This window comes from Bos taurus, chromosome 22 (genome assembly GCF_002263795.3).
Source record: "Bos taurus isolate L1 Dominette 01449 registration number 42190680 breed Hereford chromosome 22, ARS-UCD2.0, whole genome shotgun sequence".
NCBI classification, from domain to species: Eukaryota; Metazoa; Chordata; class Mammalia; order Artiodactyla; family Bovidae; genus Bos; species Bos taurus.
In genome coordinates, this window is record NC_037349.1 from 15,837,513 (window position 1) to 16,125,870 (window position 288,358).

The following is a 288,358-nucleotide window of genomic DNA, read 5'->3' on the forward strand; positions in this document are numbered from 1 at the left end:
TTGATTTTGATATTTTAATTATTCTAATCAATAACTAGACTATTTGACTCCATCGCGCTCTCCATGTTGAAATGTATGTTTCTCAGTCAGTGCTTCTGTGTGCCTGGGCCTTAAACTTAACCCATTGAGAACCAGACCCAGAAAAAAACACACACAAAAAAACACTACTTTTCTAAATCCAAATAGAATCAAATCCAAATCTTTGAACTGGAACATGAATCAGAAAGAGAAATCAGAAGCTATACTTTCTGAAATAACTGAAACAAAGAAAAGCCTGGATGTCAAAATTGCCTCAAAACTGAAAGTTATTTGTGGTGCAGTTGTATTGGGTCTGAGTCACTCGTGGACATTTGTTCCCCAAGTGAGCAGTTGGTCTGGTTCTGTCATGAGGGACCCACGTCAGTCCTATTCACTCACCATCTCCTCCTTTACCTTTCACAATGTTCCCCTTGGAGGTGGAGGAGGAAGGGCGGGGAGGGAGCTATTTTAGAATCTGCCGAAGGTGTAGACAGGAAGCGTCCCTGGGAAGAAGCGGCTGCAAACTGCAGCAAACTTTCCTACTTGTTTTCCCCACATATTAAGGAACAAAACTCACTCAGCTTCATGACCACCCTGCCTGCCTCTCTTCTCTTCATCCTTTGTTCCCATAAGTAAATCCTAATGAAGTCATGTGGGCATTGGCCGCGTGTTCAACTCTAGGCATCGTCCAGGAAGCTGCAGTGGAATGGAGCAGAGTCATCTTCTGTGACTTGGTTCCAAGTGCAGCTTCAGGGCCCGCTGATCATTTGCAGGCAGGCGGGAAGGCCACCTTGGCTTCATTTTCCCGAGGACTTCTGGGCTGCACTCAGCCTGCAACTGGCAATCATGAGCGCCTCCCCAGGGGGACAAAGGGACACGGGGCCTGCTGTTCATTTGGGGGTCTGGCAGGAGCCTGTCGATTCTTTTATGATGCTGTTTAAAAATGAGCTTCCCCCTCTTTTCTTTGAAATATTTGCTTACATACATTTTCTCACTTTTCTTTCCGTCTTCCCACCCTTCCCACATACACACACAGAAATAGCTTCACATCTCCAGAGTGGCAGGCTCCAAGCTCTCCGGGTGGGGCTGCGGAAGCCTGTGGTCTCTTCCTAGAGCTGGCAAACGGCCGAGGAGGCTGAGGGGGCTCTGGCCTCAAACCAAGGACGTAATTACCGACATGCTTAGCATCCATCCACTCTTCTCCTGCGAGGGCTCTGCTAATGAGGCAATCGGCTACACAAGTCTCGTGCAGTATTCATTTTGCAAGGGAGGGGTGCAGTGTGGAGAGAGACAGAGAGCGCCAGAGAGAGAGAATGGGACCCAAAGATTCAAAACTCCAGGAATGGGCTCAGAGAGCCCTTGGGAAGATTGGTGAAAAATGTGAGTGAAGTGTAAGCCTTCTGACACAGCAGGAAGCCAGACTGAACTTCCTACACTCCCAGCACACACTTGTGTCACCAAAATCTCTCCCAGGCCAAAAACAAAACAAAACAAAACAGATTAAATATTGGACTCTAAAATTAAACTCAGAGACTTCTAAGCCCTGGCCAGAGACTCATGCTCTGAGATGAGGCTTGTGCTAAATGACATCTGAGGCCCAGTAACTCCATGGGAGACATCTGGGGACTCCAGGTGTGTTCACAGCATGACACCAGCGCAAGTGCAAATATTCACAGGATCCAGGTACGTGATAAAGTGAGTGCCGTGGGCTGAGTGGGGACCGTGCTGAGTGAGGAACCTGGGCCAGTTAAGAAGGCACCTGCCGATTACCCCAGCTAAGTGTTCAGTTCATTTCAGTCACTCAGTCGTGTCGGACTCTTTGTGACCTCGTGGACTGCAGCATGCCAGGCTTCCCTGTCCATCACCAACTCCTGGAGCTTGCCATCAGGAAGCTTGCCACCAGAAGTCAGTGGTGCCATCCAACCATCTCATCTTCTGTCGTCCCCTTCTCCTCCTGCCTTCAAACTTTCCCAGCATCAGGGTCTTTTCCAATGAGTTGGCTCTTCACATCAGGTGGCCAAAGTATTGGAGTTTCAGCATCAGTCCTTCCAGTGAATATTCAGGACTGATTTCCTTTAGGATTCACTGGTTTGTGTAAGTGTAGCCGCATGTAGAATCATGACCAGAGCTGCCAAAAGGCACTTTTGTTCAAGAGGAGCCAGAAATTCAAAATTTTATATGAAATCACTGATTTTTAAATACTGTGTCTAAATTTTTTAAAAAACTGTTTAGGCCAAACTGTTTAGAGCACATCAGTTATGAGCTGGTTTGCCCAAAGCCCTTAAGACAATTCCCTTAAGTGAATTAAAAGCTTCACACAGGAAGTCCCGAGGTTCAGTGAACTTTGCAGACCTTGGAAGGAGAGGTCCACATCACTCCAGAGAGGGGTGGGGGCCCTTTTTGTTCTACCTGCCACTGGATAAAACTAAAGGAAGTGAGACTGGCCACAGAGGCTCTGTTTCTCCATGAGGCCAGGATGATTCGGGAAGCCAGCTTCAGCTGAGCCAGGACTCTGCCCACTCCCTCACCCAGGCAATTGCTTCATGCCTGTGGAGGGGGCGCAGGGGACAGTTCTCCACCCACAGCCACCCACTGCCTGGAGTTGGAGTGGCATGACCTGTAGCCTGTGAGTTCCAAGTGGAACCCCATATCAGAAAGCTGCTTGGGTTAAAGTAGGAGGAGAGGAGATGGACACCCCAGTGGCCCCACCCACTGCCACTCTGACAGGCACCCCAGAACCTCCACCTTCGTGCAAGAGAGCTGAGCACACGCTTCCCCCCCAGTCCCTTGGAAGGCCCAAGCCCTCCCCCGTGGTATTTGTATGGATGCCTGAGTCCCACTTCCTCCATGCCACTGGGTTTGCCTCCGAGTGGCTCCATCTCTGTCTGTTGCTGAGTGTTTTAATAGATCCTCCTCAAGATACAAGCATGGAGGCACCTTCCTCTGCCCACAGAGCAAAAGCAAATCCCTCCTTGTGTGATGAGCATGGCGACCTGGGGGTGCTCTGGTGCTTCTGTCTGCCCTGGAGGGCCTCACCTGCTCCCTGCAGCTACTTCTATAAGGATCGCACTCAGGACCCACCTCACAGGTGCCAGACCTCACGTGCAAAAGGGTCTCACACTTGATATAATACCCTGCTGCCACCATCTTGAAATTCTTCATAATTTTTGAATAAGAGACTCCATATTTTCTCTGCATCTTTCTCCCCTCCGTCCCTTTAAGGAGCCAGTCCTGATGCAAGGAGCATCTCATTGGAAAAGACCCTGATGCTGGGAAAGATTGATGGCAAAAGGAGAAGGGGATAACAGAGGAAGAGATGGTTGGATGGCATCACCAACTCAATGGACATGAGTTTGAGCAGACTCCGGGAGATGGTGGGAAACAGGGAATCCTGCTGTGCGACAGTCCATGGGGACACAAAGAGTCTGATATGACTTAGCGACTGAACAACAACAATAACCTGACCGTATATGCCTAAGCCCCATGGTGCCCTAAGAGGAACTTTAGTGGTAGCAGTGATCCGTGGCCTCAGCCTCTCCACCTATGAAATGGTCATATCCATCTCATGCAGGTGGCCCACTCCTTTTGTCCTTTGCAACTAAAAGCTTCTGGTTCCTTGAGGGGCTGGTGGTGGGTGGGGTACAGAGTCTCCCCAGTGTCTCCACTGCTAAGAGAACGAGATAAGAGACAGAAGAGAGTATATCCTGCCCTGCCCTCTGCAGCTTCTCCATTCTGAGCAGAGGAAAGGGAACCGCCCCACCCGCCAAGGCGCCCCCACTCCAGCTTCAGTGCTGCTTCTCTCCAAGTTCATTCTCACAGAATCACCCACGACTGCACCAGGATCCTGGCAACACCTGCAGCTTTTCCTATTTGCATGCAGCACCAGATGTCCCAGCAGAGTCCCTGACTGGCACCCACCGCTGTGGCAGGGCACTCACCCCACAGGCAAGTTGCTGGATAAACACAACTCTGCCCAGGTGTATTTTATGGTCATGAGAGTTTGCCGTGCACACACAGGAAAGGCTAGGAAGGAGAGCCCGTAGTACTGGAAGCAGTCCTGTGCTGAAGATAAGGGGAGTTGGTGGATAACTGTGCCCGCTTCCTTGTCGGCTACAGTGGGACAGCTGTGGGGTGAGTGCCAGACCCCAGCTGCCCGTGGTGGAGAGCTGCTCTAAAAACTGTCCTGCTTGGACCTCCCTCCCCTCCCCACTGCCCTCCAGGAGCTTCCTGAGCTTTTCTCCCAAATTAACCACTTGCATGTGAATTTTTGTCTCAAGGTCTGCCTCTGGGGGAATCCAATTCAGAATAATGCCAATGCATTTGCCATTTTTCTACCAAAGTGGATCATTGCACAAAGTGGATGTGCTTGCCAAAGTAGGCTAAGTAGAAGCAGATCACCCAGCTCTTAGACCATGTGCTCCTCGGCTCACCCAGGCCTCATCACTTCTGTGTAAGGTTTGAAAGGAGGCATTTACGTTTGTCAGTTTCACTCTATTACACCCTAGAGGTGCCAGGATGTTAACACCCCAGGAGTGACCCATCATCAGTGCAGGAGGGGAGTTGGTAGAACACAAATCAGAGTCTGATGGGCTAGTTATAGTGATCAATCCTGGGCTATGATCTTTTGTCCCCCACTCTTTTGTGAAAAGCCCAGTGAAATTTACTCCAGTTGTCCCCCAGGAACTGTTTTGTACTCTTTTCCTATTTCACTCATCCTGGTCCCTCTTCCTAGGATTACCTTGCAAACAGACTGCAGGCATGCATGCTAAGTTGCTTCAGTCGTGTCTGACTCTGCGACCCTATAGACTGTAGCCCACCACGCTCCCCCTGCCCATGGGATTTCCCAGGCAAAGATACTGGAGTGGGTTGCCATGCTCTCCTCCAAGGGATCTCGTCTATCCAGGGATCGAACCCCCATCTCTTATGTCTGCTGCATCGGCAGGCAGGTTCCTACCATTAGCGCCACCTGGGAAGCCTCGCAAACAGACTGCTTTCGTCCAAATAGTTGCCTGCAGGTCTGCTTTGGGAAAAACACAAACTAGCACTCCTCCATTTTCCAGATGAGGAAACTGAGGCACGGAGGCCTTGAAGGGTGTATTCGAGGTGAAACGGCTGTGATTGGAGCCCAGGCATTCTGGCTCAGAGCTTGAATCCTTTTTTATTTTAGTCTGTATTTATTCAGCCGGGTCAGGTCCGAGTTGAGCTCCCGCATCCCGGATCTTTCGCTGCGGCACGCAGGCTCGGTAGCTGCAGCTCAAGGGCCTAGTTGCCGGGAGGCGTGTGGATCTTAGTTCTCTGACCAGGGATTGATCCCACATCCCCTGCAGTCCAAGGTGGGTTCTTAACCACTGGACCACCAAGGAAGTCCCTCCAGAGCCTGAGTTCTTTATCTGAGTACAGCAATTCTCTATCTGAATCTTGCCTGGGAATCACCCAGAGGATGATTAAACCCACATCGCTGGGCTCCACCTCTCAGAGCTTCTAGGGTCTGGACGAGGCCCTGGAATTGACATCTCTAACCAGTATCCTGTAACACTGTGGTTGGTCCAAGCACCGCCTATGGGAACCACAACTGTAATGTTTTGTCAGTGCTCAGTAATCGGAGCCCCTGTCACGATCCTGTTGAAGATGTTTGTCGAATGGATCCATCTTATCAAGATGGTAGGGCCTGTCCCAGGGCAAGTTGCCTGCCCCAGGGAGCTGAGTCCCAGTGTGGCTGCTCTGCTCTGTAGTCTACTCACATATCTGCCTGCTATGGTGTGTAGTGGATGCACATATAGGGTCTATCCACTCCAGCCTTTTCTGAGTATCCATGTATCAGGTATTGTACAAGAGGCTGTAGGCATACGGAGACCTATAAGACCAAACATCTGCTTTTGGAAAATATGGGTCCAGCCTAGGGTAGAACATTTGAGACCAGCCCCAAACCATGATACCAGGCAGCTGATTTTAACCACAATAGAGGGACTTACCTGGCGGTCCAGTGCTTAAGACTGTTCTCCCAATGCAGGGGGTGCAGGTTCGATCCCTGGTTGGGGAACTAAAATCCCACTGGCTCTGCAGTGCAGCCAGAAAAAAAAAGAAAAAAAAAAAAAAAACTTGTTTTTAAATCAAAATAAAAACAGTAACAAGTTTGATGTCTGGGTTAGTATCTCAGAAAATCACCAGATCCGTCATCAGGGGAAGTAGAAGTCAAGCCTGGGCCTGGTGGCCCCAGGGCAGAGGTGACTGTGGACACTGCTCTTGCTTGTGTAACTCCTGTTTTATCTGAAGATAATGAACACAGCCCGTGGGAGCTGCCTGAGAAAGCGCGAGTCTACTGCAGTTTTGATTCCTGACATTGGAACTTGTTTCTTCACAGCCATTATTCTGCTGGCAGAAGGAGATTAATTCATGGGATGAAAGGAAACCATATTAATGGCAGAGATGATATAAATTTGTATTCAGTGAGGCAAATCAGCAGTGCTCTGCACCTACAGGAGCAGGAGGCAAAGAATGGCATGTTAAATTACTCCTGTCTTGGGCTGTCAATTTTAAACACCTTTTGTGCATTCTTTTCTTTGACCAAATATATGTGCATTTCAGGCGCAGTGTGAAGGCAATACCCGCTAACCTGCAGCGTTCGTCCCTCCCCCTCCCTTATAAAAGGGTTCAGTAGCAAAGGCTTGTAAGTTAAACTAGAGTTGCTTTGATTGGAAGTATTTTTCGTGTATAAATATAAGGTAGCTATTAATGTGTGTGTTGTATATGTGTGTATGTGTGCATGACTTAGTTGCAATTAAAAAAGAATAAAGACTGCAGTGGTTTGAATCATAATGATTTGCAACGAAAAATCCATTAGCCCTGTCTATGGATAATGCTAAATATACCAAATGTCAGGATGTGGTGGACGGGAAGGACAGCCTTAAAATAGTTCCTTTGAAAATAGCCCCTCCAGATGGCTTTTCTCCACAGATCTATCTCCTTGACATATATTCCTGGGGAAACAAAGCCGATGATCGGGTGCAGGGAAGATTGTACAGGGGGAGGAACAGATATGAGTGTTCCACTGTGTAAAACCCCAAGGATGCTGGGCCAGGGCCAGGGGTCCCTGCAACCCATTTGGGGTTGCTCTCCAGCCTCTGGTTGCTGGTCACCTGGATCACATCTGCCCTTGTCCTGGTGAGAGACAGCTGATCAACAATTAGGGGCAGACTTAAGAGAAGTCCAACCCTGGAGTTGTTACTATGCAGCATCTTCTGTGTAGATAGGGTCAAGGAGGAGTTGACAGGCTTCAGATGCTGGTCTGAGGGGGGTCCCCCACTCTGGAGGGAGCTGTTTGAAATGGTAGAAGGTTGTGGACAGATCCAGCTGCCTGCACCTATCCCACATGACTTTTCCTGGGAGTTCTCTCTCTACACAGCAGACCCTGAATGCCAGAGACTCCCCTACTCCCAGGAGCAAGGCTTACCCCGAGGGGTTGTTGCAGAAACACAGCTCCTTTGCCCTCAGGTGGGACAGATCCAAGGTGCACGTTTTACATTTATTTCTAGAGTTTCTCAAAGAGACTATGTTCCAGGTATCCATGGTGATAACCTGCTGATTCCACATCCTTTACTGACTGACTTCCCTTTCCTGTCTCCCTTCACCACTCCCTTCCTGGAGTTTCTTGGGACCAATTCTCAAATAGACTATCAGTACTTGAGTCCTTGGGCTTCCATGGTGGCTTAGATGGTAAAGAGGCTGCCTGCAATGCAGGAGACCAGGTTTCGATCAGGAAGGTCCCCTGGAGAAGGGGATGTCAAACCAGTCCAGTATTCTTGCCTAGAAAATCCCATGGATAGAGGAGGCTGGCGGGCTACAGTCCATGGGGTGGCAAAGAGTCTGACATGACTGAGCAACTGACACTGTCATTTCCATGTCACTTGAGTCCCTATCTTACAGTCTGTTTTTGGGGAAACTGAACTGAGACAAATGTATGACTTCTAGTATGGCCTGTTCAGGGCCTTATTTACTTACTTTTATGGAAGATGGCCATAAGGGAGAGTGCCAAGTATTTGAATTTTTGATATGCTACAATTATGTACCAACTAATGGTAGAAGCTGGGGATTAGATTAATGGAGAGGAAAGAGATTCCTGGTACAGTAGAAGAACTGCCCTCTAAATAGCATTTCTATGTTTTCCTTAGGTTGCAAGGGTTGCCTTGGAACTTACTCTCTACCTAGGAAATTCTAGTTGGTTAACCAGGCCACCAGGAAGGTATTTGTGTAATGATACAGGAGTTGAGTTAAATGAAGATTTTGGGACTGTTGGGCCAGATAAAGAGCCAGGCTTGGGTAGGACATAGGCTGCTCCACTGCTTCCCTGTTAGGCTGGCCGCCTCCCGAAGACAGGATGGGGGCCTCAAATTTCTCATCTGAAAACTCAGTCCCCAAAGGAATTAAAATTCTGCCTCAGAACCCAAGCACATATGACTAAGAGGATTCTTTGCCAGCATCTGCACATCCTTACTCCAAGTGCGGTCCATGGTCTAACAGCATCAGCATCACCTGTGAGTTTGTTAGAAATGCAGAGACTTGGTCCCACCTATAGACCTCCAATTCGGGTCTGCATTTCACTAGATCCCTAGGTTCTTTGTGTATACATTTGGCATTTAGAAGTGGCTGCCTCTTGGAGGAGTTAAGGTGGAGACTAGAAGGTGGGAAGGACTAGGATATTGCTTTTAACTAGGTGATCCTATTACTTTTATAAAAATGTAAAAGTCACTATGAATAAAGAAGCTAGATGTTTTAGCATATCATTTAAAGCTATAACACATATAAAAACAGAAGAACTAAAAATTTCAAGAAACACAATTTGTGTGAAGGCAGGGTGAGGGCAGAGAGGTAGAATACATCAGCTAAAAGCTGTATCTTTCATACAGAGAAACCAAAATATACATGTCAAAAAATAGAGGTATAAGCAGTACTTTTTTTTAAATGTGGATAACTACCAGGAAAAAAAGTAGAAGCAGTATCATTTGAAAACTGTTGGTCTCAAGGAGCAGTACTAGTGGAAAAGTGTTGGGCCGGAAAGAAGGCTTTTATTTTTATATTGGGTTTTCTGTACTGTCTGAATGTTATTTATAAAATTAAATTTGAAAAGGAAAGAAGAGAGCTAGATTAAAGTTAACCAAGGTTACAATGGCAGGAGAGGGCTTTTTAGCATAGAAAGCACTTGAACATATTTATAGGCAGAGGATGAACAAAAAAGATTTTAAAGATAGAAGAAAAGAAATGGCCAATAGACCTTGGTCCTTTACTTGTGTCTGTCCCTCTGCCTGACCTTCCAAAGAACTTTCACCAAAACTTAGATTTTCTAAATTCTGGAATATCACTACCCAATTTCTCTTTGTTTGTTTTTTTTTTTTTTTTTTTTTCAGTTGCAAAAGCCATCCCTATTCCTCTCCCTTTCTCATAGAGAATCAGTGTTATCAGTTGGGTGTGTTTTGTTTCTGTAGTAGTTAGATAGTTTTGTAACCACACACAACACATTGGGTGACACACAACAATAGGCTTTTTAAAAAAAATTTATTTTAGTTGGAGGCTAATTACTTTACAATAATAGGCATTTATTGATTGCGTGTCTGGTATGGTCTTTTCGGCAGCTCTGTTCATTTGGACTGGGTCTGCCCACAAGTCTGAGGGTCAACTATCAAGCAATCTAGGGTGGCCTCGGCTGAGACAACCATGGAGACTGGACTCTCCTCCATGTGTCTCTTGTCTTCTAGCAGGCCAGTGCAGGCATCTTCTCTAAGTGATGGAGAAGGCACAAGAGCAAGGTAGTCCCAGGTACCAGCGTCTCTCAAGCTTACATTTGTGTCCCACTTACAGCATCCCATTGATCCAAAGCAAATCACACGGCTGAGTTAAGAGTTGGGAGGAGAGGGTGAAACAAAGACAAAGAGCAACGGGTATAGATACAGGATGGGGTGAAGAAGCCGGAGCAACCTTGCAATCAGTCCCACTACTGGATGGCAAGCTATGGACCATAGGTTGAATCCAACCCACCTGATTTTGTAAATCAAGTTTTATTGGGACACAGCCAAGCTCGTTCCTTTATGTACTATCTATGGCTACCTTCACCCACAATGGCAGAGGTAAGTAGTTGCAATAGAAGTGGTAGTGCCTAAACTATTTATTCTCTGGTCCTTTACAGAAATATACCAGCTCTTGTTCTAGACCATTTTCTAATCATTTATATACATATATATTTACCAACATGACATGTTAACTGTTGATTTTTAAAATTTTACATAAAAGGGAACATATCATATATATTATTCAATAATTTATTTTTCTGCTTTAAAATATACCTTGGAGATCTTTCTATATCAGTACATATAGGTCTACCTCATTCTTTTTTTAAAAACTTTTGCAGTTTTCTATTTTATGGATTTACCATGCCCCACCACCCAACCCACCTTTTTTTTTTTTTTTCCCCTGCTGTTAATATAGCAATGACTACCCTCCTATATGCCTCTTGGTACATATCTGAAGTGTATTTCTCTAGGATAAGTACCTAGACATAAATGGATTGGGTCAAAGGGTATGCCTATTTTCCCCCACTTTATTATAAAACTTTCAAACAAACAGCAAAGATTAAATAAATTTAAGTGAACACCAGTGTGTCACTATCTACCATTTTACCATTAATATTTTTGTATACTTGTTTTATCATGTATCTATCAATTCTTCTATCCATCCATTAACCTATCTCATATTCTGAAGTCTTTACAAGTAAATACAGTACAGATCAGATCAGATCAGTTGCTCAGTTGTGTCCGACTCTTTGCAACCCCATGAATCACAGCACACCAGGCCTCCCTGTCCATCACCAACTCCCGGAGTTCACTCAGACTCACATCCATCGAGTCAGTGATGCCATCCAGCCATCTCATCCTCTGTCATCCCCTTCTCCTCCTGCCCCCAATCCCTCCCAGCATCAGAATCTTTTCCAGTGAGTCAACTCTTCACATGAGGTGGCCAAAGTACTGGAGTTTCAGCTTTAGTATCATTCCTTCCAAAGAAATCCCAGGGCTGATCTCCTTCAGAATGGACTGGTTGGATCTCCTTGCAGTCCAAGAGACCCTCAAGAGTCTTCTCCAGCACCACAGTTCAAAAGCATCAATTCTTCAGCACTCAGCCTTCTTCACAGTCCAACTCTCACATCCATACATGACCACAGGAAAAACCACAGCCTTGACTAGATGACCTTTGTTGGCAAAGTAATGTCTCTGCTTTTGAATATGCTATCTAGGTTGGTCATAACTTTCCTTCCAAGGAGTAAGCCTCTTTTAATTTCATGGCTGCAGTCACTATCTGTAGTGATTTTGGAGCCTAGAAAAATAAAGTCTGACACTGTTTCCACTGTTTCCCCATCTATTTCCCATGAAGTGGTGGGACTGGATGCCATGATCTTCGTTTTCTGAATGTTGAGCTTTAAGCCAACTTTTTCACTCTCCACTTTCACTTTCATCAAGAGGCTTTTGAGTTCCTCTTCACTTTCTGCCATAAGGGTGGTGTCATCTGCATATCTGAGGTTATTGATATTTCTCCCGGCAATCTTGATTCCAGCTTGTGTTTCTTCCAGTCCAGCGTTTCTCATGATGTACTCTGCGTAGAAGTTAAATAAACAGGGTGACAATATATAGCCTTGACGAACTCCTTTTCCTATTTGGAACCAGTCTGTTGTTCCATGTCCAGTTCTAACTGTTGCTTCCTGACCTGCATACAGATTTCTCAAGAGGCAGATCAGGTGGTCTGGTATTCCCATCTCTTGAAGAATTTTCCACAGTTTATTGTGATCCACACAGTCAAAGGCTTTGGCATAGTCAATAAAGCAGAAATAGATGTTTTTTTTCTGGAACTCTCTTGCTTTTTCCATGATCCAGCGGATGTTGGCAATTTGATCTCTGGTTCCTCTGCCTTTTCTAAAGCCAGCTTGAACATCAGGAAGTTCATGGTTCACATATTGCTGAAGCCTGGCTTGGAGAATTTTGAGCATTACTTTACTAGCGTGTGAGATGAGTGCAATTGTGCGGTAGTTTGAGCATTCTTTGGCATTGCCTTTCTTTGGGATTGGAATGAAAACTGACCTTTACACTTTCCCCTAAATATTTCAACTTGCATATAGTTGACTAGTGTTAAATTTTTTTAGAGTTTTTATTTCTTTTGATGTAGAATTTATGTGCAAGAAAGTGTTCAGACCTTACATGAACATTCATGGAGTTTTGACAGATAGTATGCACGCCCATGTCTCACTGGACTCCTTCAAAATTAGAACATAAACATCACCCAGGGAATTTTCCTCATGCCCTTTCTTACCTGTATACACACTGAATCAACTACTTTTCTGACATTTTTCCATCCTTTTGCCTGTTCTAGAACTTCAAATGAAATCATATTGTATATATTCTTTTTGTAAGGATTTTCATTGTTCCATAGCCTCACCAACATTTAGTATTGTTCCTTTCACATTTGAGCCCATTCCAGAGGTGTGTCAGTTCAGTTCAGTTCAGTCGCTCAGTCGTATCCAACTCTTTGTGACCCCATGGACTGCAGCATTCCAGGCCTCCCTGTCCATCACCAACTCCCGGAGGTTACTCAAACTCATGTCCATTGCGTTGGTGATGCCATCTAACTATCTCATCCTCTGTCATCCCCTTCTCCTCCTGCCTTCAATCTTTCTCAGCATCAGGGTCTTTTCCAATAAGTCAGTTCTTCACATCAAGTGGCCAAAGTATTGGAGTTTCAGCTTCAGCATCAGTCCTTCCAAAGAAACCCCAGGGCTGATCTCCTTCAGAATGGACTGGTTGGATCTCCTTGCCGTCCAAGGGACTCTCAAGAGTCTTCTCCAACACCACAGTTCAAAAGCATCAATTCTTCGGTGCTCAGCTTTCTTTATAGTCCAACTCTCATATCTATACGTGACTACTGGAAAAACCATAGCTTTGACTAGACGGACCTTTGTTGTCAAGGTATTGTCTCTGCTTTTTAATATGCTGTCTAGGTTGGTCATAGCTTTTCTTCCAAGAAGCAAGCGCCTTTTAATTTCAAGCCTGCAGTCACCATCTGCAATGATTTTGGAGCCCAAAAAGATAAAGTCTCTCACTGTTTCCATTGTTTGCCCATCTATTTGCCATGAAGTGATGGGACTAGATGCTATGATCTTAATTTTCTGAATGTTGAATTTTAAGCCAACTTTTTCACTCGGCTCATTCACTTTCATCAAGTGTATGTTTAGTCCTTCTTCACTTTCTGCCATAAGGGTGGTGTGATCTGCGTACCTGAGGTAACTGATATTTCTCCCAGAAATATCAGCTGGGATTCTAGCTTGTGCTTCATCCAGCCCAGCATTTCTCATGATGTACTCTGCATAGAAGTTAAATAAGCAGGGTGACAATATACAGCCTTGACATACTCCTTTTCCTATTTGGAACCAGTCTGTTGTTCCATGTCCAGTTCTAACTGTTGCTTCTTAACCTGCATACAGATTTCTCAGGAGGTAGGTCGGGTGGTCTGGTATTCCCATCTCTTTGAGAATTTTCCACAGTTTGTTGTGATCCACACAGTCAAAGGCTTTGGCGTACTCAATAAAGCAGATGTTTTTCTGGAACTCTCTTGCTTTTTCAGTGATCCAGCGGATGTTGGCAATTTGACCTCTGGCTCCTTTGCCTTTTCTAAATCCAGCTTGAACATCTGGAATTTCATGGTTCACGAACTGTGGTAGTATCTTATTGTGGTTTTAAATTGTAAGCCTCTGATAACTACTGTAATCAAGCATTTGCAAGTCCTTACTGGGGAACCATATAGTATTTTCTTTTGGAAGGTGTTTGTTCAAAACTTTCGCCAATTTTTCTCAAGTATTTATTTCTTAATTGTTGTCAAAATACTTTGTATGTGCTGAATACCAGGCTTTGGTCAGTTTTACGTTTTGTGAATATTTTCTCCATCTGTGGCTTGCCTATTTATTTCCTTGGTGATGCTTTTTGATGAACAGATGTTTTCAATTTTGATGAAATCTAATTTATCAATTTTAAAATAATTATTGCTTTCTGTGACCTTCCTAAGTAACTCTTTTTTTTACCCTGATTCACAAAGATATTCTTCCAAGTTTTCTTGTAAACAACTGATAGTTTTAGCTTTTATTTTTAGTTCTAAGAGCCATCTTAATTGGAACACAGAGTGAGGTGGGCTTCCCTGGTGGCTCAGACAGTAAAGAATCTGCTTGCAATGTGGGAGACCCAGATTCGATCCCTGGGTTGGGAAGATCCCCTGGAGAAGGGGATGGCAACCCATTCCAGTATTCTTGCCTGGAGAATTCCATGGACAAAGGAGCCTGGTAGGCTACAGTCCATGGGGTTGCAAAGAGTTCAACATGACTGAGCAACTAATACACAACACAACCCACAATAGGGTGAGGTAGAAATATTATTTAAATTCTCCAGATGAGTATTCATTTATTCCTGCTCCATTTGTTGAAAAACATTTCCTTTCTGTGTTGGATTATTTTATCACCTCTGTTAAAAGTTAAATGCTTGCATTAACTAGGATGTATTTCTGGGTTTACTCTTGTGTGCTTTTAATCTATTTGCTTATGTTTATCCCAGCACCATTCTGCAAGAAAGGAAGTCTTACAGTCAGATAGTCTAAATTGTCTGACTTTGTTGTTCCTTTTTAGGACTGCTTTGGATATTCAATATCATTTTATTACTACATAAATTTTAAAATCTACTTGTCAATTTCTTTTTTATAAAGTCTGCTAGGATTAAGATTGAGATGGACATAAATCTTTAGGTTAATTTAGAAATAGTTAATATTTTAAACCAGTGGATTTTCCAATTAATTAACATGATATATTTTTCCATTTATTTAGGTTTTCTTGAATTTAGCTCCAAATGTTTTACAGTTTTTAGTCTAAATTTCTTGTATAGCTCTTGCTACATTTTATCCTAAATATTTTATTATAACTTTTTTAAAACAATGGAATTAGTTTTTTATTTTCAATTGTTTGCTGTTGATACATAAAAATACAACTTACTTTAATATGTTAACCTTGTATCCTGTGACCTTACTAAATTAACTTCTGAGTTTGATCATTATTTTATGAAATTCATAGAATTATCTACCAAAAAATCATGTTATCTGAGAATATGGATAGTTTTATTTTTTTCTTTCCAATCTTTGTGTCTTCTATTTCTTTTTCTTTACTTATTGCAATGGCTAGCATCACCAGTACAATGTTGAATAGAGGTGGTGAAGGTAGGCATCCTTGTTTCAGTCTTAGTCTTGAAGAAAAATGTTCAAAATTTTACTATTAAACATGATGTTAGCTATATGTTTTCAATAGATTGATTTTATCAGGTCAAGGGATACCTTCCTATTCTAGTTTGCTGTGGGTTGTTATGTTTGCTGTAGTTATTATGGATGGATATTGACTATTGTAAAATGCTTTATCTTTATCTATTCAGATGATCATATGAGCTTTCTCCTTTATTAATGCCGTGAATTACATTGATTGATTTTCTTTAAACAAATCTTGGATTCCTTAAGCTTTATTTGATCATGTTATTCTTTTAATGTGACATTGGGTCTAATTTGCTTACATTTTTATTAAGAATATCTGTATCTATATTCATAAAGGATATTGGCCTGTAATTTTTTCAGTAATAACTATGTGAGATTTTGGTGTTAGGATTCTATTAGACTCATCAAGTCAATTGAAAAGAATTATCTCCTCTATTTTTTGAAAGAGTTTGTATAAAATGGTGTTATTTCTTGCATATTTGATATAACTCATCAATGAAACCATCTGGGCCCTAGTAAAACCATCAAGGCCTAGAATTTTGTGCGTTGGAAAGGTTTATTTTTAATGATTAATTCAATTTATTTTTAGTTATGTGACTATTCAGATATTTTCTATCACCTTGTCTCTGTTTTGGTAACTTGTATTTCTCAATGAATTTATTCATTTTATCTAATTTATTAACTATATTGGCATAAAGTTGTTTTTATTTGTAAATTATCCTTTTAATGCCTCTAGGTCTTATACCAATATCCTTTCTCTCACTCATGATACTGATAACTTGCATTTTTTTTTTTTTCTTGAACTGTCTAGCTGCAAATTTTTTTTTTTTTAATCTCTTAAGATAACCAACTTTTAGCTCTGTTGGAAGGTGGAAGTGAAGTTGCTCAGTCGTCCAACTCTTTGCGACCCCATGGACTGTAGCCCACCAGGCTCCTCCATCCATGGGGTTTTCCAGGCAAGAGGACTGGAGTAGGTTGCCATTTCCTTCTCCAGAGGATCTTTCCGACCCAGGGATAGAACCTGGGTCTCCTGCATTGTAGACAAATGCTTTACCATCTGATCCACCAGGGAAGTCATTAGCTATGTTAAGTTATTCTATTCTTTGCCAGTTTCTATTTCATTAATTTCTTCTCTTTTAAATTTTAAAACATAATACCTATGGACTTCCAAAAAGAAGAAAACTATCAATATTCACTCCCAACAGCAAGGTAGAGTTCAGTTCAGTTTAGTCACTCAGTTGTGTCCAACTCTTTGCGACCCCATGGACTGCAGCAAGCCAAGCCTCCCAGTCCATCACCAACTCCTGGAGTTTACCTAAACTCATGTCCATTGAGTCAGTGATGCCATCCAACCACCTTATCCTCTGTCGTCCCCTTCTCCTCCTGCCTTCAATCTTTCCCAGTATCAGGGTCTTTTCAAATGAGTCAGTTCTTTGCATCAAGTGGCCAAAGTATTGGAGTTTCAGCTTCAGCATCAGTCCTTCCAATGAATATTCAGGACTGATTTCCTTTAGGATGGACTGGTTGGATCTCCATGTAGTCCAAGGGACTCTCAAGAGTCTTCTCTAACACCACAGTTCAAAAGCATCAATTCTTCGGTGCTCAGCTTTCTTTATAGTCCAACTCTCATATCCGTACATGACTACTGGAAAAACCATAGCCTTGACTAGATGGACCTTTGTTCTCAAAGTAATGTCTCTGCTTTTTAATATGCTGTCTAGGTTGGTCATAACTTTCCTTCCAAGGAGTAAGCAATGTAAAGAGTATATGTTTCTCCCTTATCCTCTTCAAGTCAGGATATTTATTGACATATAAATAATTGGATGGGTTAGAACTGATAATTCATTGTTTTAATTTTTATTTTCCAAATTACTGTAATTCCAATATTACAATCAAATGAGATTGAGCATTGTCACATATTTACTGGCCACTTGTTTTTCCTTTTTCTGTGAATTGTTTATTCACATTTTTAATTGGACTGTGTTGACTTTCTTCTTTAATTCATAACTTTTATGTACTTAGACATCAATTCATTTATAAATATATATTGCAAATTTTTTTCAGGAAAATAGCATGCGATTTTTTAAAATACAGACAATTTTTCAGTATTTTATATTTTGTATCTTGTTTAATAGTGCTAACTTTATTCCCAAAGCTGTAAACTTTCTAATTCATGGCTCCATATTTACCTAAGAATTACTCTGTAATTTACCTGAAATATTTTCATTATGACAAGAGATAAAACCTAAGTTTATTTCTCTCCAAATGACTAGAAAATTTTCTTAACCATTAGTAATCCATACTTTCCTTGCTGAGTTAAACATCCTTGATTTCTTTTATATAAAATTATGTGTATGCATTTGTATCTGAATGCCTCTGTTTCATTAGTTAGTTTATTTCAAGGCCAGTGTCACAATTTTAGTTACTATAGCTTTACAGTATCTTTTGTATTTGGGATCCTTCATTATTTTTCTTTTTAAAAGATATGTCTGACTATTTTATTCATTTTCCATTCCAGATTAATTTTAGAATCAGCTTGTTAAATTTCAGGACAAATCCTGTTAGGCTTTTGTTTCAGCCTATATAAAACTTACAGACTAATTCATTGAAAGAAATATCTGCATTATACTAAGGTATCCTATTCAAGAACACAGTATATTTCTTCATTAATTCACATCCTTTAAATATATCAATGAAGTTTTATGATCATCTACATACTGATTTTATACAGCTCTTAGATTTATTTCAAAGCATTTTATTTATTTTTACATTTTAAACTTTTTATTTTATATTAGAGTATAGCCAATTAACAATGTTGTGATAGTTTCAGGTGTGCAGCAGAGTGACTCAGCCATACATATACATGTATCCATTCTTCCCCAACTCCTCTCCCATCCAGGCTGCCACATAGCATTGAGCAGAGTTCCTTGTGCTAAACAGTAAGTCCTTATTGGTTATCCATTTGAAATATAGCAGTGGGTACATGTGGATATCAAACTTCCTAACTATCCTTTCACCCCACCATTTCCCCTGGTAACAAGTTCATTCTCTAAGTCTGTGAGTTTGTTTCTGTTTTTTAAATAAGTTCATTTGTATCATTTCTTTTTTGTTCATTTGTATCTGCATATAGGCAATGTCATATGATACTTATCGTTATCTGTTTTACTTCATTCAGCTTAACAATCTCTAGGTTCATCCATATTGCTGCCAATGGCATTATTTCATTCTTTTTGTGACTGAGTAATATTCCATTGTATATACGTACCACATCTTTATCCACTCCTCTTTCGATGGACATTTTGGTTGCTTCCATGTCTTGGCTTTTGTAAACAGTGCTGCAATGAACATTGGGGTGAAAATATCCTTTTGGACCATGTTTTTCTCTTGATATCTGCCCAGGAGTAGAATTGCAGGGTCATATGGCAGCTCTTTCAAAAGCAGAGACATTGCTTTGCCAACTAAGGTCCGTCTAGTCAAGGCTATGGTTTTTCCAGTGGTCATGTATGGATGTGAGAGTTGGACTGTGAAGAAAGCTGAGCACCAAAGAATTGATGCTTTTGAACTGTGGTGTTGGAGAAGACTCTTGAGAGTCCTTTGGACTGCAAGGAGATCCAACCAGTCCATTCTGAAGGAGATCAGCCCTGGGATTTCTTTGGAAGGAATGATGCTAAAGCTGAAACTCCAGTACTTTGGCCACCTCATGTGAAGAGTTGACTCATTGGAAAAGACTCTGATGCTGGGAGTGATTGGGGGCAGGAGGAGAAGGGGACGACAGAGGATGAGATGGCTGCATGGCATCACTGACTCGATGGACGTGAGTCTGAGTGAACTCCGGGAGTTGGTGATGGACAGGGAGGCCTGGCGTGCTGCGATTCATGGGGTCACAAAGAGTTAGACACGACTGAGTAACTGAACTGAACTGAACTGAACTGAACTGATGGCAGCTCTTGTTTTAGTTTTTTAAGGAACCTCCATACTGTTCTCCATAGTGGTGTTACCAATTTACATTCCCACCAACAGTGTAGAAGGATTCTCTTCTCTCCACACACTCTCCAGCATTTATTGTTTGTGGATTTTTTGATGATGGTCATTTTCACTAGTGTAAGGTGAAACTGTCTCGTTGTAGTTTTGATTTGCATTTCTCTAATAATTAATGATATTGAACATCTTTTCATGTGCCTCTTAGCCCTATGTATGTCTTCTTCGGAAAAGTGTCTATTCAGGTCTTCTATTTTTGATTGGACTGTTTGTTTTGGTGATATTAAGTCTAATGAGCTGTTTGTAAAATTTGGAGACTAATCCCTTGTCAGTCATATCATTTGTGAATATTTTGTCCCAAACTAAAACATTTTATTTTTTATATTGCTATTGTAACTGGGGTTTTTTCCTGTTTCATTGTTTAATTTGTTATTGCTGGTTTGAAGGAAAGCTATTGATAATTTTTGCTCCTATTCTATCTAGGAAATTTGCTGTCACTTTTTAAGTCATGTGTGACTCTGGTTGTTCAGTTACTAAGTCATGTCCGACTCTGTGACCCCATGGACTGCAGCATGCCAGGCTTCCCTGTTCTCCACTATCTTCTGGAGTTTGCTCAAACTCACGTCCATTGAGTTGGTGATGCCATCCAATCATCTCATCCTCTGCCACCCTTTTCTCCTCTTGCCCTCCATCTTTCCCAGCATCAGGGTCTTTCCCCATAAGCTGGCTCTTCCCATCAGGTGGCCAAAGTATTGGAGCTTCAGCATCAGCCCTTCCAAAGAATATTCAGGGTTGATTTCCTTTAGAACTGACTGGTTTAATCTCCTTACAGTCCAAGGGACTCTCAAGAGTCTTCTCCAGTGCCACAATTAGTGAAAAAAACTGGAAAAAAATGCTGTACCCTCTTATTAAATTGAATAAATTTTGAAATAGACATTGTAAGTAAAATAAATGGAAAACTAACTTCTGATATTCATATATAATTTTAGTTGTTTGTGGCAAAAATAGAAAAATAATGAACAATTTTATTTCACTTCCTTGGAACTGACATCAGTATTCACTAGATTAGAGTAGAAAGATACGCACACTTATCCATATCTGTTAGGTTAATTTTTCCAGATCTCATTTTAAATTAAATTTAGGTTTAGAAAGCTTTAGTAATGTTTTGTAAGACCTCAGAGTTCAAATACTGCCTGACATCTCAGAGCTTCGGAGGGTTCTGTGAGTTCCCCTGTTCCCTCTGGATACGCACCCTCACCCAGCAGGAGAGGCTTCCCTCTGGGTTAGTTCCTCTATCAGCCAGACCAGCTGCACCCTGTGGAATCCTCAGTCTCATGGGGTTCACTTCCCTGTCAGTTTGTGGAATTATTCAAACAAACCAATCACATCCTTCAGCAAGAACCTGGCAGCACCCGCAACCTCCCGTGACTGCAAAGCCTGCCTCCCACCTCCACTGCTGGTTCACTTGCTCTCCTATGGTGCCTTCGTGTGGCCCTACATGGTGTGTATTGTCCTTCTCCCTGCGCTGAGTTTCCGTGACTAATAAACTGCTGCCAGTCTCATGTATCAGTGTTAGGCACTGCTGCTGCTGCTGCTGCTGGTAAGTCGCTTCAGTCGTGTCCGACTCTGTGTGACCCCATAGACGGCAGCCCACCAGGCTCCCCCGTCCCTGGGATTCTCCAGGCAAGAACACTGGAGTGAGTTGCCATTTCCTTCTCCAATGCATGAAAGTGAAAAGTGAAAGTGAAGTCAGTCAGTCGTGTCCGACTCAGCAACCCCATGGACTGAAGCCTACCAGACTCCTCCATCCATGGGATTTTCCAGGCAAGAGTATTGGAGTGGGGTACCATTGCCTTCTCTGGTGTTAGACACTAGCATTCAGTGGCCTTGTACTCCTTAGAGCAGGAAATCTCCTTCACCATCACGGTGAATAGAAGGTTATCAGAACAAGTAATCAAATCATTTTTTGTTCTAAGCATGCTTCTATGACTTAACTGAATAATGATGGTGAAATATATATAATTATTCCTGAAATTCCTGAAGATGGAGGAGCAGTGTTCTCTTTGGACGTCACTTGTCCTTAATTCTGACTCACCAGATTGTAGCACCCATGTGCTCTAAGGGAAGTAATTTGTTCCAGAGGCAGCCCCAGGCATGCCTTAATTCTCTTTTGAAAGAGGATATTGGTTGATGTGTTTTGGGTAGTAGACTAGCTAAACACCAGTGCTCACAAACACTGTCGGCCTCAGCAGATTCTGCTGTCTTGGTATATACTTGTATACACCCCATGGGAGGCATACACCCTGTATACCCCTCTTGTGTTCTAAAATTCCCTCATTCCAAACAGAAGTCTTAGTGTATTAGTTTTCCCCTGTTTAATGAATTACAACAAACTTGTGGCTTAAACAATATAAACTCAACATCTCCTATGGGTCAGGAGCCCAGATACCATTCTACTGAATCCTGTGTTCCAGGTGTGGAATCAAGGAGTTGGCCAGGCTTATAGTCCCATCTGGAGCTTGATGTCATTTTCCTGGCTCACTTAGCTTGTCGGTAGGATTCCATTTCATACAGTGATAGAATTCATGATGGTTTCCATATTCTTTGAGGCCAGCAGAAAGCCCAGTGCTAGTTAGCTTTAATCTTTCTGACTTCTCTCTCAGATTCTAGCCCTAGATTTAAAGGAGTTACATGACTAGATCAGTCTACCCAAGAGACTCTCCTTTTTGGATAACTCAAAATCAACTGCTTGGGGACCTAAATTACATCCTTGCTATATTGCAGAAGCTAATCATGGAACTGATATTCCATCATGTTCATAAATTGTGTTCACAGTCAAGAGGAGAGGGCTATATAGTGTGTGTACCCCCCAAGGGAGGGAAATCATATTTTCTTTGCCTACTCTCTCTCTTTATGCCTTCAACATGGTTTCTTTTCCTTCCAACCCTTCCAAAGCTTCTAGACCAAAGGCCACTTGGCTTTATTACCTCCAGTGAGCATCCCTTTGACCACAGAGAAATACGGCTTTAGTCCCTGTTCCTTCTGGAATGGGGTAGAATCTCAGAATCTGTGTATCTCTTGATAGCTACTTGGCTGCTCCAGTTTGAAAGCCAAGGGCCTGATGACCTGTGAACCCAAACACCCCACCACCTCACCCCAACTAACTAAAATTCTGGGTTTGATTGATGTTTGTTGCTATTCTTCACAGGGTATTTCTTGAAAAGTGTTCCCATTGTCACTTCACTGTTGATCTCGTTAAAGCCTCTGGGTCCTATTGTCTTCTGGAGCTTAGGAAAATGCTTTTCTCTCAGGTGGGAAATGGCTTATGAACATTGACAAAGTATGGTGACATCCTTCCACCCTTTCCTCCTCTTCCTTACACCTGCACATCCTTGGATGGAGCTGAAAAGGAAGACAGGGAACCATTGTGTAATCTAAATGGGCTCCTATTTCTACAGTCACAAAACTGTCTGTGCTTAAGCCTGAGTGTTCACATCAAGCAAATTAGGGGTAATTTTTTACTTTATAAAAATTATTCTTTGTTGTACAAAAGGATCCAATGCAGGTTTTCTTTTAATATCCAGTTCTCTAGTATATTTCAAATATAATTCAGTTTCTAACAATTCAGTTGACTCTTTTTTTTTTTTTTTTTTTTAAGGACTGCATCACTTGTGGAAAGCCAGGTATGTCAGAAAGTTCCTTGTTATTGGTTTTTGGGTCTTTGAAGTTCAAGGATGAAATTCTATAAATTCATAGAAGATATTAGAGGACCTGGGTATGGTTTCTGGGAATAGAATCTCCTACGGAGTTGTTCAGATGAAAGAAAGCTAAGAAAGAAAAATCATAGTCTACTCTGAGACCCTATAATCTAGCTTCATTCTGTATTTTTTTATAATGTCCCTTTTAACAAATATCATTATTAAAAATTTTCAAAACAGAACTATAACTGTTATTTCAACTTAAACCTCTGGAGTCATCTCACTTTCTGAAGATTCTTGGGTGAACAATACTTTTGTACCCATTGAACAACCCAGGGAACCAAGGTATCAAAGACGGACTGAAATGCCCAGGGTGACAGATCTATCTGCCCTTATAGAACACTTAGCTCAGGGCCAAGTTCATCAGTCGGTGCTTGATAAATATTTATTAAAATGAAGACCTTTTTTTCATATGGCCACTTTTATAGACTTTTCACTTTCTTGTGCTGCCTCTCAGCTCAGCAGGGACCACTCATTAGCACACTCTAATTTTGAGGACTAACAACATGGCCGATTGGAAGATTTGTGTCCTGTTTGTGTTATTTGTATATAAAAATGCAACCACACATGTGGTCTCAATGTGCTTAGGGTGCTACGTTGACTTAAACATTTTCCCAGGAGTCCAGTGGTGGTGGGTTGACTTTTGATGTATGGACAGACAGCCGCAAAAGGCTGCGCAAAAGGGCTCTGAACTTGGTTTAAGTAACTGGTTTCTCCTGATGGAGATTCTTACTTTTTGATCAAAGAGCCTGCATTTTCATTTTTCACTGGACCCTACAAATATATAGCAAATCCTAGTGGGCAAAGAACAATCCGTTTTTTTTTAAATCTCTAAAAATTAAGCCTTTTGATAGGAATGAGACAGGCATTTTATATTTGTGATGCTATACCCATAATAATAATGAAAGTTAAATAGACTCAGAAAGAAAAAAAAAAACAACAAAGGAAAATTAAGAGTTCAGGCAGGTTTCACTTAGTCCTCATATTTGTCTTTGAAGAGGCAAGTCGATGGGACTGGCAAGGTGACTGTTGGTCAAGGTCAGTGTTGTTTTCAGTGACCACATAAGTGGGGAGACAGAGGAGAAGATACTTCCTGAGCCAGCAGCATCGATATGTCTTGGCTATTTTCATTCCTGTCATTGTAGGATTGAAAAAAAAAGACTGATGCAGCAGGAAACCTGGGTGAAACAGATTCAGGTCTCTAAAGTAAACAATAACAAAACTAGGGGGTGGGGGGTAGGGACCTCTTGACAGTGAGCCTTTGCAAGTTGCATAGAAACACCTTTGTAGTGTAGGTAAATATTTCTGACAAATCAAACCATTAGCTTTTTGGGATCACTTATTTTGCAGTAAAATATACGCAATGTAAGTTTTGCCATTTTAGCTATTGTTAGGTGTCCCGTTGTCCCATTCAGGGGCGTTAGGTACATTCACAGTGTTGACGCATGTCACCACTATCCATCTCCAGAACATTTTCATCACCTCAAACAGAAACTCCTTACCTATGAAACAATAATTCCCTACACCCTTCTTGTCCCAGCCCATGATAATCTCTATTCTACTTTCTGTCGCCATAAATTTGCCTGTTCTCAGTATCTCATTTAAGTGGAATTACATAATACTTGTCTTTGTGTATCTGGCTTCTCTGACTTAGCATAATATTTTCAAAGTTCATGAATGTTGTAGCATGTGTCAGAATTGCGTTCCTTTTTAAGGCTGAATAATGTTCCACTTATGTATATATCACATTTTGTTTATCAATCTGTTGATAGACATTTGAGTTGTTTCCATATTTTTACTATTGTGAATAATACTTCTGTGCATACCGATGTGCAATATCTGTTTGAGCCCCTGCTTTCAATTCTTTTGGTTATGTACCTAGAAATAGAATTGCTACATCATATGGTAATTCTAAGTTTAACATTTTAGGAACCACCAAATTGTGTTCCATAGCAGCTGTACCATTTTGCATTCCCACCAGCAATGTACAGCGTCCAATTTCTTCATATCCTTAGAAACACTTATTATTTTCTGTTTTGTTTTGTTTTTTATAATCCCCATCTTAATGGGTATGAAATGATAGCCCATTATGATTTTGATTTGCATTTTCCTAATAACTAGGATCCCATCACTTCATGGGAAATAGATGGGGAAAAAGTGGAAACAGTGTCAGACTTTATCTTTTTGGGCTCCAAAATCACGCAGATGGTGATTGCAGCCATGAAATTAAAAGACGCTTACTCCTTGGAAGGAAAGTTATGACCAACCTAGATAGCATATTCAAAAGCAGAGACATTACTTTGCCAACAAAGGTCCGTCTAGACAAGGCTATGGTTTTTCCAGTGGTCGTGTATGGATGGGAGAGTTGGACTGTGAAGAAAGCTGAGTGCCGAAGAATTGATGCTTTTGAACTGTGGTGTTGGAGAAGACTCTTGAGAGTCCCTTGGACTGCAAGGAGATCCAACCAGTCCATTCTGAAGAAGATCAGCCCTGGGATTTCTTTGGAAGGAATGATGCTAAAGCTGAAACTCCAATACTTTGGCCACCTCATGCGAAGGGCTGACTCATTGGAAAAGACCCTGATGCTGGGAGGGATTGGGGGCAGAAGGAGAAGGGGACAACAGAGTATGAGATGGCTGGATGGCATCACTGACTCGATGGACATGAGTTTGAGTAAACGCCAGGAGCTGGTGATAGACAGGGAGGCCTGGCATGCTGTGATTCATGGGGTCGCGAAGAGTTGGACACGACTGAGAGACTGAACTGAACTGAACTGAATAACTAGGGATGTTGAGCGTCGTTTCATGTGCTTATTGGCATTTGTTTGTCTTCTTCAAAGAAATATCTAGTCAAATCCTTTGCAAATTTTTGAATTGGGTTATTTGTTTTCTTGTTGTTCAGTTGTAGGAGTTCTTTATATCATCCCTTATCACATATGTGATTTGTAAATATATTCTCCCATTCTGTGGGTTGTCTTTCCACCTTCTTGATAGTATCTCATGATGCATAAAAATTTAAATTTTGATAAATTGATCTATTTTCTCTTTTGTTCCAAATGCTTTTGGTATTATAACCAAAAAATCATTGCCAAATCCAATGTCATGAAACCATAAGCTTTTTATTGGACAAAATGACTTTTAGAATTTCACCAACTGCCATCCAAAAAAAGAATTTTGGAAAAGTGCATGAATGTTCAAATTATATGATAGAGGAAGGTTGAAATTTAAAAGAATGAAAAATATACATATCATTTAAATATTACTTTTTTTTAAAAAAAAAAGCAAGTGTGGCTTTTTTTAAAAGAAAATTATTAGAGACAAAGAAGAAAATTATGTAATGAAAAGGATCAATCTACCAGGAAGACATAACAATCTTAAATGTATATGCAGCAAACCATAGAGCCTCAAAATATATGAAGCAAAAAATGATAGAGTTTACAGGAGAAATAGACAAATCCACAGTTAAAGTTGGGGACTTTTAATATTGCGTTCTCAGCAAATGATAAAAGCTACTAGCCAGAGAATTATTAAGGACATAGAAGAACTCAACTGCATCTAATCAACAGTAAAGTGACATAGAATAGAATAGAATAGTAGAGAATCTAATTGACATTAATGAAAAACTCCAACAAACAACAGCAGAATACAAGTTTTTCAAGAAGAGCCCATGATACATAGGCCATATCTTTCCTCATAATACAAATCACAACAAACTTAAAAACACTGAAGCATATGAGTGTATTCTTTGACCATTAATCAAATCAAACCAGAAATGAATAACAGAAAGATAACAGAAAAAGCTTTATACACTTGGAAATTAAATAACACATTTCTAAAAAAAACCTCATGGATCAAAGAGGAATTTCCAAAATAAATTTTAAATATTTATTAAAAAACTGAGTAAAAATGAAAATATATGTCAAACTTTGTGAGACACAACTGAAGCAGTTCCAAGAGAGAAATTAATGGCACTAAATGCTTACACTAGAAAACAGGGAAGATCTCAAATGAGTAACATAACTTCCTGTCTCAAAAAGCTAGAAAAGGAAAGAAAAATAAACCCAAAGCAAGAACAAGGAAGGGGAAATAAAGAGAAGAACAAAAATAAATGAAATTGAAAATTAGTACACAATAGGGAATGATCAATGAAACAAAAAGCTGGTTCTTCAACAAAATCAATAAAATTGATAACACCCAGCAAGATTTACAAAAATAAAAAGAGAAAAGAAACAAATCACCTTTATCAGGAATGAGACTAAGGATATCACTATATTGTAATCATTAAAAGGAAAATAGGAAATACCATGAACAACTTCATGCTTAACTTATTAGAAGAAATGAATCAAATTCTTGAAAACCCTCAGTTCAGTTCAGTTCAGTTCAGTCGCTCAGTCGTGTCTGACTCTTCGCAACCCCATGAATCGCAGCACGCCAGGCCGCCCTGTCCATCACCAACTCCCGGAGTTCACCCAGACTCAAGTCCATCAAGTCAGTGATGCCATCCAGCCATCTCATCCTGTGGCATCCCCTTCTCTTCCTGCCCTCAATCCCTCCCAGCATCAGAGTCTTTTCCAGTGAGTCAGCTTTTCTCATGAGGTGGCCAAAGTACTGGAGTTTCAGCTTTAGCATCATTCCTTCCAAAGAAATCCCAGGGCTGATCTCCTTCAGAATGGACTGGTTGGATCTCCTTGCAGTCCAAAGAACTCGCAAGAGTCTTCTCCAACACCACAGTTCAAAAGCATCAATTCTTCAGCGCTCAGCTTTCTTCACAGTTCAACTCTCACATCCATACATGACCACTGGAAAAACCATAGCCTTGACTAGACAGACCTTTGTTGGCAAAGTAATGTCTCTGCTTTGAATATGCTATCTAGGTTGGTCATAACTTTCCTTCCAAGGAGTAAGCATCTTTTAATTTCATGCCTGCAGTCACCATCTGCAGTGATTTTGGAGCCCCAAAAAATAAAGTCTAACACTGTTTCCACTGTTTAAAACCCTAAACCACCAAAACTCAGCAAAGATGAGATGGATCATCTGAAATGTCCTAGAACCATTAAAGAAATTATTACTTGCATTTCTATATTAACAATGCTCATGTGAAAACCAAAATTAAAAGTACAATATCACTTACAATTGATCCAAAAACAATGAAACCTTTAGGTATAAATCTAATGTAACATGAACAGGATTTATATGCTGAAAATTGCAAAATGCTGATGAAAGAAATCAGTGAAGACCTAAATAAAGGAATAGATACACCATGTTCATGAATTAGAAGATTCAATATAGGAAAGATGTCAATATTCTCCCCAAAAGGATCTACAGACTTAAATAAATTACTATCAAAGTCACATCAAGGGTGTTTGTTTTTTTCTTTTTTGATAGATATAGAAAACCCATTCTTCCCCTGGTGGAGAAAGATTCCACATGCCTCGGGGCAACTAAGCCTGTCCACCACAACTACCGAGACCAGCGCGCACTAGAGCCTGCGCTCTGTAAAAGAGAAGCCACCACAAATGAGAAGTTCACACACCACAACAAAGAGTAGCCCCCACTTGCCACAACTAGAGAAAGCCCCCATGCAGCAATGAAGACCTAGCACAGCCAAAAATACATAAATAAGAATCATAAAGTAAAAGGAATCACTTTACTTGATATTAAAGCTTAATACATGGCTACACATATCAACAGGCTTCCCTGGTGGCTTAGTCGGTGAAGAATCTACCTGCAGTGAGAGAGACCTGGCTTTGATCTCTAGGTCAGGAAGATCCCCTGGAAGAGGGCAAGGGAACCCACTCCGGTATTCTTGCCTGGAGAATCCCCATGGACAGACGAGCCTGGTGGGGTATAGTCCATGGGGTCGCAAAGCAAAGGGTCGTACACAAGTGAGTGATTAAGCACAGCAGCACAGAAATCAGTATGGTGTGGTATTGCTCACGTGATAGCTACATAGATCAATCGAACTGAATAGAGAACACAAAAATAGACCCACACATATATGCCAACCAACCTTTCATAAATGTGCAAAAGTAATTCAATGAAGGAATGATAGCTTTTTCAACAAATGGTGCTAGAACAACTTGGGACCATAGACGAGAGACACCTCAACTGCAACTTCACACTTCATAGAAATGCTAACTCAAAATGAATCACAGAATTAAATTTTAAATGTAAAACTATAAAATTTATTTAAAAGTTGGAGGAAAAAACCTACCGAAAATTAGGGCCAGGCAAATGTTCTTAGACTTGATAACAAAGGCAAGATCCACAAAATGAAAGAATGATAAATTATATCTCTCAAAATGAGAAACTTTTGTTTGTAAGAGCTCATGTGAAGAGGATGAAAAACACCAATAAATTGGACAACCTAAAAGAAATGGATAAATTCCTAGAGACATACAACCTACTAAGCCTGAATCAAGAAGAAATAGAAAGCCTGACTAGATATATTAAAGAGATTGAATCAGTAATCAAAAACCTAACAAAGAATGCACGCATGCGTGTATGTGTGCATGCTCAGTTGCGTCTCACTCTTTGTGACCTCATGGACTGTAGGCCACCAGTCTCCTTATTCATGGGATTTTTCCAGGCAAGAATGCTTGAGTGGGTTGCCATTTCCTCCTGCAGGGGATCCTCCTGACCCAGGGATCAAACTCACGTCTTCTTCATCTCCTGAATTGGTAGGTGGATTCTTTACCACTGAGCCATCTGGGAAGCCCCCCAACAAAGAACAGTCCAGACCAGATTTCACAGGTCAATTCTACCAAACTTTTAAAGCAGAATTAAATACCAATCTTTTAAAAACTCTTCCCCAAAAATAGAAAAGGAGGGAAACTCACTTTATGAGGGCAGCATCACACTGATACCAAAGTAGTTTTGAGCAATTCAGAGGCATCATACTTCCTTATTTCAAAATACATTACAAAGCTACAGTAACAAAAAATAGTATTGGTACTTGTATTAAAGCAGATATATAGAGCAATGGAACAGATTAGAGAGACCAGAAATACGCACACACGTAAATGTTCACCTGATTTTTGACAAAGGGGGGAAGAATACACAATGGGGGAAGAATAGTCTCTTTAATAAATGGTGTAGGGAAAACCGGATATCCACACACAAAGAATGAAACTGGATCTGTACACCATAAATCAAAAAGTTAAACAGAAGACCTGAAGCCATAAAATTCCTAAAAGAAAATATAGGGGAAAAACTTCTTGACATTGATCTTGGCAATGACTTCTTGGATATAACACCAAAAGCCTAGGTAATAAAAGCAAAAAAAAAAACAAGTGGGAGGACATCAGACTAAAGGGCATCTGCACCATAAACAATCTACAAAATGAAAACCTACAGAATGGGAGAAAATCCTCACAAAACATGTATCTGATAAAGGGTTAGTATCTAAATCATATATGAAATTCCTATAACTCAATAGCAAAAAACAGAAACCCAAATAACCCCATTTTTAAAATGAGCAAAGGAAGTGAAAAGACATTCTGAAAATAAGGCATGAAAATAAGAAACAGATAAATGAAAAGATGCTCAATGTCATTAACCATCAGGAAAATGAAAATCAAAGCTACAATGAGCTATCACCTCACACTTTTAAGGATGGCTATTATAAAAAAAAAAAGATAAGTATTAACCAGGATATGGATAAAAGGGAAACATTGTACACTGTTGTTGGGAATGCAAATTGATACACCTACTTTTGAAAATAGCATGGTGGTTCCTACAAAAATAAAAAAAAAATAGTAGAACTACCTTCTAATTCATCAATCCCACTTGGGGTATATCTTTAGGAACTGAAATATTCTGCAATCTTATGTTCACGGCAGCATTTTTCACATAGCCAACACATGGAAACAAGCCAAGTGTTCATCAATGGATGAATGCATAAAAAAGATATGGTACATACTTATCATGGAATATTATTCAGCCTTAAAAAAGAAGGAACTCCTGGCACTTGTGACAACATGGATGAACCTAAAGGATATTATACTTAGTAAAAGCCAGACAGAAGGACAAGTGCTACATGACAACTCAACTTACATGCGGAATCTAAACTAGTCAAACTATCCTCAGAGAAGTAGAGGGTGTAATGGTGCTTACCAGGGCCTGGGAGGAAGGGAAATGAAGGGTTATTAGTCAATAGATATAAAGTTTTAGTTATGCAAGATGAATAAGCCCTAGAGCTCTACTGTATAGCATAGGGCTGATAGTTATTAGCATATGCCTGGGTTATATATTTAAAAATTTGCTAAGAGGGTAGATCTTATGTTGTGTTCTTACAACAAACTAATCATAATAAAGAAGGTGGGAAGAAACCTTTAGATGTGATGGATGTGTTTATGGCACAGATTGTGGTTTGAGAGTTTCACAGGTATATATTTATCTCCAAAGTCATCAACTTGTATACATTAAATATGTACAGTTTTTTTGTATGTCAATCATACCTCAATAACATGCTTTTAAAAAAGACTCTGAAATATTAACAGGAAAAAAAAAAAGAAAAAAAAACACCTCTAATTAGAAAATGGCTGGTCCCTGGTGGTCCAGTTAAGATTTTGCCTTCCAGTGCAGGGGGTGTGGGTTCAATCCCTGGTCAAGGAACTAAGATCCCACATGCCTCACAACTGAAAAACCAAAACATAAAACAGAAGTAATACTATAAGAAATTCAATAAAGACTTAAAAAAAAAAGAAAATGGGCAAAAAGTGTGAACAAACATCACCAAGAAAGGATATGGAGATAACAAATCAGCCTATGAAAAATAGTAAGTATCATTAGCCATCAAAGAAATGCAAGTTAAAACCACAGTGAAATATTACTACATTTATCAAAATCACCAAAGTAAAAAACAGTGACAACACCAAATGCTGTGAAAGATGAGGAGAAGCTGAATCGTTCATATACTGCTGTTGGCACAGGCATTCTGGAAAAGAGTATGGCAGTTTCTTACAAAACTAAAAATGTGCTGATCATATGACCCAGAAATTTGTCCTCTGGGGCATTTATCCCAGAGAAATGAAGCTACTGTCACACAAAATCCTAGACGCAAATGTTCACAGGAGTTTCATTTATAATAGTGCAAATCTGGAAACAACCCAGATGCCCTTCAATACATGAACGGTTAAACAAACTGTTTACCATTATGGTAGCTCCATGGCATGGATAAAAAGAACCCACAATAAAAAGAAGGACCTGAAATAAAAAGAAGGACCTATTGATACAATGACTTGAATGAATTTTAAGGGAATTATGCTGAGTGAATAAAACTGGCCCAAAAAGGTACTAGTATATAATACCATTATACATGACATTCCTGAAATGACAAAGCTAAAGAAAAATGATTAGTGGTGACCAGGCCGCCTCTCCCCCAGGTGTGACTTCAGAAAGGCAACAAGAGGGATCCTGTGTGTTGAAATAGTTCCCTACCTTGACTGTGGTGGTGGCTATGGACCCACACATATGTTAAAACTGAATAAAACTAAATACATACACAGACGAATACAAGTAAAACCAAAGAAATCTAAGTACCATCAGTGGATCTGCTCAATGCCAGTATCCTGGTTAGGACACTACCATAGTTCTGGGAATTGCTACCACTGTGGAAAACTGGGTAAAAGGTGCACAAGATGTCTTCTATATTGTTTCTGAAACTGCATATGAATCTACCATCAGCTCAAAATACTTTGATATTATTTTTAAAGTGCAAATGTTCCTGGGTTATTTTTTTTTTATTATAGTTGCCTTACACTGTTGTGCATTTTTGTTTTTTAATAAAGGACAATCCTCTTTAAAATGCCATGACTAGGGGCAGAAAGCTATTTCATAATTTTTAAGAAACCACCTAGCTCCTGAGTGCCACTCCTTCACCTTGCTGTCAGCGACGTGATGTGCGCTGCACAGTGCTGGAATTAGGAGTTGGAGAGCGATCCCGGCCTTGGCCTGCGGTGCTCAGGTGTGTGTGTGTGTCTATAGGTGGGCACTGGTGTGGTGGTGAAAAAGAGACAGCCAAGGGAGAGCTGCGCCTCCCATGTTGTCGGGGAGGGTGGCCAGCTGATGAAGGTGCTGTGCTGAAAGCCAGGGAAGGGTTTCTGAAAGGTGCTGGCGCCTCAGGAACGCCCTCCTGCTGCTCTCTCCAGGAGGCCGTGGGCGGTGGCTGAACAGCCAGGGTGCAATGACTGAATCCCACCCTCCACAGGAAAAGGTGAGTGCGGGACGCGCGCTGGAGGTGCGGCCTCTGGGCAGCGGCCCGCAGGCGTGCTCTGCAGCCCAGCTGGCAGACGCGGCGCCGGGTCTTGGATGCTGCAGCAAAGGCGCCAAGGAGACTCCGAACGCTGCGAGCGAAGCGTGGTGGCCCGGGAGGGTGGGGCCGCCCAGAAATCCTGGCGGCGCCAGCCGGGTAGCTTCTGCAGGCCCGGGGCGCGCACACGCGGGGCACGTGGGTGTGGGGGAACCGGCGCCGCTGGGCCTCCTTCCTGCAGCGCCACGGCGGCCGGGTGCCGGCGCTGGAGGAACCCAGGGTGGGTTACCCGCCCCGCGCAGGCGGCCCCCTCAGCCCCAGCCCAGCACCCAGCTGGCAGGCCAGGGGCGGGGACCGCACCAAGCCCAGCGCCTGGAGGCGCTCTCCGCGCGAGTCTCTTAGCCAGTGCGGGGACGAGGAGGGGGAGCCTCCTTCCCGCGCCGGTGCGGGAAGCCCGGCGGCTTTGTCCGGGGATGTCTGGGGGCGCGGAAGGGAGACGAAGGGACTTCCCTACCTGCCAGACCCTGGCATGGAGGAAAGACTGGGATGGACAGAGCCTGGTGGGAGCACCAAGGGGCTCCGAAAGCTGCACCCTCAGCCCAGTCCGGAGACCGGCGCGGGGGGACCAGCGAGGGCCGGTGGGCTCCACGTGGGTGGACCCCGAGCTGGGCGCAGTGGTGGGGTCGCGGGTCGCCGTCGCGTACGCTCCCCTACGCCAGCGCACGAACGCGGGCATATAGCCCCTGACTGCCACCCGCCAGTGGAGGGGCTGGCGCCGGGAGCGCGCGGGGAAGGGCAGGCGGCCGTGTTGGGTGGGTGGCGGTGGGGGGCGGAAAGAGGGGGGCGGTTCGCGACTGAGGTGTGGCCGCGGGGGAGGGGGCGGGAGGCTCCGCAAGGCTTTGGCCCTGCTGCCGCAGCAGCCCCGCAGTCCCCGCCCGGCTCTGAGGAGGCTGCGGCGCGCGGCGAGGTGCCTGCCGGCCGCACTGCGGTCCCAGTCGGCGTTAACCTGCCCTCGGATTAAAAGCAAAAGGCAAAAAGAGTCCATTAAAGGGGCGTGGGCGGGCAAAGACTTTTGCGGGTTCCAGCCGACGCTAAGAGGTTGGCCGTAGGGATGTGGGAGTTGCAAGGTACCGCCAGGTGTCATAATGCGGGGAGGTGCCTCCACCTGGGTTAAGCTTCCCAGTGCGCGACCTGAGACGGGGGAGATCTTGAAGTCGGGCATTACCCATCGTAGTCCTAAACCTAGCATTAACCCTTTCCCACCCCTACTCTACACACCTTCAAATTCTTATTACTCTTCTGAGAGCTCAGTATTACCAGCCTCATTTTATGTCAAAAACCAGGACAAATCCTTCCCTCTGTTAACCTCTCCGTGCCGAAGACCCCAGAGGCAGCTCTCCGTATCCCAAGACGTGGTCACTCCAAACCCACAGTGAGCGGCTCCTGTGCTCGGCTTTTGCTCCACAAACTCGCTAGAGTGCCACCGGAGGATGCTGAAGGCAGTGTCTCGGTGGCCGCCCGGCGCCGGTGAGACTACCGCGCGAGCTCAGTGTGGACGAGCCTCGCGTCCCCCTCCCCAAGCGAGTGAGTCGGCCCTGCACGGACCCTTGGTCACTCTCTCTCTCTTTCACTCCCTCTTGGGTATCGCGCATTTTCTCAACAGACCGTGACCTGGTAGACAATGAACTCGGATTCCCTGAGAACCCGCTCGCTCTTGTCCGGTTGGCCTCCCGAAATCTCTGCCCTTCACTGCGGCGGGCGCTGTGTGGGCACCTGGACCGCCCTGGTACTTCGGTTCCCAGCTCCCTCCTCCCCGAGCGGCGGGAGAAGGGCCTTTCCGAGTTACCTGACTCAGGTCAGCAGCCACGACGAGGCCGTCCCCCTCGCTCTGATTCCCAAGGGCAGAGCCCATGAAAGTCCGAAGCGTCTGTGGCACTCACCTCCGCCCAAGCGGGTCGATCCCCTGATGGTGTGTGTGTGTGTGTGTGTGTGTGTGTGTGTGTGTGTGTGTGTGTGTGTGTGTGTGTGTTGGTGTGCGCGCGGTACGCATGTAACCGCACAGAGTAAATTCCCAGACGTGCAAGACAAAGCATTTCACGCAAAGATGGCCCAGAGTTCTAGTAAAACAAACAAACAACAACAACAACCCCCCGGCCCCAACACCACGTCTCGAGGCACTGAGTCAGGGCTCGCCGCCTGCGGAGGCTTCTAGAACGTCTGCATCCGGGAGAAAGGATTTTAACTCTGCATCTCCGCCAGATCCGCTTGGAAATCACCTCCTCTGGCGATGCCGCAACAAGTGGCCCCGCTGCCTACCCAGAGTTACAGCCTCTCGGTCCCCCAAGCCCTTATGGAGTAGCTGACTGGGATCGGCAGATGGGGGTGAATGCAGGGAGGAAGACTTTATTTTCAATTGTGAAGATTCTGTCTGTCTGCGTCCTGTGGGCTGGGATTCTCCTGTCACCATCAACCTCCAACGTTAATGTAGTGGTATCATTAACACTTGGAAATGGAAAGCTTACCCATCTTCCTATTAAAAAGGTGTTGATTTTTAACCAAGCATTTTCCTCTCGACAGCCTTACACTTTACTGATGGGATTTCCCCCAACCTTTTGCGGTTTGGAGAAGCGGGGTGGTGGGGGAGGTAATGGTAGCAAGGCTTTTATTTTCAAAACAGATAGTTCTCTCCCCACCCAATTTACGAGTGAGTCGGCTTCCTCAAAGGCTCCCTCTCTAGATTTGTGCCAGAAGCTTTACGGGTAAAGCCCTTTGGGGGGTTGGTCAGTCTGCCCACCACTTTTTCCCTGCCCAGCGAAACCCAGGTACCAAGGGGTCAAGGTTCCACACTGTCACATTCCTGTTAGAAATTCCCTCGGGGGAGCAAGACGGATTGCCGGGCAGGTCGAAGTGGCGAACAGAGGCGACAGCGTCCAGGGACTAAGGGCCTCGGTCTTCTTCCCGGCGGTTTCCTGGACTCAACTGAGCGCCGCGGCGGCCTCGGCTAGAAACCACCTCGCCCTAACCGAGTACAAAACTCCTTTGGACTAAAGTTTGAGAGAATCCAGTGTAGAGACAGACCTCCTCCAATCTCGTTATAACAAATAATCTTATAAGTTTACCCACATAACCACGCAAGCGGGGAGCAGGCACCCAGATTCACCGCCCCCACGTGGTGCTGGAGTTGGCGCAGACGCGTCCGCGGTCACAGCGGGGAACGTGACACCGCATTTTCTCTGAATTCCTGCCTTCTAGGGTGGTGCGGCCGGGTGAGAGGGCCTCAGGGAGGTGGGAAAGAGGCTGCGGAATTCATTCGCTCTGCAGAAGCACTGGGGCTCTAGCACAGCGCGCAACTCCGGGGGCTTTCCCACGGCCCCATTCCCCCACTTGAGACAAGCAGTGGTGGTTATGAGTAATTAATAGCCGGGCTTCCCACGACCGTGCGGCGCGTCCTCGCCAGCACCACTAGCTTAGCAGTTTAATCTGACCTTTACTATGAGCCACGCGTTCCCACAGGCTGGAAACTGGATTCGCACCCCAAGACCGTCCTCTAAACCACCCTCCCCCCCTGCTTCCTGAAGAGGATCGGAGACTTGCAGCTCTCCGGTGGTGCCCCTTCTCCAGAGGAAGCAGGCCCCAGCTCCTCTGAGACTAACCCGGGAGCCATCAGACATCCCCGGGGGGTCTCCCGGGCCTCCGAGTTGGACGGTGTCTGCAATGCATCGTCTTGGGTTCTCTCTAGCACATTGTGCCGGTGTGCAGAGAGAAGGGGGAAAAAAAAAAGAACCACTTCTAAGTGCCACCGGCATCTACGGAGTGGCGATGGTCTATCCAGAGCGCCGGTGCCTGGAGTTGTGGGGGAGGGTACTGCGGCCAAGGGCAGGTTGGGAGGACCGTGAAGGCCGGCTGGCCGCAGGGGAACCTTTCCTCTCCGGGTTCAGGGTCCGGGAGCAAACCCCGAGCTGCGGCAAAAAGGGCTGGTAGGCTCTCCTGCACCCCCGCTTGCTCCCCCGCCTTCCCTGTGTCCCCCGGCTTTTCCAGGAGGAAGATGGGGTACCCAGCGGGGGTGGGGCGCGCCGGGCCGCGGAGCCGGGCTGTCACGTGCCCCCCTCTCCCCACACCCCCCGCCACTGCGGCGGGAGTTCCAATCAGAGCGCGCCAGGGGGCTCCTCCCGGGCAGGAACCACCCGGCTCGGCGGCGGAGGGTGGGCCGCCGTCACCTGACCGCCCGCCCCCGCCCCCCGCGAGTAAGGGGCGGTGGTAGCGTCTGCTCGGTTACAAATGGCCCCTCCCGCCCCGCTCGCCCGCTCGCTCGGGCTCGGCGCGGACCCGCCCGGGAGCGCTCCTCCCGCCGGCTGCCGGCGTCCCGCCGCCCTGCCCGGAGCCGGCCGGCGGTCCCCGCCAACCCCCGAGGGCGCTCCTGGCACCCAGCACGGAGGCTTGCCCGCGGAGGTCGCGCCGGGAGACTGGACCGCGGTGGCGCGCGGCTTGCCTTCCCGCAGGTGAGTGTGCCGTGTGGGCGTGGGATGCTGCGGAGAGAGTGCAGGGGCGACGTGCGAGTCCTCGGCTGTGGACGCGGGTCCGTGCAATGCGCAGGTTAAGTTTGCAGAGCGAGTCCGAGGTCTCTCTCCATCTCAACCTCCTCTTGCGGCTCCCGCGGGTTGGGGGCTCCAGCGAAAGCCTCGCTTTGGGGGCGGGGGGGAAGGGCTTCAGGAAACTGTTGCCTTGAGATACTTGACAAAGGTTGAAAAGACACATCAGGTGGAGCTAGTAGCTACAGCTGATGGGGGTTAGACAGGTGCATTCGAGTTTGCCTGCGTTTGGTGGCTCCCGGGCGAGTAGGGTGAGCCCGAGATGGGGTGAGCCTCTGCGGTGGGTCATTCCGTCCCCCAGAGCCACTTAGATGCCCAAGAGGAAAATTGCGCTGCTCTGAGGTGGTCACTGGATGTTAAAGCAGCAAACCGGTGACCCCCGTATTTCTGATATGCTCCTGTAGTAACAGAAGAGCAGGTGGCTTCAATAAAGAGTGTATGAAGCTTTAAGGCACCCAAAAGATATTCCATTTACCTTTTAACTTCTTGGCAGGATTTTGAATTAAAAGTGCTGAATCATGCAAAAAGACATGGAACGGGAAAATAATGAAATAATTGAATGAAAAATAATTTACTTCATTTTTTGGTAAAGTTTTTCAAAGCTAGTAGTCATTTTTTAAATAAATGCTATAAGTTTAGGGCGTAGGCACCAGGTATTTTAAAATCATGTTTTAAGACTGCCCTTGGCTTCCTGGCTGTCGGTTGCTTTTCTGTCTTTAGAATGAGTTGTATCTATTCCTTTATCTCATGCCACTCTACTGCCTCAAAAAAAAAAAAAAAAAACCAACCCAAGACATGGTTGTTTTTTTTTTTTTTTTTGGTGTGTCCATGATCGTAAAGGGAGTGGGCGAAACCAGTCCTTGGAAATAAAAAACTCCTTCGTTGATAAATGCGATGATGGACAATTTGATTTGTCATATGCCTCTGAAGGGAATGTCAAGCTGATAACATGCAGGCTGGAGAGAAACAGAAACAGGAGTTGCCCATCGAGGAAGAAATGAGCTCTAATCCAATTGTGTTCAGTAAAAGAGCTGAAGGGAAGTGATTCCACCTGGGAGCCTGAGTCCGCGATGGTGGAGATGGAAGGGTGCCGTTTTTGATGCAAGTTCTGCAGTCAGACACCAAGTAGCATAAAGATGATTAAAAAAAAAATCAGAGTGAGAATGAGCAAAATGGGTGTGTCCAAAGACAGCTCTTGCCCATTTACTCTGTCTGAACTGCTCATGGCCTGCTGACTCATAAGGAAGCCAGCATGCTTCAGGAGGGTTGGATTTGACTTCTAAATAACCATACCTGTTAAAAAAAAAAAATCTTTTTTAAGGAAAAGAAAATCTTTAACAGAGACATCCATAAACAGGAAAGCTTGTCTCCTCCTCACATCTCTTCTTGAGGGAGGTTTTCCCAATTCCTTGACTTGTCACCTTCATTCCAGTCCCTGTCATCCATACTTGTGCCCGGAACATTTGGGTTGACACCAGAGATTTTTGTCTAAATCTTGACATGAGAAATAGTGGCACTCCTACCAATAGGATTATTTTAAAGGTGTTTGTGAAGGATGCTGAAACCCTGGACTATGAACGATTAATTGAATTTTCTTTGCAGCACCGTCTCCCTTGACATGGCATGCAGGGGCAGGGAGCCCCACCCTGTTTCTGAGCATCTGCATGAAAGGCCAGGAAAGGAATTCAACAATTGCAGTGGTGCAGACATAGGCAGTTGCTAGACTTGGGTGTGAACGTTTATTTAAATAATCACTAAAAGGTTGGGGGCTAGGCTTCAGTTCATAGGTAGGTCTTGGAAAAGCACAGTATTAAGTCCGTGTCGCTTATCAGCGTGTGAAAATATCCATTTAACTTTGAGAGGTTGGTTTGGAAGAAAAGGAGTCTGAAGTGAATGCTGCTTCCCCATTTTAAGATCCTGGGGTTAGAAGACACTCTTGGAAGGACAAATATCAAAGCATCTGGTGAAGCCCCAAAGAGTTCTTTGTGCTCTGGTATTCTTAACAGAATTTCTTTATCAAAGTAAGTGTTTTAGAGAGGTTTCCTTTTCAGGCAATAAACCTGCTTGTGGAATAGACAAGCACCAGGCATCTCAGAACAGAGATGCACAGCAGAAGCAGGAAGCAGATGAATGAGTTTACCTTTTGCTGCTTGGTCCTTTCATCAGAAGCCAGTCATGTCACGTCAGGTGAGAGGAAAGCCATTCCTGCAACAGAACGAGGCGATTTCAAACCTTATTTCCAATCTATGGGAAAGAAAATATTTTGCGCTGCTCTGAAGAAAGAGGCATTCATTTATTTATTGTCATTTAATTCATTTATTGTCATAGCCCTGTTAACCCATGTCGTCTACTGCAGACAGCGGGTCTGACCATGAGGAAGAGAGATAGCAAGATGACCTCTTTCCTTTTCTTCAAAAAACAAGAACAAAATTTTTCAAAAGGATGCCCACTTGATGTTACCATTTATTAATGCAAATCACTTAAATAAGAAAAAATTCTACTTTTCCCCTGATGGCTGGAGTGAATGAATGCCTTTCTGAATCTGGATGTGGTGCCCATTTATGTAACAGGATAACTGTATCTCAGTAGTTATTCCAGTCTGAGGTGAGACTCCAGGTGAAAACTGCGTGTTCTGCTCAGATTGAATGTAAATTCAAAGCTGCTGGGACCACCTTCTGCTTTTTGCCTTCTTCCTCTAATACTGTCTTTCCCCTCTCTCAAATCCTACCTAATCCTAGCACCTAGAAGGCTTTGCGGTTTCACCAGGAACACACAATCAGGTAAATTGCCAGTGACAATGGATCATTCTAAAATCAAAATAGATTTCAGCTTCAGTCTAAACATTCCATTGGGAGGATGTCTCTGGCGCTTTGCTCAGACACCAGCGGCCCCAGTAGCCTGGTTTCAAAGAGGGACTTGTCCTAAGATTTGCAATGATTATTTTGTGGAAGTTAGCCCTGCCCACTTGCATCGTTAATGTCAGAGTAAGAAGGTTCCAGAACACTACCTCCTTGAGTTACAACAGTAATGTGTACACAGCATTGTATGAGGAGCATTCCAGAACTCCCACCTCCCGGTGAAGTGAATGTGCTGCCTGAATAAACACCTGGGCTGCCTTGGCCCGCCAGCAGATCTCATTTTATATCATAAGAGATGGTTTTAGTGTACACTGAGCTTTTTTAGGACACTAGAGAGCCTTGTAGGATGGAGAGAGCCATCTGATGTCTGACTTCTTTTAGAACTGGCCTCCAAGGATCTACCTTTTCCCTTCGAGAATGTCAGGTTATATGTGTTTTTCAAAGAAATCGAAGAAAAACACACTTTGCTAAGCCACTTACTATAGGGAGTTGGAAGGTTAGTCATATTAGTAATATCATTGGCTGTAAGCATGTAAAAATTAAAAATTCACAGATTTGTGGATATGTGAGTGTTAGTAGGGAGTTGCCTTTAAAAAACTGTTTGGAAATCGATGCTTTTAAAAAAATCATGTGACGTTAAGTACTTCCACATTCATCTCTGTAATATGAAAGAATACACTTCAGTACGCACAATTTGCCACAAATGCACACATCCTACACAAACTGGAACTGCCCTTTAGAATTACTCGGTTATTTATTTTGCAGCAACTTGGGGTAGTGGGGAGAGTTTTTCTTTTTTCCTGGTGGATGCCAGGCTCCGATTCTGCTGCTTAAGTATCTTAGTGCCTACGACCCTCAAGAAGGTGCAAGAGACATATACAGTTGTTCGTATCATGAGTAAAGGACATTTTTTTTTTTTTTTTTACAATATGTCTTCCTTTAGGTTGCCAGTTTAAAAGTAGTCATGCTCTAGGTTTTAGAACCAAAAGTATCACAAGAAACAGGTTTTGTCCAGATGTAGCTCGGATACATTTCCTTTGGTCACATTGCAGTAAATCATCTTTGCTTCTCGGGGCTTCCCAGGTGGCTCAGTGGGTAAAGAATCCACCTGCCAGTGCAGGAGACATAAGGAACATGGGTTTGATCCCTGGGTGGGGAAGATCCCCTGGAGGAGGGCATAGCAACCCACTCCAGTATTCTTGCCTGGTGCATGCATCTTTGTTACTCACGAAATTGGGAAGCTACCTGGACTGCTAATGACCTAAATACGTTCGTCTTACAGGTGAACTTTGATATGGTGGATGGTGACTCTTCTCCTGCATGCGAGTGGTGGTTCAAACCGTAAGTTCAGCAAACCAAATAATCAGATATCAGTAATTCTAGAGCTCTATGCAGAACCGTTCTTTCTATTTTCATTCCTTCTGCCCAGGACTCTAGCCTCATAAGTAAGAGTCAAGAAGGAAGTAACATCATCCCGTTGGGTAGGCAGAAGGATGTCCAACTTAGACCAAGTTACTTTGTTCACCGTAGAGCAGTGTGACTGCCATGACAGCTGCCCATTGGTGTTTTTCTCTCCCCGTCCCCATCGCATTCTCTTTCTGGTAACAGAATATGAACCTTTAGTGTCTGGGCAGTGCTGAATTGATAATTCTCCAGATGTCACGTCTTTCTGTGTGGCCCTGCCCCTTCTGATCTTCTCCTGGCTCAAGCAGACAGATCCTAATATGTAGACACACGTAGGAGCAGCATCAGAAAATGTCGGATGAAATCTTAAGTCCGCTGTCGAGCTGGCTGTCCTACCATATCCATTAAGCAAAATATTTCTTTAGCTCAGCTGACGAAGGTCACGCTCTCAGGACTGGTCCGCTTCAGTTATAAAATGGAAAGTATTACAGTACACAAGAGACCGTTGCTCTTTCATGCAAAGACATTGGATGGTGTGGGACTGCATAGATTTCCTGGGGATGGGTCCACCTTCTCCACTTCTGGGTATCAGGTACTTCTAAGTATGGCTCTTTACTGTCTGTCCTCAGAAAGAGACCCAGAGGAAGACCCTTCCCTGCTTCTTCAGAGACCTCAACATGTAATTTAAGATTTTTGGAAAATCCTTAGGCATTTCAGGCATTTATTTCCTGTATGTTTCATCAGTGGTCAGGTTCTAGAAAGCTGGTTGATTAGGAAAAAAATTTTCCCTGCCTTCTCTTCTCCTTGCTTTTCTGTCTCCCTGTCTCTGTTCCCTTTGCCCCAAATATGGCTTTCCGTGTAATTCAGTTTACTAAATATTTCTCCATTTTTGGTTTCACTGCAGAGTTTATTGCTAGAGCGGTAATAGACTTTCAACACAAATAGTATATTGATCACTTGAAATCTTGTTTGAGCTTGACTGAATATACATAATGGGGTGTCAATCGGGGAAAAAAATCTCATAATAAATGGCAGGCGACTTATATTCATGAGAAAAAAAAATGTCTCAGGCAGCACACAAAATATCATGTTTACTGTAGCATGACAGACTGATTCTGCCAGTCTCCTCATGTTCTTCGGGTGGCTATTTAATAGCAAAGGCAAGGTTAGAATACCAAGATTCTGGAACCATTCTTTCTTTGTTTATATGGGAAGGCATTTCTGCACACTCTATAGAGTATAAACATCTTCTCGAATCACAGCCAGCAAGAAAGATCTTTTCTACCTGAGGAATTCAGAAATTGCAAACAAATCTGTTGAAGTTGGTGTATATTTAAAATCAGATACTGATTTATGCAGTCCATATTTTTTAACTTTTTACCATGTGTGTATCAGTGCATACACTCGCTGTATGCAAATATCATTTTCAATGTGTACATGGGAGAGCATGGTATATTTAGAGAAAATCCTGCTTTACATAAATTATTTTTAAGAACAACTGAGCAGAGGAGTAGCCATGCTTTAGGAAAGCGAAATCTTTTTTTTTTTTTTTAATTTCCTATCGAATACTAAGTAAAGGAATCTCAGCTTTAAAGTATTAAATGTAATTCTTCAAAATCGATTTTCTTGATAGAGCAGTGATTATGATGGCAAGTATTTCTGGGAAAGTAGTATTTTTGATTACCTTCTGATGCTGACTTTTCTCTGACTCCATTGCTGCTGGTTGTCTGTGTGGAATCTGGCCCCAGAGGGAACGTGGGGTATTGTAGGAGCTGTCATCCGGCTTCCCCTCAAAACTCTGTGGGGTATATTACACTGTCCCAGTCCACGGGGTGGGGTCAGCCTAGCTTCTGTAAGGAATTCTTAGTCTCTTGTAAGTGAATGGAGCCAACATGCTCTTTGCTTATCAGGTTTTAATTTGCTTTTTTTAACGGCAAAAATCAAATAATACTCTTGACAATCAGACAATCATCTCTTCCAGTTCCTTTATTCTATTCAAGATTTTTAAAAGCGGATTATGGCAGAATTTTCACTTCTTAAATCTCAGGTCATGTCCCAACAACCAGAAGAACCTACTTATCCCAGAGTGTGTATAAAGGACCGATGAGGCTATGAGGGTATAAAAGACGTGACATCAGGCTCTGATCATATCTGCTGTTTTTCTGTAGGGCTTTGAGCACTTTTGCCTGTTTTCATCTACTTCATTAAAATGCTTCTGATTTGTTGTTTTTTGGGTTTTTTTGGTAAGGTTTCTGATTAGCAGTAAAAGAGAAATGCAAAGGTTGCTGAGAAAATGGGATTATTTGAGAACTAGCCAGTTGCAGCGACTCAACAGTATATGATTATAGGGGAGCTATGGATTTTAATAATACCTTTCGTAAGTAAAACATTGCCTCTATATCGTCCCTTACGTATGCATACTGTTTTGTGACAAGTTAGAAACAATTTATAATGTGTGCTTTTTTTGCACAAAGAAAGGCAATCACATTCAGTAGTTGAAGCTTGGGGAAGTACGCTGGTGAGATTTTAGCAGAAACTACCTTATATGAGATTTTAAACTTGGGATTTAGATATTTGAAATGCGTTCTTAACTTTTAACCTGCAGAGAAACAAATGTCTGCAAATGTTAAAACTTGACCTTACTGGGTGTCACTAGTAAAAGGGAAAAATAAAATTGCAGGGCAGAGAGAATGGGAAGGAAGAAATTTCTCAGAGAAATTTGAGTCTAAAACCTGCATTTGCGGTCCTTGCTGTTCTCTTAAATTTTGGATCATTTTACCAATTTATTATAATCAAGTGAAGGGAGAAAAAGAATAGGAACGAAATAGAAGCTTTGTGAGCTATTTTCTGATTAAAAGATATCCAAGATTACATGTTGGTAATATAAATACCTACTTTTAATAGATAGCTTTCTTACCAGTTTGTACCATCTTACAGTGAGGATATTTAAAGACAAGTTGAAGCACATACCTTTTCTAGACCTTGTCAGTAGAACTGAAAACACCATATACTCACCAGGTGCTTGCTAAGCTTTTATGTTGTTGTTGTTCCTGTTGTTTAACACCTTTATTTACCACAAATTTTTAATATCTAGTTGAATTGGCAGCCATTTCGGAGAAATGGACGTTACAATTTCTGAGGTTTGATTTCTACATATGCTTAGTGAACATCAGGGAGTAACTAAAACTCCTGGATTTTTGCTTGCTTGCAAATACAGCATTTTCAGAAGCAAGAATCAGAGCTCTCTTCTGTTAGAAGCTGCTCATTTAAAGTGATCCTCATTTAATAGAAGAATTGCAGTGGGACAACTTTTCCTTCCAACAATGATTTAAATAATAACTAGGCTGATGCGATGGATTAGGGTAATACTACTTTTTAAAAAATTGGTTTTTTCACTTTAATAAAGAACACACGGAGGCAAAATAAAGATAAATTACAGTGTATGAATTCAGTTATCAGTGAAGTAGTAGTTTGTATATTACTGCTAATAAATCTCACTTTACAATTAATAAAAAGTTTATTTTCAGGTTTAATTGCTCATGTTAAGAGAGAATCAACAGATAAAACTTGCTTAGGGCATAGAACTGCTGCTGAGCTTTGTGTGAATTCAGTTTATTAAACCCCAGAGCCTCTTAAGAATGAAATTTTGCTATTTGCAGCAACACAGACGGACTTGCAGAGTATTATGCTCAGTGAGATAAGTCAGACAGAGAAAGACAAGTACTGTGTGCTCTCATGCATACGTGGAATCTAAAAAATACAGCCAACTAGTGACTATAACAGAAAAGAAGCAGACTCACAGATACAGAGAGCAAACCAGTGGTTACCAGTGGGGAGAGGGGAGGGAGCGGGGCAGGATAGAGTTAGGGGACTAAGAGGTACAAACTGTTAAGTATAAAATAAGCTGCAAGGGTATACTGTAAAACACAGGGAGTGGAGCCAGTATTTTATAGTAACTGTCAATGGGATAAAACCTTTAAAAATTACGAATCGCTATATTGTACACCAAAAAAATCCCTATCTGCCATATAAAAGGGGATAACTTGGGGTCGCAGTCAGCTGATGACTTACTATATTAATATGTTAATGATATGTTAATATATTTTCTATATCATGTAAATATATACTTATTACAAATATAGTGTTATACTATAATTATTAACAAGCCTGAACCATTTCAGTTTCATTGGAAACCTAATCCTGAGAAATGGACATAGCCAAATGTCCTATAATATGAAAGAATATAGGCTCAACTGTTTGCCCAGCTTAGTGTTAGCTTGAGGTACACGCTATTGAAAAAATCGTTTTCTTAGTGACAGGCTGATCCACCATGGTTACGGAAGAATTTGGTGAAAGGTACTTCGTGATGGTTTTTCTGGGATCATTTTGATTTTCGTATGTATATTTGGGGCGAGGGGGCGTGGCTTTCAGGAATGATAGTCTCATTTTTAAAAATAAAAAAAGTGAAACCAGTTAATCCCATTTTCAGGTGAAACTTCTTCATCTTGCTGTGGTCTTTCCTCCCTTAAGACCTTGCTTTGGTCGTACTGACAGGCGTGGACCTGCAAACCCATTGTCTGATGGGCTTGATTTTGTCTCAGCCAAACAGAGGGAGTGGTCAGCCTATGAATTCTGTCCCCACGCCAAGCATTTGAAATTGATGTTATTCTCCAGCAAGTGGCCACACCCTCTTCAGAGTCATTGTTTCATCCCCGGGCCGCTTGTATGCTCCTACAAACACACCTATGCCTCTCCGAAAGTTCTTCAAAATCATTTTTCTCTCATATTGTTAAAAAGATAAGCATTCAAGATAAGACTTAAAAATATGAAACCTCCTGTAGACCCACAATGTCAGGCTCGTCCACTCTCATACAGGCTCTGGAAATAACCTGGAGAGCTTGAATTTTCAGCCTGGGCAGAGCTCTGACTCAGGACTTTATATGAATGCTCCTTAGGAGACAGAGTTTAGCCAAGATTTGCAGAGTTGAGATGCTGGATTAAAGCAGACAGACAGACAATCTCTCAGGCAAGGATTTAACTGGATTGTTAAAAAAAAAAACAAACAAAACAAAACCAGCACGAAGGTGAACATGTATAGAGATAGATGTTCATTCTTCAGAGATGTCAATGAATGCAGGAGAATCAGCCAAAATTCCAGAGTTTTCTTTTTCCTCTTTTGTAACAGTCCAGGGACATCATTGCCAGTGACCACGATGACTAATCATTCTTAATTTTTCTAGCTCTAAACGCAAGGCTGACTGATCCCTTCAAGAGCGGCCTTCTTGAGCAGCATTGTTCAATGGAACTTTCTGCAATGACAGGAATGTTTGCTTTCCGCACCATCGGGTACAGAGCCACACGCCATGTGGAGCTACTGAGCGCTTGAAGGTGGCTAGTGTGACTCAGAAACTGACCTTCAAAACCTTATTTGATTTTAATTAAAATGTAAATTAAAAAAGCCACATGTAGCTGGGGGCTGCATGTATTGGACAGTGTTACCACAGACAGTCAGAAAAGTGAGTCAGCTTCGCATAGAGTCCTCTTTATGGGCGATATGAGCAAAAGGCCCTGCACATTCCAGAAACTGGGGACCACCCCAGTGCTGACCACCGTGTGCACGCTCTCCGTGTGGTGGCCTCCGCAGGGCTGCCGGGCACATCATGGCTGTGCCGTTGCTGTTGTGCTTCCACATTTTAATTTATTTATTTGTTTAAAAATTTCGTTGGAGTATAGTTGATTTACAACGTTGTTAGCTTCAGGGGTACACCGAAGCAAATCAGTTAGACATATAGCTATATCTACTCTTATTTTTAGATTCTTTTTCTCATATTTTAAAATAGAACTGCATCCTCCCAGATCAGACCCAGTGCACGATACTGTTTGTTGTCGTTGCTCAGTCGTGTCTGACTCTTTGCGACCCTGTGAACTGTAGCCCACCAGGCTTCTCTGTCCATGGGATTCTCCAGGCAAGAATACTGGAGTGGGTTGCCATGCCCTCCTCCAGGGGATCTGCCCGACCCACGGATTGAACCCACATCTCCTGGTTGGCAGGCAGATTCTTTACCACTGAGCCATCAGGGAAGACCCCCTCGCCAAAAAAAAAAAAAAAAGATGATACTGTTATTCCTCTTTTTTTTCTTTTTGAATTATGGGAAGAACGCTTAAAATGAGATCTAGCCCCTTCACAGATTTTTTTTTCCCCCACGTACAGTGTAGTATTGTTATCCATAGGCGCCGTGCTGTACAGCACATCTCTAGAATGTATTCCTGTGGCATAACTGAAATTTCATACCCGTTGGTTAGTAACTTCCCATTGCCCCCTACCCCCAGCCCCTGGCAACCACCACTCCATTCTTTGCTCTCCTGAGTAGGACTATTGTTGCTCAGAGACCCCGTCCCCAACGGGGTAGTCTCTTCCTTGTCCCAGAACCTCTCTGGGTCCTGGCTAGCTTGTTTGGTTATGACTGTATGTCTGAGGTACTCTTAGAATTCTGGCTTTAGGATACGAGGTTTAGGGGCACACGTCTTGATTTGCCCTTCTAGAAGGTTCTTCCACTACTTCGTCCTTCTTTTTGTCTCTGCACCCTGTTGCCCACGACTAAAGCTTCACCATCTATTTATCAACACATGTATTTATCTCTGTGTCTAAAAGGGTTTTACGTCCAGTGTTCTTCAGTACGGACCCCCTCAGACAAGACTGATTAATAAGTTACAGCAACTCGCTTATTCTGCAGACACAGGCCTCTTCCTCAAGGCAGTGAAAGCTTCCTCTATAAATGGAAATGGGTCTTCTAACTGAATTGCCGGTGACGTTTTCAGAGCCTGTCCTTGAGTAAGTGGACTTCTCCTAGTGGAGCTCAGCTTTCTTTGGCTCCCATCACTCTGAGGTCTTCACAGACGAGGCAAGTGGGAGAGAAAGCGGATGGATGGTACCTGGCAGGTGTGACCGTCTTGTATCGCCAGGGAGACCCCATGCGTCCCGGCACACAGAGGAGGCTTCCGTCTGTGCCGTCTGTGCCGGGAAGAGAGCCTGACTGAGGTGCGCATGTGTGGGTGGAGCTGCTCTGTCCTTAGGCAGCCCCCAGCACACACTCCACTGTCTCCCCCAGACCCGAGGTCCTCTTGTCAGGTCCTGCCGCAGGATCACCCAAGTTTCTTTAGGAAAAACATATTCCTAAGCAGATTCTGGGCCACACTCCTCGTTTGTGGAATTAGACCATTTCTCTCAGTACTCTCAGCCCTGTCTTCACAGTTAGGGGGTTTCTAAGACATGCTGCTGCCAGGGTTGCACCCACGACTGAGAATCTCTGGGGTGGGGTCTGGACATTGATGAATTTCAAGCCGTCCCCCTCCCCACCCCAGCACGGCTGATGCAGCCTGCATCTGGCTCCATCCCGGAGGGGCTCAGGGTGCGCAGTAGGGGTCTTGGCTAGGATGACTCCCCTAGCTTACATGTGCGTGCTCAGTCGCTCAGTTGTGTCCGACTCTTTGTGACCACAGGACTGTAGCCTGCCAGGCTCCTCTATCCATGGGATTTTCTAGGCAAGGATACCGGAGCAGGTTGACATGTTGAGTACCTGCTATGCATCCAGCCCCCCGCTCTATGATGCTGGGTTTCAACATCTTTGCTTCATCTGCTTTTCAGTCTCATCTCTTTGGCTCTGCCCACTAAGCATATGACCTCTGGGCCTGTGTCTCTGCGGTGACCTTTCCAGATCCCATTTTCCAGCTCCTGCCAGCTGTGTCCTTCAGTGACACTGGGCCAAGTCCCCTCCCCCATGCCTGGCAGTCGGGGTGCCAACCTTGGTTGCTCCTCCTCCCCCAGTGTGGTCCCCGAGTCCCGCAGCTGTGGTCCCCTAGCAACATCCTGTTCTCTAGTCACTCTGATGCTGACCTAGTTCCAGCCTGTGCTGTCTCATGCCCCGGTTGATTAGCAAGGCCCCGAGTCGGTCTCTACCTCCTTAGCTGGTTCTTCTCTCTGGTCGTCTTTCCTGTGAGGAACCATAGGCCAGTTCACAGAACTCACGTCAAAGCTCCTTAGGACTTCTTGATGAGCAAGGGCCATCCACACCTCCCTCAGCCACCCCGCCCTGCCTTCACAACCCCTGACCCCCAGGGCTGCTCCCCCAGGCCTTCGTGTGTGGTCCTCCTGTTCTTCTGCATCCCCATCTGTGTTTGCTGATCTATATCTCCCTCACGGACTGGTTCACAGGTCAACTGCAAGCTTCCTTCCATGCCTTTGGCCAGACCCCTCATTCCCAAGGCCCCACACCTTCACCTGCACTTCTAGTTATGGGCTCACTTTTCTCATCTTCCGGGGCTCCTATGTAGCTACTCACAGGGCCCCCACTCCCACACCCGCCCCAAGTCCATCCTGCAGGCAGGAGCCCCAGTCAGTGTCTGTATCCGAAGGACAGGGGTCCTGCAAAACCCCTGTCACCATCACACACTCCCACCCAGGTGCCTGTGGCATGGGTTCTTTAAAATATATATTTTAATGTATCTGGCTGCACCAGTTCTTAGTTGCGGCATGCAAGCTCTTAGTTGTGGCATGTGGGATGTAGTTCCCTGACCAAGGATCGAACTGGGGCCCCCCTGTAATGCCACAGGGAAGTCCCTATGGCATGGTTTTTAAGTGCCCCAACTGGATGCTGTCAGCAGTGACCAGGCTTCTGGTTTTCCCCTGAGTGTGGAGGTGCTGGACCCCAAGCCCGCTGACCAGACACGTACACACAGCGTCGTCCTCCCACGAGTGATCTCTGTTCCTCTCCCAGCAGAGGCTCACCCCTCCCTGTGTTCTCAGAGCGGCCTCCTCGCACCTTGGTGGTACCTCTGGAAAACACTTCTCCACCAGCCTTCTGTGAAGGAGTGAGAATTTTGAGACGCGGTTGGCAAGTCTTGGTAGTAGAAGGAGAAGGATGCCAGGACCCCTGCCACTCTTGTCGCCTCCCTGTGTCGTCTGTCCCTGCTCCACTCCTGGCTCAGACTTAGCCAACCTGGCTGGACCCTGCGCCCCCTTTTTGAGCAGCTGCTTTGAAGGTAACCTTAGATGACTGAGCCAGACCCTTGATGGCATCTCCCATCTCCCGAGGAGAGCCCATAGGGTCCCTGGGGACAGCCAGGCCCCCCTACTCTGGACAAATGCATAGAAATGAAGGGTGTTTTTCCATGTCTCATTCCCCTGGGGAGAAAGACCGGCAGCCCATCAGGAGAGGGGGAGAAACACTGGCAGGGGTTGAGCCAAGGCTCTGAGGGCTTCATCCAACTAGGCCGAACTGAAGAAGCTTCCAGAGCTCAATGCTGGTGAAGGAGGAGGAGACAGAAGGCATCCTGAGATGCCTGCAGAGGCCTGAGGGAGGGTGCGAAGGCCGGGCTTATTTGAGGAACTACAAACATGTCAAGTATTTCAGTGTGGGGTGGACTTAGGGGTAGGACAGGCAGAGACAAGAGCTCCGGGTCTTAGAGCCCATCCTCAGGGGAGAGGGAGTGGCTGCCCAGCGGGCCCTGCGGAGCCCCTGGAGACCCGCACTGGGGACTTTCCCCTCCCGGCACCACCACACTGGCCGGGCCTGGGCGTGGCCCCCCTGCGCCCTGCTCTCGTCCCACCCCCGAGCCTTGCCAGGTGGCGAGCTTTTGCTGCAGTGGCTGCCCCCGTGGTCAGGCCAGGGGATCCCCAGGCTTACCCCCAGAGGGGAAATGACAGTCAAGCCCCAGGGCACCGTGGCCTAAGGATGAACCACCACGCATTCCAGACTTAACCCTCAGCCCAGAGTCCCTTTGGCATCTTTTATGGGGAAGAGCACCGGCCATTTCCTCTTCCCCACTTAGGTTTCCTCTGCTGTGGCCCCGCAGGGCCAGGAGCACATGGGCAACCCACCTTCCCAGGCCCCTCCAGGACCACAGCCTGAAAGGATGTGGGTGACTCTGCACGGCCCCCTGGAGCACCTCCCTGCGAACACAGCCAGTGCCTTCTCGGCTCTGCTGTCAGTCACTGGCTTGACAATCAAGGCACTGAAAAAGGACAATTCACAACAAGCCTACACAGAGAAGCCCTTTTATGTGCAAGAATGGCCCCGTCGTTCACTTCAGCACCATTTGTATCTTTCTTGATAGGAGTTACTGTACTTGAGAATGGTCGAGCAGCGTGGCTTTAAGCAGGGTGTTGGGTCATTCGATGTAAAGGACACTGAGAGGGTTCATTGTCCCCGGGCAGCGCAATCGCCTGAGCCAGCATCCCTGGGTTGGATCCGAGTTGGCTGGGTGTGTGGGCAGTGCCAGCACAGCCTCTGTCATGGGGTTTGTAGGCTTTGGGGGTGGTGGGGGGCTGCCTTGTGGACACAGGCCTGGGACAGGCCCTGCCAGCTCAGGGTCCCTCTGCAGAATGACACAGGGGCCTATGTGGGCAGTGGGGAGTCGTTCTCACCTACTCAAACAAGCCAGAGAGGAAGCAGGCTGGTGTACAATGAAAGGTCCCTGCTAGAGCTCCACCCGAGAAGGACAGCGGTTACTTATAACTCTGGTTGTTGGCGTGAATGCTCCGTCAGCTGGTAAGGGAGACCCACACACGCCCTCTGAACTTGCCCCTGACAGGTGGGCCGTAGGAGGGGTCTGGACCGAGACCCAGTGCAGTTTTGGAAATAGTCCAACATGCAGGAGGATCCAAAGACCCTGGAACCCTTCTTTACCTGGACGCATCTACCCCTCCACTCTGCCCCCACCATCACGGTGGGACCCCTTCTTCCTAGCTCCCAGGCCTGCCATTCCTGTTCTGCCCAGCATCCAGGGCTCCCGTTCAGGTCAGGACCACAGCCCACAGTTGGCTCGAGCTTCAGGGCCATCATTTGAATTGGGAATGCCCAAGGTGTGTGCTCTCCATCTCGGGGCTGGACCTGAACTGGCCACCTGGTCCCTGGGTACTGTGATCCAGGACATAAAAGGATCTGCCAGCCTTACTATGATTACCGTCATTAGCTATTACTTGGTAGTGTTTCCTTGGCCCTTGGTGTGGGGAGTTTCTTTTTATTTTACATCTTGATAACCATCCATGTAATAGGTACTGCTCTCACCACTCTTTCCAACAAAGAAGTTGGCTCGGAGAGGGCAGGCCAGTGGCTGGAGGCCACATGGCTAGGAAGAGGTGGACCAAGTTGCTGTCCCGCCTCTCCAGGGCCTGGACTCTGAGCAGTCTGAGCCTAGGCTCCTAAGCCCAGCTCACCCCCATCTCCAGGTGCTTCTGAGTCATGGACTGTGGAAGAAGCAAAAGAAAGAACAAGTCAGAAGCTCAGATGGGTGCTCCAGGGGCCTCACTTGCCTGCCTCCTCCTCCCAGCTGGGCCTCGAGGCTTCTGTAAACCACCCATGTGGCTCCTCGGGGCCCACTTTCTCTCGCCTCCGTACACATCAGTGAGTCATTTCCTCAACTTTTTTTTTTTCCTTAGTTTTTTTTTTTTTTCCTATTAGGAGGAAAAGTTTCCTTCACAATGATGATTTATGTCTGCCTCTGCAGATCAGTTTTTTGAAGTGTTTCAAAGACTTGCAGAATTACTTTCTGTTGGAATATTAGATTTCTATCTCTGTAAAATTTAGAACCATATGCTCTCAACCCTGGATATTGGCTTCTGTGCGGTATCCATCCTCAATTTTTTTTTTTTTAATCCCAGATAATGATCCCACATCTGTCTCAGGGCAATTTATACCTTAGCTGGAGAAGACTGAAAGAATGGGAAATGGGTTCCTGAGCTGCTGCTGCTCCTGCTGCTAAGTCACTTCAGTCGTGTCCGGCTCTGTGCGACCCCATAGACGGCAGCCCACCAGGCTCCCCCGTCCCTGGGATTCTCCAGGCAAGAACACTGGAGTGGGTTGCCATTTCCTGAGCAGGGACACATAAGGAAGACGGGAAACCCGAGTAGGCGGGCACAGGCTTCAGGGCTGGAGGAGCAGAAAGGCAGGGTAAGCGGCTGTAGCCTTCAGCACAGCGCTGAGCTCCTGAGCCTGTTGGTGAGAGCCCTGGAGTACAGGGTTGAATTCAGATCCTGGGTTCAAATCCTGGCTGTGTCGTGGGTCAGTGCTGCGTGCCCTTGAGCAAGTTGCTTAAACTCTCTGTGCATCAGTTTCCAAATCTATACGATAGTGGTACTCCCTCCCAGGGTGGATACAAGGATGGAATGAGTGCGTCCATGTAGCTCCCTGAGAACTGTGCCCAGCACATATTAGGAGCTCAGCCTTGTTGCAGTGAGAACAGACTGGCTTCTGGAAAGGGCTTTTCAGAACAGTTGGGATGTTTCCATCCAATGAAAAGCAGGAGTAATTCCTGTTTTTATATAGGCAGAGACGGTTGACAGCTTTAGCAAAGTGCCCACCCAAAATCAGAAGATTCATATCACAGCCGTCCGGGAGCTGATGTGATCTGTTGTTTATTTAACATGTCTCTGCCACACCGAGCTCCATGCGGGATCTGGGCTGTCTTCCTCTCTCTGGGTGTGCTGTTGCTTCTTGGTGAATGAGATCAGGTCTGGGATTGGCCCTGGTTCTGGAAGCTGGACTGGTCCTATGAGTGCCCTCATTCTTTGTGTATTTGCACTTGATTCATTGCTTTTGCTTGTGACTCCCTGGGCCACCGGTCAGGGGAGAGGGGAGTGTCTCAGTGTCACCTGCCGTTATGTATTTTGCTCTGTCTTTGAAAGACGCCTGTTTACCTGACTCCCATCCAATTGGAGAAAGCTCTTGCGATCCCAGCCAGGATGGGTTTCATCCAGCGGCGTGGTCTTCTCTAGGCCAGCTGGGGATCTGCAGGCCAATTCAGGTTTCTTATGGGTGCTTGAGTCCCACAGGTGAAGCAGACATCCGATGATGGCTTGAGGGCTTCAGGCCATTATGTACAATAAGAGGTGTGGTTCAGGGACCCACCCAACCCTCCCTGCCTCAGATGTTCCCTCTGGGATATCCTTGCCTCGTGGCCAAGAGGTGGGCACCTGTTGATGGACCACAGATCTCTCCTGTAGTTTCCAGGGACCCCAGCGAGCCGACTGCATGCCCCAAGCCTGCTGTCATCTCTGGCACCTTCGTCTCCCTGAGGCCTGTACCCACCCCATCTCCAGAATTGCTACTGGAGCAGAGGCCAACACCTCCCTTCTTGGGCCCCCACCCTGGCCTCAAGGTCTGCCTGTCTCCAGCCTCTGTTCCATCCCCATTCATACAGCATCCAGGGTGGGCCTGAGAAACACAAATCTGATCACATCATGTCTCCCGTTTCCATCTTGGCGGCCTCGAGCTCCAGCTTCCTGTATTCATAACACACTGCAGTTTCAGCAGTCTGCTTTGTTCTTCTTGCCCCCACTGGCTGGTAAGGGCCCTGAGGCAGGGCCCTGTGTTACTTATCTCTAGAGTGGGCTTACAACCATGGCTTGGGGTAGACAGAGAGGGAAGCCCTAGAGAGTCAAAAGACGGGAATGTCTGGGAACCCATCTGCTAAGAAGCCAGGAGGACCTAGTGGAGGTAACAGGGCTGGTGCAGGCAGGTGGAGAAGTAAGCACCCCCGCCCCCCTCCAGCCTACCACCCATCTGCCATTTCTCCTGACAGCCAGCCAGGGGCTCCCCAAGGCAGCTGGTGCACATGCTTCTGGGGAGCTTGGAGGACGGGTCTCTTCTCACCAGGAAAAAGATGGTGATGCTGGACTAGCTCCTGGTGGCTGAAATCCTGGCTGAGTTAGAGAGGATGAACAGAGATTTGCCTTTGGTGCCAGATTTCTCACACGTTATCTCAGTTCCTGCTTGCTCAGTCACTCGGTCATGTCCGACTCTTTGCAGCCCCGTGGACTGTAGCCTGCCAGGGCTCTTCTGTCCATGGGGTTCTCTAGGCAAGAATACTGGAGTGGGTAGCCATTTTCTCCTCCATATCTCAATTCATTTCTACTCAGACTTTGTGAGGTGGGTTGTACATTTCCCATGTGACTGATAAGGAAATTGAGACTCAGAGAAGCTGATGCGGCCCCACCCCAACCCCGACCTGGTCTATCAGCCAAGCCTAAGAGGAACTAACCTGCTAGAAACAAGTAAGCAAATCTTCTCTGCCATAATGGGATCAAACCACTTTTTCTCCAGGTCACGGCCAAGACGAGGTCCCTCAGTGAGGACAGCTCAGATATGGTGATGGTCTGTGAAGGCAGGTGGACAGTTTTCCCCGCAAAGAATCTAGGAACTGTCTGAGTCTGTCTAGGAGAAGAGTTGTTCAGTCTCATCAGGATGTCAGTGGGATGGCCCCTTACCTCATCTGGAGCTCTTGAGGTCTGACAACAGGTCAGGTGTGGTCAGTCTCCAGGCAGAGCACTGACAGCAGCAGGAAGACAAAGAGCAGGGGAAAGAACAGCAGGAAAAGAAACCTCCCCCTGCAGGGCCTGGCCCTGCCCACGTCCATATCAGCAGTGAGGGTTTTGAGTTGAGATTGTCACCGAGTCCAAGCTTATACTGCTTGCCACACGACAGATTGAGAGATGAGTTGTTGGGGCAAGGAATAGCAACTTTATTCAGAAAGCCAGCAGACCGAGAAGATGGTGGACTAATGTCCCAAAGAACCATCTTGCCTGGGTCTGGGTGCTAGTCTCTGTTGTAGAGCAAAGAGAGGGAGAGGAGGTGAAATAACAAAGGGGATAAACTGTGGCACGTATTTCCTGGTTTTGACCAGAGTCCAGGGAGGATATATAAATTTCTTCTTTCCTGCAGCCATTCACAGGTAGGCCTGGTCATGATGTTTCCTCTGACCTTAGACAAAGGTATTGTAGCCGAACACTCAGGCAGCAGGGGCAGGGTTCCTGGAGATGGGCCATTACATATGCCTTAAGCTATAGGCAGCATCCCTTTAGATTAACTTGTAGCAAAAAAATCACTTCTTAGCCTTTTGGCTGAGATCAAGCATAGTAAATTGTAGCAAAAGAAATAAAGGGTAAAGTAAAAGAAACAGATTTGATATGGAGTCAGATTTGTTCTTCTGTGTTACAAGAGCTTCACAGATGATGACAATGGGGTACAATGGAGTTTCAGTCACAGCAGCTGTAATAGTCGGGCCGTGATAGAAAGATTTTAAGGTGGTAGTCAAAGGGGAAAAGACCGAAGAACTCAAAACAAGAAATGGAGGTGCTTCTTGACCTTGTCCTTGAGGGAGACCCTCGTGTCTCATTTTGCACTCGTGATCAGGCCGCAGTTTTAGATGCTGGTATTGGTCACACAGACTCAAGCTCCATGCTGCACACAGATGGAATCCCAGGCAGATGGTGGCATCACACAGGGGTTACCTTTACCTGTTTGTTGTTATTTAGTCACTCAGTCGTGTCTGACTCTTTTGTAACCCCTGGACTGTAGCCCACCAGGCTCCTCTGTCCATGGAATTTCCTGGGCAAAAATACTGCAGTGGGTTGCCATTTCCTTCTGCAGGGGCTCTTCCTGACCCAGGGATCGAATCTGAGTCTACCTGCATTGCACGTGGGTTCTTTACCGCTGAGCCACCTGGGAATGCCTGCGCTCATGTAAATAAAGGAGCTTCCGGTCCAGGCTCCAGCTGCAGCCCTCCTGATGCTGACAGTGTGGGCCCAGCAGGGGATGAGAGTGGCCTTGAGAGTGAAGGTGAAGGGGGATTAAGGTTGAAAGATGGTGAAGAGTAACACGAGGCCCTTGCTTCCAAGAGGAACCACAAGGCAGTCCCATCCCAGTATTAGCTGGGCATTCAGAGCATCAGAGACTCCTGAGGGAGACACCCTGATTTGGTAAACATAATCCTGGACTGGGACACGAGCCGCCTCTGTCACCTCGTCACCTCATTGCTGACATGTTTCCTCTTCTGCAAAATAGCACCACCACGTACCCTCACCTGCTGCAGGGCTGCCACAACACGTTTGTATAAACACCACCCGCATTCAGGTCTACAGTATTCTCCTTTCAAACACTGATACTTTAACGGCTTAGTCCACTCTGGCCCCATAACTCGAAAAGGTAGTGTTGGTTTTTTTTATAGTTACCATCTTGTGATTCCTCATGAGCAACTCACAAAGCACTTGTGATCCAACTGGACTGTCTCCATGAAAACGTGAGGATCACACACAGCCAATAATGATTAGCACCAAGGCTGAGGAAAGGAATAACCAAGAGAGTCTAGACTAGGAGGAAATCTCGGGGCATTGCCTTGAGATGAGGTGTTGCAGGTGGTCCTCACTCCTCCTCTAGGGACGCCCCCATTGATAGTCACAGCCCCCAGCCCCCCCCCCCCCCCCCCCCGCCTGGGCAGTCGACTATGCTAACTCTCCATCCTGAAATAATTTGGCCATGAAGCAAATCAAATGGCTCTTCTCCAGGCTGGGGTGGTCCTGACTCAGTCCATTTGTTTTAGGAGTATGGATGGACCAATGCTCCAATAACTTTATATCTGGTACTGTTGGGTGAAAAATAGAGGGGAATCATTAAATAGTCCCAGGGAGGAAAAGGGAGGCTGCCCTGCACTCGGGTGGACAGTGGCTTTGTGTAAGTAGAGTTAGATCCAGTTATGAGAGAGAAAGTACAAGGTATTTCAGTAGCTGCAAATCCTATGAGCAGTGAAAATATCCCCAACATCTTTTTTGAAAAAAAAAAAAAAAAACTTCAATCCCTACAATAAACATTTTTATATACAAGATAAAAAATTCTATATTTTACTCTGTAGTCTTACAGTCTGTGATGGCTCTGAGAATACTGACAGTTTCTTTTTCTTCCTAGAACTAGGAGAAAATCCTTTATATTCCACCCGAGATTTTTTTTAATACCAAAGAGGATATTGTTTATAATTAATATGTATTCTCCTGATGAATAATTTGATAAAAAATATTCTGTTTTCCTATAAAACAATTTATTTAAATGAGGGTGAGGGTTTTTTTTCCCCTCGTGCTAACATGAAGTTTTCTCTATTTTCAGTGGCATCGCAAGACAGTTGGGCAGTGGTTTCTATACTGAAAACAGAAATGACCCCATTATCCCACCTGGTTAAATTTATACCCTCTTCAAAATTCTATTAATTCTTCTATTAATACTTGGTTCTGTGGAATCTAATAAGTGCTTCTGGAGAGTCTAATGAGAACCTTGATACAGACTTTTAGGAAACCCAGGCTTAGTTCCTTTCTAAATAATGAATTTATTGAACCCCTTCTCCTGAACATAGAAGCTGTAATATAGATGCCCAAGTTTCATGATAGAAATTTGATGAATATATTACAAATCCCAGCTGCACTCAAAGGAAGTAGTTTGGTTAGATGTTGAAGGCAGGAAGAAAATTCCACCGCTTTGTGAACTCAAGTTAGAATGTCAGTTGCCCAAAAGAGGGATTTTTTTTTTTTTTTTAATGGGAGATTCACTTTTAAAAATTGGCAGGCTAACTAACCACAGCAGATTTGGAATTCCAGTCCTGACCGGGAAGCAGGGAAAAAACATCCTCAAATGTACTATTAAGAAGTGGCTGTGTATGGGGAGAATACAAATTGATGATAATGTTAGAATAAACACAGCATACATTTGAAATACCAGTCGATAATACATACATTGTCTTCCCAAACCTATGATAGATTTGGTGGATGAACCCTGATGTTGTATCTTCTGAATGTGTAGGTAGGCGAGCAGGGGTGATGTGCGTGCCAGGCCCTCACGTTCAGACAGATTCTCGCTGGCAGCCATGTTCGTCTGTGAGTGGTGAAAAAAATACAGGAATCTGAAGGTGATCCGTCCCATCGTGGGTCTGGTAAATGAAAAATTTACATGTGTGAGACAGTAGTCTTGCAGTCCGAGGAACACAGATGAGAAAGTGCAAGGCATTGAAATTGTGTCGCTTCTAACAAAGCTTTTAGAAACAGACACACACAAATGAGAATGACTTAAATTGATTTTTTTAAAAATCCTTTCTTCTGTGGAGTCGAGTGACCCCAAAGCCTTTGGAGGCATATAGGAGGTGACAGAGGGCTAGCAGCTTTCTGTTTTAGAAGAGCCCGAGCAAATTAGAACAGAAACGTTGCTGAACAGTTTGTGTTTTCTGGAGACCTGCACAGGAAAACAGCACCCGTCAGTGGGAACAATGAAGCGATCGGCTTTGTTTGCATAGAGGGACTTTGCAGAAAAGCTCCAGCTATAAAATACCAACACCCTCAGCTTGCCCCCAAGTTCCTCACGTCACCCAGTTAATTCTGAAGAACAGTGTCCTGTAGGGGCTCAGTCTGTGTGTGTTTGCTGTACCACAGTCAACACTCCTTGCCCCTAATTTTCTGAAACTGACCAATACTTTCCTGGGGACAGAGGAGGAAAATGGTGTGGTCCTGGGTATTCATTTTGTGACACTGCCCACAAGGGCACACTGGCCTTTGGGCTGGATGCCAGCCACCAGCCCATCATTTCTCAGTGAAAAGAACCTTTCAGCTCGGTTACCTCCTGGAGAGAGCTGATTTTCCAGCAGTCAGGCTTGATCTGGGTAAATAATTAGAGAGCTGGAGAGCGAAGACATCGCTCTAGTGCTGTCTGATTCTGCTAGTATAGCCAGACCCTGTGATTCCATCCTTGCTACAATCTTAACTGTTGTCTTTCTCTAAAGATGCAGAGAAAGAGGGCGGGGGGAGGGAAGGAGGAAGAAACAGCAACAAAGCCGGTTGCTTGCATTTGTCTTGGAAGAATTAATGACATTTTTCATTCTTTGGGTGAGAATAAGAAAATCGCTGCGGTTCTTTATCAGCACATAAGAAGGTAACTCTCGGTCTGCCTCCCTCTCCCTAACCACTCTCACCTCCCAGGCCATGCATGTTCAGTGCAATTACTTTGGCATATTGATTTATTTTTAAAACTATATTACCCCTCGTTTACTGGAATTTGCAGGGCTCTGGGTCATGCAGGAGAATCACATTTCTCATAAAGCAGACCCTGAAGTGGTTAATAGGTTATTCTTGAACTTTTGCAGCTGCTCATTAAAAGCCAAATTAAAAAAAATATATATTGACTGTTATAGAGCATGTATGTCTCTCTAAAAATTTCCATTGTTCTGAAACTTTATCACATTTTATCCTGTCCTATGTGAAGAGAATAAGGAATTGATAAAATTATTCCAAGGGTCTAGTGAAATTCCCAATTTTTCTCTCATTTGTGTCTTCTGTTGCAACCTCTATAGTTTATTAGACCATTAATTCTCATTGATTGAGAATCATGGTCACAGGAGCAATCTGATTTGCTGAAAAATAGTAATTATACTAGTGGAGTTTTACTACTTTGGAGGAAGCTATATAGATAAGAATGAAAACTAAGAAATGGGAAAAGGTAGCATAATTAAGAATAGTTACAATGCACAACAAGCATGTTTAACATGGTTCCATGTTAACTACAAAGGACCTCTAACAATTTCTGCACCAAGAACTGGAAGACACAATCAAGAAACAAAGGCTGTTAGTTTTGATGGCTTCCTTTTCCAAGCGTACAAGATTCTGAGGGTCAAGAAGGGTGGAAGCCAGGCACTCCCCTACCCATGGCCCACCGCCACAGAAGGGTTTATCACAGCTTGCAAAATTAATGAGTCCTTCCCTGAGTTGAACTACAGACTTTTCTAGCAGATAGCAGCTAAACTGGTAACCTGGCTTGCTTTGGTCACCAACATGGCAGGCCTTGCTGGGTGTTGGGGGTGGGTGTGACAAACCCAGATGGTCTGACCCATCCGGGAGTTAAGTAACCCCACTAAAGGGGCAGACACAATAGTGCCAGGTATGTCTCCTGCTCAACTGCATTCAGACCAACTCTCCTCACCAGAGATTTTTTTTTTCCTTTTTTAATTTTTCATCTTTTCAGGGAAACATTTCATCTTGGAACTAAAAGCAGCAAAAGTTGATTGATATTAACTATGGCACTTCTGAACGGATTAAACCTAATCCCTTCCTCCTTCCTTCCTACCTTTTTTCCTTCTTTCCTTCCTTCTCTTCTTTTTTCCTCCCCCTTGACTCCCTTCCTCCTTCCCTCCCCAAACCCAAGGGAGGCTAGAAGGCTCTTCCTGGCAGGAGAGGGAGGTCCCTGGGGACTCCATGCCAGTAGGATAGGTGTGTCAGGAAAGAACATGGGGTGTCAGGAGTCTGGGGGCCAGGAGCCTCCCAAGTGTGCTTTCTGGTCTCACACAAAGGGGACGGGGATTTTTTTTTTTTTTAAATCATAGGACATGATTGTCCACAGCTACGGGACAACCTCCCGCGCAGTCTCGGACTTGAGTATTTTGGGATGTCCTAAAAGAATCCTCTGGAGGTAAACAACATGTAGGACCCCCTCTCTGCAATGCCACTGGCAGGTTACCGCTTTCAAAGCAAAGCCAGACTCCGGCCCTGCCCGAGGTGAAGTCTTTGTCTGCCTGCGCGCCCGGCCGCTCCGGCTTCGGATTGATTTTTGGCCCCCGCGGCAGCAAGTTGGGGGCTGGCTCGGAGGGTGGAGGCGGCTTGGGGGCGGAGTGCGGATTGGCATCCCCGGCTGCAGGGAGCCCACTGCTGCTTCAGGATTTTTTTTTTTTAACTTGGAATTTCCAGATGACAAGAAAGAGGTTTCTACTGGATCTGAGGGAGCCATTAACATCTATTAGTAACGCCGATGGGGTAAGTAGCAGAGTGGCGCTCGGGGCTCCAGTCGGGTGTGCGGTCCTCGCCGAGCTCGAGCATCGGCCGCCCAGCGCTCCGGCTGGATGCGCTCCGGGGCCGGCGGGGACGTGGCCGGCTGCCTGCCCGTTCCGACCCCTGCCCAAGGTAAGGGGTCCTCGCCGGGGCTTCTGCTGCTGACCTCGGCCCCCGCCCTCCCCGCCGGGACTTCTTAGCAGGGCATCTTCTCTGGTGGGTGAATTACTTGTCATTTCTCCCGGGGCACTGCCGGTCGCCTTCCTGGGACCGTCCTTTCAGATTTGGTGATCCGCCCCGACACCCACCGGAGTCTCTCCCTGGAGGTGGTGCTTATGCATATTCATTTTGTCTGGTAGCCGCTACCCGACTTGCCATTGCAGGTTGATTTATCGATATGCGTGTAAAGTGTGCTTTATTTGAGTAATTAGCAATCTTGAATTCGTGGAATCGTCTTCGCGTCCCAGATCAAAGACAAAAGGTGGTCCTGCCGCCTCCCCCCACCCCTTCATTTTCTACCTAGTGACCACTGACTTCTGTTGTTATAGGGAAAGCTCGTTAGCAATGGTAGATCCCCCCCTCCGGAGGAATCACTGAATTCAATATTAGTGTTGGTAAATAAAGCATACGGTTATTTTTAAAAGCCCAGCATTTGAGAACTAACTTCTTCAGGGCTCTGTGTCAACTGAGTGGACAGTGTGTTGTGCTGTTTCAGTTTGGGGTTCATTCCAGGATTGCTCTTACTTCTGTGAAACAGTCAACCGCATGTTCCCATCAGGGTCCATGAAAAGAAATGTTGCCTTTCATTACAAAGGAAACTGCAGTGAAAGGGAGACACGACTTCAACTGTATATTCTATTTTCTTATTTTGTTCTTCAACTGTGGTTTTCATCTTTCCATGCTCCCAGTCCTCTCACATCCATCTATAACCCCATCATTAAACAAAATATTACCTTTGCGGACTTGCTTGTATTTCTTCAGGAGCTCTATTATGCCTATAAATTTGACCTGGGTGATGTTACTAATTTGATAGGTTATTCTGTCATACAGGAAGTCACAGTCTATGGACCAGTACGTCTATGTGAACCACCGCCCTCCCCCCAGTCACATTAGCTAAATTGTTTCTAAAAGATATTTTTAGGCCAGTGAACACTTAGCAAAAATGTCTCTACAGATCCTGATAGAACTATTTTTAGATTCAGTACTTTAAAAGCCTGTTCAACCCAACCAGTTCCAATCAATGTAAATGTGCTCCTAACAAAAGATCTTTATATTGTTAGTGATTAAATCATTACACATTTCCTTTATGGAATTAGCCGATCTAACAATAAAAAAATTCTCACCCCATGAAATATTATTCTGATTTTAAACTCTAGAAAAAAGTATGCATTTCTTGTATTTTCAAGGGAAGAAGTCATGTAAAACTGAATCACTAGAGTATAGAACATTTGTTTGGGTTTTATCTTTTCTGCAGACTTATTGTGTATTCTATTTGATACGCCTCTGTTACTTTTTTAAAATGATCTAAATTTTCAGTGTGTTGCCAATTAGTATTCTGTATAAAATAGATGAATGTATAGTACATATATACATGTAGGATTTAATCCATGGGTAGAAACAACAGCCATTAGGGTGAGACTGATGAAGCGTCTGCCTCTATGAGAAACACCAAGAGGGAAAAACCACTCCAGATCAGTAATTTATAGGTAACCCACATGAAAAGGGACCCCAAAGCTTTTCCCTTCAAATATTAAACAAGCTTTCCCTGTTGGTATCGTATGCATGTTAGAAGGGTTAAGTAAAAGTGGGAGGACCAAATGTTAACTAGGCAGTATATTGTTTCTATGTTATTTACTACACACATTTTTGACATGCCTCAGTTGCTGAAAAGTAATCATAAACTTGATATTCTGAAAATGGCACGAGGCTAGATTTTTAACAGGAACAGCAGAGATGAGTGACTCTGGCATGTAGGCACAGGGTATGTTTGGTGTGTTTTTGTGCCTGCTTTATAGGAGGCACGTTACCCTTGTCTGTGAGCTCTGGTACTGACGTATCGAACACAGAATGAATATGTAACGACTTAACACAGCAGTAATACATTTAGCATGGAAGCAGTTACATAGATCTTTTCCAGATCTTGGGAATAGCAGAAATTTACCATGCACAGAATGTCAGGAAGGAAAGAATTAGGGTGAGCTGAGTTGACTGTCTCTAAGCAGAGAGATACTCTGCCTTGAAATGTGTGTTTTTGAGTGAGAACACAGTAGTCACCAGCACCGCCTTTCGTGGTACTGTCTGCGTGGTCTTTTGTTCACTGTACGTGGAGTTGGCACTAAATCCCTGGGGAGGATAATGGTGTATCTCATCTTGTACTGAGAGTCTGAATCCTCTTGTGCTCCTACAAGATAAACACAAATGCTTGTTTATTAGACAGTAAGCCATGCAAACATACATTTGTGCAGTCTTCTTTTCAATTCATTGAAAAAATTACAGGGGATTTTTTCTTGAAGCTCCATTCAAGACCATTACCATCAGGTCACTAGCTGTGATTTTTTTGTTTTAAGCCTAGAAAGTGACCCTCTTCCCTACCGGAAACTCTTAATTATTAAAAAGACAGGTGTTTGATTTGGTTGGTTGGTTAGGCTTCTGTCCTAAGAAAGAACAGCAAATGAAATATTCCTCAGTATGAGAAACATTTGACACAAACCTCCTATTTGATTGATTCAAGGATTCACATATGTATTTTCACCCCCATTTCCGTGAATGATTGAAAGGGAACTGTTGAATATAAAAGCCTGTACCTGGACAACATGATGCTATGTCTGTCTGTCGTGGTTGAATCAGAAGCAAGGGGAAGGTCATTTCCACTCTGTGGTCACCATCGGTCCCCTGTTGTTTATCAAGGGTGATGTTGAGAATGAATTTATGGGGAGTATTTCACATAATAGACATTATGTGTACTTATTTACTGACATACAAAACTGTTGTTTTTTAAATGCAGCTCAACATAGGATGGAATTCTTTGTACTTTCTGTGCACTGGGGGCAGTTATCCCACTAGGATATTTTGAATTCCCCTAAAAATTAGATGGGATGAAAAAAAAAACCTTCTTGTGTTGGTAGAGTTAGGCTCCCGTAGTAGCTGGTATGTGACCTCTAACCACCTTTGAGTCAAAGCTGTCTCTGGTCTCACTTTAACATTATCATTTTGGGGGTTATGATGCCCCCCTAAAAAACCCCACATCTTCTGTATGCTTGAAAAGGACCTGCTTTTGGTGTACTTTTGCAGAGCTTAGTTCCAGGGAGACAGTAAAATACCTTAGTGGTTTTATCTTTACATAATTTACGTATTTTAAGCTCTCTATTCCAGGTCAGTGGCCTATTTTGCTACTCTGGATGGCTGACCAATGTTAACAAACCCAGCGTATCTTAGGATAAATGAAGAGTGACTGTGGGCAGCCCCAGAGGCCATCAGTAACCAGTTTCTAATAGATTCAGAGAGAAAGCTCTCACCCTTTCTTCAAACTTGATCCCAAAGTCAGTGCCCTTCTGCCTGAGAACCATTAATGACTCACGTGGGATTTGAGTTCCAGTGAAGTTTCTGTATCTGTGCCACAGAGGATTTCCTCATAACAGTCTCTGGGTGGCTGGGGGGTTAAATAAGCACTTTCCCTCTGTGCTTCAAGGATAACCACAGAAAAATCAAAGTGTACAGTAACATCAAGGTATTGTTTAATTTACTAGACAGCTGATGGTCTTTGAACTGAAGAGGGAAACTTAAGAAATTTCCTAAATTGCATGGCAAATACTGGATACTAGGTATCAGTTCCACAGCCTCAAGATAAACTTTGGTGCCATATTCTCCCACAGAATTTAAAGCGTCACCTTCACACCACTGTGGAACTGATCGTCACATGCACCTAAGTAAAACGTGGATGTGTTGAAGCATAGGACTGTGTGCTCGTCTGGGCCGGGGGCTAAATCAGACTGGCAGTGCAGCAGTCTGCATTTTGCTTAACTGCAAAATCCTTGCAACTGAGGCCTGTCAGGATGCAAATGGATGCTCGTCACTGTATGGCACAGGTGCGCTGGTCAGTGGCTGTGGTCACCTCTTACACAGACCCTCTCTCCTGTTCTGAAGACTTTCCCTTCTTCTGCAGAAGCTAGAGTAAACATTGGAGGTGCTTGTGTCTTTTCGAATTATGGTGTTCCTGGATATGCCCGGGAGTGGAATTGTGTTGGTCACCAAAGGGGAAACGTGGAAGAAAGTGATAAGTTGGGAGACTGGGATTAATATATGCACTGCACTATAAATAAAATAGATAACTATTAAAGACCTACTGTCTAGCACAGAGAACTCGACTCAATGCTCTGTACTAACCTATATGGGAAAAGCACCTGAAAAAGAATGGATATATGTGTATGTAATGTATGTAATACGTATATATGTAATGTGTATGTAAGTGACTCACTTTGCTGTACACCTAAAACTTAACATTGTAAATCTACGCCAGTGAACATTTTTTAAAAAGGCCAGAGGCAGTCGGAGAAGTAAGAGCCTGGGAGGAAAGCCGTGGCAGAGGCCCTCCCTTGTCTGTCTGTGTCTGTGATGGAGCAGATAAATACAGGTGGTCAAGGGCATTGGTGGCAAGTTGGCAGAACATGAATAACCCAATACCCGGGAAGATGATAGACTGGAAACACTAACTGAGGGATCATTTCCTGTGTGCTGTGTGGGTTGCAGGGACCCAGCGAGACCCCTCTGCTGTGCTTCCGCCTCCACACCCCCCGAAGGTTCAGGTCCTCGTCCTGGTTCAGAGCCGTCGTCCCTGGAGCTCCCAGGGAAGCCTCCATGGTGGTGGCGGTCACCGCAGCCTTATTAAGATGCTGCTCTTGTTCTCAATGACAGTCTTAACAGGACAGGAATCAGGTTGAACCAGTTGAAACCACTAGCATTCAGCCATTTCTGACCTACAAAACCAGCAGCTACTCATTTCCCAGTTTCTCACCTTGCTCTCCTTCTCACACAACCAGATCACAGAATTCCCCTGCTTGCAAAATGTCCTACTGCCTTCTCAGTGGGCTCAGAATAAAATCCAGGCTCTTCACCTTGGCCTTCTCTGTGATCCTTCAGGACCTGGCCCCTGCCTGCCCTTCTTCCCCTACCTTCCTCCCCTGCCCCGGTCCTGTCCCCCAGCTCCCTCTTCCTCCGAACTGGCGTCCTAGACTCGGAGAAATTCCTGGAGTTCGAGTCAGAATCTTTGTATCTGCCCTGTGCGTTCTGTCTGGCTCCTCATAATTTGAACCTCAACTCAGATGCCACCTCCTCAGAGAGGTCTTTCCTGGGTCTTCTGTCTAAAGGAAGTTTTCCTCCTAACCCTGTTAGCTCATTGTAATTTTTTTTTCCCAGGTGCTTTATCCCTATCTAAAATTACTTTTCCCTTGCTTTTTTAAAAAATTGAAGTATAGCTGATTTATAGTGTTGTACCGATCTCTGCTGTACAGCAAAGTGACTCAGTTATACACAGAAACACAAATTCTTTTTAATATTCTTTTCCATTATGATTTATCGCAGAATATTGACTATAGTTCCCCGTACTATATGGTAGGACCTTGTTGTTTATCCATTCTAAATGCAATAGTTTGTGCCTACCACCCCCAGACTTGCAGTCCATCCCTCTCCCTCCACCCTAGACAGAGAGAACAGACTTGGGCTTTGCTTGCTGCTTAATTGTCATCTCCTTCACGACAGTGGAGAAGAGAACAGATACTCTGCCTGGCTTGTTCTTTGCTCCGTCTGCCCTGCCTGGCCACACAGCAGGGAGGCGCTTAGTAGGAATTTGTTGAGTGGACACCTTGTGGACGCCTCGCTCACAGCTCTGAACCCTCTGCAGCCCCAGCCACTGCAGAGTCTGGTCCCGAGCTGCCAGTCAGAGGAGTCTCTGCCCTACCCTGTACTGACTGCCCCTCTGGTAACACCTCGTCCAGGAAGTGGGAGTGAGGGCTGGTGGAGGTCTGTTTCTCCATTCATTCTTTGCCCGTGTTGCATAAGGTTCCCTGGACAGTTCATGTAAGATCCAGCCAACCTGTGATGCTTCCCCTGCTTGCTTGAGCTCCTTCCTCATCTCACCCTCCTGCCCCGCTCCTGCTAAACCATCCTCCCTTGAACGCCTGTTGCAGGCAGTGCCCTTGGGGGGAACTCAGGCTGATGAAGGTGCAGTAGATTCTGTGATGTTTTTCTAAAATTAAATCTTGTTCGGTAAGTCGCAGTACTACCGGGGTGATCTGGTAATAGCTAACAGTGAATGTGGTTACCCGCAAACACAGGACACACGCATTCGATACCTGGGTTGGGAAGATTCCCTGGAGAAGGAAATGGTAACCCATTCCAATATTCTTGCCTGGAGAATCCCATGGACAGAGGAGCCTGGTGAACTACAGTCCACGTGGCCTCAAAGAGACATGACTGAGTACGCACACACTAACAGTGAATAAGGACTTGGTTTTACGTCTAAACATTTAACCCTCACAGCAACCCTATGAGGTATCGTCCCCATTGCACGGATGAGGAAATTGAGGCATGGTGACATTGAATAGCTGACTTCAGGTCATAGCAGTTGGCAGCAGAGCTGAGTGCAGGTGAGCCACAGCCAGGCTGTCTTAACCTACTCTCCTGACCATGGTACCCTGGCTTGCTTCACTCAGGCTCTTTGCCCACAGCCTCAGTCCCTCCTTTTGAGTCCCTCTGTTCCTGCCTTTTTTCCTTTCCTTGAATTCTTACACCACCTCCCCCCAAAGTGGCATGGGTGCCTCAGAGTGCCAGGAGGCCATGAAAGGTGTTACTGATTCATTTTGCCCCATGACACTGGCCACAGCACTGAGGCCAGCTGCATGGACTTTGGTCCTCAGGGTCCACATCTGTGATCCAGTGCTTGTTTGTGGAGCTTCCACCCGGCCCTCTTCAGCCCTCAGAGCCAAACACATGCTCCTGCCCCTCTCAGCTGTGCTTCCCTTCTGTCCTCATAGCGCCCACCTCCCAGGGGTATTCTAAGCATCAAATAAGATAGCGGTTTTCAAGTGCTGAGAAATCCTGGCTCCCAGTAAGTGCTCAGTGGATATCAAATGTGAATATTCTTTTTATAGTAGTTGTTAGGAGATGAGGACAGGCCCCACGGTGGGGTAGATCAAGGGGAGGGCTGTCTTCTCTGCTGAACCTTTTTTTTTTTTTTTTTTTCAGTTTATTGGATTTTAGTTGATTTACAATTTTGTGTGAGTTTTAGGTGTACAGCAAAGTGATTCATTTATACATATATTCATTTTTTTTCAGATTCTTTTCTTGTATAGGTTATCACAGCACTGAGTTCCCTGTGCTATACAGTAGGTTCTTGTAGTTTATTTGTCTTATATGTAACACTGTATGTCAATTCCAAACTCCTGATTTATCCCTGCTTGCCACATTTCTGCTTTGGTAACCATAAGTTTGTTTTCCATTTCTGTAAATCTATTTCTGTTTTATAAATGAGTTCATTTGTGTAATTTTTTAAAAATTAGATTCTACATATAAGTGAGATGTTTATCTTCCTCTGACTTACTTAGTATAATCATCTCTAGTTGTATCCATGTTGCTGCAAATGATATTATTTCACTCTTCCTTATGACTGAGTAGTATGTCATTGTGCATGGGGACCACATCTTTTCTATCCATTTCCCTGTCGGTGGACACTTGGTTCACTTCCGTCTTGGCTCTTCTGTTGCATCTTTGCAAAGAGTTAAGCTGCCACTTGTTTTCTGCCGTCCTCTGTAAAGTCAGAGATGATGGAGGCACTTTGGTCTCTCCTCTCCTTCTCTCCTTAAACTCCCACTGCCATGGGTTTCCTTTTGTTCCGGGCTTCTAGAACCCTAAGCATCACCCCATCTCTTCTTAAATCCCATGGCATAGCTACAGAACAGCTGGAACTGGAGGGTAAGATCAGTTAGAGCAGTGTTGAGTGGCTTCTCCTGCCCTGGGTGTGCCACGTAGCCAGTGAGCAGCGGAGAAGCCAGGGGCTCTGAAGGGTGGGCACACCCCAGAGTTCCCATTTCAGCATTCGCCTGGAGGGACTGCCAGTGTCCTTCAATGCTTTGGACTCCTAACTTGCTAGATTATGTTTTTCCTGTCCACACAGAGTCCAGATGCATTGAAAAAAAGAACACTTCACAGGTGGCTTTTAAGTTATATGCTGTTCCTAGTGTTTGCAAAACCACGTAATAAAAACACCAGGCAAAATAACTGATACTGACAGTGAAATCTCTCTTCTTTCCAAGCCCTTCTTTTGGGAAATGTAGAGTCTTTGACTTGACAAGGGATAAAGCATCCTGGTATCTCTTCTTACTTTGGATTCTTAATGCAAAACAAAGTCACGCTTTGAAAAATGAAGCTCCCAATCTTTGTCCTCAGCTGATGGAAAGTACAAGGGTCTTTATGGGGGGTGAGTGACCAGAACAGTCACTTTTCTTGTAGGCATACCGTCACGCTCAGAAGAGAGTACTCTGAAAACTGAAAAATTATTTCTAAAAACTGAAATGATTTCTGTTTTTTCCATTTGGGCCTTGTTCAATCCTATAGACCTGAATGGCCCATTAGCCAGTATTTTAGAGGAATTTAACTCGACTGTGTTCTGAGAGTTTTGTTTTTTGTTTTTTTTAACATTATCTGTATGATCTTGCTCATAATTCTGTTATCCTCTTGCTTATGAACATATCAAGTCAGATTTTGCAAAAGCAGGTCTTTCATCTCTCTCTCCTTCTGCCAAAGCACATTCTTCACATACAGAGCTTTGTGTGTTTCTGCCGACAGCTCACGATCAACGTCTTTGGAGTAAAAATCTGCATGTAGGCTAAAGATTGTTTATTGTTCAGGCCAACCCCTCATCTTTTCTAGACTTTATAGCCCCAGTTTATTTGTGACTCCATCCTCCATTTTCTTTGAGGAAATGTCCCTGTGTTTTCTATGTCAAATGTTTCCATCTTTTGCTTTGTTTTCTTAACCATATTTTCACCTTTCTGAAAGCCTAGAAGTGAGAAGAAAGAGCAAGGATGTGACAAGATGGAACTGTTAACTGGTCCTCAAACTGGAAGTGCAAAATTACCAATAACATAACACATAGGTGTAGATACACAGAATGACCCCCACACTGAGTAATTCATTCAAACGTGTTCTCAGTTATTCCTGGTCACTTTCACGGGGAGGAAGTGGGTTGACCCTGGACCCTTTGCATATGAACTACTTGACTTCCTTGTCCCTCTTCCATTTGCTTATTTGGCCATGCACAGTACCATTCTGAAATCCATCAGGTCCTCTTGGTTATTTTAAAATTCACATTGATATCTGTGTAATTCAATGAAGTACCTTACAAATTAGTACTGTGCAGAGAGAAACAAAATAGGTAAGGTTTAAATTTTATGTTGTTGATGGAATGTACAAAACCAGGGAATAAAACCAGCAAAATTGCAGATATTAAAAATTAGTATTTCTTTTCAGACCCTTCCTTTGGAAAAGGTAGACCCTTTGACCAGATAAAGTTGCCCCATGCAGACTCTGAGTTCTTCTTCTGGCTTGGGTCCCAGGATGGTGGTTTAAAATCTGGCCTGAATAGAGTTGCTAGATGAGAATAGTTTATGGTTGATCAAGGGACAGGACACTGGGAGGTAAGTGGGGAGCTGAAGTGAGAACACCAGGGGTGATGCTTCCTTTTTCAGATCCCCAGGCCAGCCCCTCCCCAAACGTAAGGTTCTGATTCAATAGGTCTGAGGCCGGAGCCTGGGATTCTACATCTTCACAACAACTCCAGGGGCTGGGGCTAGCAGACTGGTTTGAGTACTTCTCTCAGCTTCAGCTTCCACATCCCTAAAGAGAGGGTAAGACCGTCTGTGTCAGAGCTGTTGGCAGGAACTGAGAGAACATGTGGGAAAGGTCCCTGTGAACCGTGAAGTGAGACAGACTACGATGTTGAATGAGTGGGTTTGACTCTCCGCCTCCTGCTGAAAGTCTATAAAGATTGAGGTGGGCCCTGCCCACACATCCCAGGATGCTAGAAATTACTCTTGTTCCCAGTAGAATCCTCTTCTCGGTCTTCATCTTCCCACATCAAAATGCCAGGAAAGGCTTTATAACCCCCTAACTCTTTCCTTCCTGTAACAAATATTGATAAAATGGAGCATCCACTGTTCTAGTTCCTTGGGACACATCCTAAACTGATTTTCCTGTCTTTCTTCACCAGAGTGGGTAGAGATGTACTGTGGTTTTGTCCGTAGAAAGAATAAGGTCTGTCTGATTTCTGCTACTTTTCAGATAACCCTTAAAATAGTATTGGTCAGAAATGTCTGTAGTTAGTCCTGAAAACACTTGGTAAGAGGTGACTCAGAGCCCTTCTAAGCCAGTAAGAAGCAAGGATGGGCTTTCCCAGGTCACATGGTTACAGCTCTGCCACCCAGAAAATCCTGAGAGAGACTCTTCATAGCCGAGCCCCAAATTGGGGGTTTCATCTTGCCTTCCCTCATCCAGAATGCACAGAAAACTTTGACCAACACCTATCTCTGGGAAAAAAAAATCCCCAATTATTTTCACTTACTGGAGTCTGTAACTTAGTCTAAAGACCAAGAACTAACACTTTAATATGGTATATGTTTTCATGAAGTAACTTCTTGGCCATTGTGGAAGGCAGGAGGGTAGTTCTCACTCATGTGACACAGGAAGTCCTTTCTCAAATACTGTGTGGTAATAATAATGCAGTAATAACAATACATGCCCAGTCAACATATGCCAAAATCCTGATATGAATCATGGCTTAGAGTTGGTTGGAAGATATAAGGAAGGAATGATGGAAGTACTGGGCAGTAGCTGAGACGGGAAGGTTAAGTGGCTTGCCTAGGGTCATGCATCTTGTGAGCGACAGAGCTGGAATTTCCGCCCAAGTGTGTGTAGCCACTGGGCTCTGCTGCCTACCCCCGTGTGGTAGAATTTTGTGTAAAGCAGTTTAGCCTTAGACTTCCCTGAATGAGGGGTATGGTTACTAAAATAACAAAAGGAAGTTACCAAATACAGTGTGAGCCAGGCTTTCTCAGTCAGTTCGTTAAAGGTATTAGCCCCTCAGGCATGCATGATGTAGTGAGTTAACTGCTCTCTGATGCATCTAGGCGGGTACAGATGATAAACTGTTCTTGAGAGAATTGAGCCAATGGTCTCTTTAAAGCTTTCTGTTACCTTTAAAAAGAAGACCAAAATCCTTTACCTGCTCCCCCGGCCTTGTGCCATTGGGTCCCTGCCCACCTTCTTTCATTTCTTCGGGTAAGCCATTCTTCCCCCCAACTTGGAGATCCTACCTTGAAATCCTCCCCCTCTTCTCTTTTCTCATTCTTCAGACCTCAGCTTGAAAGACTTTTTTTTTTTTTTTTTTTGGTCTTGTTTCTCCAGATTTATTGTGATCTTACTGACAGGAAATAAATACCCCAGTCCAATTTGTTAACTGAAAAGATCAAAAAACCTTTGGCTAAAACCCTCTGGAAATTCAGCTGACCCTTTTTACTGGGGTCCCTTGCCTCCCTGTCCTTGGGGTTTTGAGGTGTCCCCCTTGCCTTTTCTCCATTGATGGCTCCTGGCGGGTCTCAGTTTGGCTTGTCTGGGTGAGGACAAGGGCAGTCACAGCATCGTCGGCAGCACCCTCAGGGCAAGCTGGTGGGACAGGAGTGGCTGGGGACTGCACGCTGAGCTTTGTTCGAAGGGTTCAGGGGGTTTTCAGGACCAGATGCGTCCCCTGGCAGTGGCTGTGGTCCTTCTCAATCCATCCTCTTCCTCAGCACCTCTCCACCTCGATCATTAAATAGTCCCCCTTCCCCCGGTGTCATATGGCGCATTTGCTAGGATAAGAGGGGATTCTCTTTCTTCTTTCATGTTATCCTTTCAGGAACATTAGACACATTGAGATAAAGACCAAAAATCAAAGGCAATATTCTATTTTACATCTTTTTGAAAAGAGAAAAAATGCAAGTGTAAAATCCCACACAAAGTCCTCATTGTTGCAGAGATTTCATATTCTTTTCCTTTGGAGATAAACTCTAGTTTCTCATCTTTTCAGTTCAAAAATGAAAAGCCATCCTCACATTGCAGACAGTTTACTGTTTTACAAAATCTGATGAAAATAGTATTCATGATCATAAAATAAGAAGGTGATCCCTGAATGAGTCTGTCTCTGTGTTACCAAAAAATAATTGTTGAGAAACAGTCTTTCTCATTGAGAAACTTCTCTTGTGTCTCTTGTAATTGGAACTCTGAAATCACCCTGAAGGTTTTTCCTCTTTCCCTCTTGTCCCCGATTTCCAAGAGTGCTTAAGCAATGCTTTGGGCTTTTGGTTCATCATTTTGGTGATCTTGAAACCCAGTTTCCAGCTTTTCTGCTGGGGTTGGAGTCAAAGGCTCTATATTTTTCCAGTGATAAGATGCCCAAGGTTTTTCTGTTCTGCAGAAAAACCCCAAACAGGTTTGGGAGTATAGTCCGTTAGTGAAAAACCTTATTTCCACAACACCACCACTTCTTATAAGTGCTATCTGGCACACATTTATCTCTTACTGTGTTTTTTTTCCCCTCTGATTCTAAAAGTACTACATGTTCATTTTAGACAATTGAGGAAATACAGAAAAGGATAAAAGAAAAATAAATACCACCCACAGTTATACCCCTCAGGACGACAACTGATAACACCTTCATCAGGCTCGTCTCATCTTGATCTGTGCAGATATGAGCTATGAATTGAAATTGTAGTCTACACACAGTTTTCTTATCCTGTTTTCTTCCTACTTTTTTATTTTGAGCATGTTCGCATGACATTAAACATTCTCTGAAAACGTAATTTTAGTAGACAAACGGCATTCTACTGCCTGGCAGTCCCTGAATTTATTTCATTGTTCGACTATGGCTGGATGTTTGTTCCTGTTTTTCACGAGAATGCAGACTAGTTCTGTAAATGTCATGATTAATAAACCTTCACATCCTATTCTTCCTCCTATAACTTTTAAGATTGAAGTATATTTTACATAGAGTAAAACACACAGATCTGTAGTGTACACTTTTACACGTGGACACCATTCATTACATGTTTCAAGAGTCCTTTTACAATTCTCTTAAAATTAGTTGTGCTTTAGGTTGTTTGTTTGTGAGTCTTCAAACACAGACATTTACTGGGGACTTTTTGTGTCTGATTTCATTTAATGCTGATGGAAATCCTATGATAGGGATGCTGCTATTTGAATTTTCTACTAATAGTGGAGAAAAATGAGACTCTGAGCCTCTGAATTGGTTGCCCAGTCTCACAGAGGTGGAGTTAGGATCAGATCCCAGGCTTGCCTGCACCCAGAGCTTTGGCTCTTTGTGATGTTTTCTCTTAGATAATTAAAAGGAAAAGCTGCCAGCATCTTTTGATAGAACACAAAGCTGTCGGAGTTGGTTTTGTCTATCCCTCCCTTTTAAACTAAGGTTGGGGGTCAGTAACTGATCGCACTGGCTCTCCCATTTATAGCTTATGTTTAAAGTCGGCACAGAGGGACTTTCCTAGTGATCCAGTGATTAGGACTCCGCACTCCCACTGCAGGGGGCCTGGGTTCCATCTCTGGGTCGGGGAACTAAGATCCCGAATACTGAACACTGCTCACTTTCAAGGTACATTTTGCTCCTGGCTAGAAAAGGGCTATGGGCTTTCATCCGTTAAAAGCCATAACCCACCCACTCGCCCGCCCCCCAACCCCCACCCCCTGCCCGGGCCAATCCTCCTAAGAGGAGAGCAATTCTGAAGACAGAGGCTTAGGAAAGCAGTGAACAAGTTGCTTCAGGCTTGGCTGTCCAAGTGTGGAAATAGAAGGCTTCAGTGAAGGTGCACAGTTGATTGGGGGACATGAGAGAAGCCTCTGGGTCCTCTTGTCCAGCCCGCCCAGTTTATGAAACTGAAAGTAAGCCCTGCGTCCCTGCCTGGGGAAGACGGTCTGTCAAGGGCAGGCGTGAGACTGGAATGAAGGACATCTGCCTCGAGACCAAATTACAGCTCATGGCATCGGTGGACACACCAGGTGGGGGGTGGCAGGAGGGATGGCTTAGTCCCGTGGTGAAGCCGGAGTCACTGCCTCCGCCCCTGGACACAGTCTCCTAAGGGCACTCAGCTTGGATGGTCCTCCAAGAGCACTCCCCATGTAGGGAAATTCAACAAGATGGAAAAGGTTGTCTTCCCAGGACTCCTCGGTGGATATGGTGAGAGGGATATCTGGAGCCTGCCATTTGGGGTAGGCTAGGTGATGACCCTGAGGACCCTCAAAGAGCAGGCTAGATTAACAGCAGATACCCAGCGAGCTGCTGGCCCAAGTGTATGAGGCCAGTGAATCCCAGGGCTCTGGTTGGCTGGGTGGGCGTGCCAAGTTTGAGGCCAGAACTGCCTGACAGTGAGGCCTCCGACTCCTGGTAATTCAGACAGAGCAGCCGGGTTTGAGCTTCAGTTGTGTGTATCTGGTTGCTTCACCTCCCAGGGCTTCATGAGCAAAATGGGGCTGTTAACAGTACATGCTTGCTTCCCTGCTTGACGAGCATAAATATTAAGCGCTTAGAGCAGCACCTGGCCCAGCAAAAGGATTCGGTCTGTGTGGGGCTCGCTGCTGATCTGATGACAGTGATGATGACCTACTGCTTCCCGGGGACCCTCAAGGAGACACTGCCCCCTGCCACCCCACCCTCTGCACAACTCCCCAGAGCAGCATAGAACCTTGCCTCTCAGACATGTGTAACAATATTTAAAGTTTTGATTTAAATAGGTGGCAGTTCATCACCTCACCCGGGGTACCAGTACACATCAGTCTGCAACTGGACCCTCTTTCTAGGCCAGCGGAGGATATCACTTTTTCTCAGGTTCTTTCTGAGGAAGTGGAAGTGGTGGCTGGGCTTCCCTGGTGCCTCAGTGGTAAAGAATCCACCTGCCAAGCAGGAGACACAGATTCAATCCTTGAGTTGGGAAGATTCCCCTGAAGAAGGAAATGGCAACCCACTCTAGTATTCCTCCCTGGAGAATCCCATGGAGAGAGGAGCCTGGCGGGCTGCAGTGCATGGGATTGCAAAGAGTCAGACACGGTTCAGCGACTAAACAACAGTAAGAACCGGTGGCTAAGAGGCCACCAAGCCAAAGCTGGTCACTGAACCCCGTGTGCCACTTCGCACTGCCTCTCTGGGGCTTACCGTGATACCACTGCAGGGAGGCTGTCAGGAGATGAGTAAGTGGATGCAAAGCATTTACAGTGGCGCCTGGCACCATGGGTGACAACTGTTGGGTTTTCTTTTCCTCTTCCTGTTTGTTTCCTTCCATTTTTTTTCCCTCCTCTTCTCTCCCTGACGCCTTCCACACCGTTAGACATCTTTACCAACATTCTTGACAGAAGACTTCAACCATGCCACTCTGTGAAATTCACTTGGATTCATTATATCTAGAGATAAGCCTCTTCCCTTTTCTTTTCTTTTTTTTTTGGAGTGGGGAGGATGTGTGGTTTTTCATACTGCTCTGCAGTTTTCTAGGGCTTAAAATCTTGGTTTAAGTGGGAGAGTCTCCCAGGAGACTTTGTGCTCCTGGAAGTCGGGGCCTGCCGACCCCCAGTGCACAGCCAGCTCCTGGCCCTAGAGCAAATGCTAGCACATGTTTTCCAAGTCCATCATTTTCCTTACAGAGAAGCTGGAGAAAGAGGTCGCTTGTGGCCAAGGGACGTCCTCGGGTAATCCGCAGAGACGCTCGTGGTGCCATGATCTCAGCCCAGCAGCCAACCTGCCTCGCCGTCCTTCTAAGCCCTTTGCTTAGGATAAGTGACTTTACTCTGGAGCTGATGGAAACAAATAAGTTCTTCCATCTCTTCTGTTTCTCTGTAAAAGCAAGGAGAAGAGAAGATGCCAGGAACAAATGGGTCCCCCGAGGACATCTATTCTCTGTTTCCTGCCTGGGGCTTGGAGGTGGTGAGAAACCAGCTTGAGGTTTTCCCTCTTGGTTTGTGGCGTCTCTGAGAAGTGGGTAGAGTGTCAACATCTTTTATTTGTTGAACTGGCTCTTAGAATGCGGAGGGGGGCTTCCCAGGTGGCACTAGTGGTAAAGAATCCGCCTGCCAATGCAAAAGACGCAAGAAACTTGAGTTCGATCCCTGGGTCAGGAAGGTCCTCTAGAGAAGGGATTGGCAACCTCCTCCAGTATTCTTGCCTGGAAAATTCCATGGACAGAGGAACCTGGCAGGCTATAGTCCATGGAGTTGAAGAGTCAGACATGAGTGAGTGCGTGTGCGTGTACACACACACACATACACACTTGCAGAGTCAGATATGACCGCATGCACATGTACACACACACGCACACATGAATACAGGCCCCGGGGCACTGTGGGGTCGGTGTGGACAAACCCACCTAAGCCTCCTAAGCTCCTGCCATGGCCCCTGCCCTCACCCAGCAGGTGTGAGGTGTCTGGCTGGCAGATACAGTTACCGGAGCTGAGCTGTTTGGCTGTAGAGTTCAGTGACAGCAATTTCTGACATGCACATTAACATTTTCAGATAAAATCAAATGTGTCTTTCTGGGGCATCTTTGGTAATAATCTTCTCTGAAAATAATCTTTAAACTTTTTTCACTACATAAATATAATTTGCTTTCAAAAATTGTCTGATGCTTCAAAAAGTATTCTTAAAATGTCATCCACAGGGGATCATATCATACATGGGGTGTGATATTTTTCACAGTGGACGTTTTTTTTTTCAAACAGCCCTTCTCCCTTCCCCTGTCTCCGCCACTTCCAGGATAACCAGCCTCAGGAGTCTGGTAGTCTCTTTCCATACTTCTCTGCACGGGTGTGTAATCCTGTGTGCATACCATAGAGAAACACGATTTGGTCATTGTTTGAGGCATGCGAAGTCATCCTACCCGTGCTTCTCTGCATTTCGCCTTCGTCCCTTCACAAACGGACTGCTCCCTCCAGGGAATGGTGAGAGCTAACCCTCGCCCTCCGTGTGGGTGGCGGCCAGTTCCTTGGGGATGCGTGGACCGCAGTGCAGGCAGCATGTTGCTGCAGCAGCCTCCGCTGTGATAGGCGTGCGTGTGCTTACAGCAGGGCCCACTCGCTTTGATTTCAGCAGTATCACGCCAGCTGGAGCCCTTGCTCTGAGGAGATCTGACTCAAACTGGCTTAAAAAGTAAGAGCTTAGTAAACACAATAAATGTGATACACAAATCCCAGATAATATATAAGTAAAATGGATCCAGCAGCTTATTAGTAAAAAATACATCAATACAAGGGAATGGAAGAATGGCTTTATATTTGGAAATCTATTAGAACTGAGCACAGATCCAAGGAGAAAAGAGTTCAAGCATCTCAATTAATGCATAAAAAGCAGAAATTCTACTCTTATTCCCAGTGTTTGAAAAATTTTTTTATCCCATATGAATAGAGGGCCTGGTAAAGAGCATCTGCCAAAAACCTACACTAAACACCTGCTTACTGGTGAAATGTTACATGCAGAAATACTGCAGAGAGGCCCAGTTGGACCACTTCTCTTTAAAATCTCCACTGGCAGTCCTAGGCACTAAGGTGCAACCGAAGATAAATAAGGGCTGTTAAGGATTGAAATGTGAACAAATTTATTGTTTTTTGGAAACCCTTATGGTACTCAGTTTAGAAAAATCCAAGATAATCTATGCAATTAGAACTACTCCATGAATTCAGAAAGTTTTCTGAATACAAATTCAGTAGTATGCCTAAGCACTTGCAACTTCTAAATAGAGGGTGAAATTTAGAAGATGCCGTGAACTGCAAAAACTAAGAAATAAATCTGATTACAGACATATGACATGTATATGCAAATAATTTTAAAATTTATTGAAGAACAAGAAAGGATGGTTAAATAGACATTAATATATTAATTTCCCCAATTAATGTATTAATTAAGTACAAATTCAATAAAAGCTTTGATAAAATTTTGCTCAGAATTTGATGAGCTGATTAAAAAATTTACATTAAAGAGTAAAGGGTAACAAAACCCAGGACAAAGCTTAGAGAAGGTGGTCTTGTGTAATGAGAGAGGTTTTCTCAAAAAGATAGTTATTAAAATAACGTGTTATTTACAAAGATGTTGTATTTGCATTCTGTAGTCTGTCCCTTTGGTCAAAGTGTGTATTGGAGTTACAGTTACAGTTCAGAGGTGGCGTTATTTATCAGTGGGAAAGGACGCCAAGTCAGTATAGGATGACTGATTTCTCATACAAGGAAATGTAAACCAAGATTGCTTTCTCACATCTCACACAAAAATAAATTCCAGATGGATCTAAGTCCTAAACATGAAAGACAGGGTTTTTTGGTGTTTAAAAGAAAACCAGGCAAATTATCCTTATGACCTCAGGCAGGGAAGGATTTCTTTCTTCTTCTGTTTCTTTTTAAAAATTTTCCTGCATCACTAAAAAAAAAGTGGGCGGAGAACCAGCCCTAGTAACAATGTAACAAAGTATTTATTAGCTAAGACTCTTGAGTCCCTTGGACTGCAAAGAGAGCCAATCCTAAAGGAAATCAGTCCTGAATATTCATTGAAAGGACTGATGCTCAAGCTTCAATGCTTTGGCCACCTGATTCAAAGAACTGACTCATTAGAAAAGACCCTGATGTTGGGAAAGATTGAAGGCAGGATGAGAATGGGACAACAGAGGATGAGATGATTGGATGGCATCACCAACTTGATAGACATGAGTTTGAGTGAGCTTGGGGAGTTGATGATGGACAGGGAAGCCCGGTGTGCTGCAGTCCATGGGGTGGCGGAGTCGGACACGACTGAGCAAATGAATGGAACGGAAAGACAAGAACCCGTGGCTTTAAAAGCCAGATGGATGCTGGAGACAACCTCATCTCACATTCCTTTTTTATTACGGAGATATAATTGAGGTACAGCATTGCGTTAGTTTCAGTTACAATGTAATGATTCAATATTTGGATATATTGTGAAATGATCGCCACAATAAATCTACTTATTTGATGCCACACGTAGCTATATTTTTTCCCCTTAGGATCAGGATTTTTGAGATCTACCCTCTTAGCAACTTTCAAATATGCAATACAATATTATGAGCTGTAGTCACCATGCTATACGTTACATGCCCAGGACTTCTCCCTTTTATGATTGAAAGGTTGTACCTTTTGGGTCCCTTCACCCATCTCACCTACTTCCCACCTGTGGCAGCCATCAATCTGTTCTCTGCATTTGTGAACTGGGTTTTGGGATTCTGGGTGATTTTTTGTTTTGTTTTGTTTTAGGCTCCATGTAAAAGAGAGATCGTATGGTATTTGTCCTTCTCTGACTTATTTCCCTTAGCACGATGCTGATAAGGCCCCTCCATGTTGCCACACATAGCAAGATGTCGTTCTTTTTATGGCTGAATAATATTCCATCGTGTGTGTGTGTGCGCGCGCATACCGTATTATCTTTATCCATTTCATTCATCACTGGACACTTAGGTTGTGTTCATGTCTTGCCTATTTGAAGTAATGCTGCAGTGAACATGGGCATGCAGGTATTTTTTCAAGTTAGTGTTCTCATTTATTCAGATAAATTCCCAGAGCTGAATGGCTGGACCATATGATAGTTCTATTTTTAATTTATTGCAGACCTTCTATACCGTTTTCCATAGCAGTTGTGCCCATGTACATGCGGACCAACTGTGCACGAGTGTTCCCTTTTTCCACATTATCATCAATACTTATTATTTCTTGTCTTTTTGAAATAATAGCCATTCTAACAGGAGGAAGATATATCTCATTGTGATTTTGATTTGTATTTGAAATCAAACCCATTCATGATTAGTGATATTGAGCACTTTTTCATATACCTGTTGGCTACCTGTATGTTGTGTTTGGAAAAATGTATATTCAGATCCTCTGTTCATGCTTCAAATCATATTGTTTAATTTTAATGTTAAGTTACATGAGTTTTTTATGTCTTAGATGTTAGTCTCTTATCAGATAAATGATTTGCAAATATTCTGTCCCATTCAGCGGGCTGCCTTTTCACTTTGTTGATGGTTTCCTTTGCTGTGCAGAAGCTCTTTAGTCTGATATAGTCCCACTGGTTTATTTTTATTTTTGTTGCCTTTGATTTTGCTGTCAAACACAAAAAGTCACTGCTAAGACAGATATCAAGAAGTTTACCACCTACATTTTCTAATAGGAGGTTTATGGTTTCAGGTCTTAGTATACTTTCAAGCCTTTAATCTATTTTGAGTTCATTTTTGTGTTTGATATAAGATAGTGGTCCAGTTTTATTCTTTTGCCAGTGGCTGTTCAGCTTTACCAACACCAGGTATCAAAAACACTGCCCTTTCCCAATTGTTATAGTCTTGGCTCCTTTACTGTAAATTGATTGACCATATATGTATGAGTTAATTTCTGGACTCTGTATTCTGTTCCATTGATCCAGTGTCTGTGTTCATGCCAATACCATAATGTTTTGATTACTATAGTTTTGTGATATAGTTTGAAATTAGCAAGTGTGATGCCTCCAACTTTGTTGTTCTTTCTTAGGATTGCTTTGGCTATTCAATCTTTTGTGGTTACATACAAATTTTATGATCTGTTTTTGTGAAAATTCCCATTTGTATTTGATAGGGATTGCATGGCTTCTGTAGTTTGCTTTGGGTAGTATGGACATTTTAACAATATTAATTCTTCAAGTCTATGAGCATGCATGCTCAATCATGTCTGACTCTTTGCAACCCTATGGACTGTAGCCCGCCAGGCTCCTCTTCTTCGTGGGGATTCTCCAGGCAAGTGTACTGGAGTGGATTGCCATGCCCTCCTCCAAGAGATCTTCCTGACCCATGGGATCGAACCTGCATCTCTTATGTCTCCTGCATTAGTAGGCAAGTTCTTTACCACTGATGTCCCCTGGGAAGCCCCCAATGAGCATAGAACATCCATTTATTTGTATCTTCTTTAATATCTTTGTTTAATGTCTTACAATTTTCAGTGTACAGGTCTTTCTTCTCCTTTGTTAAATTTATTTCTAGGTATTTATTCTTTTTACTTGTAAATAGGATTGTTTTCTTCATTTCTCTAATAGTTCATCATTAGCATATACAACTGCAATAGATGTTTATATATTGATTTTGTGTCCTGCAACTTTACTGAATTCATCTATAAGTTTAACAGTTTTCTGGTAGAGTCCTCAGTGTTTTCTATATATATAGTATGTCACCTGCAAATAATGACAGTTTTACTTCATCCTTTCCAATTTGGATGCCTCTTATTGACAGTTCTTTTCCTTGCCTAAGTGCCCTGGCTAGAACTTCAATACCTGTTGAATAGAAGTTGTGAGAGTGGGCATCCTTGTCTTATTCCTGATCTTAGAGGAAAGCTTCCGCCTTTTCACCATTGGGTATGACGTTAGCTGCAGGCTTATCACAGCCAGCAGATTAGCACACATGTTGAAGGCTGGCAGAGAGGAGGACGCTTTGGAGAGGAAGCTAAGAAGTAGGAGCTGTCTTACTGGATGGTAGGACTGTGAATGCAGATAACACTTAGTAAACCTCAAGATCCTGCCTCTCTGCAGGGGCTCCACTTGAGTGTTCTACCCTGGAGAGACTCCCCACGAGCACCAGGAGGTGCAGCACCTGTGATTTTAAAAAAATGGAAAACAGGTCAACACCCATCTATAAAAGATGTGAAAAATACTTTTATCACTCATCAAATCAGTGCAATTCTGAGTGGCAGTTAAAATGCCAGGGATCAACATGGATAAATTTCAAAAGTTACCAGAGTTGCTAAATTATACATACAGTGATGCCATTTGTAAAAAAAAAAAAAAAAAAAATTAGGTTGAAATATATAAAATATATGTAGATAAAATGCATAGGTAAAAATGATTGATATTGATCAATTTGTATAGTCTAATATGTACATAACATAGAGATTAAAAGGTAAAGGGAAGGCGAGCTGCAGGGTAGTGATTGCTTTTGTAGAGGGAGACAGAGGAACCAAGTCAGGAAAACCTACAAAGGGAGCTTCAAATGTGTCTAAAGTTTGATTTAACATGCAGAACTGGAGCATATGGCAAAATGGGAACATTTGTGAAATCTGAGTTGTAGGCACTTGGATATACTTCCTTATCCTCTGTACAGGCTTCCCTGGTGGCTGAGTGGTAAAGAATCCGTCTGCCAATGCAAAAGACGTGGGTTCAATCCCTGGATCAAGAAGATCCCCTGGAGAGGGAACTGGCAACCCACTCCAGTATTCTTGCCTGGGAAACCCCATGGACAGAGGAGCATGGCAGTCTACAGTCCATGGGGTTGCAAGGACTTAATAACTAAACAACTACCACAACATCTGTACCTCTCTGTGTTTTTAAAATACTTCATAAATACAAAGAAAACCAGTGAAAGAGATTCATTGGCAAGAAAGGTCAGTGGCAGATGGGGTTCAGGGAAGCCTCTGTCCTCTGGCATATTTGTGATTTATTCTCAGACTGAAAGCGAGATTGGTACAGTCTTTCTGGCCTGGCCACTGCATGTGACAACAGCCAAAGGAAGAGAGAGGCTTCTGATGAGTCTCCTTAGAGTTCAGACTCATTTTCCCCAGAAGCCTCTAGAAAACTCTAGCTTCAGTCCCATTGGTCCAGCCAGGAGAAGGCCAGGAGTTGATTGGCTTAGGCCTGTGTTCCAGAGTCAATCACAGGCAAGTTACTTTTGGGGTTACTTTTGGATCATGGGTACTTGAAAGGAGCTGTAGGTGAGAACTGGGGTGAATTGTGTGGGAGGCAGAGGTAGATACCCAGGAAACCTGGTATTCTATAATATTAGAAAGAAGGGAGAAGTGAATGCTGAGTAGGAAACCAACCCAACAGTATCTACGAAAGAAAAGTTTGCCAGGAGTGAGATTTGAGTTTAAGTGTAGGGGAATGTGGAGAAGGCAATGGCACCCCACTCCAGTACTCTTACCTGGAAAATCCCATGGATGGAGGAGCCTGATAGGCTGCAGTCCATGGGGTTGCCAAGAGTTGGACACGACTGAGCGACCTCACTTTCACTTTTCACTTTCATGCATTGGAGAAGGAAATGGCAACCCACTCCAGTGTTCTTGCCTGGACAATCCCAGGGATGGGGGAGCCTGGTGGGCTGCCGTCTATGGGGTCGCACAGAGTCGGACACGACTGAAGTGACTTAGCAGTAGGGGAATGTATTCTTTAAGTTGGAGTCTGTGTTGTCAGATTGCTTTCTAAGCAGATGGAAATACTTAGCATTTCCACCAGTGATTTTTTGAGCCATACCCCACCTGACCCCCAGGATTTCTCACTTATCAGATTGGTAAATTAAAGAGTGATAAGTGACAGCTGATTGTTGCTATGATTTACATTTCCTTGACAACTGCTAAGGTTTAACATCTTTCCCTGTGTTTATTGGCTATTTGAATGAGCGCTTCCATGAACTGTCTACTCACATTGCTTGCCAAAATCATAGTTCTTGTCATCAAGCTTTTGGAGTGCATCCGATTTAAATGTGTTTTAAGGCATTCTCTGAGCTGGGAGGTGGAAAATGATTATCCATTTCCAGAAGCAGCTTGGTGGGTTGGTAATAAGAATCAGTAAGCAGGACACCCAAGATTCTTGTCCCCTCTCCTCTGCCCCAGTCACTGGCTTACGGTGTCATTTGAGGGAGCCAGAGGCTTGGAGAAGAAGGCAATTACCTACCTATACAGTGAGAGGGCTGGGACTTCCCTGGTGGTCCAGTGGTTAAGAATCCGCTTGCAATGCAGGGGATGTGGGTTAGATCCTTGGTGGGGAAACAGGGACCCCACATGCCTCGGAGCAGCTAAGCCTGTGCCCCATAATTACTGAGAAGATAAAAATAAATAAATACAGTGAAAGGGCTGCATGTTTATTTGTAAGGGGCTTTCCAGGTGTGGTATTTGGCTGCAGCTTTGGCCAGGTTGGAGGACCTTGGTACGCCCTTGACCCACCAGAAGTGCCTACCCCTCTGACCTCACGGTGCTCTTTCTCACTGGACACGGTGATCTCTGGGGCTCGTGTCTACCTTTCCGGGCAGACCAGGATCCTCAATTCAGTCTGTGGCACTCTGGTGGGCCTTGGTCTCATCTTGATTCCTCAGCCGGAGGGCAAGCCCTTGCCTGTTTGAACTGTCTGTCACTGCTCTGAGGTGCTTCCTACAGGGCACAGGTGGAAGCTTTGGTTCTGGCGGTAGATCAGACCTTTCTTTCTTTACAAAGCAGCTCTGTAAAAGCAAAGCCTGACCTCGGGGCCAGCGTTTGATGGCAAAGCAGCAAGGCACTGGTCACACATCTCACAAGCAGGACAGACTGAGGAAGGCCAGAAGAGATCACCCAAGAAGGGGACAGAGCAGGTTGTTCCAAGTCATGTGTGTTTCTTGCTCATTCAGATCAAAATCGCTCCTCCGAAGAGCACCTTTCACTAATGAACATGTCTTGCCATCACAGTGGCGCTGGTAACGATCTGAGCCTCACAGAGAAAGTGGGGTGCCCTGCGATTGCAGGTATGCCTCAGCCCCTTAGGTGTGGAGGAGGGCAGGTCCCAAGACATGTGCGGGAAAGAGGGGGTATGTAGTGCTGGGGGAAATGTGTCCTGCTGCTCCCCCCTACCCCGAGTATGAGGACGCCAGGACGCTCCTCTGGTGAGCAAAGGCTGCTGGGCACCCAGAGAGGGGTGTGATGACTGGCTTTCCCATTTTGGCTTCTCAGCTGTGTAGAGAGGCCCCATGCTCAACTCCGCTTGGGCCACGGTGCACCTGTCTTTCTGTGTGTCAGCGTAAACTGCTGTTCTGGTGGCCAACGGGGTCAGGCAACCCCCCAAATGGTGCTGGTTTCACTGGGGCTTTGTGACACCTAATTTGCCTGCCCTCGTTTTGTTTTAGCAACAGACTTTCATCAGTTTACCTCTAATGTTTACTTCCAAATTTTGGAAGAAGTTCGTCAGTGTGTGAAGAGTATAAAAATCCCCTTAGCATCTTCCTCGTCAATGTCTGTACAGCTGGCTGTCGTGAGCCACTGGAGCATTGGGGGACAGGGATGAGGAGGGGAACTGGCCAGCCAGAAGCCAAGGTCAGTGCTCCTGGGTGCCCAGACGGGGCAGCAGAGAACAGCACCCATCACCCCTTATACGAGCACCCCTGTGGCTGTGCGCCCACAGCACATGAAATGATGAGGGTGACCCTGTCCCTGGCAGCCCCTCCCTGTGGCCTCCCTACAAGCCCTGGATGCTGTGCCCCTCTTGATATGGTGACTTCACAGAGCTGGGCCCTTGCTGTAGCTTGGAGAACACCTTCTCCAAGGTTCCCTACCTGTTATCTTTCTCCCTTCTACAGACTGGAGCGTTTGCTTAATTGCAGTCACACCCAACCTGCGAGGCTCACCCCCCCAAAGCCAACGCACCAACCTCCTTCCTTACTGTCATGAGATCGTGTCACTCAGGATGGCTGATGGCAGTTTATTCCAGTCAGTAGGCATGACCGTTCCTGTGCAACTCTCTCCTGAGCATCTTCCTGCCTTTTCCTGGGTGATTGTAAAGGACTGAAGCAGACAGAGACTTCATTTTTGTGGTATCTCATGGACATGCATATTGTCTTTCTTATTTTTTTGGTTTTTAATAAGATTGGGTCAGCTTAAGTCTTTACTGTATCCTTCTGGAAAAAGCTAAGTCATTATTTGCATGCAATTGTTTCCTTTGCAACATTGTCTAGCACACATTTCTAGGCAGCCATAGTCAGTTTCTTGAGGGGAGATTCAGGTATAACATCCATAAAAAGTGGAATCTCTTTCAGATGGTTCTACCCGAATCTGAAGTTCATAACAGACATCACGAGGTGTACGCATCTACAGTGGCTCTGGTCGGCTCTGCTCCATGAAGCAGACCCGCTTCTGATCAGTCAAAGGGTGCTCTGCCCCATTATTAATGATTGCGAATTGGGAGGGGCCATAATATGGAACAGAAGTGATATTTTAACCTATCTGAGCTCATGAATTATTTTTGGATATTTCCTGTTTTCCCGCTGTTAGAGCTCTCTCTCTCTCTTTTGGTTCAGATTCAGTCATGTTTTCAAAAACTACCAAAGTCTGTGTCCTACTTAAAGTCAACTCATTTCCTTATTGCCTGCAGGATGAAATGAAAATGCCTTCTGCAAGCTGCTTGCCAAGCAGTCAGCCTCCTCCTTTAGGCCTGAGCGTCTTGAACTTGGCAATGTTCCCCATTGGCACGCCCCAGGGAGCTGCTTCCTGTGCTGGGGGTCCCCCCACCCCGACCTACCTTGTTGAGCAGCTCCCTGTCCCCCATCCCTACTGGCCCAAGGGCAGCTTCAGGCCTTTCTGCTCACCCACAACCTCCTGCAGTTTGTTCTGACTCTTGTGAGAGCATGCTAAATGGACCTTCTGTGCTGATCCTCTTTCTTCTGCACTCTTCTGTTAGTTCTTGGAGGCCAGGAGTCTTTATGTCATCTGTTTTCCCAGTATACATTTAGTTGTTTTTTTTTTTTTTTTGAAAAAATAGCCTCTGGAAGGCTCCGCATGTCTGTAAAATCTCTGGAGTACACAGGCTGAGACCCACACCTCAGTGATGTACTTTAGAATGTCAGGGGATTATTCATTCATGGTTCGTTGGTTCATTCATTCATTCCGAAGATGTATTGCATTCCTACTTTCTGCTAATTCTTGGATGTTAGGTGAGGTACTCCAAATCCTGGAGATTCTTCAGAGCCTCCATCTAGCAAACATGGAATTGAGATTAGCAGACATTTTATGAGATTTTGTTTTGGATTCACAGAGTTTGGGTTTTTTTGTTTGTTTGTTTAACTTCTAGTCTCCATCATCCTCCAGATTTGAACTTGAAAGAGCTCTCCCATGTCACTCAGAACTTGTTTGGAGAAAATAGAGAAGCACACGCATTCTTAGAATTTCTTTTTTTACTATTTATTTATTTATCTATTTGATTGGGCCAGGTCTCCATTGCAACATATGGGATCTTTAGTTGCAGCTTGCAAGATCTAGTTCCCTGACCAGAGTTGGAACCTGGGCCCCTTGCATTGGGAACACAGAGTCTTAGCCACTGGACCACCGGAGAAGTCCCTTAGCATTTCTTATTGGCTTTTTTAAAGACAGATCTAGATGCAGCCTTGCACCAGGGTGTTTTGACTTTTCGTAATGTCCTAACATCAGATTTTTGTAAAAAACATTTAGAAACCTTTGATATGACTACTCTGACTGCCATCTATTTGTATTTAAGGCTTTCTGAGCAGAAAAAGAATCATTGAAGCTTTTCTGTTTTATCTTCTTGTAGACAAGCCATATGAATAAACAGGGGAATGTTTCTCTCTCAGAAATTCCTTGGAGCCTCAGCCAGCTGTGCTGAGGTCCCCAGGCAGAGCTGCTCTGAATGTCGCTGTGGGAAGGGACTTTGAGCCCAGGAAAGAGAGTTCCTGCTGGCAACCTACCAGGTACAGGCTGTTGAGGCCATGCCGCTCATCTGGGTTGGAGATTTCCAGCGTGTGCCCCTGCTACATGTGAGAGACCTGAATGGTAGGGTTTTATGGAGCCTCTCAGGTGGCAAACTAACACCAGCCAAGTCTTGCTGACCACTTTTTTCTCAGTTGGCTAAACATGAGATCTCCAAAGTGAGTACACACAAGATAACCCACTGTGAGCACCAAAAATGCACTGGATCATAGATCCAGTATGGTAGTTGTCGTTGAGTCGCTCAGTCGTGTCAGATTCTTGGCGACCCCATGGACTGCAGCACGCCAGACTTCCCTGTCCTTCAGTATCTCCTGGAGTTTGCTCAGACTCATGTCCTTTGAGGTGGAGAAGCTATCTAACCATCTCATCCTCTGAAGTTGCAATACTTTGGCCACCTGATGCAAAGAGACAACTCCTTGGAAAAGACCCTGATGCTGGGAAAGATTGAGAACAGGAGGAGAAGGGGATGACAGAGGATGAGGCTAAGTATGTTAGTACAGCAGTGCACATACCTGCTTTAAAAATAAGCATGCATCTATCAGCGGTGTGACCACAGTTTTCCTTATACTAGTGGGGTTGTGTGCTCAGCACAGATTGGAGGCCCCTGTGTTAGCTAGTTACCATTAATCTAGAACAAAGAGGGTCAGTTTTCACCTGAGTGTGTAAAAATAAGAAATTTAAAGTAAGCATCAGTTGTATAAATCAAGTATGGTAATTTCCCTCACAGCATTGTATGATGTATTGGTATGCCCTTCATAACACTTGTGTTGTTTCCTGCAAAGATCTAAGAGTGTGAGCTGTCATATTTTACATACTCTATTGTTAGCCTCTGGTATGCATAATAGAATGAAGAACTTTCTAGGGGGAGTAGACACAATCAGTGCTGTGATTGTATATGATATAAAACTTCAGAGGTAGGTAGTAAGGGGGAAATGCATCTTTAAGTGTATGCTTCATTTTGGGGTTACCAAGTTATGGGTATGTTGACCAGAGTTTTATAACCCCCATGTTTCTACTATGTATTTTTTTTCCCCTTGTCAAAAAAGTGAGAATAAGACAGCCAGGCCAGGTAATAATCATGAAGGTCAGTGGTGGTTTGGCTTCTTGGTTCTGAGACTTAGACCCTGGAAACCACACCCTTGTTGCTTACATTTCTTGGTAAATTAAAAAACCCATCAGATGCTTTGCAGTGAGAAATACAGCCTCCACACACAGCATGATAGACCAGGGAAAGCCTTCTCTTTCCAGCACTAGAAACACCTTAGAAAACCGTATTGAGATGGGGAAGCCTTTGGAAGATGCATTGACTTGACTGCACCTGGAAGTCCTCCCCAGCCAGGTAAGATGTTGGACTCCCCAGGGCTGAGCCGTAACCAGCTGCTCCGAGCGACAACCTCTGTTCAGTTCCAAGTTGTCTGTCAGTATCTTTCTGACTGCTTCAGATGAAGTGTTTTTGTTTTTTCCTAGCTGCATGGCTTGGTTAATGGGATCTTAGTTCCCCGATCAGGGATCACACCCGTGCTCCCTGCAGTGGAAGCATGGAGTCTTAACCACTGGACCACCAGGGAAGTCCTGCTTCAGAAGGAATTCTTGTCACCCCACCCCAATCACAGACGTGTTAACATTGACAAGTGAAGTAGACCTCTGTGGGTATCTTTAGATTCCAGCAGAACTAACAGTAAAATCTCCGGCAGGGGAGTAAAGCACAGAGGTACTTAACAATTGCCATCACTATTAATAGGACAAGGTTCATGGGTACTCACTGAGCACTGTGTCAGAGACAAGCAGGCTGCCAGCTCCGAAAAGTTCCCTGGCAGTCACCAAAGTCACCCCCTCTCTCCCATTCCAGCATCTCATCGGAATGCAAGGGATGTGGCCATATGGATAGACCTGACAATGCTGTTTTTAAAAGCAAGTCTGATTCTTAAAATGTTAGCACCTGACAAACTCTTACTAGTTTCAAGGCACTGCCTTGGAAGTTGAGCTGTGGATCATCCCTTTCTGATCATGCATCTTCTCTGCCGATTAACTAGTGAAACCTCCTCCATCTCTGCAGGAGGGGGCTTATGAACCGTAGGGACCTCCTTGGATTTTTGTATTCCAATCAGGGTCCATAAGTGCCTTCAGCATCCACGTTTCTTGTACCCTGGTTAATAGTGTAAATGTGTTTGTGGAAAGCCATGGAGTCTGAGCCCTCTGTTAAGCAACCAGTTCCCAGGATTAAAGAGGCAGCAGGATATTCTTCCATCTTTAGAGCAGTCTCTGGGCTCCCCCCTTTATCAACCGACAGAGGCTTGTGATGAAGGTTGAACAGGTGATCCAGCAGGCACATAAGCGATGTTACAGCCTCTGTGATTTCCTTGGTTATCTTTGGAATGCAGTTTGACAGGAAGGTTCTGGCCTCCAAATAATTCACGTTTTATCGGTCCTTCTCGTGGCCCGCCCTCCAGTGCTAATCAGTTTGGAGCAACCTAAGAGGTCTTTTGGTGAATGGTCATTTCAGCTCTTTGTAAATACTTCTGAATTGGGACATTTCTCTATGAACAGCCCAGATAAACAAAGGGTCCAGTGTACTGGGTTTAGTTGGTATTTTTAACAAGTTTGTTGAGCTGGCCTTCTTCATACCAGTCCATTCTTGGAATTCTAGACATGACTGCTGGGAGCCATCTGAATGCTGTCTTTAAGCCTAAAGCTTTTGTCATCTATTTTCTTAGCAGCTCCACCCTGAGTTTGTGGTCCAAAAGCTCTAGATGAGAAAATTGCTTTCCGGGGTTGGACTAGGGGATTTTCCTTGTCACAGAAGGGGGACCTTACTGAGATGTTAATACATTGCTGCCTGAGTCAGTGTTAGGAGGTATGAGGTTGCAGAAGATTGACTAGTAATGTCTTCCATGGGTGATAACCCGCTGTCGGTCTGTTACCCTGTAGCTACCACCCTAAGGTCATTCCACCAATACCTGAAGCTAGATATCCGGGGTTTCACAGCACCTGGGTGAGGTGTCCTATTAATGAAAGCGTCGCCTGAGGAACATCAGGAATTAGCCTCTGAATTCAACAATGTCTAAGGCTAGAACTCCCTCTCTCCCCAGTGAAAAGTAGCTTTTCTGCTATATATAGTGTTCATCCTGCATTTTCAAAGTTTTTTCAGTAGCATAGACTTTGGTTCTGTGAAGGATCTTCCAGATACGGCATCTGAGCTGATGGCTGTTCCGTAGGCAGACAGGATCTCCCCCACAAATCTCTCCACGAGAGATAAGAACTTTTAATACAGATTAAACCCCACAGCGCCAAACTCACAAAGACTGGGTTTGTCGCTTATGCTAGAACATGAAGGCTTCACAATATTGATTGGGATGTACGCTGCTAAACAGAGATCTTCTGGTAATAGTTTTTATATGAGGATTTGATTTCGGGATAAAATTTCATTTACGATTTTTGACCCACTCGTACCTTTGCATGAAATTGTGAAAAACTAGGGTAAATAGTTAGGTACTGTTACTGACTTCTTTTGCTATGAGTATTTTTATGCATCATGGAACAAAGACCCTTTTGGCTCATGGCAGAAAGATTTTTTTTCCCCCTGCTTTTAAGGGAATTTTATCTACCAACTCAATGGATATAATTTTTTAGTCTTCATGTTTCAAGGACGATTTCACTTTCAAGTGTCAAAGTGCTTAATCCAGTTTCAAAAATCAACTTCGGTTCTACTTAGAAATCAACGTGTCATTAAGCCGCTGAGATTTCACGTGTGAGAATGCAGGGGTGGGTGGGCGAGTGGCACATGGTACCCTGGGGACCGTGCTGAGGGTGGTTACAGGAGTGTAGGGGAGAAGGCCTTGGGCAGAGATGTTGGCATGCTCTGGGTACCACCTGCAGAGGGGCAGTGGGGTCCTTGAGATACTGCAGAATGGACCATCCTGAGCAGAAAGCAAGAGTGTGCCTATTTATCCCTCCATGACTGTCAAAGTCCCCAGCTCCCTTGACTCGGGTGAGCGGTTGGACGTGCGGGGACAATGAGTGCAAACATCTCCGCTCCTCAATCGGTGCAGCTCGATGCCAGGGGCTCGGCTGACTACAGCCCTGACACCACCGTCTTGTCTTCTGTCCCTCCCGGCCAGCCTCTCCCCAGGCTGAGCGCAGTGCCTTGCGCCTGGTGGGACCTCAGTACAGTCTTGTTGAATTGAAATGGGTCCTTCATGCCCAGTCCTTATATCCCGGCACCTGGGGAGGGGCCCATCACAAAGGGCTTTCCATGGAGCCATCGACGGCTCTGAATTGGTCCTTAGCGCACCGCCCCCCCTGCCCCCCAACATCTCCGGCATTGACGCGGTGGATCTCCCCACCCTTTTCCAGTCAGCACATCTGTCCTGTCACTGGTACAAAGGACAGAGCTGGGGAGGGGGCAGGGGGCCTCGACTGAAGTCTGATATAACTTCCCCAACAAACCCCCACTGTCTGTGCGACGCTGCTGGCACAAGAAGGCCCGTCCATCTGTGGGTGCGGAAGCATGTTCAGTCGCCAGCTTTGGGTCAGTTTTATATATGTTTTCCTCTGATGAGCTTCTGTAGCGTGTGGGGGTATGAAATCAATTTTAGGCCTATAGGGTTTCTTACAGACTTGCCTGGATCTTACTTTCCAGAGAAGCAAACAGAAGCGTGATCCAAAATGAAATTAGATCTTTCTTTACAGGGTAGAGACTGTGTGTTTTCTGAGTTGCAAAGCAAGCAAGCAAACACAACCTGGTTTCCTAGATAACACGTTCTCAAACTGTTTATCGGGCTCTGCCTTGCTTTGGGGAATCAGAGGAGGAGGGCGAGGCTTCAGGTCTAAGAGGAGGTGGAGGACGGGGAAGCTGGGGGTCTTGGGCCCAGAAGAGGCCTTGTGGGTGAAGGCAGGAGGAGGGGCAGGAGCTGGAGGGAAGCCCACACGGGAGAGTGGTACAGGCTCCCCTCCCCCAGGGCTTCGCTCCAAGTTACACTGATGGGAACCTTTGGGGTTGATTTATCAGTGGGTTCCTAATCCCCCCAAGGAAAGCAAGGAAGCGGTGACCACAGGACACCCACAGAGGGAGAAACTGGAGACTTCTGTTTATCCAGATGAGTTTAGTCTGCGATTATACGTCCTCAGGCCAGAACATTTGCATTTGTGCTCCAAGGTGCCTGGCGCCCAGGCCGAGCGCAAAGCCTAGGGTGGGCTCTGAGCAGCAGCCCACCTCTCCCACTGCCGGCCCCTTGGGCCACCATTCCCATGCCCAGAGCACCGTTTGCCCAGCAAGGACCCGTCCTCTCACCCCCTAGGGCTCTAGAGACAGATGCAAAATGTCCAGACCAAGTGCCATGTCACCCCGCCAGCCTCAGGGGAAAGCAAGACTCATCCTTTCTAGTCCCACCCACCTCAGGCCACTCAGCCAGCTTCCCCAGGAGCAAGACTGGGACCACACTGGGGGTTTTGCAGTTCCGTTCTGCCTGAGTCTGGTGCCGATTCTGTGTGCTGACCCCCGCCTTCCTGAGCGTCCCTGTCTGTCCCCAGTGCATCTCCCTGCATGGCCCAGGCCACCACCTCCCTGGCAGTGAGGCTGCCACTGAGTGGCCTTGTTCATCCTTTAATTCACATCCGTCTCCCTGAGTGAAGCTGCGGTCAGCCTGCCGCGTCTCAACCCCAGTCAGCAGTTCAGAGACATGGAGCAAAGAAAAGGAAAGGGTGACCCCATCACTCCACAGGCGCCCTGCCAGCTCCTGCCCCCTAAAGGTGGAGGAGATCTGTCTTCCTTTCTCCCCCATCTGCGGAGACCAACCTGTAGAGACACAAGCCCCGCCCCTCGAGCCTTCACCCTGCCCCCACTCTGGAGGTGTGGGATCGTAGTCCACTCCTGGAAACTCTGAAGTTACTTACACCACCCTGGCCTCGGCCTCTCTCCATCGCCTCCCCCGGGCCAGTGCTGCTAGCACATAGCATATTTCTGTAGGAAGGACCTTTTAGCCTGAGACCCTCCCATCAACCTCATTGACTGTCACTTTGCACCCTCCCTTTGTAAGGATGACCTAGCTCTCAGGTGGCCAGTGCATCTCCTGAGCCCAGAATGTTTGGCCATTTGATGTAGGAGAACAGGAACAAAGAGCATCTCAAGGAAAGTCAGTTGTATTATCACACACGGTTCTGTTTAAACGGAATGAGGTAGAATATCGAGGGGGGAAAAAAATCACAGGAAGGAAGAAGGGGTTTAAAAATAAAAGAGGTGACATTAAAACCAGAGAGATGATCCTGCTTTTTTTCTTTTTAAGTGATGCTTTAAAATATCTGGATCTAACAAAGAGAAGGCAAATAGATCCTTCTCTTCCTAAGACTTAGGGTAGCTACTGCCATTGATTGGGTTTGGCATCCCAGATGAAATGTGAGATCTAATCAGTGCTCAGCAGAGAGTCCTGTAATTGATTATTAATGTCTGTCAAGGGCATGAGGAGGAGGAGGACTGGCTCAGGTGTCACGCATTTGCCATCTTTCCTGACCAGGCTTTTCCGCATCCGCCATCTGTCCTCCTGCCCTCAACCCGAGAAGATTCTTATGAAGGTGAAACAGGGAAAGCGTAGCTGGACCTAACTAAGCTGCAGTAAACTGGCCATTCATTCAGTTGTGCGTGTTCATTCAAAAAGTCACTCCATGGTACAAAAGGCCAGTATATTGGAGAAGGCGGAAAGCAAAGACTCACTTGCTGCTTCAAATCCCTCTGCATCTAACTTCAGAGATAGAACTTGAAATATAACTGATTACCGTACAAGCAACCGCTAGTTATACTGTGTGCTTCAGTGCATGCTCAGTCGGTTGAATCATGTCCGGATCTTCGCAACCCCATGGACTGTATGTTACCCGCCAGGCTCCTCAGTCCATAGGATTCTCCAGGCAAGAACACTGGACTGGGTTGTCATGCCCTCCTCCAGGGGATCTTCCCAACCCAGGGATTGAACCCATGTCTCCTGTGGTGTCTCCTGCATTGCAGGTGGATTCTTTACCCCTGAGCCGCTGGGGAAGCCCCAGTTATACTCTAAGACACCCTGATAGGTGATGGCTGTTCGGTACCTGATGAGCAGTTTATAAGTATCGTTTGTTTTCTCATGTATGTGTGCTGTCAGCAGCTAAATGCTTGCCCTCAAAAAGCACAAAAAGTAATGTGTGGGGTGAAGGAAGAGGATAGAGAAAAGTCACGGATAGGTCACCAGATGAAGCTAAACATACAGCTCTTTGGCAGAGCTTTCAGATACACCCCTAGGATATGTGGGTTGTTTTCCCTGAAACCGTTCGTTCTTTTGCGACTTCAGGATTCTGTGCACGGTAACCTTGGGGAGAGACTCTCTCTGCACTCTTTCAGCTCCTCATTTCATTTCTGAAGACAGGCGGGATTTACCTAATTGCAGTAACCTAAGATAGAATACCCTGCAGTCGGGGAATTGATGAAATATTCCACTCAGAAGTTTATGTAAGAAAACCAAGTCTGTTTCTGAAGTGCAGTTGTGGTCTCTCCTCACTTTCCCTCCTTTCCTTCTGTGGCGAAGGAGACGGGCAGAGGGAGTCAGCCAGTGCCAGGAAAAGCACGGTGGGAAGATGTCTTGCATTTCCACCAAAGGTTGGTCGTTTTATTTTGTATCATCGCCTAACGCCGTGGCTGTGGGGTTCCTTTGAGACGGTTGTGTGCCTCGGCGTCCTCTCTGCAGGTTCTGTGGATGAATGTGGGGTGTGCAGGAGACCCAGGGCTTCCGCTCGGGACCCCCGCAGGATGCCTCCTGGGGCTGTGGCTTTAACACGCAGGAGGGAGAGAGGACAGCCCGTCCCGCTGAGAGTCAGTGCTAGTAAATCTCCGTCCACACGTTCAGCTAAAATTAAGGCTTGTGAAGTGCTTGTTCCTTCCTGGAGACAGACCCTGTTTTCTTGATCCTCCCTGGTCATTCTGGGGCCAGAGTAACATGGCAGAGCTGCTGCCTGCTGAGGGAGAACCAGCTTTCCGAGACCTGGAAACTGTCCTCGCTTGTGTTGGCACTGCCGAAGGGCCAGCCTTCAGAGTCAGGAGGCTAACCGGGTGCTCAGTTTTCTTTGGCTTTTACAGTGGTCTCTTGTGCCCCCGTTTTGTTTTGTGACCCCACATAGGTCCCTGGTCCAAGCTCACAAGAGCCTGTATCTTTTAGCCCCATCCCTTCAGATGAGGCTGTGTTGTTTGTGACGGCTGACATTGGCCTCTCACTGTACTTGATCCTGTGAGGTGTGCAGGGTTCAGCGATGAAGGCAGCTGCCTGGAGCCCCCTAAACGGGAAGACAGCTCTGCACCGAGATGCGCCTTTTCTCTGTGTATTTCCCGTTCCGGTTCCTCCCCTGCCCTCAAATCCTGAACCCAGCCACCTACATCTACTTCTCACTGGCAGACACGTCTCTCTGCTTTGTCCTGCGAGCCCCCGTCCTGTGAGTTCTGCCTTCAGCTTGTGTTTCAGCTCTGACCCTTCCCTTCCACCCCCACTATCCTCCCGAGTCCCCCTCCCCACCCTGACCGTCACCCCCCACACTGGAGCCGTCATAGGCATCTGACGACCATCTACTCTCATAGGGGTCTCAGGGAGCTGCCAGCCCCGTTGCCTGCCTGTTGTGAACTGCCTGGTGGTCCCAGGTGTCTGGGTGCCCCCCAGCACTCCCCTTTGCCTCCTGCTGCCGGGCCATTCTCTGAGGCTCAAATGCCACCTCCACCAAGGCTCTCCCTGATCCCCCGTCATCCTCTGTGTTCCATCATGTTTCTTGGACACCACTCTTCCATCTGTTATCTTATTCTGCAGTTTCATATACAGATGGTCCCCAACTTACAAGGGTTAGACTTAATGGTTTTGTAACTTTGTGTCAGTTTGGAAGTAATACACACTCAGTTGTAAGCGGAGTTCAGATTTTGAATTTTGATCTTTTCTGGGCTAGTGATAGGTGGTACAGTCTTCTCCCGTGATGCTCACAGGGGTCTCCAGCCACAGCTCCCAGTCAGCCTCTTGGTCATAGAGGGTCAGGCAACCAGCATGCTTACAACCATCCCGCACCCAGACCAGCTATCTGGTCTTCACTTTCAGTGCAGTATTCAGTCAGTTACATGAGAGACTTCTTGATTATAAAACAGTGTTTGGGGCTTCCCTGGTGGCTCAGTGGTAAATAATCTGCCTGCCAATGCAGGAGACATGGGTTCGATCTCTATTCCGGGAAGATCCCACAGCCACAGGACAGCTAAGCTGGAGCACGATGGCTACTGCACCCGTGTACTGCAGAGCCCGTGCTCCTCAGCAAGAGAAGCCGCTGCAATGAGAAGCCCGCACACTGCAGTTAGAGAAAAGCCCAGGCAGCAGTGAAGACCCAGCACACCCAAAAATAAATAATAATTTAAGACAAGCAGCCAGGCTTTTTGTTAGATTTTTCCTCATCCGAAGGCTAATGGAAGTGTTCTGAGCATATGTAAGGCACATTAGGCTAAGCAATGATGTTCAGTAGGTTAGGTGCATTAAACAGATAGGGAAGTAACCCAATCGTACATTGGGGAAGATCTTTACTTGCCTGCCTGCACCACCACCCCGGCCCCCACCAAGCCATCAGCTTCCCAAGGGCTGTTCCTTATGCTTCTCTGAAGGTTTGTGGAGTCAAGTTGAATCTGTTCAGTTGGTTGGAGCCCTAGAAGGTGAATGACCTCAGGATTTTTAGATGAAAATGACTTCTCAGAGTATCTTAAGCGTGACTTGAAAATTTGGGAAACCACCTTCTGTTATCAGTTTTTAAAGATGAGGGACAGAATAGAGGGTGTTCATTATTCATAATAGTTATTAGTATTAATTGGACTTCCCAGGTGACGCTAGAGGCAAAGAACCCACCTGCCAATGCAGGAGACATAAGAGACATGGGTTCAACCCCTGGGTCAGGAAGATCCCTTGGAGGAGGTCATGGCAACCCACTCCAGTGTTCTTGCCTGGAGACTCCCATGGACAGAGGAGCCTGGAGGGCTAGAGCCCACAGGGTTGCAAAGAGTCGGACACGACTGAAGCAACTTAGAACGCACTATTGATTAATAATCACACTAATATTCTCTCTCTTGCCTCACCTTTTCTGCAAGGAATTCCAGTTATCCCGCCCCCAACATCCCACGGTCCTGCATGGGGCCCACACTGATGCCCCGGCTGTATGTCAGGCAGCATCATTGCATCCACTCAGCCCCACACGTCTGCCAGGCCGTCCTCATTTCTCGTCCTCCCCGCCTGTCTCCTCCTGCTGCCCGTGTGCCTGCTCCAGCGGCATGTGGGTCTAGGCCTGAGATCTTGCTTTTCCTTTTGAGGAGAGAGTTGCTCATCCCTGTGGAGGCAGTGAAACGGGAGCTCAGAAGTCAGAGGCAGGCTGTCCATCCCCGGAGGAGTGCTTCCAGGCACACTAGGCGTATTGTTTTTTGTTTGTTTGTAAGTGAGACAAACGTGCTTTTCAAAAGACAGCGTGTGTGTGTGCTCGCACCCCCTGAGTCGGCTTGAACATCTAACACCTACCAGCTCCCTGACGGGAACATTCGTGGCAGATAAAAGGCATTAAGAAGTCCTAAGAGTGAAGCGGGATGAGTCACAGGGAAAGAGAGCCTTGCCAGCCCCGCGTGGAGCAGCGGGTTGCAAAATTTTGCTCACACCTCATGCGAAGCTGGGGGTGGGGGGCACCCAGGGGTGGGTGTAATGGTTTCCCTCCCTCGAGGTCCCCCCACCACCACCTCCCAGCATACCCAGGACGCCCTGGCTCCCTGCATGCCCTGCTGGGCTCATCTGAGTCCTGAAGGCTTTCTTTGCCAGCTGTGGGCTGCTTTTGCCCCAGACACGTGAGACTGAGCCCTGAGTGTGCGTTTGTCACTCTGCATCTTCCGTCACCACCCTGAGAAAGCAGCAGGAGGGTGTGGCCCTGCCGAGTAGGCTGGAGGGATTAGAATAGTTGCCTGCCTGCCGAAGAGCTGAGAAGATTTACAACTGGAGATCACAGGAAGAGTGGGTTTCCGGCGTCCCTGGGCATGCAGTGTGTGTGCTCTTTAAGGTTCTCGTGCATCCTGGCCACACTTGCTTTCAGCATTGCTTGTTGTCTTGCACCCCAAGGGGCAGGGAGGAGACTTGCACCCAGCCCTCGGTGGGGCTGGGGACTTCTACAGAGCCTGCTGCGTTTTGAGGTCTGTGCAGTCATGCTCAGAGCTCCTCCAGGAACTGTGGGGTTCACCAGACTGGAATGAGCAGGGGAGGATGCCTAGACATTTGGTGGGAGATGGGCTTGGGGAGCAATGAAAGATGGACTTGGTGGGGAACTGGGGATTGGAGCAGCTGGGGAGATCTTGAAACCCCCAAATGTGCCTGGAAGAGCCTCTGCACCAAAGCCTGTTGTTTGTGTGTATCCGCATCTCTTTAGAACCTGTGGCCGGTGCTTCAGGGGCCTTCACAGAAGGGTTAGCCACAGGCTTGCCTTTCCCCAGAGGCTAGTGAGAATCCATGGTCACAGCCTCACAGGCCCCTGTGCACACATCTAGGGACCTGGGAAGAGATGATGCTGGCATTCAGTTCAGCATGCCCCCTTCCTATTACTGACGTGAGTTGGGGCCGTAGGATTAGCCCATGCCTTGATGTAATACTGCTTTGGGGGTGCCTCCTGCCTGTGTTGGGGCCACACCTGGGTCTGCCAGGTGCAGCCGTGCTCCAAAGACCATTTTGTATTCTGAGGTCAAGCTCTTCTGCAGAACCACTGATGCCTTTGGCTGGGTTCTAGGAAATTCAGTCACGGGTGGACTGTTGACCTCTGTGGTTATGAGAACTCCGGGGCTCTGGGCCAGCCCTCCGTGCCCCAGCCCATGGCTCGGAAATTCAGTCAAATATGGGAAGCCGGTCCTTTCACCCTTGGAGTCACAATGTGACACTTGTAAAGAAATGTGCTAAGAAAACGTGTTTTCTTTTTTATTTATGCAAAAGCAGGAGATGGCAAATTTTAAACCCCAATTATAATCAAATATGGAAGAAAACTCACAAGATTTGAACAACTCGTTGGAGCCTTGCCTCTGTCTTTTTGTTTCTGTGTAGGTCTGTTTCTTCATAATTACTGGTCTCACTAACAGAATGCAGTGTTTTTAGCCAGGGTATAGAGTTCACATTATTTGTGAGACCACAGTGGCCCCACTGGAAATTCAGAAATGGAACTTGTTTTATTAGAAAGTTTGGAAGAAGGTGTCAAAAAGAGGGGCTTCCCAGGTGGCTCAGTGCTAAAGAATCCGCCTACCAATGCAGGAGACCTGGATTCGATTCCTGAATGAGGAAGACGCTCTGGAGGAGGAAACAGCAACCCACTCAAGTATTCTTGCCTGGAGAAGTCCATGGACAGAGAAGCCTGGCAGGCTACAGTCCATGAGGTCACAAAGAGTTGGACATGACTTAGTGACTAAAACAGCAAGAATCAAAAGGGGAGGAAAGGAAGAAAAGCAAAGAAACTAGCCACAGAGCTGCCTCAGCAAACACCCAAGTCACTGTATGCAGCGGCGTAGAAACAGCATTGCTGTAGCCAGCTGGCAAGAGTTGTGGACTCCTTCTACTTTATTCATCCGACAGGAGCCCTGGGACCTGCATTCATCATTTGGGGCTTAAACAAGGGATGTTGTTGGGAGAAACGGTTTTCTTTTTTAACCACTTTTTCAGGTACGGTGTTTTCCCCCACCCCTCCATACTGCGATTTACCCAGGAAGTTAATTGCCTTATTCTTTTCCATTGACCTTGAGAGGATTTCATATCTGAGAAAAGTGACATTTTGGTTTTCTCATTTAGAAGCACAAAGGAAGTTGGGAGAGATAGTGTTTGAACCTGATTCACACTTTGGGAAGACATGCTTTGGTTAAATTACAGGCTCCTGGAACTAGGAGCAAAGATAATACTGTTAGAGGTGTGCATTAAATATGATTAATGGGACAATAGGGATAACATCGACGCCCCTTTGTGAAGACAGCGGTGACTCGCATTTCATCTGTGAAAACGCATGCAGGTTGAAGGGTGCGAGTCCATACCCGTGAAGGTCTGAGATCGCTTAAACTCCCCACTTCCCTGGTGGGAGCAAGCACTCCTAAAAACCCGTTGCTTGCAACTTCTGAACATGCTGTTTCAGGAAAGGGAGGGATGCGTTCCCTGAGAAGCACAAGTAGAAATGCCAGCCCTTTGGTGGAGGGTCACTGGGAGAAGAGTTAATAGAAAAGAACAGCAGACATCAGTAGCCTGGGAAGACGAGGGGCTTCAACCAGCCCGAATCAATGATCATGCTACTTGACGTTGGTGAAGGGTGGCTAGTTTGGTTTTGCCCGTGAAGTAAAGGCTCTGGTTCCTGTCGGATCCCACTCCACCCCAGAGCTGGGCCAAGGGCTATTCATTTGTGGTGCCAGCAGAGGCTTCTGGAACACATGTGGGTGATGCTTTAGGTAGCCTCATCTCTAGCGGGGAGAATCGAAGCTCTTGTTCAGCTGACAAGGAAAACCCATGTTTAACGTGCAGTCATTCTGGAACGCTAAAGATAGCAGGGCCAGGGCAAAATGGAGCTGTCACCTGATGCTCTTGGGGATTTGTGATGTCTTAGTCTCTTCAAAGATGAATAAAATATAAGGTGGGTAGGACTTTCCATATGTATATGTGTGTGTATATATATATATGAGACTTTTTGCCCACATGGCATACAGGATCTTGGTTCCCTGACCAGGAATCTAATCCACACCCCTTGCATATGGAGTCTTAACCACTGGACCCCAAGGAAGTCCTTTGATAAGACTTTTCCTGGGTGTTAGGGTGATGGTGGATGCCCCCCCTTATACCCTACAAATTGTTTAGGGGCTCATGCAACAATCTTGAAAGGCAACGCAAACTTGAAATCATTTGTTTTTTCAGCATCAAAGTCAGAATAGCTTTTTTGTATTTGTATACATCAAGTAAAAAATAGAAGAGTTAATAAGTTAACCCTTTTGGGGAATTTTAATTCTTCTGTTTCTTAAAAAAATACTTTGTGGAACTTTTCCAGAGGTCCAGTGGTTCAGACTCCGCCTTCCAATGCAGGGGGCTCAGATTAGATCACCGGTCAGGGAATTAAGATACCACATGCCACATGGTGTGGCCAAATACATAAATAAATAGGACTCTAAAGAAAAGATTGTTTAAAAACATACTTTGTTTCCTTTTTTTTTGGAAAGCACCATAAGTGACTATTTGCTTTCAATTCTCTCCTAGACTTTAATTAACTTCTAACCATTAGAACAGAAATAGTTGATATTCACCTGACTTTTAAAAATGAAATTTACTGTTTTAACCTTTATTATTTTTGTATTATTATTATTATCATCACCAGTACCCATGGCTCATTTATTGGGGTGTGAAAAACAAAATCGATCAAAATTAGTTCTTCTCCCCCAGTGTAGACCTACCCTCTCTGTTCACCAGGTCCATCAGCTAAAACACTTTGGATAGATCTTGTTTATGTCTGAGTCCTTTGAAATGACTGATTCCTACCCAATAACTCCCAGGCTGGCTCTCAGGCACTTGTCTGCCAAAATATGCTGACTGCCTCGCTGAAAATGGATGGTGTGTTAAGAGCTGCTGAGGGGCTCAGCAGGATCTGGGGCCAGGTTATCACAGGATCACAGTCAGGCTGACCGCTGGACAGGCATTACCGAACACAGGGGACGATCCACTGAATCAAGATAGGAACCGAGGCAGCTCTAGGTTCATCAAATAAAGTATATTCACGCATGTCTATGGAATCTAGAAAAATGGTACTGATGGAACTATTTGCAGGAAAGGAAAAGAGAAAGCAGGTGTAGAGGATGGACTTTTGGACACAGTGGGAGGGGGAGAGTGGGACGAATGGAGAAAGTAGCATCAGCCTATATGCGCACTCAGGTGTGAGATGGGCTGCTGGTGAGAGGCTGCTGTGTGGCACAGGGGCCCCGTTTGGCGCCGTGATGGCCTGGGGGAGTGGGAGGCTCCAGGGGGCAAGAGGGTGTATGTATAATTATGGCTGATTTGCACTGTTGTATGGCAGAAAACAACACAACATTGTAAAAAAATTTTTTTAGTATTTTTTAATGTGTTATTAAAGCAAAAATAAAGGAAGGGAACAAAGGTCTGAGGGCAAGTGTGCTGAAGAGGCAGTGAGAGAATTAGAAGGAGCGGAGGTGGGAGGCGCTGGGGGCGTGCGAGCAGCAGGGACAAGGCCTCCGACAGAGCGTGAGTGGAAATGTAGGAAAAAGAAGCAACCAGCCAGGAAAACAGCTGATAGGATGCTGACAAGCAGGCATGCGTTCCAAGCCTATTCCCAAAAGTGGACGTGGGAGACGCTGGGAAATGGGAACACAAGGCATGACCCCCCTGCAGAGGCCTGGCAGGGTTGGCAGACACGGCGGGCAGCCGCTGCTGAGAAGCGGGGAGTCAGTCCTGGAAGGCTTGGGAAGCTGAGAGGGAAGGGGTGAGCAGGATAGACTTGGCGGGGACTGCCCAGAGAGGGCTGGCTGTGCCTTATTGTGCAGCTGCTTTTTTAATGATATGTTATCTTTTGATTATATTGTTGGATTCAAGTTGCTAAAATTTTTTTTTAACTTATTGAAGTATAGCTGATTTACAATGTTTTGTTAGTTTCTGGTGTACAGCAAAGTAATTCAGTTATATATATTATATATTTTTCAGACTCTTTTCCATTATAGGTTATTACAAGATATTCGATATAGTCCCCTGTGCTATATAACAGATCTTCGTTGGTCATCTGCTTTATGCACAGCAGTGTGTATCCGCTAACTGCAAACTCCTGGTTTAGCTCTCCCTCCCTTTCCCCTTCAGGACCACACGTTTGTTTTCTAAGTCTGTGAGTCTGTTCCTGATTTTGTCGGTAAGTTCCTTAATGTCGTATTTCAGATTTCACACCTAAGTGATGACATGTGGGTATCTGTCCTGCCCTTTCTGACTTGATTTCACTTAGTATGATCATCTCTAGGTTCATCCATGTTGCTGCAAATGGCACGATTTCATTCTTTTTATGTCTGAGTAGGGTTCCATTGTACACAACACACACACACACAGGGTCTGCTTTTGTAGCTGACTGACCTCCGAGGCGTCCCCCTGCACACTGTCCCCAGCCTCCTCTGTGACAGTGTCGTCAGCCGTCTCTGGCCCTCCAGGGTCTAACTTTCCTCCAGGGACACAGTCAGGAAGGCGAGGCCAGTGTCACTGTGTCAGTGATGGGAACTTAGGTAGACAGAGGCTTCACTGCAGCCTCCAAAGTTGGGGAACTGCTGTTGACGCCAGTACTTGGAAGGGGGGAGCTCCTAGACTGAGTAAAAGAACCTGAGGCGACAGCACGTGTCTGGAAAGAGGGTGTGTGGAGCAGGCTTTGGAATCTCAGAATCTAGAAAATTCTAAGGAGAGTACGATCCGATCTTTGCCTGGTGGAACAGTCTGTTTGGTTTTTGTGTTTTTTAAATCCTAGTTTTTCAGTATGTGCTGGGCATACTGTATGTTACTAGACAAGCAGCAGCCAGACAGAGTTGAGAATAATCAGGAAACCAGTTTGGTTCCAATGACTCCCCAGTGGTTGTCTGGACTCCACGGCGTCAGGCTGGAGGAGCTCATAGAGGTCTGAGCATCTGGGCTCGTGTGGCATCAACTGCGGCCCCTCAGGCAAACTACAGGTCTCTCCACATGGTCACTTCCTTTAACTCTAGAATGTGAATGGCCAAATCCCAGATCACAGTAGGATAAAACAAAAGTGGAAGGCCCTTTACCATCGTTTGAGGAACCCAGGAATGGTGCACCCTTGGGATATGGCTCAGAGAGGAGCCCCAGCAGATGTTAGCCGCTGTTACCACATTGTCATACCTCAGCAGTGGCCATGGGGGTGCCACACACCTACGTGGCAGGCACGATCTCATGCTTCTCATGAATTAACCCACCCCAGCTTCATATTGCAAGTTACCAACACACTGCCTATAATCAGAGATCTGAAAGGTGCATTTTTATAACTGCTACCAAGGATGGAAGGAGAAGTGGAAAGATGCACAGAAGGAAAGATGTAAGGAAATATGGATGGATGGCTAGATGGTAGGTGGATGGATGATGGCTGGTTGGCTGGATAGAGGTTAGGTTGATGGATTAGGTTAGGTTAGGATGGATGGAGGATGGAGGTTAGGTTAGGATGGATGGAGGATGGATGGACAGATGGAGGGAGGGAAGGAAAATGAATCCATAGTCCAACCTCTATTTGACTTTTCGATCCTCCTCCCATAGCAAGATAGAGAATTAGTAAGACTTTGTTTCCATTTAAAAAAAAAAGTTATCGGGCTCCTACTATCCCTGGTCCATACTCTTATCCCCATAGAGCTCACTCCTAAGAAAGGACAGTGAACATAGCTGGTAATGACTTGAATGCCCAGCGGAAGTGCTAAGGGCCCTGTGCAAAGGGCGCATAGAGGAGGTGTAATGACTGCCCACTGGGAGTGGATGATGTGGATAACACTCCACTGAAACGCCGCCCTTCCCTTGTAGGAAACTGCAGATAATTTCTCTGGTTTGAGTGTAGTTTCCATTGGAGGTGGCGGGGGGACCTGAGGAAAACAGTAGAAAATGTAGGTTGGGACTGTATTATGAACAACCCTAAATATCAGCCTAAGAAACATGGTGTTTCTTTTTTTTTTTTTTTCTGTTGAACATGAAATTACTGGATCCATATTTTGGAGTATTATGCTGCATTTACCATATGCACCAACGATTGACTTCCAAGGCCAGTCGTTTAATGGAAAATGCAAGTTGCAGAAAAATATGCCCGGCGTGATATCACCAGTGGAAAAATCACACGCAAAACAGCTCTTGTGAGCTGGCGTTCTCTGTGGGTCTGAGGAACGCCCCCTCCCCCGCCTCCCCGGTTTTCTAATAGTAGTTGCCTTCGGGGCAAAAAGAAGGAACCAGAGTTTGAGGGCAGGGAGTGCTGAAGGGGGACGTCTGCATTATTTGGTAATCTTTCAGTTTTATTTTCACAAGGAAAATGTTATCTTGCCATTAAAATGTAATTTTAAAATTCAAAAGATAATGGAGTCATTGGCTTACTTCCTAGCCCAGAAATTTTCAGTTGGAGCTTGCATATTCTAAGAATTGGGAAGATATTCTCTGAAACCCAACAAAATCCAGGGATGGGGAAAAAAAAAAAAAAAAACGCTGTCCCCTCAAAGCCTCTTCAGGCCTCTTTCTCACAGGCCCGAGCAGCATCGTTGGTTTGGTTCCTCACTGGTCAGCTTCAGGTGATGAAGGACACACTTCACCCACGTTGACCTTGCAGGATCATTCAACTTTCCTGCCCATGACTGAATTCCTTCCACCCAGTGGCGGGGGCCGGCTCCAGGCAGCAGTGGCGAGCGTGTTTGTCTCTTTCCTTGGCACCGGGATCATTTTCTTGGAGAGTCTCTGTGGACGTTGGCAAATAGTTTTGGCCTTCTTCCAAGAGATTGGGTTTATACCAGTCTAAATGAGGCAGGCATTTAATCAGTCACCCAGGGAACAGGCTCGGGGCTCTCTGGTGTCTTCTTTATAATTAATTTTTAACATTTGTTTTCAGTATAAAATTTGGGCCTTTATCCTCTTTGAAATAAAAACATAGCATGCATATTAGACTGGATTGGCACTAAACTTCACACAGCCTCCTTTTATTCCCTTCCAACTATTAACTCCTATTAAGCGAGACAGAGAGATAATAAGATCCCCCTGCCCTCCCCCGACTTGCTGGCTTGCGCCATGTCTCATCCTCTGTAATTGCCCTTGGTGGCCAAGCTCTGCCCTGTCGTTCCTGGGCATCAGAGGCTACCTGTCAGAGACCTACACACCTCCCGAGCCCCCTCCGCTGTGTAGCCTCTGCCCGGCCCCGGCCATTCTGCTCCAGCCTCTGGGAGGTCCTGGCCGACCGGAACTCTTGTTAACCAGACGCAGGGGTTATTTCTGGATTTTGAACTCTGGGATTTAAACTTGGACTGCTGGAGATTTTTTCTTGTTGGTTTGTTGGATTTGCTCTTGGCTCCCAGGAGCCCAGGCCTGGGCCAAAGGCACCAGAGACCTCACAGTGAACCTTGATGTGTGCCGATACCTGGGACTTGATTTAAATACAGCTTCTAAGGCAGCCCTCCCCAGGCTTTGTGGCACCAGGGACCTGTTTCGTGGAAGATGATTTTTCCCCAGACCGGAATGTGAGGGGGGATGGTTTCAGGATGATTCAAGCACATCACATTTATTTCACACTTGATTTCTATCATTATTATATCTGTGACATCAGCTACACGTCACATCATCAGGCATTAGATTTTGGAGGTTGTGGACCCCTCTTCTCAGGCCTGTCCCCAGACCTACTGAATCAGAGTCTCCAGGGTGAAGGGGAAAACCATTGACTTTTTTCTTTTTTGAATTGTGTGCTCTGCTTAGTCATGTCCAACTCTTTGTGACCCCATGGACTGTAGCCCACCAGGCTGCTCTGTCCATGGGGATACTCCAGGCAAGAATACTGGAGTGGGTTGCCATGCCCTCCTCCAGGGGATCTTCCCAACCCAGGGATCGAACCCAGTCTCCCACATTGCAGGTGGATTCTTTACAGTCTGAGCCACCAAGGAAGCCCTTTGAGTTGTGTAATTATTTGCAAGTTACCCAGTTAAGTGATCTATTTTGTTTTCACATTCTTTCAGAAAACTTTCAGCATAGACACAGCTTTAGCTTTAAGGACACTGGGCTTGCCCTCAAGATTACTGCAGAGCCTTTGTGCAAATTATGAGCAGGGACCCATTTTTCCTGACAGCCACAGGCCACACAGGAGACATGGCCTGGCGTGCAGAGCTTCAGCCCCAAGTCCTTTCTTGGCCAAGAGTTTTTATGCAGTTAACACAGGGTTTATCTAGAACCCTGACAGCAACTCTTAAGGTTTTCTGCTGAGGAAACTGAGTTTCAGAAAATTTGATCTTCCTCAGTTGACACAATCAGAAAAAAAGGTAAGCCAGATTAAGACCTGAGCCAGGCTCTGACAAGGCAAGCAGTTGGATGGATAAGAAATTATTTACAGTCAGTACTTTGCTTCTCCAACAAGGCCATGGGTCATACCTCTTCCTTCTCTTCCCTCTGAGAAACCTATTAACTCAGGAGCCTGGGAATGGTGCTCCAGGCCAGGAGTTTGCTGCTGTCCTGGCTGTGGGAGTGATCAGAAGCCTCAGGCCTCCAGATGCTGAATGAGTGAGTGTTTATGGCGCACTCAGGGACCCGGCAGAAGGCATGTGACACAATAGAGCATTAAGCATCTCATGTTTATTATTAGCAAAAGTGTCACACTGTCCAGCCAACCACAATGATTAAAAGTCCAGTTTCTCTTTCATTATGTGTAGGGATGTGAGCAGAAGGGATCAGGAAATTGGAGTCAGCGATGACTGTTGGTGGCTTTGTCCTGTCCCCTCAATTAGCGACTTGGTGATTTGTCCCCTCTAGAGTCAGGGGTTGCCCCGCAGAGCACTGACTTGGCAGGCTGAGTGTCTAATGGCCGTTGAGTGTCTCCTTGGTCATCCAGGGCTGCGCAAGGAACCATTTCAGAACCAGATGGCTTCAGAAGCACTCGTTTATCCCATGTCTGCAGGACTGCTGGGACAGCTGATGTAGGGTTGGCCCGGCGGGGTCCCGGTGCTTCAAGATGTGGCAGCTGTGCTCTGCTGGTCTCTCGTTCTCCGTGGACCAGTGAGGAAGCCGGGCAGCTCTGCTCATGGCAAAGGTAGAGGAGTGAGAGGACGAGTGGAAACACACCAGGCCACTTGTGATCTAGGCTCCAGACTGCCTGCCAGCACTCCATCTGTCTGCTGGCCAAAGCAAGTCACGGGGCCGTGCACCCCTCCCCCTTTAGTGGGAAGAGTCAGCAAATTCATGTGGCAAAGAGCCGGGGTGGAGGGTCAGAACCGGGTCCATAACGCCCCCTACCCCTCACTGGAGGCTCATCTGGAGGAACCCTCTTCCACCGCCCTCTCCCACTAGCAGGCACTGAGGGAGCCTGGAGGACCTCGATAACACCATCCCCATAGCATGCTCTCACACAGCACGGATCGCCCAGCGAGCTGCTCCCACTTTCAGAGAAAATCTGTCCCACCTCAGATGTTTTCCATGTGATTCTCAAAAGCTTTTCAAAGGAGCCTTTTCTTTTTCTTTTCTTTTTTTCTAGAAATGCCTTCCTGTACACTCGTTTTGTTCCTTTTCCTCTGATAAATTCGGAATTATCCAGATTGCCCTTCTCAGCATGATGGTGGCTCATCTGTGGCCCTGCCTCATTGTGGGCGACTTTGGTTCTGTTCGGAGAAGGCAGTGGCACCCCACTCCAGTACTTTTGCCTGAAAAATCCCTTGGATGGAGGAGCCTGGTGGGCTGTAGTCCATGGAGTCACTAGAGTCGGACATGACTAAGCGACTTCACTTTCACTTTTCATTTCATGCACTGGAGAAGGAAATGGCAACCCACTCCAGTGGTTCTGTTCACAGAGATGAGGGGCAGGGACCCCAGCCCCCAACCCCATTCCCCTCTGTATTAGTAACGAGACAGGGCCTCAACTTCACCCTCCCACCATGAGCCCTTAATCCCTCCATCCCCAGGTGACACGTGAGCCGTCCGGTCTTAGCCCTTGTCTCAGGCTGTTGCACCATCCCAGACTGAAAAGGCAGTTTGAGGGGTCGGTTAAGCTGCTGGTCCCCCAAACTGGTTGGGCGTTCGAATCAGCTGGGGAACTGTCTACACGTTCAGTTTCCTGGATGCCCCGGAGGGCCAGAGAGGGAGGCCCGCTCATTTGGGAACCAGTGGTCTCAGAGCCTCCGCTCAGGTAACACTCAGACTGTTCCAAATCTTGCTACCTGCATGTGTCTGCTCGGTCACTCAGTCATGTCCGACTCTTTGACACCCCAGGCTCCTCTATCCAAGGGATTTTCCAAGCAAGTATACTGCAGTGGGTTACCGTTTCCTCCTCTGAGGGAATTTTCCCACCCCAGGGATCAAACCCAAGTCTCCTGCACTGGCAGGTCGATTCTTTACCACTGAGCCACCAAGGAAGCCCCCTGATTATTTGTGACCCAGATCAGGAAGACATGGTTGCATTAAAGGATGTGCAGTGTTATCAGATGTTGTCTTATTAAGGCAGAAGCCTTGCATTCCCACAGAATCGGTAATTTCTTGTCCTTGTGTGACCTCAGGGGACAGGGGGCAGCTCTCTTTCTGTGGCCCTAAGAGTGCTGTACTTGATGACATCAGCCCTCTTGGTTCCTTCAGGAGCACCAGCAAAGAAATGGGTTCAGGGACTTCCCTGGTAGACCCGTGGTTAAGACTCTGCACCTCCATTGCAGCCCCCAAATAAAACAAGGTAAATAATTTTTCTGAAAGAAGAAAATAAAAGTAGATTTGGCACTGAGAGGTCATTACTCTGAACTTTATATTCTCACTTTGGGCTTTCACTTGGAGTTCAAAACTCAGCAGCATAGCCAAGCAAAATGCGGTCTAAGACTGAATATGAGGGGAGGGCAGGCCGCTCACCCCTGTTGCTTCCGTGGTTATCTAAGTGATCCCTTTGAAGGGATGCTGGGCCAGGAATCACAGACCCAGAAAGATTCAGCTCATTTCTTACTCGAGCCATCTTTCCGAAGGTCATTGCCCCACTCTGGACCTCAGTGTCCTCGTCTAAAAATGCAAAGACTGAATTAGGTTACCTAGAATCTTGCAAAGTGTGGTCCAAGGGGGCTGGTTAGCAACACAGACCTTGAGACACTCCACTTCAGACCTGCCCAATCAGCGTCTGCAGGTAACTCATGTGTGCCATAAATTTTGAGAAGCGTGGTTCTGTAAGGTGCCTACATCAGGTGAGACCAAAGCAAGACCTTTGCATGCTGCCCCCAAAAGTTGGAGAGGCCAGCTACTCACTGCACTCTGGGTTTCCTGGTGGGTGAGGGAGCTCCTTCTAGCTGAGATGGTCTTTCGTGGTGCCGGCTTAGGGGATGGCGTGACGCAGGCAGAATGAAACTCTCTTCCTTGACTTCTTGTGTGGTTATTCTCAGGGCTTTTGTTGCACAGTGTTGCTGAAAGTTCTTACATGGACTCTGGACTCTCCCAGAGCTGTTCTGTTCATGGCCAGCCGCCGTCTCATAGTTGATCTCGTCAGAGACAGAGAAACTAGGTGTTCCTCCATCACTGTTTTTCTGTAGGCTTTAGTGTAAGGGACTTTCTAGAATCCTCGAATTCAGTGCCTTGGAAACCACTTTTATTCTCCTGTACCTTCTCTGTTGTTCTCCTCCCAGTTCCTTTTGTGAAAATCTGTCTCAAAGACCATTCTGGTTCCTCATGCCACCAGAGGCAAGCCACTGCTCATTCATACTTCTGGGTTTTTTGGTACCAAGGACCAGAGGCCAAGAACACAGGAGAAATGGATAAGCTAGAACCAGTCAAGAAAAGAACTGTGGTTACACAATGAAATACTACTCAGCCATTAAAAAGAATACATTTGAATCAGTTCTAATGAGGTGGGTGAAACTGGAGCCTATTATACAGAGTGAAGTAAGCCAGAAAGAAAAATACCAATACAATATACTAACACACATATATGGAATTTAGAAAGATGGTAACGATGACCCTGTATGCAAGACAGCAAAAGAGACACAGATATATAGAACAGTCTTTTGGACTCTGTGGGAGAGGGCGAGGGTGGGATGGTTTGGGAGAATGGCATTGAAACATGTAAATTATTGCATGTGAAATGGATTGCCAATCCAGGTTCAATGCATGAGACAGGGTGCTCGGGGCTGGTGCACTGGGATGACCCAGAGGGATGATACGGGGAGAGAGGTGGGAGGGGGGTTCAGGATGGGGAACATGTGTACACCTGTGGCGGACCCATGTCAATGTATGGCAAAACCAATACAATATTGTAAAGTAATTAGCCTCCAAAAAAAATAATAAAGTGAAAAAAAAAAAAAGGAAAAAGAACTGTGGTTAAAATTCTAAGCGAGCCTCACGCATGCCTGGGTCACTGGACAAGTCAGCATCACAAAATAGATTGAATGTTGAAAGAGCAGACAGAGGCAGAAAGCAGGTTAGAGAAGCAACAGCCAGGAGAGTAGGAGCGTGCAGGAAGCCTATTTTCCATTACCGCTTGTCAGGAATATAGGCTGATATATGCCCAGGAAAAAAGATTGTAAATTTCCCTCACTGCTTTTTCCTGCACTGTTTTGAAGAGGACTTTGCCGTTGACTTGGAGCTGTGTTGATTGGCAATTTATTTGTGGATTGTTTTCTGCAACAGGGGCCTCTCTTCTGGGCTTTGCGGTTCACTACAATTAACCGGTGGTTTGGTGGAAATTTCCGTTCACCTGTAGCCAAGTTCTACATCCCATTCCACTGCACGGTACCACCTGCAGAGACTATGACCATTTAAATAGCAGGAAGGGGGAAGGGAGAGTTAGGGAGTTGGGGATGAACATGTATGTACACACAGCTGTATTTAAAATGAATAACCGACAAGGACCTGCTGTATAGCACAGGGAGCTCTGCTCAGTGTTATGTGGCAGCCTGGATGGGAGGGGAGTTTGGGGGAGAATGGATACACACATATGCATGGCTGAGTCACTCTGCTGTGTACCTGAAACGATCACCGTGTTGTTAATCGGCTGTACTCCGATATAAAATAAAAAGTTAAAAAAAAAAAAATAACAGGCCCCAAAAGCTGATGGAGGCTTTCTTTGTCCTGTGCTCTGTTGGAGCCTGCTGAATTTTCTCCTCTTAATGGTAGTGTGGCAGCTATTATGTGCTCTCCTATATGATTCTGCCCAAGAATACTGGAGTGGGTAGCCTATCCCTTCTCCAGTGGACGTTCCCGACCCAGGAATCGAACCAGGGTCTCCTGCATTGCAGGCGGATTCTTTGCCAACTGAGCCATCTGGGAAGCCATGATTCTGCCAGGAAGTATGGTCTGCAAAAACGAAAGGGTCAACTTTTATTCACGTTTCAAGCTCTGGTTCAGGAGCCAGGGACGCTGCCAAACTCTGAGACATTGGATGAGGGGCGCACCCCGACCTTTGCTAGACCAAAGTGACTTACGTAGTTGCGGTAGAAAATAAAGTGACTTCTTCATGCATCGTTTGAATAAGCAAGTGATTGGCCAGGTGCTGGGTGGGCTAAGGATCATGGTGAGGAGTAAATGAGATGGTGTGTGCAGTTAGCCTCCTACCGGTGAGGAGACATGTGGAATCTTTGGTCAAGGTCCAGGCCCAGTAGGTGGGACCAAGGGTCTACATGTGGAGCCTTGGGAGCCTCCAAGCTCCCAAGCTCCCGCCTCCACATCCCTGACTAGGAAATGCCCTTCCTCCTTAGCCCCTTGTCCTGCATCCTTTTTTTTTTTAATTAACTATAAATTACTGCTACTTGGTGTTCAAGACCCCGCTGTCAGTTTCCTTCTTGGGGGCTCTCCCTGACTCCCTGTCACCCCTACCTGACTCCTGACAGGATCAGTGGCTTCTCGTGTAACCAGCGCTGTTTTCATAGCATTCTTTTTTAATTTTCTTTTTTTAAACCTCAAGACTTAGGCAGAAATAGTTCTAGAAATTAGGGGTCCTCATTCCCAACCCAGGGCTTCAGTTCAGTTCAGCCACTCAGTCATGTCTGACTCTTTGCAACCCTTGGACTGCAGCATGCCAGGCTTCCCTGCCCATCACCAACTTCTGGAGCTTGCTCACACTCATGTCCATCGAGTCGATGATGCCATCCAACCATCTCATCCTCTGTCATCCCCTTCTCTTCCTGCCTTCACTCTTTCCCAGGGTCAGGGTCTTTTCCAGTGAGTCAGTTCTTCGCATTAGGTGGCCATAGTATTGGAGCTTCAGCTTTAGCATCAGTCCTTCCAATAAATATTCAGGACTGATTTCCTTTATCTTCAGTTTTATTTATTTATTTATTTATTTTTGGCCTCACCGTGCATCACAAGGGATCTTAGTTCCCCAACCAGGAATCAAACCTGTGACCCCCATGAATTGGAAGTGTGGAATCTTAACCACTAGACTGCCAGGAAAGTCACTATCATAGCATTTTAAAGTGAATGCCCTGGTAGTCTTTCTCATTAGACTCTGAGAACCTCAGGTCAGAGACCATTGCATCCTTCCAGGTACCCGCCACACTGCCTGGCATAAATGTCTGTGTCTTTTCCGCCATCAATGAGGGATGGGTGAGTTGTTTGTGTTGAAACAACCCAAATGCAAGATGTGGTGGGGGGGGGCGGGGTTTGCATATGTGCATGAGTATGTCTCTATGCTTATTCTGTTGTGTCATAGTCTATTGTGATCATCGTACTTTAAAACATTTTTAACTTGGCAGAGGAGATGGGATGAGGCTATTTCAGTGACTCATGAAAGCAAAATGGCAAGACCTTGTCAAGCGGCTGCCCTCAGTGGTGGGAAGGCCTCTGTCAAAAGTCAGAGCCCTGGAACGTTTCATCAGACGTCTGTGGCTTGTTTCTCTCCATCAGAACCCTGACTTTAGACACTAGTCACACAGAGCTGCTCTGAACGGGGCTCAGAAGAGCCTAGGACATTCCAAAAGGTGAGCAGACTTCATTGTCACACGTGGATTCCCTGTGGAAGTGAGACGGGTCTATCCCAAGGCTCAGAAAAGGAGGCAGCAGACAGACAGTGACCATGCGAAATGCCGAGGGCTGGACACAGGGGTTAAGAGTGTGGTGCTGGGACCTGCTGTCTGGGTGGGACCCTGGCCCAACCCTTGATGGCCTGCTGACCCTGGGTGAATTGAGGCAGTGGGGTCCCATCGCCTCCTCACCCCGTGATGAGCAGAGCATAGGACGTCCTTCTTAAAGGGCTGCTGGAGGATAGAGCAGATGGAAGCTTTTGGAAAGCTGTGGCACGTTTTCAGCACTTGTTACTATGGGTTCTGACTGGTCTGCCCTTCACTAGACAGGAGGCTTGGGAGGGCAGGTCCCTTCTCACTGAGGCTTCTCTGTGCGTCCCCCAACCCAGCATCATTTATCAGAGAGGGTATTCAATAAGTACTTATAGAATAAATAGGATTGCTCCTGGCCTTGGTGGGCAGGTTGGACTAAGCTGCCAGTGGATAAAGGAGGAGAGGAACATGTGGACTTTGTGGAATTTAGTAAGTTTCGTTTTTATAATCAGTGTTTTGTTTTGCTTTTTAATTTATTTGGCTGTGCCAGGGCTTAGTTGCTGCACATGGGATCTTTAGTTGTAGCATGCAAACTCTTAGTTGACGCATATAGGATCTAGTTCCCTGACCAGGAATCAAACCCGGGACCCCAGCATTGGGAGTACAGAGTGCTAGCCACTGGACCACCAGGGAAATTCCGGTGTTGATTTCAGCCCTGCAGCCACGCAGGTCCATTCCAGCTGGATCTGTGAAAAGCTATCATGCTCCCAGTGCCAGACACTGAATCAGGAAAGAAGGGCACAAGATACGTGACCTTAGTAACGACAGAATGTCCACTTACGATTGTATCGGCAACTGCAGACAGGCATGGGAGCCGGCTGCTGCTTTAGAAGCCCTGCACTCCGGCTCTTGCCTTTTTGGCATCAACAGAGCACAATGGCTGTGTCGCTGAATCTTTCGCTGTAGGCAGGAAAGGGTTAATGTAGCCGAATGAGCCTTGAAAAGGGACAGGAAGGCAGCCGGGAGGTTTCGATGACTGAGTAAAACCCAGTCCTTGGCTCCTGTGGTGGGCGGAGGCTTGGTGTCTGGTCTGGACCTACCCCTCTGCTGGCCAGCCCCTGCCTAGACATCTGAGCATTGGCACAGAGGGCATGATGAGCCCCCGAAGGAAGGTGGGCTCCCGGCTACAGGAGTGAGGTGTGCTTGGGGCCTGACTGCACTTGAGTCCTCCCTATTGTGGGGGAGACACTGCTCAGCTTGCTGGGTGGGGAGGCCTGGAACCGGTGGAGAGCGGCTGCTGTCATGAGCCTGGGGCGGGCAGAAAGGACCCCCTCGCTGCTTTCCCAAGAGGCTTTCCCGGGTGACTTCAGTCAAGATCCCTCTACTGAGAGCTGCTGGGCGGCATGACCGTGCTCTTGTGGGTGACGGTAGGGTTCTCCATCCACAGAGCATACCCTGCTGTGGCCGCCCGGCTTCTCCCCCCATTGTGACCTGTGTGTGCGAGGGAGCCTGGTACAGCCCTTAATTTGGATTCCCCCTGAGGCGGACACTGCGGGCGGATTCAAAAGCAATTGGTTTATCTGGGAGGCGAGCGCAGTCTGCACTGCGGAGCAGGGAGAGGGCAGATGGGGAGGGAAGGGCAGGTGGGTACAGCCACGAGGGTGAGAGTGTCAGTGGGACATTCACCCCCCAGCTCCCAGGCCATAAGGGCTGCTCCCGGGGCTGTGTACATACCAGCACGTCCAGCCTGCCCTCTGCAGCCTCAGGCAGAGAATCCAGGGCAAGAAGACTTGGGTGGCACAGCAGGTGCCAAGGGTACGTGAGCAGCGTGTTAGCGGCACCTGCTCCATTTTGCTGGGGGAAGGGTTGGAGCCACTCAGGGTCAATGGACAGATGAATGGATAAACGCAATGGGGTCTCTGCATACAGTGGAATGTATTTCAGCCTTAAAGAAGGAACCTGCTACAACGTGGGTGAGCACTGAGGTCGTTCTGCTAAGTGAAAGGACAAGTACCGTGTGGTTCCTGCTATGTGAAGTAACAGAAAAGTCACAGAAACAGAAAGCAGGACGGTGCTTGCCAGGAGCCAGGGGAGAGGAGGAAAGTGGGGTTTCATGGGTTCAGAGTTTCAGTGTGGGCAGATGAAAAAGTTCTGGAGGTGGGTGATGGTGAATGCACAAAACTGTGCATTTAGAAATGGTTAACTTTCTGTTATACATACTTTACTCCTATTTAAAAAGGAGGAAAACCAAGGCCCAACATCTGGGTAGCAGCGTCCCCAAGGCTGCTCGGTGGCTGGCCATCCCCGGCGGGGCCAGTAAAGAGCCTGAGGTGTCTGCTGCCACCGCGGGTACAGGTGCCTTCACTCAGCCTGTCGCCTCCTCATGGCACAGACGGAACAGGGTGCCCTGCTGGTAGAGCTCTGATAACTTTGAGACAAGGATGAACGTCGGGACATGTGGCATGGCTCGCCTCTCTCTGAATTCCCCGTGCTCCAGTTGTCTCTTGAGGAAAGTGAGATGCACACATTGGGGACCTACTATGTGCAGGAAGTTCCAGATGCTGAGAAAATCACACCAGACCCTCTGCCGCTTAGTTTATGCCTTGGGGTCAGGGGGGCCTGTAGACAGGGAGTAAGTGGCATTTAGGCCAGAAACCTGACGGATGGGTTTACCAGGCGGCTAGAGGGAGGGGCTGAGCTGGAACTGGGGGAAGGGTGAGCCATCCTGACAGGAGATGGTGGGGGGCATGGGAGTGGCCTTGAAGAACTGACGGATCAAGGCCATGGAGGACAATGACACGATCAACTTGGCTGTCATAAAACCTTGCTGCAGGGTAGAGCAGGTTAGACTGGGTGATGGCTAAGGAGAGGCAGCCGATGGGCAGCGTGTGATGGGGACAGGGTGCTGGCACCTGAACAGCGGCCGTGTTGCTGGTCTCACATGAGGGTCTCGGATGAGAGTCAGAATATAGAAGCATTTCAGCGTCTTTGGATGAGGAGAATGTCTGGATGTCGTAACCTCTATTTAAATAGAATTGGCAATATATTTAATCAGGTGTAATGAGGCCAGATTTATATAAAACACAGAAGCCACAAACTGGAGACCTCGTTTTAGGTGGTTTGGAGGACAGCAGAGGTTGAATGACTGTCCCTGTGCCTCCTCTGGTTCCCAGGGCACTCAAACTCTCCCAGAGGCCTTTGCCTTCTTTTATTCATATATCCCCCCATTTTAAAGTGGAGGAGGGTGGCATGCTGCCTTTCCGGCACCTTCCGTGTGCATCCCACTCTGCTCAATGCTGGGCGAGGCGGAGAGATGCACACGATAAGAGCACTGCGGGTCTAGCTGGAATCGTTAGGCAGGGGCAGCTGAAGAGTTAAGTGTGTGTCTTTCATAGCCGATCAAGGCAGCCAGAAGTAGGACATGACTAATTGTTTAATGATAAATGGGACAGAAAATAAGGGACTGTAGGAAATGAGAGAGAGGAAGAGCCCCCTAGGGTTTTCCAAGCCAGATCTGAACGCTAGAAGGATACCAGGCCTGGGACAAGAGTGTGAACGGGGGCAGCGGGCAGGGTGGGTGTGCTGGGCTGGGCTGTGGTGGGCACACCCAGGAGCCTGCGTGGAGGACTGATGTCCGCAGGTGAGAGGAGGCTGCAGGCTGCCCGGTGTCTGGGAAGGTGGCAGGACACCAGATTGCGTGCTCAGGCAAGGGGCTTATGCAAACTGGGAAGCTGGGAGCCGCGTGGAGCTGGTGGGTAGCATGTTCAAAATGGTATTTTTCGGATGACTTCATTATCCCAGTGGGTGGAAGGACTTAGAGAAGCTGGAATGGAGAAACCATCAAGGAGCTGATAAAGAGTATTTTGGGAGAATCAAGAACTCGAGAGGGTCAGGAGCAGAGGTGCCCATCACTCTGAAGCAGCCATGTCAGGAAAGGGGAAATGGGGGAGATGGAAAGAGCCTGAACTTTTCATCCAAGGACCCATATCCCCAAACAGCCAAGGCCAGACCCTTGGGCAGCTTGCTCACCAAGCCTCAGTGTCCCATTGGGGCAGACCAGGAAGTCTTGGGGCTCCCCCAGCTTGATGATTCCTGAAACTCTCAGACAGGAAGGGGTGGTGGAGGTGAAGGCAGGGTAGAAGCCTGGATCGGGCAAGTGGTTACGCCCCCAGAAGGGGGTGGGAAGAACACATTTGGGGAGCAGAATGAGTTATTTCAGACATCCTGAATGTGACGTTATGGGTGGGGCTGGATCCAAGAGGAGCTGTCTATCAGATGAAGCAGAAAGGATGAAGGTGAGAGAAACCACCATTGGCTGTTTTGCAGGAGTCCGTGGGGATTGTTTTAAGAATGCAAGGTGTGTTGGATAGCAGAGCTGTGTGTCAGCGGTCAGGGGACCCGGGAGGAGATGGATGGCCCACTCAGGTTGGGTCATTTGAGGAGAATTTAATCAAGGGATGGTGTGCAGAAGTGTGGGTAGGATGTAAGACATGTTGCAGACCTAGGACCAGAGTAGGGTGCTGCTCCCAAAACCTGAGACAGAGAGTCTCAGCGGCGAGGGACCAGCAGAGGCTGAGCCAGGGCATCAATATCTTGTCCTCCCCCATCAGGAGGGAAGGGAGCCATCGATGGAGTCCCCACTGTGCGTCAGCCTTCTGGATCCCAGAACTGGGCGACAAAAGGAGGAGAGGGGACCCAGGGGGCAAGCAGAGGACATGGTTCCCACAGCCAAGGATCAGGGAGAGAGGATGATGCAGACACAGTGGCAGGTTAATGGCAATGGTAAGAGCTGGAGTTGGGGTGGGGTGGTGCTGGGCAGCCTAAGCAGATGATGGTTGTTGGCTAGGAGCGGAGCTGTGCGCACCTGTGAGCAGGGGAGGAGTGAAAGATGACGGGAGAGCAACCAAATTGGGAAAGGGCTGCATTGGGGTCCAATAACCAGGCACTGGGAAATGTCCCTGGTCAGTCCTACCTCTAGAAAAAGCATCATTAAAGGGAAAAGAAAGAAACAGATTAGTAACCCACAAAGACTGAGTAATAGTGATGAAAAATGCAAAGTGAGCTCCCAGCAACTGATGAGCCCTTTGATCCTGGGAGGTGCTTTTATAAAATTGGCAGAAACCAGAATTTACAAACTGTACCTGCTCTTAATTTCTTTTCCCTGAAAGTTGAACCCACCTGGTGCATGAGAAAAAACATTCTTGAACAAACAGCCTGATAGGAGGCCACCTGTCTCCCACTTTTCACTTCATCAGACTCTGCCCTTGAGCTGGGTTCCTCCAGCTTTCTTGTGCTCGCCCAGGGATCTTGTTAAGTGCACATTCTGATCCAGCAGGCCAGGAGTGAACCTAGGGGTCCTCTTTTGCACCAACTCCTCAGTGAGATGCTCGTGGTCTCTGGAGCCACTCTGGGTCTTGAGGTCCTGGGAGGCCTTTTCTGTGATTAGTGGGGGAGTATGGAGCAGCAGCCGTGAGTTCATCACAGGTATGAGAACCAGTTAGTAAACATCCATACCAAAAACTGCTTTCCAAAGGAATGAACTTGCCTGCACCCCCAAAGCCTCCCCCCACCGCTGCCACCTTGCTGAGCACTTGAAGCTCTGCATGTTCAGCAGATGTATTCCACTGGTACACACAGCTTAAGAGCAAATGCTTCTGCAGGCAGAACGGCTCCTGCACACTGTAAATTAATTGTTAATTGCAGCGGCACCTTAAATAGATTGGCCAGGGTGGTTTGCTGATTTCCTTCTACTTGAAATGGTTCTCTAGCCCACACGCTAGATGACTTCTCACCACCACCCCTCTCTCCCTGGCCCCCTGCACACACTAGAAGTGGTTTTCCGCAGCTTCTTGAGATGATTTGCACCCATGGATGGAGGCAGATAGTTCAGGAGCTTCCGTAAACACCTCCTTATCACCACTGTCTGCAGAACTGGCCTCCTGCCCTTCTGACTGTAGCAGTACATTTCAGAAAAGGCAGCTCCCAAGCATTCATTTCACTCATTAACTGAAGAGGGCGGTTAGAGGTCTACTGGATTTGAAAAGCACAGAGCATTTGAGGCTGACGATTTCTCTCACTCCCACTGAAGGCCCTCCTTGGCTGAGAATAGGCCCATCCAAGGGCAGCTGGTGCCCTTCTGGCCTCTCAGATCCCAAGGGTTATACACTGGGACCCACGTTTCATTTGTTATCCGTTATTATTTAGTTCTAATGTTTGGGTGATGAGTTCAGAGCTAGGGTGTACTTATTGTCATGAGACTTTATTTTGAAAATTGAGGCCCATGAAATAGAAAAATCCATTCAAATTTCTCCCTCAGGCACCGTGCCCACCCCTACCCGTTGCACTGCCTCTTGAACTTTTTTCTTAAAAAGCAGAATGCAGCATTTACCAGCATTTGGGGTCTGGATATACCTGGGTCCAGTCATCATTTTCTTTACTCTTTCCTGATGTCTTCATACCCACTCAGACTCATCAAGCAAAACAGGTTCACCCATAATCTCTGGTTCACACTAGATTGCATGCACGCTAAGTCACTTCAGTAGTGTCCGACTTTTTGCAACCCTGTGGAGTGTAGCCCGCCAGGCTCCTCTGTCCATGGGATTCTCTGGCGAGAATACTGGAGGGGGTTGCCATGCCCTCCTCCAGGGGATCTTCCCAACCCAGGGATCGAACCCACATCTTATATCTCCTGTATTGGCACGCAGGTTATTTATCACTAGCCCTACCTGGGAAGTCCTCACACTAGATTATAGAGAATTCACTTCAAGTGGAATCACCCCTCACTACAGCAGTATTCCAGTAATAGTGATTATTACTGAGTGCTTACTGTATGCCAGGGGTTGTACCAAGCCTTTCCATACAATGGTGCATTGCTGTGCCAAACAGCTCCATGGGGTGGGGGTGAATCACTTTCCAACTTCACAGGAAGGAGACCAGGACATACCATGGATCAATACTTTTGATCGGGGGCACTCAGTTGGGAATAGCAGTATTAGACCTGCCCAGAAAGAGAACCCCAGTTCCTAACCCTGCCATCTAGTGTTAAAGGCAGCTTGAGGGGCTTCCACCCTCATGACATATGCTGGGGGGAAATTCAGGAGGTGCTCTTGGAAGTTGAGGGGATGCACATTTGAACAGCCCCTTCAGTAGAACGTTGCACACTAACAGTGTCTGCTGTGTGCTGACCTAGAGCTAGACGGTGTGCGTGGTTCCCTGTGTGCTTCACGAGCATCTACCTCCAGGGCTTTTGTCTGGCTGTTATGGGGTCCACGCTCATACTGATTGCCACATGACAGGTCAGTAAATTGAGAGTTGAGCACTTGGGGGCAAGGAAGAGCAATTTTATTTAAAAACCAGCAGACCGAGAAAACGACAGACTAGTGTCCCAAAGAACCATCTTCAGGCTTTTATACTAAAAGTGGGGTGCAGACTTGGTGCTGGAATCCCTTGTTCTTGTAGCTGCCCGCATAGGTCCAATCACAACCTTCCTAAAAACCTCCACCAAGACAAATGTTATTCTTTGTTCTGTAACTTTTTATCTCTATGTGGATGGACTCTTTAAGGTCAGAGCCTTTAAAATAGGCTACCCTTTGTATTTCCGGCTGCCGGCAGCATTCTTTTACAAGAGGTGCAGAGTCAGCATGACTCGGCACAGGCTGTCAACAGAGCACAAAGGTTGAGGCTAAAAGAGTAGATTCAATATGGAGGCAGGTCTGTTCTTCTCTGTTAATATACCTAGGATGAAAAGTCCCGTTCCAGCCCCAGCCCACCACACACCTTGGCAGACACCACAAGGGATTCTTGGTCAGACATCTTTCCCAGTGCCCTGGGCAAGAGGGCTCCTGTCAGGTTCTGGGAGGGGCTAGCTCTGGTACGTTCGTTTATGTCTGAGTGAGCTGGGCACCTAACACTACATAAACTGTCAGACTCTGATTCGGGGATCTCGGAAAGCTGGGTTACTAAGGTCATGTGAGGAAAGTAACAGTTCAGCCAGAGCATGGGGTATATCTATTGAGTACAAGCCAAGGATGGGGTAAGATGGAAAAGCCAGAGGGATAAATAAGACACAACCCTGTGTCTGGGCCCCATGATGACCCGTGTCAGTCCATAACACACACCCTGTGACTTCATAACCTGCTAGGGGAGGCCAAGGAAGGAAGGGGAGCGAGCTGGCCGGCAGGCAGCCTGGGAGGCCTCAAGGGGGAGGTGGCATTTGAGGCGAGACTGGAATGAGGCAGTAGCTCTCAGATGGGCAAAGCCTCCAGGGGGTGGGGTGTTGCCTGTAGAAGCAGGGAGTCCCCCTGTGGGACTTGGAAGAGTGTCAGTCAGTCTGGGTGTGTCTGGGCCTGCAGCTGCATGGCCATGTGGCCTTGGATGGGACTCAACATCCAAATGCTGTAACATCAGAGCCAACATCTAGAGTCTTAAACCACTGCACACTTTGGAGGCATCAGTTCAGTTTCTCTCCTCCCCCTCAGAAGTAGGTTTTATTACCTCCATTTCACAGATGGAGAAACGGAAGCCCAGAGAGGCTAAGGGACTTGCTCAAGGTCAAGCGAGGAGCAAAACCCCAGCTGGCACCCTCGAGAGGCCCTGCTCCTCACCTGGGCTTCCTGCCATACTGTCGACCCCTATCCTGGGGACCCGATCTGGTCGCAAAGCCACAGAGGCTGGAAGCAGTGAGAGCCGCCCTCACCATGTGTGAATGGAGGTGTTTCTGGGTCACATCCTGCGTGGTATTGGAGGTGGAGGCACTTTTGGGACCTACCTGGGTGACACAAGCCTCCAGAGTGGAACATCCCCAGGTGGCCAGAAGCACAGTCACCGCAGGCTTGTGCTTCCCCTGCAGCCGGCTGCTTGCGAGAGTGTGTACAGAGCCCCCACGCACTAGGGAGCTCCTGTCTCTCCAGACCACCCTCCCCCACCAAGGCAGAAGGAGAGAAGGGCCAGCAAATTAAAACAATCGAAGTCACATCACTTGTGCCTCTTTGAGCCACCCATAAATACATAAATACTCGAGCCTGCTATTCTGACTCCAGCTAATATGTTGTAACCATAGTCTGTGGGCTCTGGAAAGCAGCTGTGAGGAGCAGAGCAATAAATTGGATTGTAAAAGTGCAGGATAGAAAAATGATTGCAGCATTTTTACAATTACCTGGTGTTCCTCGGTGCAGAGGGGTGAGAGCGCTTTCTCGCTGTACTTCGGCGGTTAAAAAATGTATCCAGGTTAAGTCCGTTTCATTATTACACCGTCATCGTCCAGCCTGTATTGATTGCTCCCCACTCACCCCCTCACAGGGCACTGCTGCTCATCACCATTACAGCTACTCCAGCCGAGGGCCCTCCTGGCACTACTCCTTTTCGGGGGAGTCAGCCGAGGTTCAGAGAAGTCAAGCAGTGTTCCCAGCCCAGGGGCTGGTGACTGTGGACTAGGACCCCAAGCCAAGACATCAGACACTAGAGCCCATGCCTCCTGAGGGTGAAAGTTTTTGCTTTTCATTCCCTTACTGCCAGGGAAAGGGAAATAGGTCAGTTTCCATCTGTCAGTTGCATGTCCTTTTCACAGCCAAAGGGTTGGAACAGTCTCCTCCTTGGTACAGTGGGTCCACGATCACTTCTGTGAGATTGTCAGTTATGTGAGGGGCCCCCCTCTGACTGGAGAGGCTGGGTCCCCTCATGGCATCCAAGCATGTGGCCATTTTCCTGGTCTCCTTGCCCTTCATTAAGAATTTCACGGAAGTGAACTTCGATCTATTGTACTGCAGACGGGCTGCTGTCTATTTTTTGCTCTTCTAAAATTTTCAAAGAATCTAAAATAGCAGTTGCCAACTCTTCCCCCCGCCTCTTCTGAAATATTTAATTCTTCCTCGAGCAGTTTAACATTGCTTCACCCAAGGATTAACTTCCATTTCTGAAGAGAGTCTATTAGCCAACAGAGAGAAGATTCGTATTTCACCGAGTGGCAGAGATGGGAGGCTGGCAGTGCACGTGGAGAGAACCAGGGAGGCCCACGGCTCGCCTTGATGGAGCCGCTTGCCCATCAGCAAAGCCGGGACCCACTCTCTTGATTAAACACATACTGACTTTTAAAAAGCAAAGTTTCCCTGCGAAGACCAATTTTAAGGGGATTAGTGCTCAATGAATAATGCATCGGGGAAAGAGCTACAACAGTAGTACTTAATTGGAAGAGGTAAAATCAACTGCGGTGAAGAGCTCACTTCACCTTGTAGATGCCGAGCAAGTTCTGGAGGATCTTCAGCCCATGAGACAGACAGGAAGGCGGCTCCCGAGTTGAGTCGCCGGCCAGAATGGTACCGCTCAGGATTGCAGGCTGCTGCTCGTTTTCTGCTTATTTGTTTCTTAATAATGGCTCGAGAAGAGGGGATGGGGAAAAGCATGCATGAGATCAAAGCTTTAGTCATTTCTGCCTTTGTTTTTGAAGGTCCGAATCACACACAATTTCTCCGTCTTCCGTAATGAAGTCAGATGATTCTGGTGTCAGATGACTCACCCAGCTCTTGCTTTACTTGGGTCCTTGGCCTTCATCTCCTGCTCCCCTTGGGTGAGACCTAAAAAGCGTGAGGTTTCTTGCCCCATGAGGCAGCTTCTTCCAGCAGCCTTTGATGAATAGCTGGGATGGTTTTACTGCCTCCCTCTCCACGTGTCTTTCTGTTCAGCAAACTGTACCTCGTTTAGACTAGGGGGTGGTATGCAGCGTTTTATATCTTTGACCAAAAGTGTCAGAATTCAATCACAGTGGTAGCAAGAGAAAGGGATGGTTCCTCCCATAATCTTAATCCACTGTAAAAAAAAAAAAGTCTAAGCTGTGACACTGGAAATGTGCTTGCCAGTCATCATGGGAAAATGTGATCCTTAACTGATTAATGATAAGGCTGATTTTCCCATATCCAGATTGGGTAGTGATGAATTACTAACTGTTGTCAACTGTCACTTTCTTTTTTTTTTCCTTGAAAATGAAAGAGGATCTCTAAAAATTAAAGGGAGATCACAAGGGCCCTACTTTGAGCACATTTTTTATCCTGCAACTGGCCCCCCACGAGACACAGTGGACACTGCCTGTCTTCCACTTTGTTTTAAGATCACTGAATTAAAGCCCAGAGAGACGAGAGGCATAGTGAGCCCTAGAGAGTGTGCAGGGATGCCCAAGCTGCTTCACAGTGCATTTTGCAGCTCCCGGGAAACCGGGCCCTTGGGCTCCCATGTGGTCAGCTCTCCCGGGGCCCCAGGTTTGCAGTCACCTCAGGATCAGGCACCGAGGGGAGGTGTGTGGAAAAGATGCCCATCGGTAGTATCTAGAGGTGGGGCGTTTTAGAAACCCTCTGATCAGTTTAATTAGCCCCATGCTAATTAAACTGAATTTCTGGGCAATTTTGGGACAGAGGCAGCTGTGCTCTTTTTCAGACATCCCACTGGAATCCGCTGTGCAGCCAAGTTTGAGAGTCACTGATCTCAGGGCACCTCCTGAAACAACTTTGGGCAAGGTTTCATTCAGGGTGAGGCTTCCCTGGTGGCTCAGACGGTAAAGAATCCTCCTGCAATGCAGGAGACCCAGGTTCAATCCCTGGGTCAGGAAGATCCCCTGGAAGAGGAAATGGCAACCCACTCCAGTATGCTTGCCTGGAGAATCCCATAGACAGAGGAGTCTGGCGGGCTTACAGTCAGTCCATAGGGTCACAAAGAGTCAGGCACGACTGAGCAACGAATACTTTCACTTTCATTCAGAATAATGCCTGCCTGCATTCCAGTCCCTCTTACTTCCTAGAATCACCAGGTTTACCATACTTATCCTATTGTGTGTGTGTGTGTGTGTGTGTTTTAATCTTTATTTATTTGACTGTGCCGGGTCTTAGTTGTGGCATGCAGAATCTAGTTTCCTAACCAGGGGTTGAACCAGGTCTCCTGCATTGGGAGCACAGAGTCTTAGCTACTGGATCACCAGGAAAGTAAGTCCTCCCCACTGTGGGTTTCTTTCTTTCTTTTTGACACATTTCATTCTGTAATTCCGTTATTCCTCCATGGCAGACACAACATTTAATAGTCATGTTTCTCACCAAGAAGATGGTTTAAAGCTTTCAGCAGTATGTGACCTTACAGCCTTTGTCCAGCTTAGTAAATCTGCTGACTTGCGAGAGCCATCGCTAAGACTTCACAGTTGCATTGTTTTACTTATTGAGTTACTTTGTTTTACTTCACCAGTTTTTTCTAAAGCATAGATGTGTTTTTGCTTTGCCTTGAAAAGATTATAATTCTTTAAAATTCAAGAAGCTCAGGGAGGGAAGAAGATTCTTTTATTCTAGACTTTTCTCAGCATTATTTCTATAGAAAGTGAGTTAAGCTGTTCTACCACTAGAATATTGGGTCTCTAAACTGTTAAAGAGTAGAGCTTTACTAAATATCTGCCAATTTTTACAATTTACATCTAAGGAGAGAACAGGTGTAAAGTTGAAGTATTATGTGAAACAGGAAGAACAAAGTGAAACAGCCGTCGTTGCAATTAAGCGTTCCTTTTCACAAGATGTAACAAACAATGTGTTTATTTCCCCACCAGCACACCTTCCAGAACACATAAAAGCTGGAGATAATGGGAGGCAGAAATCTCTGGTTGGGTTTCTGACTCATCCACTGTCTGAACGTGAAATGTTAGGTATAATATTTCGTTTCTTGAAAATGTTTTATACTGCTTACCTCATGGGCCTATTATGTCATTTCAAAGAGACGCAGGTGAACAGACACTGAAAAGCCTAAAGCATGATATGATATAACGTAAAATTAAAATGTTATAAATTAAGGGTTCACTGTCTGCTATGGCCTTTTTGTACTTGGGTACAAGGCTGCCCGAAAGTAGGCACATTTTAGCCATGATCTAGCCAAAAGAACTGAAGTTAAAAGAGAAATGAATCATACAAGGAATAATGTTTCAGTGCTTCTTCCCTGAGGGCAAGGGGAATTTACATCACCACCTGCAGAGGGCAATTAATTGGTCGAAAGACCACTATCAAAAAAAAAAAAAAAGAAAGACCACTATCACTCAAGTCACTGCCTTAAAAATGCCTTGCACCGCGCATCAAGACAGAAAAGCAAGGGGTGTTGGGAAGAGAGAAGGAGTCTCAAATAGGTAGATTTTATTTACGTAAAGTAATTTTTCTATTCTAGCTTCTTAAGAATTTATGAATGTTTTAAGTTACTTGGACTTGTTTTGTATGTAAGGTGCATTTTCCACCCTGAGATTGACCGGTATGCATTTTCAGAGACAGCCTGAAAGGCAGGGAGATGCTATAGCAGGCAGTTTCTGCTGTGCCCCTGGCCTGGTTGCTGTCGCAGACTCACTCACTGTCCTGTGCTTATGCCACAAGACTCAACCACTTGAGACTGCTCTGGTGGTCCAGTGGTTAAGACTCCACACTTCCACTGCGAGGAGCACTGGTTCCATCCCTGGTTGGGGAGCTAAGATCCCATGTGTCACACAGCCAAAAAAAATTTTTTTAATTAAAAATTAATAAAGATTCCCCACTCGGGTGTCCTGGTGGCTCAGATGGTAAAGAATCCGCCTACAATGCAAGAGACCCAGTTCAATCTCTGGCTTGGGAAGATCTCTGGGAGAAGGGAATAGCAGCCCATTCCAGTATTCTTGCCTGGAAAATCCCATGGACAGAGGAGCCTGGCAGGCTACAGCCCATGGGGTTGCAAAGAATCAGAGATGACTGAGCAACTAACACAGACCACTTGTCATCTGTCAGGACAGTAGAAGGAAGATGGTGGGGTTATTTCCTTATGCTGCTGCGTCGCTTCAGTCGTGTCCAACTCTGCGACCCCATAGACGGCAGCCCACCAGGCTCTGCCGTCCCTGGGATTCTCTAGGCAAGAACACTGGAGTGGGTTGCCATTTCCTTCTCCAATGCATGAATGTGAAAAGTGAAAGTGAAGTCGCTCAGTCGTGTCCAACTCTTTGCAACCCCATGGACTACAGCCCACCAGGCTCCTGTGTCCATGGGATTTTCCAGGCAGGAGTACTGGAGTGGGGTGCCATTCCTTATATATGTATTTATTTGCTTTTTTTTTTTTTAAGGATAAGCACATATTACAGTTTTTAAAAAATTATTAAGATGAGAAAGATCCTCTTTTAGAATGATAGAGGTAGAAATGTATGGAAAACATACTTCTACTCTGTATTTCTGCCTTGATTATAAGATCTCCCTTTCCTCACCTCACCTGCCAGCTTCATCTCTCCCCGTCTCTGTCCCACCTCTGGGAAGATTCACCATTTGCCATTGATAATCATATGCCTTTGCAAACAGAAGCCGAAAGTGGGACTCTCATACATGAGTATTCAGCCAGTTCCCGGATGTTAACTGAGTAGCTCCTACAGCCAAGGCACTGTTTAGGTGCTAAGGATACAACACCCAAGAATTGTTGTAGTCCCTGATTTTCAGATACCATATAGTTTGACCTTTAGTAGCTTTTTTAAAACCTTTTTTCCCCCATAATAATAATAATAGATTCCCAGAAGGTTTAAAGATAGTATAGAAAGGTTCTGTGCATACTTTTCCAGGTTTCCCCAGTATCATAGGACATCATGTAAACCAGTCTTATATAATAGAATTGCATTTGTGGATTTGTGTAACCATCATACAGTCGAGATGAAGAACTGTTCATGACCATGAAGACCTTCATGTTGGCCCTTTACAGTCACCCTCACCCCTCACCCCCCACCCTCTCTAACCCTGGCAACCACTCACCTGTTCTCTACCTCTACAATTTTGCCGTTTTGAGCTTATTGTATAAACGGACTCACACTCTGTGAGCTTTCCTAATTGGCTGCTGCTTTCCATTCGGCACAATGCCCCTGAGATCTGCCCCAGCTGCTGTACCCTCGTTTGTCCCTTTCTGCTGTGGAGTGCTCTTCCACGATATGCATGGACCGCAGTTTCTCTAGCCATTTCCCTGTGCAGCAACATTTTGCTTGTTTCCAGTTCTAGATTTTTTTTAAGTAAATCTTTTATGAACAATTGTGTGTACAGGTTTCCGCATGAATGTAAATTTCCATTTTTCCAGGACAAATGCCCAGGAATACCATTGCTGGGTCATATAGCAAATCTGTGTTTATTTTTTGAAGGAACTGCCAGACATTTTCCAGAGTGGCTGTACCATTTCACGTTCCCAAAGGCAACGTATGAGCAATATTGCCACATCCTCGCCAGCATCTTGTGCTGCCACAAGTTTTAATTTCATCTGGACTGAGAAGTGTGGAGTGATGGCTCATCATAATCTCAATTTGCGATTCCAAATGGATAGTTGTGTTGGGCTTATTTGCTATCCACCTAGCCTCTTTAGTGAAATGTCTGTCTGTTATGAGTCTTCTTGTATCTTGCCCACCTTCTGATTGGATTGAGTCTTTTGGGTTTTTAAATTGACTTTCTTTTTTGGCTGTGCCATGCAGCGTGGGATCTTCGTTCCCCTAGTTGAACCCACAACCTCTGTGTTGGAAGTGTGGAGTCTTAAGCAACTGGACCACTAGAGAAGTCCTGTTTGAGATTTTAATGTTGAGTTTAGAGTTCCTTATATCATCTGGATAAAAATCCTTTGTGGACTATGTGGCTTCCAAATATTTTCTTCCAGCCCATATAGCACAAGGTTTTTATTCTATTAAAGTCCAGTCATCAACTTCTTTTTCTTTTATGGTGTCATGTCCTATCTAAGGATTTTTTGCTTAGCCCTAGATCCTAAAGATCTTCTCTCATGTTTTTTTTTTTCCTCTAAGTTTGATAGTTTTGCATTTTATATTTGTCTGTCATCCCCTTTGAGTTAATTTTTGTATAAGGTATGAGGTTTGAGTTGAGGGGGGTGGTTTTCTTTTTTATCTACGGGTATCCAACAGTCCCAGTATCATTTGTTGAAAAAGTCAGCCTTCTGCCACTAAATTACTTTTGCACCTTTGTCAAAAATCAGTTAGGCAGTAAAGTGGAGTTATTTCTGGGTTCTCTATTCTTCCCGTTGATCTCTGTCTCTCCTTCTGCCAATACCACACAATAGCTCTCCAGTAAGTCTTGAAAGCAGGCAGAGTGATCCTTACTTTATTCTTCCTCAAAATTGTTTTAGCTATTCTAGTACCTTTGCTTTTACATAAAAAAAATTTTAGAATCATCTTGTCTATAGCTACAAAATAGAGGGATTTTGTAAAGCATTGCATTAAAACCTATATCAACTTAGGCAGAATTGACATCTTTACTATGTTGAATTTTCAGATCCATAAACACAGTATGTCTCTCCATTTATTTAGATCTTTGATTTCTTTCATTAGCATTTTGTGGTTTTCAGCGTCCAAGTTCTGTACAAATTTTGTTAAATTTACATGTAAGTATTTCTCCTTTTTTTTTTTTTTTAGCAATTGTAAGTGATATTACACTTTTAATTTGGTGTTCATATGTCCATTGCTAGCTTACAAAATACAATTGATTTTTAAATATTATATTTATCTAGCATTCTGCAACCTTGCTAAACTTCCTTATGAGTTCTAGGAGTCATTTGTTCATTTTTCTTTTGGTTTCTTTTTAGGGTCCTTGGAATTTTCTATGTAACCTCATGTTATCTAGAAATAGAGATATCTTTTGTTCTTTATAAACTTGTTTTTTCTCACCTTAGTGCACTGACTGAGAACTTCCAGTGCTGTGTTGAACAGGAGTTTTGAAAGCGCATATCCTTGCCTAATTCAATTTTATGTGGAAGGCATTCAGTCTTTACCATGAAGTAAGTTAACTATACAGCAATTTGTAGGTGCTTTTTTCAAGTTAAAGAGGTTCCTCTTTGTTTTTATTTTTCCAAGTGTTTCTATCATGAATGGGTGTTGAAGTCTGTCAACTACTTTTTATGCATTAATTGATAACTATCTTGTAATTTTCTTCTTCAGCCTATTAATATGGTGGATTACGCTGGCTGATATTTTTGAATGTTGAACTAGCTTGAATCCCTAGAATAAGGCCCACTTGGTCATGGTGTATAATTCTTTTTATATTTTGCTGAATTATATTTGCTAATATTTTTAAGGAGTTTTACATCCATTTCTATGAAGGCTACTGATCTCGAGTTTTCTTTTTCATAGAGTCCCTGCCTGGTTTGGATATGAGGATAGTATTGATTTCATAAGATGAGAAGTTTCTTCCTCTTCTAGTCACTGAAAGAGAACGTATACAGTCGTTCTTAATTCTTCCTTGGTAGACTTTTCCTAGGAAACCATGTGGGCCAGGAGATTTCTCCTTTGGCAGACTTTAAATTACAAATTCAATTTCTTTAATACTTATGCTGCTGCTGCTGCTGCTAAGTCGCCTCAGTCGTGTCCGACTCTGTGCGACCCCATAGATGGCAGCCCACCAGGCTCCCCCGTCCCTGGGATTCTCCAGGCAAGAACACTGAATTGGGTTGCCATTTCCTTCTCCAATGCATGAAAGTGAAAATACTTTAAGGTCATTCAAATTATCTATTTTATATGGGGTGAGTTTGTGATAGTTTGTATTTTTGTAGGAATTGGTTCATTTTATCTAAATTGTGAAATTTATGTGTGTTGCATTATTCATAGTAATTCCATATTCTTTTGGTATCTTCAGAGCACATAGTAATAGCTTCTGTTTTAATTCATGATATTTGTAGTTTGTGTTTTCTTTTTTTTTCTTTTTTGTTTGATCAGTGTTGTTTTAAAGAAACAGACTTTTGTTTCTCATTTATTTTTCTATTTTCAATATTACTGGTTTCTGGTCTTTATTATGTCCTTTATTCCACCTGCTTTGGGCTTACTTTGCTCTTTTTCTAGATTCTTGAGGTAAAAGCTTAGATTATTATTTGAGACTTTTTCTCTTTTCTAAAATAAGCGTTTAGTGCTAAAAAATTTTCTTTTGGCACTGCTTTAGCTGTGTCTCACAGATTTTAGTATGTTTTATTTCCATTTTAATTAAGTTCTGTGTGTTTCTATTTCCCTTGAGTCTTCTTCATTCAACCATGGATAGCTTAGAACTCTTTAGTTTCTGTTTGGAGAATTTTCAGTTATCTTTTTGTTATTTGTTTCTAGTTTGATTCCATTGTGGTCAGAGACATACTCTGTATGGTTTCACGGGTGTTGTTTTTTTTTTAATTTGTTGATCACAGGTGTTGTTTTGTTTTTTTAATTTGTTGAGTTTGGCTCTAGATACTGTTTTTCTTTGACTACTTCCATGAGCGTTTGAAAGGATGTGTTTTCTGCAGTTATCAGGTGCTGTGTTGTATTGATACCAGTGTTGCTTAGTTCCTGTTGGTCAGTGATGCTGAGCTTCTGTACCCTTGCTTATTTTGACTACCTTTTGGGAAAGGGATGTTGACGTGTTCAACTTTGACAGTGGCTTCTCTGTTTCTCCCTTCGGTTCTGTCAGGTTTTGGTATTTGCAGCTCTGCTGTTTGGTGCATACACGTTTAGGATTTGCTGTTTTTGTTTGTTGGGTGTTTTTTGTTTTTTGTTTTTTTTGATCCTTCTAACCTTATGTAATGTTCATCTCTGTCTCTGGTAATCTTCTTTGCTCTGAAGCCTATTTTACCTAATATCAAAATCCCACTCCTGCTAGTTTTCGATTAATGATTACATGATACATCTTTTTACATTCTTTTGCCTTTAATCTGTCTTTAACATTATGTTTGAAGTGAGTTTCTTGTAGACAGCACGTAATTGGGTCATGTTATTTTATCCAGTCAGCCACTCTTTGACTTTCAGTTGATACAGTTAGATCATTTACATTTAATGTAATTATTGATACATTAGGGCTTAAGTTGACCATTTTATATTTCCTTTCTAATTGTACTTTCCCCCCTCTCTTTTTTATCTCTGTTTTTTTCTTGTCTTCCTCTGGGTTGCTTGAACATATTTTATAATTCCATTTAGTTTATATATAGTATTCGTGAGTATGCTTTTGTTTAGACTTTTTTAGTGGATTATCTAGGTACTAAAGCATATATGCATATATATATGTATGTGTGTGTGCTTGTGTACACGTGTAATCTATCATTCTGCTGGTATCAACATTTTACTGGTCTGAGTGGCATATAAAAACTTTACTTCCCTTTATCTTCTTTCACTCTCTCCTGTTTATATAAACATTTCCTCTACCTACATTTAGAACCCATCAGACAGTTTCATTTTCAACCATCAAAGATACTTTAGAACATTCAAGAAGAGAGGGATGACATATTATTTGTTGTTCAGCCTCTCAGTCGTGTCCGACTCTTTGTAACTCCGTGGACTGCAGCACACCAGGCTTCCCTGTCCTTCACCATCTCCTGGAGCTTGCTCAAACTCATATCCATTGATATTTTCTTGTTCATCCTAACATTCCAAGGTCCCTTCATGTTCATTTCCTGTGTGTTTAGAGAACTTCCTTTATCCATTCTTATGGGATTAATAACACATTCTCTTAGTTTCCCTTCAAATAGGAATGCTTTGACTTACCCTTGATTCCTAAAAGATATTTTCACTGGTATAGCATTTTGGGTTGACAGTTCTTTGAAAAGCACTTGAAGAATGTTGTACCACTTTCTACTTGGCCTCCCTGGTTTTGGATGAGAAATTCTTTCCTCTTTCCCCTCCATTTGATGTTGAGCCCATCCACTGAGCATTCTGTTTCATTGAATGTATTTTGCAGTTCTAAAATTTTCATTTGGTTTTTCTTTTATAGGTCTATGTCTTCGCTGAGACTGTTCTTTTTCCATTTGTTTCGAGAGTGTTCCTAATTGTTCACTGACGTATTTTTTGATGCCTGCTTTAAAACCTTTCATAGATAACTGTAGCATCTCTGTCATCTCAGCATTGGCATCTGTTTGTTTTTTCATTCATTCAATTCATTCAAGCTGAGATTTTCCTACTTACTGGTCTGAGCAAGTTTAGATTGAGTCTAGGACACTTTGGGTTTTATGAGACTTAGAATCTTACTCAAAGCTTTTTCTGTTTTAGGTGACTTCTTTTAACACTGTTCCGGCAGGGGAAGGGATAGATAGCCTCACCTTGCTTCTGCCAGATGAGTATAGACGTCCAGGTTCCCAGTTCAGCTGCTGTTGATACCCAAGGGAAGAAGGAGCTCTTTATTATTGCTGTAAAGGGGTGGAGGGTTCAGCTCCCCACTAAGCCTGGTACCACCTGGCTGGGAAGAATATGGGTGCTCTCTACCGCTCTTCGTACGGTCTGCACTGGCAACTCAGTTTGAGGAGAGTGGCTTGCCTCATTGGCACTGTTGAAAGTCTTTACATTCCTAAGGCCTCCCAGACCCCATCCCAACATGGGGTGGTTATGAAAGTTCAGGCTTCCTACTTAGACTACTCTGACACCACCCTGGCAGGAGTCGGGGTGGGGCATATTGGGGGTACCTAGCACAGGCTGGCAAGGTTGAAAGTTTAGCTTTTCCACTTGAGCTTTGCTGGTGGGAGTGGGGTCACAGTTTTTTCCTGCATTGTTTGGCTGGAATGGATCAGTTATTGTCTAAAAGTTTTCTGTCTTGCGAGGATGCCTCTTTCTAGTCCTTTGGCTGTAAAGAGCAGCTTGTTTGGGGTGTTTTTGCCTGTGGGGCTTTCCAGGTGGCACAGTGGTAAAGAGCCTGCCTGCCAGTGCAGGAGACACAAGAGACGTGGGTTCGATTCCTAGGTCAGGAAGATCCCCTGGAGCAGGAGACGGCAACTCACTCCATTACTGTGGCATTTCCAAGTTGTTGGGTTCTTCACCTCCAAGTCTGGAATATAGGAGGCAAAAGGACAACCCAGAACAGTCATCACGGCGCTCTTCGGCACCCCAGGCCCTGGCCAATCTTGTCTTCTCTCCGCGTCTCACCTCTCTTGTCTCCATGATGTAGAGATGCAAGTATACAGATATAGAGAGCCTCTGTCTAGGCACCTTACCAACCACTGTAGTGGTTCTGATCATTTTCAAATGATGAGTTGGATTTTGGAGAATGACCATCACATACTTGGAAAAGAACTATCCTGTTCTCTTCCTGTACAATATTTATACCTCACTTCCTGTTTCATCGCTGCCTTACCCAGGATCACCGGAGTAATGTGGCAGAGTCGTGATGATAGCGGGCACTTGTCCTTCTCTTGCATCTAATCTCTCAGTGTCCAATAGATTGTTTTTTAGGTTTCTGTTTATATCCTTTATCAGTGTTTTCTCCAAACATAGCTTATTAAGAATTTTTATTCAGATTGGATGTGCAGTTTTATGAAATACCTTTACTGAATTTACCAAGATGATCAATTGGTATCATCAAAAATCATGTGTTTTTTCTTCTCTGGTCTATTCATAATAGAATTCTGCTGCTGCTGCTAAGTCGCTTCAGTTGTGTCCAACTCTAGTAACACATTTTTCTAATGTTGAGTCTTCCTTGCATTCGTAGGACAAACCCTCCTAGGTTCCGGTGTGTTACTCTTTTAAGACACTGCGACTTTCGACTGGTTACTGTATTTAGGGCTTTTGCTTATGTATGCATTCATAAGACTGTGTTTCAAAGCCCTGCATTACACCAGTGGGTTGACCTATTTCAAGTGGGGCATGTGTTCTGCATACTGCCTCAGACCACACCCTAAAATCACTGTTAAATGAATACTACATTTCCTATTAAATACTGAGTTTCTTTTTATGAAGTGTCCGGTCTGGCTTTCATAGGCGTTTTGAGCGATTGGTCTGTACTTTGCTGCGTTAGCACCATCCTATCCATTTTTGGTATCTAGGTTACATTAGGTTAGTAGAATGAATGGAGAATCTTTACATATTTTCTACATTCCACAGCAGTCTAGCACAGGAATTAATATGTACTTTAAACTTTAAAGGTGTTGAAAGTGAGAAAAAAGGAAGAGTGAGTAGTAAAACCATCTGGTTCTGGGGCCTGGTTAGTGCGGATTGGAGGTGGAAGAGGGGTATCTAACTACCTTTTCTGTTTTATTTTCCTATAGTTACTGGTCTTTTCAGGTTTCCTGTCTCTTACAGAGTCATTTTGGTCGTGTACATGTTCCCAGAAAATCATTTTCTCTTTCTTTGCAAATTTAGGTTTCTCAAATCTATTGGAACTCACATATGTATTCTCTAATAATTTTGAAATGAATCCATGCCTGTAGTTTTTTTCTTTTAAAATATTTATTGGTGTATGGTTGCTTTACAATGTTGTATTCGTTTCTGCTGTATAGCAGAGTGAATCGGCCATATAGCCCCTCTATTTTGAATTTCCTTCCCAGTTAGGCCGCCACAGAGATAGAGTGGGGCTCCTCGAGCTGTCCGGGAGGTGCTCCTTGGTTATCTGTTGTATACACAGTATCAGCAGTATCCCAGTACTGTTGGGGTGATCGTCAACCCCAATCCCCCAGCTCATCCCACCCTCCCTCTCACGTCTCTAGTTCAGTCCCTTTATTAGTTCTAATTTTGTTTGGTTTCCTTTCCTTTTTCCCCCACAGGCTGATCTCTTTTGTTGGTCTTTAAATAATCTCTTGGTTTTAATGATGCGGCCGACTTGTTTGTTTTTTGTTTTATCAGTTCCTGTTTTTCTCTTTATTGATTCCCTTCCTTCCACTTTGTTGAGCTCTAAGACATTTCTTAAGATGAATGTTTAGCGCAATTTTAATCTTTTTAGTTTTCCAAATGCACTTGAGGCATGGAGTCCCTCTTTGATGCATCCTGTCAATTTTGAGCTGAGTGCTCTTATCATCATTCATTGCTACGTGGGTTCCAATTTCTTTTGATTTTCTTTTGTAAATTAACTCTTGGGTTAGAGTTCTAGGAGGCCTGTGCTATTTATCTTCCAGGAGTTGTACTGAGATTTTTATCTGTGGCCAAATGATTGGTCAGGTTTTTTAACTGTTTCATGAAAATTCAAACAGCTGGAAACTGAATTGTCTGTTAGTTGGGAACTGAATTCAAAAAGGAAATGTATTTAGTTTGATGATTGTGTATTGAAATCATCTCTATCCTTACCTCTTTTTCTGTCTACCTGATCTGTCAATTTCTGGGGAAGACATGCTAAGATTTCCCACTATGTTCATGGATTTAATAGTTTCTGCTTGCATTTCAAACGCTTGTTACATAATTCCATGCTGTGGCGTTCGGTGAAAAAGCTTTGTGACTATTGTCTTCTAGATTGTATCTTTAATCCACGTAAAATAGTCCTTTGCTTTTGACCTTGAATCCCACTTTTTGTCTAATGTGAACACTTCATATTTTCCTTTCTTTTTAATAACACGTACTAGGTTTACCGGGCTTCCCAGGCGGCGCAGTGGTAAAGAACCCACCTGCCAATGCAGGAGATGCGGGTTCAGTCCCTGGGTCGGGAAGATCCCTTGGAGAGACGGAAATGGCAACCCACTGCAGTATTCTTGCCTGGGAAGTCCCATGGACAGAGGAGCCTGGCAGGCTGCAGTCAGTCCGTGGTGCTGCAAAGAGTTAGACATGCCTTAGCAACTAAACGATGACAATTAGGTTTATCTCCGTTCGTTCTGTTCTGTGCCATTCTAAGTCTTTTAAAATAACATACAGCTCAGTTCTAAATATTTCTCATCACAAAGTCTGTCTTTTAATAGGAAAGTTAAGCTATTTGTATTTATTATAAACATCACTATGTTTGACCTTGCCCCTGTCATTTATTTTCACTTTCTATTTTACATAACTCCCTTTTCTTTATTGCTGCACTCATAATGTCATCTTTATCTTTTTTTTTATTTTGGTGCTTTGGAATTTCTACATTCTGTTCTTCAGTTGTTTCAGGCAGAGCATCTAATTCTCATCACTGAGAGGAAAATATCATTTTAATCAGAATTTGTAACCTACCTTTGCCACGATACAAGATCTTGAGTGAAGTTTTACCTGTTTTTAACTTCCAAGGACTCTTTCTTGCTCTCTGATGACTGTGTTCACAACAGCCTGTTCTGGTTTTCTCAATGCAGTATTCCTCTGAAGATAGCAATTGCGTGTGTGTGTGTGTGTGTAAGTTCTCTTCTCTGCATTGGAATCCCATTTAGGTTATTTTCATCTTTCTCTATGGTGTAAAGCATTTCCCCAAATGTCTCCTACTTCCTGCTTGTCCATTCATGTTAAAATGCAGAAAGCTGGGGATCGGTGTTGGTCACTGCCGTGTGCTTCCTCAGCATCACATGCTTGGTTTCCACCGCAAATCCCTCTTCTGAGGGGGAGTGATGGCTAAGAATCGCATGTTGGTTCATGAGAGGGCAGTGGTATGACAGCCGATTTCCCTTCCGGACATCTGGGAAGGAGCAGCCAGGCCAGCTGGGGACCCTCGTGGGGTCCCATTGGGGAGCTTTGCCCTGAGACAAACCAGTTTCCCACAGCTGACTTCCACGCTGAGCTGTGTTTCTCTTTCCCCACCTTCCCCTCGACTCTGTCTGCTGAGTGCTCTCCACCTGTTGCTCTAGACTCAGCTTCCAGGAGGACACCCCCAACCCCCTCCAGCTCCCAGCCTTCTTAAAGCTGTAAGTTCACAGCATGCAGCCTTCTGCATGCCGGGGGAAGGGGCAGGGAAGGGTGGTCCAGGTTATTTAGAGCCTGTGGTCTGCCTTGTATCCAAATTTGGAGGTTTTCAGCACACCAGTGAGAAGGCTCTGCTGAACCGGCTGTTGTGCTGGGCTTGTTTGGGGCAGCAGTTTTCCCCATTCTCGTTTTTCCGTCAACCTGCCCTTCCTGTCAACATGTCTGGGGCACTGATGACACCCTTTCAGTGCTCATAAGGATTTCTTTTCCTTCTTGGTGTGGGGAAGACAGCGTATGTGCTTGGTCTGCCATCTTGAAGCAGAAATCTCAAAGAGGGTTTAGAATGACACAGACAGGTGGCTCTTTTGCAGTGGCTTCTTTGTTTTTAATTTTATTGAAGTATAGTTGATTTATTTGCAATGCTGTTAATTCCTGCTATGCAGCAAAGTGGCTCAGTTAGACACATATGTACTCTCTTTCCTTTTCTCTTCCATTATGGTTTATCATAGGGTATTCAATATAACTCGCTGAGCTATGCAGCAGGACATGGTTATTTATCCATCCTCAGTATAATAGTTTGCATCTGCTACCCTCAGACTCCCACTCCATCCCGCCCCCCACCGCCTTTGGCAGCCACAAGTTTGTCCCCTATGTCTGTGAGTCAGTTCAGTTCAGTCTCTCAGTCGTGTCTGACTCTTTGCGACCCCATGAACCGCAGCATGCCAGGCCTCCCTGTCCATCACCAACTTCCGGAGTTCATCCAAACCCATGTCCATCGAGTCGGTGATGCCATCCAGCCATCTCATCCTCTGTCGTCCCCTTCTCCTCCTGCCCCCAATCCCTCCCAGCATCAGGGCCTTTTCCAGTGAGTCAGCTCTTCACATGAGGTGGCCAAAGTATTGGAGTCTCAGCTTCAGCATCAGTCCTTCCAATGAACACCGAGGACTGATCTCCTTTAGGAGGGACTGGTTGGATCTTCTTGCAGTCCAAGGGACTCTCAAGAGTCTTCTCCAATACCATAGTTCAAAAGTATCAATTTTTCTGTGCTCAGCTTTCTTTATAGTCCAATTCTCACATCCACACATGACCACTGGAAAAACCATAGCCTTGACTGCTGCTGCTGCTGCTAATTCACTTCAGTCATGTCTGACTCTGTGCCACCCCATAGACCAGACGACCTTTGTTGGCAAAGTAATGTCTCTCCTTTTTAATATGCTGTCTAGGTTGGTCATAACTTTTCTTCCAAGGAGTAAGCATCTTTTAATTTCATGGCTGCAGTCACCATCTGCAGTGATTTTGGAGCAGAAAATAAATAAAGTCAGAAAAATAAAGTCAGCCGCTGCTTCCACTGTTTCCCCATCTATTTGCCATGAAGTGATGGGACCGGATACAAACAGGTAGCTTTTTGAGTGAAGAAAACAAACCACTTAAAATTTTCTTTCTATAAAGAATTCCAAAAGAGACATCCTTCTTCCTGTACCTGAAAGTCAAATAAATAAAAGGCAAGAACAGAGTTGTGTTTGTCTAGAACCAGAATGAAGGGGCGCTCACTACTGCCCGACAGAGACTGGCGTTGGGATTGTGTTTGTACTGGCAGCATCAGTCATGTACACTAGCAGCCTCTATTAAAATGTAACTATTAGCAAATGAAATTAAATACTTCAGTTGCCTAGTAACTAATCTGATCTGAGAAAGAAGCAAAAATAGAATACATAAATTTAGAACTTTTAGGCCATGTGCCAAGCAAGATATTCTTGCTTGAATCCTTTGGATCATCTGCCATTTGAAAAGAAGGAAGGATGTTTTTAGTGTCAAATCGGCAACATTTGTGTTGACCTTGCTTGCTAAAAGTGAATCCCCTTTGATGATTAGACATATATGAGAGGTAGGCAGGTTTCTCAAGGACTTCCAGCTCCATGAGCCTCTGAAATTGCCAAGGTAGGGGTAAGAGCAGGAAGAAGCTTTGAGGGGGATTACTAGGAATTTATTTTTCAGACTAATTAAAAAGCCAAAGGGCATTGTGTGGTTTAAACCACCTGATGCAATTAGGGGGTAAAAATGTATAAACCATCTATTTTATCTATTTCCATATAAAAATAAAATATATTTCCTCCCAAAGTGGCTTTTCAACAAGACAGAAAATTAAGGAACAGTTTAAGATTGGGTAGTACATCAAGTAATGACTTGGGTCATATAATAATTGGAGTTTAAAGAAATACCATGATAAATAAATTGACATTCAGTGTGATGTCAGTTACTTCAGGTATTACTTTTTCCTGCTTCTTTGAAAAAATTGAGAAGAAACTTAACCACAGTTGCCTGTATTTATGGATGACAGATTTCAAAAGAGAAAGAAAAAAAAAATTTTTAATGGGTCCCTCCAAAATAATTTAAAACTTAAAAAAGAATTGTGAGAATAGTGAAATAATTCTATGTACTCTGGACCCAGATTAATAATTTTTTGATGTGGACCATTTTTAAAGTCTTTATTGAATTTATAACAATATTGCTTCTGTTTTATGTTTTGGTTTTTGGGCCACAAGGCATGTGGAATCTTAGTTCCCTGACCAGGGATCAAACCCACAAACCCTGCAATGGAAATGCAGAGTCTTAACCCCTTGGACCACCAGAGAAGTCCCCAGATTAGTAATTGCTTTATCATTTTTCTCTCTCCCTTTCTCTTATATACACACACATGTACATTTATATGTGCACACATATACACGTACATTTTCCCTAAACCATTTGAGAGTTTGGTTCAGTAGCTCAGTCGTGTCCAACTCTTTGCAACCCCATGGATTGCAGCATGCCAGGCTTCCCTGCCCATCACCAACTCCCGGAGCTTGCTCAAACTCATGTCCATTGAGTCAGTGATGCCATCCAACCATCTCATCCTCTGTCGTCCCCTTCTCCCGCCTTCGATCTTTCCCAGCATCAGGGTCTTTTCCAATGAGTCAGCTCTTCACGTTAGTTTATCTTAAAATATTTCAGCTTGTATTTCCTGAAAACATAATCAAATACAATATTCAATTCATGAGATTTAACATCGGTATAATAGTATTATGTGGATGCAACTGTATTAGTACCGTGTTGTGTTGAGGCTGTATCGCAATCCATATTCAGATTTTGCCATCTGCCTCAGTAATATTCTTTAAAGTACTTTCATTTTCCATGCATCCAGGATCCCGTTCAGTGGTGCTTGCTTGTTACATGTGGGTGTCATGTCTCTTTGATCTTCTGTAATCTGACTCCTCAGCCTTTCTCGTCTTCTGCAGCATTGACATATGAAGAGAGAACAGAGAATGTCCTTCACTGGGGGTTTTTCTGATGTTTCCTCATCATTAGATGAGAGCCTATTTTTCCATTATTAATGGCAATATTCTTTTAAATAATCCAAATTCATAAGAGAATCATGCAGTGGCAGATGGTTAGCAAGCCTCAGAGCCCTGTCACCCCAAATTGTGTCTAGATCGGCCGTGGCTCATGGTTGGGCGTGGCTGGCAGTCCTGCCATGTGCCAAGGGCTCTGCCTTCTGCCCTCTGCCCTGTCCCACACAGGAGGCATTTTCTAACAAAGTATCCAGGGACTCTTTCCAAAATAGGAAAGCAACCATTTCAAAACCCAAAACCTATTTTTTCCTGCCCCTTTCTGTTTTGTTTTATGTTTTAATTTATTTTTATGTCTGGCTGCACCAGCATAAAAGCGTGGCATATGGGATCTAGTTCCCTGACCAGGGATTGAACGTGGGCTCCCTGCATTGGGAATTCAGAGTCTTAGCCACTGGACCACCAGGGAAGTCCCTCCAAGTGTGTCAGAGATGTAAGACGATCATGAAAGAAAAGGCCACATATATTATCAAAAATATTTCAGCCATATAAACGTTCTTCTATTACTAATAGTTATTAGCAAGCTAAGTTTTTAAACTGATTCTGACATTAGCTGCTAACCTAAAGAAACATTGCCTGATACCTGGAGGGGCTGGGAACTATGAGTAAACATCATTGGCAAGGCCAAGAAACCAGTGAACAAGACTGACAAGGGATGTTCACATTCAGGCCAGTAAGTGAAATCTATAGCCTTCTTGTCTTCAAGTCGAGACCTACCCCCACACCCAGCTTTTGACTAGTGGGTTCGGTTAAGAGAAGTTTTTGCAGGGAATATGGGACATGTGTGTGAGAGTTAATGTTTACCTGTGGTTGGATCTAGAAGAAGAAATAGTCAAAGAGTTGTTTCTTGTCCTTGGAACTGAAGAGGTTCACGTCTGAGTCCTCAGGTTTCTCGGGGTGTGGACCAGTTTCCCTCATGCCTGCAGCACACGCACATTCTAAATTCTGATCAGCACTGCACAGTTCTTCTGGGCTTTGCTTTATGACTTCTGCTTGGTGCTCACCTTCACTGATGTCTGTAACTTTTTCCTTTTCCTCCTCCCCTTCCTGTTTGTCTGCACTTATTTCCAGTCTTAAAGATGCAGACTGGAAACATTATAACAACTGCCCCTGGGCTGTGATACCAGAATCTTGAGGCTTTTAACCATGGTATTGTGTTGGCCCAAAAGTTCACTTGAGTGTTTCTATAACATGGTGTGGGAAAACACTCAAATGAACTTTCTGGCCAACCGAATGCTTGGTGCCTCCTCCTGGTTTATGGTTCTCAGTGTAGTTAGTTCTGAGCTAAGTTTCTCCTTCAGCTTCCACGAGACTCTCCTGAACTACTTTCTGTAGCAGAACTACAGTCCTGCTCTGTGCAAAGCCAGGGTGGAGGGGTGGCAAAGATCAGAGGAGCGTGGGCATCCCTGTGGACTGACGCTGCTTCTCATTCATTCATTCAGCAAGCACACCTTGAGCATCTCCTGTATGCCCAGCACTGCTCTTGGAGCTGGAGATACACAGTTGATGGATCAGATCAGATTCCTACCTTCATGGAGCTCATATGACAGTGAAGAGTCATGTGATACATTAGTAAGTAAAGCCAGGAAGACACACTTCCCGGTGGTGACAAGCACCACGATGACAATCAAATAGGGTAGCGTGAAAGGGAGTGGGAAAGGGTGCGGGCGCTCACCTGGCTTCCCCAGGCACTGCCTCAGCCGGGTGTCCCCACCTTACAGGGAGAACTTGGGGTCAAGGAATTGGACAAGACACCATTTGATAATCTGAGAAATTACCTACTTCCTGAAGAAGAAGACTGTTTATACCAGGGGAAGCTAATAGAGCATTATCATTTGTTTTATGTTTATATGACAGAGAATCGAGTTATGGACCACAACTTTAGAATAGGTTTTGTCTTGCTCACGCTTTCTAGACATGATGTGACTATACCATGCAGTTCATTCCAGTGAATCTCTATGACTCTTAGCAAAGTAATTACCATTCCATTCACATCTGCCCTTGAAAACGGGCCATATGCAAGTCTCTCTTATAGTAGTTATCTTCCAAATCAAAAGGTAACAGACTGAAATGATGACTGAAAACCGGGTAGATGTTATTCTTCTCAGATCTTTTCAAAAGGTCACATCTTTGAGCTTTTGCAGTGCATCAGGCTTCCCAGGCGGCTCAGTGGTAAAGAATCCGCCTGCCAATGCAGGAGACATAAGGGACGTGGGTTTGATCCCTGGGTCGGGAAGATCCCCTGGAGGAGGGCATGGAAACCCACTCCAGTATTCTTGCCTGGAGAATCCCCATGGACAGAGGAGCCTGGCGGGCTACCATCCATGGGATCATGAAAAGTTGGACATGACTGAGCATGCCCACAGGGTAGCCTGGATGGGGCACAAGAGGAAGGAAGGGCTGAATCTATTCAGGGCATGACTGGTAACGAGCCTGCAAGCCGTCATAACAAATGGATTCTAGTCTCTGGGTGTCAGCCTAAGATAGTTGCATTATAAATTTATCAGCAACGGGCTTTCTCTTGTGCATTATGGGAAAGTGCCCGCACACCCTCCAAAAAAACGTATATACGTTCACCAAAACTTGACCAGAGATGCTTACTGCAGGGTGAGGTAGCACGGCAGGTCTGATGCCTGTGGTGGGGCGGAACATGGCACCCCGCCCATAAGCTTTCCCCTGGGTGGGCGGCTTCTCCACCACTTTGAAGTCAACTCTCCTAGTTTCGCCTCCCCTCCACACCCCCTGAGCAGAAGCCCCCCAGGGCTCACAGTTTGAAGGGAAAGGGAGGGCTCCCTCCTGGGAAGAAGTGGCTGAGGCCTTGCTACTGCGGCTTATCTCAGCCAGCCTGTCCTCCCCTCTGCTCTTCAGCTGATTCCACAAACCCTGGGAATGGCAAAAGGCCCAGTGGAAGGGCTGAAATGCACACCTCTTGTGTATTTCCAGTCACAGTGGGGGACAACAGAGGCCACGGTTACCTACATGACCCTCACCAAGGTCAGTAAAGCCAAGCCTGGAAGGTCAGACTTCCTGGCGAAAGGCAACCCACTCCAGTATTCTGGCCTGGAGAATTCCAGGGACTGTATAGTCCATGGGGTCGCAAAGAGTCGGACATTACTGAGCAACTTTCACTTTCACTTTCAAGAAGAGGAACTCTGGAAAGGCCCAGTGCACAGATTTTATCACAGCCAAACGCAAGACAAAGGGTATCCCTATGCCACCTACCCTCTGACAGCACCGTTTCTGCCATCAGAAGGCTCCTGAGCAGAGCGAGCATAAAATGGACAAGCTCAGGTGTCCTTGGGTTCCCTGCTGACCTGTCCCAGCCCCCAACCGCCTGTGCCAGGGGTCGGCCATCACTCCTCCTCGCCCTCGGGTCCCTGGGCCTGCACTTGGCCAGCCACAGCCTCGAAAGTGGGGACCACTCACCTTGTGCCTTACCCCAAGAGCGCAGCCCCATAATCTAGAAAGAGACTGGGAAAGCAGGAAAAACAAACAGGCTTCCCTCTCTGAGAAGCTTTAATGACTTCTAATTGTCAACACAATGCAAAATTACCCTGAAAGATAAAAGCGTGAACTTGAAGAGCCCCAGAAGGTGAACTAGACCGGCGAGCGCTGTACGTAGGCTACTGCACTCGGCAACAGACCGTCAGCCGCAGCAGCGGGAATCAGGGTCCCTTGGTAATTATGCGCATCCATTAGCGTGGCATCCGTTCTTTGTCACAAGCGTTTGGTGACAGTCGCTCTCCAGAGAAGCACACAGCCTTGTGGTCTGCAGCGACGTGACCACCAGGTACCATCCAAAGGGAGATGCTACCGAAAACACCGTCTTCAAGGCAGAGTTTGCTGGGTTTCTGTTCTTGTTTTAAAACCTCAGGTGCTGGTGCAGAGGCACAGAATGTTTATGACAGTTCTGTAGGCCCTGCTAACAAAAGCCACGCTCACAGAGGAAAATTCAGTGTTAGGGTTTCGTGGATGGTGGTGGTGGGGTGGGGGTGGGTAAGCGGCAGAAGGTAGGGAAGGATGGGGGAGTGTCGTTGCCTTTCCTTTAGCGAAGGAAGATAGGGGGGCAGGCCATAAACAGAGCTTCATTCCCAAGCCGGCAATTCTTACACTTAATATGTTTTGTCAGGCAAGTCTTCAATACAGATTAAAATGAAATGCCAAGTAATTTCCACCTCTCGGCCGCTCATGTCTGCGAACAATGGAGAGTGTTTTGATGAATGTCAGTTAATGGCACTTGCATGCTTGTAGATTTAGTCCCAGCAGCAAGGACTAGGGGAGGCGGGGAGGCTGTGTGTGTGTGTGTGTGTGTGTGTGTGTGTGTGTGTATGTGTAGAGGAGGGCTGGGGAACATTGCTCCCTAATCTCCTCCTGACTGAGGCGGTTCGTGACAACCCAAATTGAAAGTGAACCCACAACAAAATCGGGATGCCAAGATGAGATGACCTGTTGTTGTTAATTAGGCTCAAAGCAGAAAAGACGCCTGCCAAGAGCTGCCTCCCCCTGGAGTAGGATTTCTTTGCATGTAGGTGGCATTGTGGGGTGGATGCAGCTTCCGTGGAAGGAAAGTGGGCGGCTGCATTGCTGCATGTAAGGCTGCGGTTCAGCTAGATATTGAAACCAAGCCTCAGTAGTTGTACTTTTTGAGTCTGTCTGCTTCCGGTTGGGTCCTATCCCCACAGAAATCAGACCCTGCCAGCCCACAAGTTAAGCTATGATTCCTCATTTTTAGTACATCCCTGCCTTTGCAACTTCGCATTGTAAACTCCCAGTGTGGGATAATCAGAAGAGCAGGATAAAGACAGAAGCTCCAGCAGACTCTGTCCCCCAAGGATTTAAATTCTCATCTTCCTCGTGACTAGTGGAGCTTCCCGGGTGGCTCAGATGGTAAAGAATCTGCCTGCAGTGTGGGAGATGGGGGTTCGATCCCTAGGTTGGGAAGATCCCCTGGTGAAGGGAATGGCTGCTCACTCCAGTATTCTTGCCTGGAGAATTCCATGGACAGAGGAGCCTGGCAGCTACAGTCCACAGAGTCGCAGAGCCGGACACGACTGAGTGACTTAACACTTTCACTTTCCTTTGTCGTGACTGGTGTGTGCTGTGTTCTTATTTCTCAGCCTGTTCTTCATCTGGATTGGGAGGATTTTGTTTCCAATGATTCTCTTATTGTTCAGCATAGGAGCTTTAACGGGAAGTTGCTGACTAATTTTATGGTTGTGTAGGTAGCAATTAATACTTCTGTCCAGAGTCATTGTGAAGGAAGTTTCCGTGTTCAAAGTCTAGTAGATTAAATTGGTTTTCTCTTCCAGTACCAGGGACCAGGCTATTAACTGGACTTTGGTGCTGACTTGCTTTTTGAATCATTTGGTTACCAAATTTTTTAGTGTCCAAGCTGATTTTTTTAAAGACGTTGAATCACAAAGAAATTCTTGCAGGAATGCTTAGGACATGTGTGAAAATTCTCTTCTTGTGACCAGCAGGTGAATCCCAAGGGCAAAGAGACAAGAGGCTGAGTTGTGTTGGGCTCAACTGTTCTCACTGTTCGTTAATAGCGTTTGGACCCTCTGTTTATCTGGTTTGATCCCCACAGCAGGCCCCTGTGAAAGGGTTACCATCCTCATTTTATAATGAAGAGACTGAACTCTCGTGGTTTCCCCAAGATATCACAGAGCAAAGAATCAAGTTTATGGGTCTGTCTGACCCAAAGTCCCAGCTCTCTCACCAAAGCCTTATCTTTGAGACATTTTCCAACTATTTGGAACTATTGCCCACTATTTCCAAGTAATTCAGGATTGAACTGACTTGCTAAAAGATGCTTGGGGAAAGAAGTCATTCTATACATTTATACACTGGCATTAAAGTGTTTAAAAAATTTTAACTTGGTATCCTTTTGGTCAGTAATTTGTCTGAAAACATCAAACATGGTGGCTGACAACGGAGTCTGTTCCTCAGAGGATTGCTTTGCATACAGCAGTTCATTCATTTCTCAGGTACATTTCAGAAGTGGCATGAGTTTTTCAGTTCTTAGTCTGAAAAGTTTGTGTTGCTGCCAATTCTGGGCTTTTCATAGCCAACATTTAAGGAGGTACTTCTAGAGCAAGAATAAAATGAAATGGCTTGAGTTTCTCCCTTCTGCATCCAGGGAATTTGGGAAAGCAGTTGGGAGTGGGCAGCCTGCCAATCTGTGAGAGGAAGGTGACACTTCCTGCCAGTGTCTGGAGCTGGAGGACTGTGGCCAGAACGCAAGCCACGTCCCTTGTGACTGACCCAGAAGCCCACTGTCCCTCTCACTTCCCCAAACCCTCCTCCACCGTCCAGCTTTGTTGTCTCACCGCCTGGGTAAGAGAGAGCCAACCTCCCTGTCTTGTTATCACTACCGTTGGGAGCACGTATGATGTCGGGGAAGCATGTGGGTGAGGCCGAGTCTTCATTTCCTCATCCATGAGGGAGTGATACCTCCCTCCCCGGGTTACTGAGTCTTCAGCAGAAAACCCGTGGGCTCCTGGGCCACCGGCACAGCCAGGCTTGGTGAGAGGTGGTTCCTGCAGCAGAAGCATTCCCAGAGCCCCCAGACATGGCACTCCTCCTCCGCAGACCCGAGCTCACAGTCTGTCTTTGATAAGAATTCCAGATCTTGCATTTGGAGAGAGTGCCAATGTGAGCGTTTACGCTGCTGGGGAGGTCAGCGGGGAGTCCCCGCCTGCAAAGGTGATTTCAGAGGCAACTGTAAAAAGCAGAACTGTCAGGTCAGAGGGCTCCTGGGCATTTCCTAAGACTCAGTCTTCTGAGACTTCTTCCTGATCAAAAGGATTCTTCAGTTTCAAAAATCAAAATAAAATCTCTGGCAAAATGCCAAAATAGAGTTGAGCCTCTCTGTCAGCAAATTTCACTTCCCTGAGAACCGTCTCCACAGGCAGAAATGCTGGTGGTGAGTAGGAGCCAAAAGATGTGGGGCCCAGGAGTCCTGCTTCAGCTTAGACCTCCATCGGGAGGTGGACAGGATGGGGTCTGGTCCCCAGAGTACAGGTGTAGGGAGAGGTCAGAAGGGGCATTCCTCCAAAGGAACTTCTAGATTCTGCTCATTTCTATTGGGGAAGTCTGGAGACTTCCCAGGTGGCTCAGTGATAAAGAATCCGCCTGCCAATGCAGGAGATGCAAGAGTCACAGGTTCGATCCCTGGGTCAGGAAGATCCCCTGGGGGAGGGCATGGCAACCCACTCCAGTATTCTTGCCTGGAGAATCCCATGGACAGAGGAGTCTGGCAGGCTACAGTTTATGGGGTTGCAAAGACTTGGACATGACTGAAGTGACTGGGCACACATATGGGGAAAAACCTGAGGAATGCAGGTTGGAATGGATTCTAAGCAAATTAAACTAAGATGAAATAGTCTGAATGTAACATGTTCGCTCAAACAGCTGGAGGTGGCTCTCAGAGATGGCTTTGTTGGTGGGCTGAACGTTGGCCTCAGTGAGCCTGCATTGAGTGCAGTTCTGGTGTGTCCCTGGCATATCACAGGAGGAGGGCATTAGAGGCTTAGCAAGGTTGGCAGGTTGGAGTGCGTCTATCACGTGTGCCCTGCACACCCACTTCTCACCTTGTCCCCAGGCTAAACTCAGAGGACACTCCCTGCTCAGGCCCTGAGAAGCACGTTAATGGTGGGGTGAGGGGCACTAGCCACTCTGAGGCCTGGCTAGCCATTCAGCTCTGGGGTGGCTGAACTCTGCAGGCTGGGCGTGCTGGGGCGAGGCAGCCATTGAGATACTGATTTTGATATGGGTGATAGGCGTCACCGTGTGGCAGAAGACAGACAGCAGTGTTACCAGAACCAAAACTGGGGTCCACTCAGCCGCATGCGGTAAACTGTATCTTAAGGACACGTGGTCTGTGAAGGAAAGCGTGCTGTTTACTGTAAGGCACCAGACAGGGAATCTTGGACAGTTAATGCTCCAAAAGCCCAATGTCCCCAATAGGTTTCAGCAAAGCGTTTCTAAAGGCCAGGCAAAGGAGGGGAGTCCCAGGGTATGTGATTAACTCATGCACAATTCTAGGATTGGTGTATGGTGAGGTAAAGGAAAAAGGTGGTTATGACCAACCTAGACAGCATATTAAAAGGCAGAGACAGTACTTTGCCAACAAAGGCGGCCGAGATGAACTACCCCAAGTCTGAGGTCAGGGGCGACAGCAGAGACGAGCTACCCCACGTCCGAGGTCAGGGGCAGCAGCCTAGACGAGCTACCCCACATCTGAGGTCAGGGGCGGCGGCAGAGATGAGCTACCCAATGTCCAAGGTCAGGGGCGGCGGCCGAGACGAGCTACCCCACATCTAGGTCAGGGGCAGCGGCAGAGACAAGCTACCCCACGTCCGTCTAGTCGAGGCTATGGTTTTTCCAGTGGTCATGTATGGATGTGAGAGTTGGACTATAAAGAAAGCTGAGTGCCGAAGAATTATGCTTTTGAACTGTGGTATTGGAGAAGACTCTTGATGAGCCCCTTGGACTGCAAGGAGATCCAGCCAGTCCATCCTAAAGGAGATCAATCCTGTGTGTTCATTAGAAGATCTGATGTTGAAGCTGAAACTCCAATACTTTGGCCCCATGATGCAAAGAGCTGACTCATTTGAAAAGACCTTGATGCTGGGAAAGATTGAGAGCAGGAGAAGGGGACAACAGAGGATGAGATGGTTGGATGGCCTCATCGACTCAATGGACATGAGTTTGGGTAGGCTCTCGGAGTTGGTGATGGACAGGGAGGCCTGGTGCGCTGCGGTTCATGGGACACGACTGAGCGACTGAACTGAACTGTTGCAGATATTTCCTGATTCAGCCAGACTCCAGAGGGGATGTGTCAATTTCTTTCATTTGATGAGTATTTTTTTAGCATCTGCAGAACAACTCAGGAAATGTGTATCAGGTGCTGTTATCTAGGTACTTCATAGAAGACCTACAGCAGAGGATACGGGGGAGGGGTCTGTCCCAGAAGGTTCCCCAGAGGGTCCTGCTCGGTTACAGGCACAAGGTGGCCATTACCTAGTAGCCATCAAAACGTTTGTTCAGTATTGCTGACCAGCTGTCCTACCAACATCATTTGTAAAATGTTTCCTTATGCCATTATTTTTCTTTGCTTTTACTGTTGATACCTAAATATTCTGTAGCCTGTCCTAGCTATAAATCAACTGAGTGCTTCTACTTTGATCCCTTTTTCTCTCTATCCCTTCATCTTTGATTTTGGAGAAAACCACGTCCCAAAACATAATGGGTTCTACCAACATGTCATCTCTGGCACACTGAACTGAGTGCAAGAAGTGTGATTGAGAAGGAATGTTCCAAGTGTTCAGCACTCCTCCAAGGCTCCCCAAGGAGGGCTGGAACACCCCACTGCCTTGGCTGGTGAGCTGCCTGCCGATGCCATTCATGATCATGGCTGTGTGTGTGTAGCAAGCCCCAGGATTCGCTCTTTCACTCCCTCTAGTGGCCAAGGAGGATACATGCTGCTGTTGTCTTCATTTTACAGATGAGGAAACTGTCAGCTAATCGTTGAAAATCTCTCTCACTGACCTTAACCCTTCCACCCCAGGCAACCAGGGTGTCTCTGTGAGGGTTCCCCCGGACCTCCAGCCACACTGCCCTCTATTTGATGGGCACGAGGTGGCCAGACACTCAGAACCAGCCACGAAAGGTGGGCAGTGTTACATAGCTACAGGCTCTTGGCAGAGGTTGGGGGGAACGTTTTGTAAATGGCAAAGCCTTCCTTAAACATATGGTCTTGTTCAGTTATAATAACCCAATTTCCTGTTACACGTGATGCAGCTGAAGCTTGGGGTAGATGACTAAGTGGCCAGGGTCACATGGCGGGAAGTGACCAAAATCCTCACCTTCTGACTCCAGGGCTCCCTCTAAAGAAGCAAAGTCATGATCCCATGTCCTTCCGTGAGCTCACCATAGTCCCATTAACAGAGGATTCAAGTGGAAAAGGCAGTAAGTAATGTCGGAAGAGGCCTGTCCACATGCTGGGTGTCACCGTGATGAGCCTTCCTTCCAAGTCCTGAAGGGCAGCCCTCTGCCCTGAACTTCCTGCTGACTCAGTCTGAATTAGTGCTGTGGCCCAGACAAGCTGCTTCATTCTTTATCTCCTTTTCACTTGGCTAGTCTGAACCCATTATAGGAGTAAAGGAAATAGAAAGCATTAACTATTAAAATTTGCTTCAAAGAAAAGTTAAAAAACATTTACAAAATATGTGTGGCCCCCACCAACCTGTGATTTTCATCAGGGTTAATAGGCTGCCCCCAAGAAAAGTTTGCTTTGGGCCCCATTGCTTCAGCTTTCCCCATCTGCAAAGTGGACACAAAACCATGATTCAGTCCCCTCTCCATTTTTAGTACCTGTTGAGGTTGAGGGGAATGGAGGTCAGGTGTATCTTCAGCTGAAAAGACAAGCTTTGCAAAGGGTCTTCTCGTATTCCCCCATTTCTCTCCAGCCTGCCTGCAAAGTCCCCCCCTTCTCCAGAGACCCCAGGTCTGCAGCTCTTGCCTCTGGGAGTGAGGGGGCAGAGGAGTGGCATCAGCTAGGTTGCAGGCCTGGTACTTGATCTAAAGAGTGCTGCGTCATCGTCCTGTCTGTCTTTTCTCCCTAATAATGTGGAATAGGGGTGAGGGGAGGTGGGGTGGGTGAGAGTGCCCTGGCCCTAAACCAGAAACTCGTCTACTTGCCACCTATGCTTAAAGACACATAAAAGCATGTCACTAGAGGCGTTGAGTCAAACAGGAGCTAAGAGGCACTTAAGGGCGCTGTGATGATGTTACCTGTGCCTGTCTCTCTGTCTTAAAAAATACGCATGTGCAGAAGAGAATCCGGCAGTGAGGACCCAAGCTAGCAGGATTCCCCACCTTCACGCCCACCCCCCCCACACACCCCCGCAGTTGTTCAGCCCAGTTAGGAGAGCAGGTCAGTGGTAAAGGTGGATCATCCTTTCTTTTTACTTTTGTGAAGCAACAATCAAACTGAGCACATTTATTATACAATGTTACGTGTTCACCTACCAGCTAGTCCCAATCTCTACATCAAAACATTATTTTCAAAAAGTTAAGAACCCAACAATGCAAATATAAGACAAATACATGATGAAGATCTCTGAGCCCGTTAATGACCAATCCAGTAAACGAGCATTTGGAGCCACACAGTCTCTGTGAAATTCAGCTGAACCCCCAGGTTGCCTTTGCTGAGGCTGAAGTTAGTGTGACGATGAGGGTGACTGTTTTCTGGAAATTTCTTGTGGAATGAAGGAGGCTGGATATCCCGGTTTGTGTCCAGAGAGGACCAGCAGTGCCTCCAGGTCAGTAGGGTTTTTTCTGGGCCTCAGGATCGGGGCTCGGAGTTAACTGTAGCCATGGCTGAGGGCAAGACACATGTCTGATTTTGAGGTCCGAGGGTCTTGTTCTTGTTTGAGCAGGAAGGAAACTGAGGCACAGAGTGAGGCCAGAGCACATGGACAGCAGTAGCAGGCTGCGCGAATGCCGCAAGCTCGACAGGGCGACAGGTCTGATGTCGGGGTGAGTCTTTACAAACCCATACTGATGGCCACCCTCCCAGGGCATCTACATCCTTGGTGGGAAGGGGTCCTTGATCTTTTCTCTGCTGTGGACCCCTTCTCATCACGCTACCTTTAAATGCTTAAGGTAAAATGTCTAGGGTTTCGAAAGTGCTTTGCTTTGAGCAAAATCTCGGGAGTATTTGTCTAGGTGGTGGTTGTTTGGGTGCTAAGTCATGGACTGCAGCCCACCAGGCTCCTCTGTCCATGGGATTCTCCAGGCAAGCATACTGGAGTGGGTTGCTATTTCCTCCTCCAGGGAATCTTCCCAACCCAGGGATTGAAGTCGTGTCTCCTGCATTGCAGGCAGATTCTTTACGCTGAGCCATCAGGGAAGCCTATTTGTCTAAGTAGTCCTCGTTTAATTTGATCAGTTAAAAATTACACAGAGACGTCTTTTAAATAGTATTGCCAAAGAAAAACTGCATGGACCCCAACCCCATCCCCAGATTCTATCCTCTGCCTTGGTCCACACCACCTTCCTGCTCCTCTGAATGACGCCCTACCCCAGTCATGCAACCCTCCACCGGCGGGAAAGCTGCCACAGCCCCCAGGACTGGAAGGCACCTTTGAGGTGTGGTCCGTGGGGTCGGAGTCTAGAGGACTTCACTAGCTGGCCTGGGTCTTCTTTAGGGGCTATAACAGAGGTGGACTGTGAGCTGCTCCAGTAATGATGTTTTGCCAGAGTCAGTGATGAGCCTAGCTCTAGAATCTGGGGAGTGGTTCCTCCAAGAGGTGACTGTGCCCAGCCTCCCGAAACTGCTTAATAACCACAGGAAATTTGTGATCTGTCCCTCAATTTTGCTAGTGATCTCCCTGAATAATGTTCGGGTGATCTCCTAACAGACCATGAATAGGGGTGGCGGGGTGTCACTCGGCTGTGCAAGCCTAGATGTGAGTGTGTGTGAGAATCAGCATCTCTGCGAACCCTGGGCTACACAGGTAAGTGAAGTGAGGATAATTCATACATTCTCATAAGCCTATTCCTCATTATCTTCCTCTTGAGTATTTTCTGGTGCATAGAGATAACTCGTTCTGTTCAGAAGCAAAACCTCCCTTAGCTACTGTGTTAAATCACATTTCACTCAAAGGCTTCCTTCCTCCAAGACTGCATTAGTTGCTGGTTTTTTTAAACTTTTGTTGGAATATAGTTGTTACAACGTCGTGTTAGTTTCCAGTGCACAGCGAAGTGATTCAGTTATACAGATTCTTCTCTCATATACATTATCACAGAATACTGAGTAGAGCTCCCTGTGCTCTGCAGTAGTCCCTGTAGATTATTTTAAATACAGTGGTGTGTATATTGTCGATCACAGCCTGATCACTTCCTCACACATTTCCCCTTATGGTTATAAGTATGATTTTGAGATCTGTGTGTTTCTGCTTTGTTTAAAAAAAAAAAAAAAGTGTCATGTTTTTAAAATTAGATTCCACTTATAAGTGATCCCTGGGTTGGGAAGATCCCCTGGAAAAGGAAAAGGCTACCCACTCCAGTATGCTGGCCTGGAGAATTCCACAAACTGTATAGTCCTGGAGAATTCCACGAACCGTATAGTCCTGGAGAATTCCACGAACCGTATAGTCCATGGGGTCACAAAGAGTCAGACATGACTGAGTGACTTTCCCTGCTATCCCCATAGCAGGATAAGTGCTATCCTATGGTATTTGTCTTCCCCTTTCTTACTTGACTTAGTATGATCATCTCTGGGTCTGTCCATGTTGCTGCAAATGGCATTATTTCCTCCTTTTCTACAGAGTGAAGAGACTTCAGACCTGTGGTGACAGAGGCCTTAAAACCTCACAGGGAGACATCCTTGGAGCTCCATGGCCAGGAAGTGCGGGAGGAAACAGGACTTTCAAAGCAGAAAAAGTAGGTCTGCTGAGAACCAGAGCTGGCCAGCCAGGCCCCTGAGGTCTCAGTGCCAGTTTAGGTTTCAAACAACAACTTCCTTTCTTCCCTGAGAAAAATGGCTTGGGCATGCTTCCCCGGTGTGCGTTTTGTCTGACAAGAAACCCTTTTGTCCTCTGTCAGTAGAAACGCCAAGAATAAAGCCTGAGGGGCACTGCCGGGAGACAGATGCTGGAGCCCCGACGCCCTCCCCTGGCACCTCTGCCCGGGGGTCTCAGCTGAGCCCACAGGGACTCTCCCCAGGGCCTGGGCAGGCAACAGGACAGGAGCCGTCAGGCACCCCATGGATGCCCCAGCTCCAGGAGAAAATGGAGATGGGGCTGTCTGGTTCATATATTAATAGGCGTTTGTCACACACCAGGTTAGGAAATAATCCTCCCATTGTCAGCCTGGCTTAATCCTGCCGTTGTCGATATGTCTTCTGGGACCTCGCGGGGAGGGGGCGCTTTCTTGGAAGAAATCCCTTTTCAGAGGGAGCGGCAGATGTACCTCTCTCACCGTGGGCCTGTCCCCGCCAGGAAGTCTGTGTGTCTCATGCACGGTGTTCAAGGCATTGAGGTAACCTGCTTTGTAACAAATGCAATCCTAGATTTCTTGAAGTCACCCCGTAGGTGGTTTTTGCAGAAGTAGAGGCTTCTACAAACTGGGTTTCTTTAAAGCAAGGGTTTTTTTTCCTGCATTTTGGTTGGTTCCTAAAATAGAAACAAACAGCATGATTCAGGAAAGGGCAAGAAGGCTTAGCCTGCTCTGAAGAAGGCCTATGGGATTGTCACCCAACGATTATCACCACCCCACCCCCGCCAAACACAGCCCTTCAGCCAAACCTAGCAACTGAGATGACCGCAGTGTCTCTCTCTCTCTTTTTGGCCATGCTGTGCAGCTCATGGGATCTTAATTCCCCAACCAGCAATTGAACCCAGGCTCCCGCAGCAGAAGTGTGGAGTCCTAACCACTGGACCACCAGGGAAGTCCTCACAATTTTTTTTTTTAATTAACCCTAAAGTGTTTTTGAATTCAGTGAAGAATGAGAAAAGCAGTGTCCTGAGAGCAAAGTCAAAAGCAGGTTTCTGTCAGTTGTATGAAGTCATCACAGTGAAAACCTTTTGAGTAAAGAAACCCAAGTACATTCTTCTATCCTTCTGACAGGACATGAGTGCTGAGGGCAACCCTAGAACCACCCAAGAGGCAGGAATGAGCCAACCTGGATTTGGCTTAAAAAGAACAGGAAACACACACACATCTAAGCACCCAATTCACACAGAGGTAGGAAAGGAGAAATGATAAACTCCCTCTGTGATGCTAAGTCTTTAGGGCAAAAGTGAATTTTTGACAGTGAATCAACACCTCAAAGAAGCTTCCTGCAGCCCGTGGCACGGAGCAGCCTCTTTCCAGACTCCGGGTGCTGCTTATTCTGCTCTTGGCCTTTATTTGCCTCCCACCTCTCCCCCAAGAAGGCTGTACTCAGCTACAGCAATCCATCCCGAGGAGGAGCTTCGCCTCTGAGAGATTAATCATGAGCGGGGATGTGTGATTGATCCTGCCACCCGCAAAGCAGGAGGACGCTGAGGCCGTCCTTTCTGAGTAAGCAAAGTTCAGAGCTGTTTGAGTTCCACTAGGTAAGCAGGACTCTCCAGACCCGAGCCAGTAGGCTGCCCTCTCAGCAGGAATTCTCGCCCTGGCCACGCACAGGTGTGCCTCAGTGGAGGCTACAGGGTCAGAACTGCTCATTTGTGCAAATAGCCTGACTCCATCAGATTTTAATCAGCGTGAAGTATGGCAAAAAGATCAGATTAAGATCTGTCCTATAAACTTAGGCTGTATGGGGTTTTTCCTAATCCCAGCTAGAGACTAGTATATCCTAATTTTTGCAGAAAAGGAATCTTGAGGTTTTTTTGTTTTGTTTTTTGTCATATCCTACCCCTCCCTCTAAAAAAAAACCTTAAGTACACAATTCATCCAAAAATTAAAGGGAAAGGGGAAACAGTTGCATTTGCTGTGGATGTAACTTGGAACAAATAAATGCTAAAGAGAGCTGGTAATTTGGGAGGACCCTTGACTCAGAGGCTCAGTAGAAGAAACAGCATCACATCACAGATGGATTAGGTAGCCTAGTGGTCCAGAGTGCTCACAGGCCTGGGCTCAAACCACAGCTCTGCAGCCACTTTTGAGCTGCAGCTTTTGTAAGTTCATTGTCATTTCTGAGCCTCTATTTTCTTTTTATTTAAATAGTAGTTTAGTACTTGGGCATTTCTCCATTTCTTCAAAGTAGAAAATCAGTAAAACAGGACTCTCACCTCAACTAGAATTCAACGAGATGATGCCTGTGGAGGATCAAGCCCGGTAACAAGGACAGCATAAATCCTCAACTTACTGTATTGTTAGACTCGATCAGCAGGTCTAGCGGGACCCAGGAGAGGTAGGAGTGTGTTCAGTGGCTGAGTTGCCAAGGGAAGCATGTAGTAACAGCACTTCCTGGCAGCAGAATTCCCCTTTCACATCCGGGGCAGGAAGCTTGTCCTGATCTACTCAGTATCAGATGGGTTTAGTTCTCCACCCTCAAGGTTATCACGGAAATATCTAATGCTCATGTACATTCAGCTCTGTCTAAACACCGGGCAGTTTTAAACCTATGCACACACTCATTTACAGACCAGTCACACACCTTAGGGCTCAGCCTAAAGGCTGATGCGCAGGCTAATGTAAAAGGGATGGTGGAGCTGAGGCTTTGGGATAAATTACGGTTTAACGGCAGTGAGCGTGGGTCATCTTCTGACCTTGTATTGGAAGCCAGGCCCTGTGCTGCTTTCCCTACACGATTCTCACAACGTCTCCATGCAAGCTGAGGGGAGATGAGATGGTAGGCGGATGGAGAGGGAAGCCCGTTACCTCGCAGAAGACTCCATGACTCATCAGAGCCGTTACTTAAGGGGCGATGACTGTTCTTTCAGTGTGCCAGGCAGTTCTCACCTGCTCGTCACCTTGTCCTCCCCAAACCTCACAGCATCAGGATGGTAAGAGTCTCAAAGGTTGAGTACCTTGTACTGAGTCATATAACAACAGGCCAGAACTCAGTCCCTGGAAATCTAATCACATATCCTGTGCTTCTCCACCTAGAACCCCTCTGCCTGCCCACCAAAGCTGCCAGGGATAAATCGAAAGACTAGTGGTGGTGGGGAGACAGGAAAGGGCTTCTCACAGCCAGGTCTCAGTAACTCACCGGCAAGAGAGTGAGGTTTACGTTTAGGGTCTGAAGACTCTACAAGACAGGCTCACGCGGAATGTGACCATGCTTGGCCTGTGTGCTGCAGGGAGCTGCAGGGGAGTGTGGTGATGGATTTCGCCGTCTCTGCAAATACTCGCTTACCTTTACCATGTCTGCTCTGTGTGTGGCAGCACCGCCCTCAGTGATGAGTGTGTGTGAAGGCCCTGCACCCTCACAGCGATCCCATGCAGTAGGTTTTACCCATCCTGTGGAAGAAGAAAGGACTTGCCTGAGGTCACAGAGGTAGAAGTGGTCTGGCAGGGGTTGGAACTTGGGTGATCCTGGCTCCAGTGACATAGACTAGAAGTGCAGCGTGCTGTGGGGCCTGGAGTTGCTTCTCTTCCCTGTGGTAGGTGCGCGCCTGGCATGGGTGTTTGCAGGTAAGGATGCGCGTTTTGTAATAATTCACGTGAATGATCCCACTGGACACTGAAGTGGTGGCACCAGAGAGGAAGAGTATGATACCAACAGCCTCCGTTCAGTCATCTTCAAGGCCTTGGAAAAGGTGGATCTTTATCAGATTTTCCTGTTTGAACCCTTCCCACTTAGCATATTCAGCTGCCAGCTGGGTGAGGCTTCTGGAAAGAGTTTGGAGGCCCGCTGAGAGCCTTGACATCCTTGTCTGAAAGGCACTGGCATTGGCAGCTGTCCAAACACTGTGGTTGACTTTGAGACTATTTAATTGAAACCATATTTAAGGGGGAAAAAGAGTGAGAAGGAAGGGGTATGGGGTGCCAGAGCAGGAGAAAGATCTTGGCAAAAAACAAAACAAAACCCTTCTGTGCGCAGTTTGCACCATCGGATTGACCAGACAGGGCCACAAAGCTGATACAACAGGATTAGCAAAACTGCATTGTTGGCCGTGGGCGCGGCGTGACACGTGCTACAGCAAAGGCATTTGGCAGGATTAACCTGCCAGGGATAAAGATGTAGCAGACAAGGGGCTGAATTAATGGACTGGCATGACCGAGGCGGGGAAATCTATTTGCATGCGATATTAACTGTGCTAATAAACTCCAGGCTGGGTTGGGCAGCCCTGTGGGTCCTCTCAGAAACAGGATATTTTATTTTAAAGCCCACCTGGAGTCTCCCAACCAAGACCAGCTAACCCAGGCAGGCTTCCCAGGCTGCCTTTAGGCTCACGCTTGCTGTCATCCTAGAATAAACAAATGTACATTCTTACATACCCATGGCAGCATGGGCGCCCACGGACTGCAGAGTGATCCTTGTACCCCGGGCTTGAATGCCAAAGGGTCCTCCGTTCAGAGGGTGATTGTCTCTGAAAAACAATGAACGATCATTAAGTATAACACACGTGACAAAATACCTACTCGGAATGGTTGGTTGTGCCTGATGCGTGGATTTGCATCGTGTGGAAGTCAGGGCAAGAGCAGGGCGAGCAAGCAAGACAGGCCAAGGCATAAATTTTCAGAAGGTGCTCCTGGTCCCGGCCATACAAGGGCAGCATCAGCACCTGAGAGCAAGTGCCTCGTGCCTCTCATCCTGGTCCTGCTGAAAGCAGTGGTGGGAACGAGGAAGATACAGGCCTTCAAGATGCAGGCGCGCTTAGATACTCACACTGTCGCTAATGCATAGCTGAGTGTTGGGGGGCAGCGCCAGGAAGAGGCCAGGCAGGTGAGAGGAGAGGGGACCAAGAAAGACGGAATTACCCTCCAAGTTACTGCTGTGGGCAGCTGGGGACCTCTGCCAGCCTGGGTGGGACGAGAGAGCAGGAGTTTTTCCACCAGCTTCCAAGCATCACTGATGAGGGATGTTAACTCCTTGTACCCCACAGGCCCACCATGTTCCTGCCCAAGCGAGGCCACGCCAGCCGAGGGTACCCTGTGCAGAGGGCCAGTGGGGCCCCATACAGCCAGCACCTGCCACGTGAGTGAGATTTCATTTTCATCTGAAGATGCTCTCTATCAGACTCTCATCACCACACCAGGGTTCATATAAATCTCCATTTTTCACAGAGCCGTAGATTTAGAGCAGCAGTCCCCAAATCTGGATTATCAGAATCCCTGGGGGTAGGGGTGGATTCCTGGGCTTCACTTTCAAACCAACTGCAGCAGAAGCTGGGAAGTGGGGAGGGAGGGAGCCCTGAATCCCACCTCCCCATCCTGAGCCAGTCAGCCAGGTTGGGGGGATGTCAGCTGCTGGAGAAAATCTGCATTGACCCATGGACACCCTGGGAGCTGGTTGATGAGGAAACACACCCTATTTCTATTGCCATCATCTTTTTCCAGAAGGAAGGGGCAGGAAAATGGTTTGTTGATTTGAGACCTCTGATGTTATAAAGCTTAGATAAATGTCACATCCTTCCAATTGCCTTCGCCAAGTGATCATTACGTGACGTTAAACATACACACACACACTCACACACACCAGAATTAGCTAGCTTGACCTTGCCAAGCAAATAGTGAAGAGGAAGAAGTAATATAAACAAGCCAGAGTGGGAAATAAAGAGATAAAAAGCTTTGGTTAAAATGGGTGCAGAATTCTGGAACACCAGAAATGTTAACATGCTCATCAATGCCCCTGGCATGGCTGAGGCACTTCAGAGGCAACAGCAGGTAACCGGGCCCTGAGCAGAGAGGGAGGGGCATCTGTGATGCGCCAGCCCCCTGTTCTGGGGCACGTGGTGGCTGGGGTCCAGCCCAGGCCACCCAGCAGGTAGCCACCCATATACTCTGTTCTGCATCTGCATCTGCCCAGGAAAAGAGGGACTTTCTTGAGCTCACAAAAGGCTCCGTCCCCAGGAAAGGCCCGATTGTTTCCCTTGCAGAAGGCGCTGCGTGCTCTAGCTGAGTGTGTCAAGATCTGAAGGAAAGACGCTGCGTAGATGAGCAGACAAGAGGGAGGTGGGCGGGGCAGGGCCACCGGGACCTGTGTGCTTCTGCTGGACTTGTATTTTACTCTGGATGGACAGGGGGAGGGAAGGAGGGGACAAACAGGAGAATGACAGGCTCTGAGTCATCTTTTAGAAGCGTCACTCAGGCTGCAGTAGAGTGAACCACCGAGGGACGAGTTCGATGCGTGGAGCATTGTCCAGGTGGGAGGTGGGGCGCCGGCAGGGGTAGAGGGCTGGACTGGCCATGTAGGGTGGCTGTGGAGATGAGAAAATGTCCTTCAGTGGCAAGATGTTGGCCATCCTGATGGCTCAGAGCAGACACTAAGGACAAAGCTGTGTCTCTGCCTCTAAGATTGCGGGGACTTCCTCCACAGGAAGAGCGTGGCCGAGCTGCAGGTCCTGCTGTGTGGCACTGGGCTGCAGGGGACCCCACGATCAGGCTGAAGAGTGGACGACCCTGGAGCCCACGAGATGGGGGAGGGTGTTCAGAGCCACAGAGGCAGGCACACGGGGTGTACTGGGGGGACGCCAGCTCCACGAGGGAGGAGGGGCAGGTGCAGAAGTGAGGAGCCATGGGATCTGCGACTTGTGGGCGTGATGGGGGCCTTGGAGAGATTAATCCTGATCCAACTGGCCCTCTGGAGGAATCCCCATGGTGTCGCTGTGCATCAGGGCACGAGAGCCGAGAGGCAGGGAGGTGAGTGAGGAGGTCTGACAGTCAGCTGTTCATACAGAACAGCTGTGTGCACGTCCTGAGGACGCTGGGTGCCAGCTTTCTTTTTCCGTTTTCAAACGCTTAGAAAAGACGAGTTGGACCACGCAAGTCTTAGTTTGAATGATACATTCACTCAGCCAGTATTTATCAAGCATCCCCTACATGGCGAAGGCTTGGGACCCGAGAGGGAGGCTGGAATCGAGTGGCAACAGCTCGCCGCACACTGTGTGGTAAGAACCTTCAGGAAGAGGCCCAGAGGCCTGGAAAGCACGTGACAGCAGAGTTGGGTCTGGGCGGGGGGACGGTGTCCGGGAAGTCATGTTGGATTGGAAAGCCGAAAGAGAAGTTGGTGTTAAACTATGTGAAATAGAGAATGAGGCATTCCAGGAGGAGGAAGCAGCTTGGGTGGCATGTTTGAGAAGTCAGAACAGCAGATAAATGGATGGACCTAGAGTCTGTCATACAGAGTGAAGGAAGTCAAAGAGGGAAACAAGCATAGCATATTAACGCATATATATGGAATCCAGAAAAATGGTATAGACGAACCTATTTGCAGGGCAGGACAGAGACCCAGACGTAGAGAGCAGACATGTGGGCACGGGATGGGGAGGGCAGTGGACCAAGTTGGGAGAGGAGCGCTGACATATATGCGCCCCCACGTGTGAAACTGATCGCGAGGGGGCGCTGCTGTGTAACAGGGAGCACAGCTCCGTGCTCTGTGATGAGCGGAGGTGGGGCGGGCTGAGAGAGGGAGGAGACAGATGTGAACATAAAGCGGATTCACGTTGTTGTACCGCAGAAACTGACAGCATCATAAAGCAGTTATACATCAATAAAAAAATTTTAAACAGAATTCAAAATATAAACGAAGTCAACAGGGTGTAGACAGAGGGGGAGATGAAAGGCCGACTCTGCTGGCATTCTGCTTCTAACCCCTGGCTGCTCTCTGCTCCCTACGCACTCCAGAGGCAGCACGGAGGTCCGTCGGCTGGCACGGTGCGGTGGGGCAGCTGGTGTTGTGAATCAGGCCGTCGCCAATCAGAGAACGGCTACTTCACAACACCAGGGTCACACCCCACCCCAGGCAGCGCTCCCAGCTCCAGCCCCCATGCAGCCTCCACCTCGGCCGATGGCCATCGCTGGGGCACCGCCAAGCCCCCCAGAACCGCAGCAGGCGGCTTTCCGGTTGACACCTCACGCTGTGCAGACACCACCGCAAACACAGGAGCCCTGAGGCGGTTTCTCCCCAGGCGCAGACAGCTCCACTTGGAAGTGAAAGGCACTCCCACCAGCATTGGCTTCCTGCAGAGAAAATGGAGCCACCAGCTTCCCACGGTGAGAACGGGGTTATGACCTCGGGAGGGTTGAGCAGCACCGACCGGCCCATTCCTCCTGGTGCTAAGAACACAGCTGTGAGCCGGGCCAAGATTTTAATACGTGATGGTGACCGCTCTGACCTCGCAGAGTGGAGGGAAGGGAGGCCCTAGTGACAGGATGGTGGCTCTGGGGACAGTCCTGGGGAGAGGAGGGCCAAGGCCCACACAGACCGGGGACACATCTATCCTAGATGGTCCTGGGTGCCCTTGAGAACACATGCCCATGTCAGAACGTGTCCCCACGCGGGACGAGCCTTAAGAGGGCCCTTCCAGGCCATCGGTGTGTCACACACTCCCATCCTGGGTAATGTGATCAGTCAGCTGTGCTGACAGGTGGGCTTCCTTTCCCCAGGACCCCACAGCCAGGGACCTGGCAGCGGGCAGGGGGAGAGGGGTACTGACAGAGGCCTCCCGAGTTGGAGTGTGGTTATGTTTGAGTACCTAAGTGAAATCTTCTGTATGACACCGCTGTTTCTTAGAGCCAAGGAGGAGTTTAAAGCAGAGCAGCTGGTTGACTAGCATGCTTTCTGAAGCACTAAGCAAAAAGGAGGATGTCCACCTCTTTGGTTTTCTATGGGACAAAGCAAGATCCAGGGCTGGTGCGATGAACCCAGGCTTCCGTCTGTGTCACCTCAGTGCTTGCTGCTGTCCCCAAGGAAGCCACAGGGAGGGATAAAAACACATCCGGTGCAGAACGAGGTTACCCAGAGCCTGGGTTAATCACGGCCCTTGAAGCTTCTGTGAAGTTCTGTCCTTGACCCCCAAACCGCTCAGGCATCTCTGAAGCTTGTACTGTGTTATGCTTGGGGACAAGTATCTTTAGAGTGAAGAGCCCCAGTTTTTCCCAGAAAGGCCTCCCCCGCCTTTTTCTTGAAGCATATAAACAGCATGTCTCTAAGAATCTGTCTACTAACCTGTTCTCCTTCTACCACCAGTGTCCAAGTAGGCACCATTCAGGGTGTGGTCCACGGTGGTGGCATCAGCATGCTGGGAAGGTGGCCCCCACACGCCTGCTGCATCACAGTCCTGGGGCCTGGAGCCCAGCCTCAGCTCAGGGACTGGTGTTAACACGACCAGCTCCTGTTGGTCGCCCCACATCCTCTCCCGCTTCCATTCCAACCTCATGTCTTCTTGTTCCAGCCAGAATGGTCTTTTCCAAACACGTGCCTGTATCGTGGGAACCCCTCCACTCCCTGCCTTAAAACTGCTCAGGGAGTTGGCCTCACCTTAACAGCACTGGCCCCCCAAGTGGCCTTTCCCCCACCCCAACCACCTCTCCATTCATGCCCTTCCTCCCTCCAGCACCCCTGCCCCAAGACCCCTTTCCAGACCCTCACACCCTCAAGCTCCCTCCTGCCCAGGGCGTTTGCACAGCTTAGCCCTGTCTGAATACCCCCAGTATACTCCCCCGATTGGCAACTTCCTGTCCTCCAGATTTCAGCCAGCATTGACTCCCCAACCCAGGAGGCCACGTGAGACAGCTGATGTTCAGAGCAAGCTGAATTCTGCCCCTGCAGAACACTCGTCCCATTTTGTCATGATGCCTTCACGGGTGGGAATCTTTGCTGAATGTAATCCTCCCCGATGGCTGGATGCTTCCTGTGGGCAGGGACCCTCAACTGAGTTCAGTGTCTGGCACTGAGTAGCGACTCAGTAATGAATTTGTTCAGTCTGTGCTCTTGAGTGTCCTTCAAAGTCAAATGGCTCTCTTGCTCATTGGAGCTTTGGGTCCTTGTTTCCTTCCAGTGACGCTATAGTAATAGCAGCAAGCACTTAATAGAAACCGGGGCACACACTGCCCTGAGCCCTTTGCATCATCAGTTACCTCCAAGTGGCAGATCGTGTAGCCGCCTATCAGGTAAGAAGTGAGGCCACTCCATCCCTACTGTTAGTAGTTGGCGCCACCCTGACCTACTACTCTGCTGCTGAGAAGCCACAGGGGACAGAGCTGGAACCCGCCTTCACTGTTGGTGGGAATGTAAATTGGTGAAGCCACTATGGAAAGCAGTATGGAGGTTCCTCCAAAAAAGCTAAAAATAGAGTTTCTCTATGATTCAGCAATCCCACTCCTGGGCGTATATCTAGCTGAAAAGATAACATGCACCCCAGTGTTCACTGCAGCACTGTTTACCAGAGCCAAGACATGGAAGCAGCCTCAATGTCCATCAACAATGAAAAAGCTGTGGTACGTACATACAATGGAGTATTACTCAGCCAAGGATGAAACAACGCCATTTGCAGCAACATGGATGGGCCTAGAGATGATCGTACTAAGTGAAGTCAGACAAAGACAAATGTGCTGTCGCTGGTATGTAGAATCTAAAATTGGACACAACGGAACCTATCTATGAAACAGACTCACAGAGAGAACAGACTCGGGTTGCCAAGGGGGAGATGGTGGGAGAGGGGTGATGGAGTGGGAGTGTGGGGTTAGCAGATGCAAGCAAGTATATATAGAATGGATGAACAAGGTCTTACTGTACAGCACAGGGAACTCAATATCCCCTGATAAACCATTATGGAAAAGAATATGAAAAAGAACATGTATTTATGTGTGTGCATATATATAACTGAGTCAGTCTGCTGCACAGCAGAAATTAACACAATATTGTAAATCACCTATACTTTAAAACAGGAGGACAAGGCTGGACATGAAGGTCCCCAGGGCTTGCTCCCAGGTACCCAGCAAAGCCCACTCCCTCCTCTCTGGTCTCTGAAACCCGGCAGACCAGGCAAGTCGTCTTCCTGTTTGTACGTTTCTAAAAGGTTAAATTCCAACCTTGTTTAAAGTACTTCATAATGAAACCTGATTAAAAACCTAATGAAATATAAAATAGGGTCAAGTCCAGAGAGAGAAAACTGCTTAAGAACCAGAGGAAGCTCTACTTAATTTTGTTGTTAAGCTGGTGAATTCATTCGAGGTTTGCACAGTTACCTTCAGAGGTCAGCGCTTCTGGGAACAGCAGGGTTTAGAAAGAAGTTTCCTGAGGAAGTATTTAATGTCAGATTGAGCCATGGTTCTCAAAGTGGGGTTTACCTTCAGAGGTCAGCAGCGCCTGGGAACTTGTTAGACACATACATCCTCTCCACGTCCCCACAGCCCTGCTGAATCAGAAACCCTGAGGGGAGACCCTGCAACCTAGGTGTTAATAAGCCCTCCAGGAGATTCTCAAGTGCCTCAAGTTTGAGAACCACTGAAATACGTAAAACGTAGGGGAAACCCTTTCGTTACCACATGTAAAAGGGGCAAGGTTGTGGAAAACCCACGCGGTCCATTCAAGGCAGTGTGAGAAGCCGAGGGCACTTACTGTGAGAAGTGGAATAGTTCTTGACATATCAGTTCACAAGGATGTCATAGTTATCAACGATTCCAGCCCTCCATGTGAGCTGGTGAGCCTGAGGAAACTCAGGATGTTAAAACTGTAGGATACTGGCCCCAGATAGATGAGGCACATATCAAAGGCATGCTTTCAGTGAGCCCAGACCTTGCATCTCCCCATACATAGAAAAGTGCTAAATTCCTTAACCTGGGGTATCTGGTTTTCTTTAAATAACAATCAGCTTTTGGCGTTTTTTTGCATAACTTCTATATAACCTGGCTTCCCCCACCGGCCACCTCAGTGCAGTTCTCTCAGTGTTACTTGAGATGCTGTCTCCTGTGCTTAAAGTCCTAAAAATTCCCACCAAATAAAACATAACTCTCAACTTTTAGGTTGTCAATATTTTTAAGTCCAGACTGATGAAGTGACCGGAGCAGATTCTTCTTCACCTGAACTCAGCCAGGTTTATATATGTACAGAATTTACAGGTACTTACTTAATAGGAAATTAAAGAAAATCTTGCCCTAAAAATGGGGGGGTGGGGGTGGGGACTCTTTTATTACATACAGTTAAATCAAGGTTAAAAAGCTGGCTTGATAAAAATATCTTTTCAAATTCTGACTTTAAACAAAGCCCTTCTAGTGGGGAGCTTGCATTTCTCTGTGTCTTGTCTTCTACCTGATTGTCCTAGGACATTCTATGCATGTCAGAGTGTGTGTTTTGCCCTCTGCTATACTATTTTTGAAAGTAAACTCTCCAGGCTTTACTTACATCCTCCCCTACTCTTGTGGAGAAGTCTCCTGCAGGTTTGAATCACTATTAATATATATTTTATTAATGGCCAAATGATGGATCCTTTTAAAATTGGAGAAACTAACAAATTGGTGGAATCTAGAGAGCTCCCATTATAAGTAGCTGTTTTATTGGTACTTATAAAAACAAACCAGAGGTGGAAAATATGTATTTAATGGTGAACCCAAGTACTTCAGTTTAAAACAAGAAACACTGGTTTGGGAAGCTCCGTTTGTGGTTTTTGCTTCCCCCTCCATGAGTCTTACAGATGGCATTAGAATAATTAATGTTAATAGGAAAAACACATAAGGAAGTCTGGATACTATTTCAGCAAGGTAGAAACTGTTACAGGAATTGTCTTCTCACTGATACATAACATATAGTTGGACAAATCAATCTTTTAGTATTATTTCACTGACAGACTTATTCTTTGAGGGAATTAAAAGCAACTGTCTTTATCGTGCAAGTCTCTACAAACCAGAATGTATTACCAAGTACAGGCCACAAAGACCTGAGTCTGAGCCTAATTAGCTCAATCGGTTAAGACCTGAAACCAAGGAGAAAAAAAAATGACAAAGTGGCAGCTTTAAAATTCAAACCACTGGGAATGCTCCCTCAGCCAGACTTCACAAGTAGTAAAGCTTTAGTCATCTGAGCAAGCAGTTCTATTCCAACTGTTCTTTATAAATTAGTAAGTTTATATTATAATACCAGATTCATAATTTTTTTTAAAGTGAATCTGTTACAGGATGGGGGACCCCTTCTGAGGCCCAGAACTGGGCTCTTGTCTAACACTCGGACAAATGAATTGTCCGAGGAGACGCGTGCTGACAAAGCAAGAGATTTTATTGGGAAAGGGCACCCGGGTGGAGAGCAGTCGGGTAAGGGAACCCAGAACTGCTCTGCAGTCTCGGGGTTTATGGTGATGGATTAGTTTCTGGGTTGTCTTTAGCTAATCATTCTAACTCAGAGCCCTTCCTGGTGGTGCATGGCTTGTTCAGCCAAGATGGATGCCAGAGAGGAGGATTCTGGGAGGTGGTCAGACATATGGTGTCTCCTTTTGACCTTTCCTGAACTCTTCTGGTTGGTGGTGGCTTATTAGTTCCGTGTTCCTTACCAGGCCCTCCTGTCGTAGAACAACTCATGTAAATGGTTACAGTGGTGCCTGGCCAGGGTGGGCAGTTTCAGTCTGTGTGCTTCTCCTAACAAATCCGTGAGATGTCTAGTTTTGCCTGTTTATGTCTGTGAACACATTATACATATGAGATATCTCTACTTGTGGATAATCTTATCAAAATTAAATTTTTAAAGAGTGCTTACAAATTAAAGAAACTGGCCAAAATGACCTCCAGGTTCACATGAACTAGGAAGTATTCAATGTTAAGTTGAAACCTAGTATTAAAATTTAGGTTTATTGATCTAGATAATATAGACACTTCTTTAGAGTCACCAGTATTAAGTATAATAATGTACTTAGGGTTGAAAAGTGAAAGTTAGTTGCTCAATTGTGTCTGACTCTGCGATCCAATGGATTGTAGCCTGCCAGGCTCCTCTGCCCATGGAATTGAATTCTCTAGGCAAGAATACTGGAGTGGGTTGCCATTCCCTTCTCCAAGGGATGTTCCTGACCCAGGGATCAAACCCATGTCTCCTGTATTAGCAGGTGGTTTCTTTACCATCAAGGAAGCCTAGGTTTAACAGAAGTTAAATAAAACCCTATTCTATCTATTGCAAGGAAAATAACTTGATACTATGAGACTTGATCAGAGAAGGCAATGGCACCCCACTCCAGTACTCTTGCCTGGAAAATCCCATGGACAGAGGAGCCTGGTGAGCTGCAGTCCATGGGGTCGCTAATAGTCGGACACAACTGAGTGACTTCACTTTCACTTTTCACTTTCATGCATTGGACAAGGAAATGGCAACCCACTCCAGTGTTCTTGCCTGGAGAATTCCCAGGGATTGGGGAGCCTGGTGGGCTGCCGTCTGTGGGGTTGCACAGAGTCGGACACGACTGAAGTGACTTAGCAGTAGCAGTAGCATGAGACTTGATGAGCTTTTGGGTAAACTCTTTAAAAATATTTTAGAAATGCCTACTTAAAATGATCTTTACAGATATTGGTAACTTACAGTACTAAACCTGTGCTAATTTAAGTGATGGAAGTTTATTGACTAGCTAATTTCCAAAAAGAAATTAGATACTGAGTCATAAGTTACTAAATAGAAAAACTAAAGGTATTTAGAACTATTAATGAAAATATTTAGTGCTACCTGAAATGCTCTGTTAGAAAACAAATGTTTTTAGAAAGTATTACTGATATTTATGTTCACCAGTATACAAAATACTAATGTAAAAGACAGTTCATATTGCTTACGTCTTAGCTTTTACTAGAAATTAGGGTTTTGAAGCGTTGAGGATTCTAGTTGTAGTTCATATACACAATGGAATATTACTCAGCTATAAAAAGAATGCATTTGAGTCAGCTCTAATGAGGTGGAAGGACCTAGAGCCTACTATTACACAGAGTGAAATAAGTCAGAAGGACAAATATAGTATATTAACACATATATATGGAAGCCAGAAAGATGGTGCTGATGAACCTGCCTACAGGGCAGCAGGGGCGATGCAGACACAGAGAACAGACTTTTGGGCACAGTTGAGAGACAAGGTAGGCCGATTTGAGAGAGCAGCATTGAAACATATACGTTACCAAATGTAAAGTAGACAGCCAGTGTGAATTTGCTATATGACACGGGAACTCAAGGCCAGTGCTCTGCGACCACCTCGAGGGGTGGGATGGGGAGGGGACATATGTATACCTATGGCTGATTGATATTGATGTACGGCAGAAACGATCACAATACTGTAATTTACCCTCCAATTAAAAATTTTCTAAATAGCTATTGAAAAACCCTAATCACTGACAGTTTACCATGTAGACACCTTATGTGATATTTCTAGATGGAAGCTACTAATTTGAATTACTCTAGAAAAATAATGCCTGTAGGCATTTTTAGTTTATACTATGGTGATATATCCATTTTTAACTAGAATCCCACAGTGCCTAATAGTCATGAATAAATTTATAGACTTGTTTTTCAAAACAAAGTTGAGGATTCTAATTTAAACATGTAATTAAAACTACTAGGAATACTATAGAAACATTTCAATATTGAGTAGGAAATAGAATGTGTTTTCAGTAAAGAAGGTATGAGGAATGGAATTATATTTTATTGAGGAAAATAAGTTGGTTGGTTTTATGTGGAAGAAAAAATATAAGGGACAGGCTGATACAGATACAAAAACTGAAGAAAAATTGTGGAAAAGAAACCTGAGAAACTGAAGAAAAATTGTGGAAAAGAAACCTGAGAAACAAGTTTTATGCATGGTTAGGATTAACTAAATTTAGATTGAAGTTAACTAAGTAAATGGATCTTGTTAAGTAAACTAATGCAAGACTGGAATTTGATTTCTCTCTCTGTTAGAAGCGCTCCTCTTTGGTAACATACGGTGTGAGTTTCTGTGCCTGCAGGAGAGGTAAGAGATTCAGGTTCTATCCCTGTGGGAAGATCCCCTGGAGGGCATGGCAACCCACTCCAGTACTCTTGCCTGGAGAAAAATCCCATGGACAGAGGAGCCTGGCGGGCTACAGTCCGTGGGGTCGCAAAGAGTCGGACACAACTGAAGCAACTTAGTGCACACACAAGTGATTCATATTTGTTTTCCTGTTGTGTAAGTTTGGTTGCATTTTAAACCTCTTTGATATTTTTTATCAAACTCTTAACTAAAATTCTTTTAGCTTCCAGTTGACTCTGAGATACTTCAAAGGAACATCTCTGAATGATCTTGGAGAGGAATATTAAACTAAGTTTATTTGGTATGTTAAATTACTTCAGAAGTATTGTCAAGTAACTGAAGATGAACCTTAGGTTATAGTCCTAGAACCTAAGACTATAGGGTTATAGTCTTATAAGGTTATAACCTTAGGTTATAGCATGGATAAATGTCATTAATATATTCCAAAATTTATATGGAATCCCTGCCCTCTGATATGTCCTGATATAATGTTATTAATCATAATTCTAGTTATTATCCTAAAATGTTATATCACAAAAATATCCAAGTTTCCTGGTAATTGCATTGTACTTAAATCTTTAACCACAGTATTTTAAGCTTTGTCCTTTGTAGACAATAATTATTTTACACTGATGCTTTTACAAAATGAAGATTTTCAAGAAGACTCATAAAAAGAACTTTTTAAAACAAAAATTTCTGATAGCTTTAGATGCCACTGAACTAACTGGGTAACAAGTGACAAAACGAATGGAATATGTCTGATTCCTTCCTCCAGATGAACAGGAGTTGGTTACATAGGACTGAATGGTGAATAGGACTTTTAACTATGACTTTTGTCAACGGTACTAGCTGTATTATTTATATATCATGTCTATTTTGTGAGATTGTTGTCTTTTACAGTGCCCAGTGTACAACCAGGACTCCAACAAAACTGATGATGGCCACACATCTTGAGAGTCCCTTGGACTGCAAGGAGATCAGCCCTGGGATTTCTTTGGAAGGAATGATACTAAAGCTGAAACTCCAGTACTTTGACCACCTCATGCGAAGAGTTGACTCATTGGAAAAGACTCTGATGCTGGGAGGGATTGGGGGCAGGAGGAGAAGGGGACAACAGAGGATGAGATGGCTGGATGGCATCACTGACTCAATGGACGTGAGTCTGAGTGAACTCCGGGAGTCGGTGATGGACAGGGAGGCCTGGCGTGCTGCGATTCACGGGGTCGCAAAGAGTCGGACATGACTGAGCGACTGAACTGAACTGAAACATCTTGAGGAATTTGATCATATTTATGACTCTTATAACAGTGTGATTCTAGGTATGAGAATAGGCAACAAGGAAAAACATTTCCTGGATCTGACTAAGACAGAAGATCCAAAGAACCTTTCCTTATCAACAGGGCCTAATCTGGAACTTTGCACCTGGAGTGGCACAGGAACTTCGCCTGATCTGGGATGAGCCTCCCTGTGCCCTGGGATAATAATTGGTCATAAAATATCTCCCAGATATTGGTCAAATTCTGGTTCAAGAGAAGGATCTGAGAAATAGAATATTTCTGGCCATATCAGTAAACACGTCATCAGCGACTCCAGTCCTGCAACACGAGCCTGAGAAACTCAGGAAAGACAAGACCACCTGCCATCTAGCTGCCGGCCTGCAGCCACTCCCTACAGTGAGCCCTGAGGAAACTCAGAATGGGGAAACTGCATACTGGCCCCAGACAGGAGAGGTACATATCAAAGGAATGATTTCTCCTTGCCTCTTTCCATACAGAGCAAAGTGCTAAATTCCTGATCTTGAGATATCTGGTTTTCTTTAATTAACAATCATCTTGTTCTGACTACTTGCCCTTTGTTGAAAAATTCTGTGTAATGTAGCTCCCCCTCATCGCCTCCTTGGAGCAGTTCTCTCAGGATTACTTTAGAGGCTGTCTCCTGGGCTCGAAATCCTAAAAATTCCCGCCAAAGAAAACATAACTCTCAACTTTAAGGTTGTGAATATTTTTTTAAGTCCACACTGTAGTTGAATAATAATTTTTCTTAAACCTACTTTTTTGAATTTTTAAAGTAAATCTCCTGGTGTTCTACGCTGTGGAAACCTGACCCTTCCTTTCCTCACCTAAACAAACATCCCCAGAACATCCTTTTATCCCTCACAGCAGGGACACTGGAAGGTAAAAGTTTCCACCAATTTAAAGGTTTAGATGTTCATTTCTTAGTGACTGAATTATTAACAGAGTACAAGGCACATTTTCAGGGCTTTAGATGCCTTTCATCAGAGCTCACAACAAGCCCATTTATGAAGAGGAACCACAGGCAAGGAGAGGTTAAGAAACCTTCCCCCAGACCCACACGCAGACCTGCCTTTGATTGGCCACCTCTGTAATGAACACTTGGGGACCAGGAAAGTCAGCCATGCCAGCTCAGAGCACCCGGGGTCAGTCTGAGTAATCAGAAGCCCTTTAGGATTTGGCAGTTAACTTGGGGAAACTCTTGACTCTAAAACATAACACCATAAAGATGAACACTGGACAGTCATTTCACTTGAACTTGAAAAATTTTGTTATTTACCTTGAGGTGGGTTTCTTTTTTGATGATGGAGGGAGGGGAGATTTTCCTGGTTCACCTCACTTGGAGTCATGACTAGACGTTTACTTAGGTCCCACGGGTGGGGGTTTATGCATGCCTTGTGTAAGCCACAGCCAAGGACATTCAGCCCTTTGTTGAAAATGATACCCCGGGGTAGTGGCTTTTCCTCACTATATAGCTACACATATATTAATAGTAACGTATTCGCTGTGCTGCCACAAAGCAAGAACTCCCATGTATCGTATCTTACCTACAGCAGTGAGGCTGCAGGGAAAACTCTATACACAGATGTTGCTGAAATTTTAGGAAGAGTTCAGGACCTCACAGAGGTGAAGTGGAAGGTTTTCACCATAGTGATGGTTGATGGGTTTTTAAAGAGAAGAGAGGCAATAAACATTCATTCCCTCATTCACTCTGTCCCTTAAACTCAAAGAACCTCACAGAGGCCAAAGAGTTTGAAATTGCTATTTTAAAAGGCACAGCAGTCCACCCCAAGGCTGTAACGGCACCGTTTACAAGTAGCGAGGACGCGAAACCACCTAAATGTCCATCAACAGAGGAAAGGAGAAAGAAGATGTGGTGCACACATACAATGGAAGATTCCTCAGCCATAAAAAGGAACAAATGCCATTTGTAGAAACATGGATAGACTGAAAGTTTGTCATACTGAGAGATGTGAGACAAATACGTATTATCACTTATATGTGGAATCTTTTTTTTTTTTTTTTTAAGGGGGGCTATAAATGAACTTACAAAACAGAAGTAGAGTCACGGATATAGAAAACAAACTTACGGTTACCAGGGGATAAGTGGAGGAGGGATAAATTGGGAGATTGGGACTGACATATACACCAAGTGAAGTCGCTCAGTTGTGTCCTACTCTTTGCGATCTCATGGACTGTAGCCTACCACGCTCCTCCATCCATGGGATTTTCCAGGCAAGAGTACCAGAGTGGGTTGCCATTTCCTTCTCCAGAGGATCTTCCCGACCCAGGGATTGAACCCGGGTCTCCTGCATTGTAGGCAGACGCTTTACTGTCTGAGCCACAAGGGAAGTCCTGACACACAAAAAATAGGTAATAAGAACCTATTGTAGAGCATAGGGAACTCTACTCAGTTCTCTGTAATGACCTATCTGGGAAAAGAATCTAAAGAGTGAATATATGTATGACTGATGTACTTTGCTGTACAGCAGAAACTAACACACTGTAAATCAACTATACTCCAATAAAGATTAATTCTTCTTAAGGCATAGCAGAAAAGAGTTTTGGTAGAAAAATGGATCAAAATAAGTAAGAGAGCCTAATTCTCTCCAGATTCTGGTATACTGGGGCACTGCTTCTGATTTCTAATGGGTAGCACAGAGTCCAGAAGCAAGGAGAGCTAAGAAACGTGACAGCTGGGAGCTCCTTCAGGTCCGGGATGCTCTGCCATCTTAGCAGAGCAGGTGGGCGCCTCCTAGTGGCCCATCAGTCACATCTCAGGTGAATGAAATCGGGAGTTGGGGTGGGCACCGAGAGGAGCAGAGGGGCTGCCGTCATGGCTTCGGGGGGTGCCTGTGACTGTGGAAAGACCTCCACCTGGCCTTGTCCCATTGCAACTCCATTTTCCACTTGACGAAGCAGAGGCCCAGACAGGTCAAGTAACCGGGCTTAGGCCACACAGCATGGAGCTCAGTTTCCAGAGCCACAGGTCGCTATGCTCCAGAACCAACACAGTGACCCCACTCCCCTGCTGCTATTTCCTGCATCCCGGCCCTTGGACGGGGTCATCTCACTGAGGCTCGGAGCCTCTCTGGGGAGGGAAGCAGTGTCGTCATCCCCATCTCTTAGGTGAAGAACCAGCTCAGAAAGGTCGAGACACTTGCTCAAGGCCTCACGGCTGGTGAGGTATCAGGCCCCCAAATGTCTGCTGCCAACCCTGCTGAGGGGCTTCATCCTTCCTTCCTGGGCAGCGCCCTCCCCCTGCTCCACACACACACACACCTGCCAGCAGCCTAACACTATGTGACCGAGTGCCTTCAAGACTGCTTACGTGTCTTCTGCTTGAAACTCTGGAGCTCGGGCAGAGAAAGCACTGGAAATGAGGGGGAAAAGCCATGCCCTCCTGGAGTGAACCTCCAAGGCTGTTCCCTTGAGGCCTGACTTAAGTGGAGGAAGAGGGGTGTGTGGGTGTGTGACTTTACAACTGTGAAACACAATCCATTCACTTTTTTTTTTTTTTTTTACCATTTCTTTTTGTACAATGCTTCCAGGAATGCCCCTCAGTGTTTAGAGCCACAGAACAAAACAGGAGGGAAAAAAAATACACTGTTGCAGAACCAAATCGCTCAAAAATCAAGAGGAGCACAGACACATATGGAAGACTGTGGAAGGCCCTTATCATTCTGTCCCCAGAGAGAACCACTTCTTTAGAAGTAATCTGAATACTTTTTTATGATTACCAAAGCCATACACATTAAAAGATACAACAAGATGAAGGTAAACGCTTCACTGATAAGCTTCCTTGGCGGGCACAGGGGCCGAGACCACAGCCACTGACGCAGCTCACCACCTGGAGGGTTGCCAGGGCCCCCCACCCTTGACCCTCTTGCTGTCTGACTCCATAAATTGAAGAGGCAAAGGCTGACCTGCAGTCCTTTTAAAACACCAGTCAGGTCACAGGGCTCTGGCCTCCACCGCCCGTGGCCACGTGGGATCCACCCCTTGGCCTGCTGTTCCCACACTGCCTCCCCCAGGGCCTTCACGAGCATCCCCTCAGGTGTCACCACGCCCCTCCTCCCCCAGTGACAGCCCCCTGACCGTCCAGCGGACCGCATGCTGCCATCGACAGCACACCCCTCCCTCCCATCTCCGGACCCTGCCCTGTCTTGCCATCGCACGCAGCACAGGTCACCTTTAGACTCATGTTATTTACCTGTGATCTGATCTTCCTCCAGACCCAAGGGCTGGCATAACTGACTCCTATGATCACTGGTGTATCCAACAGCACTTGGCATACAGTCGGTGTCAATACATGTTTGTTGAAAGAGAGACCATGGACCCCATCTTTGTAGACAGGCCCTTCTCGGCCCAGCTTGGCCAGCCCATCCTGCATGAGTATGGTTCCAGGGGTGGCCTCCGCTAAGGTGTGTTCACGTCACTCAAGCTCTGGGGAGCTGAAAGCTCAGAAGCCCACAGGTGAGGGCTCTTGTCCCAGAGAAGAAGGCCTTCCCTGGGGCACTGTGACCAGAGGCCATCAGAAACAAGCCCAGGCATTTGGGAGGCATTCATCCTTGTGGAGCTGAAGGACACACAAAACAGCTTCTAGGCCGCCTTCTCTGAGCTCTGGACTAGGTCAGGATCCCCGTTACTTGCACGGCACCCTGTACTTCAAAACAATTCAGCAAATAATTAACTATGGCTTTGCCATATCCTATTTCTCCATTAGACAATAAGCTTCAGAAACCCAGGACTCGGCACATAGTAGGTATTTTGAGGGACAGCTGACACACTTGCCCATGCCGTGCCCTGCTTTGCTCTGGCTGGGGGGCATGCTTACTGCATTTCTGATCCTTCAGGAGACATTCAGTGCCCCTCTCCTCCCAGAGTCACCAAACAAATTGAGACACTAATGCCAAACAGATGGCATCACCATCTTTGGAAGAAAGTGTCTTGGTGAAGACACCCCTGTTTCCATGGAATCAGTGTGGTGTGGTAGGAGTGACTTAGGACCTAAAGGAAAGACCTAAACTTTGTTGCTTGCAGCTAACAGCATTCATAACCTGCCTAATCAGAACTGTTATATCAGAATTATCACCCTTAACACGAAGCCTGAAAGGTGAATCCAGGAGGATGAAATAACTCAACAATGCCATCAAAAGCCCAGGCTATTGGAGCCCCTCTGCTTTATCATCCTTATCACTTCACCGTCACAAGAGGGCTGCTGCTGTTCAAGGCATTACCTCCACCTTCTGGGAAGAGGAAAAGGGAAGTAGAAGAGCCAATACTATCCCCTTCTTTTCATCAAGAGACATAACCTCTCTAGAAACCTCCACCATCACCCAGCAGACTTCCACATACATCTCAATGGCCACAACTCTATCAGCTGGCCTCCCTACCCACCCTAGAAAGATGAGAATTCAGATACAGAGTGGGAAAGCTGAGACAGCAAGGGAGCAGTGAGTCAGTAATAGCTATAGACTTAGCCAGAAGTATCTGTCAGAACTATGTAAATTATTTTAATAGAACTGTTTCTGTGGGTTTTCTTATAATAAAAGCAATGAATACATATTACTTTAGAAAATAAAGATTTTAAAACACCTCTCCAATCCCATCATACAGAAGCAATCACTGTGTATCCCACTATTGTTAACCTTTGTAATTATCCTTTCAGATCTTTATTTTTTTTAACAGATGAAATCATACTGTGTGCTGTTCTGTAATTCCCCTTTTCATTTGATATGATGAAAAATCTTACCAAGTCATTAAATGATCTTTGCAGAATCATGTCTGTGTGTTCCATTGGCTAGACTACCATTGTTCGTTTGATCCCTTGGCATTGGGCATTTTGACATTTATAAAAATAGAATTAGAAACCAACACTAAGGTCTCCCCTTGTAGCTAAGATGCGGCCCAGCTGGTCTGCTCCTAAGAACATGTCACAAGAAATCATCTTGGATATGTAGTTTCTTTGAAGCATTTGAAATACTACCAAATTGCCTTCCCAGATGGATTATTGCAATGTATTATCCCTCCAGCAGATACAAGTGCCCACATACCTCCCCGCAAATTTTCAACAACACTAAAAAAAAAAAAAAAGACTAGAGAAACATGAATGACAGCCTAACCCTGCCCACTCAGTTTCCAGATGAGGGGATAGAGGGAAGAAGCTCCTGCTCAAGGTCACCCAGCCCAGCCAGCCTGGGAACCATGGCCTTGGCGCTACACCCTGCCACCTCCTGGAGCATCCATCAAGGAAAGAGAAGCACCAGATTCAGGAGAATCTGGGGAGCCACAGACAGGTGCCAGAGGTCCCCAAGGAGAGAGAACCAAGGCCAGGAGACCTCAGAGGCATGATGCCCTGCAGGCTGTGGGCATGAGCAGTCCTCGGGCTGGGATCACCGTGGGCAGACAGATCTGCTCCTGACTCAGCACTGACTGCCACTCAAGCTGTGGGGCCCTCAGCTGTCCCCTTTCCTGTCTCTGGGGTCGGTACAACGAGGCAAGATGGCTGAGACCAGGTCCACTTGCCAGCTACTCGCGCATGATATGAATTGGACTGTGTCCCCCTAAAATTCGCATGTTAATGCCCTAATGCCTTAGAATGTGATGGTATTTGGAGATAGGCCCTTCAGGGAGGTAATGAACCTTAAATGAGGTTATAAAGGCGGGGCCCTAATCAGACAGGACCCGTGTCCTTAAAGAGGAAGAGAGGGACCTCCCTGGTGGCCTAGTTGTTAAGACTCCACACACGCTTCCACTGCAGAGGCTCTGGGTTCCGTTCTTGGTTGGGGAATTAAGGTCCCCTAAGCCAGGTGGCACGGCCAAAAAAACAGAAGAGGAAGACTCATGCAAAAGGCACACACACACAGGAGGTAGGACCACGTGAGGATACTACAAGGAGACAGCTGCACAGCCTCAGAAAAAACGAAACTGGTCATCACTTTGATCCTGGACTTCCAGCCTCCAAAACCATTTAAAAAAAAAAAAAAAGCAATTTCTGTTGTTTAAGACACCCAGTCATATTCTGTGACAGCAGTGTGACGTGACTACTTCAGATGTCCCAGGAAATGTGAGGATCACTGCTGCTCCTGCATCCTGAGCTGCAAGACTTGGATACCCCCAGACTGGAGGCAGGTTCTTTCCACAAGCCTTGGGTACTCAGTGTGGCTGCTGGTGTGGACGCCCACCTGGTACCTGGGCTTCCTGGGCTCCCTGGGGCTGTGACAGACGGGTGACCACATCCTTTCTGAAGCTCTGGACCTGAGGCTCTACCTGCTACCCTGGCGTCACTGGGCCCCTGTGCAGGCCACAGACTTCAGGAAGTGCAGGGGGAAGCCAGTGCCACCGTGAGGACCGAGTCACACCCGTCCCCACGTGGGGACCTGAGTAGGAAGGAAATCCAAAAGGGAGGGAGTGTATGTTTGTGTATGGCTGACCCTTTGCTCTACAGTAGAAACCAACACAACACTAGAAAGCAACTATACTGCAATAAAAGTTCATTTTAAAAATTGTCCAAACATTCTGCACAGCTCAAGAGTCCTCCCCTCAACGCCTGTTTCCTGTCATCCCCTCTCTGTTAAACTACTCTTCTCAGCATCTGCCTAAGGCACATGGGGAAGAGAGCTGTGTTTTGAACCCAAGACAGACCCATCTGTGCATACAGCCCTCCCTCAGGATCCAGCGTCCACAGGGGATTGACTCTAGGAACCCCGCCCCCGCCAGATACCAAAATCCAAGGATGCTCAAGTCCCACAAATAAAATCGTATCAGCATATAATTTAGGCGTATCCTCCCATCTCCTTTAAATCAGATTACTTATTATACTGAATCAATGTAAATGCTATGTAAATAGTTGTAAATACAATGTAAATGCTATGTAAAGAGTTGCCAGGGTGCACAGCAAATTCCAATTTTGCTTTTTTGGAACTTTGTCCAATTCTTTCCCCCCAAATATTTTTGATAGGATGCAGAACTGACAGATACAGAGGGCCGGCTGTACCTACACCACCCCAGAGAGGAAACAGCCTTTGGGGGCAACGAGCAGGCACCGCGGCTGCAGAGCTCACGTCCCTCAGGGGATGATGGTAGCTGGGGCCAGCACCCGCTGCCCCACAACACAGAAGCAGGAATGTTCAAGTCAGATAGAGACAGGTTCAAATCCCAGTTCTGCCAGTCACTAGCAGGGCAGCCTCGGGTAAACAACTTGCTAGATTAGGGGAACCACTGCCTAAACATCCGCCCTGGCCAGGCCCAACAGTAATGACGTGCATAAGTTATCTTACAACAGGAAGTTCTGGCAAGGAATGCAGAACTAACGAATTAGCACCTACCACAAGAATTCGGGAATGGTCAAAAGGAGAGAGACCACAATCCATATGTCTTGCCATCCCCCCAGAACCTTCCTTGCTGGAACCCATCCTTGCCAGAGTGATGTGTGCACCACCAGGAAAGACTCTGAGTCAGAATGCTTGATGAGAGACAATGCGAAAACTAATCCTATTTCCATAAAACCCGAGACTGTGAGCCATGTGACAGAGCAGTTCTGGGTTTCCTTCCCCTGCTGCTCTTCTCCCACACCCACCCAAGCACCCCTTCCCAAAAAGTCTCTTCCTTTGTCATCACATGTGTCCCCTTGGATAATTCTTTTCTGAGCGTGAGACAAGAGTTCAGCCTCGGGCCCAGAATGAGTCCCCTTTCTGCAACATCTCCATCATCCGCGGGAGTGGAAATGACACTGACTTCCCAGGATCAGTGGGGGACCTGAGAACAGCGAATGGAGAACGTGCCCGCCTCGTCTGTGCTCGGCAGAAGGCGGCCGCCCTTTCTTCCCTATACAGCCACGGAGCTGTGAGCTCCCTTCAAGAAAGAGCCTGCCATTCAACTGCCAGAAGTGCAGTGAGCTGACAGCCTCCATGGAGCCTTCAGATGTACCCCAGTCTCAGAACAAAGGTCATGCCCTTCCCGGCCACTTCCTGCCAATGCGGAACTCCTCAGAGGGGAAGTCTTTGCTCAGGAGTGCCCCAGTGACCTGGCTGAGACATCAGCAGACCTGCATGGCAGCTGCAGGTTCTTCCTGCCCAACCCACTCCCCCATTCCCTGCCCTCAAAACAATCCTCTTTCATTGCTATGTCCCTCTCAGTTGAGTCCTCTGTGAAAATGAGACTAAGATAATCTTTCCATTCCTCTCTCACTCCTGAACAGATCTCCTGCATGAAATAACACAAAGGTTTTCACAGGACTTCATCTGAGAGCCTGTGGAAACAGTGTCAGACTTTATTTTTTTGGGCTCCAAAATCACTGCAGATGGTGACTGCAGCCATGAAATTAAAGACGATTACTCCTTGTAAGGAAAGTTATGACCAACCTAGACAGCATATTCAAAAGCAGAGACATTACTTTGCCAACAAAGGTCCGTCTAGTCAAGACTATGGTTTTTCCTGTGGTCATGTATGGATGTGAGAGTTGGACTGTGAAGAAGGCTGAGTGCCGAAGAATTGATGCTTTTGAACTGTGGTGTTGGAGAAGACTCTTGAGAGTCCCTTGGACTGCAAGGAGATCCAACCAGTCCATTCTGAAGGAGATCAGCCCTGGGATTTCCTTGGAAGGAATGATGCTAAAGCTGAAACTCCAGTACTTGGGCCACCTCATGCGAAGAGTTGACTCACTAGAAAAGACTCTGATGCTGGGAGGGATTGGGGGCAGGAGGAAAAGGGGACGACAAAGGATGAGATGGCTGGATGGCATCACTGACTCGATGGACGTGAGTCTGGGTGAACTCTGGGAGTTGGTGATGGACAGGGAGGCCTGGCGTGCTGTGATTCATGGGGTCGCAAAGAGTCGGACACGACTGAGCGACTGAACTGAACTGAACTGAAGGCAATGGCACCCCACTCCAGTACTCTTGCTTGGAAAATCCCATGGACGGAGGAGCCTGGTGGGCTGCAGTCCATGGGGTCGCTAAGAGTCGGACACGACTGAGCGACTTCACTTTCACCTTTCACTTTCATGCATTGGACAAGGAAATGGCAAACCACTCCAGTGTTCTTGCCTGGAGAATATCAGGGATGGCAGAGCCTGGTGGGCTACCGTCTATGGGGTCGCACAGAGTCGGACACGACTGAAGCGACTTAGCAGCAGTAGGATATTAATCCCACTGGGATCCCTCCAAAGGAATTAGAATCTGTCAGGTCTCTTCCCATGGCAAGCATAGAGACAGATTCTTATTAATTCCATAGGAAAAGGAAGAAGAATGTATTGAAATGCTATGGATCATAGAAAAAGCAAGGAAATTAAAAAAAAAAAAATCTACTGTTGCTTCATTGACTGTGCTAAACTCTTTGACTGTGTGGATCACAACAAACTGTGGAAAATTCTTAAAGAGATGAGAATACCAGACCACTTTACCTGCCTCCTGAGAAACCAGTTTGCAGGTCAAGAAGCAACAGTTAGAACTGGACATGGAACAATGGACTGGTTCCAAATTGGGAAAAGAGTATATCAAAGCCATATGTTGTCATCCTGCATATTTAACTTCTGCGCAGAGTACATCATGCAAAATGCCAGGCTGAATGAATCGCAAGCTGGAATCAAGATTGCCAGGAGAAACATCAATAACCTCAGATATGCAGATGAAACTACCCTAATGGCAGAAAGCAAAGAATAACTAAAGAGCCTGTTGATGCTAGTGAAAGAGGAGAGTGAAAAAGCTGACTTAAAACTCAACATTCAAAAACTAAAATCATGACATCTGGTCCCATCACTTCATTGCAAATAGATGGAGAAAAAGTGGAACTTTATTTTATTGACAGACTTTATTTTCTTGGGCTCCAAAATCACTGTGGATGGTGACTGCAGCCATGACATTAAAAGACACTTGCTCCTTGGAAGAAAAGTGCGCAAACCTAGACGACATATTAGAAAGCAAAGACATCACTTTGTCAACAAAGCTCTTGTTTTTCCAGTGGTCATGTATGGATGTGAGAGTTGGACCATAAAGAAGGCTAAAGGTCGAAGAATTGATGTGTTCAAACTGTGGTGCCAGGTAAGACTCTCGAGAGTCCCTTAAGACAGCAAGGAGATCAAACCAGTGGATCCTAAAGAAAATTGACTCTAAATATTCATTGGAAAGACTGATGCTGAAAGTTGAAGTTCCAATATTGTGGCCACCTGATGCAAAAAGTTGACTCATTAGAAAAGACCCTGATGCTGGGAAAGATTGAGGGCAGGAGAAGGGGATGACAGAGGATGAGATGGTTGGTTGGCATCACCAACTCAACGGACATGAGTTTAAGCAAACTCTGGGAGACAGTGAAGGACAGGGAAGCCTGGCATGCCACAGTCCATGGGGTTGCAAAGAGTCAAACATGACTTATCAACTGAACAACAATGGGATACCCAGAGAATTTTAGCGCCCCAAGAGCTCACAGTCTCCTGGAATTAGAAAACTCTGTTTCTTCAGGACACTACTGTTGACATCAATAAACTCCAGTCAAATTTTGTCCTTGTTACATCCACTCAGGAGTCAGATTCCAAGGAGAAGGTATCTAATTGAGAAGGAGGTGGTGGGGCAACTTCCAGAAGCAACTTGTCTTCCACTGATGGAAAGACCCACTGACTCTGCATCCAAAGCAAGACCAAGGTGCCTGACATTTGAAGGTGAATGGATCTGCCAGATGGTTGTTAGTTTCAATGGAACCTAATGAGAAGGCACAATGCCTGCCTTGTCCCAGTTCATGCCAAGAGCTCAAAGCAATGCACCTCCAATGCATTTCTACCTGTTTGCTCTTACCTAAACCACCATCCATTACACCCCTCAGTGTTTGAGTTAGGTTCAATATCATTGTGTCTAATCTTAACATGTGTTAACTCCCCACAGGATCAGATATGGGAGTCAAGAAGGATGTACCCAAACTTTTCCAAAACCACTCATTTGGGACTTAATAGGCTGCCTCCTGAGGCTTCCCAGATGGTTCAGCAGTAAAGAATCCACCTACCAATGCAAGAGACACAAGTTTGATCCCTGGGCTGGGAAGATCCCCTGGAGAAGGAAATGGCAACCCACTCCAGTATTCTTGCCAGGACAATTCCAAGGTCAAAGGAACCTGGGGAGCTATAGTCCATGGTGTCAGAAAAGAGTGGGACACAACTTAGTGACTAAACAACGACAACAACAAAACAACCCTTCCTCCACTCTCCAGTGTGATGAGGACAGTCAGCCTTGCCCATGGAAACACCAATTTCACCACCTGGCTCTCTGGAACTTTGGCAACCTTTCAAAGGTCCGTTTTTTATTAACATCTTTATTATTACATTCCTTTCACTTTTCAGTTGAAGCTCCTTAGCCCAACTCTAAAGCACTTTGGACAGTTGGGGAAATTCATGGACAGGCCAACAGACAGCTCAGCCAGGAGGCCCAGGACAGGTGACCTGCTGCCCTGCGCGGATCCTCTACGTAAGGATTCACCTTCAAATGCTGCAGGCTACTGCCTGCTAATGCCTGCGACTCTGCCTGATGACTTCGCTGGCGTTTTGTTTTTATTCTGATTTCTCACAGGTAAAGCTGGGAACATAGAGTTATGGCCCCTGGGAAGAGCACTCATTCAAGCACCCAAGGAGTTTGCGAGATAAATCCACCAGTTTCTTTGCCCCGTTGGGGGATAACATGGCTTCCAAACTTCCTGGGGGCTGAGCTCCCTGTATGCAGAGCAGTCAACTTTTGATAAGGCACCTTCACCAGCTGCCTTCCCTTCCCGCTCCGCTGGAGCTTCTTTGGATGGCCTCCCAGTGAAACTACTTGCACATAAATCCTTGTCTCCGTTTTTGTTCTCCCAGATGGAGACCTCAAGACAAAGCCCACTTTTAATCAGTTAGAGTCTTTCTGGCGAGAAACTTTGAGAACAGCAGCATCCATCCGCCGCTGGCAGAGGTCCGCGGGCGGAAGCACCAGACAGAGCCCTCCGCCAGGTGGGGAAACTGCGCTAAGTTACCTGCCTTCTCCCCAGATGACCCAGGAGGCCCGCCCCCTGCACACAGCTGCAGGCTCTGCCCTCGAGGCCGGGGGTGCCAGGAGGCTGCTGCTGGGAATGGAAGGGATGCAGATGCCAACAGCCTTTCACTGCCTATCGGCTCATTTCACACTGACAGGCTACCGGGGGTGGAGGACTATTTTTATTTAAAACATGGGTTGCCATAGTAACATCCACATGACCGAATACTTATTCTAAGTCACATAGAAAATACCCTTGGGAGGGGAGAAAGAGAGAAGAGAAGGCCTGTGCTGCCCCTGTAATCAGACAGTGAGCGGCAGTTCCTGGAAAAGAGAAAGCCACGCCAGCCCAGGGGTCCAGGCACTCCTCCAACACCTGCCTGAGTCTTCCAGGGCTTTCGATTTGCAGTCACTGAAAAGGTTTAAAGGGGACTCTGGGGAAGGGCTGCAATCTGCCAAGGTGGCCTTGTGAGCCATAGTTCCTCCAGGAGGCCAGAAGTCTCCCTTGGTGTGATCTGCTCCACGGGTCAAGATGGGGATCTAAGAACATGGCCCTGCCACCGGCTGGTGAGGCCATAGGAGGACCTGCTCCTACCCCACTCAGCTTTCCACAGGTGTGCTCGGAACAAAGGGAGTTTGTGGGGGCCTGGCATGCCCCCCACAGCCCTGGTGCAGAGGAGGCAGAGCTTCAGGAAGGCTGGGAGGACCACACTGCCTGGAAAGCAACCTCCAGGAGCAAAGGAACACATGGAAAGGAATTGTCTTTTCCGGACCAGAGGGAGAACTCATTCGCAGCCACCTCCACCATGAGCCTCCCTGAGCCTGGGTCAGATCCAGTTTCCTCAGACCGTCCATGCTTTTTTTATCCCCCATTAGCATAGAGCCCAGAGTTGGTAATGTTAACATCTGAGGTCCTCAGAGGACCCCTGAGTGTCCCCACAAGACTTGCAGGGGTTTGGACAGAAATCATGGGGCTATAAGAACTTCCCCAGTGGTTCAGCAGTTAAAGAATCTGCCTGCAATGCAGGAGACATGGGTTTGATCCCTGGGTCAGGAAGATCGCCTGGAGGAGGAAATGGCAATCCACTCCAGTATTCTTGCCTAGAAATTCCATGGACAGAGGAGCCTGGCGAGCTACAGTCCATAGGGTCTCAAAGATTCAGACATGACTGAGAAACAGCATGCACACATGTATGGGGCTATGGTGGCTCAGTGTAATTAGTAAGAAGCATGATTAGTAATTATTCATGATTAATGTTATATTATGGACCATCTTTGGGGAACACCAACTGGACAAATCATATCATGCCTCTCCCTTCCCCCAGGTAGTTCAATTACTGCAAAGCTAACAGTTCACACTGACTGAACACTTAATATATGTGAGGGCCTGACCCACTTGATCCTGGCTCTGCCAGGGGCCATTTGTCACCTACAGTCAACAGATGAGAGACTCCAGTTTCCCCATCACTGAAGTCAGGTAACCTGCAGCTGGCAGGCCACGGAGCAGGGAATTGAATCCAGAGCTGTCTGACTCCTGAATATGTACTGTTAGGCACCGTGTTATGAATGTGATTATGTGGGTCCACCTTGTCCAAGCTGAGAGTGGCCACAGTGCAGATGAGGTATGTTGGGGGCAGGGAAGGGCCAGCTCTGACTGCGTGGGTGATGGTAGGGCTGGAAGGTGTTACGGGCTGGCTGCTTGTCTGTTAGTCTCAGATCTCTGTCTGCTGTTCACCCCCCAGGTCTGGTCTGGCAGCCATCACAAGCCCTCGATACTATCAATGTCTACCACTCTGTTACAAGATCTGGAGGAGGGAGCCATGACCCAGGAGGTACAGCTGAGAAGATGCTGCTGAGGCCCTGGGTCAGCAGTGGGGGGTTCCCCTGAAGTGACCGCCCTTCTAGGCTCCAGGCTCTGTGGGACAGACAGAGGCTCTCATGGGACAGCTCCTGCCTGGGTGTGCTGCCACCAGGAGTGCCACAGAGATGCCAGAGCTTCCAGAACCACAGCAGGGTCATGTCACAGTTGCAGTCGGCTCTTCCTTGCTCTGGCTGCCGCTGGCATCACCTTGAAGGTGGTGATAAAGTTTCAATGGGCCCTGGTCCCACTCTCACTTCATCTTGGAGCACGTTCTCACAGAAGGACACTGAGCAACGTCTAATCCAGCAGATCTGAGCAGGGCCAAGCTGTCTGACGTTGGGAGTTCCTTCAAGTCTCTCATCTCTCACAGGAAAGTGACGTGCGCCTGCAGCAGAAGCTGCTGGGATCTCGCTCATAGCCACTGGGCTTCCTCAGGAGGCTGCAAGGGACAGTTTAAGGAAACCCATGACTTCCTACCTGAGAGTGTCCTCCGCCCACAGCATTGAGCACAGCTGAATGTGCAGGGCCATCCACATGTGCCCACAGCCTCAACCAGTGAGGATCGGGGTTGGTGGCAGATTTCTTGCCCCTGGCGAGGTGACTGTGAGGTTTGTTTCACAAGTTTTTTTCTTGTGGGTCTCCATCAGGGTGGAGAACTGGGTGCCCACTACATAACCCGCACTTTCACGCACAGTATCATTTTCCTCCCTTCGCTGACTCACGTCCCCATACCATCACCATGCTTCCTGGGATCACCTCCCAAATAAACCACCAGGGGCCTTGGCTCAGGGTTTGCTTTGAACAGAACCCAACCTAAGACACCACCTCATGATTCAGGGAAGACTGAATGAGGATGTGGGTCAAGCTCTCATCACAGTGAACACTTTCATAGCCTCTGATACCTCTTGTTGTATCTGATGCACATTTGGAGGTGGAGTGGAGTTTGGCTGTTGGTTACTTTGGGCATTTGGGGGATCTACATTCCAAGAGCCAGAAGACCTCTAACCTGGGATTAAATTTGACTATGGTTGCAAGTGTGCATGCGTGCTAAGTCATTTCAGTCATGTCTGCCTCTCTGTGATCCTATGGACTGTAGCCTCTAGGCTCCTCTGTCCATGGGATGGATGATCATCCACCAAATGCTGGATCTTCACATGGGTCGTTCTCAATAACTCAAGACTCTACCTTCTAGATCAGTTTCTCTAATAAAATGCCCCTCCAGGCCCAAAGAGAGGTTGTGTGGGGGCAGGTCAGGCATCAGACAAAATTATGCATTGTTATCTTCCTCTCACCCTTCAGGCTCCTGGTCCTTCCCACTGCCCAAAAAGAGACCCACTTCTGCACAGTAGAGCCCCAGTGCCCCCTAAATCTAACTTACTTCAGCTACCAAAAATAAAAGGAGGAGGATGAGAATGCACCTTGGCTGTCTGAAGGGAAGGAGCAGGGCATTCCTTCCCCTCCAGCAGGCTGACCATTACTTTTGAAGATCCTGTTTCAGCGGCAACATTCATATTCCACTCCATAATGCATCCATTGCTTAGACAAATAGAAATGGGGCCACACACCTGCTGACATGTTGCATCTGAGTCCCATTCTCTGACCCGCTAATATGAGATATCCTGGTTTTGTTTAAGCTGTTGGCTTTTGTGTCCTCCTGTTCCATGGACTGCTTTGTATTTTCAGAAGAGAGACAAAGAAATCAGGACGCGTGTGATAGAATATTTGAATCATAAAATTAAAGAGAGGTTTGCCTCCTCCACCCACAGCACCCTCTCCTGTGTAGAGCAGAGAGCCTCAAATCTTAGGAGAGATGAGAGCTGTGGGGAAGAGAGGGGCCTTTAAAAGGCAGCTCCTCAGCCCCACCCCAGGAGGCTGATTTTGGGCTTTGAGGTTCTTTTTAAAGCTGGGACGCTGGTCATTCTAATAAAGCCATCTTTTGCATTCTCACTTTGTTCCTCCAAATCACTGGTTCTCAAAGAGAGGTGTCCTAAGGACACCCCTATGCCCACGTCTGCCCTAAGCTCACAGAGCATTCAAGCAGATGAGAGAATGCTGCTGCTTTGCCTGTCAAAGGCAAAATGTGATGCTTCACAGAGACTCATGTACCTTGAGGATTAAAAGCTGACAAATGAACCAGTTTTTCCATTTCTACTCTATCCTGTGAAAATGATTTTTTAATTCATAATTATATATAGATATTCTGGGTCTATGAGCTAGCTATAATGCATACCCACTAAAGAGAAAATATATTACATCAAATAGTAACAGAAGAAACACACAGGCTGCCCCTTGGAGGTGTTGGCATGGACACAGCAGGTATATGTTGTGCAGATACAAGTCCTTGGGAGCTTCCTGAGAGCGGAAGGTGAACATCTACACCTCTATCCCATATTCTTGGTTAATTCTGCTCATAAATGTTCTGCCTCATACTTCCCAGGCTTCTAGTTTGACACACAATCATCTCCATTTGCAAAGGTCAATAGTCAGATAAATTAAAAATACCAGATTCAAATTCAGTTCAGTTCAGTCTCAGTCATGTCTGACTCTCTGTGACCCCCGTGGACTGCAGCACGGCAGGCCTCCCTGTCCATCACCAACTCATGAGTCTACTCAAACTCCTGTCCAGTGATGCCATCCAACCCTCTCATCCTCTGTCATCCCCTTCTTCTCCCGTCTTCAATCTTTCCCAGCATCAGGCACTTTTCAGATGAGTCAATTCTTCACAATGGTGGCCAAAGTACTGGAACTTCAGCTTCAGCATCAGTCTTTCCAATGAATATTCAGGACTGATTCCCTTTAGGATGGACTGGTTGGATCTCCTTGCAGTCCAAGGGACTCTCAAGAGTCTTCTCCAACACCACAGTTCAAAAGCATCAATTCTTCAGTGCTCAGCTTTGTTTATAGTCCAACTCTCACATCCATACATGACCACTGGAAAAACCATAGCCTTGATTAAGGGACCTTTGCTGGCAAAGTAATGTCTCTGCTTTTTAATATGCTGTCTAGGTCGGTCTTAACTTTTCTTCCAAGGAGCAAATATCTTTTAATTTCATGGCTTCAGTCACCATCTGCAGTGATTTTGGAGCCCCAAAGAGTAAAGTCTCTCACTGTTTCCCCATCTATTTGCCGTGAAGTGATGGGACCAGATGCCATGATCTTAGTTTTCTGAATGTTGAGCTTTAAGCCAACTTTTTCACTCTTTCACTTTCATCAAGAGGGTCTTTAGTTCCTCTTCACTTTCTGCCATAAGGGTGGTGTCATCTGCATATCTGAGGTTATTGATATTTCTCCCAGCAATCTTGATTTCAGCTTGTGCTTCATCCAGCCCAGCGTTTCTCATGATGTACTCTGCATATAAGTTAAATAAGCAGGGTGACAATATACAGCCTGATGTACTCCTTTTCCTATTTGGAACCAGTCTGTTGTTCCATGTCCAGTTCTAACTGTTGCTTCCTGACCCGCATACAGATTTCTCAAGAGGCAGGTCAGGTGGTCTGGTATTCCCATCTCTTGAAGAATTTTCCACAGTATGTTGTGATCCACACGGTCAAAGGCTTTGGCATAGTCAATAAAGCAGAAATAGATGTTTTTCTGGAACTCTCATGCTTTTTCAGTGATCCAGCGGATGTTGGCAATTTGGTCTCTGGTTCCCTCTGCCTTTTCTAAAACCAGCTTGAACAACTGGAAGTTCATGGTTCATGTATTGCTGAAGCCTGGCTTGGAGAATTTTGAGCATTACTTTACTAGCATGTGAGATGAGTGCAATTGTGCGGTAGTTTGAGCATTCTTTGGCATTGCCTTTCTTTGGGATTGGAATGAAAACTGACCTTTTCCACTCCTGTGGCTACTGCTGAATTTTCCAAATTTGCTGACATATTGAGTGCAGCACTTTCACAGCATCATCTTTCAGGATTTGAAATAGCTCCACTGGAATTCCATCACCTCCACTAGCTTTGTTCATAGTGATGCTTCCTAAGGCCCACTTGACTTCACATTCCAGGATGTCTGGCTCCAGGTCAGTGATCACACCATCACGATTATCATGTTCGTGAAGATCTTTTTTGTACAGTTCTTCTGTGTATTCTTGCCACCTCTTCTTAATATCATCTGCTTCTGTTAGGTCCATACCATTTTTGTCCTTTATCAATCCCATCTTTGCAGGAAATGTTCCCTTGGTATCTCTAATTTTCTTGAAGAGATCTCTAGTCTTTCCCATTCTGTTGTTTTCCTCTATTTCTTTGCATTGATCACTGAGGAAAACTTTCTTATCTCTCCTTGCTATTCTTTGGAACTCTGCATTCAAATGGGTGTAACTTTCCTTTTCTCTTTTGCTTTTCGCTTCTCTTGTTTTCACAACTATTTGTAAGGCCTCCTCAGACAGCCACTTTGCTTTTTGGCATTTCTTTTTCTTGGAGATGGTCTTGATTCCTGTCTCCTGTACAATGTCCTAAACCCTAGTCCATAGTTCTTCAGACACCCTGTCTATCAGATCTAATCCCTTGAATCTATTTGTCACTTCCACTGTATAGGTCATACCTGAATGGTCTAGTGGTTTTCCCACTTTCTTCAATTTAAGTCTGAATTTGGCAATAAGGATTTCATGATCTGAGCCACAGTCAGCTCCTGGTCTTGTTTTGGTTACTGTACAGAGCTTCTCCATCTTTGGCTGCAAAAAACATAATCAATCTGATTTTGGTATTGACCATCTGGTGATGTCCACGTGTAGAGTCTTCTCTTGTGTGGTTGGAAGAGGGTGTTTGCTATGACCAGTGTGTTCTCTTGGCAAAACTCTATGAGCCTTTGTCCTGCTTCATTCTGTACTCCAAGGCTAAATTTGCCTGTTACTCCAGGTATTTCTTGACTTCCTACTTTTGCATTCCAGTCCCCTATAAAGAAAAGGACATCTTTTTATTGGGTGTTAGTTCTAGAAGGTCTTGTAGGTCTTCATCGAACCATTCAACTTCAGCTTCTTCAGCATTACTGGTTGGGGCATAGATTTGGATTACCATGATATTGAATGGTTTGTCTTGGAAACGAACAGAGATCATTCTGTCATTTTTGAGATTGCATCCAAGTACTGCATTTCAGACTCTTTTGTGGACTATGATGGCTACTCCATTTCTTCTAGGGATTCTTGCCCACAGTAGTAGATATAATGGTCATCTGAGTTAAATTCACCCATTCCAGTCCTTTTTAGTTCACTGATTCCTAAAATGTTGACATTCACTCTTGCCATCTCATTTGACCACTTCCAATTTGCCTTGACTCATGGACCTAACATTCCAGGTTCCTATGCAATATTGCTCTTTATAGCATAGGACCTTGCTTCTATCACCAGTCACATCCACAACTGAGTGGTGTTTTTGCTTTGGCTCTGTCTCTTCATTCTTTCTGGAGTTATTTCTCCACTGATCTCCAGTAACATAATGGGCACCTACCCATGTGGGGACTTCATCTTTCAGTGTCCTATCTTTTTGCCTTTTCATACTGTTCATTGGGCTCTCAAGGCAAGAATACTCAAGTGGTTTGCCATTCCCTTCTCCAGTGGGCATTCTGTCAGAACTCTCCACCATGACCCACCCATCTTGGGTGGCCCTACACGGCATGGCTTATAGTTTCATTGAGTTAGACAAGGCTGTGGTCCCTGTGATCAGATTGGTTAGTTTTCTGTGATTGTGGTTTTCAGTCTGTCTGCCCTCTGATGGAGAAGGATAAGAGGCTTGTAGAAGCTTCCTGATGGGAGAGACTGACTGAGGGGGATACTGGGTCTTGTTCTGATGGGCAGGGCCATGCTCAGTCTTTAATCCAATTTTCTATTGATGGGTGGAGCTGTGTTCCCTCCCTGTTGTTTACCTGGGGCCAAACTATGGTGGAGGTAATGAAGATAATGGCAACCTCCTTCAAAAGGTCCCATGCAGGCACTGCTGCACTCAGTGCCCCCAAGCCTGCAGCAGCCACAGCTGACCCACGCCTCTGCCAGGGACTCCTAGATACTCCTGGGTAAGTCTGGGTCAGTCTCTTGTGGGGTCACTGCTACTATCTCCTGGGCCCTGGTGCACGCAAGGTACTGTTTGTGCCCTCCAAGAGTCTATTTCCCAGATCCAAATTAGCTACTGACAAAAGAAAAATTTCAGGAAGATTCACTAGATAGAGAAATAAGGTGATGCAGTGATCACCTAGCAGCGTGACACAACCCAGCACCACCCTCCACAGAGGCTGCTCTGTCCTACTGCCATCTAAGCCAAACCTTGCTACTTCACACTGAGACTGTGGAAGAGACCTCAGGGAACAGAAGCCTCTTGTTCTGGATGCTTATTTTAAACCAACACGAAGGGAAGGTCCTTCAAGTCAGGAAGTCTTGAAATTTCAATTAAGAGAAAAGTATCCCAAATGTTCTTGTTTTCATCCACCTATTCTGTCATTGGTGTTGGGGGAGCCATAAACCCACACGCAGACATGGCACAGAACCTCTCATTAAGCCAACTTGGTTCCAAAGGAAGGGTAGGTCAAGCCCATTTCCAGGAAGGGTTATTCTTATCATCAGATGATTTGAGCATCTCACTCTGCTTTTCCACCACATTTCCATTGCTGCTACTGCTGCTGCTAAGTCACTTCAGTTGTGTCAGACTCTGTGCAACCCCATAGACAGCAGCCCACCAGGCTCCCCCATCCCTGGGATTCTCCAGGCAAGAACACTAGAGTGGGTTGCCATTTCCCTCTCCAATGCATGAAAGTGAAAAGTGAAGTCTCTCAGTCGTGTCTGACTCTCCGTGACCCCATGGACTGCAGCCTTCCAGGCTCCTCCATCCATGGGATTTTCCAGGCAAGAGTACTGGAGTGGGGTGCCATTGCCTTCTCCACACATCTCCATTGGTTTCCACCAAATGGCTGTCCAGAAGCACTACATCACTATGACTCCACTGACTCCCTCCTTCCCTCCCTCCCTTGATTTCCCAAACCCCATAGTTTTTTCTTCTTCCTTCCCCACCTGGGTCCTGGCTCTATCTGGAGAGGCAGCATGGCATTGCTGGAGTTCTGGTTCTGTGTATGGAAGAAGCTTTCCCTGTGGGTCACTCAACTCCCTTCAGAGCAGAGCTTAGGTGAGTTATATCTTATTTGGGGTTCTGTCCAGAACCCAAAAGGCAGATCCAGAGATAAGGGTGTGAGGGCAGAACATTTTACTTGGGAAGTGATCCTAGAAAACACAATTTGGGGACTGGAAAAATGGGATAGGGAAGGGTTCCTTATTAAGCTAGTTACCTCTAAGGACCATTGGAGATTTATGCCACCCACAGGGACACATTGGAAGCTAGCGGAGAATGAACACCTCAGACAACTAGGGCACTGTTTACAACAGCCAGGACATGGAAACATTCAATGACAGATGAAGAGATAAAGAAGATGTGGTACATAAACACAGTGGAGTATTACTCAGCCACTAAAAGACCTGCCTCTTGAGGAATCTGTATGCGGGTCAGGAAGCAAAAGTTAGAACTGGACATGGAACAACAGACTGGTTCCAAACAGGAAAAGGAGTACATCAAGGCTCTATATTGTCACCCTGCTTATTGAACTTATATGCAGAGTACATCATGAGAAACGCTGGGCTGGAAGAAGCACAAGCTGGAACCAAGATTGCCAGGAGAAATATCAATAACCTCAGATATGCAGATGACACCACCCTTATGGCAGAAAGTGAAGAGGAACTAAAGACCCTCTTGATGAAAGTGAAAGAGGAGAGTGAAAGGTTAAGATCATGGCATCTGGTCCCATCACTTCATGGGAAATAGATGGGGAAACAGTGGAAACAGCGTCAGACTTTATTTTTTTAGGCTCCAAAATCATTGCAGATGGTGACTGAAGCCATGAAATTAAAAGATACTATTCCTTGGAAGGAAAGGTATGATCAACCTAGACAGCATATTAAAAAGCAGAGACATTATTTTGCCAACAAAGGTCCATCTAGTCAAGGCTATGGTTTTTCCAGTAGTCATGTATGGATGTAAGAGTTGGACTGTGAAGAAAGCTGAGCACTGAAGAATTGATGATTTTGAACTGTGGTGTTGGAGAAGACTCTTGAGGGTCCCTTGGACTGCAAGGAGTTCCAACCAGTCCATCCTAAAGGGAGTCAGTCCTGAATATTCATTGGAAGGACTGATTCTGAAGCTGAAGTTCCAATACTTTGGCCACCTGATGGGGAGAACTGACTCACTGGAAGAGAGTCAACTTGCTTGATGCTGGGAAAGATTGAAGACGGGAGGAGAAGGGAACGACAGATGAGATGGTTGGATGTCATCACCGACACAATGGACATGAGTTTGGGAAAACTCCGAGAGTTGGTGATGGACAGGGAGCCTGGCATGCTGTGGTCCATGAGGCTGCAAAGAGTAGGACATGAAATGAACTAAAAGAATGACATATGGTCATTTGGAGAGAGGTGGATGGACCTAGACTCTGTCATACAGAGTGAATTAAGTCAGAAAGAGAAAAACAAATATTGCATATTAATGCATATACGTGGAATCTAGAAAAATGTTACAAATGAACCTATTCTCAGGGCAGGACTAGAGACACAGGTATAGAGTACAGACATGCGGACATGGGATGGGGAGGGGAAGGTGGGACAAACTGGGAGGTTAGCATTGACATGTGCCCACTGCCTTGCGTGAAACAGACAGCTAGTGGGGAGCCGCTGTATAGCACAAGGAGCTCAGCTCAGTGCTCTGTAATGGCCTGGTGTGGGCGGTGGGTGGGGAGGGAGGCTGAAGAGGGAGGGGATATATGTATACATAGGCTGATTCACTTTGTTGTACAGCAGAAACTAACAACATTGTAAAGCAATTAAATTCCAATTTTAAAATTTTAAATTTAAAAAATAAACAATAAAACAGTTAGGTATTCATTAGTTAATTCCCTGTTAATTCCCTAGGGCGTTGGGCCTGCCCATGGTTAGGAAAAATGTCCTCTGCTGTCAGAACAAGTCCTCAGGCAACAAAATGCAGGTGTGAGCAGCTGGAAAAGTCTGATGGTGGGATGATAAGGGCAAGGGATTGTGGACACCAGCAAAGGGAGTTACAGATTCTTAGGTTAATAGAATTTTCTGCTTCTTTACTCTCTTATCTATTACTACCTCCTATCTGCAGTGAGACTCAGGGAAAGGAAGAAGGAAGGGAAAGAGAGAAAACCCACTCTCATCACAGTATTTCTAATGTAACAAATCTCAAGATTATGAAAATGGCAGGGTGATCTCCAGGGAAAGGAAACTGGTATGAAAATATTTTAATATAATTCTACATGGGGCTGGAGTGTCCTGCTTTTTGAGAATACCAGTATAGAAAGACAAGTTCAGGGAAATCTCATCTGCCATTTACAACAAACAGCAGTGATCTCCAAGCTGGTGAGTCTCATGTAATATTCTCTTGGGACAGGTAGCAGATCCTGAGAAGTTTGATGGTTACCAATAAGCAACCTGGGTTTTAAAAAGTTGGGAAACAGTAGACTTCCTGGTAGTCCACTGGTTAAGAATCCACTTTCCAGTGCAGGGGACACAGGTTTGATTCCTGGTCAGGAACTAAGATCCTACATGCCGTGGGGCAACTAACCCTGTGAACATCACAACTACTGAGCCCATGCTCTCTGGAGCCCATGTCACAGCTAGGAAGGCCGAATGCCTCAATGAAGAGCCCTTGAGCTGTAACAAAAGACCCCAAGTGCCACAACTAAGGCAGCCAAATAAATAAATCTTTTTTTTTTTTTTTAACAATAGTTGGGGAACACTGTCAGCATAAGCAAGGTCAAGAGGCTAAACACTATGTGACCAGGGACATGGGGAAGTGGATGAGAGCCATCTCATGGTTTAAAAAGATGAGACACTTTAAAACAGAGTGTGTTGGGAAACCCAGCCTCCCTTATAAAAACATGTCTGGCACCACCTGAGTTTCACCCTGGAGGGAACTTCAGCCCTGTACCCTGGAATGTCACCCCCTTTAGGGAGTTCTCACTCTGGAGCAGTGCCACTGATCCCCAGGAATGCTCAGCTTCTCAGATGTGTTACTCTCAGTAGAATCTCATCTAAGGGCTTGTATGAGGGTGGTTTCTTTGTAGAGTGGTTTCATGAAGCAGAAGGGAAGTTGTGGGAATAGGGAAAAAAAATTACAGCAAAGCGTGGATTAATGAACTAATTAGTATTGTAGGCAATGAGTCTCAGTCCTGTTGGGGACCATCAGAGGAACCATATAGAATCTTCCCCAGACAAGAAGCTACACACTCTTCATAGGTCCCCCTCTCCCCTTGCATAACTGAGCTAAGTGTGTGTAAAAGTCCAGGGATCTTTATCACCTTTGGAGAAAGCTATGAGGCAGAAAATTAGAGAGAAGTTATAGGGACCACTCATAACAGCCATGGAGGTTTGCCACTTAAATCACCTTCAGCAGAACCTGCTACAAGGTATCTCCTGATGCTGTACCCTTGAATCTGCCTCAGCATTCACCCCAAGGTCACACTTTCTCTGGCTGTCCCCATCAAACAAGAACACAACAGGGGCACTAGACTCAGGCCATTCCTGTCCACTGAAGGACTCCTCTAAAGGGTGTCTGTTCACAGATGACCCAATGGCCTAGCCAAGACTGTCTCGGAACTATACTGTGGTCTGAGGTTCTCCCTGCCTACTTTCACTTCCCCTACCATCACCTCCAGCCCCTTCAGCCTTCACAGACATCTCCCCTAGTAAATCTCTTGCTCATCTAACTCTTCTTTAGCATTTGCTTCTAGGAGTAACTGAAGTGACAGAAAGTTTGCAGGACACCATCAGTTGATTTGGAACTGTCCACCACTGTGGTGCTGAAATCAGAAGTAGTCCAAGGGAGAGGTGATGCAGAAACAAAATTTATCAATATCTGTGTTCTTCCTCCCTGAATGGTTAGCCATTAAAGAGTACAGCATATTCCCTTGGTCCTGCCTAGCCAGGGGAAGTAGCTGGTACTTTAAAAAATGCCATGGGAGGGAGGGGTGGGGCCAAGGTGGCAGAGTAGGACGACACAGAGTTCACATCTCATAGGCTGGGGTTTGGGCCTGAGCCCCTGTAGCAGGAGCACTGAATCCAAGCTGCTGGACTAATAGAGAACTTCAGTCCTCAGGAAATGTTAATAAGTGTGAGCTATCCCAGAGGTCCTTATCTTAGCACCAAGACCCAACTTCCTTAAAGCTCCTGCACTAGATGCCTCAGGCAAAACAACCAGCAAGACAGGAACATAGCCCAACTCATCAACAAAAGTAAGACAACAGAGAAATATGTTCCAGATGAAGAAGCAAGGTAAAAACCTACAAGACCAAAGAAATGAAGAGGAAATAGGCAATCTATATGAAAATGAACTCAGAGTAATGATATTAAAGAGGACCCAAAATCTTGGAAATACAACAGAGGCATGGATTAAAGAAAATAAATGTTTAACAAGGACGTAGAAGAACTAAAGAACAAACAGTGAACAAAGAGTGAAAAATAACTAAAATTAAATATACACTAGAAGGAATAAATAACAGAATAACTGAGGCAGAAGAATGAAAAAGTGAGCTGTAACACAGAATGGTGAAAATAACTGCAGAGGAACAGAACAAAGAAAAAAGACAGTCTCAGAGACCTCTGGGACAACATTAAATGCAACAACATGCAAATTATAGGGGGCCCAGAAGAAGAAAAGAAACAGAAAGTGTCTGAAAAAATATTTAAAGAGATTATAGTTGAAAACTTCCCTAACATGGGAAAAGAAATAGTCACCCAAGCCCAGGAAGCAGAGAGGGTCCAATACAGAATAAACTCAAGGAGGAATGTACCAAGACACACATCATTCAAACTGAGAAAAATTAAATTCAAAGAAAAAATATTAAAAGCAGCAATGGAAAAACAACAAAACATATGCAAGGGAATTCCCATAAGGTTATCAGTTGAGTTGTGTGTGTGTGTGTGTGTGTGTGTGTGTGTGTGTGTGTGTGTTTAGCAGAAACTCTGAAGGCCAGAAGAGAGTGGCAGGATACATTTAAAGTGATTATGAGGAAGCACCTAAAGCCAAGATTACTCTACCCAGTCAATTATATCCTGATTCAACAGAGAAATTGAAAGCTTTACAGACAAGCAAAAGCTAAGAGAATTCAGCACCACCAAACCACCTTTACAACAAATGCTAAAGGAACTTATCTAGGTGGGAAACACAGGAGGGAAAAAAATAGACATATAGAAACAAATCCAAAAAAAGAAAAAGGTAATAGGAACATATATATTGATAATTACCTTAAATGTAAGTGGATTAAATGCTCCAACAAAAGACATAGATTGGCTGAATTAACACAAAAACAAGACCCGAATATATGCTGTTTACAAGAGACCCACTTCAGACCCAGGGACACATATAGTCTGAAAGTGAGGGGTAGAAAAAGATGCAAATGGAAATCAAAAGAAAGCTGGAGTACCAATATTCATATAAGAAAAAATAGACTTTAAAGACTATTGCAAGAGACAAGGAAGGACACTACATAATGATCAAAGGATCAGTCCAAGAAGAAGATATAACAACTATAAATATTTATGCACCCAACATAGAAGCACCTCAATACATAAGCCAAATGCTAACAGCCATCAAAGGGGAAATCAACAATAACACAATAATAGTGGGGGACTTTAACACCCAGCTTACACTAATGGACAGATCATCCACACAGAAATGTAATAAGGAACACAGTTTTAAATGACATACTAGATGCTGCTGCTGCTGCTGCTGCTGCTAAGTCACTTCAGTCGTGTCCGACTCTGTGCGACCCCATAGATGGCAGCCCACCAGGCTCCCCTGTCCCTGGGATTCTCCAGGCAAGAACACTGGAGTGGGTTGCCATTTCCTTCTCCAATGCATCAAAGTGAAAAGTGAAAGTGAAGTCACTCAGTCATATCCTACCCTCAGCGACCCCATGGACTGCAGCCTTCCAGGCTCCTCTGTCCATGGGATTTTCCAGGCAAGAGTACTGGAGTGGGGTGCCATTGCCTTCTCTGAACATACTAGATCAGATAGACTTACTTGATATTTATAGGACATTGCATCCAAAAGCACAATATGCTTTCCCCTCAAGTGTACACAGAACATTCTCCAGGACAGATCACATCTTGGTTCACAAATCAAGTCTCAGTAAACTTAAGAAAACTGAAATTGTAAAGCATCTTTTCCAACCACAGCACTATGAGATTAGAAATCAATTATAGTTAAAAAAAAAAAAAAAAAGTAGTAAAACACACAAACACATGGAAGCTAAACTGGCTACTAAATAACCAAGAGAACACTGAAGAAATCAAAGAGGAAATCAAAAAGTACACAGAAACAAATGACAATGAAAACACGATGATCCGAAACCTATGGGATGCAGCAAAAGCAGTTCTGACAGGGAAGGTTACAGCAATACAATCCCACCTCAGGAAACAAGAAAAGGACTTCCCTGGTGGTCCAGTGGCTAAGACTTCACCCTCCTAATGCAAGGGGCTCAAGTTCGATTCCTGGCCAGGGAACTAGATCCCACATGCCACAACTAAAGATACCACGTACCACAACTAAGACCCAGAGTAGCCAAACAAATAAATAATTTTTTTAAAAAGAAACAATAAAAATCTCAAATAAACAACCTAACTTTACACCAGATAACCACAATGATGAAATCACTCACCTAGAGCCAGACATCCTAGAATGTGAAGTCAAGTGGGCCTTAGAAAGCATCACTACGAACAAAGCTAGGGGAGGTGATGGAATTCCAGCTGAGCTATTTCAAATCCTAAAAGATGATACTGTGAAAATGCTGCACCCAATATGCCAGCAAATCTGGAAAACTCAGCAGTGGCCACAGGACTGGAAAAGATCAGTTTTCATTCCAATCCCAAAGAAAGGCAATGCCAAAGAATGTTCAAACTACTGCACAATTGCTCTCATCTCACATGCTAGTAAAGTAATGCTCAAAATTCTCCAAGCCAGGCTTCAACAGTATGTGAACCAAGAACTTCTAGATATTCAAGCTGGATTTAGAAAAGGCAGAGGAACCAGAGATTAAATTACCAACATCCACTGGATCATCGAAAAAGCAAGAGAGTTCCAGAAAAACATCTACTTCATTGATTATGCTAAACTCTTTGACCATGTGGATCACAACAAACTGTGGGAACTTCTTCAAGAGATGGGAATACCTGACCACCTTACCTGGCTCTTGAGAAATCTGTGTGCAGGTCAAAGAGCAACAGTTAGAACCAAACATAGAACAACGGACTGTTTCCAAATTGGGAAAGGAATACGTCAAGGCTATATATTGTCACCCTGCTTATTTAACTTCTATACAGAGTTCATCATGTTAAATCCCAGACTGGATGAAGTACAAGCTGGAATCAAGACTGCCAGGAGAAATATCAATAACCTCAAACATGCAGATGACACCACACTTACGGCAGAAAGTGAAGAGAAACTAAAGAGCCCCTTGATGAAAGTGAAAGAGGAGAGAGAAAAAACCAGCTTAAAACTCAATATTCAAAAAGCTAAGATCATGGCACCTAGTTCCATCACTTCATGGGAAATAGATGGGGAAACAATCAAAACAGTGACAGACTTCATTTTCTTGGGCTCCAAAGTCACTGCAGATGGTGACTGCAGCCAAGAAATTAAAAGACGGTTGCTCCTTGAAGAAAAGCTATGACAAACCTAGAAAGCATATTAAAAAGCAGAGACATTACTTTGCCAACAAAGGTACATCTAGTCAAGCTATGGTTTTTCCAGTAGTCATGTATTTATGTGAGAGTTCGACCATAAAGAAAGCTGAGCACAGAGAATTGATGCTTTTGAATTGTAGTGTTGGAGAAGACTCTTGAGAGTCCCTTGGACAGCAAGGAGATCAAACCAGTCAATCCTAAGGAAATCAACCCTGAATATTCATTGGAAAGACTGATGCTAAAGCTGAAGTTCCAGTACTTTGGCCACCTGATACAAAGAACTGACTCATTGGAAAAGACACTGATGCTGGGAAAGACTGAAGCCGGGAGAAGGGGACAACAGAGGATGAGATTGTTGGATGGCATCACCGACGCAGTGGACATGAGTTTGAGCAAGCTCCAGGAGTTGGTGATGGACAGGGAAGCCTGGCGTGCTGCAGCCTGTGGGGTCGCAAAGATTCAGACACAACTGAGCAACTGAACTGAACTGATACACCATATTAACAAACTGAAGAACAACATTCATATGATAATTTCAATGGATGCAGGGTAAGCTTTTGACAAAATGAACAGCTTTTATGATAAAATCTCTTCAGAAAGAGGGCACAAAGGGAGCCTACCTCAACATAAAAAGGTCACATATGACAAACCCACAGCAAACATCATTCTCAAAGGTGAAAAAAACTGAAAGCATTTCCTCTGAGATCAAGAACAAGCCAAGGATGTCCACTCCTGCCACGTTTATTCAACATTGTTTTGGAAGTCCTAGCCACAGCAGTCAGAGAAGAAAAAGAATCCAAATTGAAGAGAAGAAGTCAAACTGTAACTGTTTGCAGATGACATGATACTCTGCCACCAGAAAACTAGGGCTAATGAAAGAATTTGGTGAAGTTACAGGATAGAAAATTAGTGCATAGAAATCTCTTGCATTCCCATACACAAGCAACAAAAGATAAGAAAGAGATATTAAGAAAACAATCCTATTTATCACTTCAACAAAAATAATAAAATACCTAGGAATAAACTGTCCTAAGCAAACAAAAGACTTGTACTCAGAAAACTATAAGATACTGAGAAAAGAAATCAAACACAACACAAACAGATGGAGAAATATACAATGTTCTTGGATTAGATGAATCAATATTGTCAGAATGACTACACTCCCCAAAACAATCTATAGATTCAATACAATCCCTATCAAATTACCAATGGCATTTTTCAGAGAATTAAGACAAAAAATTTTACAATTTGTCTGGAAACACAAAAGAGCCCAAATAGCTAAATAATCCTGAGAAAGAATAATGGAATTGGAGCAATCAGGCTGCCTGACTTCAGACTGTACTACAAACTACAGTCATCAAAACAGTGTGATACTGGCACAAAAATAGAAATATAGATAATATGAACAGGAGAGAAAGCCCAGAAATAAACTCAGGCATCTATGGTAATGACAGTAATCTATGACAAAGAGGCAAGAATACACAATGGAGAAAAGACAGTCTCTTCAGTAAGTGGTGCTGAGAAAACTGGGCAGCTACATGTAAAAGAATGAAATTAGAACACTCCCTAACACTACACACAAAAATAAACCCAAAATGGCTTAAAGACCTAACTGGAAGGCTGGACACCATAAAACTCTTAGAGGAAAATTGAAGCAGAAGACTCCTTGACACACAGCACAATCTTTTTTGACCTGTCTCCTAGAGTAATGAAAATAAAAACAAAAATAAACAAATGAGACCCAATGAAACTTAAAAGCTTTTGTATAGCAAAGGAAACCATAAATAAGACAAAAAGACAACCCTCAGATGGGAGAAGATATTTGCAAATTAAGCAACTGACAAAGGATTACTCTCCAAAATAAACAAACTGCTCATGCAGCTCAATATCAAAACAACAAACAACCCAATAAAAGAGATGAGTGGAAGACCTACACAGACTTTTCTCCAAAGAGAACATACAGATAGCCAAGAGGCACATGAAAAGATGCTCAACGTCACAAATTATTAGAAAACTGCAAATCAAAACTACAATGTAATATCAACTCACACCAGTCAGAATGCCGATCATCAAAAAAATCTACAAACAATAAATGCTGGAGAAGGTGTGGAGAAAAGGGAACCTTCTTACACTGTTAGTGGGAATGTAAATTGATAAAGCCACTATGGAGATCACTATAGAGGGTCCTTAAAAAACTAAAAATAGAATTATCATATGACCCAGCAATCCCACTACTGGGCATATACTCTGAGAAAACCATAATTCAAAATGACACATGCACCCCAATATTCACTGAAGCACTATTTACACTAGCCAGGACAAGGAAGCAGTCTAAATGGTCATCAACATAGGAATGGATAAAGAAGATGTGGTACATATAGACGATGGAATATTACTCAGCCATAAAAAGAATGAAAGTGTGCCACTTGCAGAGACGTAGGTAGACCTAGAGACTGTCATACAAAATGAAGTCAGAAAGAGAAAACAAGTATCGTACATTAACACATATATGTGGAATCTAGAAAAACTGTACCGATGAACCTATTTGCAAAACAGAAATAGAGACAGACACATAGAGAACAAATGTATGGACACCAAGTGGGGAAGACGGGGGATGAATTGGGAGACTAGGATTTACATATACACACTATTATGTATTAAACAGATAACTAATGAGAATCTATTGTAAACCACGGGGCAGAGGGGGAAGAAGGTACAGTCTGTGTGTAGGACATATATAAACTCAACCTTTAAAATGAATTCCAATATACACTGCTGCTGCTAAATCGCTTCAGCGTGTCTGACTCTTAGTGACCCCATGGACTGCAGCCCACCAGGCTCCTCCGTCCATGGGGTTTTCCAGGCAAGAGTAGGTGCAGACAAATATTGTTTGATTCCACTTATATGAGGTACCTGAATAGTCAAATTCATAGTCAGAAAGAACACTGGTAGATGCTGGTGGCTGGAATGGAGATGAGGAATAGGGGTTTGGTGTTTAATACGGACAGAGCTCCAATTTAGGAAGGTGAAAAATTTGGGAGATAGATGACGGTGAGAGTTGTGGTTAGTTGCTCAGTCGTTTCTGGCTCTTTGTGACCCCATGGACTGCAGCCTGCTGGGCTCCTCTGTCCATGGGATTCTCCAGGCAAGAATACTGGAGTGGGTTGCCATGCCCTCCTCCAGGGGGTTTTCCCAACCCAGGGATCGAATCTGCGTCTCCTGCCATGGCAGGTGGATTCTTTACCACTGAGCTACCTGGGAAGCTGATGAATGTACTTAGTGCCACACAGTTAAATATGGTGAAAATAATACGTTTTATATTATGTGACTTATGCCACATTTTTTAGTAAAGCACATTTTTAAAAAATGCCACAGGGGGAAATGATGAGCCTGCCATCAGACTACACAAACAGGTAGATTTCAAGGGTGCTGCTCCTAGAAACACGAATGCTACTAAAATCTGCCAAGTCACCCTCAGCCATTCACAGCTCCAGAACCAGGAGCACAGTGGTTTCTATGCTTCCTGCTGTCTAGCCTCCTGCAAATGGTTTGCATCAGGAAAGACGGACAGGAACCCAGTTGGCAAGATGCAGCTCCACACGTTCACCCTTCACAGGCCAGACTGGGAAGAGGGCACTGGAGAAGGTCGGTGGGGCCGAGGACCCACAGAACACTTCCTGGGCTGGAGAGCAACACACCTGTTGGCATCATCAGAAGGCACGCTCTCACTGGCGTCAGATGTCTCTCCCTCCCAGAGGTGACGAGGTAGAGGAGAAGGACACTAAGCTTGGTTCTGTCAACAAGGCTGAAGTCCCACCCCTGCCAGAGAACATCCTTGTGACCGTGGGCAAGTAAGCTGACCTCTCTGAGCCTCAGCAACCTCATATGTAAAGCCCAGGTGGGACCAGACCCGAGATTTTCAAGCAGTGTTCTGAGGAACCCTAAGGTACCACAACCCCATCAGGGGTTACTAGCAATTAGGGAGAGAAGAGGAAACCAGGCCCACCTGAATTAAGAGTAATCCAACCATTATCTGATTCCCCTTTGACGGTTTTCCAGGATTTTCTCTGAAGCTTAAAAATAAAAGTTTGAAAATCTCATGCCGGGAGGATCTTTAAGGCCCTTTTCTACCCATATCTTTTGTAAGTCTATGGGACTTGAATCAAAGCCTAGGTCCCGCCTCATAGAGGTGGTGACCTTGGGAAGCTACCTAACATTTCTTACTCTCTTCTCATCTGTAAAACACCTCATCACTTAGTGGTTATCTGTGATGTGTCAGGTGACTCGCACACATCCCTAAGTTCATACCCATCCCTCTAAGAGACACACCATCAATACCCCCACTTTATAGCCAAGGAGACTGAGGCTCAGAGAGGCTGAGCAACACACTGCATTACTCATCTGGCGAATGGCTTTATATATATCAGGCTCCAATATTCATATTGTCTCTGCTCTGCTGTCTGCCCGTTTTAGAGTGGTGTGAACAAGAAATGAAACTATAAATGCAAAACGTTTTACAAAAATACAAATCATGATGCAACCATAAAGAATTATAACTTGGTTTCAGAATCAGAGTTACTTTTGCACTAGCGAACCTAAACCCCCTTTCATAGGGAAGCTTATCTAGCTCCACAGCCAAAGCTGTCCTCGACCACAGTGGGACACTTGTGCAAGGAGAGCTACCATGGCCAGTGGTGGAAGCGGGGGCAAGGCCCAGTGAGTCAGGAGTAGTGCATGAACTGAGTCCCGAACAAACGCTGGACAAGGATTGCAAATTCTGTCAAAAGTGGGTTTGAATTAGCTCCTCTATTTACAAGTCTTGTGGCCTAAAAGTAAGTTATCTTCTTTGCCTTGGTTAGTTCACAGAGAAAATGGGTATGAAATGTGTTTAACTAGCAGTAAAGTTTGAGGGAAGAAGTCTTCATACAAGACCTCCCTCAGGATTTCCCTGGTGGTCCAATGGTTAAGATTCCCCTTTCCAACCCAGGCAGTGTGGGTTCCATCCCTGGTTGGGGAACGAAGTCTCATATGTCCCATGGCCAAAAAACCAGAACAGAAGCAATACTATAACAAGTTCAATAAAAGCCTTTCAAAAAACGATCCACATTAAAAACAAAAAAATCTTAAAAAGAGACCTCCTTCACTTCTGATATCAGTTGGAAGAGTTCATAAAACCACCCACAAGTTCGATAATTCGTTGAGAGAATTCTTAGAACTCACTGAAAACTATTATACTCCCAGTTTATTACAGGGAAAAGATACAGGTTAAAATTAGCCCAAGGAAGAGACTGAGGCAGAGTCTGGAAGGGAGTCTAATTGTGGAGCTTCTGAGTGTCTTTTCATGGACTCCTGGATGCTGGCACCTCTTTGCACCCACAACGTGTAAGGATGCACGCAGAGCACTGCCAGCCAGGGAAGGTCACCCAAGGCTTTGGTGTCCAAGGCAATGTTTGGAGCTGATCACTATTGCCCAGGTGGCTGATCTGTAGTCCCCAGCCCCTCCCAAGAGTCCAATACCTTTAGTCTCCAGTTCCTCTAGAAATCAGAACTCATAATGCATAGCCCAAAGCCTTCATCATAAGTCACACTGTTAGGGACTTTCCTGGTGGCGCAGAGGATAAGAATCTGCCTGCCAGTGCAGGGGACATGGGTGCGATCTCTGGTCTGGGAAGATTCCACATGCCATGGAGCAGCTAAGCCCAAGTGCCACAACTACTGAGCCCACATTCTAGAACCCACAAGCACCAACTACTGAGCCTACAATGTTGCAACCACTGAAGCTCACACATCTAGAGCCTATGCTCTGCAACAAGGGAAGCCACTGCAATGAGAAGCCCGAGCACCACAACTAAAAAAGGAGCCCCTGCTCTCCACAACTAGAGAAAGCCGGTGTGCGGCAATGGAGACTTGGAGTAGCCAAAACTAAACAAATACAGCAGTGCGTACATGTCAAAAAGATTAAATCACACTGTTAGACTATCTGGTAGCCAGAGCCTCCAGGCAAACAAAGACACTCTCGCAGACAGGACATTTCGGGTCTGAGAGACCAGCTTTTGTGAGCCAAGGCAGAGCCCAGACCACTTGGTGGGAAAGGTTGATTCTTCTCTACACAAGATAACACTTCCTATTTCATGGGGTCATCGTGAGGATTGAGCGACAGAACACGAGTTGACCAGCCCATGTATGCAATTTCAAAATTCCAAATGCTCTGAAAACTGGAGTTCTAACAAAAACCATTTAGAGGGAAACTTACATTGCAGCTAGCGGGAATCGTCACACATTTTCCTGTTGAAATATCACTGTGTGTGATCTGGTGGACAGTGCCACAACCCTCCCCCACCACAACCCTGCCCACCCCGCCCTGGGGGTATAACGGTAGAGTGAACACCTACACATTTTGCACTTTCTAAACTCAAAAATGCACCTGGCCCTGAGGGACTTGGACAAGACCTTGTGAGCTGTAAATGTATTAACAGGTACTAGTAACAGCCCCTAGCATATAATAACTGCTCATTAAATGCAAACTTTAATATTGCTCCTCAGACAAACACAAAAGTAGTAAAGGAAGAATACACCACCAAAGTGGTGAAGCCCACTGATTTAATATCCCTTTGGCAAAATTTTATCCCAATTTAAGTTTTCACAAGCAAATTCCAGGTGTGTATATGGTGAAAATTAAATTCTTTTTTTAGACCACACCATGGAGAAGACTCTTGAGAGTCCCTTGGACTGCAAGGAGATCCAACCAGTCCATTCTGAAGGAGATCAGCCTGGGATTTCTTTGGAAGGAATGATGCTAAAGCTGAAACTCCAATACTTTGGCCACCTCATGCGAAGAGTTGACTCATTGGAAAGACTGATGCTGGGAGGGATTGGAGGAAGGAGGAGAAGGGGACGACAGAGGATGAGATGGCTGGATGGCATCCCCGACTCGATGGACGTGAGTCTGAGTGAACTCCGGGAGTTTGTGATGGACAGGGAGGCCTGGCGTGCTGCGATTCACGGGGTCGCAAAGAGTTGGACACGACTGAGCGACTGAACTGAACTGATCTGATGCAGTCTGTGGGATCCCAGTTCCCTGATCAGGGATCAAACCTGTACACCTTGCATTGGGAGTGTGGAGCCCAATCAATGGACTACCAGGAAAGCCCTGAAAATAAATTCTGTAGAAGATTTATCTTATGTTTATTATCATAAGTATTATATATTATATGCTTTGACATAGTAAGTAAAAATTAAACATAGTCATGGCACAGTTAAGCAGGGCTTGCTGAGGGTGGGAGAGCAGAGACAGTACCATGGCAGTTTTGAGGATCTGCCATGGGCTTTCAGCCTTTTGTGTACACTGACAAATTCTTGCTGTGTGTTTCCTTCTGAACATCCTGAAACTTGCCACCTGGGGAATTTCTTTGGACTTCCTACCAACTTTTAGACAATTCGGTTTCTTAATGAGGTACCAATTAAGTAATGACATTATCGTTTTTCCCACTCTAGAACCTTTGGTCAAGCCTATTTGCGTCAAAACAGTTGTGCCTGAAATCAGATCCCTGGGAGAAGCAAATTAGGATTTAAAATGTCAAAGAAGAAAGGAAAATTCACAAGAGCCCACTCACATCACAAGCAGGGAGGGAAACCGAACCACCCTGGGAACAGACCTTTCCACGTGCATCACTCCACCACACTGAGTCATTATTGGAGCCAGCTGAAATCAGTAGATAGACACAGAGACTGTCTCATCACAGGACCACAGCCTCCGATTGCCAAGCCCCCAGTCCGAAGGGCTCTGGAAAGAGAGAGATCTGTTTATAACTCACTTGGTTACAAACCTTGCCCTGGACTAATGAGAGGCTATTTTTAGTCTTTATGCTACTCTATATGAATATTCATGGGTTTGGCTGGAGAAATATTAATGTGTTTGATGACAGGGTGCTTCCCAAGGCTCCACTGGGAGTGTTAAGTAATATGATCCACATGCTGAATTGCCTTCCTAAAAAAATCCAAAAAATTATGAATTCGGAAATTCATCAAGTTTTTGGATAAAGGATTATAAACTTACATTGCACAAAATCCCAACAGGTAGGTATTATCTTCACTTTAAGGATAATAAACAGAGATTTAAGTAACTTGCCCAAGGTCATACAATAAGCAACAAAATATAATACACTTTGATGGAACAACTATGTCAATTGCAACTTCCAACAGCTGCAGTTTTTTTGCAAAATCCAACAAGGTTTTGCATGACATCATCATGGAGCTGATACCTGAAGGTAGTCATAAAATTATGAAGAGATGTTTTGCTGTTGGCAAAGTTATGCTGTTAAGATTTCAGACCAGCCTCCAGAGAGCCTTCTATTTCCAATTTCAAGGAAACCATGCCCTCTGACTTTAAGGACATACATTTCTTCTCATCCTTTAAAAGCAGAGGAATTTGATAAAGAAGTTGCCTGGTGAAGAAAAAAAAAAAAAGCCCACTAGACTGAAATCAAAACAAATCATTTTTTGCATATTAATCAGGCTCCTGATTGAAACTATGCTTGCTACTTCGAGAGAGGAATATTAAAAGTAAAGCGTTGCTAATTTAAGCACAACTTATTTTAAAAGATGTACCTAGAAACAGCCACATGGGAGAATCACTTAGGCTGTATCAACCACCCGCTTCATTTGATGGGATCTGCCTGGGTTGCAAGCCCCAATGACATGACATTTGCCTCATCCCTATGGGTAGAGAATGACGTCAGCCATTCCCTATAATGTGCAGGGCTCTGGTTTTCAAGTATCCATGCCAACTTACTCCTCCTTCCCAAATGAGCAAGGGGAGTCCAGAGGGAAGACCCTGATCTGGAGTTAAAATGACTATCGAGGAGCTGCCACCAAGCTTGAGCCCCATCCTTATGGAGCTGGAAGGCCACCTCTCCCAGGGAGGTGTTCCCATAAGAGCAGTTTCTGTAGGACTTCCTACCAACTAGTTGGCTCACTAGTCAACCTCATCTGTAGCAGACTGCTGTAGCTCTCCCTCTCTCATACCTGTACCCAGAGCGCTGTACACAGAGCTCTCTTGGAAAGACTGTGCTGGGGCTATGAGGGCAATTTTGTTTACACACACTGGCAGTTTGTCCACTGAAGCAACCATCAGTCCATACAGAACTAATGTAAGAATACAGAGGCTCGGCTCTCTCGCCTCCTACAGAATTAAGGCTCCAGAGGTCCTCTGTGGGATCAGGTCAAGGCTATGACTCCGCCTGAACTTGCCCCTTTCTGGTCTGCTTCTCCTTGTTTGTCAGCTGTTTCCCACTCCCTTACTGACCTCTCCTGGGAGCTCACTAAAAAAGTCACTGCTTCTGGGTTATCCCACCTATGACCATTGTACCCAAAGCTCTGAGATTTCAGCATAGACAGTACATGTTATACTTTAAAGTGAGTAACAGAGAACTCCCTGGTGGTCCAGTGACTAAGACACCACGCTCCCAATGCAGGGGGCCTGGGTTCAATCCCTGCTCAGGAAACTAGATTCCACATGCCACAACTAGGAATCTGCATCTCACAATGAAAGATCCTGTGTACCACAGCTAAGACCTAGCAGTGCAGTGTCTCACTCTTTGCAACTCCCTGAACTGTAGCCCACCAGGCTCCTCTGTCCATGGAGTTCTCCAGGCAAGAATACTGAAGTGGGTTGCCATGCCCTTCTCCAGGGGGATCTTCCCAACCCAAGAATCAAACCCAGGTCTCCTGCATTGAACCTAAGGCCTGGGGCAGCCAAATAAATAAGTACATTGTGAATAACCTCAAGTGAATTGTCTAGATTTCTGGAAAGGGCCTACTTACATGACAATCAACTATTCCACAGCTGAACTCATCATTTGCCACTCTGGGGACTCATCGTTTGCCATGGGGATGAGGGCAAAGGAGAATAAGCTAAAACAGAACAGAGAACATGACCTGGTCAGGTGTTCCTTTTCTCTCTCTACAGACTATGGATAACACATAAGCCTATCCATGGCAGAGGGTCCTAGCTATCCCAAGGCATGGTCTCCCTTCTCCCTCACAATCGGGGAGCACAGCATGTTCAGTTACAAACTGAACATACAGCTCCCCAGCCAGCCTCCATTCCAGTTAAATAAGCTCTGGCCACTAGGTTCCAGTTAAATAAGCTCTGGCCACTAGGTTCCAGCCAATGGGCTGTGAACATAAATGATGGGCACAACTTCTAAGACATGCCTTCTCTTCCCTGTCACCCTACCTGGATGTAGTGGGAAGCCATGGAGATGGAGGCCATACCTGAGGAACGCAGGAAAAATATAGGATCCCAATCCTCAATATCATGGTCTTGCCCACATTGTTTCACGAGCAGAAAGAAACCTCTATCCATGTTCTGAAAGTCACCTGGGGCTCCTGTTAGAGCAATCAAATCAGTATTCTAAAGAATACATACTTTAGAGTGCAGTAGGATTATACATTTCAAACTGTGTCATGGATAAAGAGAAAACTCTTATAGGTTGAATTTCCCACAAAAGATCCTGAGATGAAGATTTGTGTCAAAGTGACTTACAAATTATTAGAAAATATCCCCAGGAAAGACCGGTATTGAAGTTGGGGGTAAGAAGAAAAGATGGCCAAGCAATGGTGTGATATCAGATAAAGCCCCACAGTCCTCCAGGAGAGTTCTGGGACAGTATAGGTCACAAGTTATGGATAAGAGAACTGCAGAATTTACACAACCCACACTACCAGTCAAGGGATGCTTGCAGAAGAGCTTAAATCCCCTGGCACTTTCAGATGCCCAGGCACATAAGAAGAATAGGTCCAGCAGCCTGCAGGAAGCCTCTAACATGCAGGCACAGGTGCTGGTCGACACCACCCTTATGGCAGAAAGTGAAGAGCAACTAAAAAGCCTCTTGATGAAAGTGAAAGAGGAGAGTGAAAAAGTTGGCTTAAAGCTCAACATTCAGAAAATGAAGATCATGGCATCTGGTCCCATCATTTCATGGGAAATAGATGGGGAAACAGTGGAAACAGTGACAGACTTTATTTTTGGGGGGCTCCAAAATCACTGCAGATGGTGATTGGAGCCATGAAATTAAAAGATGCTTACTCCTTGGAAGGAAAGTTATGACCAATCCAGATAGTATATTAAAAAGCAGAGACATTACTTTGCCAACAAAGGTCTGTCCAATCAAGGCTATGGTTTTTCCAGTGGTCATGTATGGATATGAGAGTTGGACTGTGAAGAAAGCTGAGCACTGAAGAATTGATGCTTTTGAACTGTGGTGTTGGAGAAGACTCTTGAGAGTCCCTTGGACTGCAAGGACATCCAACCAGTCCATCCTAAAGGAGATCAGTCCTGGGTGTTCGTTGGAAGGACTGATGCTAAAGCTGAAACTCCAATACTTTGGCCACCTTATGCGAAGAGTTGACTCATTGGAAAAGACTCTGATGCTGGGAGGGATTGGGGGCAGGAGGAAAAGGGGACGACAGAGGATGAGATGGCTGGATGGCATCACCAACTCGATGGACATGAGTTTGGGTAAACTCCGGGAGTTGGTGATGGACAGGGAGGGCTGGCATGCTGCGATTCATGGGGTTGCAAAGAGTCGGACACGACTGAGCGACTGAACTGAACACACTGAGAAGTCAAATGCCAAAAAATGGTACCTGAATCTAAGAGGACATGGGTGGAGTGCAGACAAGACCTGCTTACAGAGGCCGTCTTGTAAATTTTTGCCAGGAACTCACACTTAGTCATGTGATCCTTTGCGTAGGAAACAACTCTCACCCTCACCTGGACATTTCTCTTGGTTATATCTTTATATTTCAAGGGTTTACAATGGCATTCTGTGACAGCCACAATAATAGACAAGGTTTTATTTCAGAGATCTCTTTCAGTTCTAAGAGAAAGAGTAACAAATGTATAGGAGTCTCTGATAGGGTTCATTATTACCTCCTCAAGCTCAAACAACCCAGCAGCAGAAATCATCGTGCTTATTCCAGAAATGACACTGTTGGCAAATTTATTCTATACCTACATAGGAACAAACAAAGACAATTTATAATATTAAAAGGCATTTAACAGTGTGACCTGAGATGGACATGCAACTCAAAACAAACTAGAGCTGAAGACTGCTTGCTAGACACACACACACATATACCTTTTAAAATTCCATCTAACATTTATACCTATCTAACTAGAGAAGGTTATAAAGAACAGTAAGTACCAGTGATGGGGAAGACAGGCAGTCTCAGGTGCTTCTGACTGGCATGTAAAACATTACAATCCTTCACAAGGCGAATACATATCCAGAAACTTAAATGCATACTCTTTGACTCTCCAAGCAAAATCCACATTTAGGAAATTTGGGGGGTGTTTAGTTCAATGAAGTTTGATACATATATAGATTCATGTAACTACCAATACAGTAAGTGAAGTGAAAGTCACTCATTCATGTCTGACTCTTTGAGACCCCATGGACTATACAGTCCATGGAATTCTCCAGGCCCGAATACTGGAGTGGATAGCTTTTCCTTTCTCCAGCAGATCTTCCTGACCCAGGAATTGAACAGGACCTCCTGCATTGCAAGCAGATTCTTTGCCAACTGAGCTATCAGGGAAGCCCAATACAGTAAGGGTACTCAAAAGCTCCTTTGTTTGATTTCTTTGCAGTCACTCTCTTTCCCTTACAGTCCCTAACCACCATTGATTTTTTTCTTCAATCCCCATAGTTTGTCTTTTCAAGAAGCCCCACACCACAGCTGAGGAAGCCACAACTGCATGCCCTAGAGCCTGTGCCCTGCAACGAGAAGCCACTGCAATGAGAAGCCCGTGCCCCACAACTAACAGTAAACCCCACTTGCCACAACTGGAGAAAATCTGTGTGGAACAACAAAGACCCAGCAGAGGCAAAAAGTAAATTAATCTTTTTTAAGATTTTTTAAATAATGTCATATAAATGGAATAAAACAGTACATAATCTTTCCCAGCACAATGTTTAAAACTTATCTAAGTTGTGTTTATCAGCAACTTGTTTCTTCTTATTGCTGAGATTATTCCATTGCCAGACCTGCCTGTGAGTGCTTGAGGGTCTCTGGTGGAGGCGTGGGTCAGCAGTGGCCCACCGTGGGGACAGGGGCACTGGCAGCAGCAGTCCTGGGAGGCGTGGCGTGTGGCCTAAGTCCTCTTGGAGGAGGTCGCCATTAGCCCTACCATAGAGCTGCCCAGTGGGCGATTCACAAACTGGAGACCAATTATACCAAAGAAGTTCTCCCACTATTGTGAAGACTATAGGCCCCACAACAGACTTCCCAATCTGGGGATCCAGCAAAGGGACTGGGAATCCCCAGGGAATCTGACTTTGAAGGTGAGCAGGTTTTGATTACAGAACTTCTACAGGACTGGGGGAAACAAACTCTTGGAGGGCATTAACAAAACCTTGTGTGCACCAGGACCCAGGGGAAAGGAGCAGTGACCCCACAAGAGACTGAACCAGACTTGCCTGTGAGTGTCCAGCAGTCTCAGGTGGAGGCGTGGGTTGACAGTGGCCTGCTGCAGGGTCGGGGCACTGAATACAATGATGCTGGGAGCCACGGGGCATGCTGGCATAAATCCTCTTGACGGAGGTCACCATGAGTCCTACCATAGAGATTGCAGACTACAGGGTGGAAGCACAGCCCCACTCATCAGCAGAAAATTGGATTAAAGATTTACTGAGCATGGCCCTGCCCACTAGAGCAAGACCCAGTTTTCTCCAAAGCTAGTCCCTCCCATCAAGAAGCTTGCACTAGCCTCTTATCCTCATCCATCTGAGGGCAGACTGAAAACCACAATCACAGAAAACTAACCAAAATGATCACATGGATCACAGCCTTATGTAACTCAGTGAAACTCTGAGCCATGCCATACAAGGGCACCCAAGACGGACAGGTCATGGTGGAGAGTTCTGACAAAATGTGGTTCACTGGAGAAGGGAATAACAAACCACTTTTTTGCCTTGAGAACCCCATGAACATTATGAAAAGGCAAAAAGATAGGACACTGAAAGATTAGCCCCCTCGGTCAGCAGGTGTCCAATATGCTGCTGGGGAGGAGCAGATAAATAGCTCCAGAAAGAATGAAGAGGCTGGGCCAAAGCAGAAACACCACCTACTTGTGGATGTGTCTGGTGCTGAAAGTAGAGTTTGACGCTGTAAAGAACAATATTACATGGGAACCTGGAACGTTAGGTCCATGAATCAAGGTAAATTGGATGTGGTCTAACAGGAGACGGCAAGAGTGAACATTGACATTTTATTAACCAGTTAACTAAAATGGATGGGAATGCGTGAATTTAATTCAGATGACCATTATATCTACTACTGTGGGCAAGAATCCCTTAGAATAAATGGAGTAGCCCTCATAGTCAACAAAAGAATACAAAATGCAGTACTTGGCTGCAATCTCAAAAATGACAGAATGATCTCAGTTCATTTCCAAGACAAACCATTCAATATCACAGTATTCCAAGTTCATGCCCCAACCACTATTGCTGAAGAAGCTAAAGCTGAATATTTCTATGAAGACCTACGAGACTTTCTAGAACTAACACCCAAAAAAGATGTCCTTTCATCACAGGAGAGTCCAATGTAAAAGTAGGAACTTTGGCCTGGGAGTAAAAAATGAAGCAGGGCAAATGTTAACAGAGTTTTGCCAAGAGAACGCACTGGTCATAGCAAACATCCTCTTCCAACAACACAAGAGATAACTCTACACATGGACCTCACCAGATGGTCAATACAAAAATCAAATTGATTATATTCTTTGCAGTCGAATATGGAGAAGCACTATGCAGTCAGCAAAAACAAGACCTGGAGCTACTTGTGGCTCAGATCATTAGCTCCTTATTGCAAAATGAAGACTTAAATTGAAGAAATTATGGAAAAGCACTAGGTCATTCAGGTATGACCTAAATCAAATCCCTTACGATTATACAGTGGAAGTGACAAATAGATTCAAGGGATTAGATCTGATAGATAGAGTGCCTGAAGAACTATGGATGGAAGTTCATAACACTGTACAGGAGGCACTGACCAAAACCATCCCAAAGAAAAAGAAATGCAAGAAGGCAAAATGGTTGTCTGAGGAGGCCTTACAAAGAGCTGAGAAAAGAAGAGAAGGGAAAAGCAAAGGAGAAAATGAAAGATACACCCAACTGAATGCAGAGTTCTAAAGAATAGCAAGGAGAGATAAGAAAGCCTTCTTAAGTGAATAATGCGAAGAAATAGAAAAAACAATAGAATGGGAAAGACTAGAGATCTCTTCAAGAAAACTAGACATACCAAGGGAATATTTCATGTAAATAAGGGCACAATAAAGGACAGAAATGGTATGGACCTAACAGAAGCAGAAGATATTAAGAAGAGATGGCAAGAATACATGGAAGAACTATACAAAAAAGGTCCAAATGACCCAGATTTCCATGATGGTGTGATCACTCATCTAGAGCCAGACATCCTAGAGTATGAAGTCAAGTAGGCCTTAGGAAGCATTACTACAAACAAACCTAGTGGAGGTGATGGAATTCCAGCTGAGCTATTTCAAATCCTAAAAGATGATGCTGTGAAAGTGCACTACTCAATATGCCAACAAATTTGGAAAACTCAGCAGTGGCCACAGGACTGGAATATGTCAGTTTCCAAGCTGGATTTAGAAAAGGCAGAGGAACCAGAGATCAAACTGCAAACACAGATCACAGAAAAAGCAAAAGAATTCCAGAGAAACATCCATTTCTGCTTCATTGACTAAAGCTAAAGGCTTTGGACTGCATAGATCACAATCAACCAGAAAATTCTTAAAGAGATGGGAATATCAGACCCCCTTACCTCCTCCTGAGAAACTTGTATGCAGGTCAAGAAGCAACAGTTAAAACCAGACATAAAACAACAGACTGGTTCCAAATTGGGAAAAGAGTACATCAAGGTGGTATATTGTCACCCTGCTTATTTAACTTCTATGCAGACTACATCATATGAAATGCCAGGCTGGATGAAACACAAGCTGGAGTCAAGATTGCCAGAAGAAATATCAATAACCTCAGATATCCAGATGATACCACCTTTATGGCAGAAAACGAAGAACTAAAGAGCCTCTTGATGAAAGTGAAAGAGGGGAGTGAAAAAGCTGACTTAAAACTCAACATTCTAAAAATGAAGATCATGGCATCTGGTCCCATCACTTCATGGCAAATAGATAGGAAAACAATGGAAACAGTGAGAGACTATATTTTCTTAGACTCTAAAATCACTGTGGACAGTGACTGCAGCCATGAAATTAAAAGACATTTGCTCCTTGGAAAGAAAGCAATGACAAACCTAGACAGTATTTTAAGAAGCAGAGACATCACTTTTTCAGCAAAGGTCTGTACAGTCAAAGCTATTGTTTTTCCAGTAGTCATGTATGAATGTGAAAGTTGAACCATAAAGAAAGCTGAGCACTGAAGAATTGATGCCTTTGAACTATGGTGTTGGAGAAGACTCTTGAGTCCCCTGGACAGCAAGGAGATCAAATCAGTCAATCCTAAAGGAAATCAACCCTAAATATTCATTGGAAGAAATGATTCTGAAGCTGAAGCTCCAATACTTTGGCCACCTGATGCAAAAGAGTTGACTCACTGGAAAAGACCCTCTGCTGGGAAAGACTGAGAGCAGGAGGAGACGAGGGTGGCAGAGAATGAAATGGCTGGATGGCATCACCTACTCAATGGACATGAGTTTGAGCAAGCTCCAGGACATAATGAAGGACAGGGAAACCTGGCGTGCTGCAGTCCATGGGGTTGCAAAGAGTCAGACACTACTGAGCAATGGAACAACAAGAACAACAATTCCATTATCTAGGTGAACCACAGTTTCTTTATCCATTTGCTAGATGAATGACATTTGGGTTGTTCACATTTTGGGGCATTTATGAGCAGAGCTGCTACAAACATTCATGTAAAGGTTTCATGTGAACATAAATATTCATTCCTCTACAGTAAATAACCAGCAGTGGATTGCTAGGCCATATGATACATACAAGTTTATAAGAAAATGTATTATAACAAACAGGCAAACTATTTTCAATATTTGCATTCCCACCAAAAATGTAAAGAGTTCCAGTTTCTCAATGTCTTCACCAACACTCAGAATTGTATTATTAATTTTTGCCTTCAGATAGATAATTTCAAATTAAAACCATGCTGACATACCACTTATCTAATGGATAATGATATTGAACAAGACATCTTTTCATGTGCTTATGTGCCAGCTATATATCACTGTTAATAAAATGCCCATGCCTTTTTTTTTTAATTTTGGTTTTAAGAACTTTTTATATATTTTGGATACAAGTCCTTTGTAAGATTTGTGATTTATAAATATTTTCTACCAGTCTGTAGCTTGTGTTTTCATTCATTTTGATGGTGTTATTTGCAGGCTAAGAGTTTTAAATTTTAGTGGAGTCCAATTTATCATGTGTCCTTTTATGGATTGTGCTTTTGGTGTCATGTCTAAAAGCTCTTCACCTAACCTCAAGTCATGAAGAGTCTCTTCTATGGTTTATTCTAAAATTTTTATACAGCAATATTTCTATTTAGATTTATTTTTTCAGTTAATTTTTCTATAAGGTATGAGATTTAGGAGCAAGCTTATTTTTTTGCCTAAGGATCTCGAATTGTCCCAACATCATTTGTTGAAAAAAAAAATATTTTACCCATGAATTACTTTGAGATCTTGTCAAAAAATCATTTGGGATGTTTGTCTTCTGCCTTCTGACCATCTCGTGTTTTGCCCTGTGACCCTGCCTGGCATTTGGTGACTCTCTCTAGGATCTCCAAGAAGTAGAAGGATTGAGTTCACCTCCTGTTGCAAAAACACCAAAATCACAATTAGCTGTTCAAGAACCATTGACAAAAAGTATCAAACCTACCAAAAAGTCAGTCTACACCCAAGGAAGAGGCCACAACTAGATGTTAGAAGGGGGCTCTTGCAGTACAATCAAATCCCATACCCGCCAGGTGGGTGACCCACAAACTGAAAAATAATTATATCATAGAGGTTCTCCCACAGAGGTGAGAGTTCTGAGCCCCATATCAGGTATCCCAACCTGGGAATCTGGGACTTGGGGGAGGAGTCCCCAGAGCAATTGGCTTTAAAGGCCAGTGGGTCTTAAGTGCTGTGAGACTAGAAATCAACCATAGGAAATAAACCATAAAGATAGGAGCAGAAATGAATGAAATAGAGATGGAGGAAACAAACAAAAAAAGGTCAGTGAAACTAAAAGTTGAATCCAACAATATCTTAAATGGATCATACACCATAATCAAGTATGATTTATCCCAGGAATGCAAATATTCTTCAATATATGCAAATCAATCATGTGATATAACATATTATCAAAGTGAAGAATAAAAACCATATGATCATCTCAACAGATGCAGAAAAGGCTTTTAAAATAATTCGACAAACATCAATGATAAAAACTAGAGAGAACATACAGGGAACCTACTTCAACATAGTAAAGGCCATATATGACAAGCCCAGAGAGATCACTCTCAGTGATGAAAAACAGAGCATTTTCTCTAAGGTCAGGAACAAGACAAAGATTCCACCCTTGTCACTATTATTCAACACAGTTTTGGAAGTCCTAGCCATGGCAATCAGAGAAGAAAAAGAAATAAAAAGAATCCAAATTGGAAAGGAGTAAAAATTGTTTGCAGATGACATGATATTATCCTTAGAAAATCCTAAAGATGCCACCATAAAACTACTAGTGCTTATCATTGAATCTGGTAAAATTGCAGGATACAAAATTAATGCACAGAAATCTCTTGCATTCCTATACACTAGAATGAAAATTCAGAAAGAGAAATTAAAGAAGCAATCCCATTTACCACTGCAACAAAAAAGAATAAAATGCCTAAGGATAAACCTACCTAATGAGACAAAAGACCTGTACTCAGAAAACTGTGTGTGTGCTTAGTCGCTCAGTCATGTCTGATTTTCTGTAACCACATGGACTGTAGCCCGCCAGACTCCTCTGTCCATGGGGATTCTCCAGGCAAGAATACTGGTGTGGGTTGCCATGCCCTCCTCCAGGGGATCTTCCCCACCCAGGGATCAAACCCCAGTCTCCTGCATTGCAGGTGGGTTCTTTACCATCTGAGCCACCACGGAAGCTCAGAAAACTATAAGATACTGATAAAAGAAATCAAAGATGGCACAGACAGATGGAGAGATATGCATGTTCTTGGATTTGAAGAATCAATATCATGAAAATGACCCTACTACCCAAAGCAATCTATAGATTCAAGACAATCCCAAATTACCAATGCCATTTTTCACAGAACTAGGCCAAAAATTTTTACAATTTGTATGGAAATATAAAAGATCCTGAATAGCCAAAGCAATCTTGAGAAAGAAAAACAAAGCTGGAGGAATCGGGCTCCCTTGACTTCAGACTATACTACAGAGCCGCAGTAATCAAGACAGTATGATCCTGACACAAAAACAGACAAATAGATCAATGGAACAGGGAGAAAGCCCAGAAATAAACTCAGGCATCTATGATTACCTAATTTATGACAAAGGAAGCAATGGAGAAAAAACAATCTTTTCAACAATTGGTTCTCAGAAAACTAGACAGCTACATATAAAAGAATGAAATTAGAACACTCCCTGATACTATACACAATAATAAACTCAAATGGACTAAAGACCTAGATGTAAGGCTAGACACTACAAAATTCTTAGAGGAAACATAGAACACTCTTTTGACATAAATCAGAGCAATATCTTTTTTGACCCACTTCCTACAATAATGAAAATCAAAACATAAATAAATGAGACCTACTTAAATTGAAACCTTTTTCACAGCAAAGGAAACAGTAAACAAGACAAAAAGACAGTTCTCAGAATGGAAGAAAATATTTGCAAATGAAGCAAATGACAAGAAATTCATCTCCAAAATATATAAATAGCTCATGTGGCTTAATACCAAGAAAAACAACTCAATAAAAAATGGATGGAAGACCTAAAAAGACATTTGTCTAAAGAAGACATACAGATGGTCAAGAAGCATATGAAAAAAATGCTCAACATCAATAATTAGTATAGAAATGAATGAGGCAGCACCTCACACCACTCAGAATGGTCATCATCAAAAAATCTACAAGTAACAAATGCTGGAGAGGGTTTGAAGAAAAGGGAACCCTCTTGCACTGTTGGTGGGATTGTAAATTGATACAGCCACTATGGAGAATACTACGGAGGTTCCCGTAAAAAACTAAAAAGAGAACTGCCATATGACCCAGTAATCCCACTCCTGGGCATATACCCAAATAAAACCATAATTTAAAAAGACACTGAACCCCAATGTTCATTGCAGTACTATTTACAACAGCCAGAGAAATGGAAGCAACCTGAATGTCCCTCAACAGATGAGTGGATAAAGGAGATGTAGTACATATAGACAATGGAATGTTACTCAGCCATAAAAAGGAATGAAATTGTGCTATTTTCAGAGATGTGGATGGACCTAGAGACTGACATACAGAATGAAGTCAGAAAGAGAAAAACAAATATAGTGTATATTAATGAATATATGTATAATCTAGAAAATAGTACAGAATACAGACATAGGCATAGAGAAAAAATGTATGGACACCAAGCAGGGAAGGTGGGGTGGAATAAATTGGGAGATTGGGATTGACATATATACACTACTAGGTATAAACTAGACAGCTAACGAGACCCTCCAGTATAGCATAGGGAAGAAAAAATGAAGGCAGTATCTGTCTCCAGGACATATATTAAGTTAACCCTAATTTAACCAATATACATTAGGTGCAGACAAATACTGTTTGATTCAATTTATGCAAGATAACTAAAACAGTCAAATTCATAGTGTCAGAAAGTACACTGGCAAATGTCAGTGGCCGGCAAGGGAGGGAACTGGGGAGTTAGTTGTTAATGGGGGACAGAGTTTCAGTTTAGGAAGGTAAAAATTCAGGAAATGAATGATGGTTGAGAGTTGCACAACAATGTAAATGTACTTAGTGCTGCTGAACTATTTAGTTACATGTAGTTAAAATAGTTGTTTTATATAATGTGGCTCTTACAACAACAACAAAACATTTTAAAAAGGACTATACTACCCAAGGCAATTTACAGATTCAACTCAATCTCTGTGAAATTACCAATGGCATTTTTCACAGATCTAGAACAAACATTTTTTTTTTTAATTTGTATGGAAACACAAAAGACCCCAAATAGCCAGAGCAATCCTAAGAATGAAAAACGTAGCTGGGACATTCAGGCTCCCAGATTTCAGAGTATGCTACACAGCTACAGTCATCAAAACAGTACAGTACTGGCACAAAAACAGAAATCTGCAACAGTGGAACAAAATAGAGACCACAGAGATAAACCGACACACCTATGGTCACCTAATCTATGACAAATGAGGCAAAAATATACAATGGGAAAAAGTCTCTTCAATAAGTGGTTCCAGGAAAACTGGACACCTATATGTAAAAGAATGGAACTAGAATATTCTTTAATACCATACACAAAAATAAATTCAAAATGGATTAAAGACCTAAATGTAAGGCCTGATACTATAAAACTCTTATCGGAAAACATATGCAGGATACTCTTTGACATAAATCACAGCAACATCTTGTATTCACTTCCTAGAGTAACAAAAAAATTTTAAATGGAACGTAGTTAAACTTGAAAGCTTCCACACAGCAAAGGAAAGCATAAACAAAATGAAAAGAAACTCACAGAATGATAGAAAATATTTGCAAATGAAGCAACTGACAAGGAATTAATCTACAGAATATACAAACAGCTCATGTAGCTCAATTAAAAAAAAAAAAACTCAACCAAAAAATGTGCAGAAGATCTAAATTGACACTTCTCCAAAGAAGACATACCAATGACCAACAAGCACATGAAAAGATGCTTAACATCAATAATTATTAGAGAAATGCAAATCAAAACTACCACGAGGTATGATCTCATACCACTCAGAATGACCATCATTAAAAAGTCTACAATCAATAAATTCAGGAGAAGGTGTGGAGAAAAGTGAACCTTCCTGCAGTGTTGGTGGCAAGGTAGATTGACATAGCCACTATGGAAAAAGGTATGGAGGTTCTTGAGAAAGCTAAAAGTAGAACTAACATATAATCCAGCAATCCCACTCCTATATGTGGAAAACGTACAGAAAACCATAATTCGAAAAGACACATGCACCCCAATGTTCACTGCAGCACTGTTTATAATAGCCAAGACAGGAAAGCAACAATAATGTTCCCAGACAAACGGAAGGGTAAAGAAGATGTGATATATTATACACAACGGAATATTACTCAGTTGTGAAAAAGAATAAAATACTACTACTTGCAGCAACATGGATGGACCTAGAGATTGTTGTACTAAGTAGGTCAGACAGAGAAAGACACATATTACTTATAAGTGGAATCTGAAAATGGACACAAATGAACTAATTTACAAACATAGACTCACAGACTTAGAAAACGAACTTATGGTTACCAAAGGGAAAAGGTAGAGAGAGGGATAAATTAGGAGTTTGAGATTAACATATATACACATATATAACATAATACATACAAAATAGATTATCAACAAGGAGCTACACTACAGTACAGGGAACTCTACTCAATACTCTATGATAACCTATATAGGAAAAGAATCTGAAAAAGAATGGATATATGTATAACTGAATTGTTTTGCTGTATGTCTGAAACTAATAGTACATTGTAAATCAACTATACTCTAATATAAAATAAAAAAATAAAAGTTGCGCATATTTATGTGGATCTATTTCTGTACTTTCTAATCAATGCTTCACTGATCTGTGTGTCTATCTTTTAATAACTGAAAGTCTTAAAATCAAGTAGTACAATCCTCCCAACTGTATTATTTTTTTAAATTATTTTACCTATTTTAATTCATCCATTTTCCATCAAATTTAGAATAGCTGGTCTATATCTACTAAAACTTTTTGGGAATTTTGATTGATAATACATTAAACCTCTACGGTAATTTGAGCAAAATTGACATATTTACTTTTTTGAGTCTTCTAACCCATAAAAAGAGTCTCTCTATTCACTGGGTCTTCTTTGACTTCCTTTATCAACTTGTTGTAGTTTTCCAACACACATTCTCTGTACATAATTTTTCAGGTTTATACATGAGTACTTTTTGAAAAAGTGAAAGTGTTAGTCATTCAGTTGTGCCATTTGCGTGAAAGGAGTACCCTTTGCGACCCCATGGACTGTAGCCTGCCAGGCTTCTCTATCCATGGAATTCTCCAGGCAAGAGAATGGGTTGCCATTCCCTTCTCCAGGGGATCTTCCTGACCCAGGGATCAAACCTGAAAGGGGCTATCTAAAAAATAATTTTTTTTCTGGCCACACCACACATCTTGCTGCATCTTAGTTCCCTGACCAAGGACTGACCTGTGTGCTTAGCAGTAAAAGAGCCAAGTTCTAACCACTGGACTGGCTTGTATTTTTTTAAATTCTTCTTCTCAATTGTACATGGTTAGTGTACAGAAATATGACTGACTTTTGTGTCTTGATCCTGCATCCTGCAAAGTTGCTTATCTTTATTAGTTCTAGAGATATTTTTTTACTGATTCCCTGGGATTTTCAACATAGAAAATCATGTTGCCTGTGAAAGGAGATTCTTTGCAATCTCTACAGTTTCTTATTTTTATTTACTTTTTTCCTGATTGTACTAGCTAAGACTTCCAGTGTGATGCTGAATAGAGGTGACAAGTATGCACATCCTTGCCTTGTTCCTGTTATTACAGGGAAATCATTCAGTCTTTTTACCAGTAAGTATGATGTCAGCTCTAGGGGGTTTTTTTGTAGATGTCCTATATAAAGTTGAGATTTCCTTCTACTATTCTACACCCAAATCCAATGTGTGTATTTTTTTCTACACCACCAAGTAGTTCTGACTCTAGCTGAGTGTCCTATGAGTCAACTCAAGCCTGATCTACCTGAAGACTGTCAGATGCCACAGGTTGCTCAGCCTAACAGGACTGCCCTCCCACCCACCCATTTCAGATGTCAATTACAAGGTTGTCACCTTTGTTTCTGAGTGACTAGCTATAAGTTGGAGGTTCTGACACCCTCCTCCTTGGTTTGATTAATTTGTTGGAGCAGCTCATGGAATTCAAAGAAACATTTTACTTACTAGTTTACCAATTTATATATAAAAAGCTGTAACTCAGGACCAGCCAAAAGGAAGATTGCATAGGGCAATGTATGTAGACAGGGCTGTACCCTCTCCCTGAATATCCAGGTGCTCACCAAGCAGGAAGTTCTCTGAACTCTGTCCTTTTGGGTTTTTATGAAAACTTCATTACACAGGCATGATTAGTTAAATCACTGGCCATCAACAACTGAAGCCAACCTGGAGGCCCCTCTAGCCTTCCTAGAAATCTGGGGGTGGCATTGAAAGTTCCAACCTTCTAATCACATGGTTGGTTCTCCTGGCAACCAGCCCCTTTCCCTTCCCTAGGTGCTTTCTACAAGTCATCTCATTAACATAACAAAAGAAACCTTCATAGCTCTCATCACAGGAAATTCCAAGGGTTTTAGCTTTGTGCCAGGAAAGAGAATGAAATGAATACATATTTTTTATTGTAATTCATCATTTCATACCTTCTATTCTTGGTTTCTTGAGAATTTGTATCAGGGACGGATGTTGAAATTTGTCAAATTCTTTTCCTGCACCTATTGATATAATCATGTGGGGTTGTTTTTTTCTTTAGACTGTTAATATATAATGAGTTACATGGGTTGATTTCTGAATATTGAATCAGCTGCATTCCCAAGCTAAATAAACTGCTTTTGGTCACAGTATATTGTGCTTTTTATATATTTCTTTCTATAATTTGCTAATATTTGCTTGAGCATTTTCATATTTATATTCTTGAACAATAGTGGTATGTACTTTTTTTGTGTGCTAATTTTGTCTGATTTTGGTATCAGGGCAATGTCAGACTCATAAAATGAGTTGGGAAATATTTCTTTCTCTTTATTCTCTGGAAGAGTGTGTTCAGAACTGATATTTGGTATAACTTGCCCATGAAACCATCTGGACCTGAAGATTTCTTTTTTGGAAGGATTTAAACTAAAAAATTCAATTTCTTTAATACTTACAGGTCAATACAGGTTTTCTGTTTTAGCTGAGGTTTGATAGCTTTTGGATTTTGAGAAATTAGTCCATTTCATCTAAGTTATGTGTAGTTTGTAGTGTAGGCTTAACAAAAGCCTGTGAAGTCTGTAGTAATATCCTCTTTTCCACTTATTCCTAATATTGGTAATTTGTGTCTTTTCTCCTCTGTACTATCTCAGTCCTCCTAGAGGTTTACTTTTATTGATGTCTTCAAAATATCAGTCTTTGGTTTCATTGATTTTATCTACCGTATTTCTGTATCTATTTTATTAATTTCTGATCTTTCTATTGGACTTTCTGTTGTTATCTCACAAGTTCCTGGGATTCTGTTCACTTTTTTCCAACCTTTTTTCTGAGTTTTCTGATTGGATACATTTTATTGAAGTAAGTCAAAATTCGTGCTTCTGGCAATGGCTCAGCAGTAAAGAATCTGCCTGCAATGCAGGAGCCTTACAGGAGAATGTGGGTTTGATCCCTGGGTCAGGAAGATCCCCTGGAGAAAGAAATGGCAACCCACTTCAGTATTTTGCCTGGAAAATTCCATGGAGAGAGGGGCCTGGTGGACTACAGTCCATGGGGTTACAACAGAGCAACTAAACGACAACAACAAAAGTCAAAGTTCACCAACTTTGCTCTGTCTGCTCCTGAGTCCAGCCAGTGAGTTTCTAATTTTGGTTGTTGTGATTTTCAGTTCTCAAATTTGCATTTACTTCTTCTTTATGTTTTCTACTTCTTAAGAGACTGTTTTTAGCATTTAAGAGTGTTCTTGATTGACTGAGCGTTTGTATAATGGTTGGCTTAAAATCTCTGTAGGATAATTCTGTCGTGTGTGTTCTCTCTATTTTGGCATCTATTGATCATCCTTTCCTGTGCAAGTTGAAATGTTTGTGGTCCTTCATGTGCTGAATAATTTTGGTTGTATCATGACATTATAAGAATTATGTTACAAGATTCTGGATCTTGTTTAAATCCACAGAGAATGTCGATATCTTTGTTTTAGCAGGCAATGGGCCTGGTGGGGTTCGGAGTGAAAAAGCATGCCTTCAACCTGTAGGCATGTTTCCAATGTCAGACTGAGGCAGGAGGTAGATGTGCCCATCCCCACTGGGTGAGCAATTGGAGTTCATTCCCTATGGAAACTCCAAAATATCAATAGAAAGACAATCAAGAGAGACGCGAGGCCCTGCCCCGATAAGAGACCACATATTCCTCATTCTCTAAGTCAGGGAGACCTTCCTGACTAGAAAGCTCCTTGGAGGTCAAAAAAGCGTACCCACAGGCCTTTGCACTGGAATTCTTCTTGGCTTAGAGATGTACGAGCACACGTGGGAAGATCCTGTGATGTACCAAATATGGACTAAGAATTGGGCAATTCAAAATGACTGGCTAGAGAAAACCCAGAAGAAATGCCCACATAAGTGATTTAGACTACCATGAGGGTACAACTGTCTGAGTCTGCCCAGGTGGCTATCCACATGTACTATATTCTTTTTTTCCTGATAAACACTTTATTTGTTTCACTAATTTTCATCTTTGTGGGAATTCTCTTCTGCAAAGCCAAAGGGCCAGGGCCTTGTCATCGGCCAGTGGTCTAGTGGCTAGGACTCAGCACTCTCACCACTGCAACCCAACTTCAGTCTCTGGCCGGGAACCGAAACCCTGCTTCCAGCTGCTGCAGGCTGAGGCCACCTGAGATCACATTTGGTGCTGAAACCTGGGAGGTCAAGGTGAACCATGGACTTTGCCCAGCTGCAGCTTGAGGCCTCTGACTTTCACTTTTGCTTTCTTTCTCTTGCTTTCTGCTTTGCTTTCTTTTCGGGACCCACAGGGCATAACCTCTGTCTGTCCACAACCTTATGGCTCCCCCTAACACTGGGGGTGCCAGGGCATTCCCCTAGGTTGTGCAGATTCAAATAAGGTTTGGGTGACAACTGATGTGGTCTTTTGGGACATGTGGAAACATGATTTCCAACTGTGAAGGAGCCCACGGGGTCTCTCTCACTGTCCCATATAGAACCCTCCACTATGCTTTTCTTTCTCACCTTACTTGCACAACAAGGTCTCTTTCTCACTTCCCATCTCCGTGCCCTTTTAGGGAAGGATATCCTGGACACGTTTTCCAAACTGTGTCTCTACCACTGTCAAACTCTGTGTTGCCTGTGTCAGACAAAATCATCAGATGATTCCCAATTCTTTGTTGCCAGACAGATAGGGCAAAGGCTTTAGTGTTCTTCTGCTCTCTAGTCTCTCACCTCCCTCCATGCCTAGAAATCTATCATGAGAATTTCTCTGCCTGCTGGTTCTCAAGCCTTGAACCCCTCGCTGTCTTTCATAGCGCCCAACACCAATTTCGGAGAAGGCAATGGCAACCCACTCCAGTACTCTTGCCTGGAAAATCCCATGGACGGAGGAGCCTGGTAGGCTACAGTCCATGGGGTTGCTAAGAGTCGGACACAACTGAGCGACTTCACTTTCACTTTTCACTTTCATGCATTGGAGAAGGAATTGGCAACCCACTCCAGTGTTCTTGCCTGGAGAATCCCAGGGATGGGGAAGACTGGTAGGCTGCCATCTCTGGGGTCACACAGAGTTGGACACGACTGAAGTGACTTAGCAGCAGCAGCAGCAACACCAATTTAGGTTCCAAGGGTTCCTCTTTGCATCTGTTGAACCCCCTCCACTCCAGGCCTTGGCAGCCTACATACTGCTACAGACAGCCTATTGAGCTAGCCGCAACCCAGAAACTCAAATTATAAACTTTATAGATGCTCAGTCATGATAAATATACCCAAGAGAGTAGAAATTAAAAGATACTTGCTCCTTGGAAGAAAAGCTATGACCAACTGAGACAGCATATTAAAAAGCAGAGACATTACTTGGCCAACAAAGGTCCATCTAGTCAGAGCTATGGTTTTTCCAGTGGTCATGTATGGATGTGAGAGTTGGACTATAAGGAAAGCTGAGCGCTGAAGACCTGACGCTTTTGAACTGTGGTGTTGGAGAAGACTCTTGAGAGTCCCTTGGACTGCAAGGAGATCAAACCAGTCAATCCTAGGGGAAATCAGTTCTGAATATTCATTGGAAGGACTGATGCTGAAGCTGAAACTCCAATACTTGGCTACCTGACGCAAAGAACTGACTCATTGGAAAAGACCCTGATCCTGGGAAAGACTGAAGGCAGAAGGAGAAGGGGACGACAGAGAATGAGATGGTTGGATGGCATCACCAACTCAATGGACATGAGTTTGAGCAAACTCCGGGAGTTGATGAAGGACAGGGAAGCCTGGTGTGCTGCTGTCCATGGGGTTGCAAAGAGTCGGGCACGACTGAGTGACTGAACTGAACTGAAATGAGGAAGACTTATCATAGTACATAAGCCCTATAGACAAGGGATCCCTCCTAAGGAAAGTCCTGGCAACCAACTGGTCTGCCGCTGGTTTAAATATCCTCTCTTGGGCACATGGGGAGACACCCTGCACAAGGTACCAAGGAAGACCAGAGACACCTGGTCAGGAATCACTGGAAAGTAGAGGACGCTTGAAACCGTATCAGGTTCAAAGGAAAACTGGGGAATGCCCTGAACCCCTTCAGGCTAAAGCCTCCTGGTAAATGTTTCTGGGATGTCAGATTACATTTCTAATAGAACCGTCTTATTCTTGGTTGTAGGTTACTCAACTTTGAGGGTACCCCTCCAAGCCAGAAGAAACACCTCTGGAGTGTATCCTTAAGAACTGGGAATATTTTAAATAGAAGCGCTAACAAAGGAAAAACTTGAGTGCTATTGTATTTGGTTGGGGAATGGAGAAAAATAGCCTGAAAATGGTCTTTAAATTATAATACCATTCTGCAATTGGATCATTATTGCCATGGGATGAGAAAGTGGACTGAGGTTCCCTCTATTCAGGTTTTCATGGTCATTTACCCAAATCTCACCCTACATGGCTCTTGTAATTCAAAACCTAGGGAACCAGAAAACTCTCCCAACATTTTAGATGATCCCCTTCTAAGCTTTCCCATCTCTCGGGGGGAAACCTAGCCCCCTTACTCCTGACAGTATCCCTACTTCTTCCAGTCCCACTGATCTGTCCCAAACTCCACCTCCCTATGTCCTTCCTTGCTCTCCATTATCCAAAGAGAGACTGGTCCCTCTAGGGTAACTCACAGTGGAGCTTCCTATAACCCAGGATCAGCAAAATTAGGCCTTCTCGGGAGTGGCAAAGGAGAAGGGAACAATTGGAGTACACAATGCCCTTCTCTTTAACTGACTTAGTGCAATGTAAACAGAAACTGGGCCAATTTTCCAAAAACCCTAGTTTGTTGAAGAGTTTCATGCCCTCACTCTGGTCTACAATTTAACTGGAAGGATGTCCTAATAGTGCTACCTACTTGTACTTTTGAGAAAAACACAGAATTTCAACAGCAGCCCGGGGGCACGCTGACCAGCTTGCTAGAGACCAGCCCAAACATTATGCTATGAGTGGAGACGCAGTCCCAATTCAGGAACCCTCTTAGCATATTAATTTCTGGGTGGGAACAGAAGTCAGGAAACCCACGATCCAATATGTATTAGAAGGGATGAGAAAGTGTATCAAAGAGTCAGTTAACTATGAAAGGTAAAAGGAGTGATCCAAGAAGGAAAAGAAAATCCAGCCTTCTTCCACAGGCAGCATGTAGAGGGTTTTAGGATGTATACCAACATAGATCCCTCCACTTGTGAAGGTCAGTCACTGTCAGGACAGCACTTTATTAGCCTGTCTACCCCTGATATTAGGAAGAAACTTCAAAAGTTACAATTAAGCCCACAAACCCCCACGCCTCAACTCCTGAGCTGGCTGTGGCCTCTGGGGTATTTGGGCTTCCCAGGTGACACAGCGGTAAAGAATTCACCTGCCAATGCAGGAGACATAAGAGGCGTGGGTTTGATCCCTGTGTTGGGAAGATCCCCTGGAGGAGGAAATGGCAACCCACTCCACTCCAGAATTCTTGCTTGGAAAATTCCACAGACAGAGAGCCTGGTGGGCTACAGTCATTCGGTCACAAAGAGTAAGACACAACTGAGTGAAATGAAATAGGATACTCTTTGGACTATTTAATAATGGAGGTCAAGCTGAGGAGGAAGAAAGAAACCAACATGAGAAAAGACAGGCCAGGGCCCATACAAAACTGATAACCATTGCTGTCAGCCTTGCTTTTCGACCTCAAGACAACCCAAGAGGGCCAAGAAAGTCCAACTTTCTGTCTGGAGGTAAGGCCAACAAGGAGGAATGCTACAAATGCAAGTCAACTGGCCACTGGGCCCAAGACTGCCAGAAAGAGGTCCCAGGGCCATGCCCAGCCTGCAAACAAACAGGTCATTAGAAGAGGGACTGTCCCAAAGGGAAAGGGGGGGCTCCCGCTCCCAAGATGCCATGACGGATGACAGAGGCAGTGGGGGGACCCTGGCAGTTCCCTCCAATGAGAAGTCTATCTCTATCAAGGAGCTCTGGGTGGTCCTTGACATGACAGGTAAGAAAATAAGTTTTTTAATTAATAGGGGAGCCACTTATCCTGTCCTGATCTCTCATGCTGGGCCTCTCTCCTCCAAAAGCTGTACTGTGACTGGTGTTGATGGAAAGCCTCGCACCCATTTCTTTACTGGGGCTCTCACTTGCCAATTTGACCAGCGGTTGACTTCACATGCCTTTTTAGTTGTACCTGAGTGTCCCACCCCACCACCTTCTGAGCTCCCTCAGGGCCATACTCCAGTTAGGAGGCCCCGAATAGCCCCTTATCTTGACTCTAAGACCAGCTGGAATATTAAGGTCCTGTTCCCAGCCATATTCTACAGGCAGTGGACTCTTCAGTATGTGACAAAGGAATCTCTATAACAATTAGCCTTAGACCAGAAGCTGCTTACCCTAACAAGAGATAATATCCCATAAAGTTGGAAGCAAAAAAGGATTTACAACCCCTCATAGATAAATTCTTAAGACATGCCTCTCGGTACCCTACCAGTCTCCATGCAACACTCCTATTCTGCCAATTATTAGGCCAAATGGGGGATACAGTATGGTACAAGGCCTTAGAGCTGTAAACGACAGTGGTCCCTATATATCCCCTCGTGGCCAATCCTTATAACAATATTAATCAAAATTTCTGAGAACACTAAATTGTTTACTGTGCTCAACCTCAAGGATGCTTTCTTTTGCATCCGCTTCGTCCCTCATCACAGTATCTGTTTGCCTTTGAGTGGACTCAAGCCAAATGCAATAATACACCTGAACTGTATTGCCTCAGGGGTTTTAGGTCAGCCCACACTTGTTTACCCAGGCCCTAGGAAAGGAACTTGGAGAAGGCGATGGCACCCCGCTACAGTACACTTGCCTGGAAAATCCCATGGACAGAGGAGCCTGGTGGGCTGCAGTCCATGGGTTCACAAAAAGTCGGAAACGACTGAGCGACTTCACTTTCACTTTCATGCATTGGAGAAGGAAATGGCAACTTACTCCAGTGTTCTTGCCTGGAGAATCCCAGGGACGGGGGAGCCTGGTGGGCTGCTATCTATGGGGTCTCACAGAGTTGGACGTGACTGAAGCAACTTAACAGCAGCAGGAAAGGAACTAAAGGAAATACACCTAAAAGAAGGTGCCATTCTACTGTATGTAGACAATATATTAATATGCAGTCCCTCTATGGAGGACTCAGATCAAAATACCACTGAAGTCCTTATTTCCTTGAGGCCCATGGTTAGCATCTCAGTCTCTAAGACAAAGGTACAAATCTCAAAGCAACAAGTTAAATATCTGGGATATATTATAAATCTCCGAAGTAGACAGTTAACTTAAGATAGAAAAACAAGCTATATTAGGCCTAAGCATTCCAAATACAAAGAAACATATCCATATCTTTTGGAACATGGCAGGATTTTGTAGAATTTGGATTCCAGGATTTGGGCTAATGGCTAAGCCCCTATATAAAGCCACTAAAGCTTTAGATACAGAACCATTACTTTGGAACAGGTAATAGGAAAAGGCAAAAACCATTCATCTTGTCTGTGGGTGAAAAGCAGAAGACAGCTTTTGGGGGTCCTTATACAGAAGCTCAGGGAAGTTCCTCAGCCTATAGGCTACGTTCCCAAGTAACTAGACTCTGTGGCCCTAGGTTGGCTTGGCTGCCTCCAGGCAGGAGCTGTCACCACTTTATTAGTGGAAGAAGCTAACAAGCTCACCTTTGGACAGCCACAGGAAGTACAGACCTTTCATCAAGTACAAGGGATTCTAGAGATAAAAGGCCACCATTAAACTTCCTTGGTACTCCAGTGGTTAAGAATCTGCCTGCCAAAGCAGGGGACACAGGTTTGATCCCTAGTCCAGGAAGATCCTACATGCCTCGGAGCAACTAAGCCCATGCACTGCAACAAGAGAAGCCACCTCAAACAGAAGCCGGCATGCTGCAACTAGAGAGTCGCCATCCCCACGCTGTCTGCAACTAGAGAAAGCCCATGCATAGCAATGAAGACCCAGTGCAGCCAAAAATAAAGAAATACTTTTTAAAACGTTGTCATTAAATTTACAAAAAAAAAAAAAAAAGGTGATCACCACTGGCTAACTGGAGGCTGCCTCATTAAGTCCCAGGCTCTGCTTCTCGACTCCCCAGAGCTAACCCTCAAAACTTGCCACACTCTTGATCCTACTACATTAATGCCCACCAAAAGCCCATTGCTAGCACCTTCTTGCCTTGAAACCCTTGACCAGATCTATGCCTGTAGGTCTGACCTAACAGACTTGTTATTTAGTTGCTAAGTCATGTCTGACTCTTTGTGACCCCATGGACTGTAGCCCACCAGGCTCCTCTGTCCCTGGGATTCTCCAGGCAAGAATACTATAGTGCGTAGCCATTTCCTTCTCCAGGGGATCTTCCTGACCCAGGGATTGAACCCATATCTCCTGCATTGGCAGGCAGATTCTTCACCACTGAGCCACCAGGGAAGACTTGACTTAATAGACTAGGGCACAGAAAACCCCGAGGAAGAATTGTTTACTGATGGCAGTAGTTTCATTAAAGATGGAGTCAGGAGGGCAGGGTATGCTACTGTGATCACTCACAGCATCACAGAAGAAAAACCTTGTCACCTAACACTTCAGCCCAAAAGGCTGAATTGATAGCTCTAACCCAAGCCTCAACCCCAGGGAAAGGAAAGATTGTAAATATATACACAGACTCAAAATACGCCTTACTTGTCTTACATGCCCACGCATCTATCTGGAGAAAGAGAGGATTTCTAAATGCAAGAAATTTCCCTATAAAATATGCGGCTAACAGTTTATATCTCATAGAAGTGGTTCAAAAACCAAAACAGATAGCAGTCATCCACTGCCATGGGCACCTAAAGGGAACTTCTCTAATGTCCCAAAAAAACAACAGGGCAGATCAGGAAACAAAGAAAGCAGCCCTGATGTCCCTAATTGTAATGGCTTTAATCCCATCCCTTATCCCTTCTAACATTATACCCAGGTACTCGACTCCCAAAGATACCTGGGCACGAGACAGAGGGGGAACTAAGGGGACAGACAGATGGCTGGGCCATATAGATCGGAAAGTGCTCATACCTCCCTCTGACCAATGAGAAATTATTAAAGGGCTACATGATTCTCTCCATATGCGGAGAGAAGCAATGTCTACAATTGTTTTCTGACTTTTTACAGGGAAAGGGCTCCCAGAGACAATTAAGAGTATTACTCAAGCATGTGCCTTTGCACCACCCATAACCCAGGAGGCAACCCCAAGACTCCCCTTCTTGTTAGCCCAGTACAGTGACATGGGAGACTTATCCCATGAGGATAAGGAAGATGACTGGCAAATAGATTTCACTCAGATGCCCTTCTTCCAGGGCTTCAAATATTCAATTGGCAAAAAAATTGTTCAGATTTTTTCCTAAGTTGTTATAGAAAAACCTAAATGAACTTTTTGGCCAGCCCAATACTTACTAGGCTTTAAGTATTTTCACTGAACAGACAGAAGCCTCCCTCACTAGAACTGAGAAGGCTACTGAAATGGCTAAGGTGCTTCTAAAAGAAATTATTCCTAGATTCAGATTGCCTCATCACCTTCAGAATGATAATGGACCTTCATTTGTAGCAAAGATGACCCAGTTTTCTCGGGCTTTAGGAACTAAAAACCATCTCCAGTGGGAGAGAGGTTTAAGAGGGAGGGGACACATGTATACCTATGGCTGATACATGTCGTTTGACAGAAAACAACAAAATTCTGTAAGGCAATTATCCTTCAATCTCCATTCATTCTGAAGACCTCAGGAAAAGTGCAATGGACTAATGATACTCTACAGAAAACCTTGGGCAAATTCTGTCAGGAAACATCAGAGTTGTGGTATTACCTGCTGCCAATTGTCCTTTTAAGGGTCAGGGCACCCTGTAAAACAACCACTAAGTTAATAAGCCCTTTTGAAATAACATATAGAAGACCATTCCTTACTCTGGACATGCTAACTGATCCAGAAACCCAGGCTCATCTTAAATACATTATAAACCTAGGCCAGGTCCAGAGGGCTACATAAGAATATGGCAACAGCTTGGGCTGGCGGACCTCGAGGAGCGCGGATGGGGGCCGCATCGCACCAGGAGATGGTGGCAGCGGTGGCCCTGAGCGGCGCCAAGCGGAGCCTTCCGGCCGAGCTGAAGCAGCGTCTGCGGGCGCTGAGGAGCGGCTGCGCCAGTCCCGCCTCTTGGCCCAGAAGGTGTTTACTCATAGTGAATGTCAAAAGTCCAAAAGAGTGTCCATCTTTCTGAGCATGCCAGATGAAATTGAGACAGAGGAGATCATCAAGGACATTTTCCGACAAGGCAAAACCTGCTTTATCCCGCGGTACCAGTTGCAGAGCAATCACATGGATATGGTGAAGTTAGTATCACCAGAGGAAATCGCGTCACTGCCCAGAACTTCCTGGAACATTCAGCAGCCCAGTGAGGATGAGGTTCTGGAGGAGGCCTTGTCAACAGGGGGACTTGACCTCATCTTCGTGCCTGGTCTCGGGTTCAACAAACAGAGTAACCATTTGGGATGGGGCAAGGGCTACTATGACGCCTACCTGAAGCGCTGTCTGCAGTCCCAGGACGTGAAACCCTACACCCTGGCCTTGGTTTTCAAAGAGCAGATCTGCCTCCAGGTCCCAGTGGATGAGAACGATGTGAAGGTAGATGAAGTGCTTTACGAAGACTCGTGAGCACTTTTGGCTCTGACAACCGCAGCTGAATAATCAAGGTTTTGTGCCAGAAAAAGTCGAATATGTGTATTTTCTCTTTGTCAGAAATTAGTGGAAATTGCACACTAATGTGAATATGGGCTACATTGTTTTTAACGTAAGATACACCTAACATGAAACCAGTTTTAAAAATCAATAGCTGTGTGTGTGATAGAACATTGATTAAAACGGAGGCTATCACCATGTGATTTTCAATTTAACTTTCTGGCCTTAATGTCCCAGGTTGGTCTGTCTGCTTGGTGGTGGTGGTGGTGGTGGTTTAGTTGCTCAGTCAAGCCTGACTCTTGGCGATCCCATGGACTATAGCCTGCCATGCTCCTCTGTCTATGGGATTCTCCAGGCAAGAATACTGGGGTGGATTGCCATTACCTCCTCTTGACCCAGGGACTGGACCCAGGTCTCTCACATCACAGGCAGATTTTTTGCCACTTGAGCCGTTAGGGAATCCCTGGTTCTGCTTTGAAGTGTAAGTTGAACATTTATGAGGCGCTGTGCTCCAACTCAGAGTGTGAGGGGAAAGGAAATTTATGGGGAATGGACACAGTCATGAAGTCCTATCAGGGGTCTGGGTCAGTCTGGCAGGCACACAGAGACCCAGCAATTACTAAATGACTTGGAGTTTGCTTTGCATTCAAAGTTCCCCAAGAATATTCTCCCCTTTCATCATGGCTTCACTTACTCAACTGGAAATTATGTCTGACGCTTTCTAACATTTGATGGACAACAGACTGAAACCTTTTATGATTTAAATATTTAAATCTGGCTAATGTGTTCCCATCTATGCTGTTCTGGGTGTCAGTCACTGATGAGTTTAAGATCTGGTGTCTTAAAAGGATGCATTTTAATCAGTTCTAATGAGATGGATGAAACTAGAGCCTATTATACAGAGTGAAGTAAGTCAGAAAGAAAAACACCAATATAGTATAATAACACATATAGATGGAATTTAGAAAGATGGTAACGATGACCCTATATGTGAGACAGCAAAAGAGACACAGATATAAAGAACAGACTTTTGGACTCTGTGGGAGAAGGTAAGGGTGGAATGATTTGAGAGAATAGCATTGAAACATGTATATTACGATATGTGAAATAGATCACCAGTCCAAGTTTGATGCATAAAGCAGGGCACTCAAAGCCAGTGCACTGGGACAACCCTGAGGGATGGGATGGGGAGGAGGTGGGAGGGGGTTCAGGATGGGGGACACATGTACGCCCTTAGCTGATTCACATCAATGTATGGCAAAAACCACCACAATATTATAAAGTAATTAGCCTCCAATTAAAATAAATAAGTAAATTAAAAAAAAGAATATGGCAACAGAGTACAGCCCTCTCCAGATGACACTCCCAGTCACTCTGGTGTAAAGTGAGTGACTCACTTACTTTTAAAGACCTGGAAAAATGAGTCACCTGGCAACCAGCTACTCCCAAAATGGAAGAGTTCTTATCAAGTTGTGCTGAGCACCCTTACAGCAGTTGAACTCCACGGAATCACCAGCTGGGTTCATCTGTCCAGGATTAAACCTGTCTCCACTGATATGTTACAGGAACCTGAAGACCCACCTTCTAACCATCCCTGTGAATTTGCCCCTCCCTCCAAGTCTCCCTGGGATCTAGAGGACACAGGACAGCCTGAAAATTCCAGGTGGATGAGTGAGCCTCGCCATGAATTGAAGCTCTTCCTCAGAAAGAACAAAAAGACTTGTCAGACCCTAGGCTAAGTACCCATAGCCACTTGTCTTCCTTTCTGCCTCCCAGTATTCCAATCCACTTACAGAATAACTGATATGCTCTGGTAAATTCAGATAACTGTTGTCTTCTTTGCTCTCTCCTTTGCTCTCAGAATTTACTAAACTTCTCTGCCTATGCTGAGTGATTCAAATATGACCCTACTATGAAGTTACTAATTGCCTTAGCTTTTCTACACTTCTTTTCCTTATCCGCAGGATGGATAGACAACTCCCTGGTTCACATTGCCCAAACTCCTGTGTCCTCCACTCAGAATGCTGGATCCATCATAGACCACAGTGACCCACTTGTCCATTCTGTAAGGAATTTTAGCCAAGTTCCTGAGGGAAAATGGTCTTCTACCAGAGACTCAAGGTTCAGAACAGTAATGTACAGAATTAGATTTTTTTTAATTTTCTTATTGAAGAAAATTCAAACGTCTCTTGCCTAACCCTCCCCTTAGCAACAGAAGAATATTAAGTCAAACTGGGAGGATGAAGAACTGACATTAACGTACCCCAGCACTTTGTAATGGCACGTCCCCCCACCCTGCAAGCCAGAACTCCAATTACCTATTTGTGCTCAAACTCAAGCTCACTACCTGATGGAAGAAGGATCCACGTAGGAGAAGCAGATACCAGGATGGAAGCGAATGGAAGGACTTGAGCTTGTAGCTGGAGAATATTTCCATAACAACAAAACTGGTTGGCTAGGCTTTAAAACCTTGGGCAAGTTAGTCAACTGTGCCCCACCAGGTTACATTTTCGTCTGTCAGGTAGATAAAAAACCAGGAGCCACTAATTGCCTACCCAAAACTCCATGCCCACACAATGCATGCTGGGAACCCTGATTATGCCTTTCTCAATCCACTCCTTAAATGAATCCAAGCACTGAGCAAGTTCATTAAAACTGTACACTCAATTAACTCAAGATTTACCTGGTGGCATCCCAGGCAGAGATGCCTATTTCTCTGGGTATGCCTTGTTACCATGGTGGGGAGTAGCTGCCCACCAATATGCCTATGAAACTTGTCTGGGATGCCACCAGTACTGCTAACTCTCTTACTAATTTACCGAGGTCTCTAGATTCACTGGCCAAGTTGGGTGTGTGCAACCAACTGGCCCTGGATTATCTGTTGGTAAAACAAAAAGGGGTGTGTACAGTCACCAATACTTTTTATTTAGCTGTGCTGGGTCTTAGTTGCAGCATTCAAGATCTTTGTTGACTGCTCTGGGTCTTAGTTGTGGCATGTGGTATCTTTAGTTGCAACATGTGGGATCTAGTTCCCTGACCAGGGATCAAACCCAGGCCCCATGCATTGCGAGCACAGAGTCTTAACCACTGGACCACCAGGGAAGTCCCACCTTATTGCATGTACATTACCACCTCTTGCCAGGTAGGCAGTGAGAAAACTTGACAATAGGCTACCTTGAATCAGCAGACAATTAGCCACCAATCCTGGATATTCAGTTTGGGCAGGGAAATTGAAAACCGGTTCTCTAACTTGTTCTCCTGGATCCCACAAGGTATTAAAAACTTTCTGACAGGAGGTTTCCATTTTCTTACAACCATCTTCACTTCAGCCATACTGATTTATGTTATATTTTACCTAATGCTTTGTTGTCTTCTATACTGTTGCAAATCTAAGACCTTTCAGTCCAAGGAGGAGGCCTGGGCCCAACAGGTTCAAACTCCATTTTAGGAAAAGAGAAATATACTAAATTTTAAGCCTGAGATTAACAAAAATGTGCTGACCTTGTATTATCGCACTTCATCTTCCCAATAAAGATTTCTTAGAGTCTACACATCTCAGGAGGAACTTAAGGCAGGAGATAGATGGGCATCACCCCCCGCCTCCAACCAGGGTAAGCAATTTGAGTTGGTTACCTGCACACAGAAATTCCAAAATATCAATATCAGGACAATCAAGAGAGGAGACTGGGCCCTGCCCAGATAAGAGACCACATTTTCCTAATTTATTGATGTCAAAGAGACCTTCCAGACTAGAAAGCTCCTCAGAAGTCAAAAGGGGAGTGATGCTAAGCCACCCATAGTCCTCTTTGGTGGAATGCATCTTGGCTAAGAGGGTGTGTGCACACTTGGGAGGATCTTGAGATTTTAAATACAGACTCAGAATGAGGTAAATCAAAATGAAAACCCAGAAGAAATGCCTCATATAAGTGATTTAAAACTATCACCAGGGCATAAGTCTCACTCAATCTGCCCATGTGTCTATACATACATACTATACACTTTTCCTCCTAATAAACACTTCATTTGTATCACTACTTTTATCTTTGTGGGAATTTCTTCTCTGCAAAGTCAAAGGGCCAGGGCCTTGTCACTGGCCACTGGTCTAGTAGCTAGAATTCAGCACTCTTGCTGCCATGACCTTTGATCTCTAGCCAAGAAATGAAACACTGCTTCAAGCTGCTGCAGGCCAAGGCCACTTAAGATCAGTGATGGGTTGCATGCTTAGTCCATCTTACTCAGAAACTCAAAACCAGGTTTAGGAAGTTATCCTAGGGAAATAATGAAAGATATATGCTACGAATGTATACTCAAGGATTTTCATCACAGCAGTGCTTACAATAGCTATATACTCTGTTGATCTTTGCATGCAACAGAATCTCGTTGTTTTAACTTAAATCTGACTGATTTAATCAGAAAACACATTTTTTAAAGGGATATTTAGTGGCTTTAAAAAATGCCAAGGAGGACGAGAAACTAGCCTCAAGAGGCTGTGGAGTACAAAAAATGACCAAATTCAAGCCAGTGATGACTGGCCCCTAGCACTATTGTACACTAGTCCTAATCACTGCCAATCATATTTTTTCCATTAATACTCCCAGAAACCTGATCTTTCTTCCTCTGCCACAAACACCAAGGACAATTTGATAGGGACAGAATGAAGGGAAAAAATAGGTGATTAAATAATCTCACTAGGGCACTGTAAGTAAAAAAAATATGGGAGACCCTCTGTAAGTTAATGATTACTCAAGAAAGCAGGTTTGCTTAACCACAAAACCATGTGACAGAAGTGCAAGACATGCCCCCAAACAATAAAACAATGGTAGCATGAGACTCACATCCAGCCCAGTGAGCTTAGTAAGTTACTGATCCCTAGGACATACTCTCTGCACACATTAAAAACAGTTATTTGTGGACCTAGCTTGACCATGCAGGGGCAAGAAAACTCCCCTGCTCAACCTAGGGGAGGAGCTGATGATGAAAACATGACATCTACTCCAGAAAGACAAAGAAGGTCTTCTCCCCTTACCCACTTTGCCTTTGATTAAATAACTGTAGCCCACTAAGTTCTCAGGGCACAGTATTTCTCACCTACCTTCCTGTTGCCTCACAAGCATCCTATTCTAATGAATCACTTCTTACCTCCCACTTTGCTGTCATTGGATTCTTATTTGCACTGAGACATAAAGAACTACAGTCCTGGAACTCTTCAGAGGCCCCCTGAAATGATACCAGTTGGTTTCAAATTCTCTGCTATTGCTACTTGTTTGTATCCCTCTGACCCATTCACAGTGTCCCTTTGCTATAAAACTCCCACAAGGCCACTGAGGCTTTGCGTTTTTCAATTTCTTTTTACTAATACAAGATAGCTGGGCACTAAAGTATGTAACAAAGGTGATAAAGGCAGTAGGAATTTAGAGGAGAGGGACACTCCAGAGAACATGAGTTGTAGGAGACAGGCTTTTTATAGAAGGTATGGGCAGAGCTGGGTCTTCAAGTAAAACCTCAGAAAGAGGTATCAGTCAACGACTGCTGCACAACTCAACTGAGCATCAACAAAGCATCCTTGAAGAATATTTCTCTCTCATAGACTTACAGGGCTTCCCAGGTGTCTCAGTGGTAAAGAATCTGCCTGCCAATGTCGGAGCTGCAGGAGACAAGGTTCAGTCCCTGGGTCAGAAAGATGCCCTAGAGGAGGAAGTGGCAACTCATTCCCATGTTCCTCCTCATTACAGAGGAGCCTGGCGGGCTACCACTGAGCAACTGAGTACACAAAGTCATGGACTTAAAGCCAAGTGGGGGAGTTCCGCTTCTGATTTTAATTTCACCCTCTCCACAATTTCCCTAAATTCCTGTGGTTTACATCCTCACCTTTCTGAAAGTTTTCAACCCGGCAGCATACATTGTTTGCAGTTACATCAACCTGGCTTCACTGGTTCACACAATACATCTACTCATGTCAAGTATTTGGGGATTTAGCTGCACTTCACCAAGGATTTGAAAGACGATGTGACAGGGTCAGGTCTTGGAACACACGGCCTTCAGCCACCCTGCTAGCTATTCCCTCTTTCTCACTCTCTACCATTCATCTCCACTTCTTCCAAACCCAAATCAACTCACAAATCCTTTTTCTTTCACAGACTATTCTATTCTCACCCAGGCCCCTCAGGGTCTCACCTGTTTCCCAATGACTTTAAAAAGCAGTTCTTTCAAACACATCCAGGGCTTTCTGCAGAAGAACATTTGGCAAATCATGGGTTCTTTCCAAGCAACCATAATTATATGTTTTTCATCTTATCCTTCCAATCAGTTATTCTTTTCCAGTTCTTCTTACTTGAGAATAACTAGACATGCAACAAGCAAATGATCTGTGGAAAATTTAACCTACTTAAAAGGGGAAGAAATGAGATGTGGCTACCTATGTATTATCCCTTGAAGAAGCTTATAAAAGTATAGCCCCAGTAGCCAGGATGCTCTGAGGAGAACCCCATTGGGGAGAACAATGGCTAAAAATAGTACTTGACCTTGGGTATCTGAAAGGAAAAGGATGAAAAATGTTGACCAAAGAGTTTAAAGTGTCTTTGAAGAAAAAAGAAAAGCACACCCACTTTTTAAACCTGCACGGAAGTCACCTTCTGCACTTTCTGGAAAGGAAAAGCTATTCAACCAGTGTACGCTGACAGATAGGCATGACCTTCAAAATAGGCGAGGGGCAGCCCTCCATATACCAAGTGGATGGTAAAGGTAACAGGGCAGCAAGAGAGAATCTCAGATAGCCCAAACACTGGAGAGATCACAAAGTCAATGAACAGATCAGGAGGCAGAGATATCATCATGGGATCAAACCTAAAAAGGTCAGCAGTTACCATCAGCAAAGAAATAGATGTCAGATGGGCTGCAGGTTCTGGAATGGATGACATTTGTGGGAACTAAATGTTCCCACGGAGAAGGCAATGGCAAGCCACTCCAGTACTCTTGCCTAGAAAATTCCATGGATGGAGGAGCCTGGAAGGCTGCAGTCCATGGGGTCGCTACAAGTCGGACGTGACTGAGCGACTTCACTTTCACTTTTCACTTTCACACAATGGAGAAGGCAGTGGCAACCCACTCCAGTGTTCTTGCCTGGAGAATCCCAGGGACAGCAGAGCCTGGTGGGCTGCCATCTATGGGGTCACACAGAGTCGGACACGACTGAAGTGACTTAGCAAGCAAATGTTCCCAGAAGGGAATGATGGAGGAAGAATCCCATTACATCTTACTACAAGTGTGTTCACCCATACCAGCACTCTAGCTACCTTGTGATGAAGAGTCTTCTTTAGTGAGAGGAAATGGAAGACTCGGAGAGAGGTTTCTCCTTGGCTCTCACACTCCCCAACTGCTGTCTTCCTCTGATCATTACCTTGGGTTTCTCCCCTTGTTCTGAATGAGTTAAGGGCTCCCCAGCTGCTAGGAACTGTGAAGAGCTCAGAAAAGAATGAGACCATAACTATCCAAGCAATCCAGAACCCAGTCAAGGAAATGGGCTAATAAAACATGTTGGGAGGAACGAGATGGTGGAGGATTAGGTGGATGTGGAGTACATGTCTCTCCACAGATACATCAGGAATACACCTTCAGACACAGAAGTGCACACAGGGCACCAGCTGAGGGCAGACAGGAGTACCTGACTAGTGGAAAAGAATACACAGAACCGTGGAAAATCCAGTAGGATGAAGGAACTAGGGGTAAAACACGAGTGTTAGTAGGACTGGACCTGCCCTCGGTGGTGGGTGGGGCGGGGGCGGGGGAGGATGGAAGCAGGGGTCTGATCCCAACACCAGGGCAATTATCTGAGTCAGAGGAGAAACATTTAAGGCTGAGAGTGAAACAGCTGATCTGTGGCAGCCAAATAGAATGAGAATCAGACAGTCCTTGCCACAGCCATACATACTCTGGACAGGGTCGCAGGTCCCCTGGAAGGCACAGTGACTGGGAGCTGGACTTCAGGGATTGTGGAGCAATCCCAGGGCGAGGGCTGCTGTTGACTGCGGAGACATGGACCAAGGGAATGTGAGCAAGGAGATTGTGGTGGGAAATGCCTGTGGAGGAAAGCCAGGCAGCCGAGGAAGCAAGGCGATACTGCTGAGTCACGTGTAGGGGGTAAAGCCATCACTATAGACTATTTCTCCCCACATACCAGCATCTCGGCAGCTGGACAATAGAGAGGCTGGCCCATCAAACGCCTGACTCACTGAACTACAGAGTGGGACCCCACCCAGGGTGCCACTTTAAATGCCTGATGCACCAATCTACAGAGTAGAACCTCAGCCAAGGGGACCCCTCTAAGTGCCTGACACACCAAACAACAGAGAAGGACCCCAGGCGAAGGAACCTTCTAAGTGCCTGAATGGGCAGACCTACGGAGAAAAAGTGGCCAAAGAGACCCTCTGATCGCCAGCTACAAGAGGCTCAGAAAAAGACTCTGAGAGGGCCATAACTCCTGCAGTGAAGCAGTCCATGTCTCTACACACTTGGCGCTGCCAAGGGTCCCACAAGCCAAGCAGCTGTGCTACCTTCACGCTCAACTGTCACTGGATCAGAGCTGCCACAACCTTCCCACCAGCTATACAAGCTGCAGATTAAATCCACACAATCAACAATGCACACTCTCTGTCTATGGAATATATAAAATGACATTGAGAGCTCTCACAAAAATCTTGCATCTATGCATGCAGGGTTGCTTCAGTCGTGTCCAACTCTTTGTGACCCTGTAGACTGTGGCCTGCCAGGCTTCTCCGTCAGGGGGCTTCTCCAGGCAAGAATACTGGAGCATACTGGCCAATACTGGTTGCCATACTCTTCTAGAGCACTATATTTCCTGCTACCCTAGCCGCCAACTCCCCTGAGTACCTGCTGCTGCCAGAGCCCCTGCGACCCAAGCAGCTGCACCACCTCCACACCTGGCCCTCACAGGGCCAAACCCAAGCCCTCCAGGGAAGCCTCAGGAGCAAACCCCAGTGGATGACCCACATGCAGGGGTGGAAATAAAACTGCAATTGAAACCCAGGGGCAGTGTGACTGAGGAAGAAGACCCAAAACCTTCCCACCAGCTATACAAGCTGCAGATTAAATCCACATGATAACTATGCAGACTCTGTGTCTATGGAATATATTAAATATCATTGAGAGCTCCCACAAAAGAGAACGCACTAGTTCTGATAGCTGGGGACATTGGAAGCAAGAACACACAGGAGAAGGACCAAATTAGAATCTGAGCTGCCCCCACAGCAGGTCCAGAGATCAGCAGTGTTGGAGGGCATCCTATGGAGGTGAAGTAGACTGCAACTCCTAGAGACGGAAAGGACTCTGACAGCAGTGACTCAAGAAAAGCATTTATTATTCTTATGGTTTGATTTGTTCTGTAGATTCTTTTGGATTTTTTTTTTCTTTTTTCTTTCCCCCTCTGTTGTAGTTGTCAATTTTATTGGCACTATGAAATCTAATTAAGCTTTTGAGCTTTTTTTTTCTCCTCAGTCACATTTTTTATTGTTGTTATAAACCTCTGCCTCAGGCTTTTGCAATTCTGTGGAGTCTTCCTTTTTTTTTTTTAATTCTCTTTAATTTTAATTTTCAATTTTTAAACCTATGATTTTTTTTAATACATTTATTCCTTTGTTTGCTTTTCCTACTGCTCTTTTCCCCTTGCAGTTAATCTTCAATGTACATAAGTCTTCTTTATATACCTCTATTTAACTTTGCATATCTATTCGTTCTTTCTTTTCTTTCCTCTCAACATATGTGTTAGTTTTGTTTTCATTACTCTATTCCCCAATTGACACCTTACTTTAGTTTTGTTTTCCAGTTTGTGCTTTAGATAGTTTTGTTCTTAACTGGTAGATATAATTTTGGTTTCCTTTGTTTGCTGGGTCAATCTATTGTACTTTATTTTTGTTGGACTGTTTTGATTTTGCTTAAGGGTGTATATGTATATGTGTATATTCAGTCACACTTTTTATTTTTATTATAATCCTCTGCCTCTATGTTGGGCTTTTGCAATTCTATGGAGTTTTCCTTTTTTCTTTCTTCTTCCTTTTTTCCCCCTCTTTCTTATATTTTTAATTTTTTAAACATTATTTTTTCCTACATTTATTCCTTTGTTTGCCTTTCCTACTGTTCTTTTCCCCTTTCAGTTAATCTTTAATGTATATAAATCTTCTTCATCTACCTCTGTTTAACTTTGCATGTCTATTCTTTCTTTCTTTCCTTTCCTCTCAACATAAGTGTTAGTTTTGTTTTCATTGTTTTATTCCCCACTTGACACCTTGCTTTAGTTTTGTCTTCCAGTTTGTGCTTTAGTTTTGTTCTTAAATGGTAAATATAATTTTTGATTTCCTTTGTTCACCGGGTCAATCTATTGTACTTTATTTTTGTTGGACTGTTTTGACTTTGTTCACATGTGTATATTTATATGTGTATATTCCATTATTTTAATTATTCTTTGCCTGATTTTGTAACTGCCATTTGTCTGGGGTTCCTCTTTGGTTTCTCATTTTTGAGTATTTGTTTTAATCTCACTCAATGCCATAACAAACTACTTGTGGAATCTTTGTTCCTGACCAGGGACCAAGTCCTGAGCCTTGAGAGTGGGAGCACTGACTCCAAGACCCTAGACTTTCAGAGAACTAACCCTAGGGAGTATCAAATAGTGAGAACCTACACAAAGGAAACTACTTGAACCCAAGACCCAGCATCACCCAACCACCAGTAGCACCCTGCACAGGATACCTCATTTAAACAACAAACAAAACAAAAATACAAACCCTATCATCAGCAGACAGGGTTACCACCTCACTCAGCCTTGCCCATCAAAGGAAAATCAAACAACAACAACAACAAAACAAAACTTGGCACAAATCTCACCCTATACAAAGCTTACACAAATCACTGGACCAATCTTAGGAGGGCAAAGGAAGAAAGAATTCAACTTTGAAGCCTGGAAAAAGGAGACCTCAAACACATAAGTTAAAAAAAAAAAAAAAGAAAAGAAAAGAAAAGGCAGAGAAATACTACACAAATGAAGGAACAAACTAGAAACACAAAAGCCCAAATAAATGAAGAGGAAATAGGCAAATTACCTGAAAAAGAATTCAGAATAATAACAGTAAAGATGATCAAAAACCTTGAAAACAAAATTGAGAAAATGCAAGAATCAATTAACAAAGACCTAGAAGAATTAAAGAATAAACACACAAACAACACAATTACTGAAATTAAAAATACTCTAGAAGGAATCAATAGCAAAATATCTGAAGCAGAAGAACAAATCAGTGAGCTGGAAGATAAAATGGTGGAAATAACTTCTAAAGAGCAGAATAAAGTAAAAAGAATGAAAAGAACTGAGGATAGTCTCAGAGACCTCTGGGACAATATCAAACACACCAACATTTGAATTATAGGGGTCCCAGAAGAAGAAGAGAAAAAAGAAAGGGTATGAGAAAAATTTTTTAGAGATTATAGTTGAAAATTTCCCCAACATGGAAAAGGAAATAGTCAATCAAGTCCAAGAGGCACAAAGAGTCCCATACAAGATAAACCCAAGGAGAAACATGCCAAGACACATACTAATCAAACTAACAAAGACTAAACACAAAGAAAGAATATTAAAAACCACAAGGGAGAAGCAAGTAACATATAGGGAAACCCCATATATTTAACAGCTTATTTTTTAACAGAAACTCTGCAGGCCAGAAGGGAATGGAAGGACATATTTAAAGTACTGAAAGGGAAAAATCTACAACCAAGATTACTGTCCCCAGCAAGGAGCTCATTCAAAATTGATGAAGGGAAAAAAGGCTTCTCAGATAAGCAAAAGTTAAGAGAATTCAGTACCACCAAACCAGCTTTACAACAAATGTTAAAGGGACTTACATAGTCAAGAAATACAAGAGAAGAAAAAAGATCTAAAAAAATCAACCCCAAATAATTAAGAAAATGGCAATAGTAACATACATATCAATAATTATGTTAAATGTAAATGGACCAAATGCTCCAACTAAAAGACACAGACTGGCTGCATGGATACAAAAACAAGATCCATATATATGCTCTCTACAAGAAACCCACCTCAGACCTAAAGACACATATAGATTGAAAGTGAGAGGATGGAAAAATATTTTCTATGAAAATGGGAAGCAAAATAAAGCTGGAGTAGCAATTCTCATATCAGACAAAATAGACCTTAAAATAAAGATTACAAGAGATAAGGAAGGACACTACATAATGATCAAGGGATTAATTCAAGAGGAAGACATAACAATTGTAAGTATCTATGCACCCAATACGGAGAAGGCAATGGCACCCCACTCCAGTACTCTTGCCTGGAAAATCCCATGGATGGAGGAGCCTGGTGGGCTGCAGTCCATGGGGTCGCTAAGAGTCGGACAAGACTCAGCAACTTCACTTTCACTTTCCATTTTCATGCGGTGGAGAAGGAAATGGCAACCCACTCCAGTGTTCTTGCCTGGAGAATCCCAGGGATGGGGGACCCTGGTGGGCTGCCGTCTCTGGGGTCGCACAGAGTCAGACACGACTGAAGCAACTTAGCAGCATGCACCCAACATAGGAGCACCTCAATGCATAAGACAAACACTAACAGACATAAAAGGAGAAATTTACAGTAACACAATAGTAGGAGACTTTAACACCCCACTCACACCAATGGACAGATCATCAAAACAGAAAATAACACAAGTCTTAAATGATACATTAGGTGAGATGGATCTCATTGTTATCTTCAGGGCATTCCATACAAATGCAGAAGAATACATCTCAAGTGCACGTGGAATATTCTCCAGGATAGACCACATCTTGGGTCACAAATCAAAGCTCGGTAAATTTAAGAAAACTGAAATCATATCAAGCATCTTCTCTGACCACAAATGCTATGAGACTAGATATCAATTACAAGGAAAAAACTGTAAGAAACACAAACACATGGAGATTAAACAACATGCTTATACATAACCAACAGGTTACTGAAGAAATCAAAAGGAAAATCAAAAAATTTCTAGAAACAAATGACAATGAGAACATGACAACTCAAAACCTATGGGATGCAGCAAAAGCAGTTCTAAGAGGGAAGTTTATAGCAATACAGTCCTACCTCAAGAAACAAGAAAAACATCAAATAGACAACCTAACTTTACACCTAAAACAACTGGAAAAAGAAGAAAAAAAACCCCAAAGTTAGTAGAAAGAACGAAATCATAAATATCTGAGCAGAGATAAATAAAAAGGAAATGAAAGAAACAGTAGTAAAGATTAATAAAACTCATTTCTATATACTAACAATGAAAATTCAGAAAGAGCAATCCCATTCACCATCGCAACAAAAAGAACTAAATATCTAGGAACAAACTTACCTAAGGAGACAAAAGAACTGTACACAGAAAATTATAAGACACTAATGAAAGAAATCAAAGATGACATAAACAGATGGAGAGATATTCCATGTTCCTGGGTAGGAAGAATAAATATTGTGAAAATGACTCTACTTCCAAATGCAATCTATAGATTCAATGTGATCCCTATCAAATTACCAATGGTATTTTTACAGAACTGGAACAAAAATTTCACAATTCATATGGAAACACAAAAAAACCCAAATAGCCAAAGCAGTCTTGACAAACAAGAATGGAGCTAGAGGAATCAACCTTCCTGACTTCAGATTCCACTACAAAGATACAGTCATCAAGACAGTATGGTGCTGCTGCTGCTGCTAAGCCGCTTCAGTCGTGTCTGACTCTGTGCGACCCCAGAGACGGCAGCCCACCAGACTCCCCCGTCCCTGGGATTCTCCAGGCAAGAACACTGGAGTAGGTTGCCATTTCCTTCTCCAATACATGAAAGTGAAAGGTGAAAGTGAAGTCGCTCAGTCGCGTCTGACTCTTAGTGACCCCATGGACTGCAGCCTACCAGGCTTCGCCATCCATGGGATTTTTCAGGCAAGAGAACTAGAGTGGGGTGCCATTGCCTTCTCTGAGACAGTATGGTACAGGCACAAAAACAGAAACATAGACCAATGGAACAAGACAGAAAGCCCAGAAATAAACCCATGTACCTATGGGTACCTTATTTTTGATGAAGGAGGCAAGAATATACAATGGGGCAAAGACAGCCTCTTCAATAAATGGTGCTGGGAAAACTGGACAGCTACCTGTAAAAGAATGAAATTAGAACACTTCCTAACACCATACACAAAGATAAACTCAAAATGGATTAAAGACATAAGTGTAAGACCAGAAACTATAAAACTCTTAGAGGAAAACATAGGCAGAACACTAGATGACATAAATCAAAGCAAGATCGTCTATGACCTACCTTCTAGAGTAACAGAAATAAAACAAAAGTAAACAAGTGGGACCTGATTAAACTTAAAAGCTTTGCACAGCAAAGAAAACTATAAGCAAGGTGAAAAGACAACCCTCAGAATGGGAGAAAATAATAGCAAATGAAACAACTGACAAAGGATTAATTTCCAAAACATACAAACAACTCACACAACTCAATACCAGAAAAACAAACAACCCAATCAAAAAGTGGGGAAAAGACCTAAACAGACATTTCTCCAAAGAAGATATACACATGACTAACAAACACATGAAAAGATGCTCAATGTCGCTCATTACTAGAGAAATGCAAATCAAAACTACAATGAGATATCACTTCACATGGGTCAGAATGGCCATCATCAAAAAACCTACAAACAATAAATGCTGGAGAGGGTGTGGAGAAAAGGGAACGCTCTTGCACTGTTGGTGGGAACATAAATTGATACAGCCACTATGGAAGACAATATGATTCCTTAAAAAAAACTAGGAATAAAACCACCATATGACCCAGCAATCCTACTCCTAGGCATATACCCTGAGGAAACAAAAATTGAAAAAGACAATTGTATCCCATTATTCACTGCAGCACTATTTAGAATAACTAGGACATGGAACCAACCTAGATGTCCATCAACAGATGAATGGGTAAAGAAGTTGTGGTATATATATACACAATGGAATATTACTCAGTCACAAAAAGGAATGCATTTAAGTCAGTTCTAAAGAGGTGGATGAACCTAGAACCTATTATACACAGTGAAGTAAGTCAGAAAGAGAAAGATAAATATCGTATTCTAACGCATATATATGGAATCTAGAAAAATGGTACTGAAGAATTTATTTACAGGGCAGCAACGGAGAAACAGACATGGAAAATAGACTTACTGACATGGGAAGAAGGGAAGAGAGGGTGAGATACATGGAAAGAGTAACACGGAAACTTATATTACCATATGCAAAATAAATAGCCAATGGGAATTTGCTGTATGGCTAAGGAAACTCAAACAGGGGCTCTGTATCAACCTAGAGGGGTGGGATGGGGAGTGAGATGGGAGGGAGGTTCAAAAGGGAGGGGATACATGCATACTTAAAGCTGATTCATGTTGAGGCTTGACAGAAAACAATTATCCTTCAACAAAAAATTAATTAATTATGAAAAAAAATTATGTTGACCCATAATTGTGCCCCCAGAATGAGGAAGACTTTGCTTCACACTTAGTGGAAGCTTCATGTTAAGAAGTGGCTTTGTGCAACTCCTTAAAGAATGTACTGACTTAGTTGGGTAGAGTTGAGCTGGGAAGAAAGGCCTTTAATAGGTAAGAGTGTCTGCCTCATGCTAGATACTAATGCTACCTTTGAACTATTTTAGTTAAGTGTGTTTCAACAATTCATTGAGTGATACCAGACACCAGACCCTGGAGATCCAATTATGAACAGAGGAGTCACGTTCTTTATGGAAGTTGAAGTCTTAAGGTTTGATAGACAGAAATAATGGCCTCCCCCGTGTCTACATCCTCATCCACAGAATCTGTGAATATGTTATGTGGCAGAGAGGAATTGAGGGAGCAGAAGGATGACCTTAAAATAGGGAATTCATCCTGGACCAATGTAATCACAAGGGTCCCTAAATGTGGAAGAGTGAAGCAAAAGAATGAGTATCCACATGACTGAGGTGAGAAAGACTTGACCAGTCATTGCTGACTTGGAGGATACCAGAGGCCATGAGCCAGTAATGTAGGCAGCCTCTAGAAGCTGAAAGAGATGATAACATGGATTCTCCCCTAGAGCCTTGAGGAAGGAACACAGCCATGCTGATACCTTGGGTTTAGTCCAATGACATTCACTTGGGATTGCTGACCTCAACAACCATAAAATAATAAATTTGTGTTGTTCTAAGTCACTAAGTTTACAGGAATTGTTGCCGATGTTTCTAACTGGGGAAGAGTCAGGTAGAGGGGACTGAAGAAGATGTGTTGTAGTAAAAGACAGCAGACCAGAGTGTTTGTGCCAACTCTGCAATTAATTCATGGACTACGTATTCATTCAGCTGGAACTATGTGTGGGGCAGAGTGTCACATACTGAAGTGTAACAGAGAATAAGACAAAGAAGTTTCAAGGTCTTGGGGAACTTGCAATCTAATTAGAAAGCCAATAAAAAGTCAATAAAAGATAGATAATCCAAATTCTTTGGAATGAAATTAACATGGTGTGGTAAGAAACATAATGGTCAGGGAAGGGGTCTCTGAGAAGATAATATTTAAGTTGCAATCTACAAAAAGAGAAAATCATGTGAAGGATATATGCAAAGCAGACAGAAAAAACAAGGTCGTGTGCCTGGAAAAAATGGTTGGCATGGTCTAGGATTTGACAAATGATTTGTATGACAAGAGAATGGTAAGCAACAGGGAGGGGTAGTCCTGGGCTAGATTATAAAGGCATTACAAGTCACAGGTGAGAAATTTGTCTTGGGACTAATGTATAAACACTAGGAGTTATAAACAAAAGCATGTCATGGCCATCTATAATATTTCACATTACTGTTTACCTTTTTATTTTGAAACAATTACAGATTCCTAGAAAATTGCAGAAAAACATACCAGAAGTCCCATGTACCCTTCATCCAGTTTCTCCCAATAGAAAAATATGACCTAACCATAGTGCAATTTGAAAACTAGGATATTGATATTAGTACAAACTACAGAATTTATTCAGATTTCACCAGTTTACATGTACATATTTCTGTGTGTGTACTGTTTTATGTTTTTGCCACATGGATAAATTCATGTAACCACAACCACAATCAACAGACCAAACTGCTCCATTGACACAGGGCTCCATTATACTCTCCTTATAACTGCTGCTGCTGCTAAGTTGCTTCAGTCATGTCTGACTCTGTGCAACACCATAGACAGCAGCCCACCAGGCTCCCCCATCCCTGGGAATCTCCAGGCAAGAACACTGGAGATTTTAACTACATATAACTACATATAACTATATCTTCTTTTTCCACCTAACCTCTGGCAACCTATAATCAATCTCTTTTCTGTCTTTATATTATTATTATTTCAAAAATGTTATACATACAATGAGGTACCACCTCCCACTGGTCAGAATAGCCATCATTTTAAAGATCTACAAATAACAAATGCTGGAGAGGGTATCTAAAAAAGGGAACCCTCCTACAAAGTCGGTGGGAATATTAACAGGTGCAGCTACTATGGAGAACAGTATGGAGGTTCCTCAAAAAACTAAAAGTAGACTTGCCATATGATTTAGCAGTCCCAATCCTGGGTATATATCCAGTCAAAACTATAATTCAAAAAGACACATGCACCCCTATGTTCCTTGCAGCACTATGTACAATAGCCAAAAAATGGAAACAACCTAAATGTCCATTGAAAGGTGAATGGATAAAGAGGTGGTACATATATACAATGGAATACTACTCGGCCATAAAGCAGAATGAAAAGAGGCCATCGGCAGCAACATGGGTGGACCTAGAGATCATCCTAAGTGAAGTTAGTCAGAATAAGGACAAATAGCATATGATATCATTCCTATGTGGAATCTAAACTATGACACGAATGAACCTATCTGTGAAACAGAAAAAGACTCATAGGCATAGAGAACAGACTTGTAGTTGCCAAGAGGGAAGGGTAGGGAAGGATGGATTGGGAGTTTGAGATTAGCAGATACAAAATGCAAACTAGTACATATAGAATGGGTAAGCAACAAGTCCTATCGTATAGCAGAGGGAACTATACTCAGTTTTCTAAGATAAACCATTATGGGAAAGAATATGAAAAAGAATGCATATATATGTATTACTGAATTATTATGCTGTAGAGCAGAAATTAACACATTGTAAATCAATTATACTTGAATAAAATAAAATTTTTAGAAAGAACATTATATAAGTGGAAATATACAGTAAGCAACTTTTGAGACTGACTTTTTTCACTGAGCATAACACCATTAAAAGCCATCCAAGTTGTTGCTGGTATCAACAGTATGTTCCCCTTTATTGCCAAATAGTATCCCATGGTACAATTTGATTAACCATTCACTTATTTAATGACATCTGGGTCATTCCTAGTTTTTAGCTCTTACAAATACAGCTACTATGAACATTTGCAAACAAGTTAGTATATGAATATAAGTCTTCATTTCTCTGGGATAAACAAGCAAAAATGCAACTGCTGGGCTGTAATGTAGCTGTTTCATTTTAGAAGAAGCAGTTTTATAACAAACTGTTTCCCAGAGTGGCTGTACCATTTTATATTCCCACCAGCAATGTATAAATGGATCCAGTGTCTCCATATCTTTGTCAGCATTTAGTACTACGACAATTTTTATTTTAGTTATTCTGATAGGTGGGTCATTGTGGATTTAATTTGCATTTCCCTAAAGGGCTACCTGCTGCTGCTGCTGCTAAGTCACTTCAGTTGTGTCTGACTCTGTGCGACCCCAGAGACAGCAGCCCACCAGGCTCCCACGTCCCGGGATTCTCCAGGCAAGAACACTGGAGTGGGTTGCCATTTCCTTCTCCAATGCATGAAAGTGAAAAGTGAAAGTGAAGTCGCTCTGTCGTGTCTGACTCTTAGCAACCCCATGGACTGCAGCCTACCAGGCTCCTCCATCCATGGGATTTTCCAGGCAAGAGTACGGAGTGGGGTGCCATCACCTTCTCCAAAAGGGCTACCTAGACAGCATATTAAAAAGCAGAGACATTACTTTGCCAACAAAGGTCTGTCTAGTCAAGGCTATGGTTTTTCCAATAATCATGTATGGATGTGAGTTGGACCATAAAGAAAACTGAGCACCGAAGAATTGATGCTTTTGAAGTGTGGTGTTGGAGAAGACTCTTGAGAGTCTCTTGGACTGCAAGGAGATACAACCAGTCAATCCTAAAGGAAATCAGTCCTGGATACTCATTGGAAGGACTGATGCTGAAGCTGCAATACTTTGGCCACCTGTTGCGAAGAACTGACTCATTGGAAAAGACCCTGATGCTGGGAAAGATTTAAGGCAGGAAGAGAAGGGGACAATAGAGGATAAGATGGTTGGATGACATCACAAACTCGATGGACATGAGTTTGAGCAAGCTCTGGGAGTCAGTGATGGACAGGGAAGCCTGGCATGCTGCAGTCCATGGGTTCACAAAGAGTCAGACACGACTGAGCAACTAAACCGAACTGAAGGGCTAATGATGAACACCTCTCATGGGCTTATTGGCCACTCACTTACCCTCTTTGGTGAAATGTCTGTTCCTGTCATTAAAACCCATTCTCTAATTGGATTATTTCCTTTTTCTAAAGATTTTTTTTTAATGTGGACCATTTTTAAAGTCTTAATTGAATTTGTTACAATATTGTTTCTTTTTTCAGTTTTGGTTTTTTAGCCACAAGACGTGGCATCTTAGCTCTTTGACCAGAGATCTAACCCATACCCCCTGCATTGGAAAGAGAAGTCTTAACACCAGGGAAGTCCCTGGATTGTTTTCTTAGGCAACTTTTTAAAGTGTTTTACATATTCCATCAACAAACCTTTCATTACCTTTATGCTTTGAAAATGCTTTCTTCTACTCTGTGGTTTGTATTTTCACCCTCTTAAAGTCTTTCACAGAGCAAAAGTTTTTAATTTTTACGAGATCTGATTTATCAGTGTTTCGTAAGTTGGGTTTCTGGTGTGAAATCAATTCTTTAGCTCTTGGTGGTCTATTTTTTTCTAAAAGATATTCTATTTTTTTTTTAAAGTTTTCTAATTTTATGTTTTACATTTATGTTTGTACATTTTGAATAATTTTTCAAGTAAGCTGACAAATCAAGGTTGATTTAGGGTTTGAGGATTTTTTTTGCTTTTTGCTTTAAGAGGTCCATTTGTTCCAGCACCATCTGTTGGTGCTCACTCCACCCCTGCACTAAGTTGCTTTTGCACCTTTGTCAAAAATCAGTTAGGCATAATTTTGTGGGTCTCTTTCTGTGTTCAATATGCTGTTCCATTGATCTGTCTGTCCATCACTCTGCAATATACTGTATTATATAATTACTATAGTTATATAATAAGTCTTTAAGTCTTTAGACTGATTCTTCCCACTTTACTCTTCTTTTCCATAACTGTTTTAGCTATCTTAGTTCCTTCGTCTTTCCATGTGAATTTTTAGAATAAGCTCATGTGTACATGACTACAGCGAAAGTGACAAATAGATTCACAGGATTAGATCTGATAGAGTATGTGAAGAACTATGGATGGAGGTTCGTAATGTTGCACAGGAGGTGGTGATCAAAACCATCCCCAAGAAAAAGAAAAGAAACGCAAAAAGGCGAGGCCTTACAAATAGCTGAGAAAAGAAGAAAAGTGAAAGGCAAAGGAAAAAAATGAAAGATATGCCCAACTGAATGCAGAGATCTAAAAAATAGCAAGGAGAGATAAGAAAGCCTTCTTAAGTGAATAATGCAAAGAAATAGAAGAAAACAATAGAAAGGGAAAGACTAGAGATCTCTTCAAGAAAATTAGACACAGCAAGGGAATATTTCATGCAAAGATGAAGAACAGAAAAGGTAAGGACCTACCAGAAGCAAAAGATATTAAGAAGAGGTGGCAAGAATACATGGAAGAACTATACAAAAAAGGTCCAAATGACCCGGATTTCCATGATCGTGTGATTACTCATCTAGACCCAGACATCCTAGAGTGTGAAGTCAAGTAGGCCTTAGGAAGCATTACTACAAACAAACCTAGTGGAGGTGATGGAATTCCAGCTGAGCTATTTCAAATCCTAAAAGATGATGCTGTGAAAGTGCTCTACTCAGTATGCCAGCAAATTTGGAAAACACTGCAGTGGTCACAGGACTGGAAAAGCTTATTCCAGTCCCAAAGAGAGGCAATGCCAAAGAATGTTCAAGCTATTGCACAATTGCACTCATTTCACATGCTAGAAAAGTAACGCTCAAAATTCTTCAAGTGAGGCTTCAACAGTACGTGAACCAAGAACTTCCAGATGTTCAAGCTGGATTTAGAAAAGGCAGAGGAACCAGAGATCAAACTGCCAACATCCATTAGATCATAGAAAAAGCAGGAGAATTCCAGAAAAACATCTACTTCTGCTTCATTGACTATGCTAAAGCCTTGGACTGTGTGGATCACAACAAACTGTGGAAAATTCTTCAAGAGATGGGAATGCCAGATCACCTCACCTGAGAAACTTGTATGCAGGTCAAGAAGCAACAGTTAGAATAGGACATGAAACAACAAACTGGACGTCAAGGCTGTATATTGTCACCCTACTTATTTAACTTATATGCAGAGTACATCATGCAAAATGCTGGGCTGGATGAAGCACAAGCTGGAATCAAGATTGCCAGGAGAAATATCAATAACCTCAGATATGCAGATGATACCACCCTTATGGCAGAAAGCAAAGAGGAACTAAAGAGACTCTTGATGAAAGTGAGAGAGGAGAGTGAAAAAGCTGGCTTAAAACTCAACATTCAAAAAGCTAAGATCATGGCATCTGGTTCCATCAGTTCATGGCAAACAAATGGGGAAACAATGGAAACAGTGACAGACTTAATTTTCCTGGGCTCCAAAATCACTGCAGATGGTGACTGCAGCCATGAAATTAAAAGATGCCTGCTCTTTGGAAGAAAAACTATGACAAAAATTAGACAGCATATTAAAAAGTTAGAGATATTACTTTGCCAACAATGGTCCATACAGTCAAAGCTATGGTTTTTCCAGTAGTGAGGTATGGATGTGAGAGTTGGATCATAAAGAAGGCTGAGTGCTGAAGAATTGATGCTTTTGAACTGTGGTGTTGGAGAAGACTCTTGAGAGTCCCTCGGACTGCAAAGAGGTCAAACCAGTCAATCCTGAAGGAAATCAATCCTGAATATTCATTGGAAGGACTGAAGCTCCAATCCTTTGGTCACCTAATGCAAGAGGTGACTTATTAGAAAAGACCCTGATGCTGGGAAAGATTGAAGGCAGGAGGAGAAAAGGATGATAGAGGATGAGATGGTTGGATGGTGTCACCGACTCAATGGACATGAATTTGAGCAAGCTCCAGGAGATGGTGAAGGACAGGGAGGTTTGGCATGCTGCAGTCCATGGGTTCACAGTCAGACATGACTGAGCAACTGAACAACAGATGCTTGACTACAGGCTTCCCTGATGGCTCACTGGTAAAGAATCCACCTGCAATGTAGGAGACAAAGGGGATGTGGGTTCGATCCCCGTGTTGGCAAGGTCCCCTGGAGGAGGAAATGGCAATCCACACCAATATTCTTGCCTGAAAAATCCCATGGACAGAGGAGCCTCGGGCTACAGTGCAAAGGGTCACAGAGAGTCGAACATGACTGGGCACACACACTACCACTACTACACTATGTATGACTACAGATATTAACAAGAGAACCTTGCTGGGATTTTGATTGGAATTGCACTAAACCTGTAGGTCAATTTGGGCAGAACTGACATCTTTATTGTGTTGAGTCTTTTAATCCAAAAACACAGTATGTCTCTCCATTTATTTACATCTTCTGATTCCTTGCATCAGCATTTTATAATTTTCAGCATACAGAAGCTGTGTGCTTTGTCAGACTAACACCGAAGTATTTCATTTTCTTTGGAGTGATTAGAAATGGTATTGTTTCAAATTTTAGTTGGCACATATTTGTGGTCAGTAAATAAAATTGTAATTGATTTTTGTATGTTTCTCTTGTACCATGAAGCCTTGCTGAAATCACCTACACCTTGAGATTATTTTTTAAACATAGTAAAGCGTTTCATCTGCAAACAGGGACAATGTTATTTCTTCATTTCCAATCTGTGTGCCTTTTAAGTCTTTTTAAAAAATTTCCACTTCTTAATAAATGGGTTGTAGGGGACAACTGATTTTTGGATATAGGAAGTGGGTGGAGAGGAGCCATTTGTTGAAATTGGAAAGACTACAGGAGAAGACTAAGGCAGAAGGGGTTCTGCCTGCTGTTGAGTGGGTGATTAGAGATTTGAGGACACAGCTTGAGAGGAGAAGTCAAAGGTAGAGGTACTGGGAACAGTCTGCAATTAGATTGCATTGAAATTCAGGAAAGAGAGCAGATGGAGGCCAGAAGAGGACCCCTCTTAAGGGCTGAGCCCTTGAGACTGCAGTTATTTATAGACTGTGTGTACAAGGAAGAGCCCACAAAGAAGACCAGGAAGGGTATCCAATGACTTCAGACAAATCATTGCATTTCCTCATACTTCAGTTAACTCACTGGAAAAAAAGGGGAGGGGGGAGTGGAACGTTTTGATGAGAGCACTAGTGTGCCTCTTCTTTAGCAAAGTGCTAGATGGGAGAAGGTCAGACAATGAAGCCATTCCCTCATTTACTCACGTGGCGAGATTTGGCGTGTGGGGAGTGATGAAGCATAGTATTCTTGGGACAGGCAGCACTGATCCCAGCTAAGGAGACATCATTTGAGTATCTCCTGCCTGACTCTTTGACCAACCACTACGATAAGTTAATCCTCACAAGTCAACGGCTTCATCAGTCATAAAGAAAAGCATTTTGCTGATAGGAAAGACTAAATAGGTTCTCAATGGTCTGTAAAGCCAGCGACTCATGACCACACCACTGCTTAGATTCTGGCAATTTTGATCTCGCCTGCCCTGTGCAAGTTTTTTCTTTTTCCCCTTGCCTATTACCATATCTTTTTATGTAATAAACATGATAAATCTGATATTTCTTTTTTGTCTCCCACTATAATGTCAACTCCTATCCAACCCCAAAGCCTAGACAGGTGGCCAGATCACAATAAGTGTTCCAACATTTGTTGATGTCTTCAGAAATAACGTAAATGACCTTCAGATTTTAAGTGCTTCAGGAATCATGGTCCAAAGCTAAATGTCAGTGGTGTTTGTTATTAATACATAGAGAAACTGCTTGAGTATTCCTATTTATGAAAAAGAGTCCTGAATTATGCAGAGTTTAAATTATGTAAGACTGTCATGAATGCATCTTTCATGTAAAGTATAACCAGTTTATAATTAATTACATATTCATGCAATAAATTAATGTGTATTCATTAAGCAAGGTCTAAAATATATTTAATGATGTATGAAAAATAACCTCATGAACAGTTTTGAGTTGAGATGTAAAACTATATACATAATACAATGAGCACATTTTTGAAAGGGGGAAAAAATGAATCAGAAACACACACACATACCCAACACATAGGCCAAATAGGGCCGTGGCCGAGAGTGCCAGGATGCGATAGCACAGGAGCAGCCGAAAGGAGCTACCCCACCCCCGAGGCCAGGGGCGGCGGCTGCACAGGTGCAGGAGGGCCAGAGGAGCTATTCCACGTTCAAGGTCAGGAGGGGCGGTGGTGAGGAGATATCCCTCGTCCAAGGTAAGAGAAACCCAATTAAGACAGTAGGTGTTGCAAGGGGGCATCAGAGGGCAGACACACTTAAACCATAATCACAGAAAACTAGTCAATCTAATCACACTAGGGCCACAGCCTTGTCTAACTCAATGAAACTAAGCCATGCCCATGGGGCCACCCAAGACGGGAGGGTCATGGTAGAGAGGGCTGACAGTATGTGGTCCACTGGAGAAGGGAATGGCAAACCACTTCAGTATTCTTGCCTTGAGAATCCCATGAACACTATAAAAAGGCAAAATGATAGGATACTGAAAGAGGAACTCCCCAGGTCAGTAGGTGCCCAATATGCTACTGGAGATCAGTGGAGAAATAACTCCAGAAAGAATGAAGGGATGGAGCCAAAGCAAAAACAATACCCAGTTGTGGATGTGACTGGTGATAGAAGCAAGGTCCAATGCTGTACAGAGCAATATTGCATAGGAACCTGGAATGTTAGGTCCATGAATCAAGGCAAATTGGAAGTGGTCAAACAGGAGATGACAAGGGTAAACGTCGGCATTCTAGGAATCAGAGAACTAAAATGGACTGGAATGGGTGAATTTAACTCAGGTGACCATTATATCTACTACTGCAGGCAGAAATCCCTTAGAGGAAATGGAGTAGCCATCATGGTCAACAGAGTCTGAAATGCAGTACTTGGATGCAATCTCAAAAACGACAGAATGATCTCTGTTCGTTTCCAAGGCAAACCATTCAGTATCACAGTAATCCAAGTCTATGCCCCAACCAGTAACACTGAAGAAGCTGAAGTTGAACGGTTCTATGAAGACCTACAAGACCTTTTAGAACTAACACCCAAAAAAGATGTCCTTTTCATTATAGGGGACTGGAATGCAAAAGTAGGAAGTCAAGAAACACCTGGAGTAACAGGCAAATTTGGCCTTAGAATACGGAATGAAGCAGGGCAGACTAATAGAGTTTTGCCAAGAAAATGCACTGGTCATAGCAAACACCCTCTTGCAACAACACAAGAGAAGACTCTACACATGGACATTACCAGATGGTCAACACTGAAATCAGATTGATTATATTCTTTTCAGCCAAAGATGGAGAAGCTCTATACAGTCAGCAAAAACAAGACCAGGAGCTGACTGTGGCTCAGACCATGAACTCCTTATTGCCAAATTCAGACTTAAATTGAAGAAAGTAGGGAACACCAATAGACCATTCAGGTATGACCTAAATCAAATCCCTTATCATTATACAGTGGAAGTGAGAAATAGATTTAAGGGACTAGATCTGATAGAGTGCCTGATGAACTATGGATGGAGATTCATGACATTGTACAGAAGACAGGGATCAAGACCATCCCCATGGAAAAGAAATGCAAAAAAGCAAAATGGCTGTCTGAGGAGGCCTTACAAATAGCTGTGAAAAGAAGAAAAGCGAAAAGCAAAGGAGAAAAAAAAGATATAAGCATCTGAATGCAGTTTCAAAGACTACCAAGAAAAGATGAGAAAGCCTTCCTCAGCCATCAATGCAAAGAAATAGAGGAAAACAACAGAATGGGAAAGACTAGAGATCTCTTCAAGAAAATTAGAGATACCAAGGGAACATTTCATGCAAAGATGGGCTCGATAAAGCACAGAAATGGTATGGACCTAACAGAAGCAGATGATATTAAGAAGAGGTGGCAAGAATACACAGAAGAACTATACAAAAAAGATCTTCACGACCCAGATAATCACGATGGTATGATCACTCACCTAGAGCCAGACATCCTGGAATGTGAAGTCAAGTGGGCCTTAGGAAGCATCACTACGAACAAAGCTAGTGGAGGTGATGGAATTTCAGTTGAGCTATTTCAAATCCTGAAAGATGATGCTGTGAAAGTGCTGCACTCAATATGCCAGCGAATTTGGAAAACTCAGCAGTGGCCACAGGACTGGAAAAGGTCAGTTTTCATTCCAATCCCAAAGAAAGGCAATGCCAAAGAATGCTCAAACTACTGCACAATTGCACTCATCTCACACGCTAGTAAAGTAACGCTCAAAATTCTCCAAGCCAGTACAGCAGTATGTGAACCGTGAACTTCCAGATGTTCAAGCGGTTTTAGAAAAGGCAGAGGCGGGGCTGGATGCCAGTTGCGTCCAATGGCGCGCGGGGTGAAGGTTGAAAGGTGGAAGGTGGGGCTAGGCCGTGGCGCTGGTTCTTCTCAGCGCGTGTGCTGGGCTGCCTACCCGTCATGGAGGCAGTCTTGACTGAGGAGCTTGATGAAGAGGAACAGCTGGTGAGAAGGCATCGCAAAGAGAAGGAGCTGCAAGCCAAAATACAGAGTTGGAAGAATGCTGTTCCCAGGAATGACAAAAAGAGGAGGAAGCAACTTACAGAAGATGTTGCTAAGTTAGAAGCAGAAATGGAACAGAAAGAGAGAGAGGAGCTGGATCAGTTGAAGTTGACTTCTAAAGAGAGTAAAATAGATTCTGTTGCTGTTAATATTTCAAACTTGGTTCTTGAGAATCAGCCACTTCGGATATCAAAAGCACAAAAGAGACGGGACAAAAAGGCTGCATTGGAAAAGGAGCGGGAAGAAAGGATAGCTGAAGCTGAAATTGAAAACTTAACCGGAGCTAGACATGTAGAAAGTGAACAACTTGCTCAAATAGTGGCAGCTAGACAGTTGTAAATTAAACAGATTCCATCTGATGGGCACTGTATGTATAGAGCCATTGAAGATCAGCTGAAAGAGCAGAACGGCGTTTTGACTGTGGCTGCCTTAAGATGTCAGACTGCTAACTATATGCAGAGTCATGTGGAAGACTTTCTGCCATTTTTAACAAATCCTAATACAGGAGAAATGTATACTCCAGAAGAGTTTGGAAAGTATTGTGACGATATTGTAAACACAGCTGCTTGGGGGGGTCAACTTGAGCTAAGAGCCCTGTCTCACATTTTACAAACACCAATAGAGATAATACAGGCAGATTCTCCTCCTATAGTAGTTGGTGAAGAATATCCAGAAGATCCATTAATACTTGTTTATATGAGACATGCATATGGCTTAGGAGAACACTACAATTCTGTTACACGGTTGGTGAACACAGCTACTGAAAATTACAGCTAGTATATAAAATGTTGCTATTATGTCAGTGTGCTGATCTGAGTATTAATACCAAGTATTGGATTATTCTCAGTGTTTCTGAAAAAACACAACTACCTTAAATCAGTTTTATAGTAAAGCTACTAATAGGTTTTATTTTTTTTCTTTTTTTTTTTTTGTTGTTTTGTTTTGTTTTACATATTTACTATTTTTTTAAATTTTATTTTATTTTTAAACTTTACATAATTGTATTAGTTTTGCCAAATATCAAAATGAATCCATCACAGGTATACATGTGCTCCCCATCCTGAACCCTCCTCCCTCCTCCCTCCCCATACCATCCCTCTGGGTCGTCCCAGTGCACTAGCCCCAAGCATCCAGTATCGTGCATTGAACCTGGACTGGCATCTCGTTTCATACATGATATTTTACATGTTTCAATGCCATTCTCCCAAATCTTCCCACCCTCTCCCTCTCCCACAGAGTCCATAAGACTGTTCTATACATCAGCGTCACTTTTGCTGTCTCGTACACAGGGTTATTGTTATCATCTTTCTAAATTCCATATATATGTGTTAGTATACTGTATTGGTGTTTTTCCTTCTGGCTTACTTCACTCTGTATAATAGGCTTTACTAATAGGTTTTAAAAAAACGTGTCCGAGAGAAACTTTAACCAGTGTCCCCTTAATGGTGTTTTAAAAAACACTTGTAAGTTCTTTGTGGAGAATATCATTTACAGACCAAGATGGTACCCTGATTGTTGATATTTTTATTAAATATAAGATTCTGAACATTCTATTCTGTGTTGAAGTTGTTAAAAAATTTTTTTTTCTCCTTATTACCAAAAGCTTTCAGTAACCATATCAATGTAATTTTTCATGAAGAAGTGAAATGACTCAGTCTCTTTGACATTGCAATAATGTGATAGTGATAACAAATTTAATTAATGTGTATAAATAATTTGATTGCAGTAACATTGCTGTTGATGGGATTAATGCTGTGACTTTTTTTAACATTTATTTTTAATTGGAGGATAATTGCTTTAGAACGTTGTGTTGGTTTCTGCCATGTAACAACATGAATCAGCCCTAAGTATACATATCTCCCTTCCCTCTGGAACCTCCCTCCCATCCCTGCCCTTCCCACCCCTTTAGGTTGATGCTGTGACATTTATGTAACCCCATCAAAGTGCAGCTAAGAAGGTTGCTTTAATAAAAATAAAAATAAGAAAAAAAAAAAAAAGAAAAGCCAGAGGAACCAGAGATCAAATTGCCAACATATGCTGGATCATTGAAAAAGCAAGCGAGTTACAGAAAAACATCTATTTCTGCTTTATTGACTATGCCAAAGCCTCTGACTGCGTGGATGACAATAAACTGTGGAAAATTCTGAAAGAGATGGGAATACCAGACCACCTGACCTGCCTCTTTCGAAACCTATATGCAGGTCAAGAAGCAACAGTTAGAACTGGACATGGAACAACACACTGGTTCCAAATAGGAAAAGGAGTTCGTCAAGGCTGTATACTGTCACCCTGCTTATTTAACTTATATGCAGAGTACATCATGAGAAACACTGGGCTGGAAGAACCACAAGCTGGAATCAAGACTGCTGGGAGAAATATCAATAACCTCAGATATGCAGATGACACCACCCTTATGGCAGAAAGTGAAGAGGAACTAAAAAGCCTCTTGATGAAAGTGAAAGAGGAGACTGAAAATGTTGGCTTAAAGCTCAACATTCAGAAAACGAAGATCATGGCATCTGGTCCCATCCCTTCATGGGAAATAAATGGGGAAACAGTGGAAGCAGTGTCAGACTTTATTTCTTTGGGCTCCAAAATCACTGCAGATGGTGACTGCAGCCATGAAATTAAAGACGCTTACTCCTTGGAAGGAAAGTTATGACCAACCTAGATAGCATATTCAAAAGCAGAGACATTACTTTGCCAACAAAGGTTCATCTAGTCAAGGCTATGGTTTTTCCTGTGGTCATGTATGGATGTGAGAGTTGGACTGTGAAGAAGGCTGAGCACCGAAGAATTGACGCTTTTGAACTGTGGTGTAGGAGAAGACTCTTCAGAGTCCCTTGGACTGCAAGGAGATCCAACCAGTCCATTCTGAAGGAGATCAGCCCTGGGATTTCTTTGGAAGGAATGATGCTAAAGCTGAAACTCCAGTACTTTGGCCACCTCACGCGAAGAGTTGACTCATTGGAAAAGACTCTGATGCTGGGAGGGACTGGGAGCAGGAGGAGAAGGGGACGACAGAGGATGAGATGGCTGGATGGCATCACTGATGTGAGTCTCAGTGAACTCCGGGAATTGGTGATGAACAGGGAGGGTGTGCTGTGATTCATGGGGTCACAAAGAGTCAGACACGACTGAGCGACTGAACTGAACTGAAGATTACAAGTGATTTTTGTTTGCATCCTTTTTGTTGTTTTCTACCATTAACACCTTAACCTGTGCAATCAGAAAACACAAACTACCAATAAATGGAGAGTGGTTGGAAGATAGTGTTCTCTCAGAATTGAAAGCACTTTTAGAAACAAAAAAGATAGCACCACTGAACTGATCTGAGAGGTCCCAAGGCCTCTTGGAAATAATAAAGGAGGAGCCATCAGCTATGGAAATGCATCAGTTTTTTCCAGGAGTGTTTCTCAATTGGACTAGGCATTTTAAAACTTTGAGGTTGCCCCAAAGCTCTTCCAAAAGACCAGAGATTCACCTTCAGCTATACTCCCAAGTAGAATACCTAAGCTATCGGTAACAGAAAACCAACTCTGGCTGCAACTACAGAAAATTATTTCACATTAAAAAAATTTAAATGTAAAGGGGAGCTCTTGGATAGGTTCAAAATGATGGGATCATAGTCTACCCTTTTGATGACTCCAACTCATTCAATTTAACTCTAATTCTCATCCTGCAGTTGCCATCACCATTCCAGGGATCACAAGCTGGTATACAGCCAGAGTCAGAAGAGGTTTTGCCTCTTTCTTGTAACTGAAGAATGAGTCTTTCACCATTCACAATAGCCAAGACAAGGAAACAACCTAAACGTCCATCAAGTGATGAATGGATAAAGAAGATGTGATCCAGATATATAACATTACTCAGTCATAAAAAAGAATGAAATAATACCATTTGCAGCAATCTGGACGCAATTAAAGATGATCATAGTAAGTGAAGTAAGTCAGAAAGAGACAGATAAATACCATATAATCACTTTGATGTGGAATCTAAAATATGACAAATGAACCAATCTGTGAAATAGAATTGTTGCAGTGAAAAGGAAAAAAGAGGAATAAGTTTCTCTTTTTTCCCCCTTTCCTGAGAACAACAAAGAAATAAAGAGAACAGTGAATAGGCCAGAGAAGAAACATAAATGGGTCTGAAAGAGCTAATCCCTATTAGTTTTACTTTAACTGTTCCTAATCTATAGTCCATAAACTTTCTTTTCCCAAAACAAACCTGACACTACATCACTTACATCCTGTACCTGTGGCTCCCTTACTCTGCATGAGCTCTATCCTGCTATTACTCTCTAACTCTGTGCTAATTACATCCTGTACACGGTGCTTACCTTCACCACACTCCCTTTACAGACCGATCCTGTAGCTTTTCACATTTCAGGAAGAAGGCCACAGTACAATAAACCAGAGACAAATGGACCCAATTACTGGACTATCAGACTGTTTAAGACCCAATCACTGGATCACTTGACCCCAGATATGACTGTTTTGAAACACTGCAAATAGAAGAATGCAAGGCTCTTTTTTCTTATTCCATACCCCAGACTGTGAACCCCATCCATCAAGTCTCTCAGTTCCCCATGCAAGAGAAGGGCACAGTCCTTGGGGCACTAGTCTGCTGTCTTCTCCCCTCAGCTGTCTGAGGATTAAAGTTATCTTTCTATCTCCTCCAAACTCTATCTCCATATTTTTTTATTTAGCTTCAGTGTGCAGAGAAAGCCAAGATTTTGGCGGTAAGAGAACCATGGACATAGACTGGTTGCCAAGGGGAAGGGGGTTGGGGATGGGAAAACAGGAGGTTGGGGTTAGCATATATAAGCTATATAGTGAGAAAGAATGGATAAACAACAAGGTCCTACTGTATAGCACAGAGAACTATACTCAATATTCTATGATAAATCATAATGGAAAAGAATATAAAAAAGAATGTGTATATATATATTGTATAATTAAGTCACTTTGTTGTACAGCAGAAATTAACACAACATTGTAAGTCAACTATACTTCTATACAAAAGAAAGAAAGAAGGAACTTTTAAGAAAGACTCCAGCCTCCAATTTCTCACCTTCACTGTGTCACTCTACCTTTGCCTAATCCTATTACCTTAAGGAAAAAGGAGTTTTCTGATTATATCACTCAAACCCACCCCTGGGGACAAGTGGGCTAGTCTCCTCTGAAACCCAGAATGTATGAACATTAGGAGGTACATATTTGGGAACACCAGAAGAATGTGTGGGAGATGCCGGGGGTGGATGTCAGGCTGGCAGCCGACAGCATCTGCGGTAGCTACTGGATTCTCCCTACCAGTCAACAGGCTGTGTTATTCCAAACTGAAGGAAGCAATGTGCAGTTCTCTTTGGAACAGCCTTGCTTCTAACACGAGGCCTTCCCAGGGACTGATCCAGAGCAGGACCCTGCAGGGCTCATGGGCACAAAGGCTTTTCTGTGTCCCCCACTTCTTGGCTTCATTCAGCCTTCATGACTTTCCCTGAGTTCAAATGAGTAGGCAGAAACAGTTGCTAATCAGGGAAGAGAGGGGATGGGGAGACAAGGGAGGAACAGTCAAAAGAAACAATAGTGCAACTTTAGGGCAAGGTCTTATTTTCCCAAGTGACACAAACAACCATCTCTGAGCTGTTCTGAAGATACTGAAACCCTCACCAGGCTGAAGGTAACCGTATAGTGCTCACAAGTAGATCCCAGATGGGATCTGATGCTGACTCCCACTTGCCTCACCACCAACCAATCAGAAGAATGTCCACACACTGAACACATCGTCTTTGAACCATTCCTATAAAACTCCTCACAATCCCCTCCAGGTAGAGACACACAGTTTTGAGGGCATAAGCCCACTGTGGCCCCCTTTACCTGGCAAAACAATAAAGCTATTCTTTTCTACTTCACCCAGAACTGTCTTGAAAAATTAATTTGGTGTCAGAGTACAGAAGCTAGTTAGTCAGTTTAGTCACTCAGTTGTGTCCAACTCTTTGTGACCCCATAGACTGCAGCACACCAGGATTCCCTGTCCATCACCAACTCCCGGAGTTTACTCAAACTCATGTCCATTGAGTCAGTGATGCCATCCAACCATCTCATCCTCTGTTGTCCTCTTCTCCTCCTGCCTGAAATCTTTCCCGGCATCAGGTTCTTTTTCAGTGAGTCAGTTCTTCGCATCAGGTGGCCAAAGTATTGGAGTTTCAGCTTCAACATCAGTCCTTCCAATGAATATTCAAGACTGATTTCCTTTAGGATGGACTGGTTGTATCTCCTTGCAGTCCAAGGAACTCTCAAGAATCTTTTCCAACACCACAGTTCAAAAGCATCAATTCTTTGGTGCTCAATTTTCTTTATGGTCCAACTCCCACATCCATACATGATTACTGGAAAAACCATAGCTTTGACTAGATGGACCTTTGTTGGCGAAGTAATGTCTCTGCTTTTTAATATGCTGACTAGATTGGTCATAGTTTTTCTTCCAAGGAGCAAGGGTCTTTTAATTTCATGGCTGCAGTCACCATCTGCAGTGATTTTGGAGCCCAAAAAAGTCTCTTACTGTTTCCACTGTTTCCCCATCTATTTGCCATGAAGTGATAGAACCAGATACCATGATCTTAGTTTTCTGAATGTTGAGTTTTAAGCCAGCTTTTTCATTCTCCTCTTTCACTTTCATCAAGAGGCTCTTTAGTTCCTCTTTGCTTTCTGCCATAAGGGTGGTATCATCTGCATATTTGAGGTTATTGATATTTCTCCCAGCAATCTTGATTCCAGCTTGTGCTTCATCCAGCCCGGCATTTTGCATGATGTATTCTGCATATAAGTTAAATAAGCAGTGTGACAATATACAGCCTTGACATACTCCTTTCCTGATTTGGAACCAGTGTGTTGTTCCATGTCCAGTTCTATCTGCTGCTTTTTGACCTGCATACAGATTTCTCAGGAGGCAGGTAAAGTGGTCTGGTATTCCCATCTCTTTAAGAATTTTTCACAGTTTGCTGTGATCCACACAGGCCAAGGCTTTAGCATAGTCAATGAAGAAGAAGTAGATGTTTTTCTGGAACTCTCTTGCTTTTTTGATGATCTAATGGATGTTGGCAATTTGATCTCTGGTTCCTCTGCCTTTTCTAAATCCAGCTTGAATATCTTGAAGTTTACGGTTATTGCTGAAGCCTCACTTGGAGAATTTTGAGCATTATTTTGCCAGCATGTGAGATGAGTGCAATTGTGTGGCAGTTTGAGCATTCTTTGGCATTGCCTTTCTTTGGGATTGGAATGAAAACTGACCTTTTCCAGTCCTGTGGCCACTGCTGAGTTTTCCAAATTTGCTGGCATATTCAGTGCAGCACTTTCACAGCATCATCTTTAAGGATTTAAAATAGCTCAGCTGGAATTCCATCACCTCCATTAGCTTTGTTCATAGTGATGCTTCCTAAGGCCCACTTGACTTTGAACTTCAAGATGTCTGGCTCTAGGTGAGTGATCACACCACTGTGTTTATCTGGGTCATGAAGATCTTTTTTGTACAGTTCTTCTGTGTATTCTTGCCACCTCTTCTTAATATCATATGCTTCTGTTAGGTCCATACCATTTCTGTCCTTTATTGTGCCCATCTTTACATGAAATGTTCCCTTGGTATCTCTAATTTTCTTTAAGAGATCTCTAGTCTTTCCCATTCTATTGTTTTCCTCTATTTCTTTGCATTGATCACTGAGGAAGGCTTTCTCATCTTTTCTTGCTAGTCTTTGAAACTCTGCATTCAAATGGGTATATCTTTCCTTTTCTCCTTTGCCTTTCATGTCTTTTCTTTTCTCAGCTATTTGTAAGGCCTCCTCAGACAACCATTTTGCCTTTTTGCATTTCTCTTCCTTCCTCAATCCAGATTAATTTACAGAAGCCACCTCTGAGTCTTCCCAAAGTGTGCCTTCCACGTTGCAGAGAATCTCAAAAGGTGAGTCACTCAGCTGGTTCTGAGAGCCTCTTCTCAGAGCCTCTTTCCTGCCCTAGCTGCCAGGTACACTTCCACACAGTTTGTGCCTAGGCTTGTGCCAAGTCGCACAGTTTATGCCACTCTCTGTCACACAGCAGGGATCACCTCTGTCAGATGTGATTGTTAGGACAGTTGGACATTTGTGCCATTAGCCACACTGTGCTTCAGTTGCACTCAGAGAGTTCACTGGGGTGGTTGGAACACCTTCTGGGCCTGGCGAACTCTCAGGACCTCCATTCTACGGCCTTTTGCCTAAGAATGGGCTTGGGTCCGTCTCAAGACACTCCCTCAGACTCACCTCTAGGCTATATTCTCAGGAACTGGGTAAAAATTTGACCCTGAAAAATCTTAAAAAGAAGAGACCGAGATTCTTTTGCAACAAATCTTGGAGCTAGTACAAATTAGGGAACCAAGAAAAATGGCCTGTTAACGGCACACTAAATTATAACGCAATCCTCCAACTTGATCTATTTTGCAGTTTCTTATGGTCAAATCTTTATGACAGTCAATCAGAATCCGGATCTAACAGACTAATACCACATACATCTTTCTGTTTCCACTATCCCCCCATCTCCCTCATCTCCCTCTCCACCAAATCTCCTAGCCCAGGACTTTCTCCTATAATCAAAATCCTGAAAACAAAAACAAAAACCTCTCCTAACATTGTAAAGAATCCCCTTCTAATTCCTCCTATCTCTCAGTGTGGGAGGCTGGAAGGGGTAGAGGGATAGAGGAAAGAAAATGAAACTTCCCCAACTCCTGCAAAGTTCTCTTACTTCTTCAAGTTCTTCTGATCAAACTAAGACCCTATGTCTCCAGAGGAACAATCCTTGCTAGGACAATCCTATCAGCCCCTGTCATCAGAGCCAGTTTGGGCACTATTTGGTCTATATTTTAGCTACGAAACTATGACCACATAAAAGAGAGATGACATTTTTGACACAGGATGGCCATGATATTCTTTAGACTCCAGAGAAAACTGATTAAAATGAAATCTTTTTGAAATTATGAAACCAGTTTTTTTTTTTGCACGTACCATTAGAAAAAGCTGGCTTCTTACACTATTTTTTTTGGAGCACCAACCCTGAGAAAACAGAAACACGCCTACGAAAAAGCCTGAAGTTAACTCTTACCACGTTCTGCCACGTTCTGGAAATCTCCCACTCTGCTGGAGACTTCAGTCTTGGGCAAATTAACAGAACTTCAAGCCAAGGATAAAAAGGGGGCAAAGAGACATTTTAAATCTCAAGTGGAAAACTATAAGATCTTTGTCTGGCTTTATGTGTGTCTTAATGTGTGTCTTTGTATTTGGGCAATATTACTTTGTAAATAAGCTCTTATTTAATTGGCCTAAATAAAAGTAAGTGCTTAGAAATCAAACAGTTCTAAATACAAGAGAAATTAAATGAATTTCGGGTTCACATGAATTGGGAAATATTCAATATTAAATTAATACCTGGTATTAATGTTTATTTGTTAATCTAACTAATATAGATATGTCTTAAGGTTCATCAATATTGAGTGTCATACTTTTACTGTGCCTAGGTTTAATAAGATATTATTATATCTATTGCAAATCTATCAGCAATGTGAAGAAACTTTTAAGGAAATAAAATGCAATTGAAGTAAGACTTTTGTGTGATTTATGTTTACCAGTCTACAGAGTGCTGATATAAAGGACAGTTCATGGTTCCTTAAGGAAAGTAGGATGTGTGTTTTTAATAAAAAGGTATGAGGAATGGAATTACATTTTATTAAGGGGAAAGTATGTCAAAGCTGTATATTGTCACCCTGCTTATTTAACTTATATGCAGAGTACATCATAAGAAACGCTGGACTGCAAGAAGCACAAGGTGGAATCAAGATTGCCAGGAGAAATATCAGTAACCTCAGATACGCAGATGATACCACCCTGATGGCAGAAAGTGAAGAGAAACTAAAAAGCCTCTTGATGAGAGTGAAAGAGGAGAGTGAAAAAGCTGGCTTAAAGCTCAACATTCAGAAAACTAACATCATGGCATCTGGTCCCATCACTTCATGGGAAATAGATGGGGAAATAGTAGAAACAGTGCCTGACTTTATTTTTCTGGGCTCCAAATCACTGCGGATGGTGACTGCAGCCATGAAATTAAAAGACGTTTATTCCTTGGAAGGAAAGTTATGACCAATCTAGACAGCATATTAAAAAGCAGAGACATTACTTTATCAACAAAGGTCTGTCTAGTCAAGGCTACAGTTTTTCCAGTAGTCATGTATGGATATGAGAGTTGGACTATAAAGAAAGCTGAGGACCGAAGAATTGATGCTTTTGAACTGTGGTGTTGGAGAAGACTCTTGAGAGTCCCTTGGACTGCAAGGACATCCAACCAGTCCATCCTAAAGGAGATCAGTCCTGGGTGTTCATTGGAAGGACTGATGTTGAAGCTGAAACTCCAATACTTTTGCCACCTGATGCGAACAGCTGAATCATTGGAAAAGACCCTGATGCTGGGAAAGATTGAGGGCAGGAGGAGAAGGGGATGACAGAGGATGAGATGGTTGGATGGCAACACCGACTCAATGGACATGGGTTTGGGTGGACTCCGGGGGTTGGTGATGGACAGGGAGGCCTGGTGTGCTGCAGTTCATGGGGTCACAAAGAGTCGGATATGACTGAGTGACTGAACTGAACTGAAGGGGAAAGGAAATAAGTCTGACTTACAGTTAGCTGTTCTCTGAATGGACAAATAGAGTCATGAAAACAGAAAGTTTTGGGGGAAAAAAAGGTTTGTGGAAAATGAACCCCGAGAAAAGAGTTTTATATATAAGACAAGTTTTCGTACGACACTGAGTTGCCTTTGAAGTATTTTACTTTGGCTAAGTGATTAACTATTGTTTCCAACAAATATAAACAGGTATCACACTGGAATTTGATTTCCTCTCTCTATTAACAGAATAAAATTTTCATGAAATGTTGCTTTTGATAATCAGATCAAATCAGATCAGATCAGTCGCTCAGTCGTGTCCGACTCTTTGCAACCCTATGAATCGCAGCACGCCAGGCCTCCCTGTCCATCACCAACTCCCGGAGTTCACTCAGACTCACGTCCATCGAGTCAGTAATGCCATCCAACCATCTCATCCTCTGTCATCCCCTTCTCCTCCTGCCCCCAATCCCTCCCAGCATCAGAGTCTTTTCCAATGAGTCAACTCGTTGCATGAGGTGGCCAAAGTACTGGAGTTTCAGCTTTAGCATCATTCCTTCCAAAGAAATCCTAGGGCTGATCTCCTTCAGAATGGACTGGTTGGATCTCCTTTTAGTCCAAGGGACTCTCAAGAGTCTTCTCCTACACCACAGTTCAAAAGCATCAATTCTTTGGCGCTCAGCCTTCTTCACAGTCCAACTCTCACATCCATACATGACCACAGGAAAAACCATAGCCTTGACTAGATGAACCTTTGTTGGCAAAGTAATGTCTCTGCTTTTGAATATGCTATCTAGGTTGGTCATAACTTTCCTTCCAAGGAGTAAGCGTCTTTTAATTTCATGGCTGCAGTCACCATCTGTAGTGAATTTGGAGCCCAGAAAAATAAAGTCTGACACTGTTTCCACTGTTTCCCCATCTATTTCCCATGAAGTGGTGGGACCAGATGCCATGATCTTCGTTTTCTGAATGTTGAGCTTTAAGCCAACTTTTTCACTCTCCACTTTCACTTTCATCAAGAGGCTTTTTAGTTCCTCTTTACTTTCTGCCATAAGGGTGGTGTCATCTGCATATCTGAGGTTATTGATATTTCTCCCGGCAATCTTGATTCCAGCTTGTGTTTCTTCCAGTCCAGCATTTCTCAAGATGTACTCTGCATAGAAGTTAAATAAACAGGGTGACAATATACAGCCTTGACGTACTCCTTTTCCTTTTGGAACCAGTGTGTTGTTCCATGTCCAGTTCTAACTGTTGCTTCCTGACCTGCATACCAATTTCTCAAGAGGCAGATCAGGTGGTCTGGTATTCCCATCTCTTTCAGAATTTTCCACAGTTTATTGTGATCCACACAGTCAAAGGCTTTGGCATAGTCAATAAAGCAGAAATAGATATTTTTCTGGAATTCTCTTGCTTTTTCTATGATCCAGCGGATGTTGGCAATTTGATCTCTGGTTCCTCTGCCTTTTCTAAAACCAGCTTGAACATCAGGAAGTTCACGGTTCACATATTATGAATTTCTTTGTCTTTAAGTGATTTAATTTTTAAAATCATTTGTTACTTTGATAAGATGACTAAGCATTATTTCACAATGATCTATGAAATTTATGGCACGCACAGATAAAGCTCATTCTGCTTCTCCAAAAATTAACACCTTATCTACTTCTAAATCAAGGATTTAAAATAGATAAGCAATGACTATAAATCAAAAAGTTAGGGCTATGGGAAATCCAAGATGGCCACTTGGCTTTTCCCAGCTCCCTGAAAAAAGTCTCATTTTTACTTGATGGAATAAAGCCTTCTCTAGGTGCAGGGTTAATGTCCTCACAGTGGGGGAAAAGAAATTGTTAAAAATGTATTTCCCACCTGGGGTATACTTTCTACAATCTCCAGTGATCAAGGCACCCACCTCACTGGACAAATCATACAAGCCTTAATCAAAACTTATTAAACATCTTAAAACTATCACTGTCACTATCATCCTCAATTATTGGACAAGGTCAGACGGAACAAAGATCAATTAATTGAATTAAATAAAGTGCTAAACATGATTATAATTTTCATGACTTTTTATCTGACATATTACTGGTTTCTAATCTTTGTTTTGAGATATAAAGAAACTTTTCCCAAACTATGGTTTAAGTCAATTTGGTAATTTAAGCAAGTAGATAAAATTAAAACATTTTTCTTTTCTCTCTGCCTTGTCCCTCCAGAAATTTGAGACATTTTAGTTCTGAACAACCTTAATAGGTAAATAAAAGACTGTTTCCTGACACATACAAGAATCTCAAAATATTTTGAGGACCTCTAGAAGAAAAATCCATCTAGGCAAAATATGATGGCTGGTCTTTGGCGTGGCCTTCTTGGCCTTGAGATGCCTTTGGGAATTCAATTCAAGACTTCTTCTAAGGAAATACACCAGTCAATGTAAAAGCCTATGTAGTTAATGGTCTAAACTTATTATCAAAACAAATTAGTCTTGGTTGTATTTTAAAAAAAGTGGAGGTAACTTTAGAAAAAAATTATGTTTCACTAAATATTAAATTCTAATTTTGTCAATTAATGTCTGTGTCTACTAAGACTCACTTGCCAGATAATTCCTTGTTATTATGTCATAGTGTTTACAAAATTTAATTTAAAGTATTAAAAGGATATTCTAAGTTTGTTTCTGAAGCCTAACTTCATAATCAATCTTTGGATAAATATCAGATGCTCCATGATCTAGAACCAGGAGATTAACACCAGGCTATAGTCATTTAATGGACTAAGTCAGATGTCATGGGATATACTGGGCAATATCTCATGAAAGTTCTTAAATTCTTACTTGTGACCTTGCTGATCAGTCAGTTCAGTCACTCAGTCCTGTCTGACTCTGTGACCCCATGGACTGCAGCACGCCAGGCTTTCCCAGTCCATCACCAAATCTGGAGCTTGCTCAAACTCATCTTCATCAAGTCAGTGATGCCATCCAACCATCTCATCCACTGCAAACAATGACAGTTTTACTTTTTTCAATGTGGATTCTTTTTCTTTTTCTTCTCTGATTGCCATGACTTCCAAAACTATGTTGAATAAAAGTAGCAGGAGTGGACATCCTTGTCCTTGATCTCAGAGGAAATGCTTTCACTTTTTCACCCTTGAGAATGATGTTTGCTGTGGGTTTGTCATATATGACCTTTATTGTGTTGAAGTTGGCTCCCTCTGTGCCAACTTTCTGGAGAGATTTTATCATAAAATGCTGTTCAATTTTGTCAAAAGCTTACTCTGCATCCGTTGAAATTATCATGATTTTTATTCTTCAGTTTGTTAAAATGGTGTATCAGTTTGGTCGCTCAGTTGTGTCTGACTCTTTGCAACCCCATAGACTGCAGCAAGCCAGGCTTCCCTATCCATCACTGACACCCAGAGATTGCTCACACTCGTGTGAATTGAGTTGGTGATTCCATTCAACCATTTCATCCTTTGTCGTCCCATTCTCCTCCTCCCAGCATCAAGTGAGTTGACTCTTTTCCAGTGAGTCAGTTATTCCCATCAGGTGGCCAAAGTATTGGAACTTCAGCTTCAGAATCAGTCCTTCCAATGAATATTCAGGGTTGATTGCATTTAGGATTGACTGATTTGATCTCCTTGCAGTCCAAGGGACTCTCAAGAGTCTCCTCCAACGCCACAATTCAAAAGCATCAATTCTTCAGCGCTCAGCTTTCGTTACGGTCCAACTCTCACATCCATACATGACTGCTGGAAAAACCATAGCTTTGACTAGATTGACCTTTGTTGGCAAAGAAATGTCTCTGCTTTTTAATATGCTGTCTAGGTTGGTCATATGGTAATATGATCTAGGTTGGTAATATGCTCCTTTTCTTTCAAGGAGCAAGTGTCTTAATTTCATGGCTGCAGTCACCATCTGCAGTGATTTTGGAGCCCAGGAAAATTAAGTCTCTCACTGTTTCCATTGTTTCCCCATTTGTTTACCATGAAGTTATGGAACCGGATACCATGATCTTTATTTTTTGAATGTTGAGTTTTAAGCCAGTTTTTTCATTCTCCTCTTTCACTCTCATCAAGACGCTCTTTAGTTCCTCTTTGCTTCCTGCCATAAGGGTGGTGTCATCTGCACATCTAAGGTTATTAATATTTCTCCTGGCAATCTTAATTCTAGCTTGTGCTTCATCCAGCCCAGCATTTTGCATGATGTACTCTGCATATAAGTTAAGCAGGGTGACAATATACAGCCTTGGTATACTCCTTTCCAATTTGGAACCAGTCTGTTTTTCCATGTCCTATTCTTACTGTTGCTTCTTGACCTGCATACAGGTTTTTCATGGTGCAGATCATGTTATCTGATATTACCATCTCTTTAAGAATGTTCATGTTTGTTGTGATCCACACAGCCCAAGACTTTAGCATAGTCAATGAAGCAGAAGTAGACATTTTTCTCAAGTTCTTTTGCTTTTTCTGTGATCCAGTGGATGTTCACAATTTGATCTCTGGTTCCTCTGCCTTTTCTAAATCCAACTTGAACATCTGGAATTTCTTGGTTCACATACTTCTGATGCCTGGCCTGGAGGATTTTGAGCATTACCTTTCTAGCTTGTGAAATGAGAACAACTGTGCAGCAGTCTGAGCATTTGGCATTGCCCTTCATTGGGACTGAAATGAAAACTGACCTTTTCCAGTTCTGTGACCACTGCTGAGTTTTCCAAATTTGCTGGCATACTGAATGCAGCACTTTAACAGCATATTCTTTTAGGATTTGAAGTAGCTCAGCTGGAATTCCATCACCTCCATTTGCTTTGTTCATAGGGATGCTTCCTAAGGCCCACTTGACTTCACATTCCAGGATGTCTGGCTCTAGGTGAGTGATCACACCATTGTGGTTGTCTGGATCATTAACATCTTTTTTGTAGAGTTCTTCTGTGTAGTCTTGCCACCTCTTCTTAATATCTTCTGCTTCTGTTAGGTCCATACTGTTTCTGTCCTTTATTGTGCCCTTCTTTGCATGAAATACTCCCTTGGTATCTCTAATTTTCCTGAGGAGATCTCTAGTCTTTCCCATTCTATTGTTTTCCTCTATTTCTTTGTGTTGATCACTTAGGAAGGCTTTGTTCTCTCTCCTTGCTATTCTTTGGAACTCTGCATTCAGATGGATTTATCTACTAATACTGCTAGCTATATTATTTTTTTATTGCCTATTTTACAAAATTGCTATCTCTTATATTACGAAACATGTGACTGAGCCTCTAATAAAATGATCATATGGAGTTCCATATGAGATCAATGATTGTAATAATGTAACTCTAGATATGGGAAGATGCAACAATAGGGAATATTTTCCTGGACTACTAGTAAGGCAGATACAGTCCAGGACTTTTGCTACTTTCATAGCCTAGTTCAAGAATAGCACATTGAGTGGTCTATCAGAAAGAAAAAAAAAATCTTTGCTAGGCCTGGGAATTAGTATTCCTAGCACTGTGGGACAAAATGGTCATGAAATGCCCCCCTAAACATGGTCAAATATATAGCTATGACAGTGCCATGCCACTGTAGCTGCTGACCTTCAACACCCCTGAAAGGATTTCAGGGTGGAAGCCAGAAAAAAGGCACTCCCTGCTCTGGGAAAACTGGCAGAACAGGCCTTCAGATAATGAGCTGTTTTCAGGTGAAGATTTTCATGAGCCCCAGTTCTTACATCTTCTCATACCTAAATAAACACTAACCTCCCAGACCAGCATCTCATCCTGGTTCTCCTGGCTAGCCCCTCTTCTAGACCCTTTGGCCTACTTTCTATTTCTATTCATCTTTGTGCCACATCTCTAACATTCTTGTTAAGTTTGCTTCTTCTCAGTTCAGTTCATTTCAGTCATTTAGTCATATCTGACTCTTTGTGACCCCATGAACCGCAGCACACCAGGCCTCCCTGTCCATCACCAACTCCTGGAGTTTACACAAACTCATGTCCATCGAGATGGTGATGCCATCCAGCCTTCTCATCCTCTGTCATCCCCTTCTCCTCCTGCCCCCAATCCCTCCCAGCATCAAAGTCTTTTCAAATGATTCAGCTCTTCGCATCAGGTGGCCAAAGTATTGGAGTTTCCACTTCAATATCAGTCCATCCAATGAACACCCAGGACTGATCTCCTTTAGGATGGACTGGCTGGATCTCCTTGCAGTCCCAGGGACTCTCAAGAGTCTTCTTCAACACCACAGTTCAAAAGCATCAATTCTTCGGCACTCAGCTTTCTTTATTACTTCTTCTATAATACAACAAATAAATCTCCAGATAGTCCTATAACAAGGATACCAGCCAGGCAACACCCAGACAATGCTGGAACAAGCCACCTTGTCATTCCGTGGACTCTCATCTCCCTCCATAAATGCACCCTGACAGAGAGCAGGCATTAGGACCCAGGACATCATGACATCCCTATCCAGCCTGAGGAAGCCAGAGAGGTCTTCACCTTTCCCCAAGAACCTGAGTCCCCATGACCCGAGATGGGGATAGGCAGGTAGTTAGAAATGAGCAGGGTGTTAAGGGACCAAAGATTTGACCCATAGAGAGAAAGAAAGAGGAATATGGGGTCCTGCCCCAAGGCCACAAGTGCAAGGCCTTGCACCAAGGCTACAGAAATGGAACCTAGAACCAAGGTCACCTCCAAAGCTGACTGAACCCCTTTGTAGCCAAAACCTCCCCCTGATCATCATCACCAGAAGCCTTCCTGACCCCACATTAGGCAAAAATGCTCACCCCAGTAGTCATCCTATAGTGCCCTAACCAATCACCTAATGCCAACCTTCCAGCAGGCATTTTCTTTGTTTTGAGGATATAAAAATTGGCTTCTAACCCATGAAAAGCATCAATTCTCCCTGGTTTGTCAGGAGGCTGACCTGCTGCATTTGCAATGCCTTCATTATCTCTGCTCCCTGCTCTTAATAAACACTCCCTTCTGAAATGCTCTGTGTCAAAATTCTTTTCCAACCCGTGCTCAGACTGCCTCAACACTTTTTAGTTCACTGAACAAGGCTCTAGATTGCCAAGTTTGTCATTTCCTCAGTTAAACCACAGCAGTATCTCCCAGGAAATAAAAACCTACATCCTGGCTTTGAAGAGCAGAAGTGTTCATCCAGTTGGACTTGGATTACAGTGAGACAGCACAAGGATGGGATGAAAAAATCCTGGGTTTTTGCCTGAAATACCTAGGTTTGATTCCTGACTTTGTTAGTTAATTGCTGAGTGGTTTTAGGCAAGATATCGAACCTCTCAGAAATTACTTTCCCATGATAAAATGAAAATACTGCTACCCACCCAGAGGTCTGTTGGCCTGATTAAATGACTACTGATCTTTTCTCTCTCCATTTTCCTAGAGAAGTTTGCACAAGGAGTATTCAGACCACATTAGTGGTTAACCAATACACAGGCTGATCTTCTCCTTTGTAATTTTCAACACTTGGCTTAAATGCCCTTTGAATTGAACCAGAATAACACAAAATAAGTTGATTGGCTTTTAGGAATTATACTGTAGAGAGTGGGACTTCGTTGCACACATGGGTAGAGTCAGAAGACAATTCGTAATTCAGGGAAGCAATGAAATGCTTGCCTGGCATTTTGATTTTCCTGTATATGAGGAGTCATGACATTTTCCAATATATCTGGAGGCATTTACAAAATGCAAAGTGATATGAGCAGCAACACTGAGCACCATCAAGACTGAACACTGTCAATGGCGTGGATAATTTGTGTTATTGCTACTTAAATTATTGCAGCCTAAACACAGGGTATGATGCAACCTAGGCTATCTAAGATACGTAGGAGGAGAACAAACATTTCTATCAATATTCCAAGAGCGTTAATTTCCAGCCAACCTGTCTTTGTCTATATTGAAATCCCAATTGGGAATTTCTGTCCATAATATATTAAAATAAATCTCTCCATCAAAATTTAAAAAAACACACTATTTTCAAAAGCTTTTCAAATAGGTTGTATATTTTATTTTACCTTGCAGTTCTTATTTGACATCAGCTATGCTATCCTGCCTGTGGAATCTAGTGGTTTGCATTATCAGTGGTACTGAGGATTTTTCTGACCTTCATTTTGCACAAACCCTAATTGTGTCCAGGAAAAAAAAAGTGGAATTCCCCTAAGTTGTCCTCCTTCACCATGCCTATTAGCAAATATCCATCCAGAACCAAGCAAGTCACTGCTCTATTGGTCTCACCCTGTGGATCTTGGCTCACTTGCCATGAGGATCAATCAGGTCAATTCCATAGGAAGGAAAACTTAATACAGCTATGAAATAACACATAGCTGAGAATATGGGGAAGAATGAAATTACAGCTCCCAATTTCTTAAAATAACACTGTTTTATAAACAGACTCACAGACTTAGAAAATTATGGTTACCAAAGAGGAAGTGGGGGGTGGCAGGGATAAATTAGGAGTTTGGGATTAACATATACACCTTAATACATATAAAATAGGAAATCAATAAGGACCTACTGTATAGCACAGGGATCAGTACTCAGTGTTTTGTAAGAACCTATATTGGAAAAGAATCTGAAAAAGAACAAATATAACTGAATCACTTTGCTGTACACCTGAAACTAACACATTGTAAATCACCTACCCCCTAATAGAAAATAAAAATTAAATCTAAAAAATCACCCCACAATGAAATAAATGCTGCTTTCTCTTTAAGAGGTAGTGTCAAACATCTTTTAAGTCCTGAAATTCACCTACTGAAATGACTTCAGACCACAATCATTCATTATTTTGTGGTGCAAAGACGTTCACACTCCCCAGGAGGTAAACATGGATCTCCCTTCCTGTGCCTGAGGAAGGTGGCCCAATACTCTTCTGCCCACCAGTCTCACATGGATGCAGGCAGGCATGGAAGCATCCAGTCAGGTAAACCTGATGTAAATGCTGGTCACATCACTCTCCCCGGTGTATTTTCATTTTCCGGGTCCATTTCTTTTCCCTGATCACGTGGCCTCTATTTTCAACAAAGGCTGTATGACCTTCCATATATATTTATCAGTCATAGAAATGGCAAGGCAGAAGGCAGTCGGAAAGGACTGAATTTAATGGAAATCCTTTAGCTGACAGAAGAGCTGCCCAGATTCAAGGGCAGGGTTTCTCAGTGGTCGTATCAGTACCATGTCCAGTTTGCCATATGTCTCTGTCTCCATGTCACAGGGAGGAATGACAAGGAATGGAGAGCAGGGTGTACCTACAGTTGCAACATCTGCTCTGGAGACCACACTCTAAAAAAGAATTTAGAAGTTCCAAGAGCTGATAACAGTAGGTATCATTTATGTAGTGTGCTCTATATACTATTGATTATTATTAGTTATTAGCAATGGCACCCCACTCCAGTACTCTTGCCTGGAAAATCCCATGGACGGAGGAGCCTGGTGGGCTGCAGTCCATGGGGTTGCTAGGAGTCAGACATGACTGAGCGACTTCACTTTCACTTTTCACTTTCATGCGCTGGAGAAGGAAATGGCAACCCACTCCAGTGTTCCTGCCTGGAGAATCCCAGGGATGGGGGAGCCTGGTGGGCTGCCGTCTATGGGGTCGCACAGAGTCGGACATGACTGAAGCGACTTAGCAGCAGCAGCAGCAATGAATTATTAATAAATACGTATTATGCATGTATGCACATATACATTTGGTATGTATTATATCACTGTGAACTATTTCTTCAGTCTTATGAACTTGTTCTGTTTTAGAAGTGGGAAAGCTGTTGAGTGTCTTGCTCAATGTCCCAAACTCAGGTCATAGAAATCTATCATGGCATCCTATGAGGCAATGAAGAAGTGTGTTGTGAAAAGCTTTCCACTCAATGAACAGGCTTGGAGCAGGAGCCATCAGTGCCTCACCCAGTCTCTGTGGGCAGCTTTCCAAGCTCATGGGCCAGATTTCTCACTGCCAGTACCTGCTTTGCTTAAGGGCTTTC

At 44.5% G+C, this 288,358-nt stretch overlaps 1 long non-coding RNA gene, 1 other non-coding gene and 2 pseudogenes across 3 annotated transcripts; all 4 read left to right on the top strand.

The window, feature by feature from the left end:
* Positions 1-37,654: 37,654 nt before the first annotated feature.
* LOC132343486 (uncharacterized) lies at positions 37,655-181,395 on the top strand. 2 transcript variants are annotated; one of them, XR_009492343.1, is made up of 4 exons: positions 37,655-37,831; positions 42,062-42,120; positions 158,273-158,387; positions 163,484-181,395. It is a non-coding gene; the product is annotated as an uncharacterized lncRNA (long non-coding RNA). The 2 variants fall into 2 exon arrangements; XR_009492344.1 differs by lacking the exons at positions 37,655-37,831; positions 42,062-42,120 and adding an exon at positions 140,980-141,548 and having other exon boundaries at positions 146,375-158,387.
* On the top strand, positions 166,246-166,342 carry MIR138-1 (microRNA mir-138-1). Its single transcript, NR_030863.1, has one exon. It is a non-coding gene; the product is annotated as a microRNA mir-138-1 (primary transcript).
* A 58,626-nt stretch (positions 181,396-240,021) lies between the features above and the next one.
* Positions 240,022-240,620, top strand: LOC784464 (5-formyltetrahydrofolate cyclo-ligase-like; annotated as a pseudogene).
* Positions 240,621-267,536: 26,916 nt separating this feature from the next.
* On the top strand, positions 267,537-268,617 carry LOC539893 (deubiquitinase OTUD6B-like; annotated as a pseudogene).
* The last annotated feature ends 19,741 nt before the right edge of the window (positions 268,618-288,358 follow it).